Source organism: Meriones unguiculatus, chromosome 6 (assembly GCF_030254825.1).
Source record: "Meriones unguiculatus strain TT.TT164.6M chromosome 6, Bangor_MerUng_6.1, whole genome shotgun sequence".
Lineage (NCBI taxonomy): Eukaryota > Metazoa > Chordata > Mammalia > Rodentia > Muridae > Meriones > Meriones unguiculatus.
Window position 1 is genome coordinate 45,686,819 of NC_083354.1, and position 288,358 is coordinate 45,975,176.

Genomic DNA, 288,358 nt, shown 5'->3' on the forward strand with positions numbered 1-288,358 from the left:
ATGCTACCTGTTTTTTTTTTTTTTTTCTTTTTTTTTAAATGGTTTCTTGGAACAGTTACATACATTTACATATTGATTGCTATTGTTTTTATGCCCAAACAGCAAGGGTAATTGGAATAGGGATTGTGAGGCTCAAAACACCAGAACTGGGGAGGTGGTCCAGTGGATAAGAGTACTGTGCTCTTCAGAGGACCCAGGACAGGAACTGTCCAAGCACTTACCAGGCAATGTACAACCAACCAGTTCTAGGGGATCTTACACTCTTTTGGCTACCAAAGACACCAGTCACAGACGTACATGCAGGCATAACACCCATATAATAAAGTTTAAAATAAAAAATTAAAATAACCTTTGGTCCTTTATAGAAAATGCTTGCTTACCAATTTAAATGTCAAGAGGAAAAATAGGTATGTATATTTCACCCATTGGCAAGTAAGTGGAACCAGTTTTCTCTGCTATGCAAACTCCCATTTCTAAGATGCGGTTCTATAGCAGATTCAATGTCAGTCTGAGTGTCAAGTTTTTATGTAGAGAAAGTGTATCTCAGCCTGGTCTCAGGTCATCAGCAAGATATGCCAGCTGTCAGCTGTCTTGTTCTTACAGTGGGTGGAGTGTTTTAGATGCTTACCATGGCTCCCGAGTATGGCTGGCAGCTACTTTGTGAGTTCTTCCACCCTCTTCCTCCCCTTTTCTCTTTCAGCCCCTTAACACTAACTATGACAGGAAAAAAAAAAAGGATAGAGAGGAAAGAGATTCCCAAATACAGTCAGGGGCTGGAAAGGGGATGACATTATCGCTAGCCTACTTCCTGCTGGTTAGGGGTGTAGTGCTCCTTGGGGCAAGTTTGGTCTTCGCCATCAGGATACCTAATTTCTTATTTCTTCTTTGTACATGACTACTGAACTGCAACCAAGATCCATCAACACCCAGCCAACAAGCTACCCTGCCTATCAATGCTCTAGCATTTATATACCCTCTGAAAAGTTGCCCAAATTCCAAATGTCACACAATGGCAGAAACTGTCTGCAGCTGGCAAAATTGCGACCTCACCAGAGCAGGAGACAAATCATTCAGTTAGTTGCTGCAGAGTAGCTCAATATCCCCACACCTGGATTAAAATGAAAATATTCTTATATTTTTGGGTTTTTTAAAGAAACCAAAATTCCAGGATTCTCACTACACTTGTGCTTCTAGTCTTTCTTCATATATTTCCTCCCTCTCCTCCCACTTCCCTTGATCCAGCACATTACCCCACTTCCACCCCGCTTTTCTTTCAAAACAGAGTGTCTCTGTGTAGCCCTGGCTGTCCTGGACTTTCTTTGTAGACCAGGCTGGCCTCGAACTCAAAAGATCCACCTGCCTCTTCCTCTGGAGTGTTGGGATTACAGGTGTGCTTCACGGCGCCTGGCTTCCATCCAAGTTTTTATCCATCTCATGTAGTAGCTGCTCCTATCTCATCCATCATCTGCTTTCTCCCACCCTCTTCAGTGCACAAGAGAAATGCCAATTTCCCAGAGAATGAGGCTTAATTTGAGCAAGCTAAAACTTAATTATTTAGCTTAGAAAAGACAAATTTCAATAGTAGAAATCAAAACAGCCTGACAGCCAAGTCTTATTTCGTCTTCATACAACACTCTACAACAAAATGTGTTCATATGATTTTTATCATTTCTAAGGTAAAATTGTTAAACTTATTCTTACTGGCATGCTTGGCTCCTCATTAGTTCTTTACAAAACAGGTTATCCTTATAGTAGAGTCAGTTTAATCACTTTTCTTCCGTGCGTGTGACACACTCACAGGTGTGTGTTCATGTGGAGGCCAGAGGTCATCAGCAGCTGTCCTTCCTCAAGTCTGACTGGGGCCCTCACAGACTTGGAGCCACTCAGTAGGCTAGAATGGACAACTAGTGAAACCAGGGGTCTGCCAGCTTCCATCCCTGACTTTGCAAATGCACACGCTCTTCCTGGCTTTGTACATACTTATGTGGTGGGCCGTGTTTATGCTGAGACCAGAGGTTGACAGCGGATGTTGTCTTCCTCTATCCTGCTCCACCCTGTGTTTTTACACAGGTTCTTTGACCGAGCCTAGAGTTCACTGGCTAACCTCCACGATCTACTTGTCTTCACCCTCTGAGCACTAGGTTATCTTTTCTACTGCTTGATATTCACCCTTCGTTCCTTGCTTTGCTCTTCCTTTTCATGTACAGATGTAACAGTAATGGCTATTTACCACATTTTACTGCCAGGCATGGCTTATTTAGGACAGGTACTAAATGCTTGTAGGTACATTATTTTGACTTTGTGCAGTATTTTGGAGTCCAGCAATTTTATTTTACAGTAGGACAACTGAGATGTAGTCATCGCTTGCTTTTATGTACAAAGGAGGGAAAGGTAATGCCACTTAGGCAATAAAGGTCTTTGTCTTCTAAAATTATAGTAATTTAAATCAGGAATTCAAGTTGAAATAGAGGGGTCCACTTGAGTCCATTTTTTTTTAATGACCAACTGGCCTAGAATTTGTCACAGGTCATATTTACATATGAATAAACTTTCAAGATCTTGGTTACTGAAAAGAACTTGCACAAAATACGTATGTATAAAGTATAATTTTACCACCACTAAATACAGGCTGCAATTCTATTACAGTAGATGTTTTTTTTTTTTTAACTCTAGCTTTACCCCAAGATTCTTAGCTGTCTAGCACTCCGTTTGTTACTTTGAACTGCTAATTGAAAATTGATGTGTCCAAAGCCTCAGGTGAGATTTCATTTGTTAGAACTAAGTTTAAAGAGTACAACTTGACTGAAAACACAGGAAACTAGATTTTAGAAATACAGAACACACCACATTCTGCCTCTTACACCTATTCTCATTGCCTCTTACACCTATTTTTTTTAAATCTTTAAAAAAATTTTTAATTACATTTTTATTTTTTTATATTAATTAATTTACTTTGTATCCCAGCTGTAGCTCCCTCCCTTATTCCCTCCCAATTCTACCCTCCCTCCCTCATCTCCTCCCTTCCCTTCTCTTACGTACACTGATAGGGGAGGTCCTTCTCCCCTTCTATCTGACCTTATCAGATAGCTTATCAGGTCTCATCAGGACTGGCTGCAATGTCCTCTGTGGCCTAGCTAGGCTGCTCCTCCCACGGGGGTTGGGGAGGTCAAAGAGCTAGCCACAGAGTTCATGCCAGAGACAGTCCCTGTTCCCCTTTACTAGGGAAGCCATTTGGATACTGAGCTGCTTTGGGCTATATCTGAGCAGGGGTTCTAGGTTATATCTATGCATGTCCTTGTTTGGAGAAACAGTCTCAGATAAGCCCCTGTGCCCAGATATATTTGGTCCTTGTGGAGTTCCTGTCCTCTCCTGGTCTTATTAACTCCCTCTTCTTTCATATGATTCCCTGCACTCTGTCCAAAGTTTGGCCATGAGTCTCAGCATCTGCTTTGATAGACTGCCAGGTAGAGTCTTTCAGAGGCCCTCTATGGTAGGCTCCTGTCCTGCTTCTCGTTTTCTTCTACTTCCAATGTCCATCCCATTTGTCTTTCTGAGTAAGGATTGATCATCTTACCCTGGGTCCTCCTTCTTGTATAGCTTCTTTAGGTATACAGATTTTAGTAGGTTTATCCTATCTTATAATTCTAGTATCCACTTATAAGTGAGTATATACTGTGTGTGTGTCTTTCTGTTTCTTAAAAGGCCAATCAAACAAAAGAAAATAGAAAAGGGAGGAAAAGAAAGGCCAGGCCCAAAGTCTCATTTAGTGAATCTGACTCAGATCCAGTGTTGCCTCTTGGTGACTTGTGTGTCAGTACACAGCAGTCAAGTCTGGTCTGTACGTGGCCGACTTGGTAAAGTGTTCTCATTCTTTCATTGTGCGCATTTTCCCAAGCAGTTTAAGCAAGCATGGCTCTGGGGAGTCGGGATCTATGTCGTTACTGTCTGGTGAAGCCTGCTTGATACTGTGGGTGCCTGTGGGCCTGTCTTCCGATACACAATTACATACCTGGGTAGGCAAAATATTTGATTCTCACAAGGAACAAGAGAGCATGGACACTACTGGTTGCTGTTTCCTTTACTGCATGGGTTGATTTCAAGGGACTTGCCCATCTGAATCAATAGTTAGAGAAGGAAAGCCAAAAGAATGGTGTTTAGGAGGAACTCTACTTTTCTTAAAAGTAGCACAGGCCAGCCAAATGCACGCTATAGTTCAAGCTGGCTCACGACCTTCCCTCCGTAACCTCCCTTCTGAGTGCCGGGACTAGAGGTGACAACCATGTTAATGAAAGAAAAAGCCAACTAGTATTATTCATACGATTTTCAATTAAACTCTGTAGCCCATACATTCCATCTTGATCTCCTGTTAAGCCGGTTGCCAAAATTAGAGATATACCACACAGGGTTTGCAGCAGTTTTAAAAGCGGCGTTGGTAAGCCAGGGAATGCTGGCACACTCACACTGGCACACTGCACATTATGCCCAAGGGCCAAGGGAGGTGACACTTTAGTATAACATAGTGCACACTAGACCTACTGTTTGTGGGTAATGGGTGTTTCTGCTCGAACATGGATGCACAGGACTGTTCTGTTCTTGATCCTGTTAGTAAAATCAGTCTCTGGAGGTACCAAAGCAACCCCACTAAGGAGTACAATGCTCTCCTAAAATAATAGAGCTCATATCTGAAGTGGAAGCTAAGCTAGTGTGTAGGATGGAATATTGGAGGAGCAAATAACATGCATTATTTTTGGAAACATTGAAGGCATGTGAGGATATACTTGCTGGTTGATTCCCAGTTTATTTTCTAAGTGTGTTTGGCTTCCTAGTGTAGAGCACTGTCAACTGTTAAGAACGAGAGATGGGCTGGTTCAAACTGGCAACTCCCAGCCATCATTAAGATTATTGGTGATGGGATGTACCGGTGGGACAACAGAGGAGGAACCACAGCTGTGCAGTTAGACTGTCCTTCGACACTTGCTCCAGTGTACCCTCCCACTTGCTTATTTGCTTGAGCCTGGGAACTAGCCAGCACTTGTACAAAATTACTACTGTCAGTAGTAGTAATTTTAGAATAGCACCTCAACCATTTTGGATTTTTGAGAAAAATCTCAGAATATTGCCCAAGATGGCCTCAAACCTTCAATCTTCCTGCCTCAGCCTCCTGATTTCTGGGAAATTAATTATTATGTAGGATTTCTATTCTTATGAATATAGTTGGCTAAGCTATTACAACTTAACAATTATAAAATATTACTATTTGCTGAAAAGGACCATGAGGAGTGGAAGCATGCTTAAGTATAGGTGTTTCTGGGCAAGTGATGGCTCAGGAGGTAAAGATAGTTGCTTCTAAGCCGAGTTTGATCTCCCAAGTTGTTCCCTGACTTCCACATAAGCACCATGGTTCCGCATCCAATACACAAGTAAACAAATGAGAGACATTTCTTAGATCAGGCTGTATTGAAAGTACAGTAGAAAATATCTTAGAATTCAGATGATCTCTTATAAGATTTATCCCATAATAGGTTAGTCCTAAAGAAAAATTAGTTTCAAGGGAGGTAAAAGAAAAATTTAAAGTTAGAACTACTCGTGTACTACAGAGTATTTATTCAAGCTCTGAGTTCTCTACATGCTCCTCCAGGCTTTCAACCATTAACAGCCCAAACCGATTGCTCCTGTCATGCCAGGGCTTGGCGTCTGAAGTGGTTTGCAGGCTGGCAACCTTTTTCTTCCTCCTCCTGCTTTTTGAGTTCGATTTAGCCTTTGGTAGAAATAATTCAGCTGGGGCACATGAGCTTGTGGCACTGAAGAGACATTCATAAAGCTGCTTTGCCTCAGGACACATGCTCAGGAGACTGTCTGCAGAGGTAGATGCTGGCAGTCGCTGGCAGAGCCCATGTACCAGACTTCCATTGTACAATCTGTTCAGTGGGTGACGACATGGTTTGAAAGCATCAGTTCAGTGCAATGAACATTCTCAATAAAAATATCTAAACACTCTGCTTGCTGCTCCTATATAACCATTAACATTACTTACTGGAACTGAGTGGCTAAAATGAATACTTTGGCTGGTGACATTAAACCTTGCGATATTGCTAGCCTGGAGCTGAGCAGGCATCTTTAACATTTCAAAGAAAAGGAATTTTGTAAGTGGCCTTGGTAAACCAAAACAGTAGGCTATTATTACAGTATCAAAAAATTGTAATGGTATCATTTGTGTGGTCATTCATTTGGATAAAAACCCCACTAAACAAATACAAAATGAGATTAACTGGAACCTCTAAATTTAATATGACTCATGACCAGAGCTGGCCAACCCGGTATACTTTGGCTATCAGTGTTGAGCCCTCATTTAATGAGTATGAAATCAACATTTGAGAATTCTTGATTAGGCTGAGATGTAACAGTCATCCCACAGAAAACATATTAGGAAAAACACAAGTGCTTTTTTACTCCTGTTTTGTTGTGGAGGGAACTGTGGCATGTGGTTCCCAGAGGGAGCCTGTTAATACAGGCGAAAGGGGAAACCAAAGGACTGGTGGTGTATCTGGCACTGGGCTTAGCTGTGCCTCAGAGGAAGAACAAAACTCGAGAACAAGAAACAGCTCATTTTGTAAGAACCAACATACTTTTCTTTTTCTTCTTCTTAAACATCAGAAGGAGGTTTTTAAGGACATTGGTTAGTCTTAGATGTATTGGGATTAGAGTCTCAAAGCTGCAATGAAATAGAGTTTGGATTCAGGAGATTTGCTTATCTTTTTCAGGTCTCAGTCTAAAGATACTGTGTGTGATGATTAATCTTAATTGTCAACTCAATGGGATTTAGAATCACCATGGAAACACACCTCTAAATGTGTCCATGAGAGTTTCCAAGAAGGTTTAATCGAGGATGGAAGATTCGCCCAAACTATAGGCATCTCCACTTTCATAGACTGGGGCTACTGGTTTAATAAAAGGAGAGAGGCTAAACACCAATACTCATCTCGTTCTGCTTCCTGACTGAATATTAGCTGCCTAAAGCTCCGGTTTGCCACGCCTTCCCCATCATGAAGGACTGTATCCTCAAACTATGAGCCAAAACAAAATAAAACTTCTTTCTTTGTGGGGGAAGGGAGAAGAACAAATTATCAAAGAAAGAAAAAGAAAAAAAACAGCCCAAAGATCAAAGGTCTGTTTATCAGTCTTGGTGGAAGGTTTTTGTGTTAGCTCAGATATGAGGTCCAGAGATACATTAACAAAACTAGGACTGGTTTTATAGCTCAGTGGTAGAGTGCTTGTCTGACATCCATAAGGCTCTGGTTCAGTCCCTAGTAACACACATACCCCAAAACAGAAGAAAAAAACCAAAATCATAAAAACACCAAGCAAGTCGCCCTTCTATTGCCAAACTTTATGGTGCCATATGTCAAGCGTGAGCTTGTCCTTGAAGAGTATTCATGGGATAGAGATGAAGCATATATACAACCTCAAATTCTACTTTCTAGCCATTGCCTTCTTGAATCTTACTTTTCTTCTAATACTTCCTGGATGGACAATTACCTAGATGCTTAACCGATCTTAGTAAAGATCACATTTCCATGGGGCCACATCTGTCCTACCCAGCTTAAATGCCAGAGTTAACAATTCTGGTATATAGGCTCAGCTCCCTTCTTCCTGTACTGTCTGACAAGAAAAAATCCCCAGAGAAAGCTCCCAACAGAATAGAGATTTTGTTTTTACTTACTGCACCCTATCATAGAGTAGGCATTTAAAAACTATGAGCGAATGCCAAATAGTAAGAAAAAAATATATATATATAAGTAACAAGATGTACCTAGGGTTAGAGTGGCAGAAAAAGTCCTTATTAAGTAATAACTCACCCAAAAGAATAGAGGTTGTTAGTTATACCCTACTAACAACTAACTGAAAAAGTAGCTGCAATGGAAACTGGAAATGTTTCCCATTTTGAGTTTCAGTAAAAACGGTATTCTGAGATAGAGTATAATGACATTGTTTTCAAAGCAACTTGTTTTAATCTTTAAACTTTGCTTAAAATCTTTGTGTGTACCCATGGTGCTTACTGAGTTAGGTCTGGCTCTGGAAGAGGAGCGGAGAGCAGCTGGTTGAGATACAAGCCCATCTGGAGACAGGATTGCCACTGACAGAAGACGTGAGCTGTGTCTAAATCCAATCTTGTACCTGGCCGCATGGGCACCTTCACCTGTTGTAATTCTTCATATAACATCTTGGCACCATGTACCCGTGGATCTTCCTTACCTAGATAAAGAACCCAAAGGCACCATTTGCAAAAACACTGCGTCAGTTTGCACTTTCCCGACATACCAATGTCAAGGCCCACAAAGACTGTTAGTTTGTAAACTAGTTGTTTTTCTCTTCTGGTTTCAAAAATGCCTAATTTACACAGAAGGTCCCTTTTCTTGATGACTTATTCAACCCCAAACTATTTTCCTTGAAATTAAATCTTGTACAGTCTGCTACCGGACCTTAAACAAGTCCACCTGTAAATTCTCTAGGATTTGTGTCTACAAAAATATGTCATTAAACAGCATTCTCTTCACTGTCTTTACTGCTCATTCCTTTCATTCACCAAAGCCCCTTGGGGTAGCACATTAGTTTAAAGACAGCTCATAGGCTCAGGAGGAAAACTAGAGCATGAATAATCTGACGAATATACTGCTTCTTTACATAAGAGAAGGGGCAAGAAGCATTAACTTGAGATGCAGCTTCTGCGGGCCTGGTTGAGCAGAGGGGCATAAAAGAACATTGGGACCAACTTGAAAGTAATAAAAAAGGAGGCCCACCTTTCACAATTAGCGGGAAGCAAGGCACTGAGCCTGCCGGGGTGCGGGGTCCACATTTCCTAAAAGAAAACACAGACATGCCCCTTCTATAGGATTCACACAAAAATCTTAATAGGCTCATGCTATGGGAATTTCTGTATTTATTTAAACAGAACATAGCTTCAAACTGTTCTTAAAGCTGTGGGCCTGACTCCTTTTTGTGGTCCCTCTGATGGCTACTATCAGGCGAGGCGGAATATTTGGGATGTTCTGAGTTCATGCTGTCTCATTCTTAAACTCACAGAATACACTGGGGTAGGACGATGTCTGTACTCTTGGCATGATGAGACTGTTTTGTCTCTGTACACACAGTTTCACATGTCTACACTACGCTGCCAAGTGCTTGAAATGTGACTACTACAAAAAGCTCAGTTTTCTCTTTGACCTTAACTTTAAACAGTCATTTGTAGCTGTGGCTAACAGCTGTCATGTTAGAACTGTTACACAATGACAGCTTTATGGCATTCATAGTCTTTCTTTTACGGAGAAAGTTGAATTAAAGAACTAAAATGATCTCGTGCTTCATTTATTTTACCTAATATTTAAATGCAGACAAATTACCCAGGTTATTTCTCTAGTAGAAACAAGTTTTTATGTTTTCTATTATTACTTACATATTAATCGAAACAATATAGCCTTAAAGAAGGACAGAAACCAATGTGAGCAGGAATGCTTCTGGTTGGAAATACTGAGAAGTGTCCCCTCTGGGAGAATGCACGTAAGTTTCTTGAGCTGCCGCTGCTGTGTTGGTAATGGGACAGCAGAATGCAATAGAGAGCACTACTGGCAAAGCACCGGTGTGCTTCACAGACTGAAGTGGCCAGTACCTCAGAGCAGGCAGAGTTAGGCAGTGCTAGCATATCCCAGCTCTAAACCTGGTGCCAATATCCTGGCCCCGAGTTCAGCACATGAAACTATTAATCTTTGCCAACGAAGGGCATTTTGGCACCTTCACTTCTAGGTTCTGTTGTAACGGGGGTTTTTGTTTGTGTGAATTCTTGAGGATGTACAGTTCATACACAACTTGGCAAAACATTCCTGGATTTCTAGAACCTACCATGGCTGTTGATGATGGCAAGCAGGGGTGCCCTCAGCATCCCCAGCAGTAAGGCCTGCAGATGGTGGAGCTTTGCCTTGGCCTCTGTGGACTGCAGCCAGTAACAAGTCACAGCAATGGGCAACTTCAGAAAAGTAGGGATGGGCTCCAGGACCGCCTGTGTGACCTTCAGGGCTTCTAACAGAAGCATCTGCCGCCTGGCCAAGGGGAGCTGAAAATGTCAGATAGTCTGCAAATTAGGGTATTTTTAGTAGCATGATGAGATTTAGTTCAGCTGTTGAAGTTAATTATTTTTGGTTCTTTGAAAGGATGTACCCTCCCTCTATTCCCTCTACACAGCTTTTCTTGCATTTCTGCCTGCTCTCTCTGTAGGGCCAGAGCACATGCAATACACAGATCTCTCAGGAAGCTTGTTAGAAATTCAGTCCCTGAGGTCTTACCCCTGAGTTTTCAGTATTTTGAGGGAACACTAAGAAGTTGAATTTTAACCAAAGCCCACATGCGTTACAAGATCTACGGGAACCCTGCCCTTACCTGCCAGCGTAGTTAGGCACCCCTTTCTCTCAGTGCACTAACTTACCACCTCCACAAAATAACTTAACACATACCTCTGCTGCCTGTGGCTCTTTAAGGGTTAGAAATGTATTCAGTGTGGGCAGAGCTGTCTTAGTGACTGTGCTGGTGTACACAATGCACTTACTTTCCCTTACGCTTTCCATTAAAGGTACTTCAACTGCAGGCTGGGACGTAAGCAGCCACGGCAGCTTTCAGTTGCTTGTTGAGTTTTACTCCAACAAATCTCAAGATGTCAGGAATCACAAAGTACCTTACAAGCCACACTTTCAGGAACATTTTAAGAAAAGAGTTGTACTCCTAGTTTCTCTGTGCACTTACAGAAGTACCCTCCCCTTCAGAGGACGAAACAGCGGGCTACATTCTTAGCACTTAACAGGTGGCTAAGTATCTAGTGTGACTGGTAGATGAAAAGAGATGTTAACCCAAACCAAAAAGCATCATAATTGACAAATAGTTAGGTCAGTAATGTCTGAGCCCTCTGAATAGTAAAATGACTCTTAACACAGTTTAAGTAACTTAATATTATGAAATTTTATAATCAGAAACAAGTTGCAAAATTCTTCATAGTGTAGCAACAACTCCTACTTTAAGTTAAACACATCTAAATGTCAAGTTACTTTTATGAACAAAGTGGTCTAAAATTTGGTATCAGAGATTCTGCCCTCAATACCTGTGGCTTTGGGCAAGCTTCTGAGGGTTTTCCTAGTCTGATCATCTGTAAATGAGCCCTCCATGTTGGAGTTGCACAAGATATTTTCTCCAACTCAGCAGCCCTCAGTGCCTCTAAACAAAGAACTCCTCTGCCTGCAGTCCCATCTGCTCTGCTCCCAGCCCTTTTGGGATTATCCCATTTGGTTGGGGTGGGGGGATTAAATGAGCCAGTATGGAAGTCTCTTATCATTAGCTGACCCATAGCTGAAGTGTAATTATTACTGTATCATGTAAAAAGCAGGAAGGATCACAAGGTTTCTGTACTTGAACCTGCATTTGTGTCTGAAAATATATTTGCCACCTGGCGTCACTTAGAAGTACAGGCTAATTAGAGCTTAACAGCATTGAACTAAATATGGAACTGATTAACTCATGCCAGAAGCAAGCCAAATGATGTACTGTGGTACAAAGTGTATGAAAATTTCCTCTTACTTTGAATACAACTAAGTGCTGAGAACACTTTAGTTATCGTTCATCAGGAATACAATCAGCAGGCTACATCTCATTGATTGCACTGGATTACATAGGGGAAAGAGTCCTGATCCCTATTTCATGCCCTGCTCCTTCTGGACAGAGTGTAGATGTAATTTGAAAGAAAAAAGTAATTGTCTTCATGATTTTGGGAGTAGGTAGTAATTTCCTAAGCAGACCACAAAAAGGTAATCATAAGTAATAAAAATTTAAATGACTATATTTAATAACATATATGTATATATGTGTGTGTGTGTGTGTGTATATATGTATATATATACTCTATAGTGAAAATCAGAATGGGCGGTCCTAGCCACAGTATTGACAAATGATCAGTAGGCAAAAAGCCCAGGAAAATACTGAATAGAGACTTCACACAGAATATCCAAATGGCTAATGAACATAGTAAGCAAGTCAGAGACATGCACATTGCCTACCCAAATGATTAAAATGATACTATGCCCACTAGAATCACCAGAATGTTTCCTGGTGTAGGAAACACCTAGTACGGACAAAGGCACAGGAAGCAGCACTCTCCTGTGCTGTTGCAGTGAGGGGTCCACTGTCAAGACCTTGTGGCAAGACTTAAGAGATGAACACAATGTCTCACCAGGCCCCCAATTCCACATATGTGCAACAGAAACATGTCCTACGTTAGAAGGCAATGTGCACAATATTCATGGCACTATATGAACAGCACAACTGAAAACCACTTAGCAGGAAGTCATTTGTGATATAATAATTCCCACAATGCAGTGAGTTTACATCAGAGAGAAATGAATATATTATGAATCTCACCAATACACTGATTAAAAGATGCCTGGTGGAAAAGATTCATTTATAAAGCATAAGTACAGATTAGACCCTATGGGGGAGAAGGCTTTCTCATCGAGATTCTTTGAGATACAGATCAACTTAGAAAATCCACCCCTTTAATGTATACAATTTGATGGTTTTAGTGTATCTATAAGCTTGCACGGCCATTGTTAATTCCAGAATATTCTCCTCAACCCTGGAGAAGCTGTTCCTATTAGTAGTTACTTCCTAATGCCAAGGGTACTTCTGACACCCACTTAGGAATCTCCTTTCCTTAAGCTTATGCTGTCTTACTAGAGAGCTAAAAATGGGACAGTGGGCATTTTGGGTCATGTAATTCTTTCTGTGGGTCGTCAATCTGTGCATTCTAAGAAGCTTAGTGGCATCCTTGCCACTAGATCCCAGTAGCAACCCCACCTTTCCGACTCCCTAGGAAGTGACTATCATTATCACATGTCTCCATGGGGAACAAACCGGAGGCCAGTAAGGTCTGATCACCCCCACAAGAAAACTGGTTGCTGTCCTTCATGCTTGGGTAAGCTGACGCCAATGATCCTGAGTCTGAGTGTGAATATTTAATTGGAGCTAAAAAAAAACCAAACCAAAACAACAAAACCAAAACCCAGAGGGGCGTGGTAATGCACTCCTTTAATCCCAGTACTTGGGAGGCAGAGGCAAGCAGATCTCTGAGTTTGAGGCCAGCCTGGTCTACAAAGTGAGTTTCAGGACAGCCAGGGCTACACAGTGAAAGCCTGTCTCAAACAAACAAAAAACCCAAAACAAAACAAAACCCCAAAACAATGCGTATTGCAACTGACTAAAACTCATTTACCTTTAATTTAATTTGTATGTTTGTGTTATCATATCTGTTATTCTTAATATATATATATGGGTATATATATTTATTTTTGTTTGTTTTTTTGAGGCAGGGTTTCTCTGTGTAGCCTTGGCTGTCCTGGACTGGCTTTGTAGACCAGGCTAGCCTCAAACTCAGATAATCCACCTGCCTCTACCTCTTGAGTTCTGGGATTATAGTTCGAGCCACCTCGCGCGCCTGCTAGTCTTACTATATTTACATATTATCAAAAGCAAAGGCAACACTGGGATCCATGAGAACATTCTCTTCCATGAAATGATGACTGACTTAAGTAATACCAAGGTAGGCTAAATCATGCTTTTAGGGATCAATTTAAGAAAGTCACCATGATGCCAGAAGCCCGAAGCCTACAAAGAGATCCTCATTAATAACAAAACCTTTACAGTCACATCAGTACTAATCTTAACTCAACTGTGACATAACCAGATGCTGTCATGCCCATGTCAAGTGCCTATATGCACATTCCTTCTACAGCTCATATTTCCTTTTTTTTTTTTTTTAAAAAAAAGCTATATACCCTCATTCTAGTTGGGATCAATATACTACAAAAGTGCAAAGGAACAGGTTACCGAAGAACACTGGAAATAGCATATTTAGCACTAAAAGTGCTAGGTTTGAGTTTGTATTGACAGTAGCTAAGAGATTACCTAGTTCGCTGGAATTCCAGCTTTCACACATAACACGAAAGCAAGATGGCAACTGATGTGTTATATTAAGAGAGAGTATACAGGAAGACAAGTTATAACCTATAAAGAAATTCCTAAGAATTTTATTATTTTCACAAACTTACCTCGATCAATTTGCTCAAGTCAGAATCATCCTTGAGCGGTTGTTTTGCATAAACGACTGATATTTTGATGTTTGTATTAATCCTTTCCACCTCGTTGAAAGCCAGAAGCTGAGAAGGCAATGTATTCTGGGATGTATCTTCAGGATGCGATGAGGCATTCAACAGAAGCCCATACATGACCTGCCGGATGGGCTGAGATATCCTGTGGGCGTTTGGCCGCTGCATATTTTCTACCTGTGTTTGAAGAAAGGTCCTTCGGAGCACCGAGGCGTCACTGATGAAGGGTGCTAGCTGGCCTCTGGCTAAAGCCGCTAGTACCCATTCGGGCAAACCCAGATTCAGAGCGTCTGGACAAATATAAGCACCACAGCGGAAGAAGTCCTGTAGCGCCACCTGGGACTGCTGGTACTCCTCCATGGAAGAGCAGACAAGGTCCTTGACGTGCTTGCGGTCCTTTTTGGGGAGATACTTCAGAACATTATCCAGAGCTTCATTGGGGCCATCAAAATGAGACAGCCAGTTCAGAAGTCCCAGAACTCGGTGGCATCTCCTCCCCTTAGAAGGAAGGGGAAGGCATACTTTACTTATGAATGTCTCCATGATAGGTAGATTAATATGGTCATTTCCACATAGCACCGCAAAGAGAGGCAATAGAGCTTTGTTCATGTTGTTGAAGTAATGGCAGAATGCGTCAAGGGAGAAGCATCTGGCAGGAATATAGTAATCTTGTGTATCCTTAATGGTGTTCAGGTTTTTCCACTGAAAGCCATTCAGTGAGCAAAACCCACTTTTCAGGTCAAAAATGCAAAAGTCACTATCTGATGATAGCACGGGACAATTCCAATGATTGGCAAGTGTCATAATGTCCCGATCTGCTTCTGAAAAGCTCTGGACAAACTGTACCTTAAGCCTGATCAAAACCTGGATGAACACTTCTCGGATGAGTAAGGGACAGACATTCCCACCCCCGCCAATGGAAAGGGAATGGGCAGCTTGGATCTTCTCTCTAGCTCGATCCTTCAAAGTTGTAAGTTTTTTATCTGAAATGTCACATCCTCCATCTAAGACAACATATGGACAAATATGACAAGCAAACAGTGATTCAAAGAATTTCTGTACAACATCTGCAAACGAATCATAGTCTCCTCCATACCTGAGCTCCAAGTTTGAATTGAAGCAAAGTCGGTGGAAAAGAGAATAGCCATCAATGATAAGTTTTGTGTTCCGCAACTTCAAATCAGTGAAGAATTCATTGCTATAATCTTCCACGAAACTCATTAGTCCCCGGATACCCATGATGACTGACAAAACTCCCTGTTGAAGCAAAACAAAACAAAACAAAACAAAACAAAACAAAACAAAACAAAAAAACCGATTTCAATTCATGGTCCTTCTGATGGCCATTCCTGTCAATCTGACTGTACCTGGAATCAACCAAGACCCAGGCTGCTGGGTATACCAGTGAGGGACTTTTCTTGATTGGATCATTGGAAGTGGAAGACCCACCCTAAATCTAGCCATAACTTCTGGTGGCAGCCTATATAAAAGATAAATAAAGGAGCTCTTGCTCTTTGCCAGCTTGCTAACACTGACTAGCTCATTCTTTCATGTTATGGTGAGCAGCTGAGACACCCAACCTATTGGATCAAACAACTGTTAGATTTATGGACTCTCTGTTGGGAGACAGCCATTGTTGGAACAACTGGACCACTGACTTTATGCCACTTTAATAAATCCTGTGTGTGTACAGATTTCTACTATTCTGTTTCTCTAGAGAATCCTAATACAGTGCTTATCGGGACACCAAATCATTGCTTCAATAGAAAAGGAGACATGCTCTTTAAACAGACTATACTGGGTGTCAACAGACCTAGCTGAGCATTTTTTCTTGTGTGATACAGGGCACAAACTCAATAGTTTCAAGGGATTTGATCTTTCATTAATAACAGATGCTACTCCTATGCTACTCCTGGCCTCACCGGGACAACTATGGTCACAGCAGTATAGAAATCCTATGGATTTTGCTACTGAAGTTGTTTCCATTTTACAAGAATGCTTGGTGAGAGTCAGAGCAAAAAGTCTTAAGCTATAAAAATGACACCCCTTATCAATGTCATATATCACAGTGTAGGACACATAAGGATCCACTTTTGCTTATGGGTAAGTAGACCCTTCTTACAGGTCTTGAGTGGGCGACATTAGACAGCTGTTTGGAGTAAGAGAGAAAGTACAGCTCTACACTTCTAGGATCACAAAGATGCAATTTCAACCCCAATTAGGATTCTTTACATCCTCTTAGTTCTGGCCTATCTGGCTCATGAGTCATAGGATTGGTTGGTACTACTGGTTTTCCTTCTTGCCTCAGACTTCAAATATAGCTTAGCATGGTACTATTGCCAGTCATGCCTTTGTTTAAAATCGCGAAAGTTTTGTCACTCTTGGAATTTTTGCATTTTGATTATTTGGGATACTACTCCGTAAAAATTCACCCTGAAAAAATTTTTTTTTTATTTTTATTTTTTTGGCATCCGCTTAGGTTTTTGCGCTTGATTGCAACTCACCTCGGAGCCACTCCGGTCAACACCTCAGCACTTTTAATTCCGAATAAGTCATTGCTTTCCCGGGTCTGTCTTAGGGTCTCTGCAAGCTCGCGACTCCTAGTAAGCAAGTGACCTGACCTTGAATGGAGCAGCTCAACACATGTAGACGGGGTAGTAGGGCAAAGTGCGCCAAGGGCAGATGTAATTCCTCAAATGCAGATCTTCCTACTCCAAGCCACCCCTGCCCTCTCAACCCACCTGCTGCTTCCTCCCGGCGGCCTACTCCCTGCACCAGCAACCATTAGGAGGCCACGGAGAACGCCTCCGCAGGTGAGTTTAAGACCGCGAGCGGAAACAGGAAGTACCTGGGCACGCTGTCACCGGGAAGCTGAGGGCGCGGCCTGGAGCGGGAAGTGCTCTCGGGCGGGCGGCGGCAACTTGGCGTGGAAGGCTCAGGCATTGGTCTCACGGTTGCGGCCGCCTCCTCAGGGAAGCACGTTCCGCCCCTACCTCCTCGCCCTCCTCTCCACTCACCCTCATAGGGCCCCGGGCACTTCCGCTGGCTTGGGCGCCAATCCCCGACTTCCCAGAAGGCCCCGCGCGGTCTCCGTGGCGACGTTGATAAACAACCACGCCCGCCGAGGCTGAGGCATGGCAGGGCGCCGCCAGCCGGGGACCCTGAAAGGTAATGGAAGTGGACATTGGGCAGCCAGGCTCCACAGTCCCCGGACCCTCGATATACATTCACCTGCTTTGCGAAAACTTAAGGTTTATTTGCTGAAGAGACAAGGAAGTTGTTTCACCTAGGGGTTCAAGTTCACCTCTCAAGTCGGATTTAGCAGAACCCCAAGTCAGAATGGCTTCCTATTGACACGGACATTAACCACTCAGTTTCCACCCGCGGTAAACACTTGGCTTTCCCTTTGCCTTCCCCAGCGGGATGGGTCGCTCCCCCAAGAGTTAGTTAGCAAAGATGGTTAACATCTCTTCAAGTTCCCATTCTGCTTTCTTTCCTTCATTTGTCTTTGGGCCACAGTTGATTTGCTGGACACTTCCCTGCCAGGACAATCAAACATGCAAATTTGCATGACAGAAACATAAAGCCCATCGGTAGAAGTGTCTTCTTTAAATAAAATACTAATCTGATGTTTTGTCCAGTCTTGAGAAGGGCAATACCCCTCCTCCAGATAATGTTAGTAAAATCTGCAGCATCTAAAGAATAGGCCCCTGAAAGGTACCTTCTGCTTGCTTCTCTGACTGGCATAAAAGTGGTGCTTTCTGGATAAACTAAGCTGGGGGTGGGGTGGGGGGAATGTATGGCCTCACCACAGTCTTTTCAAATCAGTAACAATAATAGTTCTTAATGTGGAGAGGCGATTAAAGTCCCCATTTAGTGAAGGATGAAACTCAAAATGGAGGCCCAAAACTTCGATTTGTGATGGAGAGATAGAGCCAGCCGTGTGTAAGCCCTCCCCCCCCGCCCTAATCTCACAAACTCAGCTCTGTCACCCTCAACTCCTTTGGGTAACCATGGAAAGTACACACGCTGCAGCCTGGATCCGAACCTAGGGCGTCGGATGAACTTGGGCGCAGACAAACAGTGGGAGTAGCAGTGTTTGGTTGTCCTGGTAGGTTTTTTGGGGAATGACAAACCCACAGGTCATCATTATAACAATATTTTTTTTCTCGTTGTTTTGGAATTGTTGCATGTGAAAACCTAATGCCAAGGTGTACATAGTATTCAATGAAAAATCATGTTGCATATAGATTTTAGACAAAAGCAAAGTTTTCAGTAATACATTTAGCACTTTGATGGAATAAAAAGTGTGTTTTGTGAAATAGGCCTCTCATGAAATCGTCTGCCATTCATAACTGCCATGCATTTTCATAGCTCTTTGAGGAATTACGGTTTCATCTATAATACATTTCTATTCAGCTGGCTTTAAGAAGCAACTTGGGTATGAGTTGCATGTTGTCCCTTCTAATCCAAGGACCTTACTCTCATACCCAGTGTGTATAATAGAAACAGAATCAGATTTTGCTTAGGACGAGACGGGGAGAACACTCTGACTTAATACCCCTCCACATAGCTAGTCTAGAAAACAAACAAACACCCCACACTGTGATTAAAGTCTCCATGGACAGAATGCAAAGGAAAGCAGAAAATGCTAATTCATGGTTTAGTCCAGTGTCCTGTGAATATAAGTCAAAGTAGACGCGAAGGAAGACAGCATCACAAGGATGTTGATACAATATGTGCGTTAAGGGAAGCCACGGGCCTGTATTTGGATTATTTTTTAAGTTAACAGACTATGAATTATAAAACAGATACATATTTCAGAAGTGAGTAAACAAAATGGCTGTTGAATTTGTATGTACAAGGAAGGTCCTCTTTCTGTGGGAAAGTGCCTTCTGGAGTTTACAGTACTTTCACCCCACAATACAACACACACACACATACACACTAGTTGCTATTATAATACAAGGTACAGTGCAGGTATCACTGCCAAAAACTTAAACTTTCTCTCTCTCTCTTTTTTGTGGGAATCTTGTGTAGCTGCCTTTAGACACGGTCTGTGGATTTTGCATATTTCCGGCATCGGCCAACGCTTCCTGCTTGATTTTTTGACTACCAACTGGGAAGTCTGACTTTTTTCTATGAACACACAAGGCAGTTTTATCTTGTTTGACGCAATGCTGAAATTCCTAGAGACTGCTAAGCGCATGACTGGATCCACAGCTATTTCCACGAACCCAGCTGCCTTGATTGCAAGAAGATATGTTCTTCAACAGAAACTTGGCAGCGGGAGTTTTGGAACTGTCTATCTGGTGTCAGACAAGAAAGCTAAACGGGGAGAGGAACTGTAAGTAATACAATGTTCAGATCTGTGCGTGACCACAGGTGGTTTAGAACGTGGAGCCATGCCTGCTCTGTTCTTTATATTAAGCCAGAAACTTTGAAACATGGAAAAGTTCCTTCACTGATATCTCCTTAGATACCCCGCCCCTGTTTTACTTGAAGTTACGGGTTTTGCTCAAAAACTGAGCTACGCTCCCAGCCCTAGATAAGGTTATAAAACAACAGCAACACTTTTCAGCTCCAAATAAAGTATTCAACTGACCTACAGAAGGTGAAGAGGGTAGATTATGTAAAAGTGACTTTTTAATGTATACCATAGTATCAATGGCAAATCCCACTGACCTTGGTTGGGACTTCCTCAGTGGGAAAAGCTGAATTCTTCATGATGCCTGTTTTTAGAGATGCTGCAAAATGCAAATAAACAGTAATTCATATGCAAGATGGATGGGATGTACTGAAGGAAAGACGGTATTTTCTTTGGCTTCTCTGGAAGAGATCTTCAGAATAGATAGTCAGGAGCTAGAAATGTAAAAACAAAAGGCTCGTCAATGCTGTGGAGTCAGTCAGAAACAGTTGGGTGCCTGGGCCTCGCTGGCTGCCAGCCAATCAAAACTGACAAATTCCTGCTTCAGTGAGAGACCCTGTCTCAAAAACAAGGTAAATGGGAATTAAAGAACAATGACACCTAAGGTTGAACCCTGATCCTCTCTCTTCACACACACACACACACACACACACACACACACACACACACACACCACGTACACACACGTGCACGTACACAGATATAGAAACAAAGGAAAGGATAATGCACTCAGGAATTTCTTTGCCCCTAGAAGATGAAGTTTCCATCCAGATGCCTGTTTCTTGAGCGAGCATCTGACTCCCTTCAGTCCTTCCTCCTTTTCTCCTTGGATTTTCACGTATGGTTGAAAATTCAGCTTCACAAATGATTTTCTATGTCTTTCTGTGTTGCAGCAGTTATAAAGGTGTGACCAATGGTTCATTTTAAAGATCAGCTTTTGAAATTGCCTCAGTGTAGAAGGCTTGAAGAAGTTGTAGTTATCTTGCATTCTTAATTTTCAGTCAGTTCCAGCACAGAGAAAGGTGAAAGCTGGTGCTTTTCTGGGTTCTTAGAGCATTAGTTATACTCTGTAAGTTCTCTTACCACTATGACAACATCCCCACAAAGCCACTTAAGAAAGGCAGGTCTGCTGTGGCCCAGGGTCTGAGGGGATGCAGTCCACTGTGGTAAGGTATGGCAGCAGGAGTGGGAAGTGCTGGCCGCTTCGTGTCCCCAGCCAGGAAGCAGAGCATCATGGATGTGGTCCTTAGCTCTTACCGTTATCTCTTTATTCAGTCCCAGATCCCAGCCTATCGGGTCTTTCCTCCTTGGCTAAACATCTCTAGAAATGCCTCTGGCCACACAGAGTGAATGCTAAATTTCTGACAACTACCGGGTGTAATCATCTTCTAAAAGAGAATATTCTATTTCACAATTTCTGTTCATCTTATCATTTAGAATGACTCCCTCCCATCCATACTGTTGACCCTGGAGCCTTCGGTTTATGGGAAGGCTACCTCGTTGGTACCCTTTCATTATCCAGCTTAGGGAGGGCTTTGACCTCTGCTACATGTGCTAGACCACAGGCAGAGGGAAGTGGTGTTATAACAGACAAAGATGAATGCTTACCAAGATTTCTGTGTTATGACTGCTGTCTCAGTGAATCAGAGCTGATCTCACTAATGCTAAATGTTAAAAGAATTATCTCAAATAGCCCCTGGACTGAAATGGGATGGAAAATACTTATTATTGGCTCCTATGAAATACAGGTTTATGTAATTATACCCTTCTAGATGCAATCAACTTGACAAAATAGACCAAAGCTTCTGACCCTCGAAACGAAGTTCTGCAGTTCATCATTTTTCCACTTGGGGGCACCACGTCATCATTGACACTGTTTATTCTGGGAGCTTTAATTACACCATAAATGTAAATACCGCACTTCTTTACGCTTTTATTGCTCTCCCAGCTAGCCGTGGGATAAAAATAAAAACTGTAGGCATTATGCTTGATTAGTGCATGTTTGGAGAGACATTCCTTTTTTAGTTGTTGCAGTAATAATAAGGTTGAAGTGTTACATTAAGTAGTGAATGAGCAAGCTGTTTCTTCCATTACGACATTAAGCATCAAGATATTTAGAAACCTGTTTTGGGGAACATTTTCTTTCATAATTATAGATACTCTGATCTAATGGTTGTAATTATGTTCTAAAAGGATGACTGTAATATTTCAGTTTATAGTTTCATTAAGCTGCCAAAGCATTTTAAAAGAAAATCCCAAGGATCTTTTGATACATAAAATTATGTGTATCTACAGGGTACCATGTGCTATTTCGGTATATGTACACATTGTATAATGTTCAAATCAGGATAAGAATATCTCTTTCCTCAAATATTATCGTTTCTTTGTGGGGAAGACATTAAAATTCTGCGCATACAGTGGTCATACATTGTCATTAACGTATACATTATGCGCATACACTGTCATTAATGTGCAGTCACCCTACTATCAAATAGAACCTATTTCTCCTACTTTTCATAGTCACTAGTAGGCTGTCCTCGTCCATCCACCCTTCCCCCTCTTTCTCTGGTAAGCACTATATGGCTCTCTTATCTCCTTCGCTCTCTTCTCTACTTCTGAGCAATGTCTAGATTCCACATTTGCGGGAGATTCTGTGGTATTTACCTTTCTGTGTGGGACCTAGACTTAGCATAACGTCTTTCAATTCTATCCACTATGCTGTAATGACAGGACTTCCTCTAAGATTAGGTAGTATTTCATTATATATGCCCATTGTACTTTATTTCTTTTTTAAAAAATTATTACAATTTATTCACTTTGTATCCCAATTGTAGCCCCTCCCTCATTCCCCTCCCATCCCCACCCTTCCTCCTTCTTCTCCTCCCATGCCCCTCCTGCAGTCCACTGATAGGGGAGGTCCTCCTCCCCTTCCCTCTGACCCTAGCTTATCAGCTCTCATCAGGACTGGCTGCATTGTTTTCCTCTGTGGCCTGGTAAGGCTGCTACCCCATCAGGGGGAGGTGATAAAAGAACCAGCCACTGAGTTCATGCCAGAGACAGCCCCTGTTCCCCTTACTAGGGAACCCATTTGGAGACTGAGCTTCTATGGGCAACATCTCAGGTTGATTCTGTTTCCGAATTATTAGGAACACTACTGCAGTCAACATAGGAGGGCAGATGTCTCTTGGAACCGATTTTCCTCTGGTTTTGTGCTTATTGATGGGATTGCTGGATCACAGGATATTTCTGTTTTTAATTTTCTGAGGAATTTCTCACTGTTTTTCATAATAGCTGTGCAAATTTACATTCCCGCGTGCAGAGTGTGTTTCTCTTTCTCTGTATCTACACAGCATTTGTTTTCTTTTGTGTTTTTGGTCATCACCACACTGAATATAACATAGTAGTGTCTTATTGTGGCTTTAAGATACATTTTTCTAGTTATTAATGATGTCGAGTACCTTGTCATGTATCTGTCAGCGATTTGCAAGTATTCTTTTGAGAAATGTCTCTATCTCTCATTGTGTTAAAGATGAAAAACCTTCAAATCCTCAAAGAAATGCCCTCAAGCTCATGCTTCAACCTCCAAGGCCCTTCTCTTCTTGGGGAATTTTTGGCTCTGTATTTTGTGTTCAAAGCTGATTTTTCACTCAGTCAGCACATAAAATGGAGGAGGAAGCAAGAGACAGGAGTAGTTGCTCGAATGAACTAAAGAGTAACAACAGAAAGATGTGATAGTAGATCTGGAGAGTACGTGAGAACAGCCAGTCACCAAACTGATCAACTAAACAAAGCCAAGCTTAACTCTGGCTGAACAGAAGACTTGCATTTCCAAAGTAAATCATGCCACTAGATCCTGTCTGGCCCAGGTTTGACACGGGTCTGTAAATTCGTGAGCTCCCGGGAGGTCTGAGTGTGCACTCAGCATGGAGAGGATCCAGTCTGGTGCGAGCTGCAGACACTGAGTTTATAACTATAAGGAAGAAGTGGGGATACTTACCTCTCTGGGGATGAAAAAGTTTTGGTTGCTGGGACATAACTCAGTTTCATCTGAGCTTGCAGATTCAATGTGAAGACAAGGTTTCCTGGGAAGTTATTTCATATGAGGCCTGAAGTATTTGTTCATGGTAGTTGTCTTCATGAGTCACTGGGTGTGAGAATTGTGAGGAAGGCTGTAAAAGTTAACTTATTTGCCTGGTTCAATTGTCTCAGAGGCTTGCTGCCTCCTCCTGCTAACCTAGTCCTCGTTCTGGACGCTTCTAGCCTTCATACAATCTACCTAGGCCTAGAATGTTTTCACCCTCTGAGAATTACTGCTTAATAAGCTCACCCTTTTTTGTTCTTTCTGAGCTCTGGACTGGCTGGTTCAATTCAGCTGTTCTGGCTCAAACTCCTCTCCCAGCTGACTTATTCAATCTGGCTTTTCTCTTGTCTCCTAAATTGCTCTGCTTGGCTTTAAACTAAGTCCAGCAATGCCTTCTAATGTTCTGGCTCCTTCTCCTTCTCTGCCTCATTTGGTCTTTACCAGAGTTCTCTCTCTCTGCAGTCTGTCTATTGCCCAGGTAAAAATGCCTCCTTTCTTCGGAGCTTCCCCTAAGTAGCTTCCCTTCTCTCTGCTCATGAGAGTTGGGCTTATCCTATTCTGTCAGGTCTTTCTCTGACTCGTCATCTTTCAAACACAGGTGCTCCCTTCTACAAACTCTCTTTACCTTCATTGTTTGGGATTAAAGGCATGTACCGTCACAGCTGGACCTAAGCTTTTCTTTATCTGAAACCTGCTCTAAGCCAGGCTGACCTTGAACTCAGTGGCAGGGGCTCGAGAACTTACAGTGCTGGGGCTGTTCCTGGTTTGGGGAGGAGTACACTTTGAGGTGTGCTGGACTCTGCAGCTGTGGGGGAACAATTCCATCACATGTTCAATGCCTTAAAGTAGCGTAGGGCATTTATGTATATATTTACCTACACACATTTCCACATCATTTTTTTAAAGCACTAAGATTTAAGGATTTTTCCAGGTTACTAAATATTGTATAAAATCATCATTTTAAGAGGCTAGACAGTTGGCTAGGCAGTTAAGAGCACTGGATGCTCTTCCAGAGGACCTGGGCTTGATTCCCAGCACGCACACGATGGCTCACAGATGTCTGTAACTGCAGGCAGAACACCCCGTTTTATGTTACGAATAGTAACTCACTGGGCTGATTTACTATCCTGTGAGCCCCCTGCCTGGATATCCAGGTCCTTATACAAGATTGTTGGCTGTGCCTGTTAGAGTCCCTGGAGAGGGTATCTTGTGCCTCCTCTCACACACCCTTTCTGCAGTGGCATAACTGTGCAAGCTAACGAAGAACTCTGCTGCAGGCTCTCTGCCTCATTCAGTGGACGCATTTGAGAGTCAGATATAAATTATGGTTATATTTGCCAGGAGGCTCGCCTGTGATTAGAAATAAAGGACTTAATACGTTTTCAAGTTTATTTTATGATGCACTAAGAACTGGAGCAAATGGGTTCCTATTGTAAGGACTGGATCGAAACACTCTCCTTTCTCTGTGTAAGGTGTCACTGGTGATGAAAGGGGTATTATTTCAAAGGACTAGTAAATTGATGTTAGTAGCGTAATATTACCAAATCCATTTTGAAGTGAATATTCTTTCCAGAATGTACAGATTTTTATATTTCTTTTAAAGTATATTTTATTAAATATTTAAGATTTTTGTACAATGGATTTTGGTAATATTCACTCTATGTTTCTCTCCTTAACTCTTTTCAGGCCCACCCTCACCTACTCACTCCCTCTCTTGATAACCCACCGAGGGCCCCCTAACAAATGGGGTGGGAGTGCTCTCTCTCACTCTGTTGCCTGCTTTGGATCCCTTTCCATAGGTGGGCTGCCTTGTCTGGCCTCAGTGGGAGAGGGAGCACTTAGTCTGGCTGAGACTTGGTGTTTTAGGGTGGGTGGGTACTCATGGTGGGGGGGTCCCCTTCTCTGAGAAGAAGGTGGTAAATGGGGGACTCGTGAGGTTTGGACCAGGAGACAAGAGGAGGGAGGAGGCTGTGATCAGGCTGTAAAGTGATTAAATAATAGATAGATAGATAGATAGATAGATAGATAGATAGATAGATAGATAGATAGATAAAACAACCCACTGACAGTCCAGTCTGTGCTGCTCAGACACTCATGGGTATGGAGCCTGTCACCCTGAGAGTGGTCAGTCTACCAGTGCCCAACACGCTTAAAAAAAAAAGACTCTTCTTTTTCTAGGCACCATTAACGTCAGTAGTTCCTCAGTTAGGAGTGAGGGGGCTGGTGCCAGCGTGTTGGCTGAACTGATCCTGATCCTGTGCAGGTCTTGTGCAGGCAGCAGTGGCTGCTGTGAGCTCGTGAGTGCAGTGGTCCTGTCAAGTCTAGAAGACAGTGTTTGACTCTGGGCCTCTTCCACCCTCGGCTTTTAAAATCTTCCCACCCCAACCTCCATGATGGTCCCAGAGTCAGGGCATGACACAAATGTTTCATTTGTGGCTGAGCATTGCACTTGGCACCCACTCTTTGCCCTTTGGCCAATTGTGAGCGTCTGTGTTAACCACAGTCCATTGCACAAAGAATCTTCTCTGATGAGGTCTGTGAGCTGCACTAATTTATGGCATCAAGATGAAAATCTAGAGGGCAGTTCCAACCATGGATTCTTGGTCACACTTGTAGTGCCAGGCATGAAGTTCCTCCTGTGGAGCAGGTCTGCCATCCAATCAGAAAGCAGCCTTTGGCTTTTAGGAGGAACATAAGCCCCTGTTATGGTGACTCCAATTAAACTCTTACACACACACACACACACACATACACACACACACACACACACACACACACACACACACACAGTATATACTAAGCTTAAAAAGTGACGATATGGAAATCGATGTTCAGTTCCTTAAAAAAAAAAAAAATAACCTAGAAAAACAGCTACCCTATGACCCAGCTATACCACTCCTGGGCATATCACCAAAGGAGTCTATTTCCTACTTCAGAGGCCTTTGTTCATCTGCTTTCATTCTTGCCCCACTCACAGTAACCAGGATGTAGAAACAGCGTACATGCCCATCAACTGTCGAATGGATGATGAAAATGTAGTATCTGTATACAGGGGAATTTTATTCACCTGTGAAGAATGGAAATGGAAAGAGCTGTAAACCAGCACTGTGAAGTAACCCAGAGCCAGAAAAAGAGACACTACATGCTCTCACTCATATCTTGATGTTAAATTTTTAGATTTGTATGTTTAACTTAGAATCCGGGAAACTAGACAGATAACATAGATGAGGAGAGGGTAAAATACAAGGTGGGGAGGATTGTAGAACACAGGTGATGTGAAGGGGAAGAAATGGGAGGGTGGGCCAGAGGAGGGGCTGAGAGGGGAGATAACTAATGAGTCCGTTGTCAGCAGCTCAGTTGTGAGCCGAAGCCAGTGTTTATAAATTGCACCTACTAATATCACTTGAGAGATTTTTTTTGTGAATATTTTAAAATTTTTTTTTATTAATTACACTTTATTCACTTTGTATCCCTCCATAAGCCCCTCCCTCCTCCCCTCCCGGTCCCACTCTTCCTCCCCCTTCTTCATGCATGCCCCTCCCCAAGTTCACTGATAGGGGAGGTCCTCCTCTCCTTCCTTCTTATCTTGGTCTATCAGATCTCATCAGGAGTGGCTGCATTGTCATCTTCTGTGGCCTGGTAAGGCTGCTCCCCCCTCAGGGGAGGTGATCAAAGAGCAGGCCAATCAGATTATGTCAGAGGCAGTCCCTCTTCCCATTACTATGTAACCTACTTGGACACTAAATTGCCATATTACTCAGCAATGAAAAATAAGGAAATCATGAAATTTTCAGGTAAATGGTGGGACCTGGAAAGGATCATCCTGAGTGGGCTGTCCCAGAAGCAGAAAGACACACACAGTATATACTCACTCATATAGACATGTAATATAGGATGGACCTACTGAAATCTGTACATCTAAAGAAACTAATCAAGAGAGAGGACCCTGACTAAAAAGAGATTTTTTTCTGAATTCTTTAATCATCTTAACATGCTCTTACCATTTGAGCCATTCTAGGAAACCATCAGTGGGTTTAGTGGCTCAACTTGGACTTCATTCCATATACCTTATTAAAGCAATCATTTTTTCTACTATGGCCAGTTCTCTGCAGAGGGATGTGTGAAGGAAGCCTAGGGATGATGAGTATGCTGAGCTAATTTAACAGTGGCTTATGGAGTGGAGAATTATGAAACCAAATTAGAAGGAACCCAGGATTTCTTTCCATATTGCCTCGCTATATATCAAAACAGTTTTCTTCAGTTTTATTTTATAGTGGTTATCCTTCAAAACCGCCAATCTTGTCTTTCTATGATAAGTGAGAGTATGAAAGTTTACTAAAATTGCCCCTAAAAATGCTGAAGTCCTGGGTAATTCTGTCCTCAGGTAAATCCAGGAAGGATAGTCTCCAAGTTGGCTTCACTGTGGCATTTTCCAGTTCCTTGCTTGTGGAAGGCTCAAAGCTGAGCTGTGGCCATCTTGCCGTCCAGGGTTCTGAGGAGAGTGGAACAAGAGAAGAAAGTTCAAAGTCAGACAGTTCTTTCATTTATTTCAGTTGTTTTAAAGAAGTCAATCTTGTAAGACAGAGGACTTTTCTCAGTCCCTCTACTGCATATCTTAGGACAGAAGAATCCATGTGTCTTTTCTCCCTCCTGCTTTTATAGACCAGAGATGGCTAGTAAATAAAATATTTTAGGGTGAGTAGGATGCAGGGAAGACTTTCATTTCTTTTTACCTATGGCAGGAGACCGGAGAAGCTTTCTTTAGAGACAACACTTAAGCACCCTTTTCTAAAAAACAAAAAAGCAAAAAACAAAAAGTGATTGTTTTAAATGCTACACTGTTGGCTGCAAAAGAGTACATTCAAATTACTGTAGAATATTTATTTAGATTTTCAGACGGTTTAAATTCTTTATGCCATTTGGTCTCTCAGTGCGTTTGTTTTGTGATGTTTTGGGTATGGAAACTAATGCTCATATTCATTTAAATATGGCACATTAAGTCTATTCACTTGTCTTGCAGGCATAAGGAACTAAGTTTGAGTCCCCAAACCCTCTGAGTATGCTGAGCATAGTGGCCTGCCCCTGTAACCCTGGCACTGGGGAAGCAGAGACAGGAAGAGCTCTAGGTAGGATGCTCTGGCCAACCAGGCTGGCCTGTTTGAGGAGCCTACCAGGCCACACCTCATGTGAATAGACTTTTTTTTTTAATCAGAGAAATATATTATATATAGCAGCAACAGACTGCTGTACGTATGCTCAAGAAGAACCCAGGAGCCAAGTCTAGGGTTCTCCACGGCTGACAAGGCTCGGGATAGTCTGAGTATCCCGGGTGCAGAGCAGGCCTGCTGCCTTCAGGCACAGCGCCTTCCCACCCCTGCGTTTAAGTGTTGTATTCAGGTGGCGCTCCTCAGGGTTTTTCCTCCAGTGCCTCCCGGAGGGCCCAGCTCCCTGCCTGGTACCCAGCAGGCAGTTCCCCCTTCTGTGCCTTAGCTAGAGGACAGCTCTAGCTGAGAGGGTCAGCCAAAAGAGGCCCACTCTTTACTCCCAAGGGGATCTGCCTCCTTTCCCAGCCAGACATCCAGCTGGAGAGAGGGTGGGCAGTTGGGTTAGCGCCAGGCTTACACTCCTTGGAACTGAGAAGTTAGGTAGCTGTGTCACTCACCTTTGTATAACTTGAGATGAGCTGCTCACGCATGACCTGAACTTCTGAGATCGAGGGGGAGGACACTCCCGAAAGGAAATTAGTTTCTGGTTCAGTCTTCTCCTCTTCAACTTATTTGGCTTTTGGGGAGGCGGGGAGAGGTGGGTAGGAGAGAAGGTTTAGTTGCTATGCCACCCATGTCCAGAGACTAGGGGGTGGGAGACGGGAGAGCCACACATTCAAGGCCTGCCTGGCCTACAGAGGCAACGTAGTGAGAGAGACCCTCCCTGTCTCAATACAGAGCATTAAAAAGGGGGCTGGGAGGGTAGAGGCTGCTTACCAGGTAAGACCGTTGGTTCAACCCTCCTTTCTGCAAACAAACAAAAACTATCAATAGAGAAAACAAGATATAGCATGTTGCTAATAGCTTCTTTCCCTAAGTGTGCCTTTTTTCCCTTAAGAGTGATTTGTAAATGTTTATTCACATGGGAAGGAAATATTGTTGATATTAAAGATTCTAAAAGTAGCTGGTGTTCTCTACTCACTCTTACTGCATAATAATCTCACAGTATTGAAAATAAGCACTTAATGCTATGTGACCTTCACTGCTTTAGAATACTAGAGGATGGGGTATCTGTGCCTAGCCTGCTAAGACAGTAGCTTTTTATTCCTCAGTTCCCCTTCCAAGCCTTGTTACCTAGTGCTTACACGTACAAGCAAGTGATTTTGAGCTTTTGATGTGCTATCGAACACATTGAGAACTACATTTAGGTAGTTGTGTGAAGAACCCAGCTGAAGTTTCAGTTGTGAAAAGGCAAATCCTGGAGGGCAAAGTTGAGTTCTGCTGGTACGTGCATGAAGCCCTGGGTTCGAATGCCAGCACTGCAAAAACCAGATAGAGCGGTGCACACCTGTAATCCCAGCACCTGGGAGACTGAGGCAGGAGCTTGGGAGTTCAAGGTCATTCTCGGTGACATGATCAGTTTGGGGTCAGCCTGGGATCGTGGCTCCTCATCTTAGAAAAACAAAGCTAAATCCTGGGTATGAGGGAACTCTGAGGATAATGGATGTACAGTTGCCATGACAGTAGGAATGGTGCACAGGTGAATGCATCAAACTCTCTAACGCTACACACTTAACGCATGTCTGAAGGGGGCCAGCTCCGCCTTACTAATTGCTGCTCGAAAAATCCAAACTCTGACACCCTTCAAGAGTGTTCAGCTGGTCGAATTCGCTTAGATAGTTGCTAATAGTGATTATTATGAACTTTAGTAGTTTAAAGTATTTTTTTAGCCTTAAGGTCATTCTAACTAACCTTATTGTTTTTTAGTTAGTGAAAAACTATAGAATTTGTTCTACATGATCTTTACTGAGCATGTGGGGAGGGAAGGTTGAAATGTGGTTATTTTTATCGTATGAACACACTAGTTTTCCTGAGTCTTGAGGAGTGGAAACTGAGGAATCTCGAGTGTCTTGTCAGAATGTGTTTGGAAGTAGGCTTTCTCAGCCCTGCCCATGTGTGCTAGTCACTTAGCATTTTAATTAAACTTTGGCCCATGTTTCTTCTTTCTCATTAGTTTCATTTGCAGAAATCCTTTTAAACCTGGTCACGCCGCTCTCCCTGCTTCCTCAGATTTATGGCCCAGCTGCCCTTCATTCTTTCCCTCCAATGTCTTCCATCTCATGGGCTTCCTACTGCTCCTGCTACTGGTCTGAGTTTCAAAACAAAACAGCTAGTCCACTTTTTTAGAACATTTGATTTGCTATTTAGTGATTGATGGCTTTAGTTTGTATTGTTTGGAGGTGCCAGTACCATGATTGCTGAGCTTTGCTGAGCAGAGGTGCTTTCAGAGTTGTTTTTGAAAAAGAGAATTGTGAAATAGTGCTGGGGAGATGGCCCAGTGGGTAAAGTGCTTGCTATGCAAATGCAAGGATCTGAGTTTGGGTCCCCAGCACCCAGGGAAAGCTGGGTATTGCCACATGTGCCTGTAATCTGTAGGCAGAGACAGAAGGATGGGGGAGGGGTGTCACTGGTGAACTCTAGGTTCAGTGAGCGACCCTGTCTCAAAATTAGATGGAGAGCAGTGAGGGAAGATACCCAATGCCGACCTCTGAACTCCACATGTTCAGGCACAGGCGAATGTACCCACATGTACAAGGACAGACACACACACACACACACACACACAAACACACATGTAGAGAGAGAGAGAAGCAGACAGACAGACAGACAGACAGAGATTAGAAGATGGGCTAGTGACAGACATTCAACATTACCATGGAGGAAGCATTTGGTTCTTCAGTATGGATTGGACTTAACAGTGAATTTTTCAAGTAGGCTTTTCTATCTTTGAAGTAGTTGACTATTGAGCTTATTAAAAAGGATAAATAAATACTGAAAGAGGGCTGAAAACGGAGAGCAATAGATAATTTCCTGCAATAAAGCTTACTGTGGCATTGTATTGCTAGGCGCATGTGAACAAGAAAATGTGGGGGGGGGTGTGTTTGCACGTGCATGAGCACTCGTGAATTTGTGCATATGTATTTATGTGAGTCTGTGTTTGCATTCTTGATTCTGTAGTTTTTCACCTTACTCGTTCCATTGGCAAAGCTGTGCGCCGATGCCAAATCCAGTGTTCTGATGGTGGAAAGGGTTGGGGCTAATATTTCCACATCACATGGACAGGCACTAAAGGACCCAGAGGGAACTTCTACTTCATGAAAATTCAAAAGGTGCTCCTATGGCTCCTCCTTGAGAGGCTCACACCGAGAGGTAACCACCCACACCTCGGCAGCATGGCCTTATGCTGGGCTGTCCCTTCAGCAGCCGCCTCTGGCTTCTCTTATGTCATTAACCAGACTCCCTCCAGGATTGCTTGGAAACCGTGTGCCCGCCTGAATAATTTATCACACGACAATCAATTATTCATAACTCATTATTACAACCGAGCTGAAACCTAAAGGTGGAATCCTTCTGCCACTCATGCATATCCAACGGATCATCAGGGTCCCGAGGTGGAGTGAAGTCCTGGCTGCCCGCTCTGCCTGTTTGTCCCTCTGAAGGGATTCCAAAGAGATCAGCCTGTGAGAGGGAATGGGGATTCGTCAAAGTGGCAGCCACCTCCATGCTGCTCCTCACGCTGTTGTTTGTCTTTTGAATTCTAGCCTCATTTGCACCTACAAATAAAATCTCAGTCTGAGGGAAGAGGGAAGACATTTATAGCCCTCTTTGTTTATGCAATAATTTTTAGGGAGACCACAGAGATAGAAAGTTGCCTATAGACTTGGCTTTTCTGAGGTAAAATAGTAATGGGGTCACTATTACTTTTTCATTCACGCCTACAATATATTTTGATCATCTTCAGCCCTTTTTACTCTCCCTGGTCCTTCCACTCCCATTGGCTCTCTACCTTTTTCAGTTAGTTCCCCTTCTATGTTTATCCTTTTTTTTTTTTCCTTTTTAATGACACAATAAATTGCATTAGAGTTGCCTCTAAGCATCTGTGTAAGGGATTATTTTAAGAGCACTATGAATACCTCACTAAGGGCTACACCACTGAGGAAATGCCTCTCTACCTTGCAGTGACTGTTAACTGCATATAGATGGGGGCTGGGGGCTCCACTCCGTGGCAGTGTATTGCTGAGGCCAGTCTTGTGCAGTCCTTAAACAGGTGATCACAGCTAGTGTGTGTTCAAGAATGCTAGTGTGTGTTCAAGAATGCTAGACTGATTTAAAGTGGCCTGAGTACATAGCTTTCACACCAGACCAGATGCGGTGTGCCAGAACTCACCCCTTATGAGTTTAATGATTTACTACTTAAAAGAACACGGGCAATTTTAAGACAGCCGTGAATATGCCATGAAGCAGAGTAAAAGTTTGCATAATTATTTTAGTTTAATTTTAATAGGCTATTTGCATGGCATATATAAAAAGGTAGATTAAAAGAACTCTTTTCTCGTTCTTTTCCTCCCCTTCTCAAATTCTCACATACATCCCTTCTACCATAGCGCCATTAGGGGAATTCCCTGGGCTGGAGAGTGAAGAGCTAGCTTAGTGGATACATGCTTGACGCATATAAGTGTGAGACAGTTTCAGTAGGGGATGAGTCTGTAACCCCACCAGAAGCTCCACAACTAGCTTGGCTGATACGGAAATGAACGGACAGGATCTCAAACACAGCAACAAGGCGAGGACTGAAGCCCTGAGGGTGTCCCTTCCCCATCTTGGTTTCTGTCTCTGCCTGTCTGTTTCCCTGACTGTCTCTCCGTCTGTCTGTCTATCTGTCTCTGTCTCTCTGACTCTATCTCTGTGGCTGTCTGTCTGTCTTTGTTTCTCTGACTCTGTCGCTGTCTGTTTGCCTATCTTTCTGACTCTGTCTGTCTCTTACACACATACACACACACACACACACACACACACACACACACACACACACTGCATATCTGTAACTGCAGTGCTTTGGAGATTGGGGCAGATACATTGTTAGTTTCAGGCCAGCCTGTCTCCAAACAAAACTCCAACCAAATCTAATAAAGAAAAAAGGAATACATGAATGTGAATGCGAATGCCTCCTGAACTGATTTTCACATGCACGAACAACTTCAGAATATGGAGTCTTATTTTCCATTTTTCCCCTTAGGACAACATCTAGCATACTACATAATTGTATTTGGTGCTTTTTCATGTGTCAAAAGATCCAGAATGTCTTTCTATATACATGGGGGACACCCTGTTTGTTTGTTTGTTTGTTTGTTTTAAGCAGATTTTGGGAACATGTCCTGCCAGTCCTATTCCAGGGGCACAAGCAAGTCCTCTGCCGTTAAGGGTGTTAACTGTGAGAAGCCCTACTCAGAACTGTACTGAGCCCAGTGGCAGAATGACTTTTCACCCTCTGAAATGACTCCACTTTGAAGCGATGGTGACAATAGCTATTTTTCTGTCCGCTTGTTATTTTTCTGTTTTGCTTGTTACATAAGAAAAGGCGCAAGTCTGGTGGCACATTATTTATGAGCAGAGAGTGTGTAACACTGTCTCACTCTCTTGCAGACATTTGGTACACTGTGGCATTTCGAGCTGTAAGTTTTCAGAACCAGCTCTATGTCCTATGACCTTGGACCCTAGAGTGCCAAACTCTGGAAATCAGTAGTATAGTTTCTGGTTTTAAAATGGTTTCATGGTGAAGCATGTTTGTAAAACGCTGGGTTCCACAGGGTTGAAGCAGAGTCCTTTCTGGAGGACTCTTTTGGATCTGCTGAGGCAGCTTGTGGCTCAAAGACCTGGATGGACCCCCACAGCAGTTTCCCAGACTTGTTTGACCAGTTAACTGTTCCTTCCACCCCAGGCCTTATTCACACTGGTAAACTGAGGCACGCTGTGGGGAGTTACTAGCAGCGCTGGACACCCTGGCGAAATTAGAGGTCACAGACCCTCGCAGTGCTGCTAAAAGAGGAATAGGAGAAGTATGACTGCGAGTCCCTGTTTTAAAGTTGGCCATGATGAACAGCAGATGGTGGTAATGCCACATGCAGATCAACTGTTGTGACAAGGCAGTATTTGTAATGGCAGCATTAATTCAAGGTCCCAAGTGTCCTTATTTAATTAAGGTTTACCATACTTTAGTTTTACTGACTAAATGAATAAAAGGCTAAACGTGGGTCATTATTTTTTCTAGGAAAAGCACGAATCAGTTGAGAACTAAGCTTGGAGAAATCTTTTCATCTTCACAGACTTATTCCCCCCCGCCCCCCCGGGGTGGGTTAGGTTTTCATAGTCACCCTCAGTGTACTAGATGGGTGTTTCCACCTTCTGTGCACACACAGATGTATGTGTGCTCTCCTTCTCTTGAAAGAAGGCCTGAAGCCTCCACCGTCCTCGGGAAGGGCAGAGGGCAGATGCAGTCCTTCAGCAAGCAGCTGCTTGGTGCTGCCAAGAATGGTCTGGGTCTTAGCGATGAGGCAGCCACATCAGTTAAAAAGACACATAGCCTGGGGATGCTCGGCCAGTGGGGTGAGACACGGATCAAGAGCTCTTAGAAAACCAGAGGGCTGTGTCCCGCTTCCATTCTTTTTACATAAGGAAATGTTAACATAGGACAATGAAACTGTAGTATATGTTAAATATTCATATTAATAAAATTAATGCAAAAGACAATAAATTTTGAGTATACTATTAATAAGAGAGTGTAAGATTACTATAAATTTTAGATACAGTGTATTGTGTCTAGAGAAGTCCAGAAATGGGTCACCATTTGAATGTGGGCAGTGAACAGCTTTCAGTGTGTTTCCAGGCCCGAGCGTATGTCCTGGGTTATAGGTCTTGTTAGGAATGAGCCTGGGGGCACACTGAGATGACTCAGCAGGTAAAGCCACTTTCTGCAAACCTCACTACCTAGTTCAACCCCCAGAACCTACATGGTGGAAGGAGAGAGCCAACTCCTGTAAGTTGTACCCCGATTTCCATGTGGGCACCTTGCCACATCCCCATCCACCCCTCAATCACACTATGGATTAATCAGTCCAGTAATAAGAGAAGAGTAGTCTTTGGGGTCAGGGGGCATATACGGCTTAGTGGACATGATGTAATAAGAAGCCAGGAGTGAAAGTGCATACTGTGAACCCCAGCACTGGAGAGGCAGAGATGGGTGGGTCCTTAGGGCTCACTTAGGGCTAGCCAGTTTAGCTGAATTGGCATGCCCCAGACTCAGTGAGAGATCATGTTTCAAAAAATAGGTGGAGAGTGATTGAGGAAGACACCTCATGTCAAACACACACACACACACACACACACACACACACACACACACACACAAGCATTTAAAGTCATAAATCTACATCCCTAAGCAAAAGACTCCTGGCTGCTTCTGTGGTGAATCTTGCGTCTTGATGTAAATTATGAGCCTAGGGAGCAGCAGGATGAAGGTTCTCCCTGTAAAGGCCATCTGGAGCCACCAACAGACATGAACTTGCTAGAAATGGCCTGGAGGTGTTGTGAATTATATAAATGGGTGTCCCTTGATGTGTAAAACTATTACCCATTGAAGGAACAATTTTTTCAGCTTGTCCCCTCCTCCTTGATCCATGAGTGAGCTTGCTGCTCTTTTATTCCAGAAGTAGCAGGATAGCTTCAGTCCACAAAGGGACACCATCTATCTATGGATTGATTGACTGTGCACATGCATGCATGTGTGTGTGTGCATGCATGTGTGTGCACATGTACACGTACATATGTGTGCCATGGTGTGTGACTGAAGGCAAGAAGAGAGGAGTAATTCTCTCTCTCCACCATGTAGGTCCTGTGATTGAACACAGATCATCAGACTTGGTTGGCGGCGCCTCCGCCCACCGAGCCATCTCGCTGGTATCCGATGTCCTCATAAACTGGCCACTCCACCTCTCCCCTTGAAGGGAGGCCCCTGATGTCTTCCTGTTCCTCAGCTGATGTCCTCCTGTTCCAGGTTATACACTACGAAAGATACAGAGGCTTTGTTTCAACCAACTGCTTACCGCAGCGGAGGCAGTTGGTTAGCACAAAGTGAGGAGGCAGCACTTACGGCCAGAGGTGTTTAGAGTGGATGTCGTTATCCAGTCCTGGACTGACGGCAGCGGCCGCCTCTGTTCTAGATAGTGTGCTCTACCGTCTATTTTGAGGGAGAGGCTGTTCTGGGGGTAGTAGAAGATGATGGACAATAAGTAGAATTATGTAATGCTAAAACGCTATTTAATACTGTAGATCAAAATGACAGTGGTGGGAGACTGAGCAGCTAGCATGAGCCGATAGTTAATATAATGGTCGTTTATGGCAGTAAATATTCACTCTGACAGAATGCCTAAAATGAAAGCTCACGGAGGGGTTTTGAAGCAAGTCTATCGCTGTGGCTTTTGTTTCCAGTAGTGGAAGGAAACATCCTCCCATGTGGTTACATTTCTGAGCATGCACATGAGAGCAGAAGCCCGAGTATACCGTGTATTGCCTGCTTTCTCTCATTGGAGAGCGGGAGCCATTTTTACAGTGGGGGGGGGGAAGTAAAAATGGGAGTGGTAAAGGTACCTGGGTTTTCCCTAGAGGACATTAGTTTATTTCACTGTCTCCAGACTGGTGGAGACCTAGGAGAGTTCACACTTGGATGAGTTGCTGCTCCAGGAGTGCCAGAGAGCAGACGGCCAAGTGACAGCCGCCCTAGTGGCTATCGTTTATTGTCGTGTCACCCCAAGTCGCGTGCCTCCTCTCAGAAGAATGGCTATGTGAGATAGTGAGGGAAAGCATTTGAAATGCTCTGGGAGCCAAGTCCTCATGCCAGCTCCTGTCTGTGGTTCTGGCAGAGACTGGAAAGAAGCCCAGGCTACCCAACCATACTGAGTCTTGTTATCAAAGGCTCAAGGTTCCTGCCTTGCAGGAAATGGCAAAAGGTGGGATCAGGAAACATGCAGTCACATCTTCAGGGGTGCAGCCACAGAGGCAGGCAGTCCCCCTCTCTCTGTAGCCCCATCTGAGGCATAGCAAAACCAGCTCCAGATCAAGGCCGTTCAGACAGTGGAGAATCCCCCTTCAGGTTAGGACAGACTGCTCTGGTGGTCTCTCCGGGCAACACTTATCTTTGTTTATTTGTCTAAGTAAATGAGACCCATTGACTCATCTCCCTGTATGAGGCCATAAAGCCTCCATCACAGTCCCTTAAAGGACTCTCACAACAGTTTACACAAGAGAGGGAAATCAGCCCCAATTTAAGATCCTAAAATAGGGGCTGGAGAGATGGCTCTGAGGTTAAGAGCACTGGCTGCTCTCCCAGAGGTCCTGAGTTCAATTTCCAGCACCCACATGGTGGCTCTGTAACCATGTGTAATGAGATCTGATGCCCTCTTCTGGTGTACAGGTGTACGTACACGCAGAACATCATATACTTAATAAATAAATAAATCTTAAAAAACAAAAGATCCTAAAATAGTTCCTGTTAGTCCACCTGTCTTCCCAGGAGAGCATGTTAGAGGCAGCAGGATGCCACAGGAGGTGTTGGGCATAGATGGAGGGTGTGCTAGGAAACTGAGAACTGCTCTCCTCTGCCTCCTTTTCTTTTCTTTTCTTTTTTCTTTTTTTTTTCTTTTTTGTCCTTCCCTCCTGTGCCCTCTCCTCTCTGTCCCGTGTTCAAGGAACCCATGGACCTTTGCATAGGCACAAACTATACTGAGGTTTACCTCTAAACTGAATTTTCCTGTATCTTCATTGTGGGCTTGGCCACTAAATGCCAAAATAAAATAAAATAAAATAATAAAATAAAATCTGTATCTAAGGATGGAGATTTAATTTCTTTTATTTCTCCCTCATTTTTATGACTTTGAGTTTTACCCATTATCTTACAGTGTGGGATGCATGAAGTTACATTTCACAAAGCTTAAAGCTTTTAATTCCAGAAATTATGTCTTTTTATATTATTCTGTATTAACAACAGCATAACCTTTTCTTTTGACCAAGAAAAGACTTGAATGGCATAATTTTGTTTTAGTAGAAGTTCTAGGTTAAAAGATGTTTTTGATATCTAGGCCTGAGTGTGCTGCTGAGTGATCAGTGGTTGCTTAGAGTGTATAGGTCCCTGTATGAATGCCCAGCATCACAGTGTAACAGTGACGAGCCCCAAACCACCCACACCACATAAACTGCAGCACACTGGCCTCAGAACACCTGGCCAACAGCAAAGACTCGTTTTCAGGTTCTTATAGTGAAAGGCATCCCGTTTTATTTAGAACCGTAGACATTTTTAATTTTAATAGAATAAGCAGAAATGGAAATTCTACTGCCTGTTTAAATGTTCACATATGTGCACATATACACCAGCACATATTATTCAGAGCAACATGCTTACATGCAGACTGCCGCCAGAGGAGATAATGAAAAGTTTCCAGTGTGTTTAATATAGAATGTAAAGCACAGTTACACAGCTCAGGTTTTAGTATTAGAAAATGTGTGTGTGTGTGTGTGTGTGTGTGTGTGTGTGTGTGTGTGAAACTGTCATATCAACATATCACCACTGGTACTGTTTTAATTTATAATTCTTTTTTTTTGGGAGGTTCATACATGTATACAATGAAATATCATATCCACCTCACCCCCATTTTCTTTCCCCTATTTTCCTATATCCCCCAGTTGCGCCCTTCCAACTTTACTTCTCTCTCTCTCTAATATACTAAGTCTCAGAAGTGCTTCCCATCTGTGCGTGAATGCTCTGCTGGAGCACTGGAAACCTACCCATGAGGGCACCCTCAAAATAAACGATTCTCCCTCCCCTGGTAGCGGGCTTGCCAGCAGCTTGCCAACAGCTCCTCATGAGGCCTTGCCCGGCATGTATCTCCCCATCTTAAGGCATTACTTTTCTTGGTTTTCATGAAAATATATTTTAGCTCATTAAAAAATTACTGTTAATTTTATTTCTAGGTGTGTTTTCCACTGGAACTGGTGATTCTATATGAGAGAGTTTTATTTAATGTTTCATTCTTTGTTGTGTATATGAACATGCACATGTGTGGGCCCATAGCGCTCGTGTGGTGGCCAGAGGACATCTTTCAGAAGTTCAGAAGTTGGTCCTCTTCTGCTGCTGTGTCGGCTTTTGGCATTGAATTCATGTCATCATTCTTGGCAGCAAGCACCTTTATTCTCTGCGCCAACTCTGCAGGCCACAAAAGGAAATTATATGATGATTTTATCATGGGTTTGTGCATGTTTAAGCTTGTCAAACTGTACACATTTAAGTGCGGTTTTTCTGTACGAAGTAAACCTCAATAAAGTTGTTAGAAATATACATTAATTTTGTGTCTTGTATACACTGAGTTAGTGTGATGTAATTAAGGCATTTTCTTACTTGCTTAGTGGAGATACCTGTGGAAATACTGGCCACAGGTAACATCTGCGGACCTCTTGCAGAAGTTGGTTCTTTTCTGCCATGTTGATTCTAGAGGTGGAACCCAGCTCATCAGTCTTGGCAGCTAGCGTCTTTACCCAGTGAGCCCTTTTGAATTGGCATGCATGCCAGCATACAAACACACACAACTAATTCCAAAAAAATTAAAAAAAAAAGCAAGCCATAAGACATCCTGATTATGAACAAGTAAATCATTCATCAAAGCTCTATCAATGTGCAGATATGTGCATTAATTCATTTTTATAGTCCTTTCAAGAAGTGAGCCAAATTAAGATCCAGTACCATGGTGTGAAGTACCAGTGTTTAATGGCCCATGTATCAAAGTATGCATACAGTTTATTTTCATTTGATGAGGCTTTTCTACAGACTCCAAAAAGTTAATTTTAACATGGCTCCCTTGGTGACAGTATTTCTTTAAGCACCTGATTTGCTTAGGCATAAAAACTGCATTTTCCTTCCTCCCAGTATTCCTGTGGTCTTCTTGACTCCCCAACCTGTACCTCAGTCTTATACCACTTACATGGGAAGGATGTTGGTAGCTTTGAAAGACACAGGGAATTGATGTAGCTAAGCCACACACCTCACTTTTTTTAAATACATGAAAGCAAATGATCCAGCAACCAAGAATCAGGTTGGATAGTTTAGTGAGAGTGAATTAGAAATAGCATTTTTACCTGAACATTATCAAGATACACAGTTTGTTGGACTGAATGCAAATGATAATATAGGATCCCTTGTTTAAAAACTGTAAGTCAGTGACATCACCCAAAAGCAGGGTCCTCCTGAATGCTGGCCTTTATATGACTGCACAGGTTCCATGTCCAGGAAACCAGATGGAGACAGTGCAGGCTGGCTTTGCCATGAGTGAGGAGCAGAACAATGGCCCCAACGAGATTACAAGAGATGTTTTGTGTTGATTAGTTGAGACAATGTAGTTGCTCTGTTTTGGTTTCAAGGATGAAATGCTCTCATCTGAACAAATTTCCCACAGATCCTTAGTCATACAGGTAGTAAAACCATCGCCATGAACTGTGCGCTTTGATTGCTTTTCTCATCAGGCAGTTTATCCAGCTTTCTGAGGATTAGTGGGATCTATGTGTGCCTGGAAAAATATCTCCAAGGATGAAGGGCCCTCTAAAGTATTGTCAATGTGATAGCACAGTTCTTATGAAGGAAGTGTGAGCTAGTTTATCCTTGAGCCAAGTATGTGTGCCCAAGGCCTGAGAATAGGGGTCCATGAAAGCTATGCTCCACTGTGGAAGTGTCTGCACGAGATTTCATTGCCTGTAAAGCAAGGAAAGTCATAAATTAAGGCAGGAAGTGCAAACAGATTAGAGCAGAGTGGGCGAAACCATGTTACAGGTTTCAGACAGTATCTGATGATATTAACTCCTGGCTTGCTGGAAGAAAGTGGTCTGTTAAGCAAGACATAGAGGTGGGCCACAAGTGGTGTTTGAAGGGACTGAAAACAGCCCAAGATAATTTGGCTCTGCTCTGCGACATTCTAACTCCCCACAGTCACAAAGTCCAGACAAAGGCCTTGGAGAGCCTTTAGCATGGGTGAGGCTTTTCTTTTCCTGGGAACGGCAGCCACTTCTTGGGCTTGCCCGTTACTGATCATTTTCCTCAAGTTCAAGGATAATGATTTGTTTTTCGAAGACTAATCTTATCCTGTCACTCTCTTGTTAAAGATCTTTATAGCTCTTGATCGCCTTGTCAGACAAAATTTAAATGAAGCTCCGTATTTGGGGCCCTCTGTCAACTGGGCTGGCTGATCATTTACCCACAATCTGACCCATCTACCTTCTCTTGCCTTGTACTTTCTCTTGTTTCTGTCTCACTCTTCTCTGTTGTACTGGGAGGAAAGGATGCAGTCTGTGAGTTTCCCACCTTCACACCGCGTTTGTAAATATGATCTAGAATTCAGGTCCCAGTATAAAGGCTAAGGCATTGACGTGCCTTACCCGGAGAGGGAAAGCCTTAGAAAACCCATAGTGTACAAGCTTCATTCATATCTGAGACTCTGGTTCTGGGCACAGTATCTCTATTGGCTTTGGTCCACGCTCTCCTGAGGGACCCTTTATTTTCTTTCTCTCAGCAGTTGGATGTAGGACATGCCAGTTTCCTACCAGTACATGGGTTGAAGCTGAGGCCTGGAACTGAGCAGAATGGAGAAGACTGGATTTCTCTCCCTCTTTAACAACCAGAGTTGTGGAAAGTAACAGTGCTACTGTCGTTATGAGCTGCTTAATCAAGCTACAGTGCTAATCTCTAAGACCCAATAATCAGGGAAAGAAGGGGATTTACTCGAGTACGGACTGTGGCTGTGGTTCTGTTTCTTTGCATCTCTAGAAGAAACTCAGCCAGGGTCATGACACAGCTTGAAGGATCATGGGAACTATTGGGTGGGAGCACGATGCTAAATATTTTATCTGCAGCCATAGTTAACAGAGCATGCAAACTTTAATATTATTAGAACTGTATATTTACAATGGGCGCCTTTCACTGTACATACATTATAATGCTACAAACAGCACCAGTAAGTGGGGATAAGAACCTGGGGGGAACCTTTCTCATTCAAATCACTATAGTGATGAGGACACCCCACATCCTTTTTTAAATGGACAGAGACTTGCAAGCCTAGGAAAGTTGATCTTGTAGTTACCATCTGGGACCCAGGAGCTGTGGTAGGTATGTACCGAGTGGCTTATGACTGCTATTTACTGCTATTTACCGAGTGCCCAGTGTTAGGGAAGTTCCTGTGGACACAGACATATATCTTCTTAGGTCTCATCCAAAGCATTAATAAAATGCTGGTAAAGATATCCTCAGAAGGCTGGGGAGTGGCTCAGTGGGTACTGAGTAGCCCCCTGCTCTACAAGCATGAGGATCTGAGTTTGCATCTCCATCACCCACATCAAAGCTAGGCAAGGCAGCCTGTGCCAGTGACTCTGCCTCTGGGGGAGAGAGTGGAGACAGAAAGATCCGGGAGGCTCATCAGACAGCCAGTCAAGCTAAGACAGTGAGGGACCCTCTTCCAAAAAGTAAAAGGCAAGGCGGAGGAGCACTTGAGGAAGACATCATGAAGTCAACTTCTCTACTATACACCTGCTCATCCACCCACGAGCACATATACATCGGGGTGTCTACCTATACCTCAATCTTAGGGACAGAGGCAAACGTCATTATGAGAAGCTTCTGCTTTGCTAGTGGTGCGTAAGACACTAACTAGTAGGCTTGTTCTGCCTCTTCCACCAGCCACGGGTCACAGCGAGACTGTCTCCTTGACATCTTTTGACAGGGTGTCATCAAATAGTCTAAAATCATGATATAGCATGGCTAATTGCTTCTCCTCCAGTTTACCAGTCAAGTAAGCCTCTTACGAAAAAGAAGTTAGGTTAATTCAGCCCATCCCTCCTGAGCCCACATGCGCCCTGCTGGCTGCCGCTGCGTGTTTGAGAGGCTCACAGCCATCTGTTTAATCACTAGTTCTTCAGCTTTGCCAGAGACAGTGTTGGGACTAGTGCTGTATGAGTCCTGAAGCCTAATTTGGGTGAAAATTAGGAAACATGCTTTGGAGGGAAGGGCACCTCTCCCATCTATCCCGATTATTCAGACTATCAACCTTATTCAGAGAATGCATTTTCAAATCGAGCTCACCATGTGTAGCTCCTTGGACTCCAATGTCATAAACTTAGAAGTTAGCTACCCATACTGGCAAGGTACCCACATAGGAGAGGTAAGGCCTTAGCCTGGCAGAGTGAATGTATGTGTCCTTGCTTTCCTGTCTGCTCAGGAGACTGAGGCAGGAGGATTGAGAGCAACTTACGGAGATCCTTTCTCAAGTAGATACTCAACAAACTGTCTTTGGTGGGGGACTTTAAACTTAATGTTTCATTTCTGCAATTTTATTTTCTTTTTGAGAAAGGACTATCATATAGTTCAGGCTGGCTTAAAAATTGCTCTGTAAAACTGCTGTGGTTTGAGGCATGCTTTTCCACATATGCCTTTAAACCTCTGACTATCAGTTTCTTTCTGTTGTATTTTCTCTTCCTCAGAGGGTCCCACCCCTAGGCAAAGAAGTACAGGCAACTAATGGCTGCTGAGAGAAGAAGGGTTGGCCTCTCTCGAGTGAGCCTGAGCCTTCTGATTGGTTACAAAATACAAAGCGGTCAACCTAGAATCATGTGTACACAAATGACAAAAACTGACTCAACAGGTTGTCTTTATACCTTTGTGAATATATAGGAAACAATAATAAAGAAAAAGAGGCTATCAATTTGAAATTGGGACGACATGGGGGGTGTGGAGGGAGGAAAAGGAAAGGAGAGAAGAGATTTAATTCAAAATGTATTTGAAGAATTTTTAGATGGAGGGATTTGATAACCTCTCGGTGCATTTCAGGTGTCAGGGAAGTGCCCCATGTGTTGTGTTTGCTGTGTTCCATCATTGCCACCATCTTTGTGACCTGATGTTTTCTTATATCTTGCTCTTTTTTTTTTTCTTAAAAAAATTAATCTGTTTGAGGTACATGTATCTTGTTTGCTTGTTTGTTTGTTTTAATTTAGTGGGATAGAATATTACTGTGTGGCCTAGGCTGTCTTGGAAATTGATCCTTCTGCCTCAGCTTCTCTAGTGCTAGGACTCTAGGCGTGCGCACCACCATGCTAAGCGGAACATACAGATCATGTCCTCCGTCACTCTGTGGCCAAACTCAAAACTGGCCAAGCCACAGGGAGCCAGAGAGTGACGTGGCCTTTTATAATAGGCAAGAACTGCACCTGTGACGTTATTGTCAACAGCAGCCATAGTGTGGAGATTAGTAATGATAATAGTAATATATTTTGTACAATTTGGAATTGTCTTTGAGCATAAAAAATAGTTACAATGGCTGAAGAGATTTCCCAGTGGTAAGATGACAGAGAGCCAGGGTTTGATTCCCAGCACCCACACTGCGGCTAACGACCACCTGTAACTCCAGTTTCAGGAGATCTGAGGCTTTCTTCTGGTCTCTGTTGATGCTGCCATGTACATCATTATATAATGCAGGCATAACACCCATACACATAAAATAAAAATAAATACGACTTTTTAATTAATGACAATTTTTGGTCAACATATCTTCATTCTCTTTCTCTTTTCCCTTTCCCACCTATTCTTGTTTGTCTTAATTTTCTGCTTTATTAAATAAATTATGTCAAATTACCTGAGGAATAAAGCTGAACATAAATAACATTAAAGTAATAATCAGTGCAGCAAGTAATTTTTGGAGGGTCAGTGGGAAGCTATAATTTGTCACTGCTGGGAACAGAATGAGAGGAAACCAGTATAAACTGCAGTTGAAAGACTTGGACCAAACTGTATGGACTTTCTTTTATTTATTTATTTAGTAAATGTTTTATTTCCAGAATTTTCATTTTGGTTTTTCTCCAGTATTTCTTTTTTTTTTTCATTAATTTTTTTCTTTATAATTTATTCATTATATATCCTGACTGAAGCCCCCTCCCTCAAGTCCCCCAGTCCCACCCCCCATCCTCCTTCCCCCCATCCTCTTCCCCTAGTTCACTGAAAGGGGGAGTTCTCCACTATTGCCATCTGCCCATAGCTTGCTAAGTCTCATCAGGACTGCCCTGATCCTCTTCCTCCGTGGCCTGGCAAGACTGCATCACCAGGATGAGTGATCAGAGAGCAGTCAACTGAGTTCATGATAGAGGGAGCCCCTGCTCCCCTCACTCAGAGACACACATGGAGACTGAGCTGCCAATGGGCCACATCTGAGCAGGTTCTTCCTTAATGATAACTTAAAGCTTCCAGATTGCCATGCATGGCAGTGTCCTCCTGTAGTCCCAGCACTCAGGAGGCAGGGGAGATCTCACTTCTGAGACCATTCTGGACTTCACTGGGAGACTCCATTCAAACCAAACCAAACCAAACCAAACCAAACCAAACCAAACCAAACCAAACCAAAGACTCCTATGTTCTCCAGAACCTAAGTTCAGCCCGGAATCCCTAGCCCAGCATCCTGTATGGTGGGGGGTAGAGAGGGGCCTGCTCTAGCAACCTGCCCTTCATTATCAAATGAGATTGCATTGTGTGGGTCACTGGCTTTCAAGGGGCTGTGTGCCCTCTCGTTTGGCCTGCTCTTCAAATTAGCCCTCTTCCTCTGGCTCTGGGGAAGTCTAAAGCTATTTGACACTCCTATCCCTGGCAGGCTTTGGGATCCCTAATTACTTACAGCCTTGCTACCTAAAGTGTGGTTCCTGAAGAAGCATCCCTGGCCAGCACCTGAGCACCTGTTAGAAAGGCAGATTCCCCAGGCCTTCCCTAGGCCTGCCACACTAGAGGCAGCATTTAAACACGTTTTTAATGATGCACAGGTCCTGTGGTTTTTAATGGGATACAGTGTGTTCACGCACATGAAGATCAGCTGGGGGTACTGGCGTGGTTATCGCCTTAGGCAGTTATCATTTCTTCGTGTTGGGGAAATTCAAAACCCACCGTGCTGTCATGAAATAATTAGTTCTGTCAACAATAGCTATGCCACCGCACTATAGCCCTCCAGCCAACTGTAACCCTGAACCCGTTAGCCATCTTCTCCCCAGCTCCGCGGCACGCTGTTCCACTCTCAGAAGCAGCATTAAGCGGCTCCTGCGGTGATTTGTATGCACAGTAAAACGTGAGCACTGCTTTAGATCCCGAGCCTCTTAACAAAGCCCTAACTGGGTATCACACCTCAGGACCCTAACAACTTTCTTCCTGTCGGCGTCTGAACGCGGAAACACTTTAACTTACCCTCAAATAAACTCCAGAAACTCTGGAAACAGAACTGGTCAACAGTCTCACAAGGGACTCTTTGTGTGTGTGTGTGTGTGTGTGTGTGTGTGTGTGTGTGTTCTGTTCTCAGTGTTAAACATGAGACCATGATCTTCTGTTTAGTTCCTCTGGACAGTGCAGCTGTGCAGGATGGAGCTCGGCCCTTCCTGTGACGTCTGTGGAGTGCTCAGAGGCCAGAGCGCTTTCTTCAGCTAGGCTCCCCTCAGCAATGAAGGCCTGTCCTGTCCCTCCCCAGTCTCTACGCCCTCTGGCAGTCCACAACAGTTTCTGAAGGTGCTACAAATGACTACATAAGCTGGCATAAGCGGGAAACTAGGTGTTTCCTAGTTGTAGATTCTAGTTTGAGCCTTGACCTTTTGGTTGCAGGGACTTATTTTAGTATAAGCACAACTCAGAAAAACTGTAAGGCCCAGAAGCTGTTGTTTAAATTCTCTAATGGGGGAATAGTAGCTGACCTTATTTTCTGCTTCCTTTCATTAAAATAAAGGAAGGGCGGGGAGGATGGCTTAGTGAGTATAAAGTGCTTGTTGCTCAATATTAGGATCTGAGTTCGGATCACCAGCACTCATGCAAAACCCATTCATATTTGTGAGCTTTAGTAATTCCAGTTCTGGGCTGTGTGTGTGTGTACAGATGAGCTTGTTGACCCACGAGTTGAGTTAATCCATGAGCTCCAGGTTCAGTGAAAGAGAGACCCTGTCTCAAAAATTAAGATGCAGAGTTCGAGAGTCAAGACACATCAAGATGTTGATGCCTCCACATATGTGGGTACACAAGTAAGTACATATGCATACATCATACAAATCACACACACAAATATGAAAAGCTTACATGTATTAAAAACATAAGGCACAGTCTATTTCATGTTCAGTAGGTTTTAATTCAAGTTCATCACCATAATGATGACATAGAGACTAAAATTAAGAATTACAAACTTAAAAAAATATATCTTTTGTAACAAGACTAACTAGTACCTGTTACAAATACAACTATGGGGATTTATTTTATTAAGACTCCTGATGGTGCTGGTGATGATGAGGATGATGGTAGTGATGATAATGATGGTGGTGGTGATGAGGATGATGATGGTGGTGATGAGGATGATGGTGGTGGTGGTGGTGAAGCTGCAGCTGATGGTGGTGGTGATGATGATGGTGGTGGTGATGCTGCAGCTGATTGTGGTGGTGGTGAAGAGGAGGAGGATGGTGGTAATGATGAGGATGATAGTGATGAAGAGGATGGTGGTGGTGATGCTGTAGTTGATGGTGGTGATGATGGTGATGGTGATGATGAGGATGATGGAGGTGATGATGGTGGTGAAGAGGAGGATAGTGGTAATTATGAGGAGGATGGTGATGAGGAAGATGGTGGTGGTGATCATGATGAGAGTTTACAGCACTGGGGATGAAACTCAGGGTCTTGTGCATACTAGACAAGTGTTCTTACCATTGTGACACATCCCCAGCCCCAAAGCTGTATTTGGAAAACCAAAATCTTGCCTACAGCACAATTTAATTTTACTTTAAGTAGTGCTTCTGCTTGATCTAGTCAAGAAAATAAACCTTTTTTGTTGCTCTTAAAACTCGATTTGTCATTGTATCCTGGTTTCATGGCAGTCTTTGAGTCACATCTGATTGTTTCATTAAAGTATACAATTCTAATATTTTCTCTGGTATTAAAAATAAAAGCACAACATGAATTATTCATCCAGATATTGCATTTCAGTTATTAACCAAATAATAATTATGAATTTGCATTCTATAATAATCATATCAAAAGATAATCCAATCATCCATGGTAAATTATTTTTTCATATCCTTGCTGACATTGTTATGCTCCTTAATCTCCTTGCTGACATAAACAGAACCTTTATCGAAACTCAGTACCTTTTAAAGTGGGTACAGTAGTTACTGTTCCTTTTGCTATAATTAAATATCCTGACAGAAGCAACTTAAAAGAAGGAAGGTTAATTTGACGCCCAGTTTCAGGGTACAGAGTACAGTCTGTTGCAGAGGCCGACCTTGAACTTTAGAGCCTGTCTCCAGCTTCCAAGTACTGGCATTGCAGGAATGTGCCACCAGGCTTACTTCAACTTGGGGTAATAGACAACGAGTAAGATTTTTCTCCAAGTCTCGAAAGAAAGATACTTAATGAAGAGGAGACAGGGCCTCATTAGCGCCTCATCAGAAGGAGGCCCATATTCCAACCACTGGATGTGGTTTTTGTTTTCTTCTTTAATGCTAAGGAGGGGGAAGAGAGTGGGCAGCAAGAGTTTTTGTTCTTTGGAACACACTTTAGATTTCTTAGTTAGACACCGAGGAGCTCTGTGATTAAAATAGGAAAGAAAAAAAAAATCTTACCTTCAGAGACAAAAATGTCTTTTTTTAGAATGAAGCAGTGGTTGGTTCATTTTGTAGGAGTAAATGCTGCCTCTGCTGAAATGTGCCCTAGCACCTGCCTTAGGACCTGGGATGACTCATTGACCGTGTCAGGACCTTCCTGGCTGGAGGGGCTGTCACTGTCTGCTCTCCCAGTGTCATGCCTATATTTAAAATGAAGCACATATATAAAAACCCATCCCCAATTTGAAAAAAAAAAGTGGACTAAGGGCTTAGGCTTAGGAAAACTGGGCGGCCTGGCACTTGTTTTGGGCAGGGTGACTGCAGTGGGAGTCACTATTTCTCCGCCATATTGTGAACGACTGAGCCAAGCTGTCGGTCCAGTGTCTTTCACCTCTATTTTTCTTTGTTTGTGCTAATGTTATTGTCAGCTCCAGTGGGTATGTTAGCTGCCAGGAAAGTGCCATTTTAGTACGTGTGTTGGAAAGCAGATCTATAAAATAAAGTTTAGTTTTCTGATTGATGCCCTGCTAACAAGTGTCTGTAAAGGTCAGTGGGGCCTCACATAGGACCTTTGATGCCGGTGTTTGGGGTACTGTCGATTTTGGTCATTCAGCCACCAGCAGATTCCTCTGGAACAGCCACTGTGTGCCAGGCCTTGTTGCCATGAACAAAATATGACGCTCCTCAGCCAGAGAAAGACAAAGGAAGAAATGTGGACATAAATGGTGTTAGAGGTCTATGGAGGAGTGAATGTAAGGGTGAGGTCGTGCGTCTAGTTTCATTTAAATACACTGGATGGTCCCAGGAATGGGCAGTTCTCTGAGAAGAAAGTATGAGCCTGGCCTTTGAGCACCTATGGTCTAAGCAAGAAAGGCCTCTGTGCTGACCAAGAAAGTTTAAGTAGACATTGTCGCAAACAGAGGGGTGATGGCGCGCAGACAGGAGGGGACCCTATCCTACACTTGCAAGGGCTGAGAAAGGCTTTGCTGTGAAAGCTTTTCTTAGTGCTCCAATTCAGAGAAACGTGGAATCTCTACCAAGAATGTCCACTGAGCGTCTGCCCCAACTTTATGAGACATTTGTTTTTATTTTTCTTATATGTAAAACCTGAAAAGAAATCATTGAATTCATGAGCAGTGTTTTTTATTAGGCAATACACATCTTCAAACTTCCCACTCCTGAAAGTTCTATTTACTTAATGCTCCTTAAAAAATGAAAAACATGTAAAATGTGTTTTAGTACCAGCCTTGGAAATAAAATCTAGACCATACTCAGAAACAGTGAAATTGCTACAGTAAACATGTCTGCAATAGTTCTCTCTTGATTCTTACTTGTAGTGTCTTTTGCTTTATCCATCCATCCATCCATCCATCCATCCATCCATCCATCCATCCGTTTGTCTATCATCTATCTATCTATATTTGTGACACTTGATTTCACTTCATCTAGGAGTCACTATGTCCTACTATTAATCATTTTTCTTAGCTACTGCTCTAATGCTGTAAAAAGACATCATCACCAAGGCAACGTGTAAAAGAAAGCATTAATTGGGGGCTTGCCTACAGTTTCGGAGAATGAATCCATGACCATCATAGTGGGGTGCGCGGCAGCAGGCAGTAGCTGAGAGCTTACATCCTGATCCACAGGCAGCAAGGCAGAGAGAAGGCAGCAGTGGGACTGGCATGGGCTTTTCAAACCTCAAAGCCCACCCCCAGTGACACCCCCTTCTAATCCTTCTCCAAACAGCTCCACCAACTCAGAAGCAAGCATTCAAACACACAAGCCTGGAGGGGCCATTCTCATTCAAACTGCCACATAGCTTGGATCCCTACAGTTTGGTGCCTTGAATGTGGTCCCCAGCTTGTGGCACTAGCTTGAAGGCTGTTGGGTTTTGAGGAGGTGGTGGGCTCTGGATGACAGAAGTAGGTCCCTTTGAAGTCTATACCTTTCCCTGATTCTGACTTGTTCTCTCTCCTGCTGCTCAGCCCCCTACTTCTCCAGCTAGGGAGAGAACCACTCCACCTTCCCCCAGGACCACAGACTGAATCCTTCTGGCATTATGAGACAGAAGGAACCCTTTCCCTCCCTTCTATTGTTGCTGTCAGTCAGGGCACAGCCATGCGAAGTTCACTGGAACACCTACCCTCTTTCAGGAATATGGATACAGTAGACCAGGATGTAAAACAGGGACTTTTTCCTTCATGTTGATCCTCATGGAAGGTGGAATTGGGTCCTGTCCATGTCACTGAGCACATAGCACAGTCTGTGCGTGCACTCAGCCTGCACTGGCAACACCCGCAGCTCTTCCTGTGGGCTCTCCTGCAATTCTGGATCTCCCATGTTCTGTCGGGGTAGAATGGTAGGGGAAACTCATGTTCCCAGGAATCAGTCCTGTTGTGTGACTTTTCCTGTGGAGACTTGAACACGTATATGTTCACCTCAGAGAGAGCAACAATGACAGACCAAAAGAGTGTTTCCAGTCAGGTCCAGATGGGTGAGTCAGCAAGTTCACTGGGGTTGCTCAGAGGAGTATGGATGACTCAAAGGCAGCTGCATTACTGAAAAACTCGCCCTGGCATAGGTAAAGACTCTCACTCTTATGAGAGTCCCATCCCTTGAGCTCTGCACAGTTCACAGGAGGCTCCACCCAGAGAGAGCATCTAACCCCAGAGATGGTTCACCGCTTACTTGATCCTGGGAAAGGGACCTTAGGAGTTTAGTAGCTTGCTGAGCTGTGCTGAGCTTCCTTAGTCTCAAGAGCTACTTTAGTCTGGTCAGGCTTCCTCCTCCCTCCAGAAGGGAGTGGTTCAGTTCAGAGGCGGGAGACGGGGGAAAAGTTGCCACACAGGTAAGCAGGGAGGTGATGGCTTAAGAGCAGCTCCTAGCTCTTTTCTGTAGGGAACTCTGAGCTTCACAGTAGTCACAGCCTCTCAGCATTACGTCACAAAGCCAAGGCACCGACGTTCACGTTGATAACCACTTGATAATGAATCCAGTAATGGCCTCCTCCCCTGCTATAGCCCCCTCCCTTTTTGTTTTCCTGGCACTGCCTTGCATTGATGAGTTGTACACAAATCCTGGTCTCAGGACCCCAAATGAGACGAGATCAAGATTAAATTGTTAAAAAGCGAAAGTCAGTTCATGTTTCTGCCATGTGATGAAGACCGTTAAGTAATTTTGCCTTTTTGTATAGCCACGGGCATTAAAGATACCCTTTTTGACTTGTCAAAGGAAAGAAAGCATCAGCAAATAAAACTCTATTTGTATGATTCTCTCCACTCTGGAATTTTTCTTCCACTTTAAAGTATCATTAGTTTGGGGGGGGGGGTTCAATTTTTTTTTTTTAATTAGTGTACTGGCTAAAAATTATCCATCTCTGCCATTACTTTTCATAACTCTACACTTGCTGAAGTTATCTGTCATTTTAAAGGTGAAGAGATACCTGTAAAACAGGGCGTTAACGCTGTTGTGATGCTTCTCTTCGTTAAGCAAGAGAGCAATACTGTGACCTCAGACCCTTTCGAAGAGTCTGGGTCTCAAGAAAAACAGAAATTACATGAAGTGAGCCAAGCCCCTGGAGGGTCCGTTCTCCCCCCACCCCCACCCCCACACCCCAGGTCTAGTAGCAACTTGTGTTCATGCCTGCAAGGTGTGCTGTGATGCTCAGCTGCATCAGGGCTCCGGGGTGGAGGCTGGAACCAGCAACCTGTGTGGGTTAGGTGTACAGGATAATAGATAGCTCACAGCAGTTGTCGATGCCAGGGGAGCAGGTCAGAGGTCACGGTACCACCACTGACGTTGCCCAGCACGTCTTTCAGCAAGAGGAAAGCCCTGCCCACCAGTTCTTCACATGGCTTAGCCCCGTGTTGAAATCTCAGATGAGCACAACTGATTTAGCAGAACCCGGGCCACCCATCAGTGTCCAGACTCAGGAGGGGCTGTGAGGTGTGTGTGTGTGTGTTTGTGTGTGTGTGTGTGTGGTGTGTTACAGGTGGGGCGGAGGTCTGTGTTTGTCAGCTGGAGAAGGCTGGATTCACATCCCAGGGATCTGCTTCAACGTAAGGAAGCTGTGTGAAGACGCAGGGCTGCTGCAATGACAGGTATGTGCAGCAGCGACGGCTCGTGCAGGCTGAAGCAAGCAAATGGAGGTTTTCCTGTTTAAGAAAGGCGTATAAAATAGTCATTGCCTTAGACTGATGGGAAAGGTCTGTCTTAAAACTCTTTTTTTTTTTTTTTTTTGCTGAATTTTAAAAAGCAAACAAAACCCCGAACTTCTTATTTAGTTAAAGTTAAAACCTATTTCCTGTGATTTTGTCTTAACACATTGCCGTCCTAGTCCTGACATCAGAAGACCTCAGATACTCTACCCCACTGTCAAAGCATCCACCTCAGTTTAAGGTTTTAAAAGCCTGTATTTGTACTGCATCCGGGGACATATGTATATTTTTGTTTAACTCCTGCCTTTCCCAGTGCCCACAGGAAAGGGGCCACACAGTGCTCATGTGGCAGTGCTCATCTGATGGATGTTTACCACCACACACACTTGGATGTCGGTGGCTAAACCACAAAGGAAAGGACCCTAGCTTTCTCTAAGCATCCTGGACAGCTGTCTGGGTGCATCCATTGCCCTTGCAGGCCTCTCTGAGATGCTGCTATTACCAGAGGTCATTTCCACCTCCAGTGCTCAAGCAAGGCTCACACAGGATCCTGGATATCCCAGAGTTCTCTGGGACACACGTGTTCACATACTGCTTGAAGGCCCTTCTACAGCTGGACACAGAAAATGCGGGTTTATGCACTGTGATGTTTTGGAAAGAGTGTGCGGGCTTTCTGCTCTGAGCCCCCCTGTACTTGTGGGGGTTCTAGGTGTAGCTCCCTCCTGGTCCTGGCCTCCAGCATCTCAGCTGATTCCAAGTGCTGCAAAGGACTCCCATTTCCTTCCTGTTTCCTGACCCTCTCACACTGCCCTGGTCCAGAGTGCCTCTTCTTCTTCTGAGAGTGGGGACACTTCACCCACTGGCCAGGAGTAGATCCAGATTACTGTGTTGCAGGCTTGTCTCATCTCCAGGTGCCCCAAGGGCCTGAGATGTGAGTTACTTTGTGTAGTGTTTCTCTCTTGGTCCCAAGGCAGTGTCTGCTTCCTGAAGCAGGAGATTGTGGAAGAAGACACAGACATTTGGGGGAGAATAATGCATGCTTAATCCCTCAAAAATGCCATCTATCTGTCTCATTGATAGAAACAGTGGACTGATTTCAAGGGAAACAAATTGTCGACAGTTATCCCAAATTTTGAAAATCACTTCCCAGAGTTTGTCAGTTTACAAACTCTAGAAAGCAACATGCCACTCAGGCAGGAGAAGAGGGGTTTGCAGAACAAGCTGGGTCTTCAGGGACAGCTCTTCTTTCTGCTGTCATAAAGCCTCCCCCAAACAGTCAAGACTTTGATAAAAATAAGTATCTATCATGTCATATTGGAAGGGGTGGACAGGCTGAGAACCACTGAGCAAGTGATAAGCTGCCTTTGACTTGGCAAACTTCCATGCCATCTTCAGTGGATACAGTTCCCACACTGATAAGCTACAAGAGTTCTTCCTATTGGTCCAGCAATATGATTTTAGGCAAGGAAGGAAGAATGTGTCTGTGTCCCCTAGAGAGGATATGGTAGACACCAATGATCCTGATAGCCCCAGCTTCATCTGCTAAGCTCTGGGCAAATACAGTCTTAGGCTTTATCACTGGGTGGTCAGACAGGGACTAGGCAGAACCCCGTGGAAAATCTCATGCTCTGTTGTGTAGTAGCTGGTGCTTGCTTGGAAAATAAGTGTGCTCAAGCTTTTTATAGCACATGTTCCTTCACAGCCAGAGAACATTGTGAGGCTTCTATATTATCATACTTAACCACTGTGACTTTTACAGCTGCATGCCAGCCGGGGCATGGTAAATTAGTGAAACACTATGAAGATGTCACTAAACTGCCTGCTGCTGTGTACCCTTCAGAAGCTAGAGAAGAAAATGTGTCTTTATATATCTTTCTTTTTTTTCTTTTGGGCTTATTAGCAGCCTGAGGTGCCAGTTCTGAAAACAGGCCTATCCCTCCCTCTAATTATTATTATTTATTTATTGTTATTTCTTAAGAAAATAGTTTTTCTGTAGATTCCTACCCACCATATATTTCTGTAGAAGTTACTTCATTCTCGAGAAAGGGGTCTAGCAGGCTTTTTAGCATCTAATGAAGCCAAGGTGAGTGCACTTGTGTTAGAGAAGAGAACCAAATGTTTAAATGATTTTTAAAGTTACCACACACTGAAAGACTCCTGTAAGTGGGAGAGTAGAGCCCAAAGCCTGTGCACCCCTTCCAGAGAGCCCAGGCCTGCCACAATTCATGTGTTCTTGGTGGGAGGTGACAGTTTTCTGTTGGGCGTGAGATGAGCTTAAAATGAATGGGCTGAGGGAAACCTTTAAAGCGAACATGCTAACGTGCTTACACTGTAAGAAATTTAATTCTCAATGATGTTTGTCTCAGAGTAGAAGGGTTTTGTTCTCAGGGTTTGGAGAATAAACATGAGGTGTGTGTGTATGTGTGTGTGTGTATGGGTCAGGAAGAAAAGTCAAATGTTAATCCCCTAATATGCAAACACTTTCCAAATTTTTGTATTTACACTCTCAAGGTAAATACAAAAGGGCAGAGTTTCTGACTTAGAATTTTCAGTTTGTGGTGTGTGTTTGTGTGCATGAGCACACGTGTGCATGTGTGCTTGAGTGCATGTGTGTGTGCATGTGTGTGTGTGTTTACATGCATGCAGGCCTGTAAGGAGGGCAGAGGTAGGCATGGAGATGTCTTTCTCAATCACTTCTTCACCCCCCTTCCTGAAATACGCTTTCTCACTGAACTTAGAATTCACCGGTTAGCTAGACTGGCTGGCCAGCAAGCCCCCACGGATCCTCTTGTCCACCATACTCAGATCATACCTGACACTTAGAGAATGCTTTCACAGTCAATCCTGAAGGATCTCCGACCCCGAACTTTCTGGTGTGACTACAAACATTTAAACCACAGACTGCCACTCAGAAGTACACAGTGGTGCTCTGACTGCAACCTCAAAGCTTCTGAGCCCCAAGTCTGACTGAGCAGCCAGGTCTAGCACCGCCTGAGGCAACAGCTGCTCTTTTAGTCACACAGCTGGTGAGAAAGACTGAGTGAACGCTTGTAGCACACGTTTTAAAGATTGCTAAGAGCCTTTCCATTCAATACAATTGGGGCTGATACCTGGCTGTATAGAAGAAACAATTAGTAGATTAGAATGACATCGACTGAAAGATAAATTTCAAACATTTCACATCTCCAACTTTACCATGTATTGTTAAAAATCTAAAATCCTTTGCTTAGATTCTCCATCTTTTTTTTTTTTTTTTTTTTCATAGAACAGACCCATATTGGCTACTTTTCCAAGTTTATCTCCTACAGGATAGATGGAGAACTCCGAAATCTGAGTCCACACTGAGTTTTACAAGCTTACCTCATTAAGTGTGATTTTTGCCCCTTGTCAGTTGTCACTTTTTTTATTTTATTTTTGATAAGCTTCTCATTTCTATTTTCTTGCAAGGGTAAACTGGTAGTAATCTTCCATCAGTTTTATTGTATGTAAATTCATAACAACACAATGGCATAAACAGACCTGAGACTACACCCCCTCGTTTGGGTAAACACGTCTCCTAAGCAGAAGGACCGGAGTCCACGGGCGTGCCAGAGAGTCTGCCAGCTTTGGGTACTCCATCTGGCAACGACAGAGTGGGCACCTGCTCGACACGACTGGAGTCCGACGGCCAGTCTACGAGGTGGCTTTAATTAAGAGTTTCAACTAATATGCCAAGGTAGTAACTCTTAATAGTTTCTGCAAAGTGTTTTCTAGCAGGAGTCTTACAGAACTTGCCTTAATGAGCAGCCAGAATCCCTGGCAATCAGCGGCATCTGTCTGCACAGCATAATTGGCGTGCTAAAGTGCCGTCCCCAGGCGATCTACTTAACAGTGTGGCACTATAATTGGTTTGCTTGTCAGGCTCCCCCCTCCCCCCCTGGATGGGGAGAGGTAGTATTTTGGTCCACTCCTCATGGTTCCATCACAATTTTTAAATTAATGATTTGGAAATTTAATGAGTGCCCCCCCCCCATTTATCCATGATAGAGACTCTATCAGTGTTTTTAGTTAAAAAAAAAAAAACAAAAAAAAAAACTTTGTCTTCTTAAATCCTGCTAGCAACGAAGCATGGTGTGTCAAAGGCAGTTAGGAGAGAAGAAATACATATGGTGCATACAGACTGATATACAATTGATAGATTTGGGAACATTTGAGAGCAGAGAGAGTGAGAGCAAGAGAGAGATAGGGGGAGAGAGGGAGGGAAGGAGGGAGGGAGAGTGAGTCTGTACACAGCAGAGTGAAATGTAGATAAAAGAGTAGAGGAAGGAGGATGATGATAAGACAGACAAAATCGAAAAGTAGTGATGAGTGTAGGTAAGCAGATACAGACAAGACGATATACAGAAATGGAAACAGATTCTGTGAAAGAAAGCAAATGTCTCCCGAGACGGAGGAGGAGCAGCCCAGCAGTAGCATTCTAGCTTCCATGTCTGCCCTGATAATTAGAGGGCCCAGTGTGCTGGTCAGAGGCTGTGGAACACCACGGTACTGGTCAGGACAGAAAGGGGCCCAGGGCTTCAATACCGCAGGCAGAACTAGACACTAAGCCGCTGCTGGCATAGTGATGGGGCTATGTACTACTTGCTCGTATGCGTTAAACACACTTCTCAGTCTTAATCTCTCTCTCTCTCTCTCTCTGGCTGCAGGAAGGTACTGAAGGAAATCTCTGTTGGAGAGTTAAATCCGAATGAAACTGTGCAGGCCAGTGTGGAAGCCCAGCTCCTCTCCAAGCTAAATCATCCAGCCATTGTCAAGTTCCATGCAAGCTTCATGGAACAGGATACTTTTTGCATTATCACAGAATACTGTGAGGTGAGACTCTCCTCCCTTAGAAATATTTGTAAAACTCTGTTGCATGGTAAAATTTTTACCGTGAAGAGACATCTCAAAAGTCCCATTCTCAAACAGCAAGTTGAATTCTAAAGGCCTGAGGTCTCATGTCTTGTAGCTAAGAATAATCTACTGTAAGTAACCGACAAAACTAATTTCTAATGATTGTCTTTCTCCCTTTGGCAAATCAGTCAGAGTGAATGTATTTTTGAAAAGGAATCTCTGTATGGGAAAGGCTTCTACATTATGGGGCACAGGCTGCCCAAACCCCCCATGATAGTATAATGGGTGCTCACATGGACATCCAGACTCTTATCCTTGGCCTGGAGATAGTGGAGGCACAGCTCACATTTTGATTTCCAGTTCTATTGCTTGAAATTTGAAAATGTGACTGTGTCCCACTTCCCCCAGAGAAGTCATTCCTATTTATTGACCTGTGAATTATGGCTTCAAGTATTCGAAGTTTCCTCCGAGCTATTCTATGTTCTCTTGAAGTAATAGCTTTGTGCTTTACTCAGCTTGAAATGACTGTGAAGCTTAGAAAGGTGAAGAGAGAAGATGGAAAATATGAAGCTGTGGTGTGGTTCTGTGTGTTCACAACTCAGAGATTAGGTGTGTGTGTGTGTGGGGGGTGATAGGGTGGGTGGGTGACTGGGGCTGTATCAGGCAGAGCATAATAGAAGATGACATGCTTAAAATTATGCCTAGATAGTCTGGGAGTGAGGCTGTCCAAAGGCTTCTTAGGGGGATTAGAAATCATGAGAATGAAATTAGTCAGCTCATCACCTGGGTGACTGGGGAAACCCAAAGAAATTATGTTGGAAAGAAAGAAGTCTCTTTTTGGGGCAGAAGGCAAGCTCGTTTGGCTCCGAGGATTTGGACAACCAAATGGAAGCTGAGGGCGCTGTGCGTTTGAGGGGCAGAAGGGAAAGTAGGGATTGTACCCGGAGCACCCTTGCTGCTTTCCACAGTCGCTGGAGCACCACCTAGTAGGAAACCACTAGTCACACTCATCCTAATGAACTGGAGTGTTCTACACCTTGGCCTTTGTCCTTTCAACCACTCTCCTGGCTTGCTCCTTCTCTGCTTAGAAAAGACAGGGAGGGAGAGGCAGAGATATAGAAGATAGACACAGACACACACAGACACACACACACACACACACACACTTCAGTCTGTTCCTAAATTCACTATGTTGGCCTTGAACTCCTGATCTCGCAGGAGCTGAGATTGTAGGTGTTGGCCACCACACCTGGGCACACTAACTTTTCTTAAAGACGCTCTTCTTATCTTAAAGCATCTTAAACTGAGGTCAGCATTGCTCCGTAGGGGTTGCTGGGGAACTGAAGTGGCCCGAACCTGTGCCTTCTGCTGTAGTCGCCTCCAGTCACACTGGCTTTTGTCTTGGAAGTTTTGTTAGTGAAATTGAGGAAGTGTTTACTTTTAATTAATTTAAAATGAAGTGGCTTGGACAGCTTGTGTCTGCTGTGTACAAAAGGTTTAGATGACATCTTCTAACTTTCTTTTCCCAGATTAATTTTGATTTAAAAAAATTTTTTTTTACTGTAATTTTGAGCTACCAGACAGGTTGTGAGGTTAGCACAGTGGTCCCTCACCTCTTTTTTTTCTCCATATCTCACATCTGCTGTGTCATTTCTTTTTTCCATTTACACACACTCTATCTAGCCTCTTCCTGAACTGCTTGAGAATAAACATGATGTAGTTTTTCATCTTGAACTGTGTGAACATCTCCCAAAGGTCCAGATGATACAGAGCCTTAGGTGCTATTTATTGGAAAGTGATGGACACTCTAGAAAGTAGGGCCTTGGGATATTGGTTAGGACGTTGCTGTCACTCCTTTGAAGGTGGCATCAGAGTGCTTGCCTCCTCCTCACTCTTTCCTCATGCTACCAGGGCATGAGTAGCTTCTCCCGGCGATGTGCTCCCTCCATAATGATCCCCCTCACTACAGCCCCAAAGCAACAGAGTCAACTGACCACTGACTGGAACCCCTGAAACCACGAGTTAAAATAAGTCTTTCCTGCTTTTAAGTTGATCTTCCCAGGCATTTTGTCACAGCAACAGAGAGCTAACACAGAGCTCCAGATCGAATGCTCCCTTGTCCCAAATAACTACTGTATTTTCTAAGGCCGCGGGCCCTACAGTGAAGTGATAAAAACTCAGGAACTTAGCACTGAGACAGTGTGAGAATGTAGGCCACTGTGATTCTCAGGTGGAATCTCACATCTGCAGCATCTGCTTCGCTTGGTAGAAACCCAGAGGCCTGGCCTGAAGCCTAGCCATACTGAGTCAGCCTGTGTGGGGGTGGGGCTCAGCCATCTGTGTTCTGACAAGCTCCCCAGGTGAGTCTGAAACAAGCTCACGTTTGAGAAGCACCCGTCCAGTTCACAATCTATATTCAAATCGGCTCCCTCATTGCAATTATGCCCTTAGAAAGGGCATTTCTATAAAAATGGTTTTTGTTGTGCGGGATCCAATGCGGATGATCTGTGTTAATTTTTAAATGATGGTTGGTTTCCATGGACCAAGCTGCTCTGCTTCGAGGGGATGTTGCCATAGTGATGGCTGCCAGCTGCACTGCACAGCTGCTGAGCTTCCAGGGTTCCATGGGTCCTGAGCTGTGAGGCTGCCTCTTCCAAGACTCCTGAGAAATGATGTGTGCATGTTGCTCCCTTCTCGTTAACAAAGATATTCCTCATCATCAGATGCAAATTCACTCTTAACTTGCTCAGGCCTGATGTTATCCTTTTCTTAATTGAGGCAAAATTATTGATATAGGAAATAGCAGGCAACCAAACCTTGGTCTCATAGAAACTGTTACCTCCATGTTTCCCTCTATAAAATTTAATTTGGGAGCGCTCAAGTCTGTAATATATCCCTGTACTCCTGATATGTCTGTATCTGATGCTCAGCCCACAGGACACCTCCGGTTATGCGTGTGAAAAAGCAAACAAGTGGGGAATGAGGAGATGACTCAGTTAGTAAAGAGACTGCTGCCCAAGAATGGGGAGCACAGTTTGCATGCCCAGAATCCAGGTAAAATCTGAGTGTGGTGGCATGTGTCTACAGCCCTGGCATCGGGGAGATGGGGAAAGGAGGATGCCCAGAGCTGGCCCCTCTAGCTAATCAGTGAGCCCCAGGCTCAGATACAGACTCTGCCTCAAAACACAAGGTGGGGGTGATAGAGGAAAACACCTGGTACACACACGTGTATACACACACGTGGACACAGACACACATGCACGCAGGCACCCACGGTACATGTACAACCGCATACCCGTGAATATGTGCACCCTACATGCGCACATAATAAATACATAAACGAAGCATCCGCCATTTGCTATTGTAGTACTGTGATCCCAGGATGAAGGGAGCAAAGACAGGAAGACAACAAGCTCAAGGCCAGCCTGAGCTGCTGTCAAGGTGCTGTCTGAAAGTTCCAAAGCTACTGAAGCAACAGAGCATTTTGAGGGTTGGTGTCTCCTGTCCTCCTCCACATGAGGAGGGAATGGAGCTTCATGCCCTCTCCTTTCTGTCCTTCCTCCACAGTTTCTTATGTCTCATCTTTGTTTAGGCCATCACATATTCTAACACTTTTTATTTCTAGGTTCTACCCAGCTTCCTGGGCCCTTCACTGCTCCTTTCTCTCCTACAGTCAAAGGCTTCCTTTCAGGAGGAGGGCTCTCCTCTCCCCTGTATAGTAAAAATGCAAAGACATGAAGAAGTCATTCCTGCTCCCATGCCCCTAACTGACGAAGCATTTTTATTTTGCGTGAAACTCAACATAACATCATGTTTATTATCTCAGACTCCAATATGTGAGAGATTTCTTCATTCACTTCTTAATCACATCTTAGGTCAACATGTCGAACTATAAAGTTAGCATTTAAGACATGTCTTTTTTAAACACTTCTATTAGCTTGTGTTAGTCATACAAAATCATAGGTTTCACTGTGATGTTTTTATAAACATTCAGAATGTACTGTGATTGCATCCATCCCACCCCCCTACCTGCTCTTGACTCCCCTGCATTGGATCCCTTTCTACTTTCAAGATGTTTGTTTCTTTGCTGATTATTTATCATTTGCTCGGGCCCCCACCTCATTTCTATCAAACATTAATAATAAAGGAGAAAAGACCAGCTGCATCCACCTGACATATATGTCTAACGCATTTTGTCCCCCTTTACGGCTGCATCTCACAGTGTACCGCAGTAGAGACTGTGCAGTCTTACTTCAGGTCTTCCATGTGAGTGAGGACAAGGCGTCCCAGAAAACTAAGCTTCCTGTCAGGAGAGGCAGCAGGGTGTGAGAGCATAAATCTCCAGGAGAGAGGGGCAGTGGTAGGAGAACGTTTTGAACTGGCTTGTCTCCTGTTTGGTGATGGGAACAGCTATAGTGTCTCCATCAGTGTCAGAGTAGAAAGATCATTCTAGCTCTTGGCTGCACATTCTACTCACCCGGAGAAATTTCTTTCTTTAAAATTTTTATTTTAGTTCATTTAGAATTTTTTCATTATATATCCTGATTGAAGCTCCCTTCCCCAACTCCTCCCAGTCCTACCCCGTCTCTCTCTCCCCTCCATCCCCTTCTCCTAGTTCACTGAAAGGGGGAGTTCTACTCCTCTGCCATCTGTACATAACTCATCAAGTCTCATCAGGACTGCCTGGATCCTCTTCCTCTGTGGCCTGGTAAGGTACCAGGGGCAAGTGATCAAAGAGCAGGCAACTGAGTTCATGACAGAGGCAGCCCCTGCTCCCCTTGCTCGGGAACCCACATGGAGACTGAGCTGCCAATTGGCTACATCTGAGCAAGGGGTCTAGGTCCTCTCCATGCATAGCCCTCTGTTGGTGCATCAGTCTCTGCAGGACCCCCTGGGCTGAGAACTTTCAAAACTGCTTGGGCCTGAGGCTCACCTCTGAAAAACTCTCACTTATTTGGCCAGGGTATTACAGCAACATGATTTTGAAAGTCCTCTGGGTGTTTTAAATGGGCAGTCAGGGTTAAAACTGGGGGAAAAGAAGAATGGTTAGTGTAAGAATAAATAATAAAGGAAAACGATCAGTGTTTAAGGACTAGTGAGCCCGGGTGACGCCCAGACCTGAGAGCAGCGGAGTCTGGCCTGTGGGGTAGGTGATGACCAGTCCTCACGTGTCCTAAAGAACCTACCTGGCTTCGCCTTGTTCCCCGCACAGCTGCTTCAGTCCGTTCTCCACATACGCCTCTGTGGAAAGAAAAATATGGTCCCTAACCCACATGAGTGTTGGGGACTGAGCCCAAGGCCTGGCACACACAGGGAAGCCCTCTACTCCTGAGCCAAATCCCCGGTCCTCGGCAACATTCTTTAATGAATCTGACTATCATAAAATGAGACATTTCTATCCACGGCTAAAATAGATGCTGTCACAAGAAGGATGGTCACGAGTAGCTCAGGACTTTGGGAACCTTGCCTGAGCTGGCTTATTATACTTGAAGTGTAGGGATGATTCTGTCTGTCAAGTAGAGTTGGGACACTGAAGTTCAAGGAAACAGCATGGAGGTAGAGAAGTGGGGGGTGTGATTTAGGAACCAAATACTTCGCCTTTGATTGCAGTGTGTTTCAGCTGAATGTATCCCCAAGCGCTAATCACTAAAATGTTGCAATATAGTGGTGGAAACCTGGCCATTGTTATGATTGAACTGTATCTCCTTGGCATCTAGATCTCTGACAGTGTCCCTTTGTTGTGTGCCAGCACACACACACCACACACACACACACACACCCCACACCACACACACACACACACACACACACACACACACACCACACTTCTTTTTTTCTTCATAACGCTTTTGATGAGTGCTAACAAAGTCTTTTCTGGCGATCGAGAAGCCTCAGAATGTTCTAGTCTTGTGTTTCCTTGTGAGCTGGCTAAGGTTCCCTATCTTAACATCTCACCACAGAAGAGGTGTGTCACTGGTGCAAGGCACCAGGGGCTGCAGGATGCTGGCCTCTCTCGCTCCGGTAGCACTAATTTGGATTACTTAGCTGAGATTCTGGCATCAGGGTTTCTCTGTTGTAAAGTTACCGTTTACCCTTCCTAACTGGGGAGCATCCTGGGGAAGCTACATTGGATCACGCCACGCTCTGTGCCTCTTTCAGGGGAAGTCATCCAGCAGCTTTCATTTGCTGTTGCAGGGTTGCAGCGACACCCTTCACTCGTTTAGCCAGGATTCTTCTGTAAGGAAGACATATTCCCTCTCACTACTCAGGTGTTTCTTCAGTTATTTCTTTCAGTCAGCATGGACTCATAGATACATTACATTCTAGGAGTTGCAGCTCAGTGCTAGCGCCATCAGTTCTGTGGTTCAGACTGTTCTGACTTTGGCTATTGGACGCTTCTGTACATTTTAAACATTTCTCCTTTCTTCTATGAGAGGGAGTGAAATTCCTTTTGAGATAGGGTCTCATTTTGTAGTCCAGGCTTGTCTAGAACTCGCAGTCCTCCTGCCTCAGCTCCCAGGTTCTGGGATTACAGTCCTGGTACAGCCTTGTACCACCATGCCTGGCCTAGAAGTGAACTCTTTTTGTCTTTTCTGTTTTTAATTAATTAATTAATTAAGCAATTAATACATCATTTTGACTGCATGTGTGCCTGTGCACCAGAAGAGGGCACCAGATCTCAGTACAGATGGTTATGAGCCATCATGTGGTTGCTGGGAATTGAACTCAGGACCTTTGGAAGAACAGCCAGTGCTCTTAAGCTCTGAGCCATCTCTCCAACCCTTCTTTTTTTTCTTTTTAAATAAAAAAAAATTTAACTTAGCATATACAATATTAGGATTGATTTTGGTGTGTTCAGAGAGAATTTATTTTTATTGATTCTCTTCCCTCATACTTCTCCCCAACCCTCTGAGCCCCTTTTGTGCCCTTCCACCCATATCTCTTCATAGCTTCCTTTGCACTTTCTGTCATGGGTGTCCTATTTCTAATACTCCCCCCGCCACACACATCATATTTTTGTGATTTCTGTTCACTGGAAGTATTTAAAATCTAATTTTTAAAAGGTTTACTTATGTGTCTATTTATCTGTGTGTTTATATACACATATTTGTGTGTGCGCATGAGTGTGCACATGCCCAGGTCAGAAGAAAGTTTGGGGATTCTTGTCTATCATTCTGTACCTATTACTTCGAGGCAGGGTCTGTTTCCATACCTGGAGCTAGCATTTTCTTGGTTAGCTTAGAAACTAGCAAACATGGGAAGCCAGCCCTCCTGACTCTGCTGCTTGGGTGTGGGGTTACGGGCATGAATGGGACACTCAGCTTGTCATGTGTCCTAGGCAAACTCCAGCCCCTTGTGATTGTACAGCAAGCACCTTTAACCACAGAGCCACTTTTTTCAGCCAGAAGTTTTCATTAATTCTATTTCACAATAGAAACAGAACCCAGGGTGAAGTGATTTTTCTGAAATCAGTTTTTCTGAAATTGATTTTTCTGGGTATTATTGAATTTTGGAGGACCAGGACTGGAGCATTTGGGAGATTTCTCATTTTCCCAGCTTACACTTAGTTACAACCCATATCTTTAAATATTCTGTATGTATATTACATACACATGGAAACACACATCTCAATTTGTACACAAATACATATTTTAATGTAATGATTATTCATTATTTCCCCTCAACAGAAGACTAGACCAAAAGCTCATAGTTCTGGTGTTTCTTTAGGTACCATCACTTTCCACAATCTGCAGTGTATAGGAGAACATCCCTAGATAGTTATCATTTTGCTTTCTGTTGGATTGGTAGTGATTCTTCATGGTGTGGGCTCACAGCAGACATCCACTCATTGGACTATATTGCTTAATGCACCTCTGATTGAGGCGGCTGTCTTCAGAGAGCTTGGTCTCATCCAGACGGTACATGCCTGGACCTCTCTATTCACAAATAAATGGTCCTCTCTACACCGTCCATGTGCCTTTTATATGAGTCTAGAGTCTGGTTTATTCAGTTTGAGAAGATAATAAATAACATATGTCATATTTTTATACATCTGACCAATCCATTCATGGTTTGTATAGTATCAGAATTAAAATATTATCAGACATGGTGATGCGGATTTGTAATCCCATCCCTTGGGATGCTGAGGCAGGGGGATCTCAAGTTTGAAGTCAGCCTGAGCTACAGGATGAGACATTGTTCCTACACAGTCCATGGAAATCATTCGCTTTTCCTCTCCTTTACCTTGTTTAAAGTATGATACTTGTTTAAAGTATGATACTTTACTCCTTAAAGTACCTCTGCTAGTAGATTTGAAGTGTTTGTTAGCCATAAAATGTGACCAGCTTTCCTTTGAGAAATCTATACACAAGAAAAAAGGAATGAAGATTCTGTCTCAGAAATGAAGTATGACTACCAGTTTTCATTTAAAACTGTAATGTAATGCTTGAAAATTGAAACGAATTTTAGTTAAAAGAAATTAATTCATATGCAAATTCATAAATGTAGCAAAACATAACATTTGAGGCATGGCTTTAGTTGGTTTATGACTTTATATAAATATACAAGCTAAAATATCTGAATAGTCAACATTTTCTCAGATAGCTTATTTAAAACAACAACCCAATGTTTTATAGATTGTGAGCCTTATTTCCTATTGAGATTAAACAAAACAAAACAAAACAAAACAAAACCAACCCAAGTTCTGCTACTTTATTTTCTCAGTAGGAAGAACCCAGTAACTTTACCAGATGCTATAGACAAAAGAATTCCCGGTTAAGCCCCAGGACTGTCATTTGTATTATCAATCATAACATGTCATAAGAATGGAGGCTATATTTCAGTAGCTATTTAAAAATTAGATTGTCTCATTTTGCTTTAAAGATCACAATGTGGCTTGCGGTTTCCCCATGTTTAATGCACTCTATTACAGTGAACTTTCAGAGTGCTACAGTGCAATGACAGGTGATCGCGTTCCTTGCTCCCTGCATCCATCATGGGCTTTAAAAAATGTATCATTATTAAATAATTCCTAGTCAACCCTGCTTTTCCCAAAGACACCTTTTCCTGTTTCTCATACTGTTGTCATGTGCTCAAACTGTGCTCCAGAGGCACCTAAGATGCATGTTAAAAACACATTCTTAGATTGGGGTGAGGAATCGATGGGTAAAACACTAGCCATGGCAATGTGAGGACTTACGTTTGCATCCCCAGCACCCACATGAATGGCATGTGGCTGCTGAGCCTGCCTGTAATTCCAGGGCTCGGAACTCAGATCCCTGGAGCAAGTTTGTAGTCAGACTAGTTGTGAGCTTTGGGTTGAGTTGCCCTCAGTGAGCAAAGTGGCAAGCAGTAAAGGAAGGCTCCTGATGTCAGACTTACAACTCCACATGGCCACACACATCTGTGTGCGCATAACCCCAATGTGTGTTTATTTACATATGATACAGATACACATGCACAAAAATAAAACACACATTCTCTGGTCTTATCCTGGCATACAGAATCCGACTATGCATATTAAGCCAATTGAGTGGTTTTGTTACATGCTAAACTTGGAAGTGTATTGGATAATCTTTTTTTAAATTTCATTAATTTTTAAGTTTTATTGATTATTTGACAATTTCACATTCTGAACCCTGAGCACCCTCATTTTCCAGTCCTCCCAAGACAACCCCCCTCACTGTTTGCACCCCCCAAATGAAGAAGAAAAATTCCAATTTGTGTTGCCTGTATACTCCCTGGAGCATGGTCAAACTCCCCATGGCCAGCTTCTTAAAGAAAGCCGAATCCTTTCCCATCCGAGCTACCGCTGGCTATAAAGGGCAAGGACAAATGTTTGTTTATTAAAGATGTGGTATTATGAGATGGCTATAAAGGGCAAGGACACATGTTTGTTTGTTAAAGATGTGGTATTATGAGATAGCAACTCAATGAATTAATACGAGGCAGCCTTTTCATTTTAAAGTGGAGAAGTGGGTCAGAAGGATGCTCCCTGCTCCTTCTGGCCTTGAAAAGGTCCTTTTGTCCATCCTTTCTTCGAGCACTTCCACTTTACTGTGTGTACACTTCTGAGAACGTTTCTCTTTGGTCTTTCAAAGTACTTGTAAGTGCTTTAGTTGACAGCCTTGAAAGTGGATTAATTTTTAAAAAATCGAATCCTTTGGGGAATTAAACTTGTCCCTGGCGATCAAAGATGGTGTTTAGAACACTGTAGATGAGGTTTTTTTCAGTTCTTCAAGGCCTTGGTGTTTCTTAGTCCATCTGATGTTGAGTAATTGGGATGAGGCGTGAAGGGTCACCATTAATCTGCCAAGTGATAGTATGGGCTATAGATTTCCCAAACCTTAGAAGCTCCCATCAAGGCTTTCTGTGTAGCTTTTGTGAGGTGACATTAGCGAAGGAAAGTGTCAAGGAAGGGCAACATTAATATTGGCTCAAGTTCGAGCCTATTCTTTTATTTGTTTTAATGAGAAAAGTCATTAAAACTTAGCGCATGTAATAAGAACTCATGGCATTTTATGGAATGAGCTGGTTTTTGCTTAGATGATAAGTTTAGAGAAAGAAAGAAATGCTCCCACACTGCTAAGTTAAAGTCAGACCACATCATACAAGTTTCTTTCTTTACGACACTAAACACACACTGCGTTGTCACCATCTGCAAAGGACTTGTCTACCTCAGCCACACCCTCAGGAGATAATCCACAGAGTGCTTATTAAAGAAAGTGCTAAATACACGGGGAATGCAAAACAGCAGAGAAATCTGAAAAAGAAAAAACAAAGGATAGGGAAGGTGACGAAAGACCGTGAGCGTGGGTTTAATTTTTGATGTCTTATCTTCATGCTGATTGAACAGTCTCTTGTTTAATTCTGTAGTAAGAACTGACAGTGTTTCTTATGATCCTACCCAAAGAACAAAGGGAGGTTTGAATAGCTTCTCTTAGTATTTCAGTTTCAGGCCTACTATTTCAGGGTTTGTTTTTCCAGTTTGTTCCTCAATAGCATAAATCTATATTGTGTAGTCACACAGCAAACATAATTCTGCTCACTCTCAAAAAGTGCAGGCACCATGAGTGTATAGAGCCTCATTTTCAAATGACACAGCTTTATGATGACAATAGAAACTTGTAGTTGTCAATAAATTCCTGAAAGAAATCCTGTTTTAATTCACAGAATACATTTCTTGAAATTTCAGTATTATTATAAATTAGGCAGGCAATTGTGTATTTGAAAGGCACATTTATGAAGACGGCTATGCTCGTGTATTGTCCCCCCCAAGGTAATAAATATTGACATGATATGACAAGTTGGAAGGAAGTTTCATTGAAATTTCTTGCATATGTGTGCTCTGTGCATGCCCGTGTGTGTGCAGTGTGCATGCCTGCCTGCGCATGTGTGCATATGTGCTAGAGGGTGACCTCCTATTCTTTAGGAGCCTTTATGTTGTTATTTTCAGGCGCTCCTATTGACCAGTCAGCCTGGGGTGGTTGGTCATCAAGCCCCAGGGCCCTGCCTGTCCCTGCCTCCCCAGCACTGGGATTACAAATGCCTACCACCATTCCCTGCTTTTTTCATGTGCGTTTTGGGGATCAAACTCTTGGCCTCAGGATTGCACAGCAAAGAATTTACTAACTAAACTCTCACTCTTCCCTCTCCTATCTCTTTAGTGTTTTTTTTCATTCCTCTCTCCCTCCGTCCATCCTCCCTCCTTCTCTCTCTCATTCCAGGAGGTGAAGCAAAATGTTTCTGACATTAGAAACCATTGCCACAGAATATTCAAATGGTCTTCGAAAAAAATTTTTTTTAAATGTGTGTGCTTGCATGTGTATGTGTGTGTGTGTGTGTGTGTGTATCGGGAGGGGGACTTAGTGTTCTTGGCGGGGAATATAAAATTGATAATGGAAACAGTATAGTAGATATGGGTTAAATTTTGTCTGAAGGTCTTTCTCATCTATGCCTTAAGATGTCACAATGATCAATTGCCAAATATTATTTTGTGCAACTTGCGGAAGTACTATTACAGCACAGTTTTCCGTCTGTGGAAGAGCCCCAGGACAGGCCATGGTTAGAGATGAGTACTGGACAGGCACATCTGGAGAAGGACAGGGGACCTGCTCTCTCTTTTTCTTGCCAAGAGTTAAATATTAATTCGCTGTATTTTTTAATTCCAAGAAGCTTTGATCTCGTTGGCCTAGAAAATCCAACAAGGAAGGAAGTTTTATCAAGCCTGTCTGTGAATGTCTGATGTGCTTTTGACTTCTTATTTCTTTTTTTTTTCACTATATATAATTATTTATTTATATAATTTTGAAATAGAAAAACTCAAAATTCATTCTAAGCTTGTGAGATCACATGAAAAGACATCTCAAGCAGCTTCATTCTAACAAAAATGCACTTCCTTTGGTTGACAGTCATGCTTTTTTTTTTTTTTTTCAATGCAGTTTATTCAGGAACATTGAACAATCCTCGGACCCCGGGGAAAGCCAGCCCACAGCTTAAATAGCCTCTGGGTAGCCAACCCAGGCGTGCCACGGGGGCAATGCAGATAGGTCCACATACATGGAAGCAAGCCAGATCCTCGGCCTTAGCCAAATGTGGAGTTGTTCGTGACAGAGAGCACTCACCATCGGGAAGGTGGAAGGCGGAAACCAGCTCCATCTTTAAGGCATAGCATTCCACAGCTCTCTACAGTTCCCCCTTTTTGTTTTAGACGCATCAGGCAAGAGTAGAGGTCTGATCTCTGATATTAGAAATAAATTGGGACTTTGTACAGATGTTCATTTAGGTGTCATCTACCCAAAGAGCATCAGACCCGTGGCCATTGTCACAGTAAATTCTACCGGAGTGGACGCAGGACTAGCCACAGGATTATCAACATGGATTGCTGCAGCCATGAATCATCTGAAGGAATGGGCGGGCATGGGAGTGTTAGCAGGCCTTCTGGTGTTGGTCTCCTTGGTTTGCCTGTGGTATATATGCAAGATTAGAGTCTCACAACAGTGTGATGCAGCCATGATCATTCAGGCCTTTACAGCCATTGAAGCAGGACATTCTCCCCAAGCAAGTTGGATACCATAAAAAGCTAAAATGATATGCTCAGGATGCGAGGCTAAGCACTGCACTCAGGGTCAGCCGCTTTGGACCCAGAGAAGAGCATGTCTGATTGCCTGCGGGTTGATGCCCCAGGTCCTGCCTTTGACTTCTTATTTCTTAATGCGAAGACAGTGTTTGCACATTGCACTGAAAGAAAGTTAAGAACTGAACTATGAGAAGTTAGTCCGTCGACCACATGTTGCTTTGATTACAAATGATCTCTCCCCTTTGCCTCGTCGCCTGGAAATAACTTTGCTCTGTATCTAAGCAGGACCCTGCCATAGTCTCTGTATGGCTTCATTTTCATCTTGTGTTCCCATGGACACAGCAGGCAACTCTTTCCCTGTTCTCCATGGGACCTGAGCTTCGTGTTCCACAAAAGACATTTTTCTTGGCCTGTTTCTTCTCAGAACAAGTATCAATCAATCTCTAATATTTCTGTGTTTTAATGTAAAAAGGTGAGGGGTAAGGTTCTCTAAGAGAATTTAATACTTAGAGTTTTGTTTTCTATGGGAATTAAAATATATTAAGACATATCGTCATCAGAGTCACATCAGACAGTGCCAGGCAAATCACGACATTCGTGATTGTCAGCTTCTGGCCTTAATTTTCATTACTGATATTTTACATTTCACCATATGTGAGTGACTAAATGTTTCACTGTTGTGTTCAGAAACAAACACATACCAGTAGCCACTGAGTGCCTGAGCGGTTTGCTGGAGTTGGTAGAGAAGGGGAAACTCAGTCATTCCAAGACCCTCGCAGTCTCTACATGCCAGAGTCAAAGCAATCTGGGATGGCAGGATGGCTCAGTGAGTCAAAGCTCTCATCCCACAAGTCTGATGACTTGAGTTCTGTCCAAAAAACCCACAGTGAGAGGAGAGAACCTACTCCTGAAATTGTCCTCTGACCTCCACATATGCCACCCCCCCCCACACTCATACACACATTCGTAAGAAAACAAATTTAAGTTAAAATTCAGCAGAATCCCCCATGACAACCAGCACTGGCGCACCACGTCAATTTAATGGTTTCATTTCATGCAACCATTAAATTAATGTCTCTGATTTGAATTTCACTGTCTTCCATTTTTAACTTTCACACGTTAGGGTTCTATACACAAAGTCAAGGTATTGGAAAAGTTATTCCTAGTTTTATATGAATACATATTCAGAGGATGCCATTCAAATATGTATGTTGAACTAGATAACCCTCCTCTGTTTATTTATTTTGTTCTTGCTTGATGGCAAAGTTGAAATCCAGTTGGGTGGACCTGAACTAGAGGAGCAATGGCAGAATTTAACTGCTAAGAGTCCTGTTCGCCACCGAGTTCATGTCACAGACAGTTCCTGTTCCCCTTACTAGGGAACCCACTAGGACACAGAGCTGCCTTGGGCTACATCTGTGCAGTGGTTCTAGGTTATCTCCACGATTGGTCCTTGGTTGGAGTATCAGCCTCAGAAAAGATCCCTGTGTCCAGATTTTTTTTTCCTCTCCTTGTGGAGCTCCTGTCCCCTCCAGGTCTTTCTGTCTCCCCCTTCTTTCATAAGATTCCCTGAACTCTGCCCAAAGTTTGGCTATGAGTCTCAGCCTCAGCTTTGATACCCTGCTGGGAAGCCTAATCAGGCCACAGAGGGAGACTGTAGATATGAGACCTGACAGGCTAGGGTCAGAGGGAAGGAGAGGAGGACCGCCCCTATCAGTGGACTGGCTCAGGGGCATGGCATGTGTGGAAAAGAGGGAGTGAAGGTGGGTTTGGGAGGGGATGAGAGAGGGGGTTACAGTTGGGATACAAAGTGAATAAACTGCAATTAATAAAAAGTAATTAATTAATTAAAAGAGTCCTGTTCAGATTGGTGTGGGGGGTGTCTGCTTAGGAGTATGAGGGGCTTTTGGTCAGTAGGAAAACAGGAAGGCTCAGATGACTTCTGAAGTGTGCAGAACATACCGTTTCCATTTCCCCAAAGAAGTTGAGGCCGACCTGGCTCATCCATCTTGGTGTCTGCTTAGGTGACTCCATCTTGGGTCACCCTTACATTGTTGAGAGAACTTGGTATTAAGTTTTTACTTGTAAAAGTTACGAAAGATTGTGTTATTTTGTTTCAGGGCCGAGACCTGGACTATAAAATTCACGAATATAAAGAAGCTGGGAAAATCTTTCCTGAAAGTCAGATAGTAGAATGGTTTATCCAGTTGTTGCTTGGAGTTGATTACATGCACGAGAGGTATGTTGATTCTGGGGATGGGGTATAGTCATGTCTGAACTTGAAAGCAAACAGGTTCAGAAGATGAATAGCCACAGTGAAACATCTGTAATACTTTACAATGTGATTTTTTTTCTTGAGGAAACTGTTGAATAATACTTACTGATAGTATTTATTTATATCAGTCGTGTGTGAGTGAGTGCAGGCATGTGCCTGGCTGTGGAGGACAGCATTGGTGTCGGTCCTTGCCTTTTACCTTGCCTGACTTTAGGTATCTCACTGTCCTCTGCTGAACATGCCAGGCCAGCTGGCCCCCTGAGGACCCCCCTGTCTTCCCTCGCATCCTGACATCGAGGGCTCGGTTACAGACAGGAGTTTCCAGATTCAGCTTTTCTGTGGGTCCTTGGGATTTGAATGCAGGCCTCATGTTTGCACAGTCAGCACTCTACCCTCTGAACCATATCTACAGTTCCCCCTTTTTCTTTCTCTATCTTTCCTTCCTTCCTTCCTTTTTTCCTTTCTCTCTCTCTCTCTTTCTCTCTCTCTCTCTCTCTCTCTCTCCTTGGTTTTTGGTAGTTCTTTCTAAAACAACTTGATCTGCAATGTAGCAGAAACTGTATTGAACATGGTGACTTCTCTAACCATCTCCTGTAATTAAAGCGGATACTTAGACATCCTTAGCAGGTCATGACAGATAAATATTCAAACCAAAAGTCAGTTTTAATATAAATATTAGATAGTGGTCAAAATGTATCCCCTGAGTTTCATTTATCTATCAGGCTTGCTTATGGAATTTGCCTCAACAGTACATTTTGAAACATTGTAAATGTTTTAACAATACATTTAAAACATCTTCTCAGATGGTAAGGTGTTAGATACTTTTAGGCCCATAAAATGACACAAACGCACTTTGAAACAATAGACTCTCAAAGTGTGTGGTCCTGGCACTCTCACTGCAGGAGGAAGCAGAACACCTGGGAAAGCTGTCTTGAGTGGAAGTGGTATTCCTAGGGCACACCAAGGCCTGGTGCTCTGAGGATGTTGTTACTTAAGTGCGTCATCTGTGGTTTCTGATAGCATAAAAAGTAATCAGATTCCCTTGCAATTGGCCATGTATCTCTGAAACACATGCTCGATGACACAGATAGGGGCTAATGCAGTGTGGCTCCCAGAGTCTCTGTAATCATGTCCCTAGATGACAAAATATCACATCATCTTTAATAAACATCCCGAAGCTGCTGACCATCGACTCGTGTGCATGCACACTCACTCACACCGCTATTATCTTTTTTTCTCCCTTCCTCTCCCCTCCCTCCCGTCTTTCCTTTCCCATTGCTTCTTAGCATATTGTTGGCTTATTGCATAAAAGATATAATTATAAAACAACACCCACAGAGATGCCCACTATGGTGGGTGTTCTGTGTGCAAAATATACAGTTGAAGTCTGGTTGACTTAAGATCCCAAATTTGATTTAATTTTTTTGTTTTTCAATTTTGTTATTTTAGCTTGTATTTTACAGGATTACATAATGCTATTCCCATGCCAAGCATAAAACATATTCTGAGCACATTCCCTCAATATTGTGATGTGCTTAAGATTACTTAGTGATAGTTAAAAATAAATGAGTTTAAAAACAACCTCCAAAGGGAAGAGTGCCATTTCCAGTCTGTCAGAATTTATAAAGAGCCATTCAACAGGGCCACACAGGTGGGTGCTGTTGAATGAGTGAATATAAAATCTATTCTTTGTTATTCAGATGAAAAATGATGATGTCTCTTAATCATTATATTGTAACCAATAATTATCAGCTTCTGAAGTATAGAGAAATGCCAATTTTATGGTTTGATACATTTTACTCATGAAATAGCAATAAACTAAAAATAAGTCGTAAGCTTAGAGAGCTGTTTGTTAACTGTGAGTGGTAAAAAAAAAAAATCTTTGTGTCATAGCTGTAAGACAGGTGGCCCTTCGTGATCACTGTCTCCACTATGTGAGCACGTAGATTGCTTACATGTTAATCTGGATGACACTGGCAATAGTACATGCATGTGAGAGGTTAGGCTCCATTCCTCTGTAGCCTCAGTGCAAATGTTAGTTAATTTTATGACCAGTGCAGTGAGCCCTGGGATGCCCAGTTGAAAATGCTGCTTCTGGGAGGAGTCTATGAGAATCTCTGTAGGTAAGATTGGCCCTTGGAGTAGTAACGTAAGTTCCCTTCCCCATTGTGAGTGGGCATTGTGTCACCCACTGAAGGAAGGACCTAGGACACGGATTTTTTCCCTGCTGGCTTCCCTGGGGCTCAGGCCTTCAGAGACAGACCTGCACGCCTGGCTTTCCTGAGCCTCTTCTGCTTCTGACCTAGGACACGGATTTTTTCCATGCTGGCTTCCCTGGGGCTCAGGCCTTCAGAGACAGACCCGCACACCTGGCTTTCCTGAGCCTCTAGCCTGCCGATGCTGGGGATGGGACTTCTCCGTCAGCCCCGTTTCTGTGGAGAACCTTGACGAATACAGTATTCTAGAGAGGATAGACAGTGGTAGAGAAACTAAGGGGGAGGCGGGGAGAGGACAGAAGAAAGGAAAAATTGGCTCCCTGCTTTGGAAAGTTTCTGCACTGTGTTTTAATTTAGTTTGTTTTTTCAATTTGGAATACTTGGAGTCAGCAGCATATGGCAGGTACATAAATGAGGCTGTTAGAGCCCGAGACTATTCACAGCTCCCTCAGCTGCCTGCAGGAAGGCTACACAAAACTTCTTCCTGTTGGGGTGTCAAGCTGATTAGCCCCCGTTTCTTGAGGCAGAGTGGAGCAGCCCCTTCCAGTGCGTTCAGCCTTGGTGGTCCTGAGGTGCTGCCGAAATTAGTGATGCCGCAGGGTGGGAGAGACAGGCTGGTGCACTTTCCTTATGGTGGCTTCGTCATCACCCAGCTACCCACACATTTCCTAAGGTGGCTTTGTCACCACCTAGCTACCTTTCTCAGCCAGCCTGCAGAAAGGTTAGGGTACGGTATCTAAATGAGTCCCTGAAAAGTGGCACGGAGAACTCATTTCCTGGGAAAGCACCTGCTTGGGAATCCAGGTAGTGTATTTATTTGGCAGAGGAAGGCGGGGCCCTACTCAACTTTGGGAGACAAAAGTGCTGAGCTGCTGTGGTGTCTCGTATCTCTTGAGCCCTTACTTTCCCCCAATGTACTCCTTCTTGAGGATGTCCTGTGGTCAGCGCCTGTTTTCACACCAAGTCTAGATAGACTTCTGATGTGCTGGCCATAGCCAGGTAGTTCTAGAAGGGACCGAACCTCTACCTCCTGACTCCACGGAGGCTCATCATCAAGTCATAGCTGAGGTGAGTCAAACAGGGGCCTTGGAGTTCAGGATGGGGTCACATGACAGAGGAAAGAACAAAGAACAAGCTTCCCAAGCTGAGCATCATCAAGGAGTCTTTGGGTGGGTGGGGCCTCTGGGAACAAGCATTTGAACTCCACAGTGAGACCCTGCCAGGTGAAAGATGGAGCTGCAGGGAGGGAGCTGAGATGTCAGACTGTTTACCTAGGGCTTAAGGGGGGTGAAGGCTAAGTTGTCTGTCCCTGCTCCGCAATCCTGCCTGATGCTGGCACTCTGCCTCCATCGTCTGCTCTTTACCCCAGGAAAAGATGTGGAGGCTGTGGAGAATAGCCTCATGGGGAGATGGAGATGAAACCTAACACAAATTTTTCCACAGACAAGCAACTGCTGAATCTTTGCACAGCACTTGGGTGCCATGGACCAGAAAGCTCGAGAGGGGTGCTCCCTTCTGCCGATAATGTATGGTGGTTAGTGGATGGAGAACTGCTGGAGATACTTTGGGATTTTCAGAGAAAAATTTGAAGAGACTGAACTATTTGTTACTTTGTTATTTCCTGGATTTTTAAACTATATTTTAAAGGGATTACTGTTAGCCCAACATAAGACTTTATTGCAGGATCCATTTTGTTTAGTGTAACTACGAAGTCAGATAGTCACAATTTTACAGTTTCCCTAGTAGCCTGACAGCTGGCCTGTTACGTAAAACTTCTTGCTCCATCACCACAGAGACAGCCCATTGTATGTTGGAATCTGTGTTTCAGCATATACTGTGTCTTGGTCTTGAAATACACACATAGTGCTAATTTACATGTTTTCATGTCTTTATGTGAGGGATACTGTTGTATTACTATTTGTAACTCATCTTCTACCTGTCCAGTTGTCAGCAGATAACTTTCTTGTGGATGCTTTACTTATCTTAATGTCACGCAGCCAGTCCTCTGGCACGCTCTCTAGCTTTTTAACACAAAGCCAAACCCTTAGATTCTCTGGCTTCTTGAATGCTCACAGCTCTAAGAAATCTGACTCCATTTGCTTGGATCTAGAATCAATAGGTCCAGCATGAAGAGACTCAGCTGAAGATTTCTTTAATTACAAGTAACAGAAGTATCTCAATCAATAGAAAGGATCCGATTATTTTGCTTTCCAGGAAGACAGTTCAGGATTTGATTAACTGAGGTGACTCAGCAATGTCCTCCAGGGTTCAAGTTCTTTCTGCACCAGTAGTCTGGCTTCCTGAGTCCTGTGGCCTCCTTCCTCCCTTCAGCAAGGAATGTTTAAGTTTGGAGGAAAGAGCTATAAAGCAGCTTCAAGCAGCCCCTTCTGTTTTCAGTGGTGTCACAAAATGTTTCAAAGGGGGAAAAAAATCACCAGATCATCTTTCAGCGCAGTGCCGAACTTTCCAATGTTTCACTTATTGTACAATAATCCAATAATTTCAATAGGTTAGTCATTTATTGATTCTCTTTGGAGCTTTTTGTTGTTGCTGCTCGTTTGTCTTCTTTTTGGCCAGTTGGTCTTGTCATCTGGTATTCTTGCTAGTTTTGAGTGACTTAAGGATAAAGATGAGTTATTAAGAGACACTGGATGATATTAGCTTCTGTTCAGCTGTAGTCGCCTCAGAGGCAGATCACCCGGCTCTAGTCAAGGACTGAGGTAGTTTAAAGATAGATTTAAATCTCCTGGAGGGTTTGGCTTCTAGTGTGTACCCCCTCCACTCCTCTACCTTTCCCTGCCTGCCTTGGTTTAGTTTCTGTTGCTATGAAAAAATACCCCAACAAAAGCAACTTAGGGGGAGAAAGGCTTTGCTTCATCTCACAGTTCCAGGTCTTAGCCCTTCACAGCAGAGACGTCAGAGCAGTAGAGGCTGGAGGGAGAATTCATTCATGCCATACTCAGATCACCCATCATTTTTATTTGTTCTAGGGCCTAGCCTTTGAAATGATGCTATCCAAAGTCTGGCTGGGTCTTCCACCCCATTTAACCCAGCTAGGAAAATCCCTCATGCCCACAGGCCAACCCAGTCTAGACAGTCCTCCATTGAGACTCCCTTCCCAGCTGATCCTTGGTCTTGTCAAGATGACAATTTAAACCGACCACACTGTCCTACCTTTTTCTTATCCTTACCATTCATCTTCCTGTTTCCTCCCTTCCTAGCCCTTTCCTCCCCTCCTCTTTCATCTTCTTCCCCTCCTTCCTACACCCCCTTTCTTCACTTATCTTTTTATTTATTTTTGAGATGAGATCTTACTATGTTGTGTAGGCCAACCTCAAGCTTACAATCCTCCTGCCTCAGCTTCCAGAGTAGGTGGATCCAGCTTCTAGTTTGCTTTTATAGCTGAGTGAAGTCTCTTCGGGTTTCCTCATACGCCTTGTGACCTAGAGCGTGCATTATACCCATCCCATACATCAGTATCCATCTCCATTCCCTACTCGAGTGGTACATTTTCTACAGACAGTGAACCTACAGGTCATCACCACTTGTCTTAGTCACTGTTCTATTGCTGTGAAGTGACACCATGACCAAGGTAACTCTTGAAAACATTTAATTGGGGGCTAGCTTAAAGTTTCAGAGGGTTAGTCCATTATCAAGGCAGAGAGCATGGAAGCAGGCAGGCATAGTGCTGGAGAAGTAACTGATACCTATATCCTGACCCATAAGCAGAGAGAGACAGAGAGACAGAGACAGACTGGGAGAGTAAATCTGAGACTGGACCTGGCTTGGGCTTTTGAAACATCAGAGCCCACCCCCCAGCGACATATTTCCTCTAACAAGGCCACACCTCTTAATCCTTCTAATCCTATCAAAGAGTTCCACTCCCTGGTGACTAAGCATTCAAATATACGAATCTGTGTGTAGATTCTCACTCAAACCATCACACCCTCAAAACCCATAGTTTACACTGTGTCCATTCTTGATGTTGCATAGTCTGTGGGTTGGGAAAAATGTATGATGGTATGAATGCATCAGGCAGACAATAGTTTTAGTCCTCTTACCCCTTGCCTCTGGTAACCACTGTTGCTTTTTATCATCTTCATTACTTTGTCTTTTTCTGAGTGTCACATTGTTGGAGTCACATGATATATAGGTTTCTTATACTGGCTTTTTTCACTTTGAAGTATGTTTTTAGTTTCTATCAGGTCCTTTCCTGGCTTGCTCACTCATTTCTTGTTGGTGCTGACTGACACACCATTGTTTAGATGGTTCAGTAGACTTACTGTATCAGTTTACTTACTGAAGGGTATCTGGTTTTCATCCATGTTTTAGCCATTGTGAATAAAGCTAGTATAAAAATGGAAGATTTGCATCTTTGGTCATTTGGGAAATGCAAATCAAAGGACCCTGAGATTTCACCTCACACCTATCAGAATGGCTAAGATCAAGGGATGATGCATGCTGGAGAGGATGTGGAGAAAGGGGAACCCTCCTCCATTGCTGGTGGGAATGTAACCTTGTATAACCACTTGGGAAATCAATCTGGGGCTTTCTCAGAAAAATTAGAAATAGTATTACCTCAAGATCCAGCTATACCACTCCTAGGCATATACCCAAAAGATGCCCCACTATTCAATAAGGACATTTGTTCAACTATGTTTTTAGCAGCTTTATTTGTAATATCCAGAATCTGGAAACAGCCCAGATGTCCCTCAGTTGAGGAATGGATACAGAAATTGTGGTATATTTACACAATGGAATACTACTCAGCAATTAAAAACAAGGAAATCTTGAAATTTGCAGGCAAATGGTGGGGAAAAAAGATCATCCTGAGTGAGGTAACCCAGAAGCAGAAAGACACATGGTATATATTCATTTATAAGTAGATATTAGCCATATAATATAGGATAAACATACTAAAATCTATAGTTCTAAAGAAGCTAAACAACAAGGAGGACCCTAGGGAAGATGCTTAATCCTCATTCAGAAGGGCAAAGAGTATAGACAATAGAAGTAGGAGAAGACAAGGAACAGGACAGGAGCCTTCCACAGAGGACCTCTGAAAGACTCTACCCACCAGGGTATCAAAGGAGATACTGAGACTCATAGCCAACCTTTGGGCAGAGTGCTGGAATTCTTAGGGAAGAAGAGGGAGATATAAAGACCTGGAGGGGACAAGAACTCTACAAGGAGATCAACAGAGCCAAAATACCTGGGCCCATGGGGGCCTACAGAGACTGATACTCTAACCAAGGACCATGCATGGAGAGGACCTAGACCCCTGTTCAAAGGAAGCCCATAGGCTGCTCAGTTTCCAAGTGGGCTCCCCAGTAAGGGGTATAGGGGCTGTCTCTGACATGAACTCTGTGGCCGGCTTTTTGATCATCTCTCCCTGGGAGGGGGGAGGGGCGTGTGCAGCCTTGCCAGACTACAGAGGAAGATGATGCAGCCAGCCTTGATGAGATCTGATAGGCTAGGGTCAAATAGAAGGGGAGAAGTTCCTCCCCTATCAGAGGACTACGTGAAGGGCATAGGGGGAGAAGAGGGATGGTGCATGGGACTGGGAGGAGACAAGGGAGGGGGCTGCAGAAGGCATACAAAGTGAATAAATTGTAATAAAAAATAAATAAATAATTTTCTTTTAAAAATGGAGGGTTTGGTGTGGAGCTAAGAATTAATCCCATTGTTACTATGTTCAATATTGTGTCATAAATCAAGACATATGTTTTAATTCTGATTTTTTTTTTAAATTTCAATGCTTACATTTTTTCCCTTGGAAGTCTGACAACTCCTTCATCAACACCACCTCTTCGGTTTTTCTACTTCATTTTCTCTTATAACCTTTGTGAGTTTAAGCATTTAAAATCGACTTAGAGTCTATATCATATTTGGCTCTCAGAAGCGCTTGAAGGTCTGGTATCATTGCACATTCTCTGATGATTCTTAGTCTGCATTTGCTTCTGCCAGATGAGCAAAGAGGATGCTAACAGTTGAACATTAACAGTTTTATTCTCTTGGCTAAGGCTTTCTGTGACCTCACAGCTATGGCATATCAGAACCACTTGTCTGAATGGGTACTGTCCTTCACTCAAATTCTAAGCTTCCTTTCTGAGCTCACAGAGGCATCCGTCCTAGGCCACCCCTTCACTGTCTGCAAGGGACACATCCAGGTTTCCGCCTACATGGATGTGTCCTAGCAGCATCTGCCCCATTACACTGATTTGATGTCTTCTGCTGTGGCCACTATTGGCCGTCCCCAGCTTTCGGAGACCTCCACATTTCTAAAGGCAGCTGAGGAGTCAGCCCCTACAGTCCACTCGGATTTCCAGTTTCTCCTCATATAAAATCTCCGGGGGGATTTGCGGCAGATGGGCTCAGCTCATGAGTGTCTGTTTGTGAACTTCGTTTAGCGGTTTAGGATCCACCATGGGAAAAGATTTTCATGTTGTCTGGTCCTCTCAAATTCAGAAACAGAAGTCCTCATGGATGTATTTCATACCGCTGTCTTACAGCAAGACACAGTCAGTAGTTACTGAATAGTGTTATCAGTATTGCTGCGTTTACAAAATGTAAACAGTTGGGTAATTCTATATTATGGCATTTTTTGATAATTTGCATCAACTGAGGGTATGGTTACTGTATGTAGCACTGTGTAAATCACACCACTAAAACAGTGTACAGCCTGGGCTACATAGAGGGTTCCAGACCAACCTGAACTGTGGGTCCTTACTCCGTCTTATTCTAACAACATAAAGCAAGACCAAACAACCAAAGCCCTCAACACGATCTGACCTTTTTGAAGCAGTTTTAAAAAGCAAAACCAGGTGCCCCTTTCTGTCTAAACCCTCCATTTACGAACTCTCTCTTCCTTGGAGAAAGGAGAGAGGGTCGAGGCTCTGCAGCCTTTGAGCAGTGGAAGCTGGATCTGGAAGCTTGCAGTAACTCCCCATACACAAGCGCACCCTTGACTTCTACTCAGGTTTAGTTTTCGATTTTACATGACGTTTTATCTTTTTTTTTCTCTCTGTAGGAGGATACTCCATCGAGACTTGAAGACAAAGAATATATTTCTGAAAAATAACCTACTTAAAATCGGTAAGATGTTTTAGACGCTGCTCTAAAGCTCTCAGCAAGATGCTGCCATCCGGAGCAGGAGTACTTGGCACAAGCTAACCCGGAAGTAATCCAGCCCTGACTTCTGTAGCCTTCCCCAATATTCATGCTTACCTGGATGAGACCAACAAACCCCGTTACTTTGTTGGTGACTGTCTGATATGAATTAAAGTGTAAAACACTCGCTCCATGGCCGGCTGAGTTAGCAGGCACGTTTCTGCAGTCTGCTCGTTACCAGGCACTCTGTAAGCAGCCGGCTTTTTGCCTGCTTCATTCATTGCTGTAGGTTCCTCATCTGTTTAAAAGTTTTCATGTTTTCTTACGTGTACAGGCATTGTGCATGTATGTTTGTGCACCACGGGCATGCAGTACCTATGGAGGTACCTATGATGCTCCCTTCTGAGGGAGCATCAGATCCCCTGGAACTGGAGTCAGAGCTTGTGAACTGTGGGTGCTGTGGATTGAACCTGGGTCCTTGGGAAGAGCAGCCAGTGAATGCTCCTCATCTCTGGGCCTCCTCTCCAGCCTCCCTCACTTTAGCACAGTCAGTGAATAGCGGCCGTACATAATTTAAATGCTGCTATAATGGCTTTATTGATACTTAACTCTTCAGAACTGGACCTCCATCCAAATTGTTGCTTGGGGTTGTCTGAGTATTACATAGGAAACTCATAAGGAAAAAGAAAACAGTACATGTATGTGACTAATTAGAGAAGTCAGTGAATTCATATTTTTATACATCTATTCATGAATAGTTTAAATCTTTGGAAATTTCCCCTTTGTTGTAAATTGAGATCAAACTCTTCCTCTACCGGGGAATTTTCATGTCTGCACATTCAGTCCTTCCAAACCCTCTGTTAGTAATTACCAGACCTCAAGGGGCTTAATGACAGGTTATTCTAGTTTTCTGTAATCCCAGAAATAAAGGCTCTGAGGTTATATAATTCACTTTTCTCATGAAGTCGTCTTTCTCCTGTAAAGCACCAAGAGCTTTAAATATATGTGCTTTACAGAACAATGTTACTTGCCTTGCCCTCTAAAATGGCGAGGGGCTGCATAGTAAGTGATGAAGTTAAATCAATTTCAGTTGTTAATTTCCAGCGATGGTTTTTGTTGTTTAAAATATTTACACAAATTAACCACAATTCCCAGGGGATTTTGGAGTTTCTCGACTGCTGATGGGATCATGGGAGCTGGCTACAACTTTAACTGGGACTCCCCGTTATATGAGCCCCGAGGCCCTGAAGCACCAAGGCTACGATGCCAAGTCTGATATCTGGTGAGTAGGTGGTGGCTGGCCCCAGGGCCTTCTCTCTCTCCTGTCTGAGAGCTCCATCTGCTTTGTCTTGAACTTCGTCTGCATACTCCATCCACTCACTTTGTCCCTTCTGGCATTTGAGCCATTCCATAGCCAAAGGGAGAGGAGCGGGTACAGCTTGTTACACTCTGTGAAATTCATTTCAAAGGTTCTCTCTATTCATAGACGAGTCGGCTGGCTTAGACTCTGCCGCTCCTGAGCCACAGGGGAAAGTTCTTAATGTGGCCGAGACATTAAATTTTGATGTGCTTCGGCTAGCCTATTAAATAAGGCATTTGTAATCCTAAAGACTGTGCTTTATTTTATTTTAAGGCTAACTCCCAGCTCTGTGGGGAATATGCTGCTTTTCTGCATTTTAAAAGAATTTTACTAAGGATACTGGATTTGTGGGTAACCTACATTTACTGTTTCCTGGGTTTTCAGTGATAGAGACACCTGTGATAGTTCAGTTCCATGGCACTTTTGGACCAGGAAGAGCCAGGTAGGAAAACACCTGTCTGTCCTGCTATAAGTAGCAGGCTCTATCCAGGGAACATTGCTTTACTTTGAAGGGAGCTTAGATAATTTTCAGCATTCAAGAGTTGAAGGACAATGTAGTTGAGAGCTTGTTAATTAAGTAAATAATTATTACATGCAAATCAACGATAAGTAGTTTTGAGCCTTCAAAGATGAGCAATGTGAAAAGCATGTTCACTTCTGTTTTCTAATGATGAGAAGGTAGAAAGCAACCTTTTGCGTGGTTAGGGAAAAGTGAACCACCACAGAGCAGCTGGCTTAGGGTTCTTCTAAGGGCTGTTATTTCTCTGTTTATGTTAGTGCCTCCCTTGGGAGAGAAGCTGTTAAGCTTTGCTCTGGCTCTGACCTTCCACATAAATCACATTCCTTCATTTTAGGCCCATGATTGTTTTGAGATTCTTGTTCTTGCTAGAGTCTTTTGTCCTAGAGGTCAATTCTAGTCCACCCATCACTGTCCCTCATCCTTTCCCACTTGCACCCTACACCACAGTAAAAAGGAAAGCAGAAAACAAAAAATGACAAAGGAATGCCACCAGGAACAACTTTCTTACATTGTTCAGTTGGGCACTTACTTCTTCTCCAGCACTGTGCAGCAACTTGGGCGTAAATGCAGAAACCCTCGCCTCTTGTTCTTTCTGGAGAACCTTGCTCATTTGACGAATCTTTCTCCAGCTAAAATGTATCAGTCCTGGGCTTTGCAGTGACCAATAGTTAGCTACCACCTACCTTTCTTCACACATGATTTTAAATATTAGGGATTTTAAGATAGATTCCGATATATAATATCTGTGTGACTTATTTATACAAAGTTATTGCACTGTGCCATTTCATGAAGGGCGTATCAGTTCAGGAAGCTATTGTTTAAGTTTCAGGAACGATGCACGACAATATACCTGATCCCTTTAGACAGGGTATCCACATGGAGGCAATAGAACCCCAGAGGGAAGAAGCCTCTTCTTCACGTCATCTGTGCCCATTCCATTTGTATGCAGACTGCTCCTTACAGTGCACGAGAAATTATAAGAACACCGGGCAGTATTCCTGTGGTGTTTTGTAGCTACAAAAATACCTGACGCCTAGAAAATCTCTCCCTGCTTTAGATCAGCTCCCCTACCGTGATTGGAAACTACTCAGCAAGTATGAGCTGAGAATGTCTCATCATCTTGACCCCAAATAACCACTTTATTATGAATTTAGTAATTACTTTGCTTGTATCTAAATCAAAACAGGCTTATCTAGTAATGAAATTTCAGCTGCCAAACCTAAAGTGGAACGGATATCGGAGAACTATTAATTATAGTGGCAGAGAGAGAAGTGTGACGAGTGATCTTAGAGAGACACTCAGGAAAATTAGATTCCGTGAGGCTGAGAACCTGCCTCTGCCTCTGAGTGGGTGGCATCTATGTACTGAGGAATATTTTCTGGGGACAGGGAGTACATATGAATAATTTATAGATGCCTTGCCTGAGCATTAACAGTGGGGCATGCTATATTTATAATGCTTAAAAAGAATTAGTCTAATACTAATTACACTTTCAGCTGTTAACACTTGCCCATAAGCAGCCTTACCTCCCTTCTGTCATCTTTTAGACCTGCTTGGATTTGAGTGTTTATGGCATTCAAGTACAAGAAGTTGCTCTCAAAAGGTGACTTGGTTTCAAAAGTTGATAAATAATTATTTGGAAAGTTCCAATAATAAGGGTCATTAAGGACAGTGCTTTGGACGCAGCTCATGTGTGTTTGCTAAAAAAAAAAAAAAAAAAAAAAAAATGTTTTCTCCACAGGAGAAATATAAACATGACTTGCAGTCCTCAACCAGCTCCTCAAATTGATTTAAACTATGAACTATGAACAGCACACAGTTTTCAGAGGTAAAGGGACAGTGTGTTTGAAGTGGTGTGGTGCTGTAACTAGCAGAAATGGAGCAATATCTTACTGTTGATCCTATTTCTCTATGAGAGTCAACTAGGCTGCTCCCTGATCTGGGGCCCTGTGTTGAGTGTTTTAAGTGGGAGGGATGGTGGTGGGAACCACACTGGTGGAGGCAAGCTCATGCTTCATGACAGAGCCAGGCTTTGATGGTCTCAGAAGGCAAGCTAGCTACAGGTGTACTAAGCCACAGAGGGCTCAGCACCTGCCTGTTCTACCGGCCCAGTGTCCTCCCTGGCGAACAATAATCACACACATGACCATTCCCCAAGAAGGCACTCCAAACCCAACAGCCTGCTCTCTAACCTATAGAGGAACCGTTCTGGTTAAGGGCAAGTGGAATGAACCTTTTGTACCAGCATTTTCTTTAGCAGCAACTCAGAAGGCTGGAGGATGTCAGTTGCTGGCACAGGAGCCCTTGCCAATTTAGCTTATGTCTCTGCTTCTGTTTTCTTCACCAGGAAACAAACAGTTCCCTGCCAGTCTATTTTCACTTGCAGGGGGCTTTAGTCTTGGCCCCAAGGTTCTCCCCCAGTTTCACAGTCTAGGCTGTGCCTGGAACAAAAGGGGTATCTAATGCCAGAAAAAGATCAAGAGCTGTGGTGAGCATCACGCTGTGAAAAATCTTTCACTCACAGAGTTTAGAACTGCCCACGTTACATTGGCTGAGGCAAGTCCCATGCCAGCTCCAGTATCAACAGGGAAAGTAGTGCGCATCCATATACGAGGGGAAAAGGAATACATGGAAAGAACAGTCACCCCCCCGGAGGATCCATCTTGAAAGAGTACCAGGCTGGGCTATAGAAACCGTGCCGGAGGGGGAAGGCCTTGACAGACCTTCCTCCTCCAGACAGACAGAGAGGTGGATGTTCCCTGACCCGGCACATTCTACGACTCCTGTTGTTCATTCCATCTTAAAAGAACGCTGGGAGGCTGCTCTACTCAAGACAGCTGGAACCGTCGCCATTTTCTCCACGTGAAGCCGTGTGAGTCACCTAAGCCACAGGGGCTGTTGCCAAATCCAAATCTTCAATGGGGCAGTGGCGTGGACAGCAGTCGGGAAAGGAAGGATGGCTTAACGGTTTCTGTTGCCAATCTCTGCCCCAGACGAGCTTTGTCCAAGGTCCTTCCCCAGACTTTATGGTTTGTATAGAATGTTTAAACCTGGCCTCAAGAATGTCTGAAGATGAAACATACTTTCTCTTCTAGCCAGTTTTCCTCATGTTTGTAGGCAGAAGGTTATTATGCAATTCAAATGCTGATTTCTGTACCCCCATATCCAGTTGCAATCATTGTTCTTAGAATCTTCTGTCTCAATGTTGTATAAACGCTGCTCCCCAATTGTTCCCTGATAAGCCAATAAAGTAGCTTACAGCCAATCACTGAGCAGGGGAGGGAATAAGGCTGGGCTTCCTGTCAGCCACAGAGAGGTCCAAGAGACATCAGGAGGAGATGGAGCAGGAAGCTACAAAGTGCAAGTATCTCTAGGATGTACGCTGGAAGGAAACCAGATTAGCTCAGAAGACCAAGAACATAGTAACTGCTCAGTTCTTGTGCTGTGAAGCTTATTGTTAAACAAACATAAAAGTCTCAATTATTTGTGTCACAGCCAGGTTAAGAGAGAAACTGAGAAACAAACACGGTTTTATGAAAATAACTGTAACACATGTTTTTCCTCTTTCTTATTTCTCTCTTCCCTGGATATTGGCCTTGGTCTTTCATTGGTCAAATTCCTGTAAAGGACATGGTAGTACATAGAGGTCCAGAAGGGCCAGATCCTCTTCCTTCAAACACTAAAAATTATGAAGAACATTTAGAGCTTTTACAAGTAGAAGAAAATCTATCTAAACCCTGTTCCTTCTATAATTGTTCACACACACACACACACACACACACACACACACATATATGGAGGATGGGAGGACGTGCTGGAAGGAAAACCCACTTTCTTGATCACACTCACCAAATTTGAGGTGCTCAGTGCCCCCATGTGGCTCTTGTTTGCAGAAATGTAGAGCATGTCACCAGTGAACGGACTTTTTCTGCTGGGTTGCTCTGTGCTCTTACCCACTCGACTACTTCAGGCCTTATCCTCATCCTGTACGCATCCCGCCTTGGGCTTGAAAAGAGCCCTTGTTGGTTTTAGCTGCTGGCCAAACAGTCTCCCTCTCCCTCTTCACTCAACCCTTTCTCTGTCTTTGTCTGCCTGCCTCCCCCCCCCCCGCCCCCACCCCGTCTAGCCAGTAAACAACCTTGGCTGTCACTCCTCGTGAGCCACCCACCTTATGTTTCTGGAGTAGACTACCAGCCCAGGGATCTGCCCATCTCCACCTCCCCAGCACTGGAATTTCAAGCAGGCTTTTTGCCACATTTGCTGTTTGTTTATTTGGTTTTTGGCTTAGTTTTGTTGTTTACATGTGGGATCTGGAAAGACTGAACTCGAGTTCTTGTGTTTACCAGGCAGTGTTTTTACTGACTGAGCCTTCACTGCAGGGCAGGTGTGGTCTCAAAGGGGCCCATTTCACTCACAGATACATATCTGTTGCCCGTGCTTCTCAGTTTTCAGGTCCTGTAGTCACTTCGTCACTTTCTTCCCTTGGTTGCTCCTCACATAGAGGCCACATTCCTCAGGGTATTAGCTTATACAGTTTGTGTTTATCTACTTGTACTTTGGAGTTCAAGGTTCCAAGTTTTCACTTATCTGCTGAAAATAACGGGAATGGGACTTTTGCCCATTCCCGTCCAGCGTCCCTATTTTAAGTGGAAACTCAGTGACAACCCAGAAACTGTGCTTCCTGTCCAGCTGCATTCCCTCCCAGATGCCCAGGATCGGCATCTAATCCACCTCTGGAGCTCCATGGCACTGGGTGTTTGAGAAGCTTTGACAGGCACTGTAGTACCCGCTGGCCTGTAGTAAACTACTGCTAAAATGTCTTAAGCATCCCAAGTAGCCAGCGGCACCTGTTATGTTTTATCTTTCTGCGTCTCATTGCATTTGGGCGATTCATGCTAGTATTCAATTCTAAGTAAAGAGGTATTCAGGTTATTAAACATTAAAGGCAAACCCAGTGATCTTGCACTAACTTTATTCTTCTTTATACGCTTAACTGGTCGTTATGTATGCCTCCTAAAGTTTAATTTTCTTTTTGAGAATTTTATACATGAGTACTGTATTACATTGTTTCTTTTTTTCCTGTACCTCCTCCAACTCCTCCCTCCTCCCAAGCTCATGACCTCTTCTTTTATAATTATTATGGTTAAAATGTGCATGTGTATGTGCATGTATGCATTTGTGTGTGTGTGTGTGTGTGTGTGTGTGTGAGTGTGTGTGCACATAAAACCCACTGAGTTCATTCAGTGTTGTTCTTACTTGGGATTGGTTAACCTATTAGTTAGTTAATCCTTGGAGTAGAATGTTTCTCTCTCTCTCAGCGCCATTGATTGCCTGGAGCTTTTCATACATGTACACACACACACACACACACACACACTTTTTTTTTTTTCATGAAAACATCAGAATTTCTCTCAATCACATCAAATAGAAATATTACCAAAAGGTAATAAGATTTCCCAGAACACTAGAGTCACGCACTGCCGGGACAGGTTTCACTTGAAGGTCTGGCAGACCTTTAAAGGAGTAAATTTAGCTACACAGAGCAAGGCGGCTGTCTTTCATTTGCAATTCATTATCAGTGCATGCCTCAGGAACCCTCCCAGAATTCTGACAACTTGGACAGGTGGCAACTTGGGGGATTTAGGGTGGAATATGTCTCACATGTACCTGGTTCCTACTTTCCCTTTTGTTGCATACAGTGTGATCCCTTGGGGATATATTCGTTAACTCTTCAAAGTTGGAGGTATTTGGAAAAAAAAAAAAGGACTTATAAGTAAAAAGACTTATAAGTAAAAAGCACTTAGTGTGCGTGTGTGTGTCTTTGTGTGGGTGTATTTGCGTGTCTATGTGAGTATCTACTTCTGCTTTCTAAAACTGGTGCTTTCTATCTTTAAAAAGTTGGAAATTTGGAGGTGATAAAATAATTTTCACATAGCAATATCTAGTTAGAAATTGGATAAAATAAAAACGTAGATATATATGATCATAGTTATCAGAATAATACATATGGGACACAGATTTTAAAATATATGACTAAACAATCAATTTTCTTTGACCCCCAAATAAAAGTTTGACCCCAAATAGAAGTCACAGAAGTTTGTTTAATCACATTGTTGTTTGTTTTTGTTTGTTTGTTTGTTTGTTTTGTTTTGTTTTGTTTTTCCAGCACTCACTTCTTCCATGTGTGCTGTGGCTTTGCAGGTCCCTTTCTACAAGTTGCTTCCTGATAAATGAAGCCTCTGTTTGTTCAAGCCCAGCACATAGCAATAGATCAAAATGACCTAGGTAAATGAAAAGCAGCATGCTTGAAGTGCAGCTGAGAGGATTTCCATGAAAGAGTAGTCACATCAATGATACTGGGTTAGTTAATTAGCCTGTGAATCTAATTATTTCATTATCCACTTGGCAGTTGTCCAGCGTTTTATAATCTTAACAAATTCATGGAGCATGACTCAGGCGGGGTTAGGTCTCCACAACACTAGGGTTTATTTTGCGATGCCTTCAGTTCATAGACCTCTGATTCCTGTTTCCCTCTAAGCCATGCAAAAGGAAAATCCACGCAGATGGCCCTCCTTTCCTTTTCTCACAGAGGGTCTTACTGTGTACCCTGTATTTCCTTGATCAGATACCCCGTGTGCTAGTGCCTAAGGCCTCAGCGATCATTAAAGATAGCTCATAGCTCCATTCAAGACATGAAGTAAATTTGAAAGGCAACCTGTGTCTGAAAGGCTCTGCTTCACAGACCCAGGTATCCACAGCCAGGCAGTCGGGGTTTCGATCCTGGTTCTACCACCTGTTCGGTATGGATGGAATCCTGAACCACTTGCCTGACCTAGTTGCAATCTGAAAATTGCATTTACTTTAACTGTTGTTAGAGTAATTTAGTGAATAAAACTATGTGAGGAGGGATTGTGGCGAGAGCTTAGTGGATACAGTGCTTGCTATGCAAGCAAGGGCCTTCAAGGTCAGATCCCCAGAGCCCATCCGGAAAGCTAGGCTGTCGTGGGGGCACCTGTGATTTCAGCAATCAGGAAGAAGGCACACGGTATGCCTGGAGTGAGCGGGCTAGTGAGACAATCAGATCAGGGAGCTCTGGCTTCCCCTGAGAGGCCCCACCTCGATACAAGAAGTGTAGGGCAACTGAAGAGGGCATCCAGTGTAGACTTTGGGCCTCTGTGTGTACTTGCACAAGCGGACATGTAAGACCTGGAGTCTCACTGCTCAGGAGCTCAGGATCGCGCCCTTCCCAGGAACACTCACAGACCACAACTCGATGCAAAAGCAAGAGGTTTATTGCCATCGAGATAGGGTCACCCCTCCAAAGACAGGAGATGACCCCGAACGTGCAAAGCACAGGGTTTTTATATCTAAAAATCAGACCACTTTTGCTCTATACGTTGATTGGTCAGCAAGAATAGCATGAAGATAGTTTACAGCTGGTTGTAGATAGTTTACAGCTGGTTGTAGATAGTTTACAGCTGGTTGCTTATGGTTTTTCTCAGAACAGTTTACCCTGCCCTTCAAGAGCTATCTGCACCTGGCTTCAATTCAAATAATCACAGTTGTTTTTCTCATTCCTGGGTGGTCCCTCAGACACATACGTAAGCACACATTTGTGCACACTACTCATAGACATCTACACCCCAAAATGTATATATATGTATACTATATATAGTATATATATATACATATATATATAGTGTGTGTGTGTGTGTGTGCATGCACATGTGTAAGGAAAATAGATTTAGCTCATGGTAGACACTATTAAGAGTTCAACTATTAGTTTCTTTTTTTTTTCTTACCATTTGTGTACACTCTGATTTCAAGACCGCTCGAGATGTCCTAGGCCAGAGGCAGTGATGATTTGAATAAGAATGCCCTCATAAGCTCAGAGATATGAATGCTTGGTCATCAGCAAGTGGCACTTCTTGAGAGGGATGAGGTGGTGTGGCCCTGTTGGAGGAAGTGTGTCACTGAGGGTGGGCCTTGGGGTTTCGAATGCTCATGCCAGGCCCAGTGTCTCTCTCTGCCTGCTGCCTGTGGATATGGAACCCTCAGCGGCTCTCCAGCTCTGTGTCTGCCTTCATACCACGGAGCTTCCTGCCTTGATGACAATGGATTGAACCTCTGAAACAGAAAGCCAGCTCCAGTTAAAGGTTCTCCTTTACAGGAGCTGCCTTGGTAATAGTGTCTCTTCACAGCAGTAGAACATTGACCTAGACAGAGATCGCTGTTCCTACCTGGCCCTTCCCACTCATTAGAGCGAGGTGGAATTTGTATGGCTTTGTACTTTCGACCTCTTTTTAAAAAATTTTTTTCTCAAAAACTTTTATCCCCAGAGTAAAAAGTACCGATTTGGTCTTGTCAGTTTTCAGCCATGCAGAATTACCACCCTCGGGTGCTTATTTGCATGTCTCTGATGTCTGATAATGTTGAACATCTCATGAGTTCTGATCATTTAGACTTTGTTGAAGATCTTTACCATCTCTCTCCACCCTTAGGAAGTATTGTTTTCCTTCCCTTAATGGATCAATAGGATTTGCATATGTATGTATTTGAAAACACTTCAAACAAATAGTCATCATCTTTCTGTCTTCTTTGCCAATGCCACACTCTTATGAGCAATGAATTGTTAAATAAGGCTGTTTCTGTAGCACTTCCATTTAAATCTAGAGTCACCTTGTCAATTCCTACATAAGAATTAAAACCCAGTAAGAGTCTAATCGGGTCTTTAAATCATATTAGGAAAAACTGGCATCTTCTTCTTATTGAAGCTTCCAGTATGAATGTATCTATCTTTCCCTCTGCCACTCTTGTTCTCTGGTCTTCACCAATTTCCCCTATCACTATATTGTGGCTGACACTGTAGGATTGGGTATACCTCTTGCTAGGTTTATTTCTAAGTATTTGTCATTTTATGATGTTAGGGTAAGTGGCACAATTAATTTCAATTAAAAAGTGCTCTTGTTGCCGACTTAGAGACAAGAAAGGCCTTTGTATCTAGCAGACTTGCTAAGGCCATTTGTTATTTCCAAAGGTTTTTAGAGTCTTTTGAGCTTTTTAATGTACTCAGTCATTTTGACATGATAGTATTCTTAGCTGATATTTATAGTTAATTTTTTTCTAGCCTTATTGTCCTAGGTAACACATTCATTTCTGGTAGTATAGATGTGGTATATTGATTCTTATCTTGATCCCAATCTCATTAGGAAATTATAAAATTTTAATATTTCACCAATAAATATAGTTTTACTATATATTTTAGAGCTTTTAAGACAGTACTAAGGAAAATTTCTTTTGTTCCATTGTGCTGAGTTTTCTTCTTTATAAAATTATAGATGAATTTTGACTATTGTGAAAAAAATGCATCTTCCCCATTTGTTAAGTCGATGTTACAGATTGTTTTTCTTTGTTTCCTATAATGAGGCAAATTTCATTGATTGACTATTTAAATGCTAAATCAATACTGTATTCTTGAAATAAAAATATCTTGTAAATATTAACCTTTTAAGTATATCATTGTATTTGTATACAATGATAAGTATAACATTATATTTGTAGTGTGGGGGGGATTTTAAATCTATAATCATGATAAAGTTTAAATTTTACTTTCCCAAAATGTACTTATTATATTTTACTATTTATGTTTTTCTGGCTTTATAACACAATCAGATTGAAATACTATGAGTTATTCAACACATGTTTAGAAAAATTTGATAGTAAGACTACCTGATTTTTCTGTGTAAAGCTCAAATTCAATTTTATTATTTTAAGAAATAGGTAACAATCAAATAGAAGAAGAAAACATGTTTTAAAAGCTATCCTAACACTTTCTAGTATTTACACGTATGAGCCACGAGATGTATTGAGGCCAGAGCTTGCAGCCGGTACGTCCCTCTGTGTCTGTCCACCTTACGATTTAGGGCCAGGTGTCTCACTGAGTCTACGCCTTAACGTTCCGACTTGACTGGCAGCAGCAAGCCTCAGGAATTCTTGTCTTCACCTTCCCAGTGCAGGAGTTCCAGACGCATGGTGCTGTGGCCAGCTTTTCTGTGGGTGCTGCTGACTCGTGCTTGCATAGCACGCATTTACTCACCGGGACAGCTTTCTGTGTCTCTTTGTGAAATGTGTGCGGTCTGTATCGTTACATCTTTCCGAATTCTTATGGTTAGATGTGTTTTTTCTCTCCCCGTTTTCTTGATTAGTCTTGTTAGAAATCTATTAATTTTTTTTATTTTATATATTCTATTTTTATTTTCTGTTTTAAAAATTGATTCTTTTATTTATTCTTAGACTTTTTCGTACATGCAAACAAGTGTCTTGATCATACCCATCTCCCAACTTCTCTCTTCAGCTTTCCTCAGGCACCCCACAGCATGGCAGTGCCCTCTCCCCACTTTTGGTAACCCACTGTACCCAATTAGTTCTGCATGTTGGAATGCTGACTGGTCTTGTCGCCATGATCTTGTGGCGGTAACCATAGCTTTCGTGAATTTGTGTGGCAATGGCTATGTCATGTCCAGAAAATAGCATTTCACAGAACTCCTCCCCATCCCCCAGCTCCTGTGACGCCCCCTGAGCCTTGGTGGGCAGTTGACATAGATATCTCACTTAGGGCTGAATGCTTAATAGTTGCTGGTTCTGGGCACTTTGGCCAGTTATAAGCCTCTGCTTAATTGCTATCCACTGTTGAGAGAAGCTTCTCTAGTCGAGCCTGAGGGCAGCATTAGTTTATGTGTATAGATGTAAGTGCTCACAAGACAGTTTGACAGCAGGCAGTGGTGGCTTTTAACCCCAGCACTTGTCTGTTTAGCACATTAATGTCTTTTTTCCGGATGTTAAAAACATTTCTTTAAACTTCCTTCATGTGACTTTCTTTTCTTTCTCTGTGTTTTGCATAGAGAGCATTAAGTTTCATTATGACATATTCAGAGAAACTTTGCTTTATTGATTCTGTTTCCTGCTTCTTCAGCCCTACCACTCTGCCTCATATTGGTACATCTTTAAAAAGAATTATGGTTTGACTGAGGTCACAGATTTAGCTTTTATTTATTTATGCATCTGGTGCTTTTGCTTTTGTTACAGTGTCATTCGATAGGCTTTCTATGTATTTCTTACTTCTTAAGTAATTGGAGGTTTCTTACCCCCTTCTCCTATCCTTCTTTTTCTTTGTTTTAATGTTTATCTTACTTGCTCTGTAGCCAGAGAGCATATTCTTGAACCCGCTGACTCTTTCTAGGACCCTGTATATGGTCAGTTTAGAGAAATGGTTCACGAGTTCTTGAAAATAATATGAATTTTGTCATTATTGGGTGCATTATTGGCAATTGTCAATTTGGATAATTGTGTTGTCTTTATTTTCTCCATCTTTATTGATTTTGCTGTTTGGGTGTTCTGTTAGCTCTTGAGATGATTATGAACCACATGATAAAACATTTATTTTTCCATTTAATTCTGATCTCTCTTACACACACACACACACACACACACACACACACACACACACACATGCGCGCACTTTAAAGTTATCATATGCTCCTAATAGCTTTATTTCTTTATTAATACACTGCCTGGAACTTAGTAGTGATTTAGACCTCAAAGCCTGTTTTATCTATTTAAGTGTACCTACGCTAGCAATATTTTGGCAGTGTTTGCATGATGTATCTTTGTCTTTTGAGTTTTTTTTATTTGTGGATGTCATGATGGGCATGTGGAGATCAGAGAGCAACCTTCAGGAGCTGGTTATTTTTTCCCATGGTCACTACAGCTGGATTCCTGTCATCAGGCTTGGCAGTAAGCACCTTCACCTGCCAAGCATCTCACTGGCTCTGCATGCTGTAACTCTACCAACTTTCTCGCATTCAGATACTCAACGTTACTTGAGAGCAGTGTGTTTTTTAAATCCAGTGTGATAAGCCTTTTTAAGTTGAACAATATTACCATTACATCTAGTGTAGCTGTGTCTGTATTTTATCTTATTTTTATGCTCCTATGTCCCATTTGTTTTGTTTTCATTTTCATCTCTTTTCTTTTAGTTTAAAATTTTGTACTTGATTATCCTTTCTCCTACTTGTTTTACTTCTGTGTTATTTTATCCTTCAATGATAATTCTAGAAAATACAACATGCGTTCTTATTACTGTCTAGGAAAATATCATTAGGACTTGTTTTTCACAAGGAACTGAAAACACTTTAAGTCTCTGGTTCTCTTTTGTCTTTTGTGTTATTCTTCACATAAATTTTACTGCGCACAATTTTTAGACTCAAAAAGACATTATCAATATTGTGTAGCATTCATGTCCATTTATACATATTCACAGGATACTTCTGTTACTGCTGTGTGTTAGTTCTAGCATTGCCTGTTTCTGTCTGGAATCATTTTTCTTTATTAGAAGAACTTCCTTCTAGAACGTGTTTCGTGCTTTCCTGCTGGCAAGGAACACTTTACTTTTCCAAAATATCATTATTTCATATCTATTTGAAGACATGTATCTTCTTAGATGCAAAAATATAAGTGTATTAAAATTCCTATATAAGATACCATTTGATAGTCTTATAGATGCATACATAATTTGAGCTCCAAACACTTTTTTATTTGCAAAATTTTATTGACCTTGGGGCTCTATCCAGTTCTGTGTAATTGCTCCAAATTTCATATTTTTTCTAATTGAAACAATAGAGGGTTTGGAAAAAAAATACGTTAATTCAAGAGTCAGTTCTACTACTTACTACTGTGTGACCTTGACCAAGTCTCTTAGCATGTTAGAGCCAATTTCCTCATCTATGAGTTAAAATAAAGAAATCTGATATTGGTTCCATCTCAGTGGGGAAGTTTGAGCTCCTCTTGTGATATACATGAAAGTGCTTTGTAATTAGCCAAAAAGTTTTAGTGTTATTAATGCTCATTGGAACAGAAACATTTTCAGTGTGCGTGTTCAGAATTCTCTTACATGTGTGCACTTCCATAAGAAAGCACAGAATAAATTCCATGTCCATGTGCTTATATATATATATATGTGTATACATACATGTATATATATATTACTCTCTCTCTCTCTCTCTCTCTATATATATATATATATATATATATTACTCTGCACTCACTAAACACTGTGCTAAAAGTGACATGACATACAGCTTATAAGCATCCTGTCACAAACTCAGTCTTTTCATCTTTTAAGCAACCACTATGAAAGGGGAAACCTGGCTGGAACATAAATCACAATGCCCATAGATAAAAATAGCCTATTGTTTGTTTGTTTTTTAATCCTGAGCTCAGGGAAGACTTCGCCTTTCTTTTTCTATAAGATGTGGAGCATTAAGAACACGTTCCCACTGCTCGGAGGGTACAGTTGGCCTGGTTAGTGCACATCAGTGTAGGCTCGGTCTATGATTGGATCTCCTGTTTCATGATCCCCAAGGAGAACTATACAATTTAGTAGGAGCTGCAAGTAGTTGCTCTCCCCCCTCTCCTAGCAAATGGATTCTATTCAGAAAGCTAATAAATAATGGCAGCTTCCCTTTCAGCATGCACACACACTACACAGCAGAGGGCAGGTCAGGCTGATAAATTAAATTTTCATTCTGCATACATAACTTTTAAAAACTACCTTAGGAAGGCAACATGGAACCTCATTTTGTTTTTCTTTCATAAGTGCTAATTTTAAAATGCATTAAAAATTTAAAATACTACATTAATCAGATATTAGACACTTTGCCCTGTACAGATATTTTGCTATTAGATTGTTTGTTTGTTTTTTACTTTGGAAAAAGTAGTATTCAGATTTCTTTCTGTGCCTTTGATAGGTCTTGGATTTGTATGCTGCATGCCTTCATGTATGTGAGTGTGCATGCATGTGGGGTGTGTGTGTGTGTGTGTTCGCGCGCGCGCGTATGTGTCTGTGTCTGTGTGTCTGTCTTTTGGGCTAAGATATTTCTTGGTAAATATGTAGTCTGTAAACAAACTCAAGCAGACCTTGGTAGATTGAAGCTAATGCTCCAATATCTCCAAGGTTTTCATGCTGGGCAAGTTTTAAATGGGACATTTATTCTGTGTTTAAATGTCTTCACTTTTGCCTGCAGGTCACTGGCATGCATTTTATATGAGATGTGTTGCATGGATCATGCCTTTGCTGGCTCCAGTTTCTTGTCTGTGGCTTTAAATATTGTGGAAGGCAACACACCTTCACTCCCTGAGAGATATCCACAAGAGCTAAACACCATCATGGAACGGTATGGCAGCAAGTCTGAGGTAGAGATCATCTGAAGTTTTGTTTGGAATGAGTTCGTGTCTCTGTTCATTTGAAAAGTTGCTTTCTCTTTGAATGTTACAGCATGTTGAGCAAGAGTCCTTCACTGAGACCGTCTGCTGCAGAAGTTTTAAAAGTCCCTTACATCGAAGAGCAGCTTCAGGTACTGGAAACAAGAGTGGTGTCAGGGCTGACAGACAGCCTGTGACCATGGGGCTGAGAGGCAGTGTAGTGAAGAGTCAGTCAGAAAGGAGGAAAGCAGGCTTAAGGAAGCCAGGAGAAATAGCAGGCGAACCTCTTTGCAAAGGAGGCTACACAAACTGATACCTTCATGCCACCAGACATGGGAAGTGAGGGCTCTAATTTTCTCCCTAAAACCATTTTTATCCACCCAATGGCTCAGAGATTGACAGATCTTACCTGGACCCTTTGAAATCCATCCCCATTGGGCCAAGAATGTACTGCTAATAGTATGGAAATCTGGGATTTTCATTGAGCTATTATTATTTCCTCCTTTGTGACGTGACTTAGCATCTTTAATTTGTTAGGTGATTCTTTTGTCTTCTTTCACATCTGAGAGCCTGATTTGACAGAGGACCTGCCTCTCAGGCTTTTGCTATTCTAAGCCTCAGGCACGGTCCCTGTCATGAATAACCCCACCAGGAACCTCCAGGACACCTGCCTTGTCATGGGTGCCTGCTTTTCACCAGTGGGCCAAGATCTAAATGCAGAGGAAGCAAAGATAGTGGTGAGGGATGCTCAGCCATCAGGTGCAGTGCTGACTCTGGAGGAATCAAAAAGAAAGGGGCAGGCATGGCCTTCTCTTCTTCTGAGGTGAGAGTAAGAATGCGGTAGTCAAGGAATGGTAGGAAAACTGAAAATGATGACAAGAACAAAGAAGAAAGGAGACTGGGTGCTAGAAAAAAGAAGAAGAAAAAGGAGGAGGAGGAGCAGGAGGAGGAGGAGGGAGGGAAAGGGGCTTTGGTAGTCAGAGGACTAGACGCCATCTTAATACTGGAAGGAGGTAGCCATGAAAACAGTTTAAGAAGGAAGCTTGAAGAGGGTGTCAGATACCCCACAAGTGGAGTTGCAGACATGTGTGTGCCACCATATGGGTGCTGAGAATCAAACCAGGGTCCTCTGGAAAGTCAGCCAGTGCTCTGAACTAATGTGCCCTCTCTCTAACCCTGCAATATTTCAAAGTATCAGTAACCCTGGCGGCAAACTATAGAGACTTAAACACAAGGTCCAACAAGGCCAAGATGAGTGAGAAGCAAGTGGCGTGTAGTTGCTCGGGTTCAGGGTTGGAGCCCGTCTACAAACGTTTAGAATTATATTGTCCACAGATTTGGGAACTGATTTTACAAATGATAGTGTGTATTAAGTAAGTACCTCTTCTGTTGGCTAAGGCCTATCTATCACACCCTTGAATCCTGTACCTTAGCTAAGAGCCTCATTTGCCTAATGGCCATCTTGTCAGGGGTAGGGTGGCATTTAGGGTGAGAGGTGGGTTTTCCTAGAACTGAGGGAACGTCTGTTGGTGGTGGGTAACAGAGAATGAACGAGGAGGGAGAAAACAGAGCAAGGTAACCTTAGAGAAGCAGGCCAGGCCAGAGCTGCCTCTGTGGGCTCTCCTCACATAACCTGCCACATAATCTTACTTAACCCTTTGAAGAGAGAAAAACAGCCACTGTGAGTTTCATCTTAACGAGCCCGGCCATGGCAAATTAGAAAAGCTATGTGGTGTCTCTGTACCCTTCCACTGCTGCAAAAGGATCTTTAAGCCCAGGGTGCTTTTCCTTTATTTCAGCACCTGATGTGTAAATATTCAGAAATGACACCGGAAGCCAAGAACTCAGTTCGCCAGAAGGAGGCGGCTCACGTAATTAACGCTGTGTAAGTGATTGCTTTGTTCTTAAAAGCCCATCCTGTGTAAATGCTAAGTGAATCAGTCTTTAAAAGTCTATTAGTGCCGAGCTGACTGCGCGGAGTATCCTAGACTTCACTCAAGTCTCGCCAAGAAATTAAGACGCTCCAGCAAGGTGGCATGCCAAAGCCATTTGCTCCGGGTGGTCACAGGCTGAAGTGCTGAACTAAAAGCCCTAGCAGCTCACAGATCTGCAGGGCGGCACCACAGTCGCCTTGTTACAGTTTAGAGAAGTGAATAGCTCAGACACTTAGGAATGTTTATGCTAATAACCCTGCCCTCAGAAACCTAAATGGCTTCCTATAGGGCTTGTTTACTTAGAGAGTATCTGTCTACTTGGAGGAGTGTTGTTTCCTGAGGCATCTGGAAAAAAAAAAGGTGAATTTACTCTCTTCACATATTATACAGCTTCTCACAAAACGTAAGATGAAGTCTATTTCCAAAAGAACCAGAATGGTTCCTGAACACGACTTCTCTTTTTTTCTCATTCAAAAAGATCTTTTTGCTTTAACTTGTAAAAGCCCAGAATGGTGGGTAGCTGCAGATCAGGGGTGCCTACATGTGCCGTGCCTGCGGTGAAGTGCAGACACCAGGACCCCGCTATTTAATCTTAGAAGGAGCCACGGACAATAGCTGTCCCTCCCCAGTGGTGTGCAAGGCAGTGGTATGAGAACAGGTCCCCCCAGGCTGACTTTCAAGGCCAAATCGACAGGTACTCTCCTCTGACACACACACAGACACACACGTGCAGACACTGTCCCCTCAAACACAGCTCAGCGCAGACACTCTCCTCTCACACACCCCAGTGGTTTCACCTCTGTGTCCTATTTGATTTCCCAGCCTCACACTCAACCCAAGCCAATGGCCACCTGAAAGGCATCCCCAGCGGTAAATCTACAACCTGTCTCTAATAGCTTATTTTCTCATGCTGCTATCCATTCTTTCGAGAAAGTTTAAGTTTCATTTTTGTTGTTGTTTATTAACTAGGGATGTTAGAGTAGAGCTCATCTTGTTTTTGAAATAGTAGGTTAATCTTGGCTATCATGTTGCGCCGTGGTTGTGAAACGCTTTGCCTGAGACCGTTTACAGTCAATGGCGTGCCGGAATTCAGTTTTGTGGAGGTTGTTTCACAGGGTAAAATACTGATTTCAAGATCTGTGGCTGTTTCAGGAAAATCCATTAGGTCTCACAGTGTTTCTTAAGGAAGAAGTTGAGAGCAAAGACTCCTCTGAGATTACTTGTCCCTAACCAAGAATCAGACCTCTATGACGTAGGTGAGGTGTACGAGGGACGAGGTCACTGGGAATGTGGCCACAGGCTTCACACTCCTTGTTTAGTGTGAGAGATTTTTTGTAACCCAACAAAAGGAGGCTCTTCCATATTTACTGATGATTTATTGAAGGATAACTGTAGGGTGTGGGTGGCATTGTTCTCTTGTACACTCACACTGAGATTTTATAGCCTCCAAAGCACATGCAAAGTGAACCTGGGAGCTAGGCTTTGAGGCCAGCGTGTTAACCTTCACAGTTAACCACTGAACTACACTACCATAAAATACCTATTGGAGTAAGCCCAGAATATAAGCCATTCAAGATAATACAGTCATATGGGGGCTGGAGAGATGGCTCAGCGATTGGTGAGTAAGAGCACTGTCTGTTCTTCTTAAGACCTGGGTTCAATTCCCAGCACCCACAGCTCACAGCTGTCTATAACCCCAGTTCCAAGGGATCTGACACTAATGCACATAAAGTAAAATTAAGTAAATTATTTTTTAAAAAAGATAATACAGTTGTTATAGTGCCGCATATTGGACAAGATGCGTACACTCTTTCATGTGACGCTCACTGGAGCCCATTCTGTACGGAGGAGGAAGCCGGGGTTCACTTCAAGACCATGACCTAATACCCATAGATGAGTTACTCAGGTGGCCTGTTTACCCTTTGACGGCCAAGATCCTCATTTGTCTTACATTTTAAAAACCAGCCGTAGGCAATGAAATGAGCAGAAATTTGGAAAGTACACAATTTGCTTTTAAGCAGAAATCCAATTTGAAAAATAATGCTGATTAACTCCAGTCCTTGTTGGCCCATTACCCACTTGGAGTTTATTAGATTTTCCTGGCCTGCCTTGAGACGCCGCTGCTCTCTCCATAGAGCAATGATACTTGTGTAACATATTTGTTTAATCTTTTTTTTTTTTTCTGAACGTGTTTGGTATGAGTTGCATGTTGGGAGATGTTTATTATTTACAGGCAGGAAAAGGTTCACCTGCAGAGTCTGCAAGCTCTGTCCAAAGTCCAGAAAATGACACCGAGAGAAAGGATGCAGCTGAGGAAGCTGCAGGCATCTGATGTGAAAGCCAAGAAGCTGAAGTAAGCTGCCTCACCTTTGGGTGCCCCATGTGCTATGCCCTAACAGTACCGTCGAAGAACTCAAGGAAGGCAAAAGCCAAAATGAGAGTCCAAAGCACATATGATCACTTGTTAATTCACCTATTCCCCACAAAATGATTACTGAGCTATAGATTGGATGTCAGGTCCTATTTATATTAGGTTTTCTATCCTCTGTGAAGGCAAAGATTGAAAGGTGGGAGGTTACTAGTGAGGAAAATGTGGTCAGCCTCTAAATGAAACCCCATTGTTGTTAAAACTCGGACCAGTCCCACTAGGAGGCTGAACAGACAACCTCAATCTTCTGCTCTGTATTGGTTGCTTTTCCCACTGCTGTGATAAAGTACCCTGACATCAACCTAAGGGATAAAGGGTCTACTTTGGCTCACTGTTTGGGCGTACAGTCCATCACAGCAGAGGACTGATAGGCAGTGGGATGTTGAGAATTGTTAAAGAGCATCTTTGGGTTTGGAGAGAGCTCATCTGTTTGCTGATCTCTGTGGTGTAACTGCTCCTGTCATGGCCAGTTTCAGGCTACCAGGTGATATTATGGATTGCTCGGTTGGGAAGATACACGTGCAGTCTGTTCTTGGGAGTCAAAGCATGTTGGTTCCTATAAACCACTGGTTGGGGATCTCACCAGGGAAATGTATGCACTTGAATTACTTGAGCCATTACTTCAACTCATAGCTCCAAACCTTTCTCTAACCATAAGTTATGTTAATATCTTCAAGGTGGCATAATCCCTGTAACTGGCTGAATGTAAATGGGGAGTTAAATCTGAAAGAAATACATTAAAAAGGCAAATATAATACTTCACGTGCATATTAAAAATTATTATTCAAATTAAAGCTATTTATAGGCAAAAGAATAGCATGATTATTCCACATGATATACTAATATTGTTCTCATTTGGTCTTGATTTTCTAAATTAACTGGATTAGAATTTTGATCATTGTTTCTAGAACTCAAGAGGGGTCATGTATTTTAGCTAATACCATGGAGACATGCCAACACTGTGCATAATCTCCTTAATATGTAGTGTAAGAAATGAAGCCTGCAGAAGCAAAGAGTAGAATGGTGGCTGCTGAGAAGGGGTGAGCATGTTAGCAGAAGGAATTGTAAGTCCTGGAAGTCTGTTTGTCATACATCATGGTGACTAACAACATGGTTCTGAATAGTTGAAAGCTGATTAGACGGTAGACCTATTACTACTTCCCGTCCACCACAATGCCCACACATTCCTTGACATCTAGTCCCATTGTGCTTGTGTGTGGACTTGCTCATCATGAAGCAGAGTGAACCTCAGACTGGGGTGGCAGCAGCCCCACAGTCAGGATGCTCCGGGGTGAACATTACCATCTCCTGATACCTCAGGTGTTCTCAGCGTTGACCAAGGAGCCATAGCTTCCTTGTGTGTGCTTAGAAGAGGATCACCAGGAATTTTAAAAGGAGATGTCACCACTTGTGGAGCTGGACCATGAGGGACAGACCTCAGGGTCTGTCTGTCAAAACAGGGATCATGTTTATTTGTGTACTGTCGATCTGGTGTAAGCAAATTGTACTGATCTTTACACATTCTATTAAATTTACAGAAGGACTGTGGAAGAAAAATACAAAGAAAATAACAAACGGATACAGGAATTGAGATTCAAGAACGTTGAGCCTCTGAGTGCCGATGTGCTCCATGTAAGCACCCTTCATTTCATGTGTATGTGGGGGGTTTCCTTGCTTAGGGTCCTTCAGAGTCATCAGACCAAATGTGTAGGAGAAGGGGTAGAGAATCCAGCCCCCAGGCCCAACTCCAGGGAGGGATCTAAAAAGTAACCCAACAGTTGGCGATAACCCTAATTCAAAGCCGACTGCATCTAGAAGTGGACCAGTTGATTCTGCTATCACATATCACGTGGCTACTGTTTACAAGATAACTGAATTGTCACCGAATGCAGAGATGATGCGCAACATGATGAATTGATAGAGCAAGTGTATGCACATTTGATTTTCACTTCTATCCTTTGTGTTTTGCCTCTCCGGTCCCGTCAATCCCTTTTTGTCTTATTTTCATTGACCATTTTTTTATGTCTTATCCATATCATCACACACTGTGACAGTAACTTTGTTCAAACTGAAGAACCACCATATACCTGATAATGAATAGTTGCAGGACCTTTCCTGTCCCTGTTCATATCATCTGTATTTGACATTGCTGAGTGGCAAATTCTGTGTTCACTCATGGTTGAGACTATCTCTCTGGGTCTTGGCAGTAGGACCTGACAGTGAGGTAGTCTATGTGAGGTGTCGTTTGCGCCGGTTGACATCAACACCAACTTTATAGCTTTTCTGATAAAAGAACCTGGGGGGAAAACAAGTTTTAAGATGTTTACCCAGAGATCTCCGCATCTGAGATGCTTCCGTTTGACAGAAAGGTCGGTTCGACCTTGAGACTGTCAAAGAATGTCCTGAACCTCAGTGCTGTAAATCCTATAGCTTAGCTTAGTTATTACAGGTTTCCAAAGCCTGGACAGTGCAGAAGCCTGAGCAAATCTTTCTTTTAGACAAGCAATGCTTGTCTAGGAACACTTGATTTCTGTCCCCCTCTGAACAAGACAGTGCTCATTTATTTTCCTCAATCATTTACAGGATCTGATAATCCAAAGTTGGAGCCCACGGCAGATCTAGTCTTCTCTATGATCTTACAGGTTTTCCTCTGCTATTGAGCTGATCAGTAGACACTATGAAAGTGCTGGTGATAAGTGCACAATCCTATCCTGTGTGTCCCACCTTTTTGGTGCCCCCATTTTTAGGAAAGCCCTTTATGGCATCTGTCTCAGGGACTTGGGAAATTATGAGGTCTTTCCTGCTCATGAATATGGCAACTAGAGAAAGTGCTGGCTGAAAGGACGTGGGGTCAGCAATATAGGAACAGGTCTCAACCAAGAGAATGATCTTGATGCCACCACCACATTGAAGAACCCATGCCTCAGGGGAACTGAGGGCCTTACTCCGGCACACTGGACTCCTAAGCACTTTGAGGCTGGCCCGTGGGTTTGCCCCTGGCTCTGTCTGCTTTGTCCATATAAGATTGAAAACCAACCATTCCCATATACCTAAACAAGGAAACTGACATTTCTAAACAAGGGATTGCAAGGACCCTGTGCTTGTTAAGTATGCAAACTACTTGCTTAATCACTAAAATAGACTCAAGTTCTTATTTCTACAATGCTCATCCTTTGACATCTGAGAGATTTCTTTGCTTAGACTCAAGCTTGGGAACTAGAGATGGTGTGTGTGTGTGTGTGTGTGTGTGTGTGTGTGTGTGTGTGTTATAAAACCTAAGCCACCAACTTTCCTTCCTCTTTCCCTTCCTCCCTCCTTCCTGTTCCTCCCTCCCTTTTTTCCTTCCTTCCTTCCTTCATTCCTTCCTTCGTTCGTTCCTTCCTTCCTTCCTTCCTTCCTTCCTTTTTTCCTCCCTTCCTTCCTGACAGGGTCTTGTTGTGTGGTCCAGACTGGCGTTAAACTTAAGCGCCTCTTGCCTTAGCTTCTCAAGTGCTGAGATTTCGGGGATGTAAGGCCACCTCAAGCACTGGCATTATTTTGAAGTTATCATATGGCAGGAAAAAAAAAGGAAGATCTCATGTATTAGTGACTGATAATCTACTTCACCTGTTTACTTCTCTTTTTTGACCCTTTAAGATATTCATTTTCATGTCTGATGTAATTATTTCCAGTAGTATAAATATGCTGTATGACATATGATGGGGCTGAACAACTATGAAAGCCAAAGCCCTTTTGTAACCTCTGCAGACTTGGGTATTAAGATTCTAAGGATAAACCCAAGACTATATGGCAGGCAGAACCTCAGAAGATTTTGTTACCCACATGTTCTAACAGAGAACATGGAGCCAGGGAAACATCTTTATTTTGGCCCAGCTCAGATCAAGAAAAGCTTGTACAAAGATCCTGTAATTCCCAACGGGCAAACCTTGGGACTTCCTGTATTAGTCGCTTGTCTTGATGCTGGGACAGAATGCCTGACAAGAGCAACCCCAGGAAGGCTTTTGCTTTGGGGAGAGTTTTGAAGTACTCATAATTTGAAAGTGTGGCCCACAATGGCAGAGCAGTTATGTTGGCAAGGATGTTGGCTCTGCCCTCAGGAAGCCGAAGGATGAATATCATTGCCCGCTGGTTTTCTCCTTTCACCCAGCCCAGGACCCTAGCCTGTGGCTGATGCTGCCCACATTCAGAGTAGGTCTTCCTCCTTCACATCGGCCTTTCTGCAGACACTCTCACAGACACACCCAGAACTGCGTTTCCATGGTAATTCTAAATCTTGTCAAATTGACGAGGTTGAACTTTCTTTCAGCAAGTACCTTGTGTGTGTATGTGTGTGTGTGTGTGTGTGTGTGTGTGTGTGTGTGTGTTGGAGGGGGCATGTGTGTTTGTGTGTGTGGTGTGTGTACATGTGTATGTGTATGTAGTGTGTGTGGGGTGTGTGTGTGGTATATGTCCTGGATAAAGATTTTGGTTCGTGCTTTGATTTTTCTGAGGTTTGTTCCACTGTTTCCGGTCTTGAGGTTTTCAGAAGTATGTTTCCTAAGTTTGGACACAGACAGGAGCATTGTTAGCATGTCAGTGTGAGAACAGTAAATGATCCATTGTTCACAACCCCCTACCCCCTGTTTCAGAGGTCACTTTGTCTTCAGGAAAACGTTCTGAGCTCTCAGGTCCACAACCAGACAGCTGTCTCTACATTCTGTCACTTGTAGGACACTTCTCAGACTTCAGAACACACCAGACCGTCCTGTTTGTGTGGGTTTTGATTGTGCTGGTCCAGGGCCTGGGCTGTCAGATTTCTGATGAGCTTCTGTTGCTCCCGACGCTGCTGGCCAATGATTACACCCTATTAGCCAGCGGCAGAAAGTGAAGCTTCTGAATGCAACCATTCCCCTCGAGATGAAGGAACTGAAAAAGACACCAATGAACAGATCTCTTATCTCTTTAGAGGGGAAAAAAATCATTTAATGGGAATGGAAGAAAAGGAGGTGCAACCTAAGGGAAGCCTTTCTTGTTCACCCCAGGAGGAGGAGGGAGAAAGGCAAGCAGGCAGGGAAGAGACAGGTTTAATCAGACTCACAGGCACAAGAGGGAGATGGGTTTAATGATATTCCCAGAACAAAGGAAGAAGCTAAACACTTTGCAGAGGCCTGAAGGGTTTTCGTCATCTCAGAGAAAGGCATTGTTGAGCTGAAAAAGATGAAATAAAATATGACAGAAACTGATTTAATCAGATGCAAGCAGCTGCAGGAAAATGTGATAAAGGAAGAAGGCACCTGTCTTTGAATGCACTTCCTTGCCCCTTCTTCTCTACATTCTGATGGCTTCATTTCTTCCTACCCTCACTGAGGCTCTGCTCTCAATTCCTTCTTTCTCTCTTGCCAGGCTGGAACAAACTCCTATGTGCTTCATTGTGGGGAGTGTGTTTGGTGTGTGTGTGTGTGTGTGTGTGTGTGTGTGTGTGTGTGTGTATGTGTGTGTGTGTATGTGTAGGTGTTCAAGTGTGTGCCTGCATTTGAAAAGCAGAGGTGAGCACTGGAGTCCTTCTCTTTTCCTCTTGACCTTATTCAATGAATGAAAGCTCGTTGATTATGCTCTGCTGGCTGGCCAGCAAGTCCTTCCCTCAAGACAGCAAGACAAGATCTTCTGGTCTCTACCTCTCCAGCTGTGAGATCAACACCTGCCTCTTAAAAGCATAGATGCTGGGAGTCTGTGTGCAAGTCTTCATGCTTGCGCTCAGCACTTCACCAGCTGAACCGTTTTGAGAGAGAATGGACCTAGTATCCCATATGTTATGAAAATTCTCTGAGGCACTTAGGAGAGTGGCTTGGTTTGTTTTCAGACTTCAAGTGACAATGTCTTTATTTTGGCAGGCATTTTTTGCATGGTTGAATGGGGGCTTTGAAATCTTGAAGCCCAGTTGAGTGTGGACTCTTGTTTGATTCCATTTCTTAAGAGGATGGTAGCTTGGAAAACCCACAATACACAAGGCAAGCCCTGGCTGTCCCTTTTCCCATGGCATGTACAGCCATGGTGCTAAATCTGGGCTTCTGTGAAAAAATACCTAGCAGACTAGGAGTCCGCATATGTGCTGGGAATGGGGGAGAGGGAGTGTCAAGGAGCAGATCAGTGCTCTTCTTTCTGAGAGACGGCTACAGAAATTCTATCCTCTTCAACGAGAACCTCAAAAGTCACAGTCAATTGAGAGCCCAAGTGCTTATTTTCAAACCCCTGTTGAAGGACATGCAGTGATAATAGTCCACAATCTCCTTGTCCTTTGGGTTCTCCGTGTACGTCAGTGACAATTTGCACCCGTATCTCCTTAAACAGTGGTCAGCCGGTAGGGAAAGCAGACCTCTTAACAATACTTCATGAGCTTACTCTCACACATTGCTGTGGTGGGGCGTGGCTTCACTTGACTTACTCATGTAATATTCCTTTGAACTTTCCTTTTAATTTATTCCTTAATAAAAGGCTCTCTTGGTTTAGTCCCCCCCCCACCACGAGAGCTACTTATTAGAGAAAATATGGCAATTCAGTATTAGATTTGGTTTGCAAACACACATGTGACAACAACAATAATAGGCAAATAGCTTATTGAAATTCCTATTAATATGTTTAGTAATTTTGCCTTTTATTTAGTTAGTTTTGGTTTGGTTTTGTTGAGGCAGAACCTCATGTTGCAAGCTCACTTCAAACATACCGTCTAGTCCAGACTGCTTAACGATCCTGCTTCCATTTCTGTGTTGGATTGAATGAGAATGCTCCCATAGGCTCAAATATTCGAATGCTTAGCCAAATGTATGAGTTTGGAAAAGATTAGAAGGAGTAGGAGGTGTGGTCTTGTTAGAGTAGGAACCCTGTCACTTGGTGTGGCCCATGCCAGTCCAGTCTCTGTCTCTGTGTCTGTCTCTCTCATTCTCTCTCTCTTTTTCTCTGCCTGCTCCTACCTATCAGGATGTAAAGCTCTCAGATAAGGCTCCATCACCATGCCTCTTTGCTTCCTGTCATGATGATAACGGACTAACCAACTGAAACTATAAGCAAGCCCCTGATTAAATGTGTTTAAAAATAAGACATGGTCATGGTGTCTCTTCACAGTTATAGAACAGTAACTAAGGCAGCTAGCTTCCCTAGCTGGAATTATAGGCAGTTTATGAAGTGCTGGGGATTGGGTGCAAGACTTCTTGTATGCCAGGGAAACACTCTACCAACTAATACCACATTTCCAACCTTACTTTTTATGTCTTGAAAAGGGCTGGAACAGGGATGAGTTGGGTGGAACACTGGGTACACATTGGAGAGAGATGCTTGCTTCTGACTGCTGATAGAACCTATACTTGACTGAGCCTTTGACTTGGCTCCCTGGGTGTCTTACTTGGACCACTTTGCTATGGCCTGCAAACTGACTCTTACAGAGGCCGAATGCTTTGCCCAGGGTCACTGTCTGGTTCAAGACCATTTCCCTTATCCTAAGTTACCAACTCGAAGCTTTAATATGCTATCAGGCTTAACGGAGAAGAATGCTGCTTCATTTGTGGTAGGGGCATTTCCTTCTGTCAGTTTCTCATGAACTGTTAATTCCCTTCTACAAGGAATTAGATGAGCGGACTTCAGAGAACCTTTCTGAGCCCCAGTCCCTTCCTTCTCTGCACCTTGAGGAACTTGAGCCAAGTTTAGAGGACACCATCATTGACCTTGGACATTATGGTATGTGTTTGTGTCACCCCTCAGCAGATCTCTGGGAGAACCCTTCCATGTATGTGACTTCCTGCCATTACTGCTCAGGGCAGGGCTGTGATCCGAAGGGCCTTTTATCTTCTCTGTCTTCATTGCAACAGTGAAGATACGTTAGAAACTCGAATCTGTTGCCAGCACTCTACTGAGTGGGTTAAACAATATTGTCATTAACCTGAGTAAGAATTCTTCAAAGCTCTACTCCAGCGCTGCATGTCATCTAGAGAGGAAGCCCTCGGCTACCAGGTCTTTCTGGGTCTTTGCTACCTTATCCATGAAACAAGAATGATGATTCCTCCTTTTGTGGCTGTTATCAACAGAAATCAAGATGGGGCATGGAAGTCTCTTAGCTTAGTGCCTAGTATACTAAGAGCCAAAGGAAGAGAACAGTTACAATGCTTTGTTGAGGGGTGCTTTTGAATGCATGAGTCTTCTTGGTCTTGTTTACTACTGTTCCTAGTGCCTAGAATAACACACCAGGATATTATCAGTACTCACTAATTATTTCTTGAATAAATGAATTTATAAATTAATGAGATGATGAAGTGAATGAATGAGATATTAGTAGACCCTTAAGAAGCAAATGTGAAGGCAAGACTGAACTGCATGAATTTTTTTTTAAATACTTGCTTGAAAGGAAAAGGCCAGGAGAGGATGAGAGAGCTGGTAGACCATAGTTCAAATCTTACTGTGATAAGAAGAGGGGAGGCTTAGCAGAGGTGTATTTCTCTGTAAGTCAGCTCTTGGGTGCCTGCCTTCGCATCACTGCTGTGTTTTAGTAGCATTTGCCAGTAGGAGTGAGAATAGCCTCTGAGAGAATGCAAGGTGGTTTCAAGAAGAGCAGCCGAGGCACTCTGTCACTTGACTCCCTGTGGCTCAGTCGGCGAGGCTTCACCTGAGTGGCACACAGCAGCAAGGTGGTACTGTTGAAGTCTGTGTCACAATGCTGTAAACTCCGGTGGGTTGACTGGAGGTGCTGCGTGTCAGCTCTTCTCACGAACTGAGCATTAAAGAAGTGAAACTTGGATTGTGCCTTTATCTCAGCCCAAATTTGCGCTTCAGGTCTTCCTGAACTAGTAGAGAAGGGGTCACCTCCCTCAGCTAAATGGAGCTCCTGAAGCTCTTTAAGCTGCCTGCTGCCAAGTTCGAAGTGATGCCATGGAAGCCTTCTTATAGTAGACAGACAAGGATATATGTTTATCAGATGGATTTGTGGTATTTTTTTTGTGATGGTTTTATACTGTATTATTTGTCTTTCATTTGAGGAAAGTGGGGGGGGTCAGCTGTTCCAAGTGAGAAAGTTAGGTCTTGTGTAGCAACTGATGTAGGGTGATGCTGATTAGGGTAGAGCCATTTCTATGAATAGCAGCCCAGGATAAGGTAATAAACCATTGTTTGAGATAGAGAAGTGGGACTCTGTTCTCCTGGCTTCAAAGAGGAAAAGATATCTTTAAATGTGTTTCTGAGAAGAGAGACCAAAGACATGAAGGCATTTGCTCAGGGATCACATAACTTCTTTCTGGAGGAAAGAAATATCTCTCCAGTCTCTCCCAAGCTGCAATAGACTCGTAAGAACAGTTAAGTGTGGTGAATGAGTCTGAGGCAGAGCCTCCGCTGTGGGTCTCTGTGCTAAGCTGCAGAAGACAGATTACTCCTCAGCTAGCTCTGACGGCAGGGCTTCTGCTACAGGAGAGGAGAGCTCATGCCCTCCTCCCCTCCCATCTTTCCTTGTTTCACCGTGGTGGACAATATACTGATTTATCAGTCTAAGAGCAGACAGTCAGCCTTTCTCCCCCGAACCTCCATCATAAGCCATACAATTCAAAGTAGAATAAACACACAGTAGCTTGAATGGATCAGATGTCTTGTAAGATACTTTGAACATTTCTCTTTTTTTTTCTATAAATTCATATTCTTCTAATTATTTCTTTCAAATATTCAACTAAAAATAAAACATAGAAATATGTAATGTTTGCTGTTGACAGTCCATTACAGTAGTAAGAAACTGAGATTATTGGCGAGCATTTTAGGTAATTGTGAAATTTTGAAATGGGGTACCTGAATTTGTTGATGAACCCTGAAGTGATTAATTAGTTTTCTCAGTGTTCTTTGACTTTTTCTTTTTCTTTTCTTTTTTTTTTTTTTAACTCAGTGGCGTGCTTTTAGCACCTAGGAGAAACATTACTTATTTCTATCTAGCGTGTACCTATAAACATATGCAGCCATTTTTTTAATGCTCCTACCCCAATCATTTAATCAGTTTTTGATAATGAGCTGGAAAATTCCCCTGGGAAATGTAGAGTTAGCTGTAGAAAAGGAAGGCAGGATAAGACATTTGTTGCATCTGATATGCATTGATTTGCATAGAGCTGATTTAATCTAGCTAGTCATGGGTTACCGTTATAATCAAATGAGAAACACAGTTGGAATGTTAAGGAATTTATCCCTGTTTAACTCCTTATTTGTGGCACTGATGACTTCTTGAGCATTAAGTTATCAAATGATTATTTTATATTTCTTGAGATTAAAATTACATCATTTCTTACTTTTCTTTCTTCCCTCCAAATCCTCGTATATGCACTTCACTCCATTGTTTTCTTTTTTTTTTTTTTTTCAATGCAGTTTATTCAGGAACATTGAACAATCCTCGGACCCCGGGGAAAGCCAGCCCACAGCTTAAATAGCCTCTGGGTAGCCTACCCAGGCGTGCCACGGGGGCAATGCAGATAGGTCCACATACATGGAAGCAAGCCAGATCCTCAGCCTTAGCCAAATGTGGAATTGTTCATGACAGAGAGCACTCACCATCGGGAAGGTGGAAGGCGGAAACCAGCTCCATCTTTAAGGCATAGCATTCCGCAGCTCTCTACAGTTCCCCCTTTTTGTTTTAGACGCATCAGGCAAGAGTAGAGGTCTGATCTCTGATATTAGAAATAAATTGGGACTTTGTACTGATGTTCATTTAGGTGTCATCCACCCAAAGAGCATCAGACCCGTCCGATACCTTTTTCTCAGAGGCGGGACCTGGGGCATCAACCCGCATGCAATCAGACATGCTCTTCTCTGGGTCCAAAGCGGCTGACCCTGAGTGCAGTGCTTAGCCTCGCATCCTGAGCGTATCATTTTAGCTTTTTATGGTATCCAACCATGCTTGGGGAGAATGTCCTGCTTCAATGGCTGTAAAGGCCTGAATGATCATGGCTGCATCACACTGTTGTGAGACTCTAATCTTGCATATATACCACAGGCAAACCAAGGAGACCAACACCAGAAGGCCTGCTAACACTCCCATGCCCGCCCATTCCTTCAGATGATTCATGGCTGCAGCAATCCATGTTGATAATCCTGTGGCTAGTCCTGCGTCCACTCCGGTAGAATTTACTGTGACAATGGCCACTCTCAGCTGCTCCATCATAGTATCGAATTCTCCAGTCCAATTACCTAAAATATAGCTCGACAATTGTTTAGACAGATTTGCAGCACAGGAAAAATTCTCATGTTGTATGCTAGTGACACAAAGTCCAGCATACTTTCATTGACAGCCAGGTTGAGCGATTTGCCATAGGGTATCAATTTGCTCCTGCACGAGGTCAATCCTCTGATTGAACACCATCAAGCTTCCTTTTAGTTGAGCATTAATTCCTTTATGTACAACTAAGGCATGAGCTACATTGGCTAAATGATTATTCAGGGTCTGAGCAGTCTGCCCAGTATGACTCATGGCTAATGCCCTGGTGGTAGCTCCAACAGCCACCAATGAGATGGTAGTAACAATGGTGGCTGTAGTTCCAAGATCCCTTTTCTGTCTGAAGAGAGTCATAGCGTGAGGGGCATCAATGGGCGCAGGCACCCAGTGAGGCATGCGAGTAACCAGGGCATACCTAAATTTACTAGCATTCCAGCATTGGGCAAAAAAGCAAGTATCATTACCACAATTACTTGGCTCTATCTGGCTAATAATGAATAAAAATGGGGGATATAGACAAACAGGTGTGGGCTTATAGGAAATATTATGAGAAGCCTTAACCCCTCGTTGGAACATCCTGCGTCAGTTCTAGAACTAGCAGTGGTGGTGTCCGAGGTCTGAGTAGGTTCAGGAGACCATTGCCCCCAGGGGCGAGACGTGCTCCATGCCAATTGACTAACTCCATGTTTTCCTCCAATTTTGAAAGTCATTTAAGGTTCTTAAATTATTTTTTTCCCTTTTTTCTTAAATTTTTCATCAATTACACTTTATTCATTCTGCATCCCCCCATAAGCCCCTCCCTCCCCTCCCAATCCCACCCTCCCTCCTCCCTCTGCTTGCATGCCACTCCCCAAGTCCACTAATAGGGGAGGTTCTCCTCTCCTTTCTGATCTTAGTCTGTCAGTTCACATCAAAAGTGGCTGTATTGTCCTCTACTATGGCCTGGTAAGGCTGCTCCCCCTCATGGGGAGGTGATCAAAGAGCAGACCAATCAGATTATGTCAGAGGCAGTCCCTCTTCACATTACTATGTAACCCAATTGGACTCTGAACTGCCCTGGGCTATATCTGTGCAGGGGTTCTAGGGCACAGGAGCCTGGCAAAAGAGCCTGGCAAAAATTAACAGGCACATTAGCATGGCTATTTCTGTCATTCAGGCCATGTCTAGGCGGCCATGTTGATGAGACTTCACGGGTGTAGCTTCTAGCCATTTCTGGAAGGTGTGGAGGGAGGAAAGCTCATGAGGCTGAGGCCTCAACCCTAGACAAAAAACTATGGGCAACTAAGAAATACTGAGGATGAGAAACAGTCTTTTCCAGGGTAGAACATACCAACCAGTTAGCCAATATCAAATGGTCAGCCCAGAAAAGGAAAACATACAAGTAACATTATTCAGACCGAGCAGGTTACATTTATTTATGAACACATGCATGAGCACACACTCCCACACACACACACAACAACAGCAGCAGCAGTAATTAAAGGAGAATTTGAAAGAAAACAATGCTTGGATAAAACTCTGACCTCGTGGGGTTCTACTCTCTGAAGGAAATTGTCATGTCCTTTTCTCTTCTGAGAATATGGGGAGAGGCCTCCTCTGTTGTGGTTTGAGTGTCAAATATTCCAATAGGCTCTTTTTGTTTGGATACTTGTCTCCAGCTAGTAGTTGGCAGTGCTGTTTTAGAAGGTTATGGACCCTGTGGGAGGCAGAACCTTCTAGAGGAAGTGGGGTCACTGGGACAGGCAGGTCATGGGGTTTTATGGCCCATCTCCAATTTCCAAACACTCTGCTTCCTGACTGCAGAGACATGTGACCGGCTGTCTCGTGGTCTTGCTGCCATTCCTTCCCTGTCATGCATTCTTTAAAATGATTTTTAAATGAATTTTAGATGCTCATGGGGACCTTCAAGAGCAAAGTCTAAAGAACATGAGCTTGTGAGTCATGAGAGGACACATGGATACATGGACTAGAATAGTCCATCCTAGAGATGTTACTGGGATATATGTAGGAGGGTGTGGGGATGCAGAAGCTGGTGGAATAAGGATTCCTTCATCGAGTTTGTCTGTTTATGTTCATGGCAGCCCCAGTTATAGCATCCAGTGTTCACGGCCATTTTCCAGCCATGCATGGAAAGACAGGCCAAGTGACTCTTCCTATGGTTGTCGTTTTTCATGTGATTTCAACCTGAGATCCTAAAATACATTTGGTATATTTTGAGATGGGACATCCCTAATCCCTTCTTGGGCTTCTTTATGACTCTTGATAGCATCTCTGTTTTTTTTTAAATATCCAAGTGGAAGCCAGGCGATTTGAACATATGCACATCGTTTATAGTGTTTTATTTTTTAAAAAGACACCCTCTAGTGACTCAGCAATCCCAGTTCTGGGAGAAATGAAGACAGAACCCCTCACCCTCCTACATATATCTCAGTAACATCTCTAGGATGGACTATTCTAGTCCATGGCCTCATATGAGCAGACACTCTCAAGTCCAGCATCCATCAGCAAGAGGATAACCTTGGAAGTGAAAAGTGACATCTGCCAAGACAGGAAATGTGGATAAATTTAAAAAAATATTTTAAGTGAAGACACCTCACACTAGTGAGTTTAGAACGGAAAGCTCCATTTCCATCGAAGTAAATCCCAAAGAAACAAAACTCAAAAAAAAAAAAAAAAGGGTTTCCGTTTGAAGCAAATCAAAAATTATAATTTTAATCCAGGACACCCATGAAGACCAGGTTGGCTCCTAAGTTGTCCAAAGAAAACGGAAAGTTGGGAGTTTCCCCTTAATGAAGATAGAGAAATCTGTGTACATTACGGAAGAAAAGTCTGTTGTCCTGTGTGTTTTGGAGGAGCTTGCAAACTCTGCTAGGCCTGGGGTAGCATTCCTTTCACAAAGCAGCGGGTGTGTGTGTGTGTCGTGAGCAGTTCCAGCAACACATTGCTAGGACAAAAGAGAAAAGATGGACTCCTAAGGCAGTTCCTGGAAAACTTGCTTATAGCTGAAAATTTCCCCAATGGCCTCTCAGTTCTACATTAAATGGATAGGTTAGCAGTGTTTCATTGGTATCTTCATTGGTTTCTAACCTTCATTTCTTATGGAGGTTAGAACCAGCAGAAGTCACTGGTAACAGAAATGAGGCCACTGGTTGCCTGGGGTACTGGTGGTGAAGGAAAGTGGCCTTAGAAGGACACCAAAGAAGCTGTTATGGTGACAGAAATGTCTTCTCAGCCAGAGTTGGGTATTTTTCAAAATTCATTAAACTCCCTACTTTAAATGAGTGCTCTCTGGCTGGGTGGTGGCGGTGTATGCCTTTCATCCAAGCACCCAGGAGGCTGAGGCAGGTGGATTGCTATGAGTTTGAGGCCAACCTAGTCTACAAAGCAAATCCAATACATCCAGGGCCACACAAAGAAACCCTGTCTAGAAAAAACAAAACAAAACAACAACAATGAGTGCACCTTGTTGCTGATAAAATATACCTCAGTATGATTAACTAATAGGGGAAGAAACACCCTTTGAGTATGAAACTAAAGGAAGACAGAAATTATCATATTAATCCTAGTGTCTGCTAAGTTACATTTTCATCCACGAAGAACGTCAGCAGAGTTGAGGGTCTTAGGAGTCAAAATGTCTGCTTAGAGAGAAGTAGTGGTCCTCTGATGCTTCTATTTTTAGTCTTATATTGGAGTCACAGTCAACTCTGTAGGCAGATATAAAAGGATCTCGTGCCCACTAAAGCAGCCCACGTGTGCCGAATAGTTTTATGTCAACCTGATATAAGCTAAAACCATCTGAGAACAGGGAACCTCATTTAAGAAAATGCCTTAGTAAGATTGGGCTGTATGCAAGCCTGCAGGCCATTTTCTTAATTAGCGATTAATGGAGGAGGGCCCAGCCCATTTTGGGTGGTGCCATCTCTGGGCTGGGTTCATTAAAAAAGCAGGCTGAGTTTGCTACTTAAGAAATGTATAAGATCTGAAAGACTCATAAAGATGTAGGAACAGACTATGTAGTTAATGGCCTTTCCAGTTCTGAGTCTATAATGCCCTAGTGTGTATAGACTAGGGTCAGATGGAAGGGGGTAAGGACCTCCCCTATCATTGGACTGGGGGAGGGGTATAGGAGAAGAAGAAGGAGGGAGGGTGGGATTGGGAACAGATGGGGGAGGGGCTACAGCTGGGATACAAAGTGAATAAACTGTAATTAATAAAAATAAAATAAAATAAATTTAAAAATTAAAATATACTTTGATTGTTAATGAAGCCTGAAAACATGAATTGACTTTCTGCATTAAAAACATAATAGGGAATTTGTTTGGTAACATTGGCCAGTCCTTTTTGTTTCTAAAAGGTCCAGTGATGATACAAATGTTTCTTAGTTTACAAATACAGTAGCAACAATTCAGATACACACTTAAACAACCTATTATGTGAAAATTGGGTAATTCATGGTGTGAACTAAGCATTAAAATTTTTTCAGACCTAAGCGCAAATCTTTGATATGTCTAGTTCTATCTCTAACCAAATTAATGTTACATTAATGTTACAAATACTAATATTTCATTTCAAGTTATTGCCAGGCATTTTACAAAGTATTATCAGCAAAGAAAACAAGAACAAATTTATGATGCCAATTTAGTAATCTCAAATTCAAAAAGGCTCACTTCAGTCTGATGCTACATAGTCAACTTGTTAGCAGTAGCAACTTGACTGTGAGTGCACACTGCCTAAATATGTTAGCACAATTAAAAAAACCTTGCCATCCAACTATTAGGTATGGTTAGAGATGACTACCACTATAGCCTTTTGAACTTGTAAGGGAGAAAGTGCACCTTTATCCAACACCTCAAACAGATTTTAGTTGAAGACGTCAGCTTTCACAATATGCTATGATAATGTACCTGTTAGCACTACACCTTGTACAAAGGCAACTTAGGGAATGAGAGAAGCTTCTTTGGTGTGTTCTGAAACATGGAGATGATCCCTGGCATGTTTATAAGACCACTGTATGTTCTGTCTGTGTAAATAAAACTGCTACTATGAAAAGACAAGAAAGAAAGGAAGAGAGAGAGGGAGGAAGGAAGCAAAGAAAGAAAGAAAGGAGGCTGAGCAAGTCACGAGGAGCAAGTCAGTAAGCAGCCCTCCTCTATGGTCTCTGTATCAGCTCCTGCCTTCAGGTTCCTGTCATTTTTCAGTTCCTGCCCTGACTTCCTGCAATGATGAACTATGATCCGGAAGTGTAAGCCAAATAAACCATTTCCTTCCCAACTTGCTTTTTGTCACAGCAGTAGAAACCCTAAGTAAGACACCAAGCATCATAGAGGTGAGGAAAAGGCCCAGTGTTGGCTGTGGTGAGCAGGTCTGTGATTTCAGCACTCAGGTGAGGGCAGGAGGTCAGGAGATGGAAATCAGTCTGGACTCTGTGTTGAGTCTGGGGGAAGACTGAGCCACTTGAGACCCTGATAGAGAAGCCAGTGAGATTCTGGCTCAGAAAAGAATACCAAGGACTGGGGTCACTTAGGCATTCCGAGGTTTTCATCATTAGTCTAAAACTTCGCTCTCCTTGGGCATGATTTAGCGACATTAATGGTCGTTTTATTAATATTTGCCACCCATTTCATTGAGTTATGTGTGTGTTGTTTATAGCGTTTCTTCCTACTGTAATAATTGATTCCCAGGACTAAAGTCCCCTGCAGACATTCACTGACTCTAATATTAAATTTTAAAAAATGTGGATTCTCCACCCTGAAGCATATTTAATAACTGAGAGCGTTTCTTCCGCACGATCAGTCTCTAACTAAAATTTAAAAATTATATCCAATTTGAAAAATTAAAGTGGGTACAGACTGACACTTCCCTCACCAGTCACTTTAGTGTAATATCCTAAGAAGGAGGCGCAGAGACAGCACAGCTGAGCACCAGAAGATCAGCATTCACAGGAGGGCAGCACCCATGGGTCTCTTCTCTCAGCTGAGGAGGCTGTGAACCTCCTCTTAGCAAGTAAAATGTAGTCGTTAAACTAAAGGCCACGCTGCCGGAGAGGAGGGCACACTCAGTTACCTTGCCTGGCCCATCATGGCTCAATTTGGAATGAACCAGTTAAACAGAAAATTAAACAGTATCCATTGCAGCTTTTAAGGTTGGATGAGCTTGTGTTGGATGGTAAAAATCTTACGTGGCGTGCACACAGCATTCTCCTTCAGTGGGCACATTCACTCCCCATGCACACATATTCCACAGTTGTGCTCTGGGCTCGAGTAGTGACTATCTGGAGAGTATGTTATGGCACTCATGACTTCCTAAATCGCCAGGGCACTCAGGAAAGGGACCAATTTGGACTCGTGTTTGTGTCTTAACTTTCCTATGTGCCACAGGTGACAGCACTCTGATTTTGAATAAGACGGTTACTCTGATTGTAGTTTTTAAGTTTTTTTTTTTAAATTATCGCCATGGAATAATAGTGATACCAACTATTATTAATATCTGCCAGTACTTGTGGTGGGAAAGATGTGTTTGACCACTTGTGCATCTTCACATTGGCTGCTGTCCAAGGTAAAAAGGAGCTCCTCAGACCAATGTTGAGAGTAGACGTGCTCTGTGGATATGAACACAAATATTTAGAATTAGGCAATATGAACATTTACCAAAACAACAATCACAGATCCTACCTAGAACCTACGGCCTCCCTGACCATTGGCTTTTGCCCAGGACTCAAGAAGGACATGAAATTCCCCCAGATGGAGCAGACATGAAATCCCCCCAGAGGCCTGGATGTTGGACATGCAGCATCTATGGCTGAAGAATTGACTGCTGCCCTTTTCAAAGTTCCCAGTCAGCGCCGTGTTGTGAAAACGACACAGATGGACTAAGGCTGAAATAAAGCTTGTAATTGTAACTTGCTAAACAGAGGTAGGAGAACTGATAGTCAATCTTCACCAGGAGTGTCATAGAAGCTGGGCTGCGTGACTCTGTTGAACCCAGCGTCCAGAGCTGTGACAAGGAGACTGTGTAGGTGTGCATGTGAGGAGTTTGAATAGTTGAGTCTCATGACATTTCAGAGTGGAAACACAATATTGCCTCCAAATGTATTGCATTATTCAGTTAGGAATTTTAAATTTGTTATCAAATTAGCAATGACTGTTGCACTCAGACATTTATTGCTGATAGTTTGATGTTCACATATAATATTCTTATTAGAAAATTTGCGGAGGAGTTTGCATGTTTCATTCCCCTATGTGTTACATAGCTTTTTCCTCCAGATTGGAGCATTCCCACTTGGACAAGAAGGGGGAATGCTAAGGAAGCTCATGAAAATCATGAGCCACTGGAGGCCCCTCCCCAAGGTTATATAGGAGCAGAAAACAACTGCTGTGCAGAGGAGACTGTTCCGTCCTGTAGCTGTCTTCCAGCTGTGCAGAGAACTCAGTGATGTAGACTTAACAGTTGTCACTCACATTAGGGCAGGCCTTCCGGTGATGAAGCTGCCAGAGTCACCCATGCTTCTCAAAGTCACCCCAATAAACTCATTGGTTCAGCAACCTAGACCTGGCTGGAGTTGTTTCTTGGTCTTTCACTGCCCTCTTTAGTTGGGGTAAAGAAACATTTCTTCGTGTATGTCAGAAAAAGCATTACAACGTTGTGGTTAGACACAGCCACAGTATAATCAACAAAACTCACATCCATGATCGAGCCGTATATGGCAGGTTATCAATCATACAGACTGATCTTATGATGAAGTAAAATGAACCTACTTCCTAGTGTAACTAGATCTACAAGTGTAATAACTAGGACAGCTTGTCTTTTTAGTCTTTTAAATGGTCTTATTAAGCATGAAAAGAAAAAAAAATACTATATGTGAGGCATTTAATGAAGTTCTTAACTTTCTTAATTCAGTCCTTGATATGTAGAATATTCTATATTGTGTCCATAAAGAGCTTTTCCAAAACTGCTGGTGGACGTAATTATATTTGTAAGGGCAATATTTATAATGTAGTTTACTCTTCATTTCCACCAGCTATCAAGGCATTAGGGTAGACAGTAGAGCAGGGACCAAAGATGTCTACACTCTGATCCATGGATCTGTGAATAGGAAGTTACATGGCAAAGGCTGTGAATTGAGGTTGAAAAATGGAACTAAGGGTTTGAGTGTGCTGAGCTCAAGATGGGAGACTATTCTGGTTTGTGGAACAGCCTTTGTGTCATCACAAGAGTCTTTAGACAGAAAAGGGGGAGCTGGAGAGATGGCTCAGTGGTTCAGAACACTGGCTGTTCTTAACATCAGAGACCCAGAGTTCAATTTCCAGTACCCACGTGGCATCTTACAGTGTCCATAATTCCAGTTCCAGGGGATCCAACACTCTGTTCTGGCCTCTGCAGGTATTGTGCTCCTGTCCATATCCATAATATTTTATTTTATTTTTTTAATTGGAGAGGGAGACAAAGGGGAGGAGAATCAGAGGGGTGTTGTGGAAAGCTTAGCTGATATTGGTGCCTTTGAAGATACAGGAAAAGGCAGCAAGTTGGGGGAAATAAGTGACATTTTGGAAGAGGAAAATGACAAAGAGATGGCCTCTCTTGTGGAACCTCTGGCAAGGAAGTGTCTTCACCCAGAGAGCTATGTCAGATTTTTGGTTTGTACAGCTCTGAGGTAACAGTTTTGTATCATTTTATAAGTCACTAAGACTAACACTCATAGAAGAGTAATATAGTTGTACTGGATTTTATCTGCCTCCATCAGATAGCTATGGTCACCATATTGATGTGTATGGTGTGTGTGTGTGTGAGAGAGAGACAGAGACAGAGACAGAGACAGAGAGAAATGATGTATTTTGCTTTGGTTTTAGGTCAGAAAATTAATTTACATGTTTCTGATAGGTATTCAAAATTATGTCTCCCAACCCTTGTAAAGTGGTTTGCTTTTTTGTTTTTGTTGTTTTTCTGGCAGTTGAGGGCCCCATCATACCACATATTATTGTTATAGGTAGGAACACTTTATTGATCACCTGTCAAGCTCATGGTGTTTGGAAGTAAAACAGAGCAATTTTTACAGAAGGGGTAGGAAACAAAGCACTTTTTGACAAGGCACTATGAGAACAGCATCTGATGATGATGTCACGTAAGGCTGACAGCACTTTCGCCAGCTTCTCTTCTCTCTTTCTTGTTTTTAAAATAACTCTCAAAGCATAAGAATTGGAGGCCTTCAAAAGGATCCAAAGTAATTGGCAAGTGTCATAGGACCAGTCTGGGTGTGATCACCAGTCATGAACTTGAGCTATTCTTTCTACAGTCCATCAAGCTTTCTTCTGTTAACCGCAGGGTAGTGTTGCCAGCACTGGAAGCTCACCAGTGGTATGATCCTTGAGCTTGCAAGGTTTGACCTTCAGAACCCCATTTCGTTCTGGGCACTGGGGTCTGCATGTGGCAGTATGCTCATATCAACATATAACATAACTACGTTCTCCAGCTCTGTGGTGACTTTCACCTTTCCTTCCTGCTAACCGCGTCGGCTCATTTGTATCTGTTTCTCCTGTCCCGGCTGGCTCCTATAGAGTTTTAGTGGGAGTTATCACTATTAACAATTGGCTAGCAAAGCAATTCTTTTAGGCAAGGCTAAGATGCCTACAATTACATTTTGTGCTTGGATGTTTAGAGTTGTAGAAATCAAAATGGTTTGCCTTTTGTGTAGCCAGACATGACTCTCTCTTCCTAGTTTAGGGAAAAGGAATGAATCCAACCCCCCTGCCAGCCGCATTCAGTGTGATCTGTGTTTCTCGTTTCAAACAGCATAGACTCCCTGCCCTCCGCCCTCAACACCCCGAGCCCAGCTTCATTTTCAGATATAATTGGGCAGCGTGTGTCTTAAGCATATGCTTACGAACTTATGGTCTTTAGCTATGCATCTAGCACTCTTTTCCTTTTGAGACCACAGTTGGGGTGAGAGCCTGCTTTGTGTGTTCACAGCACTTTGAAGGAGAAAATGTAGAGGCATCCCTAACAGGACCAGACATTTCTTTTGACTGTTTTACTTGGCTGGGAGTAGTGACACAGCTGAAATCCCAGCACTTCAGGGGCTGAAGCAGAAGGATTGGGAGTTCAAGGCCAGTCTGGGGTTCGTAGATGCTTGTCTAGAATGGAGGAAGGAAGGGTAGGGAGGAAAAGGAAAAGAAAGGGAATAAGGAAGGCTCCATTGGTTCTGTATCTAATGTGAAGGATAAGTCAATGTCCTGACTGCTGCTGACATGTTTACTGGTCATATTACTACTTGTCCCTGAGAATGTTTTCTTTGAAACTACCATGATGGCATTGCACGCTTCATACTCCTTCAATCTGCTAACAACCTAGCATAGTAAAATCATGTAACTTCCACTGCATTAACAGAAAGTCTGTTGGTTTTCTTATTTTTCTTTTTTTTTAACATTAATCACAGGTTATTTACTTTGTATCCCAGCCATAACCCCGTCCCTCATTCCCTCCCAACCCCACCCTCCCTCCCTCATCTCCTTCTTGTCCCTTTCCAAGTCCACTGCTAGGGAAGGTCCTCCTCCCCTTCCATCTGACCCTAGCTTATCAGGTCTCTTCAGGACTGGCTGCCTCTGTTGGTTTCCCTGGTAGCAGTGTCTGTTGGTTTTAACTCTCAGGCTGGTGCTCCTGAGCAGGGCTCATACAGGGGCCCAGCATAGCATATCAGCTGACAGCTGTCAGCTAGTCCTTTGTTGCTGATGTGCCATCTCTGGAAGAGCACTGTTGGCATCCTAAGAGCTTGTTAGAAACAGAAAGTCTTAACTGATTGAATCAGAAGATGTATTTTAAACAGAATTTCAGTGATTTGTGTTCATATTGAAGGATTTGGAAAGCACCCAACCAGACTCTAAGCCCTATTATGGTGTCTGCCTTAACTGATCATAACCCTCTTCACAATGACTGGCTTTGAGATGCTTCTTGCTTAGCATTTATGAATAAAGCCTAAATCTGGCTGCTATAATGAGTACTGCTTTTTGTTATAAATTATATGTCAGCATACCTTTCTTGTAAGGATTAATTTGTTTAGACAGAATGTGTGTGCTCAATATGCTCCTAAAATATATGTCTCTTTCTTCTTGAGAAAGAGTATTATCTAATTTATATGTAAGTCTAAGGTGGATACCGGGGAGTTGGAAAGTAGTGAGAATCTGAGACAAGGGGAACATGATCCCTCATGTATGTTTTTGCGTTGCCTGGTCAGCGCTTCTTTCCTTACAGAGATGATCCATAAATCCAGATGGTGTAGTACAAGCCAACAAAAGTGTGTGCTTTTGTTGGAATGGCCACACTTTACTGTTTCCTGGAAGCAGAAACACCACAGAGCCATCCTCTGAGCATCCACCAAGAATTAAAGGTGTTAAAAAGGTTGGGGGGGGGATGGTGCGTTTCTATCAGTGGAATCCATAATAACACTTTCCATGTCAGCATATAAGCAAATACTGCTCTTTATTTTTTAAAAATAATAGACATCTGAGGGTCTCTCTGAAAATACTCCTCAGTGTGCTTTTGCGAGCATATAAGACAGAGTGAGAAGCCAAGTGGGGTATTGAGAACATAGTCAGCTGAAAGAAAACAGTAGTTATCTGTAGATGCAGAGAAGCTGCAGACGGTGAAGCTGCCACTAACACCGTGAATGGTGAGGACTGCAAAGACCAGAGGCTGCCCTGCAGCTCCCAGCCGGCCTCGGCCCGCTGCTCGCCAGTGAGTCCCACAGATATCGTGATCTACAGGGCCTAAATTCTGTGGCCTGCTCTCCAGCTCAGCCGCTCAGCAGATCCTCTGTTTACTGCCGTGGAGGCTCCTGGCCTGTTGCACGTCTTGAGCTAACTAGCAACCTGTAGGAAGGAAATCTGAGCGGCATGTCTGCAGGTGCCGCGGGTGTCCATCCGAATCATTTCTTGTGTTTGAGGTGAACAGGGTGACATTTTGATAACAACTCCAGTTTAGACCAGTTCAGATCTTTCTCCAAATTACCTTCAACATGTTCACAGGAAAATCCCTAAAATCTAGAATGTCTAGAGACTTCACAAACCACCGCTTCAGAGCAAAAGCCATTAACATGCTTAAAAGAGGTTGGAAGCCAGATATTTTTTTCTCATCTTATCTTTGTTGTTGTATATTTTTACCACTTACAAGCTATGTAGAACATGGGACAATGTTTTCAAGGCTAAGTGTTCTCATCTGTTTAGTGGAAATAATAATGATGCCAAATTGTAGGGAATTAACGAGGACAGCAAGCTTGGCACTGGGCTTGAGCAACCTTCCATGAAAGATGTATAATCAACAAGGCGCTCGGCAACCTTCCATGAAAGATGTATAATCAACATCAAGGCAGGATACAGTGTTCTCTCAAGTTCCACATAAAACTTCTGAGATCATCAAGCATACTGGTAATCACCCCGAAATCTGATTACAATACATCAGCATCTTCACTATGTGAATTAAGTATAATTCTGTATAAATCTGTAAGAAAATATTTAACACCCCCCCCCACACACACACACTTATTTCCGCTTGTCAAATTGTGGCCATAATGATATCCATTTGGGCCAATTAGGTTAGCACCAAGAAAAGTTATTTTCTCTGTCAGGACCTTGGACAGCACCCAAAATTCCTGCCGAGTCCCTACAGGTGTGTACGTTGGCCAGAGCTTGCAGCACAGTGATCCCAGCCAAGAAAGCCTGCCTGCAGGAGGGTGCTTCTACGGGTGGGTCAGTGATGCCTTCGTTATGCCCAGTGCAAAATTTGGAACAGAGCTCTTTAAAGGAAGTGCCTTTGCCAGCCATCTGGAGTCCGTATATCGGCAGATTAAAGTTCAGCTTTCTCTAAATGCATTTCAAATGCAAATGTACTTTGTGCTAAGGAGTATAATAAGAGCAAGAATGTACACCAGTTTTCCCACTGGAGTCTCATTTGGGATTTAGAGCAAATCCATCAGATTAAAATGCAGAGCTTCGTAGGGTCTTTGCAATGGAAATAAATATTCAGCCAATTCATGCAGTTATTCTAATGTAACTCTCTACTCTGGGTTTATAATGAAACCAGGTGATTTGCCTGATACCTTGATATGCATTCTTCACCTCAGAAGGCAGGTGTACAAGTGACCTCCTGCCTTCAGGCAGGCTTCTCAGAGTCACATCTGTTATGTTTTCCTTCACTTAGAGTATGAGAGACTTCAGCAATCTTTTTCTTCTATGGTATAGATTTTTAAATAGGGAAAGGTTGATGCTTCATTTAAATGAGGATGGGGTTTTGCTCCCTTTGGGAGTGTACCTGGTGTTAGAATATTCTAGAAATTTATTTCATATGCATAAATTTCACATTTGATTCATATCACAAATCTATTGAGATAGAAAATCACATTTATACTAAAGAGGGGCATGCCCTAGAACTGATGAAAACATATTCAAAATGGTACTCTTCGTAATTGTGCATCACAAAGTTTTACAGTATACTTAGATACTTTATGATTTATAAGAAAATTAATTTTCTTAATATAATTTTATTCCTTGAGCATTTGGTATATTTTGATTACATTCATCTCCTACTCCCCATCACTGTTTCTCCCAAATTCCCCTACATCCTCTTCCCAAATTCAAGTCCACTTAAAAAAAATAACTCACTAAATTTATTAAGTGTTGCCTATGTAACGTGAATATTGAGCTACCCACTGGGGCAAGGTCAGTGTAGCAAGTGAGCTGACTTCCCCCATCTACTACCTGTCAGATGTCAATCGATCCTCACTTAGGTGTGGGGGCTCCTGTGTCCTCCATCCATGCTAGATATAAGAGATTAAAAAAAATAGTTGTAGCCAATTCTAGATAATTCTAACTATGATAACATAACCCCCACTCCGTAAGTGAGAAAGAAATAGAATCATGTTCAGAGTGCTGCTGCTGCTGCTGCTTGTATTTCGGATCTGCCCATGGGGTGGGCTAGGCCTGTGCCATCATCCTATTGAGATGGAAGTATGAAATGGCTGCTCGAAAGGAATTCAGCCTTGGTGTGGGCCTCTACCTTAAGGTCCAAAGCTCAGCCTTGTCTGTTTCCAAAAGTAAAGTTATCATAACCGCCCTGAGTCTGGTACCTGGGTGACTTGGTTTATGCGTTCTGAGTACAGGCTGTCTAACTGGGATACTCAGCCAAACCTCTTGTGGAGATCTACACACTCACCATGGCATCTGTGGTCTTAGACTCTGGCTTTAGGAGATCTTGAACAAAGGTTCTCAGCTTTTTGGTGCATCAGAATAGCCTTGAAGGCTTGCTGAAGCACAATGCTGGGCTAGGGGTATGGAGATACTGCCAGGTCCTGCTGGATACATATCATTCCAATCTTGAGTTGAGTGATATCACATGAGTAGCTTGAAATCAGCCATGGTGTGCCAGAGGCCACCTGTCAGACTTTTTCTCCCCCAGGGAATGAGTCACTTAGTGTTCGGCTGAATGCCCTGGTAGATCCCTGTTGCCTAGACCGTCTGACTCAGTAGGTCTAGCTAGAGCCTGGGAACTTGCATTTCTAATGGTTTCTCTGGTGTTTAGTTTCTTTTCCTGATGCTCTGATAAAATAAGCAGACGAGCAATTTGGAGAGGGAGAAGGGGTTTATTCTAGCCCACAGTTCAAGGGTTCAGCCCATCATTTTGGGAAGGTCAAGGCAGCAGGAACCTGGGGCAGCTTGTCACATCCCACCCACAGCATGGAACAGAGTGACAGGTGTTGCTTCTCAGCTCCTTTCTCCTGTTTGCACAGTTCAGACCCAGTCTAGGGTGCCGCCTAAAGTGGGCAGGGCTCCCCATCTCAATTGACTAGATCAAGGTAATCCCTATAGGCGTACCCAGAGGCCAGCCCCTCATGTGACTTCAGAGTTCATCAAGGTGACAGTTGGGATTAATCATCACATCAGGGCATGCTAATGAAGAGGGAAGGCATCTACACTGGAAGGAATTTGTCTAGAAGGATCCTGTATAATTCAGTAGCCACTATCTACAGGTAGCTTGAAAGTTCTAATTAATGTCTCTTATTCTCTGTATGACCAGTTGTGATCTCTGTGTTAATTGCTATGTACTACAAAAAAAAAAAAAAAAAAAAAAAAAAAGGCTTTTTGGATTAGGGTTGAGAGATGCACTTTTTCACTTTGAAATTTTAGACTTAAAAACAAAACCAAGCAAACAATCTCCCCCAAACCTCCCAAACCAAAGGAACAACATGTTTCTGTATGCGCTCAGTTTCCTCCAGTGATAACATCCTAGCCAGACATGGTACAGTATCAAACACTGAAAAGCAACACCAGAATGATACTGACAACTCAAGTACAATGATAGTTAATTTCGTGCCACCCTCTTCACCATGCCCCAGGTCATCTGTTCTAGAGTCCATGTGAGGATTTCACACTGTATTTTAGTCGTATCTCCCTGGTCCCTTCTAATCCACAGCATTCCCTCATTATCTTTTGTGACCTTGGCATTTTAGTGTGAACTCGTCACATATTTTTGCATTTTCTCATAATTAGACTGAGGTTATGTCTTCTGGCCAAGATGGCCATATCTGACATTGTGGATGTCATGTGGGGGCACCTGCCATTCATGTGCTTGTCTGCTACTGATGCTGACCCGGATCTTTTGGACAAGGTGATACCCCTTGTCCCTGGCTGTTGAATGATCTCTAGGTTGGCATTCTTCAGGTGTTTTGGTCCCAGCACACCTTTATACTCTTTAAAACTATTCAGAGCACTAAAAGCTGCTTCTTTTAAAATCTAATATAGATATGTGCTGTGTCATATAGAGAAACCGAGCCATCTAAAAACAAAAACAAAACAGTCATTTGGGACTAGGAAGATGGCTTAGGTGGTAAAGTGTTGCCACAGAGGCTCAAGGACTGGAGTTCAGATCTCCAGCAGTGAGTACAGTGCTGTGAACGGTGGCAGGCAAAGGGGTCCTATGGGAAAATAGAGGCAGGAAGAGCCCCAAAGCTTGGTAACCAGCCAGACTAGCTTAACCAGTGATCTCCAGGCTCAGAGAGAGACCACATCTTGGTAAATAAAGTAGGAAGTGTTGACATTTATATAAAAAATCTGTTGTATTTGGGTTCTTATATCTACCAGCCTTCTCCACTCTGATCTCTTACAAACTCCCAACACTAGGTAGGTGAGAAAGAAGGTTAAAAGGGAAAGGGGACATAGGCCTCTTTAGGTTACTTCCTGCTGATTAGGGGCATCAGGTTCCTGAGGCAAGTCCAACCTTTGACGTCAAAATATCCAGCAGCCAGCAAAACAGCCATCCAGCCATCCAGCAACCCAGCAACCCAGCAATAGCAAACAACAGCAAATGCAGCAGCAGCAGCAGCAGCAGCAGCAGCAGCAGCAGCAGCAGCAGCAGCAGCAGCAGCAGCAGCAGCAGCAGCAGCAGCAGCAGCAGCGAGGACAGCAGCAAAGGGAGCAGTCAGCTTCCTCAGGCCTCTCCCATTTATCCCCTTCTCCAGAGTTAAACTATCTGCAGCTGGCAAAGCTCCCCGCCCCACACCCCTCCCCAGCTAGCAGGGAAGCAAATCTTAGTCACCTGCTGTGAAGCAACCTTTTATCCCACACCTGGGTTTAAAACAAAAACATAGTCACATAACGTAACTGGGCGTTTAAAGAAACCTAAACTCTGACCATAAGAGAGTGACTGAGAGAGACATGTGACACAGGCTTCTGGCCTCCACGTGCGCGTGCGTACGTGGACTGCACACTCACATGGCACATGTGCAACACACATACATACCACACATGCAAACAGTCATTTAAAGTAAGAGCAATAAACTTATTGCACAATAACAGAGATAGCATGTTTTTTTTTTAAATTAACTGTTTTCCAAAGTTAAAAATGAATTGAGAACTGGTATTTTATACGTTTAGAGCTTTTAATAGCTACTGTAACAGAAGGCAGCTGCTTTGTGTTTGGGGCCTTTTTGTCATATTACATGCTGTATAATCTCTTGGAGGCTCAACTCCAGAAGCTTGAAAAGGGCAAATGCTATGAAATATTAAAGGTTTGGACTCCCTGCTTGAAGCAACTCAGGAACTCCCAGGGGTCCCTGGACCACTCTTTGAGAACTGCTGCTCTAGGCACAAAGTGGAGACACTAAAAGAGGGGGTGTTAAATATTCCAGGAGATCATGAATAATTTCTCTCCTCACACTGCTCTGTTAAACAATTTTTAATAATCCAGAAGGAGGATAATGGAGCAGTGGGAGCCCATTTTATGAACAGGGTGCTCTAAGGTAAAAGCTCTTATTTCAATTTCATGGATGTGAAGTCATTAATAGGCAGAATTAATGTTGCTGACACTATTGTAATGGTCATAAAATGTGCAGTCTTACTGTGATGGTGCACTTTGGACTCTCACTGACACCATTGTATGTGCTAAGTAGGTAGCCGCAAGATCTTGAAACTGTTTGAAAGAGTCTCCTACAGAGACAATTATGTGGTGGAATGGTTCCCCGACTTATCTCTCCCAAAGAGTTTGGGAGTTTCTAAAGCAACTGCCCAAATGCGTGGCTTCAGCGTTTGTTAGGCACAACACTTTTTCATCGTTGAAGGATCCCAGGGAAGATGCAAGTTATCTGATAACGTATTTTATGTCACTCTTTAACTTCTCAGGCAAACAATCCTTGAAGAGACCTAGCATCGGCAAGTGCAGCCAATATATTACAGCCGGCTTGTTTTCAGCTTTTATCATTGTGGAAACGGACCCTTCCCACACTGGGAGGGGTGGTGATGTTAACTGTGCCCTGGTGGAGTTTCGGAGAGGATCTTTAGATGCATTGTCTTGTGTCAGAATTGATGAATTGACGACTCAACTACCTCTATTTCGGCTTATCCAGGAATAGTCGTAAATGAATGCATTCCTGTTTTGTTTGAGTCTCTCTTGGGAAGGTATGAAATTATTTTTAGCTGAATGGCTTATGAAAAATTGGGTGCGTTTGGGCAAATGCATTTAATATGCAGATAGAATAAACACAATTCTAGCTGAGTGCACAAGAAAACATAGCAGTGATCTGCAATTTATATTTCTTGTTATTCATCTCTGTCTCTTCCACTGTCTAGATGTATTAGCTCCTACAGTGTCCTAGGGCTTCCTTGCTAGAATCTGGCTAATCTGGACACTGGGTTCTAAATTGACTCACACCTTCTTACTTTACTCTTGCTAATATTTCTCTTCCTCATTATTCTTAATAGTTTCCCTTATATAGTTACAATGGGTTTTGTATTTTCTGTGCTTGGGATTGAACCCAGGTCCTTAACCATGCCAGGCCAGCACTGAACACATCTCCAGTCCCATTTTTATTTACCCTTTCCCATAACATTTTAATAGCAACTATCACACCATTTTAACTGATTTTTGTTTATCTTTAAGTAGAATTTCAAAATAGTTTAAGCAGGGTATTTGTTAAAAAAAAAATTCCTCTTTTATTTCTTTAAGAAACCTTCATCCAGCTGGGCGTAGTGGTGCATGCCTTTAATCCCAGCACTCAGGGAGGCAGAGGCAGAGGCAGACTGACCTCTGAGAGTTCAAGGCCAGCCTGATCTACAAAGAGAGTCCAAGACAGCCAAGACTACACAGAGAAACCCTGTCTCCAAACAGACAAACAAGAACAAAAACCAAACCAAACCAAACCAAACACAAAAAAGAAACTTTCGTCCTACCCATCATGCAGTTGCACGCATCTGCCCAGCCTCGGGGGTTTTACTGTTCATTTTTTTAAATGTCATAACACCAAGCAAAGAAAGCCATGTGGTATAGTGAGACTCGAGACATGAGCATGACCTGAGGTTGAGTCCTGCCATCCCAATACCGGCAGAGTGGCATGAGATCAGGTCTCAGCACTTTGTGCCAGAAAATGGAGTAGTAAGCTGGGCTGCCTGGTCACCCTTGCGGCCCTCCAGTTGTGCAGGTCTGTCCAGCCGTCACTGGCGCACCTGCAGGATTGCACTGACAGCTTTCGCAACCTCAACCACTCGCCCACTCTTTCTGTGCTACCAAATCGATCTTTTCATTCGATTATTTTTGAGATAGGGTCTTACCATGCTGGCCTCAGATTTACTATGTAAAATGATCTCCCTGCCTCCATCTCCCAAGTGCTGTGAATCATGGGTATTCACTAGCTACAAAGCCCCAGGCTTACAGTGCTGCCAGGGATCAAATCCAGAGCCTCGCAAAAGATAAAGCACTATCAACTGATCTATCCCCCCAGTCCCAAAGTGATCTTTTAAAACTGCAAATCAGCTTACCACTGCTTGTTGAAAACCACCCCAATTATTTTATCTTGTGAAGAGGTGAGAGATGAAATCCATTAATATGGCCTGCCAGGTCTGCTTTCTCACTCCTGTCCCAACCTGTCATCTCATCCCACGCCATGGAACAACTCGTTCCCATTAGGGAGGCCGGGCTAGGCGAGTTTTGTCATTAAGAACCAGAATGGCTGTCTTCTCTGAGCCGTAGGGATGGTTCATCTCAATGGCCTTTTCCTCATCCTTTGGTGTTCCCACCTCTTTCTCACTATTGAAAAAGCTTGTTCTTCTGGAAGTATCATCATACTATCTCACGGTAAGCATACCTATGCACTCTTAAATGGATTTAAATGTCCGCTCATTCTGCCTTGAACTACAGATATAGACAAGATCCTGCATGCTGTTGTTGCCTGTGTTAGCCCCACCAGGGCCACTGCACACAGTTACGCTGCAGAACATCGGTAACTGCGTAGGCGATGTGACGATGTCCCTGGAATGGGACAGCTAGTTGACGCCAGGACTCTGGTCTTTTCCTTCCAAGAACAGTTGTTGGTATACATGCAACATCTATTACATTACATGTAATTAAAATGTAGAAAATATACAACATATGCTTATATGTGTGTGTATATGAATGGAATTTTACTAGCCCATTGGTTGTGCGTTCTGCAGGTGGATCTCTGTTTCAATCCTACTAACATGCAAAATTATTGATACCTTGCCAGTGTCCCAGCAAATGAGTGTTTGCTAATGAATGTGTGAAGACAGACATTTGGCGGATTTGGTGACTTGTGTGTGATAAGTATTGAAAGCCCTTTGCAAGTTAATGTGATGATAACAACTATAGCTTTATGGTAATGACTAAAATAGGAACTTGATGATTAAAATATGTCTGGATTCTACTGTGATATAAAACTCCTAAATGTCTTTTAAAAATCTCTAAGGCTTTCTAGGAAGTTATGGTAGTAAACAGAACCACAGATCGATATGAAGAAGCCAAACACTTGCCTGGTGTGCATATAAATTTATTATAGGAAAATGCACTATTTCATTTAGTGAAAAATAAAGGAGTATTTACGTAAGTGGTGTTGGGGAAAACTCCTCTTGAAAAAGGAAATTTTTTTTCTACCCAAATAAATAAGTTATAATAAATTGGAAGTGTAAAGGTATAAAACATTAAATAATGAAATAATGTATTATTAAAGAATAATTTTCTTTTGTTTTTGTTTTTTGAGACAGGGTTTCTCTGTGTAGACTTGGCTGTCCTGGACTCACTTTGTAGACCAGGCTGGCTTGGAACTCACAGAGATCCACCTGCCTCTGCCTCCCTTAGCGCTGAGATTATAGAGTGTGGCACTATGCCCAGCTATGGAGAATAATTTTCTAATTTTGGAATGTGAAATTTCCTTATAATTATGGCACAAAAATTAAATGCCAAGGGGAAAAACTGCCAACAAACAAATGAAAAAAAATGAACTGAATAGTCAGTTTCCAAAAAATAAAATATAAAAAAGTCAAATAGACAATAACCATTTTTAAAAGTATTCATTAATCTCAGACATCATGAGAATGCCAACTGAATGTTCTTTGAGGTGCCACCTCGCCCCAGTCAGAAGTGGCTGTCATCAACAAATCTGGCAGCAAGTGTTGGAGAGCGTGTGGAGAGAAAGGAACACTTGCTGTTTGTAGGGTGCAAATATATGTGGCCATTGTGGAATTCTGTTTCTGTACTTCCCAAAAGAAGTTAAAAATAGAATTGCTATGTGATCACACTATTTAATTTCCGGGAACATACCCAGAGAACTACACACCCTCTCATAGAGAAATTTTCATCCCTCACCTTCATGGCTGCGCTATTCACTATGGAGAAGAATTGGAATCAACCTAATTGTTCATCAGCAATGAATGGAAAATGAAAAAAAAAAATCAATACTACTGAGCACTATAGCAAAATGAAAGTTAAAAACTCTACAGGATCTCCACCCTCTTAACTCTCTATGCCCCCTCTCCTACCTTGTCCTTTCTCTTTAACCACTACCTCTCTCTATTCTGTCTTCCCTTCCAAGTGAGTATCTGCATCCTCCTTTGGATCCTCCTTGTTATTTATCTTCTTTGGGTTTGTACCTTGTGGTGTGCTTATCCTGTATTATATGGCCAAAATCCTCTTGTAAGTGAGTACATACTATGTTGTGTCTTTCTGGATCTGGATTACCTCACTTAGGTATGATTTTTTTTTCTAGTTCCATCCAGACCTGGTAAGAGAAAGGGAGAGAGGACAGAAGGCCTGTAGAGAAAAGAGAAACTGAGGGTGGGGGTATCTCTGTGACAAGCTGGAGACCTAAGTCAGGGTAGGCTCCTGGTAGGATATGAGGGGGATTCAAGTCGAGAATCTAATAGCAGAGACCATAGAAAAAGAAGTGGACACCCTTTAATTAGATTAATCTCCTAATAAACTGAGGGAAACACCAACCCACCTGCAAAAACTTCAATCCCAAATTTACCCTGCCTGCAAGATGTGTAGGGATAAGACAGAGCAGAGATTGAGGGAATGCCCAACCAATAACTGGCCCAACCAGATACTCACCCTATGGGAGAGTGCCAACCCCTGACACTGTGAAGGCTATTCTGTTGAGCCTGCAGACAGGAGCCTGTCAGAGTTGTCCTCTGAAAGATTCTACCCAGCAGAGCCTCAAAATAGGTGCTGAGACTCACAGCCAAACATCAGGCGATGGGAGTCTTGTGAAAAAGTGGGAGGAAAGAGAAAAAGACCTGAGGGTGACAGGTGCTCCACAAGAAGACCAAGAGAGCCAACTAAGCAGGGCCCACAGGGACTTGCTGAGACTGAAGCATCAACCAAGGACCATGGGCTCCTAGGCCCCCTACAAAGATGTAGCAGATGGGCAGCTTAGGCTTCATGTGGGTCCTCAAGTAAGGGAAGTAGGGACTCACTTGTCAGCTTTTTTTATCTCTCTCCTTGGTGGGACTGCCTTGCCAGGCCACAGGGGAAGAGGACACACTCAGTCCTGATGCAACTTGACGAGCTGGGGTAGAGGGGAAAGGGAGCTCCCCAATACTCAAAGTGTAAAATTTAATACGAAGCTTCACCTCTTCCATTCCAATTGCCCATTCTAACTGTGTAGACGCTCATTGATTTGTATATGCTTTGGGTCCAGTTAATTTTGGCATGTGATGTTTTTATTTATTTGTAAGATTTTATAATAAAATTTGTTTTGTGACACAACCCATAAAATATAAAAGACATACAGGATTGTGTATATAAATACGAATGTTTTTATTATATTTATAAAGTAAAAGATATAATAAAATGAGATATATCAAGTTCAGAAAATATTTTCAGTTCTTAGAATTAACATACTTTGTAACATATAAAATATAACATTTCATATATCTTTCCTGAACTAAATAGAAAAATTGAGAACAGCACAACAGAAAAAATAATGGGCAAAGAAAATCACCAAGAAGTTCATGAAGAGCTACCACAAATGCTAATAGTGGGTCAACCTTACTAATAAATGGAAATTTTGCACTGTGATGTGTCACATTTTATAAAACAACATATTTTTAAGACTGAGAATATGCACTGTTAGCTGACGTGTAGAGGAAAACAGGATTAGTTGTGCATTCTTGGTAAAGTGACATATTTTAAGGAAATATCTACATTTTTTTAATTAATGTTTTTATCAAACACCTTCCTTCTCCATGGGGCCACTTTGTGTTGTCTTCACTGTTATAAACGGTGGATGCCACGGGCGAGTGTTTTCCTTTGAATGTTGAACAGTGGGTTGGTTCTTTCTTGACATAACGATCCCTGAAGAATCACATGTAGAATGAGGTTGTTGCTGACATAGTGATTTGAAAAAGCCCTGTGCCGTATGGAATGCAGCATTCTAGAAGATGAGTAGGAAGGTTAATAAACACTAAATGTAAATTAAACATGGTATCTTCCAAAACACAGTGGAGTCCTTCTGGTAGTGTAGGCTGGAAGATACAGCAGCTTTCCGCTAGGCTAGACCATGCTGCAACCAGTTTAAACACAGATCCCCCCAAAGACTTGACATATTGAAACTGATACAGCCTATAAAGCAATAATGTTCCCTGTGTTTAAAGAAGCAAACACTGGGCTGCATTTTTAGAAAGCAAAAGTTTGTTAACACATCATGCATTAGAATAATAAGGCACATAGACATGAAAGTGCAGTGCATTGAAATTTACAACCTTTCAAATGAGTTTAATAGTGGGTTAAATATAGTGGAAGCAGAAAGAAATGACCTAGAGGGTAAAACTATGAAGAGACAATACATGGAAATTACAAAGGAAAGGGCAAAATGCATGGAGCATATAGTGAAATCTAAATGATTGATGAAGTCTCAAGAAAAAAAACAATGTTTCAGTAAGTCAGAGATAAAAATGTCTAGAATTGATGACAGGTAATATTAAACAAATGTAAGAGACACACAAATGCCAAGTAGAAAAAAAAAATAAATGAAAGAAAGCTATAGATTGATAACCAAGCAAAGATGTCTGTATACTTAAAGGAACCCAGAGAGTAAAACAAGATATGATTTGCAGAGGAGCACCAAGCCAACTGCTGGCCCAGTAGTGACAAAGCAATGTATTTCCAGTGTGTGGAAAGAAAATTCCAATCTTTGATCCACACAGAGTAAACCAAGGAGCTGCAAATTAAAACATACACTGAGACACTAGTCCAGAATTACTCAAGCTGGATGAAAGTCTAAAATCCAGAGAGCCCAGCTGTGTTCAGAGGTGTGGAACGGTAGGAATAAATGCTTCCTTTGCTGCCAAGACCATACGCGGGTGTGCAGCCTTTGTGAATGAGCTCGTGGCATCGTGTAACTTAGTTCCACAGTTTACACTCATATTCCTGCATGAGTGTACCAGGAGATACACACAAAATGCTGTAAACGGCCGCCAGAAATAATGCAAGAGCTTATTAATGACATGAACAATCTTCTTAGAATAGTCATTGGTTAATCTTGGCTGTTAACTCATTAGATTGAGTTAATACACACATCTAGAGGTGTGCCAGGACATTTCCTAAGGACTAACTAAGGGGAGGTGAGCTTCCGCGAATGTGGGCAGTGCCATCCTATACATGGGGGGCCCATGTGGAATAACAGGGAACAGGAAGAAGCCTGATAGAGCATAGGTATGTGCTTTCAATCACTCCCTCTCTGTCTCTCTCCCCCTCTTCTCTCCTTCATGGCCACCATCATAGTAGCTGCACATCTGAGCTGCATACCACACTACCATGACTGAAAGCGTTGAAGCTATAAGCCCCGAATAAACCCTTCCTCATAAGTTGTTTTTCTTATTTGTTAAAGTGATGGAAAAGCTACTGTGGAAAATTGATACCATGGGTCATTGATGTGACTATTCCTGGTGAGGAGGTTCAGAGACTTTCAGGACTAATTTGTGGCAGGAATTTGGAAGATTTTGGAGATGTGTTCCAGAAAAGCCCTGGAATGCTGTAAACAGAGCCTAATGGCTGGTTCTGCTGAAGCTCAGAAGCCAGAAGGCAGTGGGAATGCAGGCGGTGAATACTGTGCTCATGGGCAGATGGAAGCGAGGCTTCTCTTGCGAGCTGGGCTTAGGGCCATGCCTGCTACATTCTGGTAAATACTTTGCTTATTTTTATCTGAGTCCCAAGACTGTGGGAAGCTGGATTTCAAAGTGCTGGACTAATTCATCCTGTAGGGAAGAACTCGAGGCAGCTACTATTTAGGCTATCATATGGGTATTGCAAGATGCTTGTAGCCAGGTTTATAGTGAGAATTTGGAGCAAAAAGCAGAGCAGAGAATTTGAAAACTGTAACATTTTGCCAGAAAAGCAGCACACTTAAAGTTGACACGGAGGAAGGTACAGCTGCTGGAGAGATGAAAGCCATTAAAAAGACGCCAAATTCTTTTGCATTGGCTCAGTCAGAAGTTGGTCAGATTCCACTAACTGTAGGCTCACGAATGTTCAAGAGTAAACTTATCTGAAAGACGGTCCCTTGAGAGGAGAGACTTTCCTTTTGCGCAGGAGTGCCGAAGATCTGTTTCTCCGGGCACTCTTACTGCATGCTCACCCAGGTGCTCAAAAGCCAAAATAGCCATGGTCTAAGACTGCCTGACAACTGCTCAGGCTGACAGTAAACCTCAGTGATGTCCACGTGACACTGGGTTTTCAAGAGTACAGACTGCAAAACGTGTGAGGTCATGGAGGTTTCCACAGGCCAAAGAATGTGTGACAGAATCGTGGCAGGCAGGCTCTGAGAGGGTTGATGTGTCAAGTGGTGATGGGGAAGCTGAAGCTGCATTGGAGACCCAGAGAAGATGAAGGTGCCAGTGATGTGTGCCAAAGAACACCGTAGGCAGCGAACATAACCAGCCCAGGGAGTAGATCACATGGGTTTTAGGCCGCAAAGACAAGGGAAGGCCTACCCAGGCTCTTGGGAGCTCGCATCACATCACCATGTATTCCGAGTGCTAGACATGTAACTACAGGATTCAGAGTTTTCCCTGTGTGGTTTTTGTCTTGTTTTGGTCCCATTCCTCCTTTTATTTTTATTTTTTAAACAACTCATTTCCTTTTTATGGAATGGGAATTTTTACTCAGTGTAATTGTACTTTGGAAGTATATAACTTTGGTTTTGCAGTGCCTCACAACTCATGGACTGCTCAGTGTCAAAGGAGATTTGTAAACTTGGAGTTCAGCATTGCTGGAGCTGTGAAGGGCAGGGGCACTCTTGGAGCTGGGCTGGAAATATTTGATAGCATGGAGTGACATGAGCCTTTGGAGTCTGGGGACGGAATGTTATGGTTTAAGGAGCTGCATTTGGGTGTCAGGTTGACAAGAGGTGGACTTGTGATGACCAGCCTTGATCATCTGTGTGACTGGACCGAGAAGAACCTACGAAATCAGTAAGACCCACCTCTGTGTCCGGGTGGGTGATTAAGGCAGGGTGATTAATAGGAGATTAAGGCAGGGGCCAACTACCCCGAAGTTGGCAGCATTACCTCATAGTTGGAAGTCCAGATAGAATAAAAGGAAAAAAAAAAATGTAAGTCTTCTAGAAAACGGGTTTTTCCTTTCTGCCTCACGGGCTCCATGATTTAGTCTCTTTTTGTCTACCATGCCCCTCCATCATGATAGACTGAGACCTCTGAAAGCTAGAACAAAGTCAGTCAGCTTGTTTTTGTCCTAGCAGCCATACCGTGGGGTACCGTGATGCCATGAAGTAGATACACTGCAGCGCTGTGGCAATATAATTAAAAGACGCAAAACCCCAAACTCCCTCGCGTCTGATTCCTTTCATGTAACCTCTCAAGCCAAGCAAGTGAGGCTGCCACCCAGGAATCATCCTGGCTTAGAGACGATAAAGATAAGTGAGGAAGTAAATGACTTGCAAGTTAAAATCCTGGTTCTTTCTAGGGTGAGAAGCAAGGTTGAAACCAGAGAAGAGACATGAAATCCCTGGGTGTGGGCATTAGTTCTGGATCAGGGGTTCATTTGTGAGTTTCCTAGTGTGAATATTACTTTTGCAAGTATTTGTCTTATTGTATCACACACATGAGGTTTAGCTCAGGGCTTAGCACTTCAGTGGAGATTTAATGAGAGCATCGACTGTGCGTTTAGCTGGGAGAAGAGTTCTTCTGACCAAAATGTCTGGGCCCACTGTAGCGGCTTATTCTCCAGAGACACTATCCTCTGCCACCTACAGACTGCGTCCATGATGGCGATCCAGCAAATGATACTATCACCAGTACATCTTAGTCTGTGTAAGTACACTTCCGTGTTAAAGTGAAACCTCCATGTGGAGCTTTCCCCAGGATGCATCCTCAACAAGAACAGCACACCCACCTTTGCAGGTGTGCACCTGTGCGTCCACTGAGGCAGTGTCTGGAGAGCTTTCCCCCAGCACATGCTAAATGCCAGGCTACAGGAATCTCTCCCCCTTTCTTCTGCCAGGCATCCCACGGAACTTCTCCAGAGCAACTTAATGTCAGTTTCTCATGAAATCCCATACTAAGGGGTATATGTAAGGGGTATAAAATAAGTTTTAAGCCAGTCACATTTAGAGTTTCATCTTTCCCTTTTCAAAGCGTTAGGTGAAAAGAAAGCTCTTACATCCCTGTGAGTCAGTGGATGAGGATTGGAGTGAAGTTAGGATTTTGTCCCCTGTCCATGGCCTCAAGGGTTTGCCGATAGGAAGTGTTTGAGCAGGACTTACCTTGCTCAGCAGACATCAGATCCTAAAAGTGTGTTCCTTCTCCTTGGGTTTGCTCTTTGGATCCAGAGCGAGTTCAGCTTTTCTCAGGTAGAAAGACTTCTGCTTCACGGTCAGGAGTTTGAACCTCATTGGCCACGAAGTTGTTGATACGAAAACACAGCTCGCAGCAATGAGCGATAATTTACTCTGGACCTGAATGTGAGTTGTTGAAGGCCAGAGAACACCGATTTAAATTATCCTGCGTCCCATGTTCCAATGTGGCAGCAATTTCATGAAGCTTTTAATGGTAACAGGACAAAGAAAGTTCTGAGTCAAGGCATTTTTAATGGACTTTGTTGGAAACATTAGATGAGTGTGTCAGAACAGTGTAGGGCTGGCTCTGTTATAGGCCTTAGAGGTTGCCTGGTGACACTCTCAGCCCTGGTATTCATACATGCTAACAGATCTCTTTGTACATCCCCAAAAGATTTACCTAATAGTGCCAAGGATGTTAGGTCACACACAGGGACAGGCAATCAATAGTCGTTTAGGTGGCTTTGATGACCCAACATAATTTGGCTCTGAACCTGCAGCATCCAGACTTTGAACAACTACAGAAGTTCTGAGGAGCCAGTCAACCTTATGAAATGTTTACCGCAGATGGACGTGACATTTTGGGAGAGAACCTCCGCTGATGAAATGCTATTGTATTTCTGATTTTACTATGGATAGATGATCTGGAAATAGCCAGGGCTTCCAACTCCATGGCTTACACAGAGTTGGTATCCAGCATCGGTAGCTATTTGCCTTATTAGGGCTTTGCAAGCCTCCTTAAGGAGTGAGTAGAAGATACTGGGGCATACCACCTCTGTCATGGTTACTCAACTCTGTTGTTGCCCTTGGGGACGGCGAAAGGATGCATCAGTGGATAACGTGGGCTGTGGCTGACTTCCACAGATGTTGTGCGCAGAAGTGTGTGGTACATGCTTGACCTTTAGGTTGTGGTTTGCTGACCCCTAGCCTAAGCTGTTCTCCTCCTGTTGCCTTTGCATTCTGAACATCTGGAAAATGTAGACGATGAAAAATTTACTTGAAATTTTTCTTCTTCCCCCTTTTGACACTTGGCTTTGACCTCACTGAAATAAAACCCTTTAGCACTATTAGAATGCAAATGTACCCTGTGTCTACTTCTCCTTACTTACTGAGGAGGGAAAAATTAATTTTCTAGTGGGAAGACTTAGCATCACTGTTTAGGGACAGAATTTGATGCGAAGCAGTAGGCATGCCCTGGGCTTTCTTGCTTGTTGCGTGCAGTCAGGGCAGTGCACAAACACTGAAGGGATGAAGAGTGGAATACCAATGGGGAGGGCTCCAGAGCCTATGATGTCAGCATTTATTTCAGTTGTGTGTACCGGTTCCTTGGGGGTCAATTATCAGCTAAACATGAACACTGTGGCTGAGTAAGTAGGGTCAATATGTGAAGAGTTGGGCCCAAATCAGGAAGGAGAGGGAAGTTCAGAGGGAGGGAGGATAGGCATTCACTGCACCGAGCTCTCTGAGACTCTGGGCTGAGCGGGCTTGCTGAAAAGTGAACTGAGGATTCATCTGAGCTTAGAACTTGGCCTGGGTTAAAATCCACTGGGCAAATTAATATGTAAACAATAAACAAGCCATGAGAGAGTTGGTCCAAGAGTCAAGAGCAAGAAGCAGATGGTGATGTGGTTCTGGGTGAAAAGTTGAGTACATTTAGGGCAAAGGGCAAGATGTACCGTGTCCCTTCCCTGTTCTCAGTGAAGGTGGGGAGCAGGAGTGTCAGAGTTGAGAAGCCAGATAGGGACAACCCAACAAAGCCAACTAAATGGGAGGTAAATGTCAGGACACATTTTCCCTGGTACAGCCGCCACCACCAGTGCCTGCCTGACGAGACCCCGTTTAATCCTTACCGTTTCCTTGTGCTCAGTCTCTCAGCATTGGCTCTGTGGGAGGAGAAAGACGTTCTCAGGCCGCCAGAGCCTACTTTGCCAGTACTCAGGACAGTGGAACTATCTATAAAAACCCTCATCCCCCTGTCCCTCGACCACAGAGGCTCTCTCTAGGAGCACCTCCACTGTTTCCCTGCTATTGTCCCTAGAGATCCATGGGCTTCAGTCTGTGAGACTTTACTGGGCCTTTCAGATAAGCAACTCTCCTAAAGATCATCTTGGAGACATTTTCTAGAATGCCTCATCCAGGACACTTGGCTTTCTCCAAAAGTTGGAAGTAATTTCTGTCTGTTGCTAGAGATCTGCTTACAGAGACTTTTGTTTTGTCTTTATTGATTGTGTTGCTGTGCTCTTTGTCCTGGGATACCTGTCGCTGCCTCAGTAATCAATAAGGAAAGTGACTTTTAAAATTAATTTTTAAAGTTTTATTGCTTTACGTGTATGGGTGTTTGGCCTGTGTATATGTTTCTGTGCCACATATGTGCATGCAGCCCACAGATGCCAGAAGAGGACATCCGGTCCGTTGGAACTGGCATTATAGATAGTTGTGAGCTACCAAGTAGGTGCTGAAGACTAAGCCCAGGTCCTTTGCAAGAGCGGCCAGTGCTCTGAAACCACTGTGCCATCTCTCCAGCCCCCCAAAGTGATTTTGGTTACTAATATTTTATGCCAACATTTTCTCCCTGGTATGACACAGCACAGGAATCTCACCTGCCCAAAAGAGGCTCCAGGCTCCTCTGGGGCAGCCTGTTTACCTTGTTCTGCCAGTGGTGGACATGGGACCTTCACCTAAACACGCTCACCCATGACATCTGAAAACTCCAGACAAAGCGAACATGACAAGATTTCTCTGATAACAAAGGTAGAAGAGAAACCTGCCCCAGAATTGTGGACAGTTCTTGTCAAACACTACCAGAAAAAGCCTTGTGAGGCAGGAGACTGGTTCTGACATTGGCTCATTTGGCTCAAGTAGTTCGACGTTTGTTAAGAAGAGAGTAATCGCCGATGCCTACACATGGCTGGTACGTGCCAAGTTGCTCCTCACAACTAGAAGTAACCTGGACTTCTTCAGCCTGAAGGTGTAGCTTCAGTCTCTGACAATCTCACTTTCTAGGTCGGAACCCCTGCTGAAATACTTCCTGGGGTGGTTTGGTACAGGTTCAGCTGCTGTGGTGAAACACCTGTCTACATGTTGTAACTGTGTTTATTCAAATAAATTCAAATCACTCCATTTGAATAAAGCATAATATGAGTGAGTCTACCCAATCAAAGAGGAAGACTTGAGCCCCAGACTTCTGTTTAACTAAAGAGTGAGTCCAGCCTGCTGCATGCTCTATCCTGTAGACTTTTGGACTTGTGAGCTCCCATAAGTGTGACAATGTGAGGCAATCCTGGGACTCCGTCTTCAACCCCCTTTCTGTCCTCTCCCCCCTCTACCTTTTCTCTCTTCTATCATCTATCTGTCATTAATTTAGAAAACATGTAATATACACTTAATTCCTCTTTCTTCTCTGGGTATGTGAAAATGCAACTCTTTCCAGATTACATAGCCATGAAATCCTTCCTCTCCTTTGATCCCCATGAGCTGATCATCATTTGACCAAGCTACAAAAGGGCAAATACCAGCTTTCTGACAGGAAGTTCTAAGTTCAGTCAGAAGCGTGTGCCTTAACTGATGGATGCGATGAGAATTTTCCAGTGCACTGTGCCCACGCTCCCCATTTTGCAGGTCCTGCCTGCCCCCTGCATTCCATTGTGATCCCTGCTCATCTCCTGTGAGTGTTCATATGGGTGAATGGAGAATGCCCTACACCAGCAAGTCTCTTCTGGCAGTTTTTCTCAGCCTCCAGCTGGTGAGTTAGCAGAGGAGCTGCCTGTGGGAGACAAGTTTTCCAGGAAACAAGGTGGGAAAGAGAGAGTATGGACTCAGGGTTTCATCAGAGGGGAAATCTTAGTTGGTTCACAAGGCTCTCTCTATGCCAATCAGCAAGTTACTGGATATACTTCATGTATGTGAAAGAAAGTGTCAATGAATAAACACAGCCAGAGTGAAATAAGAGAGGGAAGCAGATGCCTTATTCTGTAGCAATGTAGAGTGTTAAACTTTGTGCATGTGTCAGTTATAATCCTGTTTCTACACAAATGTTTGTAGGCCAGCAATAGAAAGTAGTGATTTCTTTGTTTTCAACTCACAGTGTCTCCATCACTCCAGACATGTCAGAGATGCATGATCCCAAACTTTACCAAAGATCTCAAGCGACTCTTGCATACTGTTTGAAATGAGATGCATACGTGCATGCCCTCCCATTCCCCCGTGGGATTCTGTTTTAAGGTAGGGCTCAAGGAGGTGGATAGGTCGCAAGACTGGAGCCTTCATGATGATATGAGCACCTTTGTAAATACACACACAGGATAGCTTGCCTTCTGTCTCTCTGCTCCCTGTCATGTGAGAATACAGGGAGAGGGGGAGCTGTCTGCAAATAACAGATACCATCGCCTCATACCCAGCCACCAGCACCTTAATTGGAGACTTCCAAGGCTCCAGAAACGGTGATAAAAATTTTCTTCTGTAGCTTAAGCCACACACTCCAGAGTTCCGCTATAAAAGACCAGAGTGACTGCCGTGCTAACCCAGCCATTCCTCTGGCCATGAGTCATTGCTCCCGAGGGCAGAATCGTGCCCTTTGATAGTCTAGTTCTAGTTCAGACTGTGGGCTGGAGGCTGCTGAGCCCCATGTTACAGATGAGACACTGAAGGCCCAGCAACTTGACCCAGTTGCTTAGAGGCTCAGAAGTAAAGTGTCATGTGTCAGCAAAGGACATATAGCCATTGTGCCAACACCCAGGGCCACTGAACAACCTGCTGTATTTCCCCTTGGAGAGTGGATATCCCAACCCTTGTTTCTGTCTCTGACTCTGGTGGAGAAAAGACAAATTTCACCCAGTTGTTTTGGCTTTTGCTCTGCAAAGAAAAAGAAAAAAGAAAAAAAAATGTTCAGAGAAATGTTATAGTTTTGCCTAAGGGAGACTCAGTTTGACACATAAGATAAAAATCACAGACTCTAGAGCTTAAGGGAGACCTAGTTCCAAAGTGATCATGAAGCCCCGCTCTTCCCCTTCCTTTTCCTCCCTCTCCTCCACCCTGCCCTTCCTGTGTGTGCAGGGAGAATGGGGGGCCCTTAGTGAACTTGATCAAATATAGAGATGTCCCTTTGAATAAAATGGTAGAACCTGCTGTCCTAGATGTATATAAAAGGTACTGTACTGTACTTAATTTAGCCTTCCACAGTGAAAGGGTCATGAATATGCATTGTGGCTAAGAAAATCACTTCTCTTCACAGCCTCATGTGTGATGCTGGAGGCTAAGCGAATCAGCGTAGTTAATTTTAGCCCTGGTTGTGAGGGTTTATTTTAGAAAAGGTCAGGGTACTCACCTATAGCTCGTTACAGCACCTAGAGAAGAAAGCATGGAGGAGATGGAAAACCAGGCAGCTGTTAGCAGCTCCCACCCCTAGAGGCTGGAAGTGTCTTGTCTATATTTGATGCTTGGTTCTGTGTGCAGTTGGTGACAGTTTGACAAGACACACTTGATCATTGCTATGCCACTAGGCAGGTGGCCTCCTGTGGGACTTGGGTGGTCCATGGGGCACCCTTCCCTGAGGTAGAGAAGCCATCTCATAGGCTTGAGGGTTCCATGTGGTGAGCTCTTCAGTTGGCTCTGGCTCAGGGATACCATGGGATGGAGTCACTGGTGTACTGGCTGGGGAGAGGCAGAGGGGTAAGAGAGGTGAAGCAAACACACCAGGGCTGAAACTAAGGGTTGTGGGCCAGCAGAGGGAATAGTAGAGAAAAGAAACCTCAGAGCAGTGCTGTCCAACGAATTAGCCACGGCAGTAGTGGAAATACCCTAAAATTCTGTCGCATGTGACCACTGAGCACATGGAATGTAGCTGTTGTGGCTTACATTGTCATTTAACTTTAATTGTAACTTAAGCGGTCACATTGGCTGGTGGCTATCATTCTGACAGGAAATTTCTAGAAGGAGTGGCTCACTAAGGGAATGAAGTTGGAAAGCAAGAGATGAGTGAGTTCAGAGAAAAGCAGAGAGGGTTCAGTTTAGGTTACACAGTCAAGGGTTTGGCCCAAAGGTTCATGTGGGAGGTATCTGCAAGGCACTAGAAAAATAAAGCAAAGTTGAGGATGAAGCTCCATGGTAGAGCATATCCCCTCCAACACACACACACACACACACACACACACACACACACACACACACACACCGCTACCTGCCTCTGCCTCTGGCTGGACCCAAGGCCACCAACCAAAGCTCCTTTTGACTGTGCCTATAAAGGAAAACTGTCAAACTCTTCATTAGGAGGCCAATCTGGGAAAGCAGGTTGCAACCTGATGACAGAAAGGCCAAACTTAGATTTTAGTGCTTAGTTCTCCTGACAGTGAGGGGGTCGCTGAAGGCCAGATTTGCAACCCACCATTGAAGACCGTGGAGGTGTGAGATGAGGAGCTCTGCAGAGCTGAGTGTTAAAAGTGTGTGGAGCCTGCATTTCTCCCTCAGCATATGAGTGTGTTCATTTTAGCAGAGGCCCCCGCATTCTTCACCGGACTCTCCATCAGTCTAAATTGTTCCTTCACAAATGTGCTGCCCTAAGTGCCAGCCCCGCTAAATGTTACGGTGATTGAAAATTGCAGTCCCTTCCCACAGGCCCCGAAAAGGGCTCTTTGTAATGAAATACTGAGGCAGCAGCCATTTAGAGTGTGGAGTAACTGCCTCTCTGGGACTTCCACAATGGACCCATGGTGTCAGTAAAAGGGAGGCTCACCAAGAGAAGAAATGATGGCTTTATTACAGTGGGCCCTTCGTTCTCCATGGCTTCTGAGCCCAGTGAGTAATTCTAATAGCTGCTGTCATCAGGAACTGGGACACCCTGAAAATAGAGTCCTAGGCCCAGCTGATGACTCACCAAGTAGCTTTGATGAACCATCTCATGGTTCACAGCAGGGGAGAGATGGTTTATAAAAACTGAAAATGAAAAATAAACCAACATTAGTATGAAGTTTAGAAAGTGATAAAATGCCTTTTCTACATCAGTAAAGTTTTGGAGTCTTTTCCTTCAGGTTGTGTGAGGAAGGTTGTACACTCTGAAGGGGTGGGACCCTGACTGCCCCATTGGCTATGGAAAGAATGAAGGTTGAGGGTGTAGGGAGCGTTTTCGCTATGGGTGAGTCCACCAGACAGGTTTGGTTGTAGCTGTGATGTTGTTCTCTCTCTGTCAGTGCTTTTATTCACTGGTGATAACTCTGCCCACGTGTCAGACATCTGGCCCTGGGAGATGGCAGGAGCACCTAGAGAAATCCACAGTCTACTGGCGAGTTGCGTCACACTCTAGGGTAACTTTGGCTGAGGTCTGGTCTTGAGCTTGATGGACCTGCAGGTTGGGGTATAAAGTTTAGTATGAAAATGTGCTCGGCAGCTCTCCATTTTAACCAGTGTTCTATCGCTGTGAAGAGAAACCATGGCTACGGCAACTCTTCTAAAGGAAAATTTAGTCAGGGCTGGCTTATGGTTTCAGAGGTTTAGTCCATTAGTCGAGGCAGAAAACATGGCAGCATGCACTCAGGCATGGCGCTGGAGATGTAGCTGAGGGGTGTACATCCAGATCAGCAGGCAGCAGGAAGAACAGTCCTGTTTGAGCATTTAAAACCTCAGAGTGATACATTTCCTCTATCAAGGCCACACCCACTCCAACAAGGCCACATTTCCTAATCTCTGTCCCATAGCCTCTCTCCCTTATGACCACACATGTACGTACATGAGCCTGTGGAGGCCATTCCTATTCGAACCATCACACTGTTGTCGTTAGAAACACTTGAGATGGTCAACTCCCAAGGACTTTTCTCTTTACTTTGGCTTACAGTTTTGGAAGGTTCAGCCTATGGCCGGTTTTCCCCAGTGTGGTATGGAACCCATGTGGGTCAGCACATCCTATTAGGAACATGTGACAAGACAAAGCCATTCACCTTATGGCAAGAAAGTAAGGGAGAAAGGAAGAGACTGTGGGACCACTGTGACCTTGGGGAACATGCCTTCAGTGACCTGAGACTTGTCATATTAAAACTTCCATTGCTTTCCAGTAGCTTTATGGGTTGGGGACCAAGCCTCCAACACATGGACCTTTGAGGGACATTTAATATCCAAACTATACCATCTGACAGATAAATTCAAAACATTCGGAAGAAAAGGAGATGGAGTGGGGATGGGGCTCCAGCACCTTCTTCATCATCCCTTGTCCTCCAACAAGGATTCCGAAAGCCTTTGAATGTGGTGCCATGATGCAGTTCATAAGCCTGTACTTTTCAGAGATTTTTTTTTCATACAGTGCAAATTTAATCTTCAATTGTTAGCTACAGTAAACAACTTATTTCAGGCCCTCCCTGTTCTCACCCAAGGACAAAACTGAAATGCTATTTCTTATTTTTACTTAAATGTCTAACAATAAGGTTTTTTAAAAAAGACACAACTTAGATGAAGTTTCTGCAAACATGTTACCTGGTAAGATTTGAATGTTCTGCAATTCTACTGAAGGAAAGTGGCCTATCATAATTAACATGAGTAGACATAAAGAACGCATAATTTAGACATTCGTGCTTGTTTGGCAATTTTAAGATCTCAAATTAAGAGTGTCTAATAACAGTGTCGTTGATGATCTGGCCAAATTACTTTTACTGAAGTCATTTGAAGACACTGTCTAATTTTGGCCTCTGCAATTTGATTCTCATTTCCCTTTACCAATATATGAAAGCATTGTTGGGCTGGGGTTTTAGCTTGGTGGGACACAAGCAAGGCCGCAGGTTCTAGCTCCAGCATGGCAAACAAAAACAACCAGGGTATTGTATTGTTTCTTATGCGTGTTTACATTTAAAGGGAGCTCCTCCTGCCTCTTTTCCAAAGACTGCTAGCAGCTCTTAGTCCAAGAGTACTAATGGCTGATGTTTGACAGATGTTTACAGCTAGGGCAGTATAAAGGTTGTTGGAGTTGTCTACTCATGTACAAAATCTATGAAAAACCTTCATAGCACAGACAAAAATTTCAAAGGCCCCAAAACATTTTCTTTTACAAGAAAGTATAACTATAGTATCTGTTGGGCGACCCTCTGGACAATTCTGCAGTTAGGCTCAGGAAGTAAAATCTCTCGTGTGGAATTCAAGTTTTTTTTTTTCCTAAAAGAATAGAAAGCAAACTTTGAGGCAGCTTTCTGAAAATAAACCATGAAGTTTATGGCTACAACAAGACAAATGGGGGTGAACAATGATGGCTTTCATGTGCTGAGCCGTACCGATCCCACCATTAGGACAGTAGTTAAAACACTGTCCAGAACTGAGTCAGGAAGAAAAATCACTCTTGTTTTTATGTGTTTCTCAGGTCAGATCTTAATACTTGGAAATCATTAAAAATGGAACATTCCTCTGTAGTTCCAATACTGTATAAGGTCAATGGGTACTAGGAATAAAAGGGAAGTTCTGTAGAGGCCACAGTAAGACACTAGACAGTCAGGCCTTCAGCATCTGGTCAGCTGCTGCTAGATGATAAAGGAAGTTCTCTGTCGAAGGTGGGAATCGCTTTTGATTCAGTCCCTCAACAATGAGAACAATCATTCCCACATCATCTGACACTTCTTAAAATAGTGGCAGGTTGGTGAAGATTTCTTTTGTTTTTAAGATAACGTCCTGTATAACCTGGCTGTCTGACTTCTCTGGGCCTTCTGCAGACTGCACTATTAGCTGACCAATTTCTTTATGCAGTTTGCCCATCGCCATGGCCTCTTTTGCAAGTGGAGCGATGGTGATCTCACTGTCTGCCAGATTCACAAGCATGTCATAGAGCGCTGGTCTGTTGCTCGCCTCCAGCTCTACAAAGCCAGCAATGTAACCCTGCACATCTGCAGGCCTTCCAGTTCTTCAGCATGGAGGTGCACGAAAGAATGCGGGATGGCCCCATCCTGCCAATGCCATACCAGGGTAGGCAGGATCCTGGCAAACTCCTAGACAGCTTCTATTTGGGGGTGATAGACAATAATTCATTTTCAGCGTCAATGCCTTGTGTAGGATAACAGTTTCCATTCCAGACTGAGATACAATGTCTCTGAAAGACAAGGTATGTCGTTCAACCATCAAGTCTCTGCTAAGGACAGAGCCATTTTCTTCACTCTGGCAGATCCCCTTGGTGAGATCTGCAGTGTAACTCGCCATCATTTTAACTGGGCTTCCATATTTCAGATACATTCTACACAAAGTCCTAGCGAGGGCTGCACATTTCTCCGGGTTAAAATTTGGGGTGGTCAGAACAATAGAAAAGTTAGTCACCTTGTTCAAAACTGAAGAATCTGGAACTTCAGCTGTAGTGATATAAAACCATGTTCTCCGGGACTGAGCAAGGACAAAGGGGCGGAGAAGTTTGGTTTTTGTCTGTCGGGCAGCCTTTTCGGAGCAGCGGATTCCTTAATGAGGCTGTTGTGGAAGGATAGCGCCCACAGAACTTCTCCATTAATGTCCTTTTCCATCAGCCTGACTTTGAGCATCAGCTGTGGTTTCATTGCCATAACCACAGCCATCTTTCACCACCCCTTTCAGAGGTTTTTGGACTCTCATATTCAAAAGGTTTTGAGCCATCTGTTGGAGGTGCCGAGGTGAACAAGACAAGCATGGATCCTTCCCTCTTGAGCTCAGAGGTTATTATGGAAATTATTTTCATTTGAACCGATATTAAGTGACAGTTTTTTGCTGAATTAGGGGTGTGCATCCGACTCACCTGGAGGGCTTGTCAAAATACAGCAGTGTTTATGGCATGGGGGATTGAACTCAGAGCCCTGCACACAGCCTCCTAATTCAATGGGCCGGGGTCAGAGACAGGCTTAGAACCTGTGCTTCCGTTAAGATCCAAGGCGCTGCTGTTGATGCTGTGCTGTGGTCTCCTCTTGAGAGTCACTTTGGAAAGTCTGTCACACACATTTGTCCAAGGCATAGCAGTGGGATTATGACAGCTGGACAGGTGGAGATTCCCCTTCTAAGTGTCTGTGCTTGGGCTGGTGAGATGGCTCAGAGGGAAAAGCATTTACAAGTCTGACGATTGGAGTATGGATCTCTAGCACCCACAGAAAAGCCATGTGGGCGTGAGGCCTGCCTGTAATCTCAGGCCTCCAAAACCAGAGACAGAACGGTCCCTGGGACAAGCTAGCTAGAGATGAATCAGTCAACTCCAGATTCAGCAAAAGGCTCTGCCTCTGAAAGGAAGCAGAGTGATTGAGGAAGACAACTGAGTCCAACACACACACACGGCCAAGCAGTTACAGAAGATCTTTCCTTGATTTAGCTTGAAACAACAAACAGAAAAACTGGCTCTTTAAGAAAAAATGGACAATGTGTATCTGATCACTTTAGAAGTGGAAAGATCTGGTCTGTTGCTACATGAAACGACAAGGGCTTTTATTTAACACATCACCTCTATGCCAGTTTCTCCTCCGATGCCCAATGTAATAGTCTTACTTCTCCATGCTGGCAGCATCATTACAAGGGCAGAATCTTTGGCTTCACCCCAGACCTGCTGAATTGGAAATGCCAGGGGGAGGGCGGTTTTAACAAGGTGTCTAGATGGTTCTCCTGCACCTGCAAATCTGAGCCCACCTGAGACAGGAAGTGAGAGCTGATGAGGCTCTGGCACTCACTCTTCTCTGCTCCTGTGAAACAACCAGCTAGCTTAAGTGAGAGTTAGGTTTTCCCTCAAGCCAACTCCCCACACCTAATTGTCCAGTGTCTTTCAGAGCTGCTAAGGTCATGATTTTAAAGTGGTTTTAGAACAAAGATGAAAATTCCTTATTCATGTAAAATGGCACTAGCACAGAAGCCAGGGCTCAGGTTGTTTGCATTCTGCTTTCATGGTCACACTGTGTGCATCTGTGTGACTTTCTGTGGTCTGAGCCCTCACTTCCCTTATATGGACGGTGCTCAAAAACCGTTATCATGGTCTGACTTGAAGACTTGGTGCCATGCATGATGCATGGAATGACAGCTGTGAATGTGCCTCTGAAACTGTACAACGCTGTGCAAACATAAAGACTGATTTGGAACTGCTCACCATCCACTTCTGTGTCCCTGTTCACAAAGTCAAAGCAGACTCCTTGTTTATATCACCATAGAGATCGGAAGCAACTGTGGCCAGGAGTACCAGTGCTTTAGTCCCTGGAAAGTAGCTGGTTTCTGTTCCTGTTTTGTCATACAAAGGTTGGAAGATGTGGGATCACACGTGTTTTACTAAAGTGACTCTGCGTAGCATACGACACAACTTATTTGTGTAGTTGTCCTCAGGTGTGGCCCCTAGACCAGCACCATCCACACCAGCTTGGAACTTCATAGAAACGTAAATTGTGGGGCTGGAGATATCGATCTCGCAGAGTACCCGAGTTCAGTTCCTAGCACCCAAGTTGTGTGGTTCAAAACAACCATGACTCCAGCTCCAAGGCATTCAGTGCCTGTTTCTGGCCTTGGAAGTTAACTCCATCACAAGCCCTGTAGGTGACTCCAGTACTCTGTCATCGTAGACGGGATTTGTCTAACTCTTGACTGAAGGATCTGACAAAAGACACCCTTTCTGTGGAACTGGGTAATAACTTCTCTTTCCCTCCAGTATGGATTTGCAACTCTGGTGTCCAAGCTCAGACACCAACATTGGATTCCTTCATGAGTGTGCCCTGTCGCTGTCTCGGGCCTCCAAAACCAGAGACATAACGATTGTCCACCCAGCACAGAAGAAATCTGGACTGCATCGTTATGAGGCTGACTTCAGAGTGTGAGGAAATTAAAGCTATTTATCACAGTCTGTTTTTCCCTTGGTGACAGGAGAAATGAGCCTTAGCCGAACAAGACTTCAAATTGGGCTTGCTATAGAAAAACATGCAGCTTGACTAACACGCTTGAAGCAGGCCTACATTTGTTTTGATTTTCCCATTTGAAAACAATTCCATTTCTAAGCAACACCAAGATAGTTCAGTGTGTGCAAGAGACACTGCAGATGGAGGCATCCCAGTCGGTCCTGTGAGTCAGGCATAATCCTGCGCCTTGATCACTCTTTTCCTTCTTAGGGGATCACAGGTTCAAGAGGGTAAGAACCAAGGCTCTATGTGCACAGTGGACCCTGTTATGGGAGGAGGGAGATGGTACTTTTTGCAAGAGAAAAATGTCTGAGTTGTACAGATAATGACCTGGTCAGCCACACTCTTCATTTGAATACCGATCATCTTCAAAGAAGTCACATAACCGAATACAGCCATATAACCTGTGGAGCCTACAATTTGACTTAACAAGCCTTTCACTCTAGAATCTCATGTCTTCCTGAGCTGTTTGTAGAGAATTTAGAGGCCCTCATGGACCAGCAGATGATGGGAGAGAATGAAGTGCCCGTGGGTCCCTGTGGAGACCAGTAGAAAACAAAAAAAAAAAACAAAACAAAACCAATGGGACATCATTCCTTAGTGTGTCTTTGAGTCAGTTCTGAAAATCCACACAGACTGATTATAAAGAAAAGAACATTTCACATTTGGTACGTAATTATGATTGTCTGATATTTATATTTCTTCCTGATGTTCCGTATTAACAGGCAAAATCAAAATGTTTGCCACACTTCACAGCTTCTGATAGCAGCTGATGTTCACTGAGTAAAATACAATAACACGATTCATAATGCCTTGTTTTTGTTACACTATTGATTGTTCATAATAATGCCAGAGGCAGATAATCATCTATGGTCTTTAGATGAAAAAAAACAAAAATGCACCAAGCTAAACTGGTACCCAGTGTTGTGGAGCCATTGTTATCGTTGTGCATGCAGATCTTTGTGATGCAGAAGCCAGCATTCTAAACCAGTGTGTTTCAAGCTGTGAATGGAGAAGTCACTTTTGGGGGCCGCAAACAACATTTCGAAATTTTGACTAAAAAGGAAAATAGCAAAGTGTCACCTTTAGTTTGAATGGATAAGTCTTTATTCCTGAACACTTTGTTTTAATCCTAAGGATTTCAAGTGTGTACACAAGTCTAAGCCCATTCCTGCAAACTGCGCAATGACAGAAATCTGTTGTACCGTGTCATACTCAGAGTTGAAAGCAAAAGAGGGAAAAGGGAGGTGAAAAGGAGGAGAACAGAAGGGAGAAAATATGAAAAAGTGAACAAGTGAATAAACTGTAAAAAGAGACAGAGAGACACTGGAAGGAGGTGAAGTAGAGGAGCCAATGAGAAAACAGACAATTCTGAAAGAGAGACAGAGGTTCAGGGTGGAGCAGGGGAAGGAGCAGAGGAGGAAGTCACGTGAGAGGCTCTTAGTTCTCATGTATATCTCACGGTATGGCATAGGTCATCCTAATTGTGAGCTGAATGAAGGTTTTTGTTTTGTTTTAAATAAAACATGGTCCCTATATACAAATTGTCTCTCTCCTCTGGTGTTCAGTTAAAAAGCATAGATCTTGAAGGAAACAGGCTTGGATTAAATGACAGAGCATGGAAGTCCTACCCTAAGAACTGGCAACGTTTGTTAGAAATGATTATATGTAATTTTTGTCATTGAGCTAATTTTTATCTCCTTGTATAGCCTCTTGTGTTTTGCAATGAAAGCATAGATAACAAGAAGATTGTAAAGCCTTCCTTTGGGGGCTGGCATGATGGCTCAGTAGGGCAAAGAGCTGACCACAAGTTTTCCTCTTACCCCCACATGCACACAGTAGTGTGCCTTAAAAATGAAAATCTATCTTTGTGGCCGAGGTGTGTTTCTTGTGTGCAGCAGAATGTTGGTTCTTGTTTACCCATATATTCTGTTAGTCTGTGTCTTTTTTATTGGAGAGTTGAGTCCACTGATGCTGAGAGAGATTAATGACCAGTGATTGTTCCTTTTTTTTGATGTTGGTTGTGGTAGTGTGTTTGTGTGCTTATCTACTTTTAGTTTTGCTGTAGTATAGTTATTTATTTCCTGTGTTTTCCTGGATGTAGTTAGCCTTCTTGGTTTGGATTTTTCCTTCTGTTATCTTCTATAGGACTGAATTTGTAGATAGGTACTGTTCAAATTTGTTTTTGTTGTGGAATATCTTGTTTTCTCTATCTATGATGACTGAGAGTTTTGCTGAGTATAGTAGTCTGTGCTAACATCTGTGTTCTCTTAGGAACTGCATGACATCTGTTCAGGCACTTCTGGCTTTCATAGTCTCTGTTGAGAAGTCAGGTGTGATTCTGATGGGTTTGCCATTGTACTTTACTTGGCCTTTTTCCCATGGAGCTTTTGATATTTTTCTTTGTTCTGTGCATTTAGTGTTTTGATTATTATGTGGCAGGATGATTTTCTTTTCTAATCTAATCTATCAAGTGTTCTGTAAGCCTCTTGTATGCTTATAGGCATCTCTAATTGAAAAATGCATAGCTGTACTGACTTTGAAAAAGAGCAGACAATTCCCTAGTAGAGGGAGTGGCATTAATAAGATACTGTTTGACCTTTCCCTGATGTGCAGTGTTAGCTGCTGAGACCTGTAACCTGACACACACAGCTACAGTCAATGGCCTCTGTTGCAAATTTTGACCTGACACAACCATGTCAACCAGAATGGCACATATATTTATAGGACAGTATCCTAATTGCAAATTCAATATTCACTGGTCCAATCTAACCTTTACAAATTGTACACTCACTAATCTGATCTGTCTTCATTCAAATAACATGAATTAACAGATGCAAGGAAATTACCAAATCTCTCACCCCACCTTAATCAGGTCCTTTGTCATGATGGTGACTCCAGCAGCGGATTGTCTGTTCTGCTTTCTCCATGCCCTTAAGAATGGCTAAGATCAAAAACTGAAGTGCCAGCTCATGCTGGCGAAGATGTGGGAAAAGGAGAACACTCCTTCATTGCTGGTGGGAGTGAAAACTTGTACAACCACTTTGGAAATCAATCTGATGCTTTCTCAGACAATTGGGAATAGTGCTACCTCAAGACCCAGCTATACCACTCCTAGGCATATACCTGAAAGATGCTCCACTATACAACAAGGACATTTGCTCAACTATGTTCATTGTAGCTTTATTCATAATAGTCAGAATCTGAAAACAACCTAGATATCCCTCAATCAAATAATGGATGCAGAAATTGTAGTACATTTACACAATGGAACATTACTCAGCTATTTAAAAAAGCATAAAATTTGCAGGCAAATGGATGGAACTACAAAAGATTATGTAGAGTGAGGTAACCTAGAACCAGAAAGACACATATGGCATATACTCACTTATAAGTAGATATTAGCCATACAATACAGAATAACCATACTATAATCCACAGACCTAAAGAAACTAAATAACAAGGAGAACCCTAGGGAGGATGCTTAATTCTCATTCATAAGGGTAAACAGGATAGATACCAGAAGTAGTTGAAGTGAGGGAACAGGATGGGAGTCTACTATAAATGTCCTCTGAAAGATCCTACCCAGCAGGGGATCGAAGCAGATGCTAAGACTGACAGGCAAGTTTTGGACAGAGTGCAGGGACTTGTAGGAAAGAGTAGGGGAATAGAAGGACCCAGAGTGGACAGGAGCTTCCTAAGAAAACCCACAGAGCCAATAAATCTGCACTCATGGGGGTCTGCAGAGACTGATGCACCAACCAAGGACCCTGCTCAGATGTAGCCCATGGCAGCTCAGTCTCCCTGTGGGTTCCTAGTAAGGGAAGCAGGGGCTGTCTCTGACATGGACTCTGTTGCCTGCTCTTTGATCACTTCCCCCTAGTGTGTGTGTTGGGGGGGCGTTACCAGGCCACAGAGGAAGAGGATGCAAGCAGTCCTAATGAAACTTGATAGGCTGGGGTCCTTTCTGAGAATTAGGGGAGGGGAATAGGGAGGAAGAAGGAGGGAGAGTGGGACCTGGAGGAGAGGAGGGGAGGGGCTACAGTTGGAATGTAACGTGAATAATTTATGAAAATAAATTTAAATTAAAGATAAAACAATAAAAATGTAAATCTTTGTTTGCTGAATAGGTCTACAGCTAGTGTCATATTTCAAAGGACTCTAGAGTTAGTTAATGAAAAGCCCGATTTTAGAGATATACAAATCGAATGGAAGTTCTGTGATAGTCCCCTATATACAGGTGTTTTCATAAGCAGCTTATTATGGAGACTGCAAGTCACATGGCTTTAGTACACATACGTTAGTTTTACTGAGGAAAACAGAGCCGTTAAATTGTAAGCATCTTGCCCAGAGTTTTATATTCAAGCAGGCAAAGGTTGAGTTAGACTGTAATTCTCTAATCCTAAGTGCCATGTTTCCCCACCAGAGAGAGAATGGTAATAATGGGTTAAAAAGATCATACCCTGTGTTATCAAGTAGGAACAGTAAATTGTTTATAAGTCAGAGAGGTGCAGAGCCTAACCTGGATGCAGCAGAGTACCTTCATGTAATTTCCTCCTCTCTCAGCCAAAGGTATTTCTCCACTGCTAGTCCCCATTAGTAAATCAGAATTTACAGTGTGTGCCCCATACCCTTGACCTTTCTTTGAGGATATTGTTCTATGTACCACTTCTGTTTCAGTCACTAGAGATACTGTGTCAAGTAACATGGGCTATTGACATCAGCTTACATGGGTAATCTTCCCTAAAACTTCCAGAGGGATATTAACACACTCCCCTTCCACTGTCTCAGCTACAAACTTTGGTGAGTTGCATAACAGGGCCCTGCTGTGGAATCTCCTCTTTATTTTTCTCCCAACTCCCTTCGGTTTTAATAAGGACTCATGGAAAAGCTCCAAAGTAGATCACTTATTCTTGTCCTGTGGTTTTGTTCTCCTAACTTCAAAGGTTGGTGTCCCTTTTCTACTGCTCTGATTTCGCAGAGTGCTGACTGTATCCAGCGGACCCTTTCAGGAGGCTCTGAGTCAGCATCTGTGCTCTAAGGAAGCTTTGCTAGTGCCCATCTCTAAGGGTACGCAAGGCTCCCAGCTCACCGCGCTGTGACTTCAGTGACTGTGACTGTTCCTTACTCTCTATTTCAGAGATCCCAGAAGACCCGCTTGTTGCTGAAGAGTATTATGCTGATGTGTTTGATTCCTGTTCTGAGGAGAGTGAGGAGCAGGAGGAAGACGTGGTGTTCTCAGAAGCAGGCAGAGAAATGAGGGACAGGAGAGCCCCACCTTACAGGGCAAATCAACAGGTACCTCCTCCCCTGGCCAGAAGAGATGTGGCTGTCTGAGGCTGACTGGACGTGGGCTAAGAAAGAGCAAAGCGAGTCTTGAACCTGGAGTTGGGGTCAGGGAGTTCAGGACTACTAGGGTCTTTTCAATGGCTCCATATACAAGTCTTTTCATTCAAGGGGAAGAGGCAGGTAGGACCCTGTGGTGTTACCAGACTCTGATCAGGACCCTGGCGAGAGGGGATGGCCAGTATACTCACTGCAGGAGGACAGGCTGGCAAGCTGGCACACTACAGTGCCTGCCCACTGAGGAGCACCTCTGTACATCCAGTAAGTGCTGCAGAGGTCTCCTTCACAGGCACAGTGGGTTTATTATTATTATTATTTCAAACACTTTCCTGTCTGTAATCAGACCTTTGGTCTGTTTTATAAATCGAATGCATGCTTAAATTTAGAAAGATAGATTCCATTCTGGAGTTAAGACTTGGAGATCCTGGAACAGGAGAGTATTCTTTCTAGGTTCTTGCAGCCCCCGAGGAGCTGTCGTTGCATGCAGCACTGGATCTCCCCTCATGGATGCTCCAGCAGAAGAACTTTCTAGTTAGAAAGACTGAGCTGGCATCTGTGCTAGCCTAAGAAATGGCCCTGGCTTGCACCTTTGTCTCTTGATTTTTAGAGTGGAAGTAAAGTTGTACAGATGCCCATCAACTGTTTTTTTTTTTTTTTAATTTTTATTTCAGTTTATTTACTTTACATCCCAAGGGTGTCCTCTCCCTGCTCTTCTCTTAGTCCTCCCTCTTCCCCTCTTTTCTCTTCCCCTCACCCTTTCCTCCCAGAAAAAAAGGAGCCTCACCTCCCCCTGTATCAGCCCTCCTGAGCACATCAAGTCACATCAGGGCTAAGCATATCCTCATCCCCTGAGGCCAGGCAAGGCAGCCCTGCCAGAGAGAAGTCATCCAAAAGTGGGCAATAGAGCCCATGTTAGAAACAGCCTCCCCCATCCACTCAGTGGATGCGCCATAGGAAGACCAAGCCACCATCAGTCACATATGTGCAGGGGGCCTAGGTTTAGGCCATGCATGCTCCTTAGTTGATGTCTCAGTCTCTGTAATCCCCCATAGGACTGGGTTAGTTGTCACTGTTGGTCTTTTTATGGGGTTCCTGTCCCCTTCATGTCCTTCCATGTTTCCCTCAACATTTCCACAAGACCCCGGAGCTCCACCCCACGCTTAGCTGCAAGTCCCAGCATCTGTCTCAGTCTGCTGCTGTCTGGTACCTTCCACATGACAGTCAAGCTAGAGAGCCAGCCCCTGACACTATTAATGATGCTCTGCTATGCTTGCAGACAGGAGCCTAGCTTGACCCTCAACTGTTTTTGTTAAAAGAGTTTCATGTGTGTAGCCCAGCCTGAGACTGAACTTTTGACTTTCTGCCTTAACTCCTAAGTGCTGGGATTGCAAGAATGTGCCACCAGGGCCAGCCACCAAGTCATTCTTATTCGACATGGAACAATCCAGCAATAATGTTAAGTAAAACCCATAAGAAGGGAGATGCCACCAGGAGTGTTTAAGAGTAGACAAATACTGGCTTAGTGGTTAAGAGTGCTAGCAGGCCTTGCACAGGGCCTCGGTTCGGTTCCCAGCACCAACGTGGCCGCTCACAACTATCCGTAATACCAGTTGTATACCAATTCTAGCGTATCTGGTGCCCTCTTCTGGCTTCTGCTGGCACCTGATGCACCTGTGGTGCACAGATGTACCTGCAGGCAAACACTCAAATATATAAAATAAAAATAGGTAAATGCTTTAAAATAGTAAAGTCAAGCAAAGGAGAAAGTTCAGAGAAAGAGAAAGCATGGGAGAATGCACGTGGGGCAAATACAGGAGGAGCGGGACTAACAATCATCAGCAAAGATGAGAAGAGAAGAGAGGCGGGATCCCAAATGCCACAATCAAAGTGTTTCTTATGCCCCTTCCTTCTTCTCCCGAGAGGACCCTGGGGAAGTGGTATCTACTACTCCAAGTTAAAAATATGATTTCCATTTGCCTGTGCCTCCCCCGCCCCCACTGCAGAAAGTTGAAAGACATATTGTCCTAATACCGCATTAATTCCATCCCATGCCTGTGGTTGTAGAAGAAGCGTGGCGTGCAAAACTCACACCCAGACTTTGCTCAGAAGCCCCATCTCTGGCCAGTTGTACCTATAATGCATCACAGGAAGTCAGACTGCCTGTAAATGAGCCTAGTGCCACTTATATGGGCTACGGTTACCTTGTCCAAACTACTGAGCTTCTTCACTGTGCTCCAGTGTCCTGATCCATAAAATGGATCCTAGTCGTAGAAGAGTAGACGAAGGACCAGTTTAGAGTACTCTAAGTTATGCCCAGATCTTAGTCACACACTAACTGCTTTGTACCTTAGCCATTGTTGTGAAAGGGACCTGGTGGTCTTGTTTATCTTAATGGACTGTCTGAAGCCTTTATCGTTAAAGTAAGATGTCACAGTTGCAGTAGTTTCATTTCTTTTCTTTCTCAACGCAGGTGATAAATATAAGGGCAGGGGGTTTGCCTCTGGCTGTGCCACATGCTATGTGGCCAATTGTGATCGAATTTAAGCCTCTTGTGGCAAGATGTTCAGGCCCTTCACGTGCATGGCATTTTGTCGCTCGGTCATGTTGTCTCATTCAGGTGAATGAACTGAGTCTCGAAAAGAGAAATAGCTCCCCTCCAGTGACACGGATAGGGAGGGGTCCAAACTGACTCAGAGGCAGAGTGGTCACGGTCTCCAGCAGTGCCATTCCTACTCCGTAGTGCCACATCAGCGTGGCACCATAGAGATGGAAGTGGGGGTTGTAAGAGTGTAGTCTATGACAGAAACAGACAACCACCAATCTAGTACGAGGTTCTGTTTCTCCAGAGGTGGTGGGTGTGTGGCTCTGCCAGGCACCCTCCGATTCTTGTGGGAACCTTGTATCAACAATGCACAACTGCACTTCTGAGCTTGGTGCTGGTACCCCAGCCACTGTTCACTTTGCCAAGTGCATGAAGCTTGCAGCCATCTCGGTAGCCAAGGGCCCTTTTTCTTCCTGGCTGTGCTCCCCCCCTCCCCAGCATGTTAAAGTAGCAACACACCACGGGCTCTCTGCATAACCAGATCCAAGCTGATTCCCCTTTTCCTATTTTTGATGGGAGAAGTGCATTCTGGAAGAAAGCCAGCCACAGGCTTCATCGTGATTTATTGCTGGGTTCTTTGAGCCAACCCTGCTGCTCTTTGAGCAGCGTTGCCTCCAAAGCAGTTTTCCGAAACGCCTAATTACTGTTGTTTCTCTACTGTGCTAAGCAAAGCATCAATAACGCCTGCCTCACAAGCCATTCTGCTGCTGATGGCCCCTCTGTGAAGTCTGTGGTCACCAAATTGGAACCATCCTCGTAGATCTCAGGAGAGTGGGGTTTACAGCTGTCATCACAACAGGTTCTCTACAGCAGCTGTGGGACCTGCAGCCAAGGACTAGTCCCTGTGCTCTCACAGATAGGCCCAAGGGCTGCAGGCTGACAGAGGGTGTCATTAATTCTGCTTGTCCCTAACTGCCTGGACCATCGTTCCTTCTCCAAGACTATTAAAGGACAACAATAAAAACACACTAGATGTACAATAATAACCTGGCCCACTGCTCTCTCAGGAAAGGCTCCGTGTAACGAAGGCTTTCACGGAAGCCTCCTTTAAAAGGCTCCCCAGGACCTGCGTGCTCTCTCTTCCTGAGGCGAGGAGCTGTAGAGGCCCATGTTTCCCCCTCATATGGAAGTTCCCTCGTCTTTTGGGGTTTGACATTCTCCCAGCACACCATGGCACCAGGGAAAGCAGATGTGCTCTAGTGCTCAGATACAGGATGGTAAGGCCTGGGCTTCCTCTGAGGACACTGGGGCCAGGCTGTCCTGAGGGTTGCTATTACAGGCTTCTGCTCTAGGGAGAGCCCAACGGCTTAATCAGTTCATATGTATTACAGCGGTTACAGCTAACGTTCCTGAAATCTTCCTTTTGTGGTCAGTATTTTATATTCTTGGGCTAATGCAGGAAAGATGGTAGAGAAGGGCAGGACAAGAAATGGAAGGGAGATGCCTGTGGAGTAGATGGGAAGAGCCTCAGATTATGGAACATCTCTGAGGGAAGAAGAGATGAAAAAAAGGAAAGAAGGGAGGGAAGGAAGGAAGGGAAGCATGGATTGATTGTACAGTTTTGGGAAAGTCTTGGCCAGTCTTGTAGGGCATATGAAGCAAAGGCTGCTGTTGGCAAGGTTGCAAAAGGTTCCTGTATTGGGCACCAGTGGCCAGGCCCTAGCATCCCTTCTGAGCCCTCCTTGGCTGAAAGCTCCTGGTTAGAGCTCCATGTCATTTGACCCCTGTGATGAATCCTGATCTTTCTGTAACTGGGGTATAAGCTCACTGAGCCAGGCCACAGGTGAATTCTTTCATTCTTGTAACAACCTTTTGATGTGAGAACTGCATCAGACTAAGATTCAGAAGGCTAGATATTAGTAACAGAGTAGACAAAAGTAAGGATGGGAGAGAGAGAAGGAGCTGAGTTAAAGACAATTTAGGCAAGTCTCCTTCAGATTTCAATGAAAAAAATTAGCACCCTGGAATGAGAACAGGCTGTGACTATAAATCTAGGTTTCTCCGCTCCCTTTCAGTTCCCAAGAGTCTCCCGGATTGTCAGTCTCTTGCTGGCTTAACTACTGCCCTAGGCCAGAGTGTTCAAATAGCCCCCAGTGCATGTCAATCATTTTTCTTGGTGCAGTGGAGGGTGTTTATTTTTTACTATGTGCTGCACTTAATACCCAGGTCCTTGAAGGATGAGGCAATTGTGATATTCCAGCTTTTCATACAAGGAAACAGGTTTGATGGGTGACAGCTAAGATGCCCTACTGCAAGGAGGCTCTGTTTCCACAGGCTATCCTCTGCACAACAACGGCCATCCCTGGTCTCCCACTCATGGTGGAGGAAATGACAGGGAATAGAAGGGAAGAGCAGAAGGGCAAGCAAGACCTGCTGTATTAGACAGAATTACTGAGCTATATACAAGGCAAACCTTATGTCAATTCTAGGGGAAATGCAGAATGGTGAAAAGGAAATACAGCCCAACTCTCTCCTGCCGAGGGATTATCGTCTATTACGCTATTTTAAGTGGAAGATGCTAGAACTTTCGATCATCAATGGTGACACTGCTTTATTGTCTATTTTAAAAACATGCCAATAATGACCTAATTTAGTCAGCTGCATATGCAGGAGGCAACACATTTTGCCCTGCCTTGACCTTAGAATTCATCATCGTTTCTAGGAAGTTGCCTGTCCTGCTACTATGGTGGTTGGGCTGTTTCTTCCCCAGTAACCTCACCAGTGAGTCACAAGGTCTGAGCAGCCACTCCTGCAGGGTGACTAGCCTTGATCGCCTGAGTAAGGGTTGCTCAAAGGAGTGACGCTGATGCCCTGGTTTCCACTCTTGCCCCATTCTAGCCTCGTTGCCTCGATTCTTCTCCTCCCCCATCCCATGTTTCTCATCAGGCATGAGGTACAGCTCAGTGGTGGCCACTCTGTGATCCTGACTTCACTGTGGGAAGCTGCTCCTGGAACTGGGGGAAGGGGAAGGAGATGGCTGGAGAAGTCAGTAACTGAGAAGAAAAGGAGATGCTTAGGACCCAAAGACAGCACCAACATGTATGAACATGGATAGTGATGTAATGACTTCAGGCCACGGTTCAAACACAGGGCCAAACTGCTGCTTGCCCTGTGGGTTTTAAATGAGAAGTCAGCTAGAACTGGAATTGACACTGTCCATGTGCCACAAATAAGTGGGCACCACGAGACCTTCCCATTGGGATTTGGAAAGTCAGTCTTCCTCATTTTGTCCCAGTAACAGATCAGCCCCTCATTTCCCTCATACCCACTGGCATCAAGGATCACCGAGTATGACAACATGCTAGGGGTCTCCCAGAGATGGAGCCATCCTGGAAGCTATTTCTGCTTTATGTGTAGACCTACAGATATGAGCCTGATAGGGTTGTCCAACAGCATACAGCAAAGGCGTCCGCACATCCCTTCCCACTCACTCAGAGCACCCTCCAGCCACTGGAATATATCAGACAGAAGACACTTGTGGAACTGTGAAGTTGTGTGTGTGTGTGTGTGTGTGTGTGTGTGTGTGTGTGTGCAGCTACGAGCTACAAACCTCCTCTGGATGGATATGCCTTTGGGAGTCGGCATAGCCCACCAGCCAGGAGTGAATCGGATGCTGCATGTAGACAGATGGTTGAGTTTTCACTGCCTCCAGGTAAAGGATCAGTGAGCACAGTAACCCTGCAGGGGGCTCTTGAGAGTGTCTAAAGATAGATTCCCAACCTCGAAGGGACTGTCGGTGTCTGCCCACACAACCCTCATCCGAAACTAAATTCTTCTGGCAGCTGGGTTCTGTTCATTCATTCACTCAAATATCCCCCCATTTAGTTGGCACAAGGCACAAGATTGTGTATAGTTACCATTTTACAGAAAGCAATGCCTAAACCTCTCCCTTCTTCACACATATATTCAACTTCAACAAGAAATATGATAACTTTTTATTTACCTAATTTTCAAAGTAAAGCCTTTTCCTTAGCCTACAAATGAGTTTTCCTTTAATTCATTCAGCAAGAGGAGGGAGATCTTTAGGGGACATGGAAGAGGGGAGGCAGAAGATCCTTGACTAATATGCCCACCTTCATTTGTTGTGTCTTCTTTATCTTAATCTACGTACTGGCTATATTAGGCAGGTACAGATCAACCTTTTGGTCCTGGGTTCTCCTACAAGTGGTTTCATACTGCTTTGTTCTACAATGGGTGTGACAGGGCCTCTTTTCCTTTGTTGGTTCACCCTTTTCACTGAGGTTCAGTTGTAGCTCAATGGATCAACCATGAACAGAGGCTCTTGGGTGAACAACAGTCTCTCAGAAAGCACACTGCCTTGGAAAGGCGTGTCTTCAGTTACCTTTCTCTATCCCACCAGTTTGAGCAGAAAACTGAGCAGTATCTCTTCTGGATGTTGCAATGCTGATTACATACTCAGCAAACATTTTGAGTAGTTTTAACAAACACACGTTATAGTCCGTGTATACCAGGTAAGGGCCCACAGGCTTTATAAATAGGGGAATGGAGGTATGAGTACATTGAATGATCTGCTCAAACACAAGACTGAAAATGGCAAGGTGGGATTTAAGCTCAAGCAAGCTGTCTTCTGTGGGTTTTTTTTTCCACACCCTTTATTCCCCCTAACACTAGATAGAAAACAAAGAAGGATAGAGAGGGGAGAGAGATCCCTGATGTAATTTCTTTCCCAACCATTCCTCCCAGTTCCCAGCCCAGCCCCTTTAAATGTTTCTCCCAACCTTTCCCCCCTCAGTTTCCCAACAGTCTGATTAACCAGTCTCTTCTCCCAGGTTTCCCAGATACTAGCAGCACCAAACTACTGGTAGCTCCAACTGTTGTGGTCCTTCTGGCTAGCTCCACCTCCCCTGGCTCACCTGTCTCCTACCAATGTCTTCTGTACCAGCTGCCTCCCCTTCCCACTGTACTCAACCCCCATTCTCAGCCTCTGCTGGATTTTTTATATCCAATACTGAAGGTCATAGGGTCAAGCAGTATTAACAGGCTAAGAATTCCTTTATTATCTTTTAAATCACTCTGTATTTTTAATTTAATGTATTCTTTGGAATTTCCATACATGCATACAAGGGATCAGAAATACACCCTCCCTCATTTCATCCTCTAAGTCTTTCTATGTCATTTATCACATTGTACTCCTTCATGCCCTCTTTTAAATTTTATCACTGAATTATAGTTTTATTTTTTATTTTATTTTATTTTTTAAATTCATTTTACATCCTGATTGTGGCCCCATCCCTCCTTGCCTCCCAGTCCCATCCTCCCTCTCCCCTTACCTATTCCTCAGAAAAGAGGAGCCCTCCCTTCCCATCCACCCCAGCTCATCAAGTCTCATCAGGACCAGTTGACTACCAGCTGGGAATCCTTTAAAGGGCCAGGAACACAAGATAAACCACAGTACAGGCTTCAATTTCAGCTTCGTGCCAACGGTCACCTTTTCCTTATGGTTTGGAAGAAAACTAATTCATTCTATACAGTCTAGCTCTCATATTTTACCTCCCAGGCGTTATTTTAAGAACAATATCCAGTTCTAGCTGGAACGTGTCAGGACATGATTTCTTGAGGAAGAAGGGACCTGAGAATGCTTGACAAGTCATGTGGTAAAAATATTTGCTCAAGCTTCGTGTGTGTATTGATGGCTGTGTGTAGCTGAAAGTGCCTAACATGCCAAGAAATCTAAAGTTACATATTCCGGGAGAAATATTGATATAGCAATATGAGTCCATGATTGTTATATCATTTCCAAACAGTGTTTTTTTTTTTCCTGTCACATCCTATATTTGACTAAAACAATGCTTGAACTATGCACAAATGGCTATATTTGGGGCTTACTTTTAAGTAGCAGGCTTATGACCATCACCTCAGCACTCAGGAGGTCTGCCTAGTGTGGTGTGGACAGCCTGGGCTACATAGTAAGACCCTGCCTCAAACAAATAAGCAAAGAGGATGAACAGAACAAAAGATGAAATGTATAATGCTCTGGAAACAACTGCTTTTGGTTTGGTGGCTACATCTTAATGTCCATGTGTGATTTTTGACATCCATATGTGAATATTCTTGGGAATCTGGCCAATCATATCTGTCAAAGGGCTATATATTCCAACAATAATGCTCAGAGAAAAATCTTATAATTAAGGATGTGAGCCTAGTCTTTAATGGCTGAGCCATCTCTCCAGCCCCAGAGAAAAATCTTTCTGGTTTAGAAACTGCTTTTTGCATCAGCAAGACTGCTTTTCAGAAATCTGAGTTCTCTAATTGTATTGATAAGAAGCCGATGAGGAAAGTAATTGATTCAGCAATACATCCTTTTTTAAATCCTCCAAAGAGAGGTTTCAAAGAGTTAGCAAAGTACTGATTCAAAGCTAGTGTTCCAATTGAACTTTTCATTTCCTGTGTGTAAAGGTTTCACAGTGCCACAGTGACTGACCCAGAAGACTTCAAGGGAAATATATTCTGTTTTATTGGATTTTGTTACTTTTTAGTCTGCCATGTGCCTCTAACATCACATTTTTACAAAGTCAAATCTTTCTAAAATTTCCTGAATAACAACAGAAACAAGTGAGACAGGCCTTGCTATCATTTAAAATATGTTATAAATTACTTAGATAGTATTTCAATATTCAGGGTGTCAATGGACATTATATAGTTACAGGCCCCCTACCATATGTAAAAACCTTATGTGTGTGTGTTTAGCAGATGCATATATGAGTATGCCGTGTGCATTTGCATGTTTGTGCATACAAGTGCAGGTGCATGTGTGCCACGGTGCCAATATGGAGGTCAGAGGTAACCTTCCCCCTCTTTTGAGACAGGACCTCTCATTGTTTGCTGCTGTGCATGGAAGGCTGGCTGGCCTGCAAGCTTCCAGGGGCTCTCTTGTCTCTGCCTCCCACATCAGTGTTGAAGTAGACTGATTACAGACACATAGTCCTATGTTCAGACTTATGTGGATTCTGGGAGTTTGAAATTAGGTTCTCACAATTGTGTGACAAAAACCTTTTCCCAGTTAGCCATCTCCCCAGCCCAACACACACAGACACACACATGCACATATGCTTGTACTTGCAAGCGCACACACACACACACACGCACACAGTATTTTAAAAGTAAAGCTTAGCAAAGGAAGGGTCATCTTGTTCTTATAGACATAAGAGAAGGTGAAATGCCTAAGTCTTGATCATTGAAAACATTTGTTAGGATCCATAATAGATTGTGAATGTAATTAGAAATGTTAAACACACATAAATTATATTTAATGAAGAAGGAATAAAATATGTGTTAATTTTATGTGTCTTCTTGACTGAACCACAGAGTACCCAGACAATTGGTCAAATAGTGTGGGTGTTTCTATAGAGGTGTTTTGGATTGACATTAGCATTTACTTGAACAGTCTGAACAATCCTGTTGCCCTCTCGAATTATGGGTGGACCTATACAATTAACTGAGAGCCTAAATAGAGTAAAGGCATCCTTCCCTTGAGTAACAAAGAATATATTTTGCCTTTAAATTAGTTTTTCTTCTGCCTGCATACTCCAACTATACAATTTAGTCTCCTGTGTCTCTATCTAATATTGCAGACTTGTCTTACAGATCTTGAGACTTATAATGATATAAACTTCTCTCTGTGTCTTTCTCTCTGGATAATACAGCTTAATAGGTCATAGAAGTCTTAGGAGTACTGATTTCTGTAGGTGTCACTTTTTAACTATTTTATTTACATTTTTAAATATGTCTTTCCTTCTTCTCCACCTCAATCCCTTCCAACACTCCAATACCAGGTAGGAGAGAAAGATTATTGGGGAGAGGGGGCAGAGGTCTCTTTAGCTACTTTCTGCTGCTTAGGGTTGTCGGGTTCCTTGGGACAGGTCCAATTCTCATTTCAGGATATCTCCAACTTCTTCTTGTCACACTGAATTAACAGCATCCAGGAGCAGCAGGAGTGGGCACCAGCATTATTATTCTTTCTCAGAGCCCCCTAACACTCTCTGGAATCTGGCATTTATTCCCTCTCCAGAGTCCTCAGAGTTAAACCATCTGCAGCTGGAAAAGAGCCCCTCTCAGAGCCTGCATGAGGCTAATACTTTGCTGCTGTGGACAACCTGAATCAGTCCCATACCCCACACCAGGGATTAAAACAAAAACATCTACATATCATAAATCAAAATGTCCATAACATTCCCCCTTTCTGTTTAAAAAAATGGCTTTTTAAAAATATGAGTGAGACTTCATTCATATTAAAAAGTTGAGGATTAACTGGGAATTCAACAAAGTTTAAATTAATTCTGTTAATATGATTGTCCATGCAAGAATTTCTCAATGTTCCCAGGACTTCCGCATGGTGGTCTAGGTGCCCAGACAGTTTCATCAAAGCATTAAGTAAATTTATCTTTCTTTTCTAGAAGAAGCTGTGGAGCTTTCAATATGCCTAGGAATATCATTCATCTCTCAGATATAGTATGCAGTATTTACAGGACAGTCTCAAACATTCTTTAAAGAAAATCCCTTAGACATTCTTTTTTGATATCTTGGTAAACTCCAGTTGTTGAGCAGGAAGTAGTGGTTTGCAGATTGAATTGATGATAAAACAATTTTTTATCTAAGGCCACAGCAAAACCTATGGCTGACACAGCAAAAGGTCCAGGTTCTGAAGGGTCGCAGGATCTATGGTAATAATGTCAAGTGCTACTACAATTGAGAACAGCAAGTCATTCTTAGAATGGACCATGAAGCAGGGAAAGTTAAGGCCAAAGAGCACAAGTTTCTTGAAGTAAGAAACTATATCTGCTACTCCAACACTACAGATAAGGTTTGCCCTGACTCCCAACAGTTGCATGGTCCGCGGTCGCTATAACCCACTGTCCCCGTAAGAGCTTAAAGTTCCCTGTAAACCTTAACATGCGAGGGCCAGCTTTTGATGACAGAGGTATCTCTAGAGGCAGAGCAAGACTTTCCAGACAGTTCACGACAACAATTGTACTAAAGGAAGCTGCACTGGGGGTGACCATGTGACATCATCTTTGTTTCTGGGGTGATTCTGGGAAATAGCCATGATAAAACACCTGTCACCCAAGAGGGGCAGGCGGAGCTGACTGTGTGCTCTGCCAATCAATCTGTTAGTTTCCATAGGTTGACAAACTTAATAAAGTACGTCTGGTAAGTTAGAGATGGAGGTGCCGTGTGTTTCGTTGATCCTTGAATTTGTGTTTGCCTTCATTTTATTGGCTTATTAAAAAAGATTTATCAATTATGTCCATGTGAACAGCTGTGAACTAATATTGATGGAATAAGCATGGCCAGAGCACCCACCCACACTGCTCGTTATAACAAAGCGCGGACTTTTTCTAAGAACGTCACTGAAAACATAAAACAAAAGTACACACCATGATGGAGCATGACCTCATCAGCAACAGAAACCTAATAACAATGAATGTTCAGAAGACCACTGAGCAGGTAACACGAAGTCAAGATCTGAAGGATTAGAAAGATGGTCACTGACACGTGTGAGACAAGTGCATTCCTCAGCTGATGACGAGGCCCTCACATGGGAGGAGCCTTGGTGTGTTAAAACAAAACAAGAACAACAACAAGAGCAAGTGGGTGGAGCACGGGGTGGAAGAAGTAGGTTGTAGAGGAAACTAGGATGAGAAAAGTATGGCAGTACTGCAGGCCTACTGTGAGGAGACGAGCCTTTTTGGGCACGTGAGAAGGTGGACAGAGGGCAAGAGTAAAGCTAAGGATGTGCTAAAGATTTCTTCTCATTGACCTAGTATTTCCATGTGACAAACATGAAGTAAAGATGTGCAGTGATCGTCGTCACACTATTACTTCCAGCACAGTAAGTACATGGTGACTTCGGCACCCAGTGATAGGGGAGTACGGATAAATATGTGTGACGTCATCTTACCATGCAGATTGGTTCAGCTATTCAAATTTCTAACAGCACAGGATAAAACCCAAACAAAAGTCGTGTTTCTATGGATACACACATATGTCATTAGAGTATATTTGAAACATCTGAAATAATAAGCACATGTAAGAAAACACTGAACACCTAAAGGACAGTGCTATATAAAAAAGATGTGAGGGATTTGGGGTAACGTATGTTTTCTTTGATAATTTTCTACATTTTCCAGATTTGTTAAAATGGAAGCATTGTCCAGATGCCATAGGTTTTCCCATGGCAGCTAGCAGGAACTGAGAGTCACCATGTGTATTGTGGGGTCTGATTGGACCCACTGCAAAGAGCCATCTGACTCAGTGACATTTGTTTCTGAAAAAGAAAATCTGTGCATTTGATTTTGAATTTGGATCCATGGGGCAGTTTTTTGGAACTGACCCTTGGGGTGGTCTTCATGCTTCGAAGGCACTTCCTGTTTATGGAGAGATTGATGGCGCTGGAGATGTAGGCTTGAAGAGCATATAAGTTCATTTAAAAAGGAGTCACTTTTGCTATTTCTAGGGCATTAGAAAAATCTGTCTACCAAGCACTTGGCCAACATGACAAAAGGCTAGTGGCAGTATAACTTGTCATCTGTGGAGATGCAGTTTTTCTCTTGGGTCACTTACATCCTCCAAAATTCACAAAATTGTGAAACAGTAAGGAAATGGAAACGTCTTCATCAGCAGCCGATCTCCACATTGCATGAGCCTGACAGATGTTTTCTGTCACCAGGTCTCTCTGCTTGTGTGCCCACAGGGCACAGAACACAAGGAAATACCCACAGGAAGCCTTGGCATTCACTTCTGTGCACTTCTCCCAGAACTAGTCATGTTCAAATACATGATGATTTCTAGAATTGTAGGAATGAGCTGTTTTCCTTTCCATAATTCTAATTTATTACAAAAATGTATGTGCTGATTTCGTGTATTGTCTCTTTTTCAAAATAAAGCAAGTTTGATTTAACTACACAAAGTATGCTTGGCATCTGTTGTGAGACTTTTGTTCTTGAGGGGGACTAGGCAATGTCAGCCCCCTCCTTCTAAAGTCCCAGTGACAAACCAAAGTTTGGTTCCACCAAATCTATCCCTAGGGAACCGTTGGGTTTATTGGGCGTGCTTACAGAGCATGGGTGAGGACTCATTTGGGGCAGGAGCATGGGTATCCCTAAAGCATCCATAATCGAAGGACAGCACCCAGCAGAGACGATGACTTTCTCATGGCTGCATAAATAAAGCCCCTTTCCCCTAGTCATCCCCAGGCTATACACTCCAGCTCTGCCTCAAGACCCCCAAGCCACAATCAGTCAGAGCAGAACTGTGTACAGCTGTTTGGGAGAAGGGGTTTTTGTGCCCGTTAGCTTTTTGTTACACTGATACAAACGAGAGTTATCTGGAAAGAGGGGAACTTAACTGAGAAAGTGCCTCCACAAGACGTCCTGTAGTCAAGTCTGTGGGACTGTTATTATTATTGTTGTTGTTGTTGTTATTGATGTGGGGTTGCTCAGTGATTCCCCTTGGCAGGTAGTCTAGGGTGCTATAATAGAGCAAGCTGAGCAGGCCATGGGGAGCAAGCCAATAAGCAGAGTTTGTAAGTGGGTCTGGTTCAGTTCCTGTCCTGGCTTCAGTGGTGGCCTATAAATCATTAGCAGAAACAACCCTTTTTCTCTCTAAGTTGCTTTTGGTCATTGTGTTTATAACAGCAACAGAAACTGAGCTGGGACAGTTTACTCTGGTGAGGATCCCCTGACCTTCCCCACTCCTGAGAGGGAGATGTCAACAGTAGAGCAATCCAGCTGTGAGGACAGGTGAACTCATAAAGATGGTTGTCACCGACCAGCAGTGACACCTGAATAACACCTAAGAGAGGGCTGGGAGACAGAGAGAGAGACAGGCAACACAGAGAAGGACACCAAGTATACATGCAGATCCAGGTGTCGATTTAATGGACGTCAGGTTAACACTTAAGTAGGCAAAAAAGTACAAGCAGTTTCTCACGTAGCAACTTTACTTGGTCAAAACATAGGAGAGCTCACTCAAGGTTACACAGAGCCTGCTGTCTGGTTACTATGGTTGCACAGAGTTTCTCAGAGTCAGAGCAGTCTGCTGTAGGACCACCAAGATCAGTTTATGAAAAACTGGACTTTGGAAAATAGCCAAAGCCAAGAGGCCAAATTCTACTGCTCAGATGCCATTAACTCCAAATTTGCCATTAACTCCGAAAAGGCTGCCACAGATGGTGGTATTTGACTTGGAGGACAGTGCTGTATTTTACTGATCCTCAAATTACTTAAGATTTGGCCAGCAGGGAAAAATAAAATCAACTATGTATGTCCAACTATAGATAATAGGTAAAAAATCAATTGAATGGATGATTGGTTGGTTGGTTGATTGACTGACTGATTGATTGATTGGCTTCAACCAGGACAGATTTTGTTCCCTATGAAGTTTGGCAGTGTCTTGTGCTGTTGTGGATCTTCACAACTTCTGCTGGGGAGGCATTGTGACAAAGTCCTAGTGACATTTATTGGTTTGGGGCCACAAGTGCTGCTGAACATCATACAGTGTATTAGAACTTTCTGGTCCCAAATAACAATAGTGCTAAGGTTGAGAGACGCCACTGCGAACACAATGATGGGAGAATGATAAAGTTCACACAAGAAAACATTGACACTGGGAGGAAGGATACACAGATGTTGTCATGAAACTCTTCTGTAAGTGAAATACAGACAATGGCCGCTGAGAGAGAGGAGGAATTGGTTGCTTAGCATGCTAATGATCCTTCCTGTGTGAAATAGCAACAAAAATTGGTGGATTAAAACAATGACTTACTCTTTTTCAAGATTGTGTGTGTGTGTCTGTGTACATGTGCTTGTGGAGGCTGGATGTTGACACTTTCTGCCGCGTTTTTTTTGAGACAGTCTCTTCCTGTTAGAAGTTCAGTTAGATTAGATGGATGGATGGCAGCCCCAGCTATCCTCTTGCTTCTGCCTCCCCAGTGTTGAGATTACAGGTGACTGTTTACCTGGTTTTTCTATGAGGATACTGGGTCTCCAAACTCAGGTCCTTATAATTATATAGCAACCACTGTACCAACGGAGCTACCTTTCCAGATGGATTTTGCGGCTCTTCTGTGCTAACAGAACAGTGAGCACATGAATAGTTCTGCTCCATCGGCTAGCGTTCAGTGGGAGCTTAGCTTGTCCAAAATAGTGTGACTTATACTCTCTGCTGTTGGTTATAGCTGCTGAGGCCATGGTTTCCTCTGATGACTTCTTATGCTCTGGATCCCTTCGCCGTGCAATCTCTCCAACAGGAGAGCATGGTTGTTGGCTTCTATGAAGTAAAAACTGAAGGTAGTATGGTTTCGTATGGTCTAGTCCTAAGTCATCCATCACCGTTTCTATCATTTGCTGTGGGGAGAAGCAAGTGACTAGACCAATTCATATCTAGAAACAGGGAGAGAGCTCCCTCCCACCTGGTGATGGGAGGAATGGTGTAGGAACACGGGGATGGACTCGCGTCACCATGTTTATAAAATAACCTATTACCCACACTTCCCACCTTTAGTCAGAAGAACAGGGGTAGAGTGGGGAGGCTCCCTGGCTATCAACCGATTCAGGCTGTGGTCTGTGTGTTCGGTTCTTCCTCAGATATAATCACCAAAGAGATGGTTTTAGGTATTAACCTTGGGGGTTGAATATATCATGAGGGTTATCTCATGACATAAGCCCTCGTTAATTGGTTATGGCCTTATAAAGTAGACCAAATGAAAGTGCTCTCCCTTCATGTGAACCCAGAAGGAGTCTGAGAACCAGGAAATGGGACCACTCTAGGTTCCAAATCCACCAAGGCCATGATTTTGAATTTCCTGGTCTCCAAATCCATGACTTTTCATTTTCTTTTTTTGAAGTATTGCAGGTGAACCATGAAAATCCCTAATTTCACACGATGCAAAAACTAAGAACTGTGGGTGTGGAGAGATGGTTCAGTGGTTAAGAGCACTAGCTGCTCTTCTAGAGGACCCAAACCCAGCACCACAAAACTCCAGTCTAGGGATCCAATGCCCTCTTCTGGCCTCTGCAGGCACCAGGCATACACACAGTACACAGACTGAAGGCAAAACACTCGTACACATTTAAAACAAATAAGCTAAGGACTGGGAAGTCAAGCCCCTGGCTGGGGCCAGGGTACCTGGTAGAGGAGCCAGGCCTCGAACCTGTACTCCCTTGGTTGGTGTTACCAGCAGCCTATGCAGATGGTGCCTCCTCTAATGGAGGATGCCTCTCTAGAGAGTCTATGACTTGACGTTGTCCTTTAAGAGCACAGAAGAAAGGGTTTTCTCTGATTTCAATGTCTGGTACCTACGTTCCTATTCCTGGGCCAGTCACTGAGGATCTTTGTTTGGTATCCAACTTCACTGACCAGCATTAAGCACGCAAGCTCACCCTTATCTTTACCTTTTCTATTTCTGTTGCCTATTCTGAGCAAGAGATGCTGCTGCATTTTACAACACACTTGAAACGTAGCTGCCCACACTCCAGAGAACATTATAAAATAAAATCCAATGTGCCTATGGAATGTGATAGAGTGGCCCACTACACTCATGGCTTTTCCTAAAACCCACAGACAATTCTACAGTGTGAAATGTTTGCTTGACTTGAAATGGAGCAGGCGATCCATAAATGATTAATCCCCTTCAATGTAGCCACGAACCTGAGAATAATTAAGAGAGTCCATTTCCCCAGATCGTTAGGATGGTATTTTGGATTATTTGCAGCCTGCTAGGTGGAGAACAGTTATTTATTTTTGCATCAAAGACAATATTTGTTATCTGGCATGGGTCTGAAATCCCCCAACTGTCATGGGAGATAGCTGGCCTTCCTTGAGGACTGAGGTCAATGAGGAGGATAATTATTTGATTTATGACAGCTTGAAGGTCACAGATTTCCAAAGATGTAGAAAAATACCTTGTCTTTATTTCTACTACATTATTGATTAATAAAATCTTGGTTTTTATTTTATAGCATTTAGTATATTTGAAAATTAAAATAATATTTGATTATTATGGAAAATTCGGAAAGCACAAAACAAGATGAACTCAGAGTTCTCATGCACTTGCCTTTTTGTTGAAACCACTTGTAAGGACTAGGGATGGTCTTAGTGTAGAGCACTTGCCTCTTAACCCCAAAACCAAACACACTAAGACCTACCGTTAACGGAGTCTGCATCTGCCCTTCCCATCAGAGAGAAAGATCAGGAAATCTACAGACTAGTATACATACATTTATACAGATGCAGAGATGTAGGTGTATATAGAAATACTGATGGCTTTCTTTAAAAATTATAGCCACATCCAAGCAGGGGGTCTAGGTCCTCTCCATGCATGGCCCTCCATTGGTGCACCAGTCTCTGCAGGACCCCCAGGAATCAGATCTTTTATGTTTGTTGGTCTCCCTGTGGGGTTCCTGTTCCCTCCATTTCCCTCTATCTGCACCCCTCCCTTTCTCCATAAAACTCCCTGTGCTCTGCCTAATGTTTGACCCTGAGTCTCAGCATTTGCTTTGATCCCTGTTGGGTGAGTCCTTTCAGAGGACCCTCTATAGTAGACTCCCATCTTGTTTCCTTTCTTCCACTGCTCTGGTGTCTATCCTGTTTTCCATTCTGAATGAGATTTAAGCATCCTCCCTAGAATCCTCCTTAGTGTTTAGCTTCTTTAGGTCTGTCGAGGGCTGTCCTATATTATACGGCTAATATCCACTTATTAGTGAGTGTATACCATGCTTGTCTTTCTGCTTCTGGGTTACCTCACTCGGGATGGTCTTTTATAGCTCCATCCTCTTGCCTGCAAATTTCATGATTTCCTTGTTTTTAATAGCTGAATAGTATTCCATTGTGTAGATGTACCACAATTTCTGTATCCATTTCTCCGTTGAGGGACATCTAGGTTGTTTCCAGATTCTGGCTATTACAAATAAAGCTGCTATGAACATAGTTGGGCAAATATCCTCATTGAATGACAGGGCATCTTTGGGGTATATGCCCAGGAGTGGTATAGCTGGATCTTGATGTGGTGCTATTCCCAATTTTCTGAGAAAGTGCCAGATTGATTTCCAAAGTGGTTGTACTCCCAGTGATGGAAGTTTGCACTCCCAGTGATGGAAGAGGGTTTTCCTTTCTCCACATCCTCTCCAGCATGTGTTGTCACTTGAGTTTTTGATCTTTGCCATTCTGATAGGTGTAAGATAGAATCTCAGAGTTGTTTTGATTTGCATTTCCTGAAGCTCAGTCTCCATGTGAGTCTCTGAGTGAGGGGAGCAGGGGCTGCCTCTATCATGAACTCAGTTGATTGCTCTCTAATCACTCACCCCTGATGATGTAGCCTTGCCAGGCCACAGAGGAAGAGGATCCAGGCAGTCCTGATAAGACTTAACAAGCTATGGGCAGATGGCAATAGTGGAGAACTCCCCCTTTCAGTGGACTAGGGGAAGGGATGAGGGGAAGAGAAAGGGAGAGTGGGACTGGGCAAGTTGAGGGAGGGGGCTTCCATCGAGATATATAATGAATAAATCGTGAAGAAAAAAAAATTGGAAAAGAATACAGCCACATTGTAAAATAATGCTGCAAACAATTCTATGTATACGTCATGCCTAAATGCAGCACAAACATGTTTCTGTCCTCAACCATTCTCCTCTCTCTACAGGACAGTGATATTGAAGCCCTGGTTGGGTGTTTGGAAAATGTCCTGTGTTACACCTCCCTAGGTAAGTCAGCTTCTTCGGAGCCCAAACTGTAATGATCTTTGCTGTTTCTATTAGACTATCCAAGACGTGAAAAGTTTTGGAGGAGCCTCACAGAGATCATGATCAAATTCTGCATTTTACAGAGGAAGAGTGGGAGGAGGAGGCTTAGGCCAACAGGGATTAAAGGGTCCGACACAACAGCTAGAAAACTCGAGGTAGAAGCCTTATTATTATTATTACCAGTGACTTCCAGGCTTCAAGGATGAAGTAAATGAAGGTGGTAGTCCTTTTTGACTACCTTGTTGGCAGTGTTTAATAGATTTAGAGTCCCTGGGAAAGGAATCTCCCTGTCCAACTGGTCCCACCAAAGCCGATTGCATTCAGTGAAGCTGAAAGGACTGTCACTCTGAAGGTCAGGCAGTTATTGGAAGAGATTCGGTCTGAAAAACAAAGCCCAAAGTGTCTTTAGCATTGTCAGTCTCGATAAATGGGATTGCTGTGCTTCAAGGATAAAACCCAATTTTTTTTTGGCTTCTTCTATTTTTTTTTTAATCCAGAAGCCCAGCTGTGATAACTTTCAGCATTAGACAATAGATTTTTCACACAGAGTTCTTAAAGACCCTAGATGAAAATGACTGAGGTTTTTTTTTTTCTTTTAAATTTTGAGTGACTGTTTCAGAAATTTTAATTATAAAAACAAAAGCAATCTTTTCAAAAGAGATGGCTAGACTATATGGATCAACGATGGCTTTTTTCTGTGGAGGAAACAGTCATCACTACTTGTCAGGAGCGTTCTGTGTGATGCACAGCCTTTTGCTAGCGATTGCCATACCTCCGTGCGCAGAGCCATCATTTCAACATGGCTCTTTGACCTTTCCCTCCTGGCCATCACCCTGCAATCTGATTTCCTGCATATCAGCAATACTCACTCATGGGGACGGTTCAGAGGACTAGGACGGCTTCTTTCAGCCAAGGCACTTTTCCTTTCTATATATCAGTTTGATGAGAAATCTTCAAAGCAGGCTGCTCAGGCAGGTTTTGGGAAAGCGGGGTGCATTGAGCAGCGTGGCTCAGAGGATGCATTTCTCCTCTGTGTTTTTCCTGAGACCCACACTGTGCCTGGTGAAGAAGAGGCCCCTAGCAAGCATTTTAAATCATTTTAGGAACAATCCGATGCAAACCAGGTACAACCAAAATAGTTCCACTCTTATCTGTTTTACAAATTAGATTGTCTACCTAAAATTGTGTCTTGAAAAAGATAGACTTCTCACCAAAAACAAGTGACCTAGATTGTGTAGGTCCCTTCTAGGTTGTATAATTTTATAGAAACAAATGTGGATCTCTGCCCAGATCCTTGCTAATGTCAAGAGGTAAAGCTGACATAGGCCTGCAGGAGAAAAAGTGTGAGAAAGGTCCAGGGGAATTCCAGAAGTTAGAAAGCATAGATGCATGGTGACTGACTGGGAAAACCAGGACCTCTAAAAGCTAAGTCCCTAAGTTTGTCTGTGGGAGGGAGGGGGTACATATTTAGTGTGGAGAAGCAAGCCAGCTGGTCCCACAGAACCCTAGAAAGGCTCAGGATTTTAGCCTCGGTTGTTCTGAGAGCAGGATGCAGGTGGAGAGGATTGGTTGACGGTGTGAGTAAGGAACAACGGACTCCAGCTCCCTCTCTCCCTAACTAACATCACCATGAAACCCCTTCCCACAGTCAGACGCTAGATTCTATTGGGGGGGGGAGCATTAAGTGACAGGGCTCTGGGCTTAGGGACACCAAAGACATGCATCACTTACCCACATCACTGAGGTGATGAGGACAGAAAGAAAGGAGAGGCTCAATGTTGATTGATTAAAAAACCCCGTAGGCCACTTCAGTTACCAGCTCCTTCCAGCTCCTGGAAGAGCAGTGTGGATCCATTGAGAGTACATTGCTCTGAGAACATTTAACAAATTACGGTTCCTGTGGTGATATTCCCCACAACAGAATGGCTAAGAGCAGACTTGCCGGTTGATAATACCAGATTTACAGAAAGAGTTTAACAAGGCTTGTGATGTTTAACACCTAAATGTGAGCACATAGCCGAATGGAGCCATTACATATGAGGAATGCTAACAAACAGGAGCAAAGTCAAGACAGAGATGCCCAAAAGCCTCAGGAAGCAAACAATGCAAGGAAGATAGGAAAATTGCCCCATTACTAAATTCTTAAAAGTTGTTAGGGAACAGAATGGTGGATCAATGGAACCGAATAAAGACCCAGAAATAAACCCACACACCTATGTATACTTGATTTTTTACAAAGAAGCCAAAACCATTCAATGGAAAAAAGACAGCATCTTCAACAAATGGTGCTGGTACAACTGGATGTCTATATGCAGAAAAAAAATGAAAATAGATCCACATTTAAACCCTGCACAAAACTAAAGTCCAAGTGGATCAAAGACCTCAACATAAAACCAGACACATTAAATTGGTTAGAAGAAAAAGTGGGGAAGACCCTAGAACTCATTGGCACAGGAGACTACTTCCTGAACAGAACACCAACAGCACAGTCTCTAAGAGCAACAATCAACAAATGGGACCTCATGAAACTGAAAAGCTTCTGTAAAGCAAAAGACACTGTTGTCAAAACAAAATGACAGCCTTCAGACTGGGAAAGGATCTTCACCAACCCTACATCTGACAGAGGGCTAATATCCAGTATATATAAAGAACTCAAGAAGTTAAAAAGCAACAAATCAAGTAATCCAATTAAAAAAATGGGGTACAGAGCTAAACAGAGAACTCTCTGTAGAGTATTGTAGAATGGCAGAAAAAACACTTAAAGAAATGCTCAACGTCCTTAGCCATCAGGGAAATGCAAGTCAAAACGACCCTGAGATTTCACCTTACACCCATCAGAATGGCCAAGATGAAAAACTCAAGCGACAACACATGCTGGAGAGGTTGTGGAGAAAGGGAAACCCTCCTCCACTGCTGGTGGAAATGCAAACTTGTACAACCACTTTGGAAATCAATCTGGTGCTAGCTCAGACAATTAGGAATAGTGCTTCCTCAAGATCCAGCTATAGCACTCCTAGGCATATATCCAAAAGATGCTCAAGTACACAATAAGGACATTTGCTCAACCATGTTGTGGCAGCTTTATTTGTAATAGCCAGAACCTGGAAACAACCCAGATGTCCCTCAGTGGAGGAATGGATATAGAAATTGTGGTACACCTACACAATGGAATACTACTCAGCAAATAAAAACAAGGAAATCATGAAATTTGCAGGCAAATGGTGGGAACTAGAAAAGATCATTCTGAGTGAGGTATCCCAGAAGCAGAAAGACACACATGACATATACTCACTTATAAGTGGTTACTAGACCTATAAGATAGGATAAACATACTAAAATCTGTACACCTAAAGAAGCTAAACAAGAAGGAGGACCCAGGGTAAGAAGATCAATCCTTACTTAGACAAATAGGATGGACATTGGAAGTAGGAGAAAATGGGAAGCAGGATAGGAGCCTACCATAGAGGGCCACTGAAAGACTCTACATAGCAGTGTATCAAAGCAGATGCTGAGACTCATAACCAAACTTTGGGCAGGGAGTCATATGAAAGAAGAGAGAGTTAGTAAGACCTGTAGAGAACAGGAGCTCCACAAGGACTAAATATATCTGGGCACAGGGGCTTGTCTGAGACTGATTCTCCAACCAGGGATTGGAGAATAATCCAATCATGCATGGATATAACCTAGAACCCCTGCTTGAACGTATCCCATGACAGCTCAGTCTCCAAGTGGCTTCCCTAGTAAGGGGAATAGGGACTGTCTTTGGCATGAACTCTATGGCTAGCTCCTTGACCTCCCCAGCCTCCAGTGGGAGGAGCAACTTAGCTAGGCCACAGAGGAGGACATTGCAGCCAGTCCTGGTAAGACCTGATAAGATAGGGTCAGATGGAAGGGGAGGAGGACCTCCCCTATAAGTGGACTTAGAGAAGGGCAAGGAGGAAATGAGGGAGGAAGGGTGGGATTGAGAGGGAATGAATGAGGGGGCTACAGCTGGGACACAAAGTAAATAAACTGTAATTAATATAAAAAATAAAAAACTATATAAAAAAGTTTTAGGGAATCTTACAGAAACAAACTAAAAGGAATATCCATAAAATAATAAAAAGCTATTAAAATTATAATTCAAAAGTAGGAAGGGAAATTCAGTAGAATTAAAAAGTTTCCAGAATAAAATAAACAATAAGAAAAAAAACCAATCTAGGTGATTTAAAATCTAATTAAAGAAAGTTTGGGAAGAACAGAAAAGGAGAATAAGACAGATCATGTATAAAATATCAAGAAAAATAATGCTTTCTTATCTTTACAATAATACCAGAGCCTAGAAGATAATAAAACTTGAACCTAGAACTTTTCTTATCTTCACAACCACTACTCAAATATGTATTTTAAAAGAATCTATCCAAACTACCACCATCAAGCATGAGAGAGTATCAGAGCCACTTTCCAACATACAACTTCAAAAAGTATGTCTCAAAAAATTTATGTCTCCTAACTTTTCTTAGGAAACTCCTAGAAATTATGCTATATGAAAACATAGCAGTTGAGATGGGCACAGTGACTCACACCTGTAATCCCAGTACTTAGGGAAGCAGAGTCAGGCCTATCTCTGTGAGTTCAAGGCCAGCCTGGTCTACAGAGCAAGTTCAGGATAGCCAAGGCTACATAGAGAAACCCTGTCAAGAAGGAGTAAGATAGGGATTCAGGTGATGTGGTTTCAACTCAAAAGATGGCAGGGTTTCAGAGAATGATAGCAAAGGAAGGTCTCTGGATGGCAATTTAGCAACAGGAGAACAGTCCATTCAAACTGGGCTCGGCCAGACTGCCTCAAGGCTGAATGTGCATATCCCAAAGAGACATGGAACTAATGAAAACCACTGAGTATGGCTCTTACGGAAGTTTGGGAAATGGATTAGAATTCCTTTGGAAAGTTTAGGGATGGATCAGAGAGAAACAACCAGGAAATAAAGCAATATAAAACCACCAAGACAATTAACTCCTGGGGGGGGGGCTTAAAAAAGGAAATGTAATCTATGCATATTGTGTTATGACATTTATTTGGTCATAATTATTTAAAGATTTGATCATTTTAAAAAGTTGTGGTATTGCTGTACTGGCAAGGTGGAGGAAGCAGAGGAGAGGGCAGGACAAAGAGAAACAGAGACAGGAAAGAAAAACAAAATCCAGATTCCCCATGCAGAGTAGAAGGCTCATAGACAGTGTAAAATAGGAAACTAAAAATAGTTGTATAAACACGTGGTATAGAAAAAAGAAATCAAAGAAGAAAAGTAAAGGTGTTGAATGTAGTTGATTTGAGGGGTGGAGCTTACAGGTCAGTTAGGAAACTTTTCCTTTTTTTTCAGATTGTTAATTTTGACTTTTAAAAGTACTACATACATGAATTCATATAAGTTGACTTTTAAAATGTTTAATTGAGTATATGGATGCTTGGCCTGCCTGTCTGTCTGTGTACTGTGTGTGTGGCTGGTGCCCAGGGAGCCTAGATCACCTGGAGCTAGAGTTACAGATGGTTGTGAGCAGCCATGTGTGTGCCAGGGATCAAATCCGGGTCCTCTGCAAAAGCAGCCAGTGCTCTAAACCACTGAGCCATCTCGCTAGCCTTATGTCACTTTTTAAAAAATAAGTATTGGAACAAACATGAGCATGTAGGTTTCTTTTAATGTGCTGACTGCATTTCCTTTGGATATACACCCAGAGGTGAAATAGCTGGACCAGAACCATTTTTAGGTTTTGGTGGTACTTTCATACTGTTCCTCATAACAACTATAGTAATTTACATAAATATGTACAGTTAAATTCATTACCATCATCATCATCATCATCATCATCATCAAAGCATTGGAAAGTAGAGACCAATTCTGTTTCTTTACTCTAGTGAACCTCTTTAAGCCTTGAATAAGACATTTGGACACTTTGATAACTAAGATTATAGCAAACTTAAATGTTTGTTTGTTTGTTTGTTTGTTTGAGACAAGGTCACTCTCTGTAGCCTTGGTCGTCCTGGAACTTGCTATGTAAATCAGGCAAGCCTCAAACTCACAGAGATCCCCTAAACCTCTTTCAAAAGCTACATTGTCAAAGAGAAGTTATGTTATACTATGAAGTTGTGAGAGGCCATTTCCAAATTCTTTAATCGCAAGATTGGATGAGTTCACCAGAGCTGGTGTACTTGAGTTAGAGTGCCCTGGCATCTGCAGAGCATTGCAGAGCTGGCCACACAACACTGGTGAAGTGCTTGCTGCCCCAAACTGCTTTTCCCACTTTTCATCCTTGTGTGGTTGTGAGTGTGTGTTAGCTCATGGTGTGTGCGGTTGTGCGTGTGTGTTAGCTGTGTGTATGTGTGTGTGTGTGTGTGTGTGTGTGTGTGTGTGTTAGTTTATGGTGTGAGTTTATGTGAGTGTGATGAAACCCTGACCAACAACACCCTGGGGAGGAAAGCAGTAGTTTGGGTTACATGTTCTGATCACAGCTACCATGGAGAAAAGCCAGGCAGGAACTCAGGCGGGAACAGGCAGAAACGTGGAGAAAAGCTATTTCCTGGCCACTTTCCAAGTTCATCTTCAGCTGCCTTTCATTTTTTTAATGAAAAGGTAATTAAAATGTAAATACATACTTTTCCTCTTCCCACTCTTCTCTCTAGCACCTTCCACATCAACCCACCCCGCTCTCCAAGTTCTTGGCCTCTTTTTCTTTAATTGTTATATATAAGTGTAAACATGGAAATATATATATAAATACAATCTGCTAAGTCCGCTTAGTGTTCCTTGTATGTATATGGTTTTAGATCAGAACACTGGATAACCGATTAGGGGGTCCAGTGAAATTTCCTGCTTCCATGTTAGCATGTCTGTTGAGACTGGCCTTGCTCAGGTATTGTTTGGGCAGATGTATTGTTCAGGTATCATAAATACAGCTTCCCTGTCATTTATGTGAGACACTCCAGACTTTCTCTGGCCTTGCAGTCTTTCCCCCCAGGATCATCTGCCCTGGTGACACTACCCAGAGTGAGTTGAACCCTTCCACATCACTCAACAATCAAGAAAATGCTACACAGATGTGCCTACGAGCCAATCTGACATTGGGATTTTCTCAAATGTCTTTCCTTTTTCCAGGTGTGTCACTTTGACACGCAAGATTATCCATCCCAGTGTGTGTGTGTGTGTGTGTGTGTGGTGTATGAATACACATGTGCGTGGGTACATGTTTGTAAGGACACCGAGGAAGACACCAGGTGGCTTGCACTATTATCTCTGCCTTACTCCTTTGAGCCAGAGTCTCTCAGTAAATCTGGAGCTGGCTGGCAACCAGCAAGCCCCCAACAATCCTCCTGACTTTTATTCCTATAGCTATGGGGTTACAGCCATGTATGTGTTCATTCAGGCACTGGGATCTGAACCCAGGTTCTCATGCTTAACCAGTAAGCACTCGTGCACTGAGAAATCTCTCTATCCCACACCTGGAAACTAGTGACGCCTGAGTCTACTGATGAGCATATAGTCTTCCTAAGGAAGGGAACTCTGAGTCATAGCTAGAGGCACTGAGCACGTGGCTCTGAAATAGCATGCAGGGAACTCGCAGGGCTAGCCTCTATACATGAGACACTGACTACTTCCAGGACTCTGGCCACTGCCCTGCTGTCACATAGAAACGATGAAAGGAACCTCTCCTTACAGTCTTGTAGGGCTGAGCACCTGAAATTGCTCAGGCAGTCGCTCTCTGTTTGCTCTGACGACTGCAGCTCATTGGCTCTAATAACAGAAGGCGTCAGCCACTGTGGCCACTGACGCATAGCAGAATGTCGCTGGAATCCAGGAGACAATCTAAATTTGGATATGTGAGAACATAAACCTCATTGCTAAGAAAGTGGGACTTCTGTGGATTGAAGCGTCTCTTGTCTGATTCTGCATCAGAGCTTCAGGAGGTTGCTCTCTCTTATTGCGTCAGAGGCAGGTGATATTGGTGAGTCATGTGCCAAAGCACATGTTAGAATCACTTCAAGGATTTCAAACCTGAGTCTGGTGTAGAACCAGATGTTTTTCTAACATCTCCTCATGAACACGAGATGTTGGATTTCTTCAGAACCTGTATTGCATTTTTCCCCCTTATTTATCAACAATCAGCTATCAGGGAGGTCAAGCAGGTTCAAGCATTATAGAATGCACTAGATTTGGAGCAATTTGGAAGAGTAAAAACCTTATAACAATACCAGGAAACATCCAGTAGGTCCTTTTTTGCATGGAACACCAGTAGGTGTTTCTTTATACATGGAGGTCAAATTATTATCCTAAATGAAAGCACCCAAGGAGCCCATATTGTCCTCATTTCTTTCTATAGGGGAAGGGAAGTAAATCTAGTCTTTGAACTGGAGATCAAGTAATTCTAGATGGGATTAGGAATAAAAAAGAGGAACAGAAAAGGTAGAAAATGAGGTACTGCCAAACATAAGCAATGGCCATCTGCCCAAGTGCAATTACTCTTTAAAAACAAAAACAAAAACAAAAACAAAAAACACTTCCGTAGTTGGAATGTGTATGCTGTGTTGATGTTCCCTGCAAACGGTTGTGAACTTCATCACGGGAAGTGAATCGCCATCCAGTGATGGAAGAAGCAAGGTCCCTGTCTGGATGGCTCGAAGACAGGGGAAAGGCAGCTTTTGTCATGATTGGAAAATGGTTCTGTTGTCTCTCTTGACAGAACCATCAAGCCTGTGGTTCTGGTGGGAAATATCTAGGTAGATGACCTATGGCTATTGTGTGCATGCATGTGGGGTAGGAGCACATGCCTCGGAGCACATATGGAGATCTGAGGACAATTCTGTGGAGACAGTTTTTTGTTCGCACCTTTATGTGGGTTCTGAGGATCAAACTGAAGTCTCAGGGTGCACGTGGCAAGTCAGTGTCTTCATCCTTGGAGCCATCTTGCTGGCTGTCTTTTTTCCCTAAGCCACAGCTAGGGTATAATGTGAAGCCAAAAAAATGTCAAACATTTGCCGTCGTAAAGACTTTTGTTATTGCCAAGAGAGAACTTAAAAATACCAAAGAATTTAGGAAGGAAAACTAGGAGACACCTTGCAGTGTTTTATGGCAGCTCGTCCTCTTCTGGCTTTTGCAGAAACTAAGGAAGAAATGTTGCCAGGTAGTTCCTGATTTACCTTCTGTGCTGCGGACTGTAGAGGGAGCAGGTGCTTCATACAGTAATAGCAGACTGTCACACAATGGAGTGGGTGTCCTGCCGTGTTCTCACTCACCTGGAGGACCATAGCAGTGTCAGGGGCGTGCACAGCATGGAGTGCCCGCTAGCAGCGTCCAAGCCAGGCCCTAGGTCTGCCCAGCCAAGTGCTCGGCTGAAACTGGACTTCCACACCACCCAGCTTGGGAGAGGAGGTAGGGATGCAGGTGGGGATCCAGTGACGCAGTGATGCTTTGGGGCCAGCCATCTGTGGCAGTTACTGTGCTCATGAGTCGGCAGGCTAACCTGGCCATCTGAGCGTCAGAGGTCGCTGGCTCTCGAGGAAGAACATTAAACTCTTCTTTTTAACAGTAGTGAGATACCAGACCAATTGCTTTTTTTTTTCCTTGAGACCACTTGTAGTTCAGTCAGCAAAATAAATTTATCCAGTGATTTTAAAAAGTGCTATCTATTAGTATCTTCTAGAGGAATGAAACAAAAGAATGAATATTTACATAACATATACATATATATGCATATATATATATATATATATATATATATATATATATATGGGTTTATTGGATTGGCTTACATGATTAGAGGCTGGATAGTTCTATCTGCAGAGAACTCAGTAGCTTCTCAGTCCAAGGAACCAGAAGCCTCAGAATAAGGGGTTGTGAGGCAATGGCATAGCACCCATTGGGAGCAGAAGGCCTGAAAGCATGCCGGGGAGTTGTTGGTGTGAATCTGTGTAGAAAGGCTGGAGAAGCTGAAGTCTGCACATTGATGGCAGCAGCGACAGACACTCTTGCTCAGGGAGAGAGGAGCTTGCATGTGCTGGCTGATATGCTCTTCCACTCTTATTCTACCTGGGGTGCAGCTCAAATTCAGGGAGAGTGTTCCCTCCTCCCCTGGCTGGCCCTGTTCTCTCATGTATCCATCCTGTCTGCAAATGTGGCAGCAGACAACGCCTAGAAGTGTGTTGCTGATGCTCTTAGCTTCTCTGAACTCAGTCACATTGACTTGAGATAAACTATCACAGTGCTGAATTATTTCATGGGAAAAGTTAGCAATGTCTATCCCATTTGCCTTTCTGAATGAGGATTAAGCATCTTACCCAGGATCCTCCTCCTTGCTCAGCTTCTTTAGGTGTACATATTTTAGTATGATTATCCTATATTATATGTCTAATATCCACTTATAAGTGAGTATATACCATGTGTGTCTTTCTGCTTCTGGGATACCTTACTCAGGATGGAGTAGTGTTCCCCTTTCTCCACAGTCTCTCCAGTATGTGTTGTCACTTGAGTTTTTGATCTTAGCCATTGTGATAGGTGTAAGCTGAAATTTCAGGGTTATTTTGATTTAAACAAGGAACAGGACAGGAGCCTACCACAGAGGGCCTCTGAAAGACTCTACCAAAGAGGGTATTAAAGCAGATGCTGAGACTTATAACCAAACTTTGGGCAGAATGCAGGGAATCTTATGAAAGAAGGGGAAAATAAAAAGACCTGAAGAGGACAGGAGCTCTACAAGAAGAGCAACAGAACCAAAAAATCTGGACTCGGGTCTTTTCTGAGACTGATACTCCAACCAAGGTCCATTCATGGAGACAACCTAGAACCTCTGCACAGATGTAGCCCATGGCAGCTCAGTGTCCAAGTGGGTTCCCTAGTAAGGGGAGCAGGGGTTGTCTCTGACAAGAACTCAGTGGCTGGCTCTTTGATCACTTCCCCCTGAGGAAGAGGGAGGCTGCTTTACCAGGCCACAGAGGAAGACAATGCAGACAGTCCTGATGACACCTGATAGGCCAGGGTCAGATGGAAGGAGTGGAAGACCTCCTTACTCAGGTCCCCCAGTGGACTGGGGGAGGGGCGTAGGAGGAGAAAACGGAGGAAGGGTATGATTGGGAGGGGAGGAGGGAAGGGTCTACAGCTGGGATTCAAAGTGAATAAATTATAATAAATAAAAAATTAATTTAAAAAGTTAGAAATGTATATAGAGTCACACTCAACTAAAAACCACTCACTTCGAAAGCATGTGTTGACTATTTGCTGGCAAGGAAGCATTATACATGTTGGTGAACTGAACCAAGTTTCAATAAAAAGGCCTCACATTCAAAATCTGATATTCACAACCTACCTAGAAAAATATTTTCCTTTTCATGTGCTCATTACACTAAATTGAATGAATTAAATGTTTTGACCCAGGAAACCTTTGTTTAGGAATTTATCTTAAATTTATCTGAGAGTCATGTGTGAAAATAAACACACAGAAGCACACTTTCCACAGTTACCTGTGGCAGTGGAGAGCTAGGCTCGCAGTAAGTGCCTAGCAACTGCGGCTCAGCCACCTTCTCAAAAGCTCTGCGCAGAGCGATGTCGCAGCTACATGCTCATTGGCAAGAGAGGTGCCATGAAAACAATGAAGTCTGCAAACTATTTTTGATCCAGGTGCACAGGCCCACCCTAGAAATGCCAGAGCACTGATTTTTTTTCTCTGAACATCTTGCCTATTCTGTGTTTCCTAACTTGTCTTCAGTGAACATGAATGACTTGAGCGATTATTCTCAACTGAAAGAGAGGAGATAATGACATTTTTTTTTTTTGCATTAGTTGATCTTCAATCTAACCCAGACTAATGCTTCAGGGAAACAGGGTTTCCTTCCAAAGCTAAGTGTCTCCACATTGGCAGACTAGAACCCAGAACCCTCACACACTAGCTGTTGTCTGATGGAGAAGTTATAGTTTAGCTTCCTCATCTCTCCCTGACTGGTACCCACATTGATTCCAACATATCACTCCAAAACCAGGTATTTTCTCTTCTCTTTTCATTGATACAGGCTGCTCTTAGAAGTCAGTTCTAGCATATTCAAAGAGAAATGAAAGTTCCCAAAGCCCTTAACGAGTGCCTGTAATCTTCTCTAAGATTCAGGCGTAAGTCTGAAGTGGGAAGCAGCCATGTGAAAACCAGACAGCTTGTGCATTTCTGTCTCCTGGTACTTACCATCGTCCCTGTGAGAAAAGAGGGGGGTTCGCTTTTCCGGGCTGACCTACTTTCCCTCCAACAAGTTGACATTGGAATAAACACTGGGGTGCTATTTGCTTTTGAGAAGATCCCAGTGGCAGGTGCCTTAGGGATGAGGGAGGCAGTGTAAACTTTTCTTTGGCCTTTACCAACAATAATGTGCATACAGAGAGACTTTGGTTTAATTTTTATCACAATCCTGACAGATAGCTTTATTTGCATAGACGAGGAAACTGAGTCACAGGACTCAAGCCTCTGCCTCACACACACACTCATCCATTGTATCCCAGGTCCCTCCTAGTAGAAGGCTCTGGAGGTTGATGTCACCTAGGTCATCTTTTCCCTGCCCTCCTGTTGGCTTTTCCTCAAGACTCCTAATGTGGCTTGGCTTTGACACAGTTACTGCACCAGGCCTGCCATCGACTTCCTTATGTGATGGCTTCTCTTCTTTGTCGATAACACATCCTTCTCTGAGAGAGCTGGAATGGGAACAGGGTGGTAGGAATGGACGTAATCATCTTCCCTACTGTTGCTTTTACCATGTTTAAAAACAAACAAACAAACAACTCAAGACAGCCATCTCCATTTCCCAAGCATACACCCACTTTCTCCAACTTGCCATGTTTAAGGGTCTGGCTTCTGCAGGAAGGGATCTCTAACACAAAGTGGGTTGTGTGTGACATTTATATGTAAGTGTCCTTGATCCTTGGGGCCACAAGGGACACTGGATGAGGCAGAGGAGGAAGCTAATTTGTGTTGCAACCCCGACAAGCCCTAGCCAACCTCATGGGGAGCTCAGAACCCCACTTGTCCTCAAAGACCTCAGGGCCAGCTTTCTGCTTCCACCGTGATCTGTCATTAAACGTGGACCACCTGGAAGGGCACAGCTTGGGCCAGGCAGTGTTATGCTGCTCTAGAAAGGGCCACCACTGGAGGCTGTCTATGGCTGAGGTAGCACCCCTATCCTATGGAAAGGTAGATCTGAACAATGCACTCCTATCGCCAACCCTAGGCAATTCTGTTGCTACCCTAAACTCAACATCATCACAGGAAAAGCTCAAGGAAAAAAAGAAATCTTCTCAAAGGTTGAGTCAGCTAATCCTCTTAGCAGAGGGGACCAGCTTTCACGCCCCCGCCCCCCAGCCCGACACTTGGGCCTTCTCATAATCAGCTCTTGGCTTGCCACCAGGGAGCGAAGAAGTGAGGTGCCCGCATTTCAACCTTTGGAGGAGGGTTGTTGTCAGATGATCTGAATTTATTTCAGTCAGTACATCAGAACCCATAGATGGGGGATTAGAAGGAACAGTCTCTTGAGGCATCTGACAGTTGTGGTTCTGGCCCAAACTTTTCCCCTTCTGACCCTGCAGCTTCAGTCAGTCTCACAGTTTCTCCCTGCTTTGGTCTCCTCATTGGAAAAATGAAGGGGCATTATTTTGAGGCGTTCTACAGCCACCAGCGGCTCAGAACTATGATGATTCTCCATCATCGAGGTCAGCAAACTGTGGCCAGCAGGACAAACCCAGCTCACCGCCTGTTCTTGTCATTAAAATTTCCCTAGAACAGAGCCATGTTCATTCTTGCGCTTGTACTATGGCTTATTCATCCCAGGACAGTAAAGTTGAAAAAATATGGCAGAGATTATATGGACTGTAAATTCTGAAATGGCGATTACCTGTCTTTTTTCAGAAAAACAAAAACAAAAATAAAACAAAACAAAAACAACCGGCATTTCCCATTCCAAAGAGAAGAAGAAATAGAGACCATGCTTTCACAATTACTTGGACAAAGAGTTGATGCTTGCCGAGCAACTTCTAATTTCTGAATGTGCCTTGGGAACTTAAGGGAAAGAGGGGTGGGCTAAGGGGGTTATGTGTAAGTGTTCTCAGAGACCAGCATACCCTAGGCAGAGTCTGCAAGCATTCCTGAGTAAGCAATGTCCCTGAGGCTTAAGTAAGATCGAAGCCAAAATATCCACCCCTGCAGTGCCTGCATCAGCTCTTTACTGTCCACACGGCAGGAAGTTAAAGGGGGAGTGGGGGCAGGTATGGCCCGAAAGCACGGGCTTTTGTTTCATAATCAAGGTCACTTATCCAGCAACTGAAATGAGTAAAGGGAGCTCTCCGAAGGAAGAAATGAGAGGAGAATCTCTCTCTTCTGGTAAAATGTCAGCCTCATCAAGCTGTTGCCTCTACAGGGAAGATCGCTCTGCTGGGGAGGGGTGGGGGAGCCCCACAGGAGTGGGAGGAACCCCGATACTATATTGTTCTGAGCCCAGCTTTGCCTCTGCATGCTAAGGACTCTCCCTCTCCTTGTGTTTTCACCTCGTTCTCAAAACATCTCCAAGGGATGTGTCAGGCGTTAGAATCCCCATCATTTTGTATTTCGCAGGAAGGCAAAGAGACCTCACAATGCTTTTGCCTGTAATCACGTAATGCTCAGGACAGTTGTTAGCCCCAGCCATTTGCCTTTCTGCACCTGGTTCCTGTTGCAGCTCCTGATCCGCGTTATTATGGATAGTCTCTTCTGTAATAAACTCTGTGTCCTGTGCTTTTTAAGGAATGAAGGGAAAGCTCTCAGCTAGTGAAATCGCTTAAATATAAAATCAGAGAGCTGAGCCTCAGGGAGGTAGCCTGAGGGCCAGGCGGCTGGTCAGAGTAGAGCTAGAAGAGCAACCATGGCCCTTACAGGTGAGTAAGGACCCGTGACCCTCATTATAGTTCTCTGCATTCCCTGTGCCTTACAGCAGCATGTATGTTATACACAAACACTCTACTTTAGAAAAACGATGTCGGTGAAGCCAAAACAAAGGTCAGTCTAAAGTAAGTATGAGATGTAATTCCTGCTCAGTGATGGAGGACCTTTGGGAGGAGGGAAAGGTGAGGGCTACCCTCAGAGACGCTTGACATCACAACTGCCCTGGGCACTTGTATATGCCTCACACATACTGTTTTCTATTTGCGTGAAACTTCTCTTGAAATCTGTTAGGAGGAAATGTACTTAACGACATAGACAATAAAGAGTCTTCCATTTTTTAAAACCTTTAAGAAAGAACTCCAGGATTAGCGTGTGCGTGTGTGTGTGCATGCGTGTATGTGTGTGTGTGTGTGTGTGTGTGCGTGCGTGTATGTGTGTGTGTGCGTGCGTGTATGTGTGTGTGGTGCAGTTTCACAGGACTCCAGGGATAGGCGGGCACCACACATTGAGCATTTAATGACATTTTATATTTAGGTGTGTGGTTTGTGAATGAGCTCTGACGGGACCATGAAACATATGCCAGAGTCTTAAATGCTTCTGTGATATCTCTCCTCAGTTCACTTCCCAAGAAAGACAGTTCTGCCACCAAGCTCCATGGTCATTGGCACCGTCTTCAGAAGGCTTGGGTGTGGGTAAGGTAGAGTCAGGGACTAGAGGAGCTCCGATATCCCTCTGAATGTCAGTAATTCCTGAGGAAAGGGGACATTAACTATTTAGTTAAATGCCATGCTGTGCTCAACCCATATCATGTAGCTTGGTCTAAGAGTCTTTCTACTGAATGCACTCCCATGCATGGACCCAGCTTCAAATTTCAAATAAGCATGTGCATGGTGCTAATGCTCAGATGTAGCTGATAGGCAGCTCAGTCTCCATGTAGGTCTCCTGAGTAAGGGGAGCAGGGGCTGCCTCGGTCATGAACTCGGTTACCTGCTCTTTGATCACTTCCCCCTGTCAATACAGACTTACCAGGCCACAGAGGAAGAGGATCCAGGCAGTCCTGATGAGACTTGATGAGCTAGAGGGCAGATGGCAGGGGAGGCGAACTCCCCCTTTCAGTGGCCTAGGGGAAGGAGATAGGGTGGAAGAGGGAGAGAGGGTTGGACCAGAAGGGAGGGGGCTACAATAGGGATATAAAATGATTAAATTTTAATAATAATAATAAAAAGAAAGAAATATGAAGTTGGGTGTGGTGGTGCATGCCTTTAAACCCAGCACTCTGGGAGGGAAAGGCAGGTGGATCTGTGAGTTCCAGGTTACTCTGGTCTACAAAGTGAATCCAGGACAGCCAAGAGAAACCCTGCCTCAAAAGCAAAACAGAAAACAAAACAAAAGGAAGAAAGGAAGGAAAGAAGGAAGGAAGGAAAAGAGAAGAGAAAAGAAGAGGAGAGGAGGGGAGGGGAGGGAGAGGAGAGGGAAAGGAGAGGGAGAGGAGAGGAGAAGAGGAGAGGAGAAGAGAGGAAAGGAGGAGAGGAGGGGAGGAAAGGGGAAGAGAGGGGAGAGAGGAGATAGAAGAGGGGAGGGGAGGAGAGGAAGAGAGGGAAAGAGGGAGAGGAGAGGAGGAGAGGAAGAGAAAAGGAGAAAAGAAGAGAAGAGAGGGGAGGGGAGGGGAGGGGAGGGGAGGGGAGGGGAGGGGAGGGGAGGGGAGGGGAGGGGAGGGGAGGGGAGGGGAGGGGAGGGAAGGGGAGGGAAGGGAAGGGAAGGGAAGGGAAGGGAAGGGAAGGGAAGGGAAGGGAAGGGAAGGGAAGGGAAGGGAAGGGAAGGGAAGGGAAGGGAAGGGAAGGGAAGGGAAGGGAAGGAAGAGAGGAAATATGAGCTCCTCAGCTCCTTTCATACAAATCTACATCTTCAACAGGAACTCTGGGCAAGTCACATCAAATTAGCATTTGAGATTTAGTGATTAATTAGGTGATATGTGACATCTTTTTATTTGACATAAAACCACCCTGTCCCTGGCAGAGAGTGGGATGGAGAGCATGAAAAAGATGCCCAGTGAGAAGCCCAGAGAAGGACTCCTTTCCTGAGCACGAAGCTTTGTCAACCCTGCAGCTTGAAATCCTTTGCCCCCTTCTCTACCTCTGGACTTGAGGGCTAACATCTTTCCCAGCAATGCCGAGAGTGGTCAGCTTGAAATAACCCTCAGCAGGCCTGGAAATTGCTTTAACCTTTAGCTACATAAGCCTTCAGGACTTGCCAGCACTCTCCTGAAGAGGGAAAAGCAGCTTACCTCTCACTCTTGGCAGAACTGATTTTTTTTTTTAATCTCACCTAGAACATACTTTTGATACAGTTAATGACTTTTTGGGTTCAGACAAGACCTATACTTTTATGAAGTGAACCTCAAGCCTTTGTCTTTACCATTCCAAGCTTTGCCTAGGGACAAGTGTCTGTCCTGGCCAGGGCTGATAGGAAGATGAGAGCTGACAGGAAGCTGCCGTGGCATAGGAATAAGAGAGGGGCTACAGTCAGTTGGCATCACATGTATCTGTGACATAAGGGCATGTGGTCAGGTACCAGGAGGACAGTTAGACTATTTCACTAATTGGAATGTGCCCTCTTCAAAGTTCATGCCTTTAGATCCAAAAATTCTGTATCCAGGGATCTGCCCTGAAGAAAGCACAGAACCTCACAAAGTTATGCAGGATGAATGTCATCTCAACAAAATCTATAAGAGCAAGACACTCAGAGCAGAGCCCAAGCCTTCAGGGTCTACCAAAGGGAGGAGAGAGGTGGAAAGAAACTAGAATTTGCACTTAACTTCTTTTTCACATTTTAAAATAGGAAGGAAAAGAACTTGACTATGGTATGAAGCAGCAATGGGTCCTCACTTCCTTGAGTGGCCTCCAAATTATATTTACATAAGATTCGCTGAGAAAAACAAAACAAGAATTTTATAGCTTTCATATCTTTACATGCATGTAACTGGTAAATGAGCACACAGAGTTGACGATGGGTGAGCAGCATCTTGAAGATCTTCCTAGGGAAAAACAGTTTCTCCCCAGCCCCATGAAGGCAAAGCAGCGGCACTGAGCGTGGAATTCCACACCACGGATGCACGGAGCCCTCAACAGTGAGCCCGGCTCAGCTCGTTAACTTTTATTTTTCATTTTATGTATATGAGTGTTATGCCTGCATGGGCGCTTATGGGCCACTTTCATGCTTTAGTATCACAGATGCCAGAAAAGGGAGTTTGGTTCCCTGAAACTGGAATTACCCCTGGTTGTAAGTCGCCACGTGGGTGCCGGAAACTGAGCTTAGTCCTCTTCAAGAGCAGCTAGTGTTTTTAACCACTGAGCCATCTCTCCAGTTCCCGAGTTCGGTTTCTTAGTGGGGGAGTCACGCTGTTCCGGGGTCTCTCAGTTCTTGCGTGTTTTGGAAGGGCATCTGGGCTCTCTCAGGGAGGAGCGTCCAGCAGAGTCTTTGATACTTCTTTTTCTTAGCAGCTCTTTCCCCTTGCTCCCGCTCTGACCCCCTCCTCCACACCACTGGACTCAGCCCATCCGCATACTGCTTTTCACTGAAACAAAGATCTAATGGCCAAGGGCGGGATTGAGATGAAGCGCGCGTCTGTCAGCAGACATCCCTGTTAGTTAAACGGACATCCCACCTGCTAAGAGAAACTGGCCCAAAGCTCCCCAGAATGTTGGCTCTGTAGGTACATTTCCTCAAGTTTTCTAATAGAAGAACTCATCTTTTAAATAACAAGAGTGGTTTTTCAACGGTCTTTTCTGGACGAAGGTTGGGTGTTGAAATCTTTGTGGCTCCCCAAACCGTAAAAACTCGTATCATTTGGAATGAATCTCGTTAGTGTGCTTGCGATAATTGGATTCATTTCTAATTAATGTAGCATCACCTGTGGCAAAGGTGGATTAGCTTTCCTTCTCTGATTGCTCTCGAATGTCACCTTGGCTGCACAGGAGCGCTGATGAAGTCAAGTATGGATGTGCATTGATTTTTCAGACACAAGGACCATTGCCAGCGCAGCGGCAGACAGGTCTCCCGGACCAACGGTTTTCAACAGTGCAGTGGCCAGGGCCAAGATGAACCGCGTGAAGGAGTAAGTAGTGGGCGTCCCGACCCCAAAGGCTGTGGTGCTAGAGCACTCCAGTAGTCATGTGATGTCTTAGTCCCTTCAGGGGTTATAATGAAATGCCTGAAACTGGGTAATGTCTAAACCGTACAAAGACATTCCTCCTAACTGTGGGGAATGGGAAGACAGGGATCATGGCGCCTGCAGTTTTATTGTCCGCTTGATGACTGGACATCTCTGCTACCTCGTCACTTCATCCTCTCGCGGCGCTTGGCAGAGGGGCAGGGCACTGTGTGGAGCGTCGTCGTTTATAAAGACCTTAGTCTTGCTCAGCAGGAGGAACCTACCTGGTCCTAGTCCCCGACGCCGCCCCGCTGTGGGACTTTGAAAGTAAAGGCACCAAGTGCTTCCAAAGCGGTGGGGCAGCAGGCCTGGTGTAATCTTTCCCGTCCCCAAAGGAGAGAATGCCGAAGAGGACAGGGTGACTGTCTCCAAGTAAGTCCCAAACCCAACAAGACCAAAGAGTGAATTGTCTGTGTGCGTGTGCGCATGTGTGTTTCCTCCTCAAACCTCATCTACCATATTTTTTGAGGTAAGTATCTCCCTGGCCTGCAGCTCACTGTGAGTACAGAATCCTCCTGCCTCCACCTCCTTAGTGTGGGTATTACAAACACCGGCTGTCACACCTGGACTTTTTAATGTATATTCTGGGAAACGGGTTATTAGGTCCTTGTGCTTACGAGGTAATCTCACTAACTAAACCGTTTCCCTAGTCCCATGAAAGTAAATCTTGAGGCTTAAGAATTATCGATGGTTCCACGCCCCACCTTATAGACACAGCAGGGCAGCAAGGCCAATGCTGCTCTCAGAAGCTGGAGTCTCATAAGGCAATGGTAGCTCTGCAGGCGTGGCCTCGGTCCCACAATTTCACCAGATACCGCCTCAGTGGGGTCACCCGTGGCCCTCCTACCCCCGCTGCCTGGACTTCCAGGCTCTCCAGCGCATACTGAATCTAGGTGGGGGTACTAGCCATGTCTCCTCCCCACAGACCTTACACTCCGTATCCCCGAAGAGTTAGCATTGCACAGACCCTGCCAGAGGTTATAGAGTGCTCCTACCAGAGCAATGGTCTAAGCTACAGCTGGGTTCACTTGGGCCAAGAATCACTGTGCCCAGGTGCATGAAGGCAGCAAGCCTGGAGTGCGGTGAGATCTGGGCTTCTCCTACGGAACCATTATCCCCACAAGGCCCTGGTACTCTGTGATAAGGATGCCCCTCAGAAGAGCACTGCGGTGCCTTTGGGATCATTCTTCCATCGGTGAATAACATTCAGCTTCCTTGTCCTCAGACGTTACCAAACACTTGATTGACTAAGCCATTGCTATTCTCTCTGAAACATACTTTTCTGCTGCTGAGAAATCCATTTTCAATTCACTTTTCTCACACCCTCCTATAAGCACTCACGAGAAAGTATGCCTCAGTCTTCACGCGCTTAGAGATTTCTTCTTCCAAATATGCCTATGCGTTACCAGCAAAAGTTCTTCCTTCTAATGAACTTGAACGTGGACACAGTTCAGCCCAGGGCTTTCTACTTTACAGTGAGGATAACTTTTCCTCTCGTTTCTAATAACACTTTCCTTTGGCTTCGCCGCAGTCTTGATGACCCATCTCTCACTAAGTGTTCTGCTCATGACCACTTAGATGATCTCTGAGAAGCCCGAGGCTCCCTACAGCTTTCTGTTTCTTGTGGTCCTTCATCAGAATAGCACTTTTCAGTCCAGCCTCCGTCTGTTATCTGGTCCCAGAGCCATGGCCACATGTTTAGGTGTTTGTTACCTGACGCTTTGAGGAAGGAAATTCTATCTTAGCCCTTTCGTGTTTCTACAGAAAAATACCTAAAACTGGGTAGTTTGTAAACATACAAATTTATTATAACGTGTGGAAATCTGACACACCAGTGTGTTCGGTGTCTAGTCAGGGGTCAGTTTCTGCTTCCCAGATGACACCTTAATGCAGTATACTCACATGGCAGAAGGGACAGAGTGGCAAAAGGGGGTCTAGCCCGTTCCATCCATTTTATCAGCTTGGCAAACCTATTCATGACAGTTGAGTTTCTGTAATCCGATTGGATCCCAAATGGCTCCCGTTCTTCACACACCAATATTGGGGGTTAACTTTCACTGTGTTATTTTGGGAGAAAAAACATCCAAACAGATGATATTTCAGCTGGCCTGCACAACAAATCTACATGCGGTGGTGGATGGGACCAGGGACACCGACCAGGGAAGGCCTGGCTCTCCATCCTGAGCTCCAGGTTTTGTGGCAAGGAAGAGATGCTTAAACATCCTGGTCTAGCTCCTCCCTCGCAGTCCATATCTGTGGGTCAAGGCCTGGCATCCTTTCCCTGCAACAAAATTCACAGTAAATGCTTTCCGGCTTTGTAAGCCTATACTTTCTACTACAGTGACCCAGCTGGAGTCTGGAAACACAAGAACAACCACGGACAATATGTCAATAATTGTACCTGGCCACACTTCCTAACATTATTTTGAGGCTGAAATGGTAATTCTGTATAATTTTCAGGCTTCACAAAGGTTGTTCTTTGCTTTATTGTTTTTCTTTTTCTTTTTATGGTGCTGATGATTGAATCCAGGACCTGAGCATGTTAAGGCAAGAACTCTGCCAGTGAGCTGTGTCCCCAGTTCTTTTTTTTTTTTTTTTCAACCACAAAAATACAAAGACAATTTCTAACTCACAGGATGTACGAATAAGAAAGGGGGTGGATTTGGCCTGTGGACCATGTTTTGCTGGTCTATACTATTAATATTCCAACTCAGGATATCCCTCTGCAGCCTAAGTTTTTGTTTTTATTGCCTAAATGAATAATTAAGAAAGGTGAAGAAGAACCATTTCCCAGTAGGATTGCTTATGAATTGTCCTTGCAATATATTTTATCATCCAGGCCATTGTTTGAAAGAAAAAAGATCACTGAGCATTATCTCCAAACAGAAAGCTGTGGGCATGCTTAGACACTCATTGTGAGTTCTGCCTACAACAGGGTGCTCACAGGGTAACACAGTTACCATGACAACTAGTGGGTCCCAGGAACTGTAAGTGGGGGCATGGGGGTCCTTTTCCCATCTCTCTCTACCTCCATCTCTCCTGATGAGGAAGAGTTACAGAAAGATTACAGTTCTCTCAGTTGAAGATCTTTACAGAGAAGAACAGTACCAGACTTATTTCACTCTTGACCATTAATATGGTCATGAGGCTTTTTTTTTAATTTAAAACTTCATTACTTTTGCGATGTATACAACATCCCATTACCCAGCATAATATAAAATGCTTTCAGTAATCAAAATCAAAGAGTCTTTGCCTAACTGAACTGATCTAAGTGCATTATTTTATTATTGGTAGGTTGTTTCTTCCTTAGTTTGTTTGTTTGCTTTACATATAACATATTGTGATTATATTCTTTTCCCTCCCCATCTACCTACCCACCCATCTTGATGTATTCTCTCTGTCTTTCTCTCCTTTTCTCTCTCTCTCTCTCAAAAGAAAACACAAAATAAGTTCAAAACAAACAAAAATAATACAAAAATACCAAAACCAAACCAAAACACACACACACACACACACACATACAAATGGAATTTGTTTTTTCTTGGTCAGCTACTCCTGGGCATGGGGCCTACTCTGGAATGTGGTTGGTATGCCCAGTGATACCCCATTGGAGAAAACTGATTTTCCCTTTCCCAGCAGGTATCAAGTGCAAATAGCTTCTTGGTTAGAGGTTGGACTTTTTGTGCACTTTGCCTTCTCTGTGCTGGGATTTTGTCTGCTGTCCTTCCTGACTAAATATGACTAGCAATTTTCTGGCTTGCTTTTTAATGTGAACCAGTGCTTCTGGCTTCTTCCACTTGAGGGGGTCACCTATGGTTACCTTTTAATTCATGTCATAAAGCCCTACAAAAAGAAAGAGGGCAAGGAAGGAGAGAGGGTGGGGTTGAGGCTGCAGAGCTGTGCACATTCTGAGAACGTTGAGTTCATCCAGGTCCTCAGACTTGGGGCCCAGTCAGAGAACCTTCACTGTAAAGTGATGCACAAGCATCACATCCATGTGTCATCTGTGAAGTCTCAGGAAAGAACAAGGAATGACATCTGTCCCCAGAGAGGTGATAGTGTTTATAAAAGGCTGGACGGCAGCATGGGGCCTCTGTGACACAAGGCAATAGTGAGGAGCCATCCCTCAGTGAGACCAAGATCAGGTACCAAACATGGTCAAAATGGAAGGTTAGGAGGCTGCTGAGAGAGGTGGTGGAAACTTGTGTTGGCTTCCATGGAGAAGAGAGATTTGGAGAAGTAAAGAGAAGAGAGGAGAGGCTGCTTATCTGCCAATTTGCAATGAAGGTCAGAAAAGGCTTTTTGACCTTTGGTGAGTGAGTTTCTCTATGCTGTTTTGTTATTGTTTTTGTTGTTTGTTTGTTTGTTTTTGAGGCAGGGTCTCACTTCATAGCCCAGGTTGTCATGAAACTCACACTCTTCTTGCCTCCATCTCCTGAGTGATGGGTTTATAGGCATGGACTACCATGCTGGCTCTGATAAATTATTTTCTAAGACTCAGCTTCCTGGTCTGCAAAGGGTAACATTATTTCTACAGCTTAGGCTACTAAGGATGTAGATTAATGTGCAGGGTGTGCTCTTGAGAATGACACATGTACTTTAAAAAGAGAAGGAAGCAAGCTGGCTGTGGAGAGGCACATATGGCCAATATATAAAGACAGACAGATAGACAGAGATAGATAGATAGATAGATAGATAGATAGATAGATAGATGATAGTTTGTATGTTTGTACCTGTGTGTTCACGTGTGCATGCAAAATTATGTGTGAGTGTGAGTCTCTAGGTGCCACTTTTGTATGTGGAGGTCAGGCGACAACTTTCCAAAGTCAGTTCTTATCTTCCGCATTGTTGAGGCAGGGGCTTTCTTGTTTCTGCCAAGCTTTGTACGAAGGCTGGCCTGCAAGCTTCCAGATGGTTCTTCTGTGTTTGCCTTTTGTCTCTCCATGGGAGTGCTGGGATTCCAGGTGTGCCCACACATCCAGCTTTATACCTGAGCTCTGGGGGTTTGAGCTCAAGCCACCAGGCTACCAGCATGTGCTCTTACCCACTGAGTCATTGTCTTCACAGCTCATGGTTACATGATCCTGGATACAAGCCAGGATCACACATGGCATTCAGTTGTCACGACTGGCATTCAAAATGAGGCTGATCTTCAATCACTCTTTTGTCCTCACGACACTGCCATTTTTAAAGTATATAAGACAATTCTGTGAGATGCCCCTTATTTGCCTTGTGTTTCCTTATTGTTTGACCCAGGCTAGACATTTTGGCAGTATTCTATATGCTCAATTCTTTGTGCCGACATGGAATGTAAGCTTTTTAATTCAGGAAAACTGAAGGCTATATAAAAACATCTCGTCTAATATCTTCACTAAGACTCATCAACCTCATCAATGCAGTGATCATCAGCTCATAGCCAATTTTGTTTTTCTGTACTTCACCAATTCTTCCATGTTTGATTAAAGGTTTATTATATCTTCTATTTATATAGTATCATTTTATCTATTAATATTTCAGTAAGTGCATAAAAATTAACATAGTCTTCAACATGTTATCTTTCATGCCCATTAGACATCTCAAATTCTAGATGTTCAAAACTCAACTAAATTTCTCTGCCATTGCCCTAGACAAAATTTAGGTTCATACCGAGATAGCTTGCAGCTCTGTCAATCAGTACCTCTAGAGGCCTGTGGTGAGGTCATCAGCTCCAACTGTGAGAATACAAAGCTCTCTGAGGAAGCTGAGGAGCGGAACACATGGGATCACACTGTCAACTCTCAAATTCTCTCAGATGTGGGCTCCTCCGGCATAGTCAGTGTTCAGCACAAGGCCAACCCTAGCATAGTAGTCAAGGGAAGGCAAGGGGACTGTTGCCTGCAATTATAATCCTACTTACCTCTTGACCTCATCAAATTTTGTCAATTTGAGTCTCAGTTGAGAGGTGGCTAGAGCATATTTGCCTGCAGGGTGTTGCCTTGATTGTCATTTGATGCAGAAGTCCTACTGTAGGCAGCACCATTCCCAGGGCAGGTGTATAAAAATGTTAGCTAAGCATTAGCTGAATATGGGAGCAAACCAGAAAGCAGCATTATCCATGGTTTCTATTTCAAGTTCTGGCTTGAGTTCCTGTCCTGACTTTATCTAGTAATGGACTGTGACCTAGACATTTAAGCCAAATAAACCTTTTCCTCTCCCTAAGCTGCTTTATGCCAGAGTGTTGAATCACAGCAGCAGAAGTCAAACTAAAACATCAGTTACTAGTGTGTGTCCTTGGAAAAGTTGGATAACATCTTTGTCCCTCAGATTTCTCACCTGCAAAATGAGATTTCTTCATCAGCTTGCTTTTAAGGTGCTTTGGAATTACATGTAAATGCACTGAATATAGTTTATTGCCATGTTCAGCTCAGTTCCAGGGGTGGACCTGAACAGGACATCAAGGGAAGAAAGAAAAGACAAACGCACAGACACAGAAATGTTGGGGTCTGGTTGTCCAGGCCCTCTGATGGAGAAACTGCAGTGCCTGAGATGCCCAGCATGTTTATTTTATAGATTTAAATCGAGAGGCAGATTACTGCATACAGCTGATCAAGGAGGCATGGGTATAACATAGCAGATAAAAAAAAAAAGGAGGCCATGTTTACGGTGTACAGCTGGGTCAAGGGGGCGGGTTCAGCAAACTTAGGAAGATGCAGTCACTGTAGGGGAGCAATCTTCTGGCTATAAATCTCCTGGAGGAAGAAGCTGCAATGGACATTTTCTAGACACAGAGTCAACACCCATGCTGCATCTCCAAGGAAGGCTTCACTTTTTTGTGAATCTCACCGGAGGGTAAAGCTTTGCCATTCATCCACGGGTCTGAGGATAGGCTCTTTGGCATGGTCATGCCATAGCAGCCGCACACATTCACTCGGGACTTTGTTCACTCTGGCTTCTTCCACTCCCCATGGTTTATGGCATTTTGCAAACAACGAACAACTATTGACAACTCACCATGAACTCCTGATACACGAACATTTGCCTCCTACTGGAAAGTCTGCAGAGAAGTGGCTGAAGTGTTGTCAAGGGCTGGTCTGCTGACAGCTGACTTTAACCTCAGGGCATCTGTTGCTGAAGAAGGTATTTGTAAAGGCACATATAGCTTTATTTCATTTTTAGCTTAAAAAAATCATCCATGAAAGTTCTGTATAATGATATCAGGAAGTCATTGGCTGTATAAACCAACCATTTTTCATCCTCTAACACCTTGCTTCCTGGCATGGCCTCCTCTTACTTATGTAGGGGAGACTGCTCCAAAAATGAGTGTATTGCAAAGGGCATAATGCAGTGCTTAGCTCTCTATCTTTGCCAACTGGAACCCTCAAAGCCATTGGAATGTTGGAAGAATGACAAGAAATCGGTATGGACTCCTTTTTTCTTTTCTTTTTTTTTTTTTTGCTTAACAATTTCCGAGTATGTTCAAAGATATTTTGATATTTATGGATGGATAGATGGATGGACAGATAGATGGATGGGTCCTTCTGTGGTTTTATGGGGCTCCTAAAACCTCTATGCAAGGTTTCTAAATGTTTGTTGAGAAAGAACTTTTCTATCACCATAAGCTAGGTTCAGTCCATGTCTGGATCCAGGCTGCATTTTGGTGAAGAAGAGAACCCTGTGGAATGACAGCTGACCACATCCATCTCTGAGAGTGGCACGCTGTCCGCAACAGATGGCTCCTTTGACTCACATGGGCTCAGGCAAGAAGGGTTCATTCCACCTGAGCGGACAGTTCTTGTAGACCCAGGTTTCTCCTTGGTATCTCAGACCTTGTAACGGCATCAGCATCACCTGGAAGCTTGTGACAAATGCAGGCTGTCTGCCTTGCCGCTCCCGAATCAGAACTTTGCCTTTACAGTTTGAGACAGTTGTCTCAAACTGTCTGCAGAGTCATGTCACATCAAAATTGGAGAAGCATGGGCCAGGAATTTCACCCAAGGAAGGCATTTGTTACCAATGACAAGTAATATTCTAAGTCAAGTGACACAAAAATATATTCGTAATTAATATATTTGTTATGACACTCAAATTTTAGGTCTTCAAATATCCTTGTTTTGCATTTTTTTAATAAAGAAGATGTATAATTGATAAACAGGGAAACCTATGGGTTCTGAATTTTGGCAAGAACACCAAATTTATTTATGTAAAGTATAAAATTTCATTGCCATTTATACTTCTAAGTACACAGCTCCATCAGTTTTGACAGCACAGTCATGATCAGGTTCACCAATGATGCCTCCTTGTGGGTTAAATCCTTCCATCATACCCTGTCCCTGGCAGCCTCCATCTGTTCTTTCTGTGTATTCTCTTTTCTAAAATGTCACATGGCTGGAGTTACCATTACATCATAGACAGTGATTGTGCCTAGGACTGTGGATCTGGATCTAAAGAATCCGGCATGAGTTAGATCATGTGCCTCTGGATCCCTTTACTTCCCCTTACTTATCATCAGGAGAGGCGGGTTTTGATTTAGTCCCTGGCACCTCCCTGGCATTTGTTCTTAAAGTGTCTAGTCCTGAGTTAGAGTTTTATCAATGTGAAGAGACACCATGACCACAGCAAATCTTATAATGAAAAACATTTAATTGAGGCTGGCCTGCAGTTCCAGAGGTGCTGCAGAAGGAGCTAAGAGTTCTACCTCTTGATCTCCAGGCAGCAGAAAGACACTGTGTGCCACACTGGCCAGAGCTTGAGCACATAAGACCCCAAAGCCCACCCCCACAGTGACATATTTCCTCCAACAAGGTCACACCCCCCAATAGTGCCACTCCCTATGGGCCAAGAATCAAACACATGAGTCTGTGAGGGCCATACCTATTCAGAGCCCCACAAGAAATCTTGATGCTTAGGTACAATAAAAGCACCCTCCACTCTCATAATCAAGCGAGATTTCTAGGGCGTAGATCTGCCCTACCAGGACTTAACCTGATAATGGGAAGCCACGGAGAAGGCCTGAGGGTCTGTGCTGGGCAGAGACCACTTTTTTTTTTTTTTTTTTTGAGACAGGATCTCTCACTGAACCTGGAGCTCACCAGCTATGGCTAGAGTTGATGGCCAGCAAGCTCTCAATCTTTGCCGCCCCAGCACTGGGTTTACACGTGGCTCTTTATGTCGGGGCCAGGGATTGGAACCCAGTTCCTCATGCTTGCATAGCAAGCACTCTGCTGACGGAGCCATCTCCCCAGTCCCTCGCACATAGTCCCTGTTGAAGATGACAGATGACAGGCTGCCTGGCGCTCTGGTATCTTGAATGGGCTGCTCTCATCACTGTACCTGTGCAAGCCCAACTGGATCAATGCGCGCACTTTCCGGTGCTCCGTGTCAGTCCCTCTACCTCTCGCGTGTCATCAGCAGATGGCAGCAGGTCTTAAATCAGCTGCGTGCTGTGGGGGAGCATGCGTGAGAGAAGAAGGGGGGGGTGGAGGAACTATGAATAAATTTCTGGCAGTTTCACGGTTGGACTTACCTGTCAGCTGTTTGAGATATCTTACCAAGGTCAGAAAACAGCCCTGGCAGGGAGGGCCGAGAGCAACCCTTCCGAGGCTGTGGAAGGCATGAGAAGGTTCTGTGAGCAACACCGAGGTCAAATGCAGTAATTGGCTCGGTCCTCGGTAGCTGACTCGCATGTCGCTGAAATTGTTCTTTAACGTTCAATCACCGGAAGTCCTTAGCAGAAGACTGTGACACCGAAGGTGAGAAGACCGTGGCCTTGCCATCCTTCTCAGTAGCTTGATGCCTGGTTCATGGTGCAGTGGCGATGGCTTGTAAGCAGCACGGTTGAGCCAGTAGACTTGTTATGCGAATGTTTTCCCAAGGGAGTATATGAGGCTTGTGCAAGTGTCAGTTCAGGTTCTGAGCCAAACCGAAGGAAGGCTTTCTCTCAGCACTCTCCTCTGTGTGGGAGGGTGCGCTTAACCCAGACACCTGCTATTGCTTGTCTCTCCTGCCTTACACATACGAAATGGGCAGGCCACTTTGTTTTAACCATAACGAGGTGGAATTTGCAAAGATTGTAAAACTTCCCCCCTGTGTGACATCTTGGGAGCGGCCATGCTACACATCAAGATGTTTGAGAGCCTGAGCGTAGTTAAAACCCAGTGCTGGCAAACATTGCCAGGGGTGGGAGGGGCTGGTCACAGGGCTGGGTGATGCAGAAGCCCAGCCCTTTAGGAGGGCTAGGGAGCCTTTTATTTCCACGGGAATCTTTTGTACCCGGAAGCACACTCTGGAGCCTCTTCACTCTAACCTGGTAGTCATTAGCACATGGCAACTCCCGCATGATTGGTGGTAAGGAAAGGGGAAATGGAACATCATCCTAAATCTGGCAGCGTGGACTGCTCCTTCTGCTCTTTCTGCTCTTGACTCCATCCCCTTCTACATGCTCCTCTGTCAGGAAATATATTTTGATAGCATCTCATTTGTTCAGGCCAGGCACTCTCTCTCTCTCTCTCTCTCTTGTTCCCTCCACTATCTCCCTCCCTATTCCCCCATGTGTGTGTGTGCGCACAAAAAACTTAATATTGCAGCATTTACAGTGCCTTATGAATACAGCCAAGTCTGTCTTACTGATTGAAATAACCAACCCTCCATTGGAGGAACAGATGAAGCTGTGGTTCTCTGCATCGGATTTTCAAATCTGACTTGAAAGATGGTAGCTACGCCTCCAGCCTCCCCTTTCTTTAATGAAAGGCAGGTGTCATGGAGCAGCTCTGAAGGAACAGCCGATTGAAACTAGCACCTCAGTATTAAAACAACAAATCGCCCACAGTAGGCAGCAGTCACCGACTGCATCGTGCGGGGTGGCTGTGAGCCAGTGCAGACTGAGGCCTTGCCCTGAGCTGAGGACAGTTTCCCAAGAGGCTGAAGGCTGTGGCTGCCAGCCAGTTGTCCCTGTGAGCAGCCTGAAGATGAGGCTTCTTCCTCGTGGAGAATGCTCTTCACCGGGGCTTCTGGCACCCTCTGGATCATGTCTTCTGTGGACACTCCCCCTCCATTCCTCATACCCAGGCCTCTCACTTCCTTCCTTAAAGACTGCTCTGGGTGGTTTTGTTTTGTTTTGTTTTTGTTTTTGTGTTTTGTAGGTGAAGGTACACTCGCGGGTGTGCCAACTGAAGCCTAACGCCTTCACAGCAGAACCCAATTCTTCTGTCTAATGCTGGGAGGCCTGTGAGAGGAGCTGTGAGAGGAGCATGGGTTCTAAAGAGCCTTGCAGCTTGGTTCTGTCCACTGTGGGTCTGGCAGATCCCCGTGCCTCTCAGTGCCTTGGGTTTGTCACCTTTGAGAAGGAAGAACGCTCAGCATCTTAAGTGTTAAGTCTTACCCTGAATTGCATGGAGAGGGCACCCAGTAAACTCTGGGGGACCCCTGCCTGCTGTTGACCTTTTCAATTATCATTTATCAGCCCCTGGGTTTATAAATTCCCTAACTGATTATATTTTTTCAATATTTTTTTCTTACTATTCAAGTTTGAAGTCAAGCAGAAAATCCCCAAGAAGGCCATCTAGTTGTGGTCAATAACGAGACAGGGGAACAGGGATGGGGAATGTGTCGCTAATAAAGAAAAGCTGGCAGCCCTTCCATGGCCCCTAGCCTGTTCTTATTTAACATTATGTGGTTTCTCTTATTATTATTTGCACATCTTGGAGCAACAAGTACCATTTTGTGATGGCTAATCATAATTACGATAAAGTAGCAATAAACCGATACGGCTATTCCAGTATTATTTGAAATGCTTGTATCTGTTTGGTGCTGAAAACCATGAACCAGGAAGCCCCCTGTTTGAGTGTATTTAGTGAATTTTGACTGTTTCTAATTTACCACACCGGGCTCCTAGCTCACGAGACCTTGGGGAAGAGGTTAAGAGCCTCTCCCAGAGAGTAAGGTATGTAGCTATCAGCAAAGCACTAACCCCCAAATCCACATTATTTAGGATTATTATAACATGGGGTGGAGTCAGGGCATCAGAGCTGTCCTTCATCAAGCTTCTGTGGGTGTGACATCCTGAAATGCTCTCAGTCCAGTGCAGAATGATGAACAAACCTGAGGAAAACTGGAAACGCATTAGGGTCCTGGTACTTTGAGATGGAAGCATGGGCATTTTATGGCTGGGTATAAGGGTGACCTGTCTGGAAAAGGCACACTTTCACATGGCCAGGAGTTCAGCAGATGCTGAAATTAAACCCTTGCCGCTAGGACTTAAGCATCACCTGTGATGAGAACAGGATTTACGTTTATTCGTTTGATCTGCTCCAAGGCAGTTTCTGGGAATCTTTGTTTTGAGCCCAACTACATTTAAGAGGTTTTAAAGGAGTAAAAGGTGTTATTTCTTTATTAAAGGGACTAGCGGTTTGCTTGGTACTTGCCTTGAAAACACAGAGACCAGTTTCATCCTCAGAACCCATGTAAAAGTGCTGGATATAGGGTCAGGGAAATGATGTGGGACAACCTGAGGTAAATTCTCCAAAACCCATGTGAAAAAATGGGCAGAGATGTGTGTCTGTAACCCTAATGCTGTGAAAAGGGAGCAGGAGACAAGGCCACCAGCCTAGTTCGAGATTCAATGAGAAACTTGTCTCAACAAGATAAAGCCAAGAGTGATGGAGAAGAATCCTTGTCACCCTCCTCTGGCCTCTGCTTGTGTACATGAGTGTATGCATTTACACACATATGTCAACACACATACAGACCCTTACATACATGCACACATGCACACATGCACACATACGCATGCATGCATGCATACACACACATATGCCAGATGTGATAGCTAACACTTGTAATCCCAATGCTGGAGAGGCAGAGATAGGCAGATCCCTGGCGCTAACTCTACAGCCAGTCTATCGTGCATAGTGGGCCTCAGACCAATAGAGACTGTGTTTCAAAGGAGAGGTGGACAGCCCCACTGAGGATGCTACCCAGAGTTGTCCCCTTGGCTCCACAGGTGCACACACATCTGTACCCATACACATGAGCACACATACAGAGATGCGTGAAATAAATCCAAGTAAATAAGCAAAGTGCTAAGTCATACCTAAATCATAAATCAGGCAAGCAGGGTTGATAAAAGATAGTTCAGTTGGAAAAGTGTTTAATGTGTAAGATAGGACATGAGATGAGTCCCCCAAACCCATCCAGAACAGTTTGGTATAGTGGAATACTTGTAGTCCCGGTATAGGCCTTTCCTGGGGCTCCCTAGCAGGGCAGGGTAGCCTCCTTGGCAAGTTCTAGGCCTGTGAGGGACCCTGTCTCAAAAACAAGACGGGTAATGCCAAGGGTGACCTTTGGATTCTACAAGAAAATGCACACACACACACACACACACACACACACACACACACTCTTCTCAACGTATCCTCTTTCCTAAAAAATTTGTAGTAATGTGCCTTCCAGCATGAGGCTTTCCCCGTGGCCAAGCAGAGGCTGGTGTCATGCTCTTGAGCCTCCTGAACTCTGTCTCAAAAAACCTTCCTTTGTAAAGTATATAGCCTCAAGCATTTCATAGAGTAACCGGAAACCATACAGCTTGTACTCGCTCTTGTTTAATTCAGTAGCATTTATTGACCTCCTACTGTGTATAGAAACTAGTGTTTACTACTATAGAGGAATAAAAGATGAAATATGTGCTTTTGAGAGACTGAAAGTCGACCTCATTTAAAAATGTATTTTCTGACAGATCATCAGAATAACTTTTAAAAATGACTCACAGCTAACACATCTGAATAGCGTGTCTTGTTGATCAGGGATTAACACTTAACCTGAAAAAAGTTTTAGTTCGTGTTAGCATCAGAAAAAGAAAAGATACAGCAAACCTAGTTGAATAACATAGAAGAAATAAAAGATAAAAGAGGAATTAGAAAGTCAGGGCTCTGACCATCACTGCCCTGGCTATGTATATAGCCTGCGTTTCCACAAAGCCAGGTCAAACGGGCACCAAGATGGTACAGTCCAGTGCTCATTATCAAGAATGCCAACACGTTAGCAGTTCTTCAAGCAGGACTAAGCTTTTCACAGGGTGTTTGATGTAGGGCCTGTTGACTGAAATATTAGCCTGGGTAGTCTAATTTCACAGGAAACATAGTTGTGAATTTCAAAAAGGTGCCTCACTGGTGATGAAAAGCCACCCAGTGATGAACTAAGCAAAATGTTCTATTTCAGGGCCTTAGCTTTGTATGCTTGCTTTTCAACTCTTAAAAATATGTGATCCTTGAAGAAGAGGCAGACACAAAACTTTATCAGAGTTAAATCATTTGGGGAATTAGTGACAGGGATGCTCTTGGCTGGGTTGATAGCCATATCCTCTACTTCAGACATTTTATTTTATGTGTGTTTTACCTACTATATATATATATATATATATATATATATATATATATATATATGAACTGCATAAATGTCTGGTACCCATGGACGTCAGAAAAAGGTGTCATATCTTCTAGAATAGAATTTCAGATGGTTGTTAGCTGCCATGTGGGTGTGGGTGCTGGGAATTGAACCTGGGTCCTCTAGGAGAGCAACTCTCCAGCCCCCATAATCTCTCCTTTCAGGCATTAATTAACAAGAGTGTTCCGACTTTCTATTTTTATGGTCACATCCCAATCAAGGAATGTCAAGGTGAGGTCACTGCTCCTGGTGTTCTGAGAGAGGATGGATGGGGATAACATGAGCAACCCAGGATGGCGCCTCGTCAGTCTTCAGCTTTGCTTCTGTGGTGTTGCTTTGTGCCCATTCGTTCCGCAGTAGAGCCTTACCTACAGAGACCCGGGAAGTCCTGAAGGATGGAAGAACTTAACGTTAACTCACCTGTCTGAAACATGCCAAGGATTCATTTGCTTAATCAACTTTCTATTACAACATGAAAACAATGTGTGAATACAAAAATATGCAAAGTCTAATAGCTAAGCAAATGGGGTGAAGTTCCAGGAGTTCATTTATTCTCTCCACCCCCAGTGCCTCCTACTATTTACTTGACCTGTGGTTTTCTCTAATGGTGGAGCTCCTGTTCTCCCTTTGAGTATTCTGACCACCACAGTAATGAGAAATTAATTGATATATATATATATATGTATATATATATATATACATTCTTTCCTGACTGAGTCTTTGGGGGGAAATGCGAATCTATACTAGTTAGAATCTCAAGTTATTGTTTGGATTATTAAAAAATAACTGGCATAAAAATAATGTGATAGGCCTGAGCTTAGGTGGGTCTCTCATTGTTGGAAGCCAGAATATTGTAGACAGCCTCCTCTTCACTGCCTGCAAGGCTCAGGAGGGAGTCCTTGTGGACCACAACTCCAGACGGCGAGGTTATATTCCCTGTGCTCCAGGATCACAGCTTCACGGCCTGGGGCATGATTGCAAAAGAATGAGAGAAAAAAAATAGATTCCAATTTTCTTTTTCTTTAAAACCTTTTCTTTGTTTTTGAGAATCTCATGCATGTATACAATGAAACAAGATCGTATCCAATCCCCACTCCCCACCTCAGGTCCTCTCTTATTCTCCCACTATGCCCTCTCCAACTTCATGGATTTTTTTCAACCACCCACTAAGTCATTTTGTATATATGTACATGGATGTGGGTCCATGTGTTGGAACATGAGAAACCTACCAGTGGCCACATTCTAAAATAAAGAATGATTTTGCATCAGCAGTTACCTCAGTAAGGGGTGGGTCTGAAGATCACCTACTCCATTGTCACCCTACATGGAAGACTGGCTGGTGAGGATGTCAAGTTAGGAGCCTAGTGTTACCAAATGTCTTGAATAATGCTTCAGAGAGAACATCCCTTTCACTCAGGAATGTGGCATATTCTGAAAGCCATACACGACATGATTGCCTTGGTGCGTTTTTCCAAAGGGAAAAGAGATGCTGGTATAGTTTAGGCAGACTTTCTCTTCTAGTTTTTCACCAACTCTTCAGGACAAAGACAAGATGCTTAGTAAATAGTCCGTGTGTGAGTGAATGGGGAGACTGTGAAAGATGAGGCTCACATAAAAACAAGTTATTTTCTTTATTGCACTTGTGGGTTTCCAAAAGGCTGTTCAGTCATCTGTGACAATGGAGAAGATGTCTATCCTAAATAGATTCTGAGTAAAGGCTAGGCTGGTTCTCAACTACCTGGTGAGAGAGTTATAGGCAACCTTAGCCATGGACAGCTTAGCCATTTTCTTCTGTTACTGTATTATTTAAAAATATCTCCTGAATCTCAGTTTTTCCCTTTTTCTCCTATTTCCTCTTACTTTGTACATAGCACATATCTCAAAGTGAAAAGTGAAAAGCGGTGTCAGAGGTGCTGGGATTCACACTTCCTGAGCGCCAGCTGCAGTGGTGTGCTTGGGGGCTGCCTCTGAGCATCTGTAGGAAGAAGCGAGGTCTATATCTGTGCAAAGGAATGACAAGTACAGGGAAAGACAGAAGCTATGGAACATCATACTGTTGCATCTTCCCATCATTAGCAGCAACCAAACTAAACTGAAGATGAGCCCTTTTTAACACAGCTGTTGGCCATGCCCAAGATAGGGACACTGTGGGCATCTTGCTGGCTTCTCGCACCAGTATCACAGACTGGTTTGCACAGGGAAGGTGATGGTTGACCTGTTAGCTTTAAACTCTTCTGTAGGACCAGAAATCTCTCATCCTTCCATTACACCCACCCAGACTGTGTCAGTGTGGTGGGGCTCTGGGCTGGAATGGTAGGGGGTAGGATCAGAAGCCAAGACTTAGGAATTACCTTTGTGACTTTGGACAAAAACATTTAAACTTTCTGAGTCTTCCTTTTTTCTCCTCTGTAAGATGGGAATGATGTTACCTTACACATTTGCTTGTTGGGGAGGCTGAATTACAAAAAGCGATGCAAACAAATACATAGTTAGATGGCTTTAATCAAACCAAATGGCTCACAAAACAAAACCAAAAGTCATGAGGTCGGGAGAAAATTGGGAGGGATATATACAGTGGGGGAGGAAGGCTGGTAAGAGGGGCATGGGACAGCAATCAGAATACTTCAAACTGCGAGATGGATCAGTTGAAAAGAAATACTATTGCCTTCCATGATGTTGACTGAATATTGGTTGGTTAGTTGTGTGGGGAGTGTGGAAGACTGTGGAAAAGCAGAAATATGGCAGATCTGCTCAGACTGCTGATGTCGGCCACTCAAAGGAAAGACCCCCTGACCAGCATTGAGAAGAATATAGTCCTTGCAAAGATTGGGTGTATGCAAAGAAGTAAGGTCTCAAGAGAAACATCCTGAAGAATAAGATTAAGTGGAATTTTAAGCTACTGGCTTTTGTTTCCGGTTGGACAGAGCCCACAAAAGGTCCAGGTGTTAGAACTTATGGTTTTCTGGTGTTGCTGGGAGTTAGGCTAAGAACATTGCTAAGTATGTGACTTCTACTGACCCACACCCCTTCTCCTGAACATTTTAAAGGAACTGGTATACCGAACATACCTTAGCGGAACATTAGAACCTGACACACTCACCAGCAAGATATCAGACAACTCAGAAGGTAACTGGGCTGTAGTTAGCCAGGAAGCTAGGGTGCTTTACTAAGTTTTAATCATCAAAGAGAAAACACCAAAGCCCAAGCACACCAAAGTCCTGCTGGTGTGTGATTGCTAAGATGTCAGGAGCCTGCAGTCAAGGAGACCTGAGTTCAGACACACACACACACACACACACACACACACACACACACACACACACCACTAAATATCCCTGTGGTCTTGAACAAGTTTTCCTTTCTCTTTGGGATTTTGTCTGGGCATCTATAAAGTATGGATAGAGGGCCTGTTTTTCGGAGTTTTGTAATTAGGTCCCACGCGTCAAGTGAACCTACAGTGCCTGGAGCATGGGGAAAGGCATCACCATCCAGGACGTTTTACTACCTCACCCCTCATTGACACCTTTCTCCTGTGGGTCAGAGCCACCAGCTGGTATGCTGCTTACTGGGTGTAGCTGATGTTTGTAATCCTAGAATCTGACCAAAGTAGACAGACTATGAATGGACAGTGCCCACACTGGAGATTGTGGGGCTCTCTGGCCTTGGAGATGCTGCCATATCTTCCTAGCTCACTGACCCTGCGGTCCTGGGTACAAGCACTGTGACTCTGAGCCCATTTTACAGGTGAAGGTGTGACGCTTCAGCTCCCAGTGTGTACAGAGCTCACTTAGAAGCCAAGTCTTCCGAGTCTCAATCCCGGTAATCTATGAGTTAAGTGGGTCTCAGGTGTGACTATTTCCTTGAAATAGTGACCCATTTCCTCCTAGGAGGCGGAAGGTGGAGGGCGGAGGCTCAAGACTAAGGAAGCTGAAGCTTGGAAAGTTATGAGATTCACAGAACCTTCTCCAAAGTTATCTCAGCAGGCAGAGATCTGTGGGGAAGTGGACAGTCTCCCACAGAACTGTCTGCACAAAGCTGAACAAGGAAGTCCAGGGATGCAGTTTCTGGGAGGCTTTTTGGGGGTGTCACCTGTCTCCTGTAAGGGACCCCTCACCTAGGCCCCTGAGGAACCCCAGTAAACTCACTGGCTCACCAATCCAGATTTTCATGGAGTAGTGTCTTTGGTCTCACATTGCTCTCCTATCTAGGATGGATAAATGTTTGTTTTATAGTCTCAGGAAAAGTCACACAGCAAGGTCCCGAGGATCCAAAGAGCCTTCGAAGTCTTTGTGCCTTAGTGGTGTCATTTGTTTAGAAGACACTCTACTGAATAAGCGTTTGGCCAACTTTCTTCTTACCATAGTGACTTGACTTGTAGCAACACCAGCAAAGACAGAGCTTTCCTAACCCAGAGTGAGGCAAGGACAATTCAGACTTTCGGGACTTCTAGCTTGCTCACCAGTGTCTAGTTCTGAGTAATTAAAACAGGAAAGCCAAGAAGCAGAGGAGAGAGACAGGTCATAGGAAGGCCCTGGAATTGTGTAGGTTAATTTTAACTGTCAGCTTGACACGCCCTAGCATTACCTGGGACAGCCTCAACTGAGGAATTAACTAGATCAGCTAGGCCTGTGGGTGTAGATGGGGAAGATTTTCTTGATGGTTAATTTACCTAGCCCACTATAGGCAGCTCACTCCCTAGGCTAGACCATGACCTGTATAAGAGAAAAGACTTAGTCTCTTGATATAACTCTAACTCAGCTGCCTTTAATCTGAATTTCCTACTACCCACCGCCACTTTATTTCTGTATACTGTTTGTTTATGTAAATGAATTTATGCAAATATGGAGTTTACGTGTGCCTAGACTATTTTACCTAGCATAATTCTTCTAGATATCTGTGAATGGAAGGCTCTCCTCTGTTAAGACCATATAATATTCCACACATCTGTACACACATGCACATATACCACCACTCTTTTCTTCACCTATGTGACGATAAACATCTCGGTTGTCCCATATCGTCCAAAACTTATAATTATTTTAGTTCTCAACACAAAGGTAGGAAGACTTTAATGACTTTAGACAGAGATACATATATGCAAAAGCAAGTCTCAAAAGGCTGTTACCTTTGACACATAATCAGGAAGATGACCTTTCTATGATTGTCATAAACAAGTGATTTAGACAGCCCGATTTCCTGAAAAGGGAAAGAAATATTATGCCCCTCTGATTTTCTACTCTAATAAAACTTCTCACTGTAAATTAAAGCCTAAATCCAGCATTAAAAACAACCTAATTGCTAATCACCATATTTTCAAGTGATTCCTAATTACAGTAAAATTTAAAGCAAATAAAAGCTTATTAGGATTTTTTTTTTTTTTGCATGTATCCTTCATTTGCCTCTGTCACTCATAAAGCCAGGCCCACACATTCTCCTTGGCTTCAAATTGTCGCATCAACTCACTCACATTGGACCTCTTCTTAAATGCAAACACCTTCTCTAGGTTAGTCAGAAGGTGCCTTTAACAGCTTCGTTGGGTGACAAAGTTCTTAAGATACACTATTCTGTGGATTTTTTTTTTCTTTTCTTAAAATCACATTTGCAAGCTGCAACCGTGGTCCTAAAGAGTTTGCTCATCGCCTTCATACTCATACTAAGGCTTGGCAGCGTAGGCTCATCTCCTAGTGAGGTCTATGTAACTTCTGCAATGGCCTTCACTCTAACTTCCTATAGACTTCTTCTCCCGCTGAATAAAATTATAAGGCAGACTAGAAGAGAGGAACAAGGAAAAAGAAAATAAAGAGAAAAGGGTGGTGGAGAAGGATAGACTGGGGGACAAAGGAAGGCAAAGCGACCTCGTGCAACTGCATTGGGGATCTGTACCCCATTTCCTTTGCTTTTTAGAGCTTATTTTTGTCCTTGGACAGTCTCATCTAGGTATGTGATGAACTTTAGATATCTTCACTGCATTCCCCTCTCTCCTTTCTGAAATCTGACTTCTTCATATTTTCTTATGTGTTTAATTATGTGTTTCTTATGTGTTTAATTATGCGTTTAATTAGAGTTGCTTGCATTAGTGTGGATAAGAGGTTATTTACAGGAGAATGGCTACTTGTCAGCAGCTACACTGCTGAAAAAAAAATAGCACCCCTTCCCCAGCACCTGTGAACTGCTAAGAGACCCTCCAGGAGTGGTGTCCCTTTCCTGCCCTGTCTATGATGAAGTGTTTGCAGACCCAGTCTTACAGAGGTAGTGCAGTGAGTTCGTGAAGGCAGTGACTGTGCCGTAGTGAGAAGATAGCTCTCACAAGACTGATTTGTGGTTCGTTTGCTAATTTTGGTATTTGAGGCATTGTCTCACTAGCTCACAGGCTGGCCTTGAACTCTTTCCTGGGTTCAGAGGATTCCCCTGCCCCTGCTTCTTGAGTCGTTGGCACGGCAGGCACACATCCTTACACCCAGGTTGTAGGATTGTTTCAACAGCAAGGGGCTCTAGATATCCTATTTCAAAAGCATTTTGAAAAGGCAACATAGATCTCTGCAAAGATACATGCTCCGTGTGTGCTTCTGTCCTATCTCTAGACTACACCACTGACTGGACAAAGCTTCAGAAGCGTGATTGTGGCGTGACCCCCTCTATTTTATTTTCAAAATTATGGCACTTTACAGCAAAGCCAGTGGGATAGTCCACAAGCCATTTTGAAGACATTTCGGATGTACTTTGAATAACAGGAAACATTCTTATGATGTAATGCAAACTTTTAAAGAAGTAGGATATTAGGGTTTTTTTATTTTGTTTTTTTTTTTTATTGCTCACCTTTCTTGAGCATTTTCCAAAGTTGTTAAGCGTTTCAAAAAGTATAATTAATTTCTCTATAGTGTAATATCCTTTTGAGTTATTTTCAGCTTTTCCAACTCATATATAATGTTGACATAAACTTTTTTTTTAGCCTAATGTTATTTTCAGATTTCAGGCTTTTTCCTTTGATAAATGTCTTATAATTACTGGTCTATAAAAGGTGACCTTTTCTTATAATTACTGATTCCTAGAGTGCAACCCTTGATGTGTTCTGCCAAATTAGTTTCCATAATCCACAAAGATTTATAACGTGATACTTCAGATTTTGCCAAGCTAATCACTTATTCAGCAAACTTTTTAATTCAAAATAAAACAGTTACTAATGCTCTCCGGTACGGATGCACAGCTTCCTTAAAGGCTCTCAGCACACCTTTCCAGGAAGACACGAGCCCTACCTCGCTGCCCAGCATGCCACCTCAGCCTGACCTGGGAGGAACAGACACTTAGAAGCAAGTTGCAGTGTGATGTGAGCTGGCAGGGTGATGACCCAGTGCCATGGGACTTCAGCACACTGACAGCAATGGCTGTGACTACCCAGACACGGGCTAGATAAAACTCTCTCCGTGGAATCACCCTCTCCCACCTTCCACCAGTGACATCAGCTCGGGGCAGGTCTTCAGGGGAAGGGTCTCTTACCCTGTCAGAGTTCAGGTATGAACTGCACCCGGTAGGGACAAAGCGGTGAAATGACCGCGATGGCTGGTGTTAACTGTCAATTTCATGTCATCTCGGGGTGGGGCAGGACTTGACTGGGAGGGGGTTATCTTACAGTAACTGAGTCATCCAGTGTTGCAGTGTTTCCCCCTGGGTGGGACCCTGGACTGTTATAGAGAGAGGAAGGGAGCCCAGCAGCATGGTGTCTGACCCTAGGGTTCAGTGTAAGCGGCTGCTTCGAGATTCCTTCTTCCTGCCATGATGGACTGAAGCTTTGAACTGTGAACCAGAACGAACCTCTTACTTCTTAAATTGCTTTTGTGAGACTATTTTAACACAGCAACAGGAAAAGAAATGAAGGCATTTTACCCTAGTGTGTTGTCGAGGTCTGGCACCATTTATGTATTCCTCTCGCAGCTCCAAAAATAAACTTCCTTCCAGGGCCACATACACTTATCCCGAATCTGTAGCTAGGCCTGGCTTTCCAACACCTCTGTCTCCCTCCATGCATAGACTAGAAGACGGATACCAAGATGCTGAAAGCATTTCCTCCATCTTGGAAACACAAACCTCCAGGGAAAAGTAAACACTCAGCTGCAGAAGATAGCAGTCTATGCCCTTTGTGCCTTTCTCTTTCTTTCCCATTCTCCCCTCCCCCTTCCTCCTCCACTTCTCTCTCTCTCTCTCTCTCTCTCTCTCTCTCTCTCTCTCTCTGTGTGTGTGTGTGTGTGTGTGTGTGTGTGTGCAGAGCACAGAGGTCAAGTTCAGACACCCTTTTTTTTAACCTTGCTTTTTGACAGGGTCTCTCGCTAGCCTGAGGATTATCACTTAGTATAGGCCAGCTGGCCAGTGAGCCCAGAGACCTACTGGAATTGCAAGTATGAGCCACCATGACTGGCTTTTTTTTTTTTTTTTTTTTTTCCAACACAGAATCTGGAATAGACCTCAGGTTGTCCTGCTTATAAAGGAAGCACTTTACTGAGCTGTCTTCCAACCCTAACTCCCATCTATTATAGTATATACATGGATGTTTATGCATATATATTTAAGAAATATGTATTTGGGGAAATACTAACCCCATTAACTATATGCAGCTTCCAATATTTCACTGTTTTGAACCCGTAAAAGTAATTCCATATGGCTCAACATAAAAACCTGCGACTTAATTCTTCTCGTTTCTTCCCAAGACTGTCTGTATGACATATCTAATCAAAACTTGGCTTCACACCAAATGATTTCTGCAGCGCTTGCCCCAGACACAAGTCAGAAAAGAAAACCGACATTAGCACAGCCTCGTGTTTGGTGACACTCCCCAGTCAGGTTGGCAGGAAAGAAAACGAGGATGCAGTAATTCTGAACTGAAAGTGGGAAAGGCTTCCCGCATGCTCAGCAGAGAGAGAGAGAAAGAGAGAGAGAGAGAGAGACCTTACATTACTAAAATGTAGGAACCCATGTGGCTAGCGGACCCAGGAAGCCACTGAATGAGCTGCAGTCCTCTTCAGATACAGCCTGGAGCCTGATTAATCCTGATGTGTTACGGATCGAATGACGTGAATTTTCATTTTTGTCATTTTGTTTTTACCTGGTCCTTAGGAACCCTGCATACTGATGGATTACAACGTGACAGTTTAGTGCTTGTACACAATGTATAATGACTAGCTCGGCGTCATCAGCAGACCCATCACTCAGTATTCATCATTTCTTAAAATTATCAGTAAAATTAGAGAAAAGGGAGGGAGGCTCCCAGAGGAAGGAAGGGAGGGAACTGAATCAGCCTGAATCAGTTATAAAAATGTGGGCTGAGTGAGTACTTTGGCAGAGGAAACTGGCAGTGGGCGGCGGAGCCGCTGAGTCTAGAAACCTGCCTGCTCTATAAAGGCATTAGCTTCTCTGCTGTAGTTCATTCATTGCCATAGCTTGAGTTGGTATGTGTGTGTCTGGGTACTTACACACATGCTAGGGAGTACATCTGGAGGCCAGAGGTCAGCACTGGACGGTGCTGTGATACAGCACAGTAGCTACAAATCCTGTTGCTCAGATTCACTCAGGAAACCAGACCTTCAAGAAGGTTCTCTCCTTAGGCTGCAGGAGAGACTCAGAAACAGGCATGTCTAGGTGATGCAATTCTAGCAATTCTCCTCCTGTTTGGTCCTTTTCCCCATGGTGGGTTTAAAGCACATCTCAGTCTCCTGTCACCTCCTTCTGTCAAGTGCAGATGCCCGCTTCAATTATCCTTCTGTGAATTGATTTCAGTCCTTTAATGGAATTCATTTGAGAAGGAGGTATTGACTCCCAAATTGCAGCTGTTTTCCCTGAGGCTTGTTTCTCCGTCTTTCTTCTCTTCTCCCTCTCCCATTTCTATTTCTCTTTCTCTCCTCTCCCTCTAGATCCTCCTACTCCTCTTCCTATCTGTGTCTCCCATCCATCTCCTTGTCCTATTTCTGGCAAGCATTGATAACAAATCTACATGATCTAAGGAGAGGTTTATCTATAAGGTGTCATGTGGATGCCTTTGAGAGAGCCAAGGATGGAAACATTAACTTTCTTACGGTGAAGCTGCTGGTCCTGATATTTTCTTCATAATGTCGTGTAGAACTGGTGTTCAGTACATTTTCTTTAGAAAAAAAGTCTTGTATATGAGTGTTTTTCTTGCATGTATGTTTGTATACCAAATGCACACCTAATGTCCAGCGAAGTCAAAATGGTGCACCAGATCCTCGGGACTGCAATTACAGCCAGTTGTGAACCACTATATGGGTGCTGGGAATTGAACCCAGGTCCTCTGGAAGAGCAGCCAGAGTATCTTAAGAGTCTTAAGCACTGAGACATCTCTCCAGCTTTGAACACCTTTTTTTTTTTAAGAGTCAGCTGCCTCTTATTTATTTATTTTTTCATTAATTTATTTACTTCACATCTTAAATGCAGCTTCCCCTCATTCCTCTCCTCCCAGCCCCTACTTCTCACCTCCCTTTCCCCTATTCCCTCCCCTTTCTCCTCAAAGAAGGGGAGCCCCCGAATGTGTATTGACCATCCACGGCATGCCAAATTGCATTAAGACTAGACATATTTTCTCTTATTGAGGTTAGGCAAGACAACCTAGAGGGAAGGGATCCAAAGGCAGGCAACAGAGTCAGAGACAGCCCCTGCTCCAGTTGTTAGGGGATACACATGACGCACAAGCTGCACATCTGTTGCATATGTGCAGGAGGCCTAGGTCCATCCCATGCATGCTATTTGGTTCAGTCTCTGTGAGCCCCTGTGGGCTCAGGCTAGTTGATTCTGTAGGTTTTCTTGTGGTGTCCTTGACCTCTCTGGCTCCTTCAGTCCTTCATCCCCATATTTCACAAGATTCCCCGACCTCTGCCTAATGACTGGCTGTGGGTCATAGGTCATCTTCTTAATGAACATATCTAGCCAATGAATTCCACAGGCAAGCAAGTGTACGTGATTCCCTGTGTAAACCAAAACACTTAGGATGGGACAGTCACTCGGGACTGCTTCTGGACCTGGGCTATCCCAGGTTAACGCCGATGCAGGGCCATTCCTATTCCAGATGGCTGGTGATCTGAAGCACAGCGAGAAATCAGTCTGCCAAAGAATGAATGCTCCAAACCAAAACAGGTGAGGACGGCTGCTTTGGAGAATCGTGTGACAGGAACAGGTACTTACACTGAGTGAAGCGAGGACGGCTGGGCGTTACCCACCGCCAGGGGACCTGTTGAGGGGAAAGGTTGTGGTTAGTTTTAATTGTCGACTCGACACAGTCTAGACTCACCCGGAAGAGGGTCTAAGTGAGGAGCTTTGTAGATCAGGCTGCCCTGTAGGGGAGTTGTCTTGATTGTCTCAGTTGCTGTGGAAAGAGCCAGCCTGTAAGTGGGCAACACTCTTTCCTGGCTTGGGACCCTGGACGGTGTAACAGAGTAGGAGAAGCTAGCTGAATAAGCATCCATGCATTTATTTCTCTCTACCTTGGACTGTTGTGACTTCCTGCTTCCAGCTCTGCAATGAATTTTCCTGCAGTCATCAACTCTAACCTGGAACTGTGAGCTAAAGTAAACCTTGTCTCCCCTAAACTGCTTTTAGTCAGAGAATTTTATCGCAACAACAGAAATGAAACTAGGACATCGGGTTGGAAAATTGCTTTAAAAGAATTTGGTTAGGATCAAGGGTGGAGAGGTTTTACCAGGCTGGTCTGAGCAAGTGGAGAAGTGGTCAGGAGAGGCCTCAGAGGAACCTGTGAAAGCTTGGGCAACCCCCACACACCTTACCAAATGCAGGGCAGCTGTAAATCCAGCTGTGCCCAGGTCGCCCTCCAGTTTGCAGTCACAGGACTCACCCTTCGCAGGGCATGGTAGTATGCACGTGTAACCTAAGCATTCAGGCAGTTAGGGCAGGAGCTTGTGATTTTGAGGTCCACTTGGACCACATAGCAGAACTCCATGGCGGGTGGGGGGGTAGCATGGGGAAGCAGCCATTGGCAGGGGAGGGAAGCAAAGGAGAGAGAGAGAGAGGCTGGGGAAATAACTTGGTGGGTAAGCTTCCCACTGGACAAGTATGAGGTCTGAGCTGTGACGCCAGGATCCACATTAAAGCCAATTGGCGGGGTGTACATCTGTAACCCCAGCAGTGAGAAGTGAGGAGGCCGGTGGATCCTATTGAGGACCATCTCAGAAAATAAGATAAGAAAGCAAAGGAAGAAGACACCCCAACATCAGCTTCTGGCCTTCACACATGCTTGCATGGGTGAGAGCACCCATATACACAGAGAGGTGCTCACACAGGTGTGTGTGTGTGTGTGTGAACACACAAGAGAGAGAGAGAATGGGAGCCCAAATCTCCAAACAAAACAAATCCACAAGTCTTCCAAACCTAGTATGTTCTAATTTCTTTACCTTTTTTATGTTTGTCTTTAAAACTTTGCTTTACAAACCCAATTGTCCTCATTCTGTTTGACTAGGAAATTTATCTTATCTTCTGATCCTGGTTTTTATTTATGGAAAGGTGGATGGCATTGGTTTCAAAGAATGAAAACCAGGGTGTGGGGGGGTTAGCTGATCAAAGGAAGCACAACTATAATTTAACCATGAAGGACTTTATGTAGCCCTTGATTTGTGGCTCATTGCTTAGTGGGATTTAGAGCATACAAGGAAGACACAGGGGTTGTCTGTATGGGCTATGTGTTCGTCTATCATCATGGGGGCTGTGAAATACCTACTGGCCTCTGCACGTCAGTGCTCTCCTCTGGGAACCATCTTGCCTATATTAAGCAAAGCAGCCTCTTACCCACACCTTATCCATTTGACCTATAACACAAAGGTATTCTATTAGGTGGTATTTTTAGATACTTTATATAGGACTTTTTGAAAAATGTGTGTGTGTGTGTGTGAGAGAGAGAGAGAGAGAGAGAAAGAGAGAGAGAGAAAAGAGAGAGAGTTGTGAAGTGTGCAATGGCTGTTTTCTCTCATGTAGGTGAGTGTAGAGACCAGAGTTTGATATCAGGGTCCCTCCCCTCAATCACTCTCCAACTTATTTTTTTGAGGCAGGCTCTCTCACTGAACCTGGCGCTACAGTAGATGGCCTATGAGTTCCAGGAATCCATCCATCTCTGCTGCCACCCAGACTTCAGGACTAAGAGACTTAGTGCAGCAGGCCCAGTGTCTATGTGCGTGTCGGTGGTCCAAACTCAAGTCCTCAGGTCCTGCAGCAGATTCTTTACCCACTGAGCCACCTGTCCAGCCCCTGATTTTTTTTTCTGGGGTACTAAGATGGGCCAGGGCCCCACTAGGCATGTACTTCGCCACTGAGCTATGCCTCCACCTTGCAATTCTGAGTTCTAAAGTTACTCTGTTCCACTCTGAATTAGGCTATTGTAAGATGTCCGTGTGGACACCATTTTGAAGGGTTGGGTGAGCATGACAGCAAATCAGTGTGAAAATGAGTTAACGTGGAGCTTGTGTCTAAAAAGCTAGATTTTTCTGTGGGCTTATTTTTCTTGTTGTAGGGTAGATAATTGCATCCAAGGAGATGTATGCAAGAATGGCCACAGGTGCTTTGTTTCTGAAGGGATTTAGATGTGTATCCACTGTATCATATTCTACACTTTCTTATACATCTTAAAATATAAATCCTCATGCTAAAGTTGGGATCACCATGGAAAGACAAGGCTCACATTGGTCTCCGGATTAGAAGCACAGGTGCCAAGCAGTGCCATAATTGTGTAGTGACAAAAGCTAGCATTGACGGAAACTCTTGCTACCTGCAGCACAATTATGATAACGCCAATTCACAGAGCGGAACAAACAACTTCCAATGGGCCATTGCTTAAAGAGCTACTGCTTGGGTGTCAGGCTGTTAGATGTGGAATTGGTCTTGTTATTAAGCTAGGCAATTTGTGCTCATTGGAAAATGTTTGTGAAAACACATGGACAGTTAGATATGAACTTGAGAGTGGAGGCCAGCTTCACGAATAAGCCCAGACTCAGCTCCAAGGTTCAGGTGGCCAGCTCAGTGATGATCCTTGGCTTTCGAGCCACGTGGGGAGTCAGTCACAGGTTCCCTACATAAAGGGTACTGAGACATTTGGGAGGGGGCTCCCCTTGATTTCTTGTAGGCAGTAGCTCTTGCTGTCCATGTATCCCACAAAACACAGTCTTGCTGGGACACAGCTCAGACCTCAGCTCAGACCAGCTGAGGCCTCCCGAGGCTTCCCAGTGCACTAGGGTTAAATCACCACCCCTCACAGAGGCCCCAGGGTCCCTAGCCTACCTGGCCATCTCCTTCATCTCTGCTTTATGAGGCTCTTCTTTATGAATGTTATTTTATCATGACATTTTCATGCACATGTATCCTTTTCTATTGTTACATTCACCCATTGGCTATACCCCAAGCCCCTCCTCCCCCACTCTCACTGGTTCAGTTCCCCCAAATAGTGACCCTTTCTGATTTCATGTGTGTATATGTGTGTATTACTTTATATATAAACCCCACATGTGTTAGAAAACATGCAACGCTTTGTCTTTCTCTCCCCTCATTACCTTTCCTTGTTCTCTTTGTTCCTGTCTGGACATGGGCCCCTTTTGTTTTTATGTCATGAAAGTAGCATATCTATATTTTGTATACAGCAAAAATGTGCAATAGTCATGTTTCTGAAACTGGCTTATTTTGCTTAATATAATGGTCTCCGGCTTCATTCATTTTCCTGAAAATGTCATAATTATTCTTCAATTATGTTGTATACTTGTGTGAATGTTATGATGTCTGTACTTGTTCACGTGGCTGTGCACATGAGTATGGAGGCCAGAAGGCAAAGTCAGGTGTCCTCTTTGGTCACTGTCCACCATTTTTGTTGTTGTTGTTGTTATGTAAACTATCACACGTGGACACACAAGCATTGGTACACATGTGGTGGTCAGAGGACAACCTTAGGAGTCCGTTCTTTCTTTCCACCATGAGGTTAGAAGGAACAGACCGATCGTCAGGGTTACATGGCAAGGACTTTCATCCACTCAGCCATCACACCAGCCTACAGCCTTATGTTTTTGAGGCAAGGTCTCTCTCTTGCTGAACCAGGAGCTCACTGATTTTCTTTGGCTGGCTGGCCAGTGAGATCCAGAGGTCTGTCGACCTGTGCCAGCCTCCTGACCCTAACACTGGAGTTGCAGACACGCATACCTCTATGCATGGCTTTTACATTGGGTGCTGAGGATCTGAACTGGGATCATCATGCTTGCTCAGCAGGCACTTTATCTGAGCTGTCTTCCCAGCCCCATTTCATTCTTTACAATTGAATACACTTTTATCATGTGTAAGTGTGACGTTTTCTTCATCCATTTATTGCTAGAGGGCACCTGGGCTAGCTCTGTTTCTTAGCTGTTTTAGATAAAAGCTGCAGTAAATACCCAATGTGCAAAGATTCCTTGTGGCATGTTGACTTAGAGTTCTCCCAGTAAATGCCCAGCAGTGCTAGATATGGGCCGGGGTGCATTTGCTTTGCCTTGGGTTTTTAAAGAAGTTCAGTGTTGATTCCCACAGTGTTCACAGCTGGCCCACTTTCTCACCAGCACTGTGTAAAGGTCGCTCTTTCCCTGCATTCTCACCATTCTTAATGATGTCATGCAGCTATGATTTGCCCTTCCCTGATGTCGAACATCTTCCCCACGTATTTATTGGCTATTTATATTTCTTCTCTTCGTGATTATCTGTGTATTCATCTGCCTATGTATTGACTGGATGACTTGATTTTGGAGAGTTTAGGGTTTAGTTCTTTAATGGTTGTGGGTATTGGTCAAATGTTTAGAGTAGACAAAGGTTCTCCTCCATTCTCTAGACTGTCCCTGAACTCTGCAGATTGCTTTCTTTGCTGTACACAAGCTTTTTAATTTTGATGTAATTCATTTTATCAGTTCTTGTGATTATTTCCTTAGCCACCGGAGCCCTGTTTGGAAAGTGTTTTTCCTGTGACTGTATCTAGAAATGCCTTTCCTGTGTCTTCCTTTAGCACTTTCAGTGTTTCAGGTCTGGTTTTAAGGTCTTGGACCCACTTTTATTTTTTTTATTTTTTTTTATTTTATTTTTTTTATCAGTTACATTTTATTAACTCTGTATCCCAGCCGTGTCCCGATCCCTCATTCCCTCCCAGTCCCTCCCTCCCTCCCTCATCTCCACCGTGCCCCTTTCCAAGTCCACTGATAGGGGGAACCTCCTCCCCATTCATCTGATCCTGTTTTATCAGGTATCTTCAGGACCGGCTGCAAAGCCCTCCTCTGTGGCCTAACAGGACTGCTCCTCCCTTCGGGGGTGGGGAGACCAAAGAGCCAGTCCTTGAGTTCCTGTTAGAAATAGTCCTTGTTCCCCTCACTTTGGGAAACCAATTGGTTACTGAGCTACCACAGGCTACATCTGAGCGGAGGTTCTAGGTTATATCCATACATGGTCCTTGGTTGAATGTCAGTCTCAGAAAAGACCCTGTGCCCAGATATATTTGGTGCTTGTGGAGCTCCTATCCTTTCCCCATCAGACTAACTCCCCTTCTTTCTTATGATTCCCTGTACTCTGCCAAAGGTTTGGTCATGAGTCTTTGCTTTGAAAACACTGCTAGGTAGAGTCTTTCAGATGCGCTCAGTAGACTCCTGTCATACGTTCAAAGCACTTGGACCCACTTTTAAATACATGTTTTTACACAGTGAAAGCTAGGGCTATAGTCTCATTCTTCCACATGTGAATACCCAGTTTCCCCGGACATTTGTTGAAGAGACATTTTTTTTTTTCTTTGTCAAAAGTTAGGTGGCTGTAGCTGTGTGGGTTTATTTGTGGGTCCTCTGCTCTGCCCAATGTGTCTGCTCTGTGCCACCACCACACTGTTTTTGTCACTATGGCTCTGTGGTTAATTTGAGGACTAATGTTTTACTACCCCCAGCATTGTTCTTTCTTCTTAGATTGCTTTAGTTATTCAGGGCTTAACTGTGTGTTTACATATTATTTTTAGGTTTTTTTTTTCTACTTCAGTGAAGAATGTCATTGGAGTTATGATGAGGTTTTTGTTACATCTTCAGAGCACTTATGGTAATATTGCTATTTCATGATGTCAAAGCTGCCAATCCATAGAGGTCGCTCTGTCTTCTAGGTCTTCTTCAATATTTGTTTCCCTTGGGTATTTAACATTTTTATCAAAAGGCCAGTGAGGTGGCTCAGTAAGTAAAAGCACTTGCCACCAAACCTCATGACCTCAGTTTGCTCCCCAGCCTGCGTGGTAGAAGGAGAGAACCAGTTCTAGAAAGTTCTCCTCTGACCTCTACCTATGTCACCATGGAGCATGTGCACACACCCCCTCCCCCCCACACACACCGTGACTTTGTAACAATAAAGTTTCCACTTCAGAAGCCTAGAAGCTGCTTGGCTAGGTGTGGTCCTAAGTCTGTGCTTGTTGTTGGTTTATATGAAGCTATCGCAAACAGAGTTTTTTCCTAATTTCTTTCTCACCAAGTTTGTTATTGGCATATTGATTTTATATCCTGCAACTCTTCTGTGAGTTATTACGTCTCAGAATTTTCTGATGAAGAATTTAGGTTCTTCTAAATATAGGATCATATTACCTACATACAGGGATAATTTCACATCATCTTTTCCTATTTATGTTCTTTTATTTCTTGCTGTTTTACTGCACCAGCTAAGACTTCAAGTGCTGTACTAGACAAGAGTAGAACAGCCACCTCTTTCATCCCATACATTAGAGGGATGCCCCCCCATTCTGCACAGCAAGTGCGGCTTACTGTAATATGCCTTTACTATGTTGAGATATGTTCTTTGCATCCCTGGTTTCTTCAGGCATTTTATTATAGAGGGATGTTGGACTCTGTCAAGAGCCTTTTCCATATCTGTTGGGATGATTGTGTGCTTTCTGTTTTGTCTCCTTCACCTTGTCTTTTACCTTTCTTCTCCTAATTAGTTTCTAACACCCCCCCCCCCCCGTCACTCTTTGTCTTTACAGAACTTATAGGCTCTGAGCTTCCTGTCTCCTAAACATGGCTGCTCTTCTCTCAGAGTCTATGAGGAATATTTACTTTCTCATGATGTATGTCTCCATCCCAGATACCTTCCCCCTCCTCCACCCTTAAACTAATGAAAGCTCCCTCCCACCTCTGACACCTAAGCCCCATGCAGAGGCTTGCAAGCATCAGGCCCTGTGCTGCTCTGAGTAGCTTTTAGCCACAGCCCTTCCCTGGAGTGCATGAAGCCAATAAGACCTACATATCCAGAGCCTGAGTCTCCTCTTCTGAGCCACACCCTCACTGCGCTGTAGTCTAGTAGCACCAGCTCCAGCCTTCACATTGACACTTGATACTTATGTGACAGTTCTTAAGAGGAGGGAAGAAGGATGTGGGGAAGGAGAAAGGAAACAAGAGGAAAACCACTTAGGGATGACTAAATGATGGCATCTCCACTGTCCTAAATGAAGAGTCGGTGATAGGGGGTGCCGTTTTGCCCTTCCTTCTCCACCATATAAGGGCAGCATTCCTCCCCTCTTGAGGATCCATGACAAGGCACCATCTTAGAATCAGAGAAATCAGTACTCCACAGCCACTGAACCTATCCACACCTTCATCGTAGACTTTCTGACCTTCAGAAGTGTGGGGAAATGACATTCCATTATCAGTAACAAAGTATAGCAGTAAATCTGGCTGCACCAGCGTTTGTTTCCACCCTTCATAGGACTCACATTCTTGGTGTCGTGGAGAGAAAGGGACACTAGTATTTAGCAGAAAGACACATTTCAGAGTGGAATGGTTTTACCCACAAGCATCTTCTTACCCAATTATCCTATAGAGCTTTAGGAATTTAGAGACTCGGTTAATGGGTACTAAGTAAAAAAAAGGGGGGGGGAGGGTTACCTATATTTGCACAAGTTGTTAGCAATATCTCTGGAGGCTGATGGAGACGTAGCAATGGACCTGGAGACGGCTCCATCTGTGAGTATGTTTGTCTTATAAATGGAGGCAGTGACTGGCCTAGAGCAGTGTGACTAGGTTATAGCCAGCTAGGAGCGAAGCATGGGAGAACCAATCTTCACTCACCATCTAACTACACTTAACATTGATGCCTGCACAGCAGCTTCTTCAGTTGTAAGATGGGGCTTCTATCGCATACTTTCCCTCATGTAAATGATGAATAATAGAGAGGTGAAGCCCCAACATCAAAGCTTTCAAGACAGTGTAAACGCTGGCAAGGATGTAGAACAGCAGGAGCACTGGGGGTGGGGATGCAGAGTAGAACAACCAAGTTGGAAGATGATTATTTCTTGCAAAATTAAACATACGATTATCATACTGTCCATCAAGTCTACTCTTAGGCACTTAGCTAAGAAAATAAAAATATGTAATCACCTGAAACATATATGAATACATTTATGAATACATATATGAATACGATTTAATTCAGAATACTCAAAATCTAGAAACAACCCAAATGTTGGCCAACTATTAATAGATGAGCAAATGTGGCACAGTGGACTGATACTGATCAGTGATGCAGAGGAATGAATCACCATGTGCACAAAGGCCTGGATAAACACCAGGACACTGTGTCAAGTGAAATATGCAAAGCTTGGTCACCAGAGTAGTGGTGTGAAAGCGCTGTGGCTCTTTAAGAAGTAGAGCCTAATAGAAAGTCCCTGGGTGTTTGGGACCTTGCCCTACATACCCTGCCTGTCTCAGCCAAGGCCCAAACCAATATGACCTCTTGACCTTAGACTTGAACCTCCAGAACAATAATAAAAGTGTAGTTCTGAATGGTTCCATCATGATTCTGGAAAAGACAGATCATTAGATCTGTCTTTAGACCATTTTGATCATTAGACCAAAAGTAAAGAAAGAGTTCAAAAAAGAACAAAAGGATTCAAGGAAATGCATATGGGACAGGGGGTTGATAGGATTCCTTTCTCAGGGCTAATTATGTGGCTCACCAGACCCAGAACTGTATACTAAAAGGGGAAAATTTTAGCATCTGTAATTGTTTTCTAATTTAAAAGTACATAAACTATTTAAGAAGAACCCTCTTACAAACACATCCTCAAACACACATCTCTCAAATACACATCCTGCCTTCTTTCTTTTCTCCTCCCTCCCCCAAGGAATACTCACTCAGCTGATCAAGCGCTCTTAATGTTTTCCATCTTCAGCTGTTGCAATAAAGTATGAACTTCATGCCTTGTTACCTAGTTTTCTACTTGCCCTTGACACATTTATTTCTTTACTCTTTCAACAAATATTTACTGGTCCCAGTAAGCAGAGAATGTCTTCCTGAGTTCTCAAAAAAGATCTCGAACATCGTGGCTAGATGAAGCTCCAGACATCGACTCTAGATTACAGATAAAGTTCACTGACCCTCTGAAGTCCCACACCCAAAGTCATGCATTAAGTTGGTAGCAGGACTCCAGCCAGTATGTATAGCTTTGGAGGGGACTTCAGTCCCTACAGCTAGCCCTGCCTTGTCCTGAGAACCTAGTAACTGCTTTGAGAGGCTTTCCCTCAGCCCTGGGCGTGCCCCTCAGTGATGAGATTCATGTGAGAAAATGTTCCCTTTCTCTAAGGGAATCCCTTATCTCTCACTTAGCAGCAGGAAGAAAGCTGTGTGCATCGCTAGTTAAGTACCAAGATACAGGCTGTTCCTCTTCTCTCTGGCAGGCCCTGTTTTAGTTTCTATCCCAAGAGAAGGGAGAACGTTATTGAAAAGGCATGTGAGTTTGATTTTTATAAAGTCTGTGCATTTGCCCCGTGTCTGAAGTGTAGCTGGTATATCCTGCCCCCCTTCTGTGGGCTGTCTGTTTACTCTGTTGATGGCTTCTTTTGCTGTGCAGAAACTTAAATTTTTATGTCGCCCCATATGTTGATCCCTGAGGCAAGTCCCGGCATAGTTGGAGTTCTGTTCAGAAAGATCCTGCCTCGCCTGTGTCTTGAAGCACGTTCCTGTGTCTTTCTCTAGCACTTTCAGCATTTCAGGTCTTAGAATCAAGGTACTTTATGCACGTTGAGTTGATTTTTGTCCAAGGTAAAATACGGAGATCTAATTCCACCCTTCTGCAGGTGGATGCCCGGGTTTGCCAGCACCATTTGTTGAATAGACTGTCATTTTCCCACTGCATGTTTTTGGCACCTTTGTCAAAAATTAGGTAGCCATAGCTTTGCTGGTTTATTTCTGGATGCTCTATTCTGTTCCACTGGCCTAGCCATCTGTTTATTCCGGTACCACGGTGTCTTTGTCACCACAGTCTGTGGTACAATTTACAAAGAACTGTAAAAATTAAACACCAAACGCCTGCCAGTTAATAAAGGGGCTAATGAAATGAACATGCAGTTCTCAAAGGAAGAAACATAAATGGCTGAAAAAATAAATATTTAAGAAAGTGTTCAACATCTCTAAGTCATAAGCACACTGAGACTATTTTCAGATATCACCTCATGCAGGCTAGACTGACACTTAGTGAATGTCGGTGAGGATGTGGGGAAAGAAGAGCCCTTATTCATTGCTGCACAGAGTGCAAAGAAGTACAGACATTATGGAAATCCTCAAAGAGTAAAAATAAAACGAACATATGGCTCAGCTTTCCTATACCTAGACACAAAGACGACATATAGCACAGAGACACTTGGCCACCCATGTTCATTGCTGCTTCACTTATGATAGCAAGTAGATGGAACCAGCCTAGATGTCTATCAGCAGATGAAGGGGTAATGAAAATGTGATACATACACACAATGGAATTTTATCCGTGTCTATAAAAAATGAAATCACAAAACTTTCAGTAAAATAGATGGATCTGGAAAATAGAATTTAAACAAAGTAACTCAGAAAAACAACACATTCTCATATGCAAATCCTAGTGTATGATACACACACACACACCTGTAAACAGGTGTAAGTGTGAATGAAAACACAAAAGACCAAGAGAGGACAATAGTAGGTGACAAGGAATGATGGGAGCGGTTAAAATGATGCATGGGACGTGAAAAAGGAAGACAGTTAGGGAAACCGGTAGAAGGAAGGTGAAGGGTGGAAAATCACTAGAACACACTTGTTCTGGTCAAGAAATTAAAAAATATAAAAAGAATAAGCAAATAAAGAGCATAGTTGGGGCTCTTGGAGAAAGCCCTGTGATAATGGGAAGCAAGATTTCTGAAGTCATCTTCAGGAGAACATTAAGAAGAGAAAGCCCAAGAGTGAGAGCAGGAGGACCCAGTGGCTACAGCTTACCCAGCTAAGGCAGTCTGCTCATTAACTGGCTTCTAACTGTTTTGTGAGTTGAGATCACTGAAGAGACTAAGTCAAGGTCATTCTGCTGCCTTTGTTATAGCAAAGTGCTTTGGACAGCTGGGGACAGTTGGCAGGTGACAGTGGCTATTGGTGTTGATTTCCTGGGGGCCTGGTCTTCACTGTGAGTTTTTACATATAAAAAGCAAAATATCTGCAGGCGAGCAGGTAGTTAGCAACTCATTCTCAAAGGCCTTGAATACAAAAGAGGTGTTTGTACTTCTGGAACTTTTTTCTGTAAAGATGAGTGTTTTAAAATTCACCTAGGGTTTCAAAGGTGAGGGTATGTTACCTTTATAGAGCCAAAAGACACACGTGGCCTTTTTCTTTATAGATCTGAGGTAGAGATAAAGGACAGAAAGAATAGTCAGTGTTGGTGTCCATGTGATAACTTAGACCTGTCAGCACTGGACTCAGGAGACAGGAGGATTAATTACCAGGACAGAACAGACTCAACTGCATAGAGACTCTGAAGGCACCCTGGGCTACCTAAGATTCTGTTTTAAAACAAAAATAAAGAACAAAACTTAATAGCCAGTATCTCATAGTGTTAGAAAGTGCAGCAAAGGCTAAGTAAGTAAACAGATCTGGAGGAGGGAGACTGGATTTGGAGGCTGGGCAAAGGGAGAGGAAGTGCTCTCTGGTAGTTGGAGTCTCTGGTCTGAGTCAGCCAAACACACAGGTGGTATTTGCCCTGGCCAAGGCTTTGGAAACTGGGCAGCCTTGTCGCTGTTTGCTGTGTGCAGGCGCCATTATCCTGCCCCTACTTCTTGCCTGATAAGCCTGGAAACTGGTTATCTAGCCCTGTGTTGTCCCCAGATGCCCGCCCAGCCTTGTGCTGTTCAACCTGTCAATGAAGCATTGGGGCAAAACTGATATCGAAGAGTCCCTGATGCAGCTTTGGAGATATTTGACTTTTTGTCTGAGAAAGGAAACAGGACATAAAAATGGCTGAGAAAATTAAAATGGACGTTCTTTTTATCCGAGAATGCTGACAAACGGTGGCGGTAGCCCTCCTCCGCCCACACTCCCTTCTCCCCCTTACAAAAGGAGGCAGTCGTTTGTAACACGAACAGTGTGAGGGATGCTGCCCTCCTTTCCTGAATCACAAATAGAAGCAAGAGCATCTCTTTAAATAGAAGTTTCTCTTTTATGAATCTTGCGCATTCCTGTGCATCATTGTGGAAATATCAGTGTGTTCTCTGAGTCCAAGCATACATCAGCACAGTATTGCCATTTGGGAACACCTTCCTGCCCACTTCTTCTTGGCCTCACATGAGTTTATGGCATGACTAACTTTTTGACCCATAATTTTTTTAAAAAATTATTTAAATTTGCTTCCATGTATAAACGCTGTCGAGACTTGAGTTGTCTATTGGATCATTCATTTCTGTAAATATCAGAGAAGAATCTGTATCCCCTCATGGTAGTGAGAGGCTGGGCTCTGAGTGTGTCTATTGCTCTTCAGGTCTTCTGATACCATTGCTAATATTTTGTTTTAAATTTTTATTTTTCATATAGTCATTTTGCTGGGTATTTCTCTTTTCATCATAAGTGGCCTTTTTGGGGTTATTATCACGATGAAATAGCAACAGATCCAGGGTGTATAAACAACAGGTGAAGGCAAGAATGTGCCCATGCCTTTTCTGCTGGGTTTGTGGTTTCTGAGAGAGTACCTGGGACACAGTCAACCAATAAATACCCAAGCACTGCTTGCTGACCACTGTTGAACGCTGAGGGTGAGATTCTGTATCTTAGATTCCTCTCTTTCCCCTCCTAAGTGCTCGGGTCACCGCGTTACTTGTATAACCACCGGTTTTAAAAATGCATTTTCTTTCAGATGATCCCTATGTGGGGTTTGTAATCTTTCCTACCCTTCTTGGCAGATCAGCCATGCAGAAGCTAGGAACGGAAGTGTTTGAGGAGGTCTACGATTACCTCAAAAGAGCAAGGCACCAGAAGGCCGGAGAAGCAGAGATCTGGGAACACCTGGAGACTGTGGTCCCTCAGGCCAGTGACTGCTTTGAGGTTGACCAGCTCCTCTGCTTTGAAGAGTTGCTTCTGAGCACAGAAGAAAAAGAGCCCACTCTCCAGAACCTTCACTGTGAAGCTGCCCAAAAGAAGCACGTCGAGGGCATGCATGCCTGTGAAAATCCATGAGGTTTACACGCTGAGTACGTTACAGGAAACCAGTGTGTAAGTGGAGCTGCCATCTCTACCTTCAGCTCCCGGTTAGATGTAAGGATGTGGTCTATAGAGAGGAAAGCGCTCAGCTGACTGCCAGTGCTTGGCGTCACAGGGCGAAGTCAGAGACGGAGTCTGGCATCCTGAAAGGCTTTCCCTCATGCCTACAGCCCTCAGGGTTTCCAGTGAGGCAGAAGTGCTCTGGAGACACAGGTGCTCTGTACCGTGTCCATCCAGGGCATGCACATTACCAGGACCATGGCCAGCTTGGTTGTGATGGCCACAGGACCCCGGCCTGGACAGCGACCTGTTCATCTCTATAATGTATTTTTGATCAACAGTTTTTCTTTCCATGACTACCATGCAAGGGCCCAGGTTGAAAATTCCCCCAAGTGACTCCCTTCTGTGATTTATTCCCAAAACCCACTCATAGAGCATTGAAGGCTTTATTCATTAAAAATAAATAAATAAATAAAAATACAGATTTCCTTGTTATAAGACAAATCACCTGGTTTAATCCCCTTCTCACCTAACAGTGTTTCTCAACCTGAGGATCGTGACCCCCTTGGGGTTGCATATCAGATATTTACATTATGATTCATAACATTAGCAAAATTACAGTCACGACATAGCAATGGAATAATCTTATGGCTGGGGGTCACCATGAAATGGGGAACTATGTTAAAGGGTCACAGCGTTAGGGAGGTTGAGAACCGCTGTGTCACAACAGCGTGTTGCTAAATGTGACACATCCACGCCAAGGTGACCTTTGCTTTGTTCTGTTGGTCATTACTACTAAAAACATAAAAACTGTACACACAGATGAGGTATTAATTATTGTTTCAAAGATTTATTTTTCTTTTAGAGATTTGAGCGTTTGGTTTGCACGTATGCATGTGCACCTTGTATGTGTAAGAAACCAACCTGAGCACCCCAGGAAGAGCAAGCCAGTGAGCAGTGAGCAGCACTCTTCCATGGCCTCTGCATCAGGTTCCTGCACCTTTGGAGTTTCCGCCCTAACATGCCTTTGGTGACAGGCTGTGCTGTGGAAGTATAAGCAGAAATAAACCCATTCCTTCCCAAGCTGATTTTGGTTTTACCCTGACTAAGACAACATCCATCCTCCACTACCTTCCTCCCACACCCCCTGTGCACCGCACCCCATCACTCTCCCAACTCCATGTCTCCCTTTCTTTGTTGTTTATAATGGCAGTTTTTATTCAGGAAGTAGCAAGGAAGAGACCTCACCTCTGTAAAGAGTCCTCTGGATACCCCAGTCCTTTGATGACCAACCAACAAGAAAGCAGACTGGTCAGAAGAGGAGGGGCTGTAAAAGAAGCCAAGTTAATGAATGAGTCTAGGCTCCTTGATGGTTATATATTATATATGTGTGTGTGTGTGTGTGTGTGTGTGTGTGTGTGTGTGTGTGTGTGTAATACTACAGAACAATGCTTGTACGAGCTGCTGGGTCTGAAGAGGAATTCATAACATGCCCAGAGAACAATGTCTTGCATTTTGGAACATGATTTTAAGATGACAGGTGCAGGGGGATGATACTCTACCCTCCAGAGATTTGTGTTGTGTGCCACCGCAGCCTTATGAGAAAGGAGAGCCAGAGTAGTGGGGTTTGGGGTCATAGCTTCTTAGAGAAGCTCACTGGAGTTTATCTCCCTTTAGTTCACTGGTAGAGAGCAAGATTTGGCCTGACTTGAAAAGTGTGTTTGTCATTACAACTTTCTTCTTCAACAGTACAGTCTTAATTTGGGGTGACTTCAGTGTGGATATTAAGAACTGTCATAATGGAATATGACAGGTATGAGACAGTCACAGAGATGGGAGATAAAGGGATTTTGTACATTGCCTCCCCCACCCAGGTCTTTCTCTGTCTCTCTGTCTCTGTCTCTGTCTCTGTCTCTCTCTCTCTCTCTCTCTCTCTCTCTTACACACACACACACACACACACACACACACACATTCACACACATTCTGCCTTCAATTATACAGAAGAAATACCACATACCACAAACTGTTTGGGTTGACACCCAGATAAAGCTCACCTGGAAGAGCTATGTTAATCATTTAGTGGCTTTGAAGATGGGGCTGGAGCAAATGCTCTAGGTCTAGAGTCTAGCTCCAGGCATTGCCCTGGGCTCAGCATAAAAGGGCTCACACATTAAACTATAGCTCACAATGTTCCTTAAGATGGAACATCAGTAGGTGTCAGAAGAAAGTAGGACCTGGCTACTGGGAGAGTAAAACAGAAATGAAGCAAAGAGAAGGAACAGGGGTGTGTGTGTGTGTGTGTGTGTGTTGGTAAAACAGGGATTGATAGATATACAGTAAAGAAGCAATGTTTGAAAATAGTTCTGCTTTAATCAGCATGAGGAAGAAGTTGAATACCGAATGGTATGGCTCCTAGAATTCCTGCCGCTCTTGTGATTACAGCAGTTCATCTCCTCTGAATCTGTTTCTTGGCCATCTCTGAGAACAGTATGGTTAGTAGATGGAATCGTGGGAGGAGACCTGAATGACCCCGCTGACACCCAGGACGGGGACCTGACTGACTCCACGACAGGCCTCAGTTCTGAGATCTTTAAGCTAGGCCTAAGTTTTTATTGCTCAGAAAAGAAGACCAGGGTTCTGGAAACACACACACACACAGAAAAAGGGCAGCCAATCAGAAACGACCCCAACATCTGGCCAGAGCAGATAAGGTTACTTAATAGTTACTCATCAGGAAACTCTTCAAGCCCCGACCAATCCCAAGCCTACCCGTACCCATACCTCGAGTCTAGCAGACCACCAATCAGAATATGAGTTACCTAACCACACTTGGAGTTTCCCCTAACTGTCTTTAAATTGAGCCTGCCAGCTCATCTTGGGGTCGTGGTCATTTTGCAAAGGTGGTGACCCCTGCATGCTGGAACTCTATGCAGAATAAATGTTCTTCAATTTTGCATACTGTCTGAGTCTAGGCTTTTTCTTCAGTGATGCATGTACCCTAAAAATGGGAAATTGCCATCGTGGTTTGGTTTCATGTGTAGTGGTACTTTAGGTACTTATAAAAGCTCTTGGTGTTGAAGAGAAATCATTCCTTTTATGGTTAGGCTACTTGAAAGTCTGTTGTTAGACCTTCACTTCTGGGCACTTCCTTCACAGATGTTCTACCATCACCATTGCAAACATATCGCCTTCAGACACTTAGAGTCGCCCTTGATGGCTGCTCTACATATACGAGTGAGTGGCTGGCTTGTAGGACCTGCTCTGCCTAACACAGTCTCCAGCTGCCTCACCTTGCTGTAAGATGCCAGTAGAACCCCCAAATGACCATCACTGGGGTCCTCAGTTCTTTCCTGGTTTCAAAAAACAGTTCATAAATATGGCTCAACAAACAATATGATGATAAATATTTACAAGGAATACGGTGGTCATTAGAATTTATGTAGGACCTTCCCCACAGCAAAACCCATTGAAATTTAATCCTTGTGAGTCAGGAAAAAGTGAGACTGGGTGGGGCCTTTGAGAGGTAATTGGGTCAGGGGGCTCTGCCTGCCTGGATGATGCAGTCGGGAGTTCATGGATCATCTTGAGAACGGGTCTGTCTGTATTAAGACAGTGCAGTGTCTCCTCTGGCCATGTGATGACCTGTGCCACCTGGGAACTTCTCAGAGTCTCCATCAGCAAGAAGGTTTTCACTAGATACGACCCCTTAACCTTTTGACCTCCAGTCTGTAAAACTGGAAGGTGAGTGGTTGTTGTTTCATAAATCATCTTAGTTAGGGTTTCTATTGCTGTGAAGAGATACCATAACCATGACATCTCTTATAAATGAAAACATTTAATTTGGGCTGGCTTACAGTTTCGGAGACTTAGTCCATCATCATCATGGTGGGAAGCATGGCAGCATCCAGGCAGACATGGTGCTGGAAAAGGAGCTGAGAGTTCTACATCCAGAGATGCCACACAACAAGACCATACCTCCTAATAGTGCTTTCCCCTACAAGCTTATGGGGGCCATTTTCACTCAAACTACCACACCTAGTCTGCAGGAACTAATGGAGTCTGTTATAGCAACAGGGGACAGACTAAGACATGCAGAACAGATGATTTGACTTCAAATTTGTCCGGGAGGTGACCCTTCCGCAGCTAGAAACATTTTGTTGATCCAGAATGTGATTTTTTTATTGCTCTGATAAATGGGGTTGTCTGGTTCCCTTCACCCCTTCGTATCCTCCCTGACTGTGACCTCTTAACTTTAAGGCTGTTGCTTCGGCTCTGAGTTTCACCCTGGAGCCTGGCTTGACTGAGTTGGGAGTGCCCTGGTCCCTTGGATATCCTCTATCACCCTGCTGTCATCTCCAGTGTCCACTTATTCCATGAGCGTGGGAGCTGGAGCAGAGTCCTCCAGGAACCTGACCTTTGTACAACAAAACACACTGAGACAATCCAGAAACTCCAGAACAATAGACCAATGTTTATGACTCTCTGCTATTCAGGATCCGTGCTTGACCATCACAATAAACTAACCTTCGGCATTCTGTCCTTTCTCTGACACTCAAATCCCCAGAATTTATTTGGGGCAGGGACATTGATTTTTACAAATCAGAAGGGGGTAATTTCAAATAGACTGTGGCTTTTAGAAAAAAAAAAATTTCAGCTACTTCTTTTCAAAAAAAGCCCAGGCAAAGCATGAACCCTGTCTTTTTCCTTTCTTTGTTTCTTCCTTCCTTTGTTTCTTTCTTTCTTCCTTCCTCTCTTCCTTCCTTCCTTTCTTTTTTTCTTTCTTTCTTTCTTCTTTCTTTCTCTTTCATAATGTTTCAAGAGAGGAAGTGGAATCTACTTGAGCCGTGTCTTTCACAGACAGTGTCTACCCCTTTGTATTCCAGCTGAATATGCATTGAGTTTATGTTTTATACTAGGTGCTAAGTTTAGGCACACATTGATGTGTGTGTGCATGCACACGTGCCCATGTACATAGAAGTGGGGATGTGGGAGGACTCTCACTTTATAGTCTACATTACCCTGGAATTCTCCGTGCCCAGGCTGACCTCAAACTTTCAGCAGTTCTCCTGCCTCAGGCTCACATGTCCTGAATGGTGGATTTGAACCACCATATGCAGCTTTGCTACTTTTTAAATAATTATTTTAAAAAAGGATCCTTAGCAGTGACCGTTGCTGAAGGCATCACTGAAGTCTGATGATTTACCTTTGGATAGAACAACTCCAGGAGTTAGAAGAAGCTTAGCCGTGAGAAAAAGCCCAAGCAAACAACTAAACTAAACAAGGAGCACATCTAGAGCAGAAAATGCCAAAACGCCAGAGCTAAATCGTAACATACCTGTTCATAAGAAATACAAAGGAATATCTTTGCAAGACAGAGAGGCTAGGATGGTCCATGTTGTGGTGGATCAGAGTTGGAAACAGGAAGTTTTGTTCAGCTTAATATAATGCAGATGTTTACATGTAGAAACAGCTGGATATACAGAGGGAGATGGGAGAGAGCAGGGTCACTGAACAAACATCCCTTGTTCTGCCAGCTGAAAGGGCCCAGAGCCTCCAACACAGTCACATTCTACCTAGACAGACTTGTTGTCCAGGACAGTTTTCAAGGAAGAAACAAGCCCGTGGGCAGGAAACATGTATGGTGAAGTCAGGAAGAGCACGAAGCATCTCGTTATGCACAGGAGTGGGAGAGGAGGGCACAGCAGCGAGAGAAGGCAGACTTCTGCTAAGGGGAAGACCATAGGAAGCCCACGGAAGAGCTGACTCAACGAACAGCAAACTACAGCAAGATTGCTAGAACCAGCAACTATGCTGTTTCACACCGACATAAGTTAATAACGTGAGAGAGTATAAACACTTTCAGAGGAGGGTAGCAAGAGACCCTACCATACACCTGACCAGTAGGCCCCAAAGTCTTGAAGGTTGTTATCTTGGTCTGTCACGGCAGCTGCAACCAAGTGTCTTAGACTAGAGACACCAACCACCAAGATTGATTTCTCATAGTTGTGAGGACTGGGAAGTCTGACATCAAGGGACGGCGGGCAGATTTGTTCTGTTACAGGCCCAGGTCCTGGTCCTTTGGGAACCCTCGTGTTGTTGACACCTCGCACATCAGAAGACGCCAGGAAACTCTCTAGGTCTCTTTAATTAAAAGGTCACGTTCTTACTCATTGTTTCCCACACCAACTCCAACGCTCACGCTCTGGTTTTATCCAGACCAAACCTGAGGTGACCCAACACCCTGTTCCTTCGGCTTTCAGGATGCCTTGGTGATCTGATCTTGCCCAACTTTTCTTTTTTTGCTTTCTTTTTTTTTTAATTTTTAATTTTTACAATTTATTCACTTTATATCCCAATTGTAGCCCCCTCCCTCATCACTCCCTCCCTCTCTGCCCTCCTTCTTCCCCTCCCTTAGTCCGCTGAAAAGGGGAGTCCTCCTCCCTTGCCATCTGACCCTAGTCTATCAAGTAAGGACTGTCTGGATCCTCTTCCTCTGTGGCCTGACAAGGCCAAACCACCAGGGGGAGGTGATCAAAGAGTAGGCCTCCCTACTATGACTTAGGATACCAGCCACACCCTTAGCCACGCCCTGGTCTGTCCGGGGGAAACTTTCAGCTTCCCTAGGTCCTTCTCCGCTGCCTGGCCTAAAAGCCGCAGCCTGATTGGTTGCTGTTCCACCAGCAAAGCCTGCACTGGTGTCTCCATTCTGGTCATGGACCCTGCAGGGACTGGTGGTCAGTGGTGGACCCTCCTGAGAACCATGTGATCAGATAGAAGCAAAGATCCATGGCCATGGTAGAGAAGATAGACCTGGCGCAAGCCATGGCCCTGGGGCCCGAATGGCGCCATCTTTGTCATGTGATGTTGTACGCGCCCAATCCAGGGAAGCTCTTCGGTGGCCACATTAAGCTTCGCTATGCTGTGCTGGTGAGGGGATGGCCACTAGCTGCCCTGGCCCTGTGCCCTTCCTGGGGCCACCTTTCCATCTCCCAGCTAATCCTTCCTCCTTCCTCCCTCAGATGTGCATGCGCTTTGATGGGCGACTGGGCTTCCCTGGAGGTTTTGTGGATGATGACAGCCCCAACCTGGAGGAAGGGCTAAACAGGGAACTGCTGAAGAAGCTGGGCGACGGTGTGTCCACTTTCACTGTGGAGTCCAGAGACTACCGAAACTCCCTCGCCGACACCAAATCGAAAGTGGCAATCCACTTCTATGTCAAGTGTCTGACACTAGAGCAGATCCAGACCGTGGAAGCCAGGGCACCACTTTCCAAGGACTTTGGGCTAGAGGTAGGGCCAGCACGGGACCTCCTATCCCCTACCTGTTTTCCTACTCTGAGGTCCCTTTTCAAGCAAAGACCCCTTGGGAGTTCCTGGTCATCAGACCTTGTGCCCTTCCCAGTGTCCACACACACACACACACACACACACACACACACACACACACGCACACTCAGGCACGAACTTGACTGGCCTCTGCAGAGATTTTTCTAGAATGCTCTCAGCCAAGTGTGATAGTGGTCAGGCATGACACCCTAACAGTCCATTGACTTGGGGCCCCTAATTTACTTAGGGGAGGAAAAGAACAGGTGTGTACACAGAAGTGATTCTCCGATTCTGGCACATACCAAACTCAAGGGGAGGACAGGCAGTGATGCCTGCATTCACACTGGCAAATTCCCCAGTGAAAAAGCAATTACTAGGCTTCCCTTTTACCACCCTTGTTATGGGAGAAAGAGGCTCAAGGTCTGTGGATTTTATTGAGTTCCCTGGAGAGGCCTACATGGCTTGTGTGGTGCCTCTGATGGGGTAGGGCTGTGCCTGCATCTGCCTCAACTCAGGCCACAAGAGCCAGAAAGTACTGTGGGAAGGATCAGCCTAGAGATAAATACAGAGCTTTGGGGGCCTTTGCCTGTAGACGTTGGGCCCATTGGGTGTCACTGAAGTGTGAAGCCTTAGGACTTGTTCTGCAGGGGTGTCTGCTCTAGAAAGAGCTTGTTGTAGGGAGAACTGAGTCTTGTCTTGTCTCCTCCCTTTCACAGATCTTTGGCCTGGTGCGGGTGCCCCTCTATATCTTGCAAGATGGCATGGGCGGCCTGCCTACATTCCTCGAGAATTCCTTTATTGGCACCAGCAGGCAGCAGCTCCTCGACACCCTCCAGGACTTGGGAATTCTGACTCCTGAAATTGTCTCAAACATCAAGGCGCGAATTACTCGACACAAGCAGAAATTAGCGTTTAGTGGGGCCTAAGATGAGAGAGCTTGGTTAGTAGGAGGGTTGGGGGAACGAACAATGTTTCCAGGGTCTGGGAGATGACAGCTGATACCAGATAAAAAAGGCAGAAGCATGATGCAATGCATTTTGAACAAAAGATTTCACCCTGTGGCATCAGAGAAAAAAAAGAAAAATCCACAGCCCTTTGCAGAGTCCTTGCCATTTAAAGTCCTTCCCTGTACCTGGACACACAGATGCAGGGAGTCCCAAGCGTGCATATGTGCAGTCTGTGACCACACATGGCCTGGCACAATCCCCCTCATGTCCACTCTAACCAGGATCTATAACCCCTTCCCCTCCTTGTAAAGCTGCTTTCTAGTATCCAGTTCCACATTTGCTAGAGGAGACAAGCAGGGGATTTCCCTTTGAAAATGCCTTTACTTGAGACTCAGCCAAATCCACATGTTCCAGAAAGTTGGGGGAAGCTCTAACCAGTTCCACGCCCTCCCTTTCTCTCCCCTGAACGGAACATAAAGGGTCAGAAGGTAGTGATGGCTTCTTGGGCTGCCCTTGATTGGACCTGACACCTCTGAGTGTATTGTCCTCTCTGCAGAATTCAGAAGGGAATTGACCCAGCCTGTCTAGCATACCCTGCCAACAAGAGCCTTCTAGAAACGATGCAGTGAATGGGGCCTCCAGGCTCTGAAGGCCTCTCAGTTGATGCTGGACACCTGATGTAGTAAAAAAGGTGGGCTCAGCCTTGCTGCTAAAGACTCCAGAATGTGGTCAGCAAACTTTTCCTAAAGGGCTTTGGGAACCACACATTTCCCCAACTTTATTTTTAGTTGACAGAATGTTTAAAAAGTATATATATATATATGTACAAAATGTTTGTGGTGTCTGTGCAGTGGCTAAAGTGACTATTAACATATGTTTCATTAATCCGTAGTATAGTCTTGTTTACACTGTATTTGAGTGGTGATCTTTGTCCTTCTTGTATATAGATATGTAAAATTTCCATTAAGAATTCCCACAGTAACAGGATTGAGGGATGGTACATTCTGTCATTACAGAGGGATCATGCAGTTCTCGTGGACTGTGGATAATTACCACAGCATGGGTATAGAGTAAAGACAATTCTAGAATTTTGTCTCTGTTCTTGCTGTGATCATTTGCCCCCCTCTTTCCTACCACGTGCTGATGCAACAGGAGGTGCTAACCTGCAGCTGAACAGAAGTCAGGTGCTGTTCTTAGACTTCAAGAATCTCAAGGACCATGGGGTCCGGCACAGCCATATCCATTGGAAATGGCAAAAGTCATGAACCCAGCACAGCTGTTGCACACAGTTCCAGCAAAGCTGAGCTGAATGCTGCAATCCCTGTCATTCTATCCATTCTATCTCTCACTTTTAGGTTCTGGTCTCTGACTGTTGCATTCTTGGGAAATTTCTGTATTGTGTTTCTTTCTTTTTTTTTTTTCCTTTTCCCAAGAAAATTATGTCTGAGTCTTTTTTTTAGAGAAAGTCTTAAGCTTACTTAAACTTCTCCTTTTAGAGGAAATAACTTTATCTGGGTCTATATGGAAGGCTTCCTTATGTGCTGGAGATTGTGATAAGCATAGATAATCAGGCCATAACTCCAAGCATCTTGGGGTATCTGCCTCCAAGCACCCTCAAACAGTATATTAGTGCAGAGTAAACAGAGGCAATTGACAAAATCGGACTGGCCAGGAGAACAGGTTACAGATTCAAGTCCTCCTATTACCATACACTTAGAGCTCTTTGAAAATGTAGTTTAAAGATAGGGAATCATATATCTCTGGAGGAATAGAACTCGGTAAATAAGATAGATTGCCTAAAATGAACTTTTCCTATTTTATATCATAGATGATGAAACAATATAGTAAAAGGTATTAATATTTGCTATTCACAAAAAGACCTGCTCAGGTATTTTCCGTTTGTCTAGAGTACTTTAAAATTGCATTTACTGCTAGCTTAAAAGCAGGGTGTCATATAATAAATGTATTTGCTTTGGAGGAGACATTATTTAGGTTCTGTAAATTGAAGTTGTAGTGCTAATAATAAAAGTAAAATCTTTTCTAATTATACTTCCTAATTGTGGCTGAATGTGTAACTCTGGACATGTAATGAAAAAAAAAATCAAACACATAATCTACACTTATTGGATAATCACTAGTCTGTCTTTGTTCTTTAAAACAATAAAAAAAGCAATCTGATTGCTAGTCAGTCAGAGCTCTAAGATTCCCCTTACCACTGTGCCTGACTCATTCCTCTCTCACAGACTCCTTACCTCCTCTTGCAGGCCACCCTGTCAAACTGCCAGGGCTGGATCCCAGCAATGGGCCCAAAGTTCTTACTTTGTAAGTTACCCAAGTCTTCAGTATTCTGTGTCAACAGAAAATGCCTCCATGAGATCCAGCTGTAGGACATTTTCTTAAATAGTGGTGCCATTCCTGGGCTGGCAGTCCTGAGTTCAACAAGAAAGCAGGCTGAGCAAGCCATGGGAGCAAGCCAGTAAGCAGCACCCCTCCATGGCCTCTGCATCTTTCTCCAGGTTTCCCCCCTGCTTGAGTTCCTGTCCTGACTTCCTATGATGATGAGCAATGATATGAATGTGTGAGCCAAATAAACCCTTTTCTCACCAATTTGCTTTGGTCATGGTGTTTCATCGTAGCAAAAGAAACCCTAACTAGGACATGGGGGAAGGGGTGTGCCAGAGAACTAGCAAAGAAACTGTATCCAGTTTTGTCTAGAGCAGTGGGTCTCAACCGTCCTAATGTTGCGATTCTTTAATACAGTTCCTCATGTTATGATGACCCCCAACCATAAAATTATTTTTGTTACTACTTCAAAACTGTAATTTTTCTACTGTTACTAATCATGATGTAAATATTTATGTTATCCAGTGGTCTGAGGCATCTGATGAGGACATTCTTACTGGTGACGATTCTGTCCTGTTGCAAAGTAGCATATGGCATGTCATGGAAAGACAAAGCATGTCAGAGAGAGGTTGTTTCCAGAACAATGCCGCTTGACAAAGAGCTCAGTAGTCCACGAGTACATTAATCTCTCCTCATTTAGGAGGACCTCAGAAAACTCCATGTGATCTCCCTCCTGCTTGTTTTTTGTTTCTGCTGCTTCTTATCCTCCTCCTCCTTTGCCTCCTTTTCCTTCCTTCCTTCCTTCCTTCCTTCCTTCTTCCTTCTCCTTCTTTTCTTTTTTTTTCTATTTTGTTTTTTTTGTTCTTGTTTTGTTTTATTTTGTTTTTTTTGAGACAGGGTCTCACTATGTAATATTGGCTGGCCTTAAACTTGCTATGTAGACCAGACTGGCCTTGAACTCACAGAGATCTGTCTGCCTCTGCCTCTGCCTCTGCCTCTGCCTCTGCCTCTGCCTCTGCCTCTGCCTCTGCCTCTGCCTCTGCCTCTGCCTCTGCCTCTGCCTCTGCCTCTGCCTCTGCCTCTGCCTCTGCCTCTGCCTCTGCCTCTGCCTCTGCCTCTGCCTCTGCCTCTGCCTCTGCCTCTGCCTCTGCCTCTGCAGTACTGGGATTAAAGGTATGTGCCACTAAGCCCAGCCTGACTCTACTTTTTAATACCTCACATGAGGATTGATTTCAACATCAATTTGTTGGAAGCATTCAAAATTTGACATGTTTGTGATTCAACTGCATAAAACATTTGTAAACATGTATGTAACCATTTGCTAGGGTTTGTGCACCAACAGTTTGTGCCCTGGAGGCTTACCCCTCATGATGGCAGTTTTTTAAACAGCAGAGCTTTTAAGAAGTGAAGCCTAGTGGTGAGTAGTTAGGTCACAGGAAGTATGAGGCAGAGAAATGCAAGTTGGTTCAGAAGTCTGATGGACAGCAGAGTCATCAGTTTAATGTCACTAATATGGACATGGAGAGAGCAAATAAATTTGTGGAGTAGCTGGAAAGTCAGAGATCTTGATAATGTGGACAGTTGAATATGGAGAGGGTGTGATGGAAGATGGGTTTGAAACAGAGAAGAATGCTTGGTTATGGAGAACTAGGGAGATAGGATGGCTGGTCAAAGCTGGAGAAATTGCTGTAAAGGGGTAAGATACAGGGATGGGGAGGAAAAAGGTGAAATGAGCAAGAAAGTGGATAATGGGGCCAAAAACTGACACATGTTAGAAAGGTAATGTGAACCCAAAACCAAAATCCTCAGTGACCAAGAGGGGGCACCAAGTCAGTTGGTAGCAGAAGAGCAAAGCAGGCACGTCAAGATCAAGATATACCCTCCCGGGACAGAAACCCTTAAAGGAAGGAGGCTGGGTAGAGTATGTGGACCAAAGCAGGGCCCCAGTCCTGGCCTTTCAGGTAAAGGGTCAAAAGCAGCTCTAGAGTTTCTGCTGTGTCTTTTCATGTGATATAACCCAAATATTACAATTATATGTCAGTTAGAAACTCTCAGGTGGCTGGCCAGTGTAGAAGGAGGTTTTTCCTCTCTGCTCCAAGTTTCTGGAATAATGACTCATGAGACTCAACTATTATTTTACTAATATCTAGGCCATGTAGCTAGGCTCTTCTCCCACTAGCTTATGACTTGAAATAACCCATTTATACTAACTTACATTCTGCCACGTGGCTGGTTACTTGGGCTCAAGTACCATGTGTCTGTCCTCTTAACATCCTGCAGGTTGACTCCACATCCCTGGCTCTATCCTAGAGTTCTTTCTGCCTGCCAGATGTTCCAGCTCTATTTCCTGCCTCAGCTATAGGCCATAGGTTTTGGTTTTTGTTTTTGTTTTTTTTAATTGATAGGTATTGCATCCACATAATAAACAAGAGGTTTCTTCTACAAGTTGAAGGGAAGTGATTGTGTGTGTGTGTGTGTGTGTGTGTGTGTGTGTGTGTCCCTCCAGGCCCCAGCCTGTGCCAACTGCATGTAGGCTGATACTATAGGACTTCCATCACTTCTGAAAAGGAGGTTAGGATCCTTATGCAAGGGATATAGATCTAAGTGTCTCCCAGCTCAGATTCTGGTTCTACAAGAAATATTGCATCCAAAGCTGTCCTTAGAGAATGCCCGTGATTTTTTTCAGCTTTTATAATGCTCCATGGAGGTAGGCTTAAATGTTCTTGTAGCTCTATTCCCCAACCTCCTTGAAAGGTTTCATCTCCACTTTTTACTTCTGTGAAATTGACTTAGTTTTTGAGGTCTCTGGTACTGCTCTCTATAAATCCCCCTGACTTATATAACTGGCATCCTTCCTGGAGAGTGGGTTCCTTCACCATCAGCCATCACACACTGGTTGGTTGCTCTGGGTTTAGGTCCCTGGCCTGGTCCCGGCGGTGCCTGCCTGGCAGGAAGGAGAGAGGAGGCTAGACTGTGCACGTCTCTTCTCACCCATTCCCGTTCTGCTGGAGGATGGTCAGCTGGGATGGCAACCACACAGGACACCCTGTGCCCCTGTAAGCACAGTGCTCTGGGGAGGAAGAAGGGGGAGAGCTCATTCAACCTCCAGCCCTGCTCCCAGCAGGGACCACTTCCAGCTGAGCACTGACTTCCTTATCTCAAGCTTGGGGTTGTGATTCCTGGGGAGAGGGTTAATGGAAGGAACACCTGGCATTAACCTTGGACAGATCAGTTAGCCCTGTGTCAGCAGCAGAGGCTGCTGCTCCTTCCTGGGGAGGAAGGAGCACCACCCCACCCGACCCCAGCTCACATTGATGCCTCTCTCAGCAGAATCAGCAAGCAGTCTTTGCTTCTCAACCTTGCATTTTCCCTCTTCACAGAAATCACTTTCAGACTTTATTTTGTCCTGAGCCCAAGTCCTTGTCAGTTGTCAGGTTTGAGGCAAAGTTGCTGTTTCCTGGCAGGACCATGTGGAGGAAGGAGGAAGGTCTCCTGCCAGTGAACTTGGGCTCTGAGGGAGACTAAGTAAAATAGACAGACAGGCAAATGAGACAGAAGTAGGAAGGGAAGTTTATTGCACAGAAATTATTTAAATCCTGTATCCCCAAATATTCTGGTGAAGATGCGAATGTTTCACCCTTGATAACATTTGCAAAAAGCATCAGAGTTTGAGCAGCATGGAAGATGTTGAGTATGGCTCATTCTGTAACATGAGAAGAAAACATTAGGTATTATAATTAACACCCTGAAGTAAAAGGGTATGGGCAGTGTGGGACACAGGGACTGTGTCATGGCCTTCAGGGCAAAGAAAGTCAACCAAAGAGAAACAGCTCTCTCCCCTCCATGCCCTTTAGGTTCTGTCTCCCTAGCTGAATCTATATGGCAGTTCACATTTCCCCCAATAGTGGGCAGTTTTTCAGAGACACCATTGGAGGATTAAAACTGTCATTGTGCCCATGCTGGAATGTATGCCTTCAATTTTGGACTCAGAAACCAGCAGCAGTAAAGGGGCCCAGGTCCATGAAAGATACAAGGAGGCTCCGCTACTACCAGCTGGAGAAAATCTACATTCCAGAATCTTCTATGGAGTATCCAGTTCACCCTGATCACACACACACACACACACACACACACACACACACACACACACACAAAACCAAAACAACAACAAAAAAAGAATGGGGCCACCCAAACCCAACTTCAACTAGTCTCTGTTGGGATCAGTAAGCAGGCACCTCTACGGCCCCAAGGGACCTGACAAACCGTTTATCAGGCATTCGTGAAGACACCAAGACCACCTGCTGCCCACCTGGAACCACCTGTGAATGCCCTGGGTCACCCTATAAGAGAACTTCTGGAGCCCCTCCCCCCTTCTCTCTCTCTTTCGCCTCATCTCTCTATGACCCCTTTTTCCTTCCCCTAATAAACCTCCCATGTGGAACGGATCTGGAGGTGTGATTTGTGAACCTGCCGTGTAATCTTCACAGGCGCACATTTCCTAACAGTCTTCACGGGCCACTGTTGAGGATTTGTCTTCCTCTCGGCGTTTCAAGCTCTCCATTGGGCTCACCCAGGAGAAGCAGGAAATAAAAATGCAAATAAGAAGTTCTAGACAGGAATACTGTTCTGACCCTTTCGTTCCCCATCCTCTTGAAGGCCCCACCTTACAGATTTACAACATCCAGGCACCCAGCCATAGCTACAGGACGTGGATACAGGCAAAGGTCTATTGAATAGGAGAGAAGGGCAGCTGGACGATCTCATTTTTGAAAGACAAGGAGTGCACCCCAACCACTGGAAACTTATTCTGATGCAATTGTACCATTCATTCTGATTAAGCGTGTGGACCTCTTTCATCACAAAATGTCCAAGGTAGGAGGATCTGGTTACCTATGCCTTCCTCATTAGCCTTCCTTCTGGCGTGAAGGGACAGAGAGGAAGTATCTGCTTGCTCTTAGCTTTCATGAGAAACTTGGGTTATCTGTATCCTCTATAATAGTCCTGCACTGGCTAGTTTTATGTCAGCTTGATACAAGGTACAGTCATCTAAGAGGAGGGAACCTGAACTGAGAAACTGCCTAGTAAAATTGGGCTGAAGGCAAGCCTGTAGGGCATGTTCAAATTACTGGTTGATATGGGAGAGCTTGGCATATTTCAGATCGTGCCATTGCTGGGTTGGGGTCACAGATTCTATGGGAAATCAAGTTGAGCAAGCCGTGAGGAGCAAGCCAGTAAGCAGAACTCCTCCATGGCTATTGCTTCATCTCCTGCCTCCAGGTTACTACCCAATTTGAATTTCTGTCTTGGTTTTCCTCAGTGAACTGTAATTTGGGCCAAATAAGCCCTTCCTCTACCCAAGTTATGTTGTGTTTTCATCACATCCATAGAAACCGAAGAATTGGTACCAGAACTGATGAACATAGGTCTAGAAGATTCCATGACTGTGGATCCACTGGTGCACTCCTCTGGCTGTAAAGTGAGTTCCTCGGTCAGAAGCAATGCTGTGTGGAATACCATGATGGTGGATAAGGCATTCTGAAAGTCTGTGGATGGTAGTTTGGGCAGAAACTTTCCTTGCAGGAAAAGCAAATCTATAATCAGAATAAGCATCTATTCCAGTAAGGAAAAATCGTTGCCCTTGCTGTGAAGCATGTGGTCCAATGTGGTCAACCTGCAACCAGGTTAGTGGCTGGTTACCCTGGGCAATGGTGCCCTATCTGGGGCTCAGTGTTGGCTTCCAATATCTGCAGATCTGGCACCTGTCAGCAGCCAGGTCAGCTCTGGTGAGTGGAAGTCCACATTATTGCACCTCCATCTCTGCCACTATGGCCAAGCTGGAAACAATCACAATGTCCCTTCAGGGCCGAGGGCTGGTTCGGTTGCAGTGTTTGTCTTACAAGAACAAGGGCTTGAATTCCATCTCTAAAACTTGAGTGAAAAAACCTGGGCATGGTGGCACACACCTGTCATCACAGCCTTGAGGAGATGGATATAGGTGGGTCCCTGGTCATACCTGGCTAACCAATCTAGTCTAGTTACCAAATTTCAGACCAGTGACTGTCTCCCAAGGAAAAATGGGCAGTGATTGAGAGAGCCTGGCTAAGTAAGCCTGACCAAGTACGTGATGGGCTTCATTTTCTTGCTAGACGGAATAGGGCTAAGACTTGCAGGAAAAAGCACAAAAAGAGGGCAACCAATCAGAAACAGCAAGACATCTGGCCTGGGGAAGATAAGGTTGCTTAACTATCAGTTTGAAAAGCACTGAAGTCCTGACCAGAGTCACAGAGCCACCCTGGGCACCAGCCAATCACATTCGAGGTTACACAGCCACAGTAGGAATTCCCCTTTCTGGCTTTAAAAGGGGCCTTCAATTCCCCTCGGGGCTGCCACCATGTTGTGAAGATGGTGGCCCTAGCATGCTGGACTTCTGCAGAATACACGCCCTATGTTGCTTGCATGCTCCTCGAGTCTGGGGTCATTCTTTCAGTGCACACACACACACACACACACACACACACACAATCCCCCCATGGTGTATTGTTCTTACAGGAAGTACTCTTAGATAAGCCCCAACAGCTCTCTCTGGCATCACCCCTTTGTCCCTTCATCATATGTTTTGTTTGTTTGGTCGTGTGTTTTGTTTTTTCTAAATACATGGCTCTCAACACTGCATCTTCATTTAAACCACACAGAAAATCCAGTGAGGACTATGTGAGCTGGTTTGATGCTTGGAGGCTGGTGGGCAGGCGCTGGCCATCTTAGGCCAACTTAATCTTCTTAGAATTGGCCTTGGTGCTTATAAGGTGAAATTGGAGCCTCATTTCCCCTTCCTGCTCCTTGAGCAGGAGGGAGCCTGGTCCTGCTAAAGGGTTTTGTGAAATGCAAACGCTTCATTCAAATGTAAATTATAACCTTTACCTTCAACTTCAGGAGAAGCCAAAGATCTTTCTACTTTAAACTTTTTATCATAGGAAACATCAAACCATATATATTAAATATATATATGTATATATATAATAAGCTATTAGTGGTCCACAGAAACCCAGCTTCTAAAATCGTATTCACACCCTCAGCCTCTGTCTCTCGGAGACTTATTTTTAGCATGTGCTTTATACATATTTCAGTATTGAGCTGTAAAAGGCAAGGAGCTTTTAAAACAGTAACCACGTTTCTATTTTACCCCAAATAATTACATTATTCCTATGTATCAAGCATCCGATCCCCATTTATAGATACAAAAGGAAATGTTTTTCTAATAAGTGAATGAAAGCAAACACCTGACATTTTAACAACCGGGTGGTGACCATTTTGAGCCTAACTCATACTAAGTTGGGGGACCTTGCCCAAGCACATTGGGTGATCTTAAGAAAGCCAACTAATACTGTAAAAACTTGTTCCTCAGCAAGATTAATGGGAGGAAGCCCAGCTGCCCACTGGGATATGGTTCCAGGCTGGAGGCTGTCAAGCCCAACCGGATGAGAATAAAACCACTACCACAATCTTTGAGCCAAAATTGAAAGCAAGCTTTATTAAATACTGGCCAGGACCATGGATACTGTCCAGATAAATCACCGGGATTTCCAGAGGATGGTACCAAATTATAGGTAAAACCCACAAGGCTACACACTTTCTGCCTTCGTCCAATCAGGAGCAAGCATACATCCTGACATACTTCCTGCCTGTGTGTGATCAAGCACACATCCTGTGTAACTGGAGCAACAGCTCCCAGCATTCCAGGAAATGTCTGTCCTGGGGCAAGTGGGGCTTATATTATATTACAGGCATTTTTGTTTTGTAGATCTCTTAAGTGCAGTAATTTAAAATTAAAAAAAAAAAAAACCAACAACAAAAAATTTAGCCATCACAGAGGCCCATGAAGACAAGGCAAAGTAACACCTCCCCACCACCTCTGTCATTAAAAAAAAAAAAATTCTCACTTCCTCTCAGCAGTACCATTCATTCCCTAGGCACTCACCTGCTGCTTTTTTTTTTTTTTTAACAATGTATTTCAATAAATTCTCACTTTTTTCTGTTGGTGCCTTGGTGAATTCTTTAACCGCTGATGTTACCAGCCTTCCATTTGCCTTTTCTTGCGGCAGTATTCGCGAAACTCGTACTATTTTCTTTGTTCAGTTTTGAAACCAAACGTGGCCCAAGTTCCCGCCGCTTTGTCAAACCCAAATGCTGAGGACCAGGGGTTGTCTTGATAAAATGGGCCTGGAGATTCTTCTACAGCATACAGAAGCATAGCACTGGAGACTTTCCAGTCTCCAAAATGAGGAAAATACATTTTGGTTGCTCGGGTGTTGAAGGGGGAGTTACTGGGCCTTGTTGTCACGGGCTTCCTGCCAGGACCCCATGGCAGGACCCCTGGTGGGCAGAGGTACCTCCTCTTGTCCTGTTGAGTAACAAGTTGCATTAGTTGGTGGGTTTCTTTTTGTTTTTGTTTGAGCTCTTTCGCGTAAGGTTCCTTGAGTTGTTAGCGGTTAGCCTCCAGGTGTGAGGCATCATAGGTCAGAAATGTTGTTTTGGGCATTTAATCTCGGTAAGTAAGGACTGGGTGCATGATATATAGACATTTAGCCATGAGAAGACCAGGTCCCGGAACGTGTTCTCAGAACTTCCAATGGTGGGGTTACCAGGTAACAGTTAGAGTAAATGCTGAGGGACCTAAAACTCAGCATTTTTTGAAAGCTCTGCTTGCATTAAGCCCTCCCTGAGAGAGGCAGGATCCTGTGTTTCCAGAAAAGCTGGGGACAGCAGATTCTGTCAGGCAGGGCGCTTGCGGCTCCTTGGTTTGCTGGCGTGTAAGTAGACAGTTATGTATGGTCTTCACTGTGGGGCTTGAGTCAAGGATTTCAGCATAAGTTTAGGAATAAAGAGTGCATTTGCTAATTGACCCAAGGCTATTAGCTATCTCAGTTTCATTTTTGTCTCATCCTCAGGCCTTATTACTAAATTTAGGATATCTCATCATTTTCCCCTCACCGCCTTCAGCTGATTTGTGTGTACGATCGATTTCATGGTAAGAACCCCCTCCGTTGTCTCATTCTCCCTTATAATTCAATTATGGCAGAAACTAGGTCATCTGGCCTGTAAACTTCCCTTAACCAGTGTCTGGTGAATGTGCCTTCCTGGGTTTTCAAAAGTAAGCTTAACTTTAGGCAGTATATATTCGTAATAAAATTAGGAGAACAGTGCAGGAAATTCCCGCATAAGCCATTCAATTTCCCTATTAATCTCTTAATTTAGTATGGTATAGTTCTTAAAATGATGAGCCAGTTTTGAAGCATTCTTAGTAACCAAAATTTTATTCAGATTTCCTTGGCTGTTATCTAACAGCCTCATCTTTGCTCCAGGATATCAGATTTCATTTGAATCTCATTTTCTGAGGCTCTCCTTTATTCCATAGGCAGATGTGGAAATTTCCATTTTTATTCTGATTGTATAGATTATTTATGCTCTCTACCTATCCCCTTCAGTTCATATGTTGAAATCCTAACCCTGTGTTAATATTCGGGGATGGGAGTCTTTGAGTAGGGACTGGACCATAATAGTGGAGCCTTCCTGAATAATATTAATGACCTTGCAGAAGACCTAGAGAACTCCCTAGAACCTTCTGAGACTTCAGCTACAAGTTGGTCTGTGAATCAAGGGCCATCAGACACCAAGTCTGTCAGTTCCTCATCTTAGACTTCTGAGGCTCCAGAACTGTGAGAAGTAAATTTTAGTTGTCTGTAGGCCATCCAGTCTAAGGCATTTTGTTCCAGCAACTCCAAAGAATTAAGACAAAGACTTGGCGGTTTTGGAGGCTTACTGGTCAACTTACCTTATGACGTCCCTCTGCTGAGGCTGGCTCAATGCTTTCCTCATGATTTAGAGCAGAAATCTCTCTTATGGGGAGGGAGGCCTTAGGAAAAAGAGCCATTTTCATCACATCATGTCAATTACCCTTTGCCAATGTGACACACCAATGCTGATGCTGACCTTGACATCATATCTTGTCCCCTCTGTCAATGAGACACACCGATGCTGACCTTGATTGTCCGGCTAAGGTAGTGTTTGTCAACTTCTCTCCAAAGCTACCAGGTTGCTCTGTGGTTTTCCTCTTTCTAGACTGTTTGCTCTTGGGAAGGAAGTCACTATTGAGCTATCTTCCACTGGAGGAGAAATTAGCTCCAGAAATGATCTCTAATTCTTCCACGTGGAGGATGCTTTGTCTGTATGTAGCAGTTAACACCTGTATCTGCATTCCGTATCGGCACAGGGACAAGGATATTTATTTTCCTACTTCGCATTATAAGTAAATAAAAATAAACAAATAAACCAAAAGTAAACAGTTACTCAAACCGTTTCTGCTTTGAAAACTCTTTCAGCAGTGACCTGTGATTTTCTGTCTCTTGATATCACAACAGTGCAGGGGGGAGGGGTGGTTTATTTTTTGATCTACTTTGTCTTTTTCCTGAGTGTTGGGGGGGGGGGGTGAGCTTCTTCCCTGACATCACAAGATGGACAATCTTCACTGTATACACTGTATAATCTTTCTGGCCTTTCAGAGGAAGTTTTCTAGGGAACTTTGGTTTCTTTTTTTTGGGATATGATGTTATAAAGCAATATCTAGGCCCTAAGTGCGTTATCACCAGGAATCATGGCCTCTGCTATCATCGGAAATCATGGCAACTGACAGAACAACAACCATAAAGGAAGCTGTTCATTAATCCTTGTGGGCAGGCATTCTTACAAATGCCTCCATATGTAGATGCCTGTAGGACTATACAGGCCAAACATGGACTCACCAACTCATATCAAGCTCATATTAACCTGTTACTACAGAAAGCATAATTGTTGTATCATAATCTCTTCAGGATGTTCTGGAAGGGCTTCTTTTTTAGTTACTACAGTTCAGACCAAGATTCACACTTCATTTTATAATAGTGCTGATATCATAAGCCTGATGTACACAGTCTGGAACACCAGAGTCTTAACACTTTGCTACAATACTTCTCCCTGAGATGAGCCCCTTTCCTTTTTAAGTGAAAGAGAAAACATGCAATTTATTTCCCTGTCTTATTAAAAAAAAAAAAAAAGAAAAGAAAAGAAAAGTAACCATTTGGGCTCCCTAACATCTCCCAATGACAGCCATGTTGTTCCTTTTTGTCATTATAGACCATTATTAGCATGGAAGAGCGCTAGGCATATGGCTCAGTATACCGCCGGCCCGCTGTGTCTGTATGGCAGGGTAGGGGGTGGGATGCAGGGGAGGACAGAGGCAAAGAGTTGTTTGAAAGACATGGTGTCCTAGTTTGCCTTTCTGTCGCTGTGACAAAACACTGATGAAAAACGACTTGAGGACGGAAGGGTTCATTTGGGTTATAATCCTCTGAGAGAAGTCAGGGCAGGAACTCAAGAAGAAACCGTGGAGGATGACAACATTGTTCTTGACCTTGGTGGTTTCTCAAATGATGTGGTTTTTAAAAAGTACGTTGGGAGATGGGGGGATGGGGCTGGAGAGATGGCTCAGAGGTTAAGAGCACTGGCTGCTCTTCCAGAGGTTCTGAGTTCAATTCCTAGCAATCACAAGGGGGCTCGCAACCATCTATAATGGGAACCATCTATAACGTACATACAGGTTCTGTGCTTAATGAGATCTGGTGCCCTGTTCTGGCTGTAGGCACACATGCAGGAAGAATGCTATACGTAATACATAACCAAATCTTAAAAAAAAAAAAAAAAAAGGCCAGGTTGGGAAGATGGCCCAGTGTATAAGATGCCTGCCGTACAAGCATGGAGTTCTCAGTCTAGATCCCCAGCACCCACACACAGCTGAGTGTGGTGGCCATGCCTGTAACGCTAGAGACAGGTGGAGCCCCAGAGTTCACTGGCCAGCCACTCTGGACAGTTAGTGAGCTCAGTGTGAATACTGAGCTCAAAAAAATAAGGGAGCACGCAATAGAGGAAGGCACCCAGTACTGACCTCCGGCCTCCATGCATATGTGAACTTGTACCTCGTGTCTTATGTGCGCGCGTGCACACACACACATAGACCCGTACACACCCATACACTACACATATACACAATACAACAACAAAGAACCATCATGTTCCCTTACTACCCCGTGAGATTTTTCATGCAATTGGCCTGGGCTGGGAGGTAGCCTAAGGATTTTATGAATTCTTTTGTTGTTTTGTTTTGTTTCAAGGTGACCCTAATGTTTAATCAGGACTCTTTGCCAGTCCCTTGAACCTCAGCCAGTCACACCTGTGGCCTCACCATGATGTGACTGTCTCAATAAACGGCATCTCTGCATTGTTACTCAGGGGACTGAGGGTCAATGTCCCTAGGCATTTCTTGCTGCCGCCCCCCTTCTTAGGATGCTAGCTAGCTTCAATCTTTGACATAAGACCCTGCATTGATCCTCCACCCTCAACTCAAAAAAAGGAAAAAAAAAAAGCTGCCTCTATTGTGTGTGTGGCTCTGAGAACTTTACATCTCCATCAACAGATCCGTCACTGTGAACTTGAGAGACTTGAGTGACTTTTCCTAAAAAGTGAAAGTGGGTGAGTCAGGGTGAGTTCCAGGCTGTGACTTGAAGACATAAATACAGGAAAATACAGGTTCTGCGCATACGGACTAATTTTCAGAAGTGAAGGGTTCTGAATCCCAGGTTCTCAGCAATTAGGCTCTAAAAGTGTCCCTCACCTCGTTCCTATTCCTCTTTGGAATTTAAAGATCTGAGGGTATTTTAATTCCCTGCCAAACTACAGTGGGTGGGGGTGGGGTGGGGGCTAAGGGGTGCATGGGAGCCACGCCCTCTCTCTGGCTCCTCCCAACTCTCTTTGCTGCGCTTTAGTCACATCCACAGCCAGGCACCCCTCCCTACTGTGACCTGTGAATGTTCTATAGGGCCACTTTCCTTGTACCAGGCGCCACAAGCCCACGGTCGAGGCAGTTACTCCTCGTACCTACACCAATTATTGGCCACTCCCCCTTTCTTCCCCAAAGCTGTTATTACCCAGGTCATAAACTGTCCGAGCACCGGCCCCTGCGCCCCCTCTATATTCTCACGGTCCCCACATTTTACCACGTGTAACACTGCAGCCTGAGCCTGTGTCTACCCTACGGAGCCACAGCACTACAAGCTCACCTTCGGCGCCCCAGCCTGAGGGCCAATCCCGAGGGAGCTTTCAGTTTGTCCGCAAACAGACTGTCTTCTCGGGCCCTGCTGAGAGACCCATCCTGATTGGCTGATGCCGAGCCTCTCCAAGCTCCGCCCCGCGGCGCTGTGGTCCGCAGGAACCCGGAAGTGCGAGCCCCGAGATGGCCGGGGATCGGAAAGTGGAGCTCGGCGAGGCCCTGGCGCTTGGGCCGGGCTGGCGCCACGCCTGCCATGCCCTGCTCTATGCGCCCGACCCCCGCAAGCTGTTCGGCCGCATCCCGCTGCGCTTCGCCGTGCTGGTGAGGACGCGGCATGCGCGGCCGGTCCCCGCCCGGGTGCCCGCGTGCCCCGGCCAACCATCATCCCCCCTCCCTCCCTCCCCAGATGCAGATGCGCTTCGACGGGCGCCTGGGCTTCCCTGGCGGCTTCGTAGACGCCCAGGACAGTACCCTGGAGGACGGGCTGAACCGCGAACTGCGCGAGGAGCTGGGCGAAGCGGTGTCTGTCTTCCGCGTGGAGCGCTCCGACTATCGGAGTTCACACCTCGCGGCCAGACCGCGCGTGGTGGCCCACTTCTATGCCAAGCGCCTGACGCTTGAGCAGCTCCAGGCTGTGGAAGCCAGGGCACCTCAAGCCAAGGACCACGGGCTGGAGGTGGGACCAGCTTGGCACCCACTCTTACCACCTCCCGTCTGCCCTGTCCCTTGTACTTCACCTTAGAAAGCCACTGGGTGGAGGAGATTTTTGACCCTCCGACTTTGTACACTTTCAAGTGGCATGAACTATTTGGGATCTTGGTTGGGTAATACCTCCAACTTGGTCGCCTTTAGTGGCCTCTGCAGAGAGCTTTGTGGAATACACATATAAGGCTCGCTCTCTGCTGCTCCCTATGCTAATAGGGACCCTAAGTGCTAATGACACCCTAAGTGCTTGACTTTGGACCCATAATTTTCCTTCAGCAGAAAGTATGACAGTGATTCTAATGCTAAGAAAACGCAGGCGCCTGTGTGTGTGTGTGTGTGTGTGTGTGTGTGTGTGTGTGTGTTTAAGTGATTCTCAAACTGGGGGTGAGAACAGTATTGAAACCGATTATTTTGCACACTTTGGCAGTGTGTAGACAGAACAGTCTATAGGAATCAGTGCCTGGTTGGTTGAGGATCTCAGAGGAAGACTTGAGTATTTGCATTTTTCTTGAGCACCCGAGTGGTACAGTTGTGTAGGTTCTGTTACGAAATACTGCTACAGCCATGCCTGCCTCCTGGAGGCAGTAGTCATTTATGGTGAGGAAATGGATGGAGAAGGGTTAGCATGGACAGAGCTGGGGACCCAAAAAGGATCATTTGTCGGAGGTGTTGGGCTCACTTAGCTTTCCTGAAGTGTGATTATTGGGCTTTATTGGGCTCGGTTCTGCCTGGTTGTTCTCTGGAGAGCTCTGTCCCAAGGCAGATAAGGTAATTTATGAGATACTTCAAGTCCCATGTGTCGTCTGTCTGCTTTTCGTAGGTGCTGGGCCTGGTGCGGGTGCCTCTATACATCCTTTAGTGGCCTCTGCAGAGAGCTTTGTGGAATACACATATAAGGCTCGCTCTCTGCTGCTCCCTATGCTAATAGGGACCCTAAGTGCTAATGACACCCTAAGTGCTTGACTTTGGACCCATAATTTTCCTTCAGCAGAAAGTATGACAGTGATTCTAATGCTAAGAAAACGCAGGCGCCTGTGTGTGTGTGTGTGTGTGTGTGTTTAAGTGATTCTCAAACTGGGGGTGAGAACAGTATTGAAACCGATTATTTTGCACACTTTGGCAGTGTGTAGACAGAACAGTCTATAGGAATCAGTGCCTGGTTGGTTGAGGATCTCAGAGGAAGACTTGAGTATTTGCATTTTTCTTGAGCACCCGAGTGGTACAGTTGTGTAGGTTCTGTTACGAAATACTGCTACAGCCATGCCTGCCTCCTGGAGGCAGTAGTCATTTATGGTGAGGAAATGGATGGAGAAGGGTTAGCATGGACAGAGCTGGGGACCCAAAAAGGATCATTTGTCGGAGGTGTTGGGCTCACTTAGCTTTCCTGAAGTGTGATTATTGGGCTTTATTGGGCTCGGTTCTGCCTGGTTGTTCTCTGGAGAGCTCTGTCCCAAGGCAGATAAGGTAATTTATGAGATACTTCAAGTCCCATGTGTCGTCTGTCTGCTTTTCGTAGGTGCTGGGCCTGGTGCGGGTGCCTCTATACATCCTTCGTGATGGTGAGGGAGGCCTGCCCGCTTTTCTGGATAATGCCTTCATTGGTGCTGCCCGGGAGCAGCTGCTAGAAGCCCTTCAAGACTTGGAGCTTCTGGATCCTGGCACTATTGCAAAGCTCAAGATCCCAGCTTCTAAGTAGAGTCCGCCCACCATGGACCCATGGAAGCCAAGTTGAGGGTCTTGGTGTAAGGGGGGGAAGGAGAGAAGGAGGTAAAGAGAGAGGAGCAAATGTTTTCTTTGGGGGGCTTAGGGGTAATATGCTATCAGAGTAACAACAAAGGTGTATGTGCAATATGTTTTCAACAAAGGACCATGTCGGGTGGCATTAGGGATAAAAGGCCTTTGTAGTATCTCAGAGTCTCTCCTCATACATGGATGAGCAGCCTGGAAGTACCAGGTATGCATCTGTGCAGCCTGTTATCACACATATCCTGGCACACTGTCATCTGTTCGGTTTAACCTGTTCGGCACATCCTGCTCCTTCCTGATAAAATGGAGGATTTCTTCTCCGTCTGCTGCAAAGCTTCTGTCTAGGGGCCAGCCCAGCCCAAGCCTGTTAGGGAAGCAGAGGAGGGTCTTCTCCCTGAGAATGGCCCTGTGTTACCCTGTGTTACTGGGGGCTTGAGCATAGCAGTGGGTTTCAGAAAGTCAGGTAAGGCCCTACCAGCCCTGTGCTCTTATCTTTACCTACAGCTAAGGGTTGAAACTTGTCAAAGGCTTCTTGGGCTGAACTGAGACCTGAGACCTCAATCCTGATGCCTCTCTTCCTGTACGTTCATCTTTGAGCTCCCTTTGTCTCTGTCTAGCCTGCCCTGCCAAAGAGAGTCATCCTGGGAAGCAGGCTGATACGTGGGGCTTCAAGACTTCCAGTTCTTTTAACAGACACGGGTTAATACCTGCTCCATAGCAGGCATGGTAACAGAAGTAGAGGCCCATTACTCTGCTCTTCCAGACTTCGGAGTGAAGAGTAGGCACATTGCATCGTAAATGAACAGCACTAAAAAGTATCTACTACTATAAGCTTTTGTCAGCCACTTGGTGTTCAGGAACCCTTTAACTCTGCCTTGTCAAACTTAACCTGCACAGGATAAAAATTTGTGTGGTTGTGTCCCAATAAAACAGTAATGGAAAACATGTGTCTGGCTTCTGGACTACAGTTTACCAGTGACTGTTCTATAGGGAAAGAGAGGTTAATGACTGATCCAGCCTCTGAAAATGCAGAGTAACTTCTCGACCCCAGGAGTCAACCAAGTCATTTAATACTATATTCGAGGGTGGGGATTAGACTCTACTTCTTGCTGGTGGTGTAATGGAAGAAGTAAAGGATTTGCCACCAACATTGACAAGAGCCTCTTGAAGAGCAGAATAGGGCCAATGTAACTAGACATCAGTAAGCACTGGAGGCTGGGGCTAAGAAATGGCAGCTCTTTTGGCACACGATCTTATAGGCCACGGGGATGTCTCAGTGCAGGAAAGTCACTCCTGGTCAGACATCAAAAGGACACAGAGGCAAGAGAGCCTGGCTAAATAAGCCTGACAAACTCCCTGATGGGCTTCATTTTCTTGCTAGACAGAAGAGGCAACAGAAAAAGGGCAACCAATCAGAAAAAGCCAAGATGTCTGGCCTGGGGAAGATAAGGTTGCTTATCTATCAGTTTGAAAAGCACCTGAGTCCTGACCCAGGACTGAATAAAGTGTGCTGAGTACCTGTTTGGAGCCTTCCGAGGATCGTGCTTGAGGTTTAATTAAGACATAGAAACATGTCTTACCTCCATGCTCCACTGCCTACCACCATGCTCCATTCCTTCTGTCTTTTTTCTCTGCATCTGTCAGCATCTCCCCTGCCTGCAAGTCCCACTCCCGTAGTTTCTACCCCAGCTCTGGGCCATCAGCTCTTTATTACACCAAAAGCCACATTCCAGTCTGAACCGATCAGCAGCAAGATAACACCCGATCCATCTCTTATGGGTTGCCCTTTGGCAGGTGAGAAAGGACAAGCATTTACAAATAGAAAACAGGTGATGGGCCACAGAAATTATAATACCAAAATCCTGCCATCACTTAGCTTTCTGCTGAGACAGAATTAACAATTGAACATATACCTTCTCAATGCGGGGGAAGGCCATGCCAACAAGTGCCAGCGTTCCTCATCTCTGTTTGCTTCCTCATTATGGATGCGATGTGACCAGCTGCCTCAACTTCCTGCTGCCACAATTTTTATGACCTAATGGATGGCACTCTTAAACTGTGATCTAATTAAATGCTGCTTCCTTAACTTCCTTTTGTCGAGGCATTTGATCAAACAGTGAGACAAAAGTATGTGACCCTTCCAAAAAGCTACACTGATAATGATTTTAAAAATATGTTACCCAGCATGAGTGATAAATTACCTCCCCATACCTGCATAGATGGAGTCTCTCCTCCAGTCAATCTTTTATCTCCTATGTACTCTAGCACCAAACAAGACCACGTACAGCTAAGGCAGAGCTGCATGCACTTGGGATGAGTTGGCAGGAGCGAGCAAGGGGCTGGAATCTCAAGTGAGCATGAAATAACCCTTTCTTCCCTCCTTCTGGGAGGGAGTATCTGTCAGCAAGCCTGAACTTGCTGTGGGTCTCCTGTCAGTTATTAAAATAGTGCTGTCCCTGGAATGCGGAGACATGGCACGGATTTCATTACCCTGTCTCTTCTACTAACCTGACCATGACCTTTGTGTCTATTGTTTCTCTTTGATAGTTAGATTTGACTGTCAACTTGACACAATCTAGAATCACCTCGGAGAAGAGCGTCTTGTCTAGGAATGTCTGTTAGGGATTATCTTAATCGGGTTGACAGCTGTGGGGAGATTTCTGGCCCCTGCCCCTGTGTGGGTGGCACAGTTTCACGAGCGTGGGGTCTTAAACTGAATAAAAGACAAAGCTAGTTGAACTTTAGCATGCACTTCTCTCTCGTGTGGCCAGCTGCTTCAAGCTCCTAAGACCTTGATGAGCTGTAGCCTGAAGCTGAGCCAAAACAAAACATGCTCGACCCTTTATGTTACATTTATTGGGGGGTATTTTATCATGGCAAGCAAACAAATAAAACAAAACGAGACACCTGCCCTCCCACTTTATTGAAGAAGCATCCTTTCTGGAGAGTGGGTTCCTTCACCATCAGCCATCACACACTGGTTGGTTGCTCTGGGTTTAGGTCCCTGGCCTGGTCCCGGCGGTGCCTGCCTGGCAGGAAGGAGAGAGGAGGCTAGACTGTGCACGTCTCTTCTCACCCATTCCCGTTCTGCTGGAGGATGGTCAGCTGGGATGGCAACCACACAGGACACCCTGTGCCCCTGTAAGCACAGTGCTCTGGGGAGGAAGAAGGGGGAGAGCTCATTCAACCTCCAACCCTGCTCCCAGCAGGGACCACTTCCAGCTGAGCACTGACTTCCTTATCTCAAGCTTGGGGTTGTGATTCCTGGGGAGAGGGTTAATGGAAGGAATACCTGGCATTAACCTTGGACAGATCAGTTAGCCCTGTGTCAGCAGCAGAGGCTGCTGCTCCTTCCTGGGGAGGAAGGAGCACCACCCCACCCGACCCCAGCTCACATTGATGCCTCTCTCAGCAGAATCAGCAAGCAGTTTTTGCTTCTCAACCTTGCATTTTCCCTCTTCACAGAAATCACTTTCAGACTTTATTTTTGTCCTGAGCCCAAGTCCTTGTCAGTTGTCAGGTTTGAGGCAAAGTTGCTGTTTCCTGGCAGGACCATGGAGGAAGGAGGAAGGTCTCTTGCAAGTGAACTTGGGCTCTGAGGGAGACTGAAACAGACATGGCTAGTGGGAAGCTGGGCTTTTTGCACAGAAAATATTCTGCATCCCAAAGGGGAAATGGATAAGAGCACTTCACCTGTGATGAAATTTGCAGGCGACAGACATTAGAGTTGGAATCATGTAGAAGACACGCCAGAGGAAGGAAAACAAGCTGAGTGTTCCATTAAAACAGTCATTACTAACGGGGGGACGGGCAAGATAAAGGAAAAGAGACTGCCCCACCCCTTTAGACCTCATTCCCCCCAAAAGAGAAATCTTTTGGCCTTTCTCCCAGTCCTCCTAGATTCCATCTTCCCAGCTGGCTGTGGCAATCTGCTTGCTGTAGCAGATACTCTAGCAACCCCCCAACCCCCACCCAGGGGCAGAGGTGAAATCATGCTCAGGCTCCACATTCATCCATGCCGTCATGCTAGCAACATGACAACAGTGAATGACCACAGGGAAGAACATGAAAGGCACAGGAGGCGCCTCATCAACCTCTTCCCAGCTGGAGGGAACCTGCATTCTAGACTCCAAAAGTTCTTGGCTCTCTGTGAAGCACACTGGCAAATCCAGACCCTAAAGACTCCATCTTGGCTTGCTTTTCCCCTTGGGCATACCCACCGGTTCAATGGGCATCCTTACCAGAGTGACAAGCCCTGCATATAGAGCAGAACTGTAACAATGAATGCCCTGTTTTTTCTCACTTGTAGAAATGGGTGATGGTGGAACCTGTATGTAAAAGCAGAATAAGAGGGAAGACAAAGAAAAGGGAATGGAGAGAGGGAAGGAAAGAGGGCATACACACGGAAGAGTAACAGTAGGGTGAATACGACTGATGCGCTTTACACGAATGTGTGGATATGCTGTAACCCTCACTGTGTACAATATCATTTCCCTGGAACAGATGGTCCCAGGCAGGATTGCTGTTCCCACCCTCAGTCCCCACCCTCCCGGGCTCCTGACGGTCACACCTAGTAGATTTATAGCATCCTGACACCCAGCAGTAGTTCCAGGGTGTGGATGGAGACAAAGGTCTATCGAACAGCAGAAGGGCTGTTGAGCAATCTCATGTTTGAGAGCTGCAGAGCAGAGGAACGTGGCAATGTCATCTCTGTTCCGTACTGCAACATGGAAAGGGATGTGAACCATGGAAAGGGTAGAGAACTCGGTTATCTTGTCACAGAAACAGCGGTTACTTGTGGGATGTAAGGAAAGTGTGGCATTTGGAAGGAGAGGTGAGGCATGCAGGCAACTCCAAGGGAACTGATAAAGGATGGCAGTGAACAATATCCAGTTAACAGTATTCATCTCAAGGACATCTGTGGGTCAGGAGAACTGAGTTACTTCATGTAGCACAAACCTCACACCTGTCTCCACCAACATCACGTGCAAAAGCATTGATAGCGCCCCCGTGTGCTCTCCGGAAATACAGGAGTCTCTTGGTACGGTACTTGGAAACTCACAGGATAGACCTGATTAATGGGAAAGCTGAAAGCTGCCGTGTCACTAACCCACACTCACAGACCTGCTGTGGTGGTTTGAATAGGCACGGTCCCCCATAGACTCATGTCTTTGAATGCTTGGCCCATAAGGAGTGGCACTGTTAGGAGGTGTGGCCTTGTTGGAGGAAATGTGTCACTGTGGGGGCGGGCTTTGAGGTCTCCTATGCTCAAGCTCTGCCCAGTGTGGCACATGGTCTCTCCTTGCTGCCTGCTGGCTAACATGTAGGGCCCTCCGCTCTGTCTTCAGCATCATGTGGGCCTGAGTGATGCCATGCATTCTGCCATGACAATGGGCAGACCTCTGAAACTGTAAGCCAGCCCCAATTAAATGCTCTCCTATATAAGAATTGCCATGGTCATGATGTCCCTTCACAGCACTAAAACCCAAACTAAGGCACCCACCTAGCACCGAGAAGTTGGATTAATGGTAAGATAAAACAAAGTGAAGGATAGAAACTGAAAAAAAAAAAAAAAAAACGATCCTAAAGTAATGAGTGATTTGATTAATATGCCAGTTCAAAATCCTAGATCGTTCCTTACAAAGATAATATGGAGGAGAGGAAATGAACAATAAAAATGTGGTAATTTTACTTGGTAAATTAGTGGATACTAATTGCTTTCTGAGGCTGACAGAGCCTGTGACCAAGGGAAAATACATGGCTATTCAAGTGGCATGCTCAGGCAGTAGAATCCTAGTTGAAGACATAAGAAGGGGCAAAGAATTACAGTAAAATGGGAAGACTCAGTATAGCACAACTATCAAGAGCATTAGAACTTTAAAACTAGTAAAGAGATCTGCAGACGTTACAAAATTATTGCTAATTTCAGAATACAAAAAAAAAAACACAAAGATTGGAAATATGAGATATTCACAGGAGGTGAGAAGTTGAAGATCCAGCACATTGTCCAAAGCCACCCCTCCCCGTGCCCAGGCTTGTGAGACTGAAAACCTGGCTCAGTGGCAGTATGGAAAAAAACAAAAAACAAACAAACAAACAAAAACCCTTTCGGGAAAAAGGTTTATGGGAATAAACACCCGAAGTTAACTTCTACGGACGTTTGTTTAAGCTCCAAAGAAGCAAAGCTCATGAAACAAGGGCTTGTCTTCACCTAGAGGTAGATTCCCCTCTCTGCAATTACTGGAGCAAGAAAAGGGAGAGAGGGTGAGAGAGCAAGAGGAGGAGGAGGAGGAAGAGGACATATTGTGTGTAAGGAGGCGCGGAGGCCCCCTTCTCTCCACTAGCGCTTAGCTGGCCATGAGCACAACAATGCCGTAGATCAACCTGTGTCCTCAGGGCATGTCCCATGCCACAGCATAACACCGTGGGCCCCCCTCATCTCGGGAAAGGTAGCCAGGCAGATGCCATGTTGGAACTGCAGATTCATTCCCATTTGCTGATGGACATGTATTTTTAATAAGTAACCCAAGACTCAACGCCAGCCTTTCATTAAGCTCAGACCTGAGAATCTCAGAGGTACACAGGACATAGGATTGTTCGATGAGTCCATTTTTCTGGAGTCTAATATGTACAAAGACAGCTTCAATTTACGGCCTGTTCAGCTTATTGTGTCCTCTGCTCTGAAACGATTGGGTCCAGTCCCTAAACTGGGAGGGAGGCTCTGGGCAGATTGAACTCAGGCTGAAATAACCTGAGCCAATGCACCACTAACCAATTCCCAATTAATTAAGAATCATCACGTGATGCTATGTAGCAAGCTCACCATCCCAGCAGCGTGTACTGAAGTTCCCCCAAAGAAGCCACACCTACATTAATATTCGACAAGGCTGATCGACGGATTAGAATTTCAGTGATCGTGGGCAATTGGAACGTGGCCGGTCGGTCCTGAGCCTGGTAATAATCTGTGTTCAGCCATAGCACTCGCTGCCCGCTCCTGTCTGTGGCCTAACATCTCGAGAGTACCAGGTAAGCCCTTCCGGGATGTAGAACAGCCACCTCGCTTCTGCCTTCACAAAGGCCGAGCAGAGGCTCTCCCACTGCTGTGCCTGAGGTACCCACCAAAGCATTTGAAGGGTGTTTTAGCTTATGACTTTCTTGATTCTGTTGCTATAAAACTTCATAAAACTGTTACCCGGCCGCTCGCAGCATTTGGCTCCAGAATAAGGGGTCTCTTACTCCCTTTGAGGTGGGGAACTGTGTTTTCTCGTGTCAACAGCAGTGAGCGGCATAAGCGTGTATCTCAGGCCTGTGCCTGGAGCCCTCCTGAATTAGCTCTTCCGAGCTGGGTTGTTCTGTGCGTTTCTGACGACCGCTCTTCCGTGAGGAGGGGACAATGTTCACTTCGGCCGAAACAGTGCCGTGAAAAGCAAGGGATTGTCTGCGAATTAAACACGATTACTTCCTGCCGATTGAAGTGTAAAAGGCACAAAATGGAGCTTGTATTGTTCTGCCTGATTTCAGGCAATTAAAGGATTTGTTGGAAATCGCTGTTCTCCTCGGCAGCACCCAGCTCCCCACTCCTGGATTTAGTAAGAGCCTGAAATCAGAAAGGACTCCCAGGTTACATACCGTGGTAACTGATCACACAGCTAACGGCGCATCCACTGCTGTTTAAAATGCTTGGGCTGGGACGCAAGACACAAACGGCCTCGTCTTTGTAGGCCCTGCTGGCTTCGCTCTGTGCCAGAGACCAACACTCCGGCTTCCCCATCCAGACTCCAAACAATCAATTGAGAAACCAGATTAGGCCGTTTTCCAAGGATATTCTGAAGCATTTATTTGCTTAAGTGACTAGAAAATTAGTAATGTTGTTAGGATCAAATTAATGCTCTTTTGTGGACTTTGAATTTATCTTGCAGGCTGTACTAGGCTAGGACATTTTTGTATCAATTTGCGATGTCCTGAAAACCATCCAGCCATCAAGATTTTTTACAACTAAGAGCACATTTATTTTAGAACCCAATGACTTTGTATGTGTGTGTGTATGTGCATGTACATGTGTCTACATGTCTATTTTTATGCATGGGTACATACATGCGTATACGAGTGTGTGGGTACATGTCTATGTATGTGTGTGTATGTGCATGTATGCATATATGTATATATGTGTGTGTATGTGTCTATGCATGTACCTATAGTCATGTGTGTACATGTGTATGCTTGACCACACTTACCATATGTGCTCACCATGAAGAGACAAATATCTACTGTGTACAAGGTAGTGAAATAACTATATTTGTAAATTCTTATATTTTATAATTTTCCTATCTACTCTGTTTTTTTCTCCTATCACATTTTCTTGCTTGTATATAATTCAATAATACTGTGTTTGTTAAATATTATAAACCTCAATTCCACAGTTAATTTAAAGCCACATTCACATTCGTATTCTTATAAGGAAATTCATTTCCTTATATATGTATCTATTTTTTTCTCCTATACATTAATCTACCTACCTACCTATCATTCACCTATTGATCTACATTTTATCTATCTACCTATCTGTCTTCAGTCTATCATATACTATTTCTCCTAACAAGACAAATGCATGGGCTTGGTTTCATTTTGTTTCTGTTTCTCTTCACCTACCTTATTGATTTTTTTTTTTTTTTTTTTTTTTTTTTGGACAATAGACCTCACTAAAACATTTGAGTTGTTACTAGCTCCTTTATCCCTTGTAGCAATCTTCTGAATTTTGTTCCCCTTTTTATTTTCAGCAGTCCCTGTTTTGATGGCAAATATGAGCACCTGTTTATCTAAGAAAAATTTTATTGCACTCTCATACTTAAAAGACATTTTAATCAGCTATTGAAAATCTAGATGAGAAGTACTCTGTACAATTAAGGGTCTGATGAACCCAGTATTACTGTTAGGATCATATTGATTGTTATTCCCTTGTGTAATATCTTTTTAGCTCTTGAAAGTTTGCTTTTTCTATCCCCCACTCCCAACCCTTCTTTCTTTTTCCTTCTGGTAATAGAGATGGGACCCAGGATAATCATGCATGTTAGGCAAGCCCTCACTGCCTTATATCTTACTTTTTCTTTCCCTTTCCTTTCTTTCCTTTTTTTCTTGTTTTTTTTTTTTTGTTTTGTTTTGTTTTGTTTTTTTTTTTTTTTGAGACAGGGCCTCATGTAGCCTAGGCTGGCTTCAAACTCATTATAATCTTTACATTTCTAATCCCCCTGCTTCTAACTCCCAAGTTCTGAGATTACAGGTGTGTAGCCCTATGCATGGGTCTCTTTATTTTGAGACAGGGCCTCCCTACAGTGTCCAGGCACACCTTGAACTTGTCATTCTCTTACATCAGCCTCCCAAGGACTAAAGCTACAGGCATGAGCCACCAGACCCGGCCCTATCTCCTATCGCGCTTTGTTGACACTACTGATTCACAAGTTTCATCCACGCTTGCTCTGTTTGTTGTCTTGAGGAGAAGCTATCTTACCCAAGGAAAGACTTTCCCTGTTAGATCACGCTGTCTGGAGTAATCTCTACACTACACTCACATGTCAAAGTGAAAGAACCCCATGGGAAGAGGGAAGGCTGTCCAGAGCAGGGAAAACAGTGCCCCAGGAAGACAACAGAAGGCAGAGTTGACACAAAGGTCCAGTTGAGGAGGGTCGTAGAACACCACCCTTGCCTGCTGGCTGCCCGGCTTGGAACGGAGCCATTGGAATGTGGCAGCAAGCACTCGCTGTCAACCTGAAGGCAAGGTCACATAGGAGATGGAGCGTTGCAGCTCTGGGTGTGTCTGTGAGGATGATTTCAGAGGTTCACTCGGGGAGGAAAACCTACTTTGGTTGTGGACATTACTATCCCAGTGTCTGGGGGCCCAGATAAAGTGAAACAGGAGAAGGGACACAATCCAGCAGTGCCTTCCCTTGTTGGCCGTCTGTTTCCTGACCAGCTATGAAGTGAAGAACTCTTCTCTCACACACCCCTGTCACCTTGATATTGTATTCATCTTTGTGGGGTCAAGCAACCATGGACCAAATCTTCTGAGGCAGTGAGCCAAAAAAAAAAAAAAAAAATCTTTCGCTTCTCACTTCCAGAGATATTTTGTCAGACAGGTAAGTAACTGATAGACACAGACAGCATCAACCCAAGGGATAAAGGTGGCCAGAGAGCAGCAAAAGCCCTGTGGGGTGAAGGTCATGAAGAGACAAGACTGGCTGGCTGACACTTGGCCTCCACTCGCTCTACTCGTTCTCTTTTCCCTGCTCAAACATGTGAAGTAGTGTTTTAGACACATGCTCTGCTCCTATAGCTTTTATTGACTTCAGGAAGAGAGCCAGCAGTCCAGGGCTAGCCTACCACTTAACAAAGATGGGAAGAGGCCCAGATTCTCTCTCTCTCTCTGTATGTGTGTATGTATGTGTGTAGGCCAGAGATCAAAGTCAAAGGTCATGCTCATTTGTTGTCTACCTTAATTTTAGCATGGTCTGTCACTGAACCTGGGGATCACTGATTTGGCTTGATTGACTTAGCAATGAACTCCAGAGATCCATCTGTCCCCCTGTCCCATCCAGCACTGGGCATGTAAGTGTGTACCTAGGCAACATAGGCCCCCTGGCTTTTCATGTGACTGCTGGGGATCAAACTCAGGTCCTCATGCTTTCAGGCACTTTAGTAACTGAGCCATCTGCCTAGGATCCCTGGACAAGTTCTTTTTGTTTGTTTGAGACAGAGTCTCACTCTCTAGCCCAGGATGGCTTCAAAACTCCTGATTTTCCTGGCTCATCTTCCTAAGTACCGGAATTACAGGCATGAACTACCGCCACACATGACTGGAACCACCTCCTCATACTTCTCGGTACAGAGGATCTGTACACCTCTGCACTTACTTCTCCCCAAGGTCTGGGAGGACCACACAAGAAAACTTAGTTCAGAACCAGGAATATTGTTTGAAGAATTATACACATATATAATTTATTTAATGTTACCTACCCCTTTATTTTCTCCTCAAATTAAGCCAAATCTAAATCTTCTTTTAGATGACTCAGATGCCCTCGGAAGGGTGTAATAATAGCTCTTAATGATTTGTTTGAGTATCTTATTCTGAAGTTACTAGTCTTTGAAGAATGATGCTGTGAAACTTTGGCTCCCAGGAAGTATGGGTGAAGATCTGTGCAGAGTGCCTGGTGAGATGGTTATAATAGCAGTTAATAGCCGCGTTTCTCCATGCCCTGCCAAGGCAGTTGGGCATTACAAAACCGCCTTAGCACACAGCAATAAACAGATGCGTAGCTAAAGACTTTAATTAAGCTTCTTAAAATAAAGTACTGTTTCATTCCCTTTTCTGAACTCCATGTCTACAAACCTTGTAAACTACTTCTTTAGCTAATTGGTTGGGTAGAACTCAGAGATTATAACTTGCAGAAATGTATTGTTACATAGGAAACTCCAGGATTCTACATGCATTTGCTATCGATGGCTTTGTCTCATGCCAAACCATTCCCTACATGATAGAACCAAGAGCAACCTGCCTGCCAGTCTGAGCCTGGCTGAGTAAGTTCAGGCAAGCTGCCCCTCTTTGTGTGTCTCAGTTTCCTCCTGTGTTCAGCGACTGTGCTCAAACACTGAGTTCATCCTTATTGTGGAAGCACCCATCTATAAGTCCACAAAGTCTTCCCTACCCTCAATAACGTAAACGACTCTTATGAGTTGTCAGTTAATATCACTTTACTGATGCTAATTCATACTATATTCCACAAATTTCAAGCATAGAAGAAAGATGAAACTGAAGAGTGACTGCTTGTACATCTAGCCCCTCTTCTGTGTTCTGCCACCTGTTTATATTCATCCCTCCATTCCCTCACCCCTCCCCTCTTCATCCCATGGTATTTTGATAATTTTCAAAGTAAGTCACACATTTCAGTATCAGTCACCTCTAATCACTTCAGTGTGGAGGATTCCAAGTTCAACAATAGCTTATCGATTCATCTGTTTTTAAAGCAAAGCTACGTATTGAGAAATATGCTAATCCTAAGTGACAACTGCACACATGGGTACAGGCTGAACCTCAATCAAGACAAAGAATGTTGCAATCGCCCCCAGAAAGTTCCCTTATGCTTCTCTCTAGTCAATCCCTACTTCTCCTACCTTATCTCACTGCTAAAGATAAATTTGGATGCTCTAAAACTTCACATAAATGCAAACATATGATATGTTCTCTGTATGGCTGGCTTTCCCTCAGTGTGCTTCTGGTTCTTGGCATTAGGGAGGCTATGACTGAATGTTTATCAGCTCAGTATCAGAAATAAACTCAGTCTCTCTCTCTCTCTCTCTCTCTCTCTCTCTCTCTCTCTCTCTCTCTCCCCAGTACCATAGGGTACATTAGACAAGCACCCCACTACTGACATACAGACTCCAGGCCCGGATTTTATTTTTAGGATAACCACGATGTGGAAAATGTTGGGAGACTCTACTTCCTGGTGCTTCATCTCAAATAATGCCAAGCACAGAGATGCTCAGATAATGCTGCACTTCACAGATCTCAGTAGCTCGAGTTCATTCTGTTTCACAGACAAGAAAACCAGAATCTGGAACGTTCAGGTGACCTTTAAATGGTATCCAGTGAGAATGTAGATCTACTTTAACATTGCTATGTTAATTCCTCACTCTCTTCTGCCTTCCCCTGGTTTACACTCACATATGTGTGTGTACATAAACATGTATAGGTATGGATTGGAGAGGTGGATCAGTGGTTAAGAGTGAGTACTGTTCTTGAAGAGGACCCAAGTTCAATTCCCAGCATCCACATTGAGTGGCTCACAACTCCAGCTCCCAGGAGATCTAATGCCTCTGGCCTCCAAGGACATCAGTATCCTGGTGCACATACATACGTACACACAGACCCAATCATACATACATGCTTAAATATAAAAATCTTAAAAAAAAAAACGTATAAGCACGTGGACACATGTATATGTTCATCATCGTTGTCGTCATCATCATCATTATTATTTTTCTTTCCACCACATGAAGTCCTCTATATTTGGAGAGAACTCTCAACTTAACTGGCCACCTTACCCACAGAAGCTGAAAGTGATAGGCAGAGATGACTTGTTTTTCCAGACTCCCTTGCAGCTAGGTTAGCAAAGTGATCAAGGTTCTTCCATTCTGATAGACAGGTTTTATCCCAGAAGATAAATAATTACTCCCATATAACACGTATAGCATTGGTGGTTTTCTCACCAGAATTAATAATGAGCTGTCGTTTGGAGTCTTATTCAAGGCTAATACCATTTTTTTTAAAGCTCATCGGTATCTATTTAATAGCCAGACTCTTCTCTTGCTGTTGAATCAAACCCTTCACAAGTATAACTACTAATATGTATGTTTTCTACTCTTACTGAACATGTGTAGGAATCCTATGCTAAGACTCATACTAGGTAGGTTACATTCAAGAATTTGTTTAATCTTCACAGTAACCCCATGAAATAGGTTTCACATGCCCACTCTTCAGGTCAGAGTATTGCAGCCCAGTGAAGAAAGAAACCTGAGCTGGAGGAATGTGTTCCAAAATAACTAAGGAAGTACTAAGGATGGGATTTGAACTAGGCTGTTTGGATATTGGTCTAAATGCTTTCCAAAGTGCTTAGATTTGTTTTTATTTAATATGCCAGGGTGTTTTGTTTACATATATGTCTGTGCCCCATATATGTACAATGCCTGTGGAGGTCAGCAGAGGGAGGCAGGTTCTCTGGAATGAGTTAAAAATGGCTGTGAGCCACCATGCAGGTGCTGGGAACGAAATCCAGGTCTTCTGGAAGAGCAGCTGGGGCCTTAACCACTGAGCCCTAACCATTTGGTCTTTATCATAACACCATGACTATGTATAAACACATACATGCATTTTTGTATACACGGAGCAATATTTTATATGTTACCTGTAGCTTTCTTTATTATCTTTTACCTACAGCGTGTTTTTTTTTCTCATTTTAACCCTTTTTCTTTCTTCTCTCTGATAAGTCAACTGTGTCATATATCTATTCACAGTCTAGAAGTAGAAATAGATGAATTACAGAATCAAATTCAGAAGAAGGGAACCAAGAGGAATGACAGAAAGTGCTGCTCTCCCATTGTGAAAAGAAAACCAAATGATGAGGGCTTGGAGAGACTCAGAGAGCACTTGCTGGTGTGCAGAGGACCTGACTTGGGTTTCCAGAACCTGCATCACAAAGGCCCATAACTCCAGGGAGTCTGATGCTTTCTTTTGGCCTCCATGAGCACTCACACGTGTGTGTCTGCGTGCACACACACACACACACACACACACTCACACAGACAAACAACAAACAACAGAAAAGCAAACAAACAAACAAATAAATAAATGGCAGTTTGGATACCTTGGTAATTTTCACCCAGAACTTATGCTAGAACAAGACCAGTGCCCACAATCCAGTCACTTTCATTTTTGCATAAGACAACCTTTGGAAATTTTACCAAGTGTGATAGCAATATTCGATGAGTGTTCTGGGAAAGTATTGAGATTTTATTTTTCCCAAGGAGACAAAGATGAAAAAGTAGTACAATTTTGGGGATTTGTTGAGAAATTTATTTCTGCAACTCTCTAACAAGGTAATCCTGCTGTGAATTTTCTTAGTGATTTAGCTGTTACTTCATGTGAAAGAAACTTTTCAATATTGAAATTAATAAAAACCAATTCCTTAATGAATAGTGAGTAAAGAAACAATGGCAAATCAAATTGTTCTATTGGGTATGAATGTGAAATTTTTGGCAAAATTGTTGACATTTGTAGGAGTTAAGGCTCAAAACAATGACTATAATGTTTCATAGCCAAGACAAAATGAGGCAATTGTCTTTTTTATTTTAGATCTTGTATTAGAATAATTTTAAAATATTACTTTTCTTTTATTGACAGATAACATTTGTTTAGTTTTCAAACTTTATTGTATTAGCATGATTTACATGTAATTTTGCATATAATACAATAATGGAAACATTCATCATTTACAGTTCTTTTCTGACCCCAGTTAGCCTTATTTTCATTTCATAATTATCACTGATTCTTTTGCAGTGAGAAAAATAATTTCTTTTTATAAAACCATAAAAGACTCAAATGTGTTTTTTTTAAGTAATTGTTACCACTATTTCTTTTTAACTGTGAGTGCGTGTGTGATACACATATATGATGTGCGTGTGTAAGTGTGTATTGCATGTAGTGCCATGGAATGCATGTGGAGGTCAGAGGACAATTCTCAGGACTTGCTTCTCCCCTTCCACCTTGTTTGAGGTGGGGCACTTTCCTGTGCCTGCCCCTGTGCTGCTGCTGTGTGGGCTTCTTGGCAGTCTCTGTCTCTGTCTCTCCTCTCCCTGTGAGAGAGCCAGGGTTACTGTGTGTGCCCCAGGAGCTGAAGCCAGGTGCTCAGGCTTGCAAGACAAGCACCTTTGCCCCCTGGGCCATATCTCTAAATAACTACAACTTCTTTCGTCCTCCCACCCTCCTCCTCCCTCATAGCTTTCTCTTCTCCTCCTCTTCCTCTTATATCTTCCTCCTCTGATCATCCTCCCCTCCCCTTGTCATCCTGTCCTCCTGCCCTTCATATCCTCCTCCTCCACTCTTCCCCTTCATAACCTCTTCCCTTTTCCCTCCCCTCCTCCTCTCTCTTATATTCTCCTCCACCCTTCTGCTTATCCTACCTCCCTTCTCCCCTTCCTCTTCATTCTCCTCCTCCTGTCTCTTTTGTTTTTAGAACAAGGTCTTACATAGCCCAGACTGGTCTCAAACTTTCTGTGTAGCTAAGGAGGGCCTTGAATTCCTAACTCTTCTATCTCTGCCTTCCAAGTGTCTGGCTTACAGGCCTGCACCATAGCATCTAACTTAAACATGCTTTCCAACAGCCAGAACAGGCCTCCATCAATGTCTTCTTGAAGCACTGAGCTATAGGACGGTAGCTATACAAAGAGTAAGACTGGTGGGCACAGATCATCTGCAGAACACCACTGTCATCCACATAAGAATAATGAGGTACCAAAGAAACCATGACTGATGTTATGAGCCACTTGTAGCTCCTCTGTCACAACTCAGAGATCCTTGGCTTCATCTCTGAGACAAGTGTCTTGCTTTCCCTGGCGTTTCTCTGTGACAGAAGGTAAGAGTCTTTTCTGTTCACTGACCTCCTGCCTACCTTCTAAAATTTATTTTTTTGTCCTGGAACAATCTTTTGATCAGGTATATCTTTAGAAATAAGATGACGTCTATGAATCTTTTTTTTTTGAAAAATGCTTATTTCCACCTTCCTCCTCAACTTCCGGAGGCTTGAGAGCCATCCGTTGCTCTTATTATAGCTACAGAAATTCAGTCTATGAAGACAGGCTTGAGGCTCACCGTGCCTGAGTCTGCACATTCACAGAAGAGAAACTGCATCCTTAACCTCTGAGAATCAAGGCAAGTACTAATAAGTTAACACTTAAACATTCCAGGCTAGAAGTTTTTAAATTGCTGGAAAATTTGACAGATGGACCCTGAACCACACCCACTTCAATTTTTGTTTTTCCAAGTTTAAATTAGATTCTGCTGTGTAAAAAAATTGAGAGCGATCACACTTAAACAAAAACAAAAACAAAAACCCATATTCCTGGCTTCTCCTAGAAAACCCCAAACTCCAACAGCAGTGGGCTCCCTTGTCACGTGGGCTACCACCGTTGCCACGTGGGCGCAGAAGTCAGGGTTCGGTGACGCTTCCTCCTCCCAGGCTCTTCAGCCCACATTCAGATCCCACCATTCTGTGCTTGCCGCATTGCCTGGGCACCTGCCGGCTGTTGCTGTCTTCTTCCGTCAAGGCTTCTTTTCTGCACTCACTTCCCACTAGGTCAGGTCCGTCTCTGGACTGGAGACTCCTGTGCGCTCAACGATGAGGGTGAGGAATAAAGCTTGGCAAGGGCTGAGGTGCCCCATGTGTCGCTGGCTGTGCAAATCCAAGTAACGACCCCAAGGGCTGTTGTGCAGTCTGGAGGAATAAAACTGACGATAGAGCTGCTGTCGCTCTACCTGCCAGTGTTTTCGAACTCGCTTCTGTCTGTCTTCACCGTGGAACCACTGCCACCTTCGAATTAGCAAAGACTGCCCAAATACTGTCTAGGTCCTTATTCTTTCGGAATCCATCTTGAGAGGCGATGGATTCACAACTGCGCTGTTGGCGGTGGCGCTTTTGTGGGTTTGGGGATTCAAGGGGAGTGCAGAGAAACGGTTGTCAGGAAGGTGGGGAATGACCAGTGATGGGAGCAGGCAGAACCAAAGCTGCTGCCGCTGACATCTCAATTGGTTAGGAGAAAGTGTGGGCATCAGAAGTGTTGGAGAGGTGGCCGGCAGGTACTGCTTGGTGCTGGGAACGGATTATGCCCAAACAAAGTCCTGCTGTCTGTCCGGCGACTGAGCTGAGTGCGGTAATCATGAAGTTGTAGTTTTGAAATCCAGCTTCTGGAAACTTAGACACCACGTCGTAAAAAGATCTGTGCAGGTCGGGTTGCCCTGGGAACTCACACTTGGCTAGCAGGCTGTCATAGTCCCTGCCTTGTGCCCCTTGTGCATTTCTCTCTCAGCATCTTCTCCATTTTATCCAGGGCACCACCCAGCCTGGATAAAAACCCTGAAGCTGTCCTGTTCTGAGGCAACTCCCTACAAACTCCAACTCTCTTTAGCATCACTGCGTCCTTGGCAACCTGCACAGTACAATAATGTCCCATGCTTCCCGGAAGCAGGGTTATAGACCTATATATATGACAAATGAAAAGCAGTCTTCAAAGATCAACAGGTGTATTTGAAAATCTGCACAATATAACTGTAAGGGTATTTAAAGACATCACATTTAGGCGTGGAATAGTCTGGGCAGAAGTGAGGAGCGTTACAGAACTTGTTTGGGGTCAAATATCATTGGTTAAAGGGGTCAGTAAGATCCCTAACAAGTTCACAGACTTGACAGTATGTCCTGGTGCTTTTGCCGGAAATGTACAACTTAGGTCTAACTGGCTCCTGGGTCAGAACTATCTAGGCTGGTGTGGTGGTTTGAATGAAAATGGCCCCCACGGGGTTAGGAAGTGGCACTATTGGGAGGTGTGTCCTTGTTGGAGGAAGTGTGTCACTGGGGGGTGGGTTCAACCAGACCCAGAAGCTCAAACCAGACCCAGGACTCACTCTCTCTTCCTGCAGCAGATTGAGATGTAGAACTCTCAGCTCCCTCTGCAGCACCGTGCCTGCCTGCAAGCCACCATGCTTCCCACCATGATGATAATGGACTAAACCCCTGAACCTGTGAGCCAGACCCAATGAAATGTTTTCCTTTATAAGAGTTTCTGTGGTCATGGTGTCTCTTCACAGCAAGGAAAACCCTAAGTCAGCTAGGTTCTGAGAACCAATATGTTAGGCTGATCATATCTTCTGCCGTTCGCACTTAAAATCTAGCAAGGACTTCTCATTAAGATTAAGGAATAGGAGGGTCAACACTGTATATTTCCTTGGCTGACATTGACTGATGACCTACTGTTAGATTTCCTTTCCACTTTTCATGGACAAAATGTTCCCTCAGCTGCCCCTCTCAGCAGATCCCTCCTTCATAGGAACTTGCTCTTTTATTTATTTATTTATTTATTTATTTTTATTTTATTTTTTGCCTGGAATGATGCTCTGTCTCCACTTCACTAGCTAACGGTGGGTCATCATTTAGGCCTCAGCTCAGGATCCTTTACCAGATCATAGTTCTTTCTACTTTTACTCATGCTATGGTTTTGCTAACTCAGGTGGCATGGGCCTGAATGGTGGGAGATGTCTGTTTTCTCCCACAGAACGCATAAAACTTAACATAGCCTGGCACTTAGTAGGTACTCTATCCATATTGATGAATATGAGCTCATCTTATAGTTAGTGACCCTCAAACAAAATCTGTCAGCTCTAATATCATAACATTTAAAGCAACTCAGACTGGCTCTTATGCTCCCAGAAAGTGGTGTCATCATTCTCCTAATTTCCCGAGGGGGGGAGGGACTTGTTTTTTCTCCTTGTATCTTCTTCATTGGATCCATAAGCAGCTCCTACATCTTCAGCCTCTATGCCCTTGCTTCTGCATTAGCTCAAACCATCATGTCTCTAAAAGCTTATTTCTGGTGCACTTTTATAGGGAAATGCTAAGATTTGTGGTGATAAATGAGGACTACAGCGATGAAAACAAATAAAAGCTAGTTACTCAGGGTTTCCTACCGTAAGGGAGCAGGCCTCCACTACTTGTATTTGGTAGAGACTCAAGGAATTGGAGAGATAGACTATAATAGCCTCCCTCTGCCATTGGGCCCCCAGTGTTGTGGTTGGCATGTGCTGTGCTCTATAGGTTTGAGTGTTAGAATTTTGTCCTCGGGGCAGGAGTGCAAAAGATGGTGGGGCCTTTGAGAAGTGGGGTCAGAGGGGAAAGAGATTGATGCTGGTCCCATGGAGTAAGTTTTTGGAGAATAAATAAAAAGATTAAGACTGATTGCTCCCTGGTTTCTGAATCCCTGTCTTGCTGACCCCTCCCTCTCATTTGGCCACACTAATAGGGTCAAATGCCATAACGCCCTACCAATACCAGCGGCAGCTGTCACGTTGTTGACCCTACAATCTTATGAATTAAAGAAACCTTTTTAAAAGAAAGTTACCCAACCTCAAGTACTCTGTTATAGCAATGGCAAAATGGATGAATACACTTGACCACTCATCTCTAATGAATAGAAAGTAGTGATGCTGTGTGACTTCCAAAAGTAGGTTATTAAAGACAACAGAGCCTCTCCCCTGAGCTCTGTTTGGAGCTCCCCCTCCTCCCACACCTCTGGACCATTTAGAAGGAGTAAATTGTGCTAGAGCTGTTAGAGAAAATTGTCTGAGCTCCACCCAGCTCAGGCACACATCTGGTGGATGAAATAGCCTTTGAGATGACCTCAGGTCCAGCACTGAGGTCAGGTCCAGCATCATATAACCTCCCCAAATGGCACAACTAGATGGCAACCAAATGTTCAAACACATGAGCCCATGTGGAACATTTCTCATTCAAACTGTTACACTGTGATACACTTAAAAAGAAAACCTAAGAACTAACTCTCGTGTTTATCGATAAGGAAACTGAGTCTCAGAAAACCAACTGTCTCTTAGTTAACAGGGACAGAGAAGCCAGAGAAGCAACACGCCGTTGGTGGCAGTCCTCCCAAAGCTAGTTGGCAGAGGCAGCATTTGGACTAGGGCAGCCTGGTTGCAGAATTGCTTCGCTGCTTCCCAGCTCTCTATTTCCAGGGCCACGCCATTCGTCCGGAGAAGTTCATGAAGGCACACCAGGCTTAAGTCATTCCAACACACTGGTGGTTAAACTCTGCCGGTGGCTGTAATTTGTCACGACTCCCTGGGATCCCAAAGGCTCTATTCCATTCTGGGCTCCATTTAAACGCCCAGTCTTCAGGAGCTTGAGCCTCTTCCCATTTGCATATAGGATTATCATATCAAGACCTGTTCTGATTTCCACCATTCCCCTTTCCCCCTTCCTCTGCTCTCCAGAACACTAACCTGCATGCCAAATAGAACCTGAGGGAGCACATTAAATGCATCGAGAAGCGGCGGTGTCAAAGCAAGCGAGAGTCCCAGCCAACCTCATATTGCTTGTAATTGAGACGTTATACAATCTTAATAAAAAAAAAATGCAGACATCTAGTTTCCTTTATGGTTAAACATTACTGAGTCCAGACTCATGAAATCCTTAATACATTCCAAAATTGTAATGCTAAATCTAAGGTTGCCATGCGACCCCGTGGCTTTAGAATGCGATCAGGAAAAAGTCAGCTTCATCAGCCTAGAGAGGCCTCAGGAGGGTGAGACTGTCTCTTCCTCTGACAGAAATACACAGAGTTATTGGACTGGGAGCCTCTCAGCCCATGATAGAACAGGCTGTAGGTCCTTTCCCACACTCCCCAGACACACTGACAGCTTACACACTAGCTGCTTACTGTGAGTTCTGCTATCCCTGGCTGGGGGTTTTGTCTGAGCATGAAGTGTGCTTGGCTGTGTACTGAGAACACAGTGAGATATGTTCAAAAGTAACTGTTGCGTGACTTCTCACCGTAAGCGTATTGTAAAAACCCTAGGCCCCTAATTTCATAAATAAACAGTAAAGGAAATGAAAATTTGGATAGGTTGTGATTTATAAAAATGAGTGTATTAGTTAGGGAAAGGAATATAGACTGGTAGAATTATGTACATAATATACACATACATATATACACATAATTTATATATATATATATTTCACATATAATACACACACACATATTCACTAGAGAAGACTGCTCAGACAATAGAAAGTCTTTATTAGCCAGCTAGCGACTACACCAGATGTTCAGGATCCCAGTGCAGCCCAGAGCCTTTCTCAGGATGAGCTTTTAAACACAAAACCTATGTTCTGGGTTGACATACTCCAGTTAACAAGAACAGAGAGCCAGAAGCAGAACTACAGAAGCTAAAAAGCAAGGTTAGCGCATTTAGAGACTTTCCCAGAGCTATGGACTTTGATGGATTAGGTCTTTGTTTTAGTTCTGGCAGCTGGTGCTGTTTATGTGCTGAGTTATTTTATAGCCTGAATGGCACTTCCACCATGGAGTCAGTTGTACTAAGGTCTTAGGACTTACCAAGGTCTGAAGTGCTGTTACAACACACACACACACACACACACACACACACACACACACACACACACACAATATACAATACAATATAATATATAGTATATGTTTATATATTTGTTAGTGTGGCTTACAGGCTATGGTCCAAATAGCCCAATGACACTGTCTCCAGGTAGAAAGGCCGTCAACAATCCAGTAGTTGTTCAGATACTGAGACTGGATGTCTCAGCATTCCCTATATGGTGCTGGGGTCCTGGAGGATTCCTAGAGGCCGCTGGTCTTCAGTCTACTCTGGAATCCTAAAGAAGTGAGTTCTAACACTCGTGAAGGAATGTCTGCCTTAGCCACAGGGTAGACAAACTTGCCGACAGGAGTTACAGCAAGCGGCCCAAAAGCAAACGCGTCCTCTTCCCTGTCCTCTCATGTGGGCTGCCACCAGAAGGTGCGGCCTGGATTTAGGGTGGGTCTTTCACCTCAAATGATCCAATCCAAAAAATAAACCCCTCCCAGTCGAGCTGCTTGTGTTTTGTTGATTCCAGACGAAGTCAGTTGACAACCGAGATTGTGCCAAAGCTTACAGTGAGTGACTTCAGTAGCCCACACTCATCTACAGATAGTTCACCCAGACTAAAGATCAATGAAGCGACTTCAGTACTGAACTGCACCATCATCAAGTGACTTAACCCTTAATATTCTGTGCAACGGACATGGAATGCGCATTCTTTTCAGCAGCCCGGGGGGGGTCTTCTCTCTCAAATGGGTTCCTTTACATGGCTCAGAACGGGCCTTGACAGATGAGAGAGAATGGGCCTGATGCCTCATATCTTGTCAGACCACAGTGGAGCAAAATGAGAAACTAGCGGCCAAAGAAAGCCAAGAAACAGCGCAAATACCCGGAGACTGAAAAAACGTATTCCAGAGTCGATCGAAGATGGCTTCACCAAGTGTGAAACCCTGCGGGAGCGGCTGGGGCGGGTGTAGGAGTGAAATTTGTTGCTGTGAGAGCTTCCAGCAAAGAGCAGAGAGGGGCTTGGTAAGTGTGCACACCGGCTCTGAACTCACGAGGGCCTCGCTCCCAATCACCAGCACCCACGTGAAAAATAGGGTACGACATACATGTACTTGTGACCCTGAACTGTGGGGAGCTGGGAATCGCCAAGGCGTGCTGGGTACCACCTCTGGGTTCAGTGTGAGACCCTGTCTCAAAGGAGCGGTCTCGCTGTGCTTGCACATACACATACATACATACATACTTTCACACATGCACACATGTACATATGCATACACATACATATGTATGTACGTACCTATACGTGCATATACATACATGCATACCCATACATAAATACATATATATACACACCGACACATGCATGAAGACGTATTGGTCACTTAAAGGAGCAGGCCAAGTTTGTGGCCATTCTGTAGCAACTTCGCAATTGCCACGAAGTCAACCCAAAGCTCCCGCCCAGCCTTAGTGTGAAAGAGCAAAGCGCACGCAAGCTGTACCACCGGAGAAACCGAGGCTGCGGTCAGTCCTCTTGCCTGTGTTTCTCCTTCACCCCAGCTGTACACATTCCCACCTCAGCAGGAAACCACGTGTTTCGGACAGAGGCGATCATTCCCAGCTTGTTCGCAGCTTGCTCTGAGTCACATTTTCGCTTGGGGAAGCTTTCCCTGTCCCTCAGAAGTGAGTTCTGCCGGGAGCCTTCTATTTTTGTAGCCCTGATTGCCTCGTTTACGCTGGAAATCATTGATTTGGTATTTAGGAAATTGCCATGTTTGGGACAGCGGCGCTTTTAGCTAATGGATTGATGAGCTTTAAACTTGCTATTAAAAAAAAAAAAAAAGCATGTTAAAAAGATGAGGCCTTTAAAATTTCAACTCACAGTTTACTGGGTTAAGGATAACGATAAACAGTGACATCACTTATCCTTTATTTCAGCTCCCTGTGTCTAACCAACCTGGAAGACCACATTTATCTCGTCCTCACTTAGGAGTGTTTTGGTACTTAGTAAGTGTGTCAAGTAAATCAGTCTTTGAACATCTAGTGCCATCTTCCTGGATGTCTGATCTTGCTGAATGGAATCATCAATTCAGGGTAGGAAACCCTGCTCCTTCCCTCTGACACCTCCTGACTGCCGACGGCTTTGGAAAATGAGCAGCTTGGAGCCGCCTCTCTGTCCATGCTGAACCTCCTGGCTCCTCCCCCACCTGACTCAGGAGCAGGAGCGGTAGGAAAGGCTGTGAGCCCTGGGCTGCATGTGGCCGTGCCTGTCTGCTGAGTACCCACTCTGCTCTAGACACATTCGTTTCTGATCTTTCTTGTAGAGAAATCCCTAGGGAGCACAGGACTAGAGGAAACAGAGGCATTCAGACACTATCCAACACCTCTCTTAGCTGGGCATGGTGGCACACACCTTTA

The 288,358-nt window shown here is 43.8% G+C and overlaps 4 protein-coding genes and 1 pseudogene across 14 annotated transcripts; 3 read left to right on the top strand and 2 right to left on the bottom strand.

Annotated features, from left to right (window-relative positions):
* Positions 1 to 5,434: 5,434 nt before the first annotated feature.
* Aste1 (asteroid homolog 1) lies at positions 5,435 to 17,200 on the bottom strand. Of its 9 annotated transcripts, none has more exons than XM_060385382.1 (6): positions 16,934 to 17,200; positions 15,289 to 15,449; positions 14,136 to 15,196; positions 9,895 to 10,105; positions 8,058 to 8,253; positions 5,435 to 5,918 (listed from the first exon to the last, which is right to left on the bottom strand). In XM_060385382.1, the coding sequence occupies exons 2-6, from the start codon at positions 15,338 to 15,340 to the stop codon at positions 5,603 to 5,605; spliced, it is 1,836 nt and encodes a 611-aa protein (XP_060241365.1). In that variant the 5' UTR covers positions 15,341 to 15,449; positions 16,934 to 17,200; the 3' UTR covers positions 5,435 to 5,602. The 9 variants fall into 9 exon arrangements, with proteins under 9 accessions (XP_060241365.1, XP_060241366.1, XP_021495549.1 ...); XM_060385383.1 differs by having other exon boundaries at positions 17,041 to 17,193; XM_021639874.2 differs by lacking the exon at positions 14,136 to 15,196 and adding an exon at positions 8,799 to 8,857 and having other exon boundaries at positions 16,934 to 17,084.
* A 75-nt stretch (positions 17,201 to 17,275) lies between these two features.
* On the top strand, positions 17,276 to 238,436 carry Nek11 (NIMA related kinase 11). 2 transcript variants are annotated; one of them, XM_060385386.1, is made up of 16 exons: positions 17,277 to 17,360; positions 19,233 to 19,539; positions 58,268 to 58,433; positions 73,653 to 73,771; positions 83,054 to 83,118; positions 84,289 to 84,415; positions 99,095 to 99,244; positions 99,346 to 99,424; positions 101,072 to 101,157; positions 103,440 to 103,559; positions 105,173 to 105,266; positions 111,227 to 111,341; positions 160,421 to 160,578; positions 179,883 to 179,943; positions 198,910 to 199,006; positions 237,718 to 238,436. In XM_060385386.1, the coding sequence occupies exons 2-16, from the start codon at positions 19,334 to 19,336 to the stop codon at positions 237,989 to 237,991; spliced, it is 1,917 nt and encodes a 638-aa protein (XP_060241369.1). In that variant the 5' UTR covers positions 17,277 to 17,360; positions 19,233 to 19,333; the 3' UTR covers positions 237,992 to 238,436. The 2 variants fall into 2 exon arrangements, with proteins under 2 accessions (XP_060241370.1, XP_060241369.1); XM_060385387.1 differs by lacking the exons at positions 179,883 to 179,943; positions 198,910 to 199,006; positions 237,718 to 238,436 and adding an exon at positions 161,077 to 161,261 and having other exon boundaries at positions 17,276 to 17,360.
* LOC110566887 (DENN domain-containing protein 10-like) lies at positions 151,907 to 152,967 on the bottom strand (annotated as a pseudogene).
* Positions 238,437 to 244,804: 6,368 nt separating the features above from the next.
* On the top strand, positions 244,805 to 246,680 carry LOC110541621 (U8 snoRNA-decapping enzyme-like). Its single transcript, XM_021628345.2, has 3 exons — positions 244,805 to 244,945; positions 245,038 to 245,307; positions 246,060 to 246,680. The coding sequence occupies exons 1-3, from the start codon at positions 244,805 to 244,807 to the stop codon at positions 246,267 to 246,269; spliced, it is 621 nt and encodes a 206-aa protein (XP_021484020.1). The 3' UTR covers positions 246,270 to 246,680.
* A 15,235-nt stretch (positions 246,681 to 261,915) lies between these two features.
* LOC110552037 (U8 snoRNA-decapping enzyme) lies at positions 261,916 to 265,162 on the top strand. Of its 2 annotated transcripts, none has more exons than XM_021643052.2 (3): positions 261,916 to 262,089; positions 262,175 to 262,444; positions 263,990 to 265,162. In XM_021643052.2, the coding sequence occupies exons 1-3, from the start codon at positions 261,952 to 261,954 to the stop codon at positions 264,167 to 264,169; spliced, it is 588 nt and encodes a 195-aa protein (XP_021498727.1). In that variant the 5' UTR covers positions 261,916 to 261,951; the 3' UTR covers positions 264,170 to 265,162. The 2 variants fall into 2 exon arrangements, with proteins under 2 accessions (XP_021498727.1, XP_060241372.1); XM_060385389.1 differs by lacking the exon at positions 263,990 to 265,162 and adding an exon at positions 263,294 to 263,977.
* Positions 265,163 to 288,358: the final 23,196 nt, after the last annotated feature.

Excerpts from the sequence above, each read along its gene's own strand:
- Aste1 (XM_021639870.2), bottom strand. The coding sequence starts at position 15,431 with ATGGGTATCCGGGGACTAATGAGTTTCGTGGAAGATTATAGCAATGAA. Across the intron at positions 8,254-9,894 it reads TGCCATCATCAACAGCCATG|GTAAGGAAGATCCACGGGTA; the intron begins GTAGGTTCTAGA and ends TTCTTTATCTAG. Across the intron at positions 5,919-8,057 it reads CCAGAGCCAGACCTAACTCA|ATTGTACAATGGAAGTCTGG; the intron begins GTAAGCACCATG and ends CCCACTGAACAG.
- Nek11 (XM_060385386.1), top strand. The coding sequence starts at position 19,334 with ATGAACACACAAGGCAGTTTTATCTTGTTTGACGCAATGCTGAAATTC. Across the intron at positions 99,245-99,345 it reads CTAAACACCATCATGGAACG|CATGTTGAGCAAGAGTCCTT; the intron begins GTATGGCAGCAA and ends TGAATGTTACAG. Across the intron at positions 105,267-111,226 it reads TGAGTGCCGATGTGCTCCAT|GAATTAGATGAGCGGACTTC; the intron begins GTAAGCACCCTT and ends CCCTTCTACAAG.
- LOC110541621 (XM_021628345.2), top strand. The coding sequence starts at position 244,805 with ATGGCCATGGTAGAGAAGATAGACCTGGCGCAAGCCATGGCCCTGGGG. Across the intron at positions 244,946-245,037 it reads AGCTTCGCTATGCTGTGCTG|ATGTGCATGCGCTTTGATGG; the intron begins GTGAGGGGATGG and ends TTCCTCCCTCAG. Across the intron at positions 245,308-246,059 it reads CCAAGGACTTTGGGCTAGAG|ATCTTTGGCCTGGTGCGGGT; the intron begins GTAGGGCCAGCA and ends TCCCTTTCACAG.
- LOC110552037 (XM_021643052.2), top strand. The coding sequence starts at position 261,952 with ATGGCCGGGGATCGGAAAGTGGAGCTCGGCGAGGCCCTGGCGCTTGGG. Across the intron at positions 262,090-262,174 it reads CGCTGCGCTTCGCCGTGCTG|ATGCAGATGCGCTTCGACGG; the intron begins GTGAGGACGCGG and ends CTCCCTCCCCAG. Across the intron at positions 262,445-263,989 it reads CCAAGGACCACGGGCTGGAG|GTGCTGGGCCTGGTGCGGGT; the intron begins GTGGGACCAGCT and ends TGCTTTTCGTAG.